This window comes from Homo sapiens, chromosome 1, assembly GCF_000001405.40.
Source record: "Homo sapiens chromosome 1, GRCh38.p14 Primary Assembly".
Lineage (NCBI taxonomy): Eukaryota > Metazoa > Chordata > Mammalia > Primates > Hominidae > Homo > Homo sapiens.
Window position 1 is genome coordinate 56,349,292 of NC_000001.11, and position 271,358 is coordinate 56,620,649.

General features: G+C 42.4%; 1 protein-coding gene, 3 long non-coding RNA genes and 2 pseudogenes across 6 annotated transcripts, besides 24 other annotated features; 3 read left to right on the forward strand and 3 right to left on the reverse strand.

Moving 5' to 3' along the window:
* Nucleotides 20,603-21,129: an enhancer, noted in NCBI's record as "H3K4me1 hESC enhancer chr1:56835566-56836092 (GRCh37/hg19 assembly coordinates)". NCBI's record gives its function as "activates a minimal SCP1, AML or CMV promoter by ChIP-STARR-seq in primed H9 embryonic stem cells {active_cell/tissue: H9 hESC(primed)}" and the evidence as "EXISTENCE:reporter gene assay evidence [ECO:0000049][PMID:30033119]".
* LOC124904185 (uncharacterized) lies at nucleotides 60,876-135,044 on the reverse strand. 3 transcript variants are annotated; one of them, XR_007066104.1, is made up of 3 exons: nucleotides 127,842-135,044; nucleotides 79,063-79,131; nucleotides 73,060-74,081 (listed from the first exon to the last, which is right to left on the reverse strand). It is a non-coding gene; the product is annotated as an uncharacterized LOC124904185 (long non-coding RNA). The 3 variants fall into 3 exon arrangements; XR_007066105.1 differs by lacking the exon at nucleotides 73,060-74,081 and having other exon boundaries at nucleotides 78,503-79,131; nucleotides 127,842-129,820; nucleotides 133,972-135,044; XR_007066106.1 differs by lacking the exons at nucleotides 73,060-74,081; nucleotides 79,063-79,131 and adding an exon at nucleotides 60,876-63,236 and having other exon boundaries at nucleotides 129,595-135,044.
* LINC01767 (long intergenic non-protein coding RNA 1767) lies at nucleotides 65,672-66,675 on the forward strand. The gene is made up of 4 exons (NR_147163.1): nucleotides 65,672-65,859; nucleotides 65,957-66,051; nucleotides 66,242-66,318; nucleotides 66,491-66,675. It is a non-coding gene; the product is annotated as a long intergenic non-protein coding RNA 1767 (long non-coding RNA).
* Nucleotides 85,965-86,579: an enhancer, noted in NCBI's record as "NANOG-H3K27ac hESC enhancer chr1:56900928-56901542 (GRCh37/hg19 assembly coordinates)". NCBI's record gives its function as "activates a minimal SCP1, AML or CMV promoter by ChIP-STARR-seq in naive H9 embryonic stem cells {active_cell/tissue: H9 hESC(naive)}" and the evidence as "EXISTENCE:reporter gene assay evidence [ECO:0000049][PMID:30033119]".
* Nucleotides 85,965-86,780: a biological region, named in NCBI's record as "Sharpr-MPRA regulatory region 1049".
* Nucleotides 86,486-86,780: a silencer, noted in NCBI's record as "tiled region #1049; K562 Repressive non-DNase unmatched - State 22:ReprW". NCBI's record gives its function as "represses a minimal TATA promoter and a strong SV40 promoter by Sharpr-MPRA in K562 cells {active_cell/tissue: K562}" and the evidence as "EXISTENCE:reporter gene assay evidence [ECO:0000049][PMID:27701403]".
* Nucleotides 95,080-96,444, forward strand: LOC124904189 (uncharacterized). The gene is made up of 3 exons (XR_007066110.1): nucleotides 95,080-95,161; nucleotides 95,244-95,346; nucleotides 96,329-96,444. It is a non-coding gene; the product is annotated as an uncharacterized LOC124904189 (long non-coding RNA).
* Nucleotides 99,646-99,940: an enhancer, noted in NCBI's record as "tiled region #6809; HepG2 Activating DNase unmatched - State 5:Enh". NCBI's record gives its function as "activates a minimal TATA promoter and a strong SV40 promoter by Sharpr-MPRA in HepG2 cells {active_cell/tissue: HepG2}" and the evidence as "EXISTENCE:reporter gene assay evidence [ECO:0000049][PMID:27701403]".
* Nucleotides 102,760-103,435: an enhancer, noted in NCBI's record as "H3K27ac hESC enhancer chr1:56917723-56918398 (GRCh37/hg19 assembly coordinates)". NCBI's record gives its function as "activates a minimal SCP1, AML or CMV promoter by ChIP-STARR-seq in naive H9 embryonic stem cells {active_cell/tissue: H9 hESC(naive)}" and the evidence as "EXISTENCE:reporter gene assay evidence [ECO:0000049][PMID:30033119]".
* Nucleotides 103,436-104,111: an enhancer, noted in NCBI's record as "OCT4-NANOG-H3K27ac hESC enhancer chr1:56918399-56919074 (GRCh37/hg19 assembly coordinates)". NCBI's record gives its function as "activates a minimal SCP1, AML or CMV promoter by ChIP-STARR-seq in primed H9 embryonic stem cells {active_cell/tissue: H9 hESC(primed)}" and the evidence as "EXISTENCE:reporter gene assay evidence [ECO:0000049][PMID:30033119]".
* Nucleotides 104,112-104,787: an enhancer, noted in NCBI's record as "OCT4-NANOG-H3K27ac-H3K4me1 hESC enhancer chr1:56919075-56919750 (GRCh37/hg19 assembly coordinates)". NCBI's record gives its function as "activates a minimal SCP1, AML or CMV promoter by ChIP-STARR-seq in primed H9 embryonic stem cells {active_cell/tissue: H9 hESC(primed)}" and the evidence as "EXISTENCE:reporter gene assay evidence [ECO:0000049][PMID:30033119]".
* Nucleotides 112,106-112,400: an enhancer, noted in NCBI's record as "tiled region #2463; HepG2 Activating DNase matched - State 5:Enh". NCBI's record gives its function as "activates a minimal TATA promoter and a strong SV40 promoter by Sharpr-MPRA in HepG2 cells {active_cell/tissue: HepG2}" and the evidence as "EXISTENCE:reporter gene assay evidence [ECO:0000049][PMID:27701403]".
* Nucleotides 127,638-128,411: an enhancer, noted in NCBI's record as "H3K4me1 hESC enhancer chr1:56942601-56943374 (GRCh37/hg19 assembly coordinates)". NCBI's record gives its function as "activates a minimal SCP1, AML or CMV promoter by ChIP-STARR-seq in naive H9 embryonic stem cells {active_cell/tissue: H9 hESC(naive)}" and the evidence as "EXISTENCE:reporter gene assay evidence [ECO:0000049][PMID:30033119]".
* Nucleotides 141,106-141,605: an enhancer, noted in NCBI's record as "H3K4me1 hESC enhancer chr1:56956069-56956568 (GRCh37/hg19 assembly coordinates)". NCBI's record gives its function as "activates a minimal SCP1, AML or CMV promoter by ChIP-STARR-seq in primed H9 embryonic stem cells {active_cell/tissue: H9 hESC(primed)}" and the evidence as "EXISTENCE:reporter gene assay evidence [ECO:0000049][PMID:30033119]".
* Nucleotides 144,786-145,444: an enhancer, noted in NCBI's record as "NANOG hESC enhancer chr1:56959749-56960407 (GRCh37/hg19 assembly coordinates)". NCBI's record gives its function as "activates a minimal SCP1, AML or CMV promoter by ChIP-STARR-seq in naive H9 embryonic stem cells {active_cell/tissue: H9 hESC(naive)}" and the evidence as "EXISTENCE:reporter gene assay evidence [ECO:0000049][PMID:30033119]".
* Nucleotides 145,470-230,272, reverse strand: PLPP3 (phospholipid phosphatase 3). Its single transcript, NM_003713.5, has 6 exons — nucleotides 229,587-230,272; nucleotides 187,664-187,821; nucleotides 174,986-175,263; nucleotides 174,532-174,589; nucleotides 162,685-162,861; nucleotides 145,470-147,385 (listed from the first exon to the last, which is right to left on the reverse strand). Exons 1-6 carry the CDS (start codon nucleotides 229,723-229,725, stop codon nucleotides 147,260-147,262), a joined length of 936 nt encoding a protein of 311 aa, NP_003704.3. The 5' UTR covers nucleotides 229,726-230,272; the 3' UTR covers nucleotides 145,470-147,259.
* Nucleotides 160,664-161,394: an enhancer, noted in NCBI's record as "H3K27ac-H3K4me1 hESC enhancer chr1:56975627-56976357 (GRCh37/hg19 assembly coordinates)". NCBI's record gives its function as "activates a minimal SCP1, AML or CMV promoter by ChIP-STARR-seq in naive H9 embryonic stem cells {active_cell/tissue: H9 hESC(naive)}" and the evidence as "EXISTENCE:reporter gene assay evidence [ECO:0000049][PMID:30033119]".
* Nucleotides 162,380-162,881: an enhancer, noted in NCBI's record as "H3K4me1 hESC enhancer chr1:56977343-56977844 (GRCh37/hg19 assembly coordinates)". NCBI's record gives its function as "activates a minimal SCP1, AML or CMV promoter by ChIP-STARR-seq in primed H9 embryonic stem cells {active_cell/tissue: H9 hESC(primed)}" and the evidence as "EXISTENCE:reporter gene assay evidence [ECO:0000049][PMID:30033119]".
* Nucleotides 162,882-163,381: an enhancer, noted in NCBI's record as "H3K4me1 hESC enhancer chr1:56977845-56978344 (GRCh37/hg19 assembly coordinates)". NCBI's record gives its function as "activates a minimal SCP1, AML or CMV promoter by ChIP-STARR-seq in primed H9 embryonic stem cells {active_cell/tissue: H9 hESC(primed)}" and the evidence as "EXISTENCE:reporter gene assay evidence [ECO:0000049][PMID:30033119]".
* Nucleotides 167,344-167,493: an enhancer, noted in NCBI's record as "active region_1077". NCBI's record gives its function as "activates an Ori minimal core promoter by ATAC-STARR-seq in GM12878 lymphoblastoid cells {active_cell/tissue: GM12878}" and the evidence as "EXISTENCE:reporter gene assay evidence [ECO:0000049][PMID:35858748]".
* Nucleotides 176,440-176,719: an enhancer, noted in NCBI's record as "active region_1078". NCBI's record gives its function as "activates an Ori minimal core promoter by ATAC-STARR-seq in GM12878 lymphoblastoid cells {active_cell/tissue: GM12878}" and the evidence as "EXISTENCE:reporter gene assay evidence [ECO:0000049][PMID:35858748]".
* Nucleotides 182,032-182,767: an enhancer, noted in NCBI's record as "NANOG-H3K4me1 hESC enhancer chr1:56996995-56997730 (GRCh37/hg19 assembly coordinates)". NCBI's record gives its function as "activates a minimal SCP1, AML or CMV promoter by ChIP-STARR-seq in naive H9 embryonic stem cells {active_cell/tissue: H9 hESC(naive)}" and the evidence as "EXISTENCE:reporter gene assay evidence [ECO:0000049][PMID:30033119]".
* Nucleotides 183,466-183,760: an enhancer, noted in NCBI's record as "tiled region #2243; HepG2 Activating DNase matched - State 5:Enh". NCBI's record gives its function as "activates a minimal TATA promoter and a strong SV40 promoter by Sharpr-MPRA in HepG2 cells {active_cell/tissue: HepG2}" and the evidence as "EXISTENCE:reporter gene assay evidence [ECO:0000049][PMID:27701403]".
* Nucleotides 186,064-186,707: an enhancer, noted in NCBI's record as "OCT4-NANOG-H3K27ac-H3K4me1 hESC enhancer chr1:57001027-57001670 (GRCh37/hg19 assembly coordinates)". NCBI's record gives its function as "activates a minimal SCP1, AML or CMV promoter by ChIP-STARR-seq in primed H9 embryonic stem cells {active_cell/tissue: H9 hESC(primed)}" and the evidence as "EXISTENCE:reporter gene assay evidence [ECO:0000049][PMID:30033119]".
* Nucleotides 187,906-188,407: an enhancer, noted in NCBI's record as "H3K27ac hESC enhancer chr1:57002869-57003370 (GRCh37/hg19 assembly coordinates)". NCBI's record gives its function as "activates a minimal SCP1, AML or CMV promoter by ChIP-STARR-seq in primed H9 embryonic stem cells {active_cell/tissue: H9 hESC(primed)}" and the evidence as "EXISTENCE:reporter gene assay evidence [ECO:0000049][PMID:30033119]".
* RPL21P23 (ribosomal protein L21 pseudogene 23) lies at nucleotides 189,121-189,666 on the forward strand (annotated as a pseudogene).
* Nucleotides 199,808-200,383: an enhancer, noted in NCBI's record as "H3K27ac-H3K4me1 hESC enhancer chr1:57014771-57015346 (GRCh37/hg19 assembly coordinates)". NCBI's record gives its function as "activates a minimal SCP1, AML or CMV promoter by ChIP-STARR-seq in primed H9 embryonic stem cells {active_cell/tissue: H9 hESC(primed)}" and the evidence as "EXISTENCE:reporter gene assay evidence [ECO:0000049][PMID:30033119]".
* Nucleotides 200,959-201,532: an enhancer, noted in NCBI's record as "OCT4-NANOG-H3K27ac hESC enhancer chr1:57015922-57016496 (GRCh37/hg19 assembly coordinates)". NCBI's record gives its function as "activates a minimal SCP1, AML or CMV promoter by ChIP-STARR-seq in naive H9 embryonic stem cells {active_cell/tissue: H9 hESC(naive)}" and the evidence as "EXISTENCE:reporter gene assay evidence [ECO:0000049][PMID:30033119]".
* Nucleotides 227,690-228,257: an enhancer, noted in NCBI's record as "OCT4-NANOG hESC enhancer chr1:57042654-57043221 (GRCh37/hg19 assembly coordinates)". NCBI's record gives its function as "activates a minimal SCP1, AML or CMV promoter by ChIP-STARR-seq in primed H9 embryonic stem cells {active_cell/tissue: H9 hESC(primed)}" and the evidence as "EXISTENCE:reporter gene assay evidence [ECO:0000049][PMID:30033119]".
* Nucleotides 236,324-236,951, reverse strand: RPL23AP85 (ribosomal protein L23a pseudogene 85; annotated as a pseudogene).

Consider the following 271,358-nt stretch of genomic DNA (forward strand, 5'->3'; position numbering starts at 1 on the left):
TGTGCTAAATCCATAGATCAATCTGGGAAAAAACATATATCTTAACAATATTGAGTTTTCCTTTCCATAAACTTGACGTCCCTATTTATTTAGGTCTTCTTTAATTTTTCTCAGTAATATATTTTTTATTGTCCAGGTCTTATGCATATTTTGCTAAATTTCTCCATAAGTATTTCATCTTTTCTTAATGCAGTTGTGAATGGACTTCCTTTTTAATAATCTGTTTCCAGTAATTCATTGCTAGTATATAGAAATACATAACTTTTTTATATTGATCTTTTTTTCTTGATACATTTACCTTTTGTTCTGTAAATTATTTATGATTTTCTACATAGACAATCATATACTGTATGAATAAAGACACTTTACTTTTTACTATACAATCTGTATGCCTCTTATTTCTTTTCTTTTCCTTATGTTATTGCACTGTACAGGAACTCCAATCCGAGGCTGAATAGAAGTAATAAGACTGGGTATTCACTGTTCATTCCCAATCTTGGTTGGAAAGTGTTGTCTTACACTTTTACATAGCTGTAAATTTTTCATATATTCCCTGTCTTAGCCAGTTCAAGCTGCTACAACAAAGTGCCGTAGACTGAGTGGCTCATAAAGAAAAGAAACTTAATTATCTCGCTTCTGAAGGCTAAAAATCTGAGGTCAGAGTGCCAGCCCAGTAGGTTCTGTAAAGGCTCTCTTTCAAGTTACAGACTGCTGACTTTCCATTGTATACAAATATGATAAAAAGAGATGGAGCTAGCTCTTCAGGCTCTTCTTATAAGGGCACGAATCATGAGGGTCCACTGTCCTGATCTAATAATTTCCTAGAGGCCCCACCTCCAAATACCATTACACTGAGGATTAGATTTCAACACATGAATTTGGGGCAGACACAAACATGTAGTCCATAACATGCCTCTTTTCTCCATGAATAATATTGGTTTTGGAGTCTTTTTCATGTTATATTAAATAGCCACTCCAGCTTTCTTATGCTTATGTTTGTATATCTTCATCTAATCTTTAAATATCTGTGTCCTGATATTTAAGTGGATTTCTGTGAACAGCATATAGTTGTGTCTTGCTTTTTTATCCGGTATGGCAATCCTTGCCTCTTAACTGTAGCATTTATACTATTTACATATATTGATATTGTTGGGTTTAAATCTACCATCTTGCTATTTGTTTTCTACTTTTCTTCTCTGTTTTTGTGTCTATTTTTCCCTATTTTCCTGGTTTCCTTGAATAATTTGGGGATTTTTATTCTATTTTATATTCAATATTAGCTTCTTAGCTAAACCTCTTTAACTTTCAATATTTTAACTAGGGTTTCCAATATGCTTCTTGAACATAGTGTAGTCTACATACAAGTAATATACCACCTAGTATATAATGTCAAGACCATTTAAACCTTTAGTTTCATCCCCCACCCTTAGCCCTTTATGGTACTATTGTCATGCATGTTGTTTTTCATATTCAATTTCCCTATTTTTAAAATAAGAAAAAATGTATGTAATATATATCTATATATTTACCATTTCTGGTATCCTTCATTTCATTGTGTAGATCTATGTTACCCATCACCTGATACTTTTTTCCCTGAAGAACTTTCTTGGACTTTTTTGGTGCAGGTTTACTGCTAATAAATTCTCTCAGCTTTTGGTTTTTGAAAACTTTTAAAATTTTACCTTAATTTTTGAAAGATATTTTCCGGGAGGGGGCATGGTGGGTCAAGCCTTTAATCCCAGCACTTTGGAGAGGCAGAGACAAGCAGATCACCTGCGGTCAGGAGTTCGAGACCAGCCTGACTAACCTGGTGAAACCCTGTCCCTACTAGAGTACAAAAATTAGCCGGGCATGGTGGCATATGCCTGTAATACAAGCTACTCGAGAGGCTGAAGCAGGAGAATCACTAGAACCCAGGAGACAGAGGTTACAGTGAGCCGAGACTGTGCCACAGCACTCCAGCCTGGGTGACAGAGTGAGACTCTTTCAAAAAAAAACAAAAGAAGTATATTTTCACTTTCAACATAGAATTCTAGGTTTACTACTTTTTCTCTTTCAGCACTTAAAAAATGTTGTTTAACACTGAAAAATACATAGCACTATATTTTGGTGTCGAAAAGAAGTATGCCGCCATTCTTATCTTTGTTCCTATATACATAGAATCCTTTTCATGTCAGTGCTTTGAAGATTTTTTTAACCTCTGGTTTTAAGCAATTTGATTATTATACACCTTGGTGTGATTGTGTGTGTGAGTATGTGTGTGTGTGTGCTCGTGCGCTGGGGTTCTTTGATCTTCTTGAATTTAAACATTTAGAGTTGTCATCAAATTTGGAAAATGTTGACCATTATTCTTCACGTTTTTTGTCCCTCCCCCCACCTTTTATTTTCCAGTACTACAATTACACATTTATTAGCCTACTTAATAATATTCCACAATTTATTAACACTCTGGTTTTTGTTCCTCAGAGAATTTTTCTCTCTGTGCTTCAACTTAGATTCTATTGCTATGTCTTCAAGTTCGTTTCAAGTTGACATCTTTTTTGTCTAATATTTAATCTGTTATTAATCATGTTCACTGAAATTAACATTTTAGATATTGGGATTTTTTTTCTAACTTTTAGAAATTTCATTTGGGTCTATTTTATATCTTCTCTTTCTCTCCTTAACTCCATGTTTGTCTTTTAATACCTGTACATAGATATAATTGCTTTTTTTTTCTCGAGACCAAGTCTCATTTTGTCACCCAGGCTGGAGTGCAGTGGTACGATCTTGGCTCACTGAAACTCTGCCTCCCAGGTTCAAGCAATTCTCATGCCTCAGCCTCCCAAGTAGCTGGGAACGCAGGTGACCGCCACCACACCCGGCTAATTTTTTGTATTTTCAGTAGAAATGGGAGTTTTGCCATGTTGGCCAAGCTGGTCTTGAACTCCTGACCTCAGGTGATCCGCCGGCCTCAGCCTCCCAAAGTGCTGAGATTACAGGCATGAGCCACCGTGCCTGGCCCTTATAATAGCTATTTTAATGTCCTTCTCTAATAGCTCATAATTGTCTCTGTTATTTCTGGGTCTGTTTCTACTAATGGATTAGTGTTCATTTGTTTGATTTTTTTTTCTACCAGCTGAAAGTCACATTTTCTTCTGTCTTGTTATGTCTTGTAAATATTTTACTAGATTCTAGACATTTTGACTATTATGTCAATGAGGTTCTGGAGTTTTCTGTTTTCCTTGAAAGAGTGTTGTGTTTTATTTTGACGAGTAGTTAAATTATTTGTGGATCAGTTTGATTCCTTAGAGACCTGTTTGTAAGATTTTCTGGTGCAGTTCCAGAACAGGCTTTATTACTGAGGTTGTTCAGCCTATGACTATGGTATGATTTCTCTGGGGTTTTCACTGAATGTCCCATATGATCACCAAGGCTTGCAATTTGACTGGTGGAAGCTTGAATGTTCCTCTGCCTTCTGTGACCTCTGGGAATTGTTCTGATTACAACTCCTGGTCATTCTTTGCCTGGCTTTGTGTCACCTCGCTCTATACAAATGTGACTTTTTACTCAGCAAAGACTTAAGGGGGACCCTATGCAGATTTCTGGGGATCTTTCTTTACCTAGATCCATTCTTTCTATAGCTCTGCCTTAGAAACTTTGAATATCTCAATTTCCTCATCTCTTATATGGTCCTCAAGTGGGGTCTCCAGGCTCCTTTCAGGTTCTCCCTAAGTTCACAGTTTAGAAGTTACCTGCAGGCAGAAAGCTGGAGCCGCTTTAGGGCTCACCTTATTTGTTAACTTCTTTTTAAGGATCATAGCCCTGCACTACCTATTGTCCAATGTTGGAAATCAATTCCTTCACCTAACTGATCCTGTTGTTTATTGTTTATGAGCAGGTTAAGTTCATGTCTTGTTACCTCATCAGGGTTGAAAGTGAAAACACTCTATCTACCCTGGTCTTTTACTCTCTGGCCCTCTTGCTCACATATTCCCGTCCCTCGCTTTCCTGACTCAAATCAGGTCCCTGATTCTGCAAACCACTTAAAAGTTTCCTTCCTACCCAAATTTCTAGTATCGTCAATGTAAGATGACCTTTGCTTAGGGCTATTTTTCTCCTTTGAGGAATATTAGGGCTATTTTTCTCCTTCGAGGAATATTCTATGTGATTTGTTTTTACTTTCTCACTTCCAATTCATGCTTTGATCTAATACAATTTGAATTTCATTAACACCACTCCATGATCACTGCTGACCCTGTGGACAGAAACCAATAACCTCCTCACTTTCAAATCCAGTGGAAGCATTTCTGCTCCATTTTATTTTGGTTTCTCTGCAACATTTGATGCTTCTGACTCCTTCCTCCTTCTCAAAATCCTCATTCCCTTGCACATAACATTGTGGTTAAGAGTACAGACTTTTAGTCAGAGACATTGTTCCAATCCAAGTTTGCCACTTATACAGATATAAGACCTTGGACTAATTACTTTCTTGTTTCTTATTTTCCTTGTATGTTAAGAGAACATAATAATATCTATGTCTTAGTATTGTCGAAAGATTAAGTGGAATATATTTATAATGTGCTTAGCCAAGTGTCTAGCACATAGAAGATGCTTCATCAATGATAGCCATGATGATTACCTTTCTACTAATTTCCAAGACATTCTTCCATCCTGGCTGTCTCTCTGGCCATTGGGTGAGTCCCCTTTAAAGGTTCCTTGTCCTCTGGTTACCATTTAAAATGTATTATGCCTGAGAGTTTAATCCTCCTTTATTTTGTTTTTCATCTGTTTGTTTTTACATTTTAGATTGTTACTTTAAAAAATAAAATAGTAACAAGTATTAAGTAGAAGCAAAATAACATTTATGAAATACACGTAGGATATAAAAGAAACATGTACAACTTGCACCCCTGTTCCTACCACCCTTTTGAAGAAATAGAATATTACATTCATCTTTGAAACCTCCTGTGTACTGCTGGGATCCTATCCCCAACCCTTTCCCAACAGAGACAACTGCTATCCTGATTTTTGTGCTTATCTGTTCCTCACTTATAAGTTTTACCACGTGTTTAGTTTTGCAAGCTTTTGAACTTTATATGAAAAGAATCATCATGGATATTCTCTTCTGCAACTTTATTTTTCCACTTAACATTATGTTCGTAAGGTTCATACATGTTGTTTCTGCAGCTCTGCCTTACAATTTTTTGTTGCTGGATTATTCCATTGTATGAATACTCCACATTTCTTTAGCTTTTCTATTGTTGATGAATATTTGGGTTGTTTCCAATTTTTTTTGTTGCTATAAACGTCTCTTCTATATCTTCTTTGAAATTTTCTAGGCTATATATCCAGAACTGGTATTGCTGGGTGAGAGCGTTTGCACATCTTTAATAGTTAATTGAAGATTGTTTTTCAAAATAGTTGTATCAATTTGTACTTCATCATCATTGCATAAATATTCCAATTATTGACATCCTTACCAGTACATGACACTGTCATACTTTTCTTATTGATTTTTTACTCTATCCACTCTCCCTTAGCTCCGTCTACCGCTTCTGAGCTGATGACCACCAAATGTTTATCTCAAGCTTATATCTTTCACCTGAGCTCCATATCCATGCATTCAACTGCCTATTTGATATCTGCTCCTGTTTGTCTTCAGGCAGAGCAAATGTAACATGTCTCAAACGAAGCATATCTTTTTCGGTGGATTGTACCATCTTTACCCCATCATCAAAATGAGGAATCAAGACATCATCCTGGACTGGCTTGGGCAATGAAACCTGTGTTAATAGGATAGATGTCATTACCAAGCAGAAGTTGTAAGACTCAGTGTGTGCTTCACCATGGCCTATACCCCCAGCCACAATGAATAGGGCTTTACATCTGGTGGAGCCTCTGTCAGCCTCAACTCCTGAGTGAAAACAACATGGAGCAGAACCCTGCTTGCACATAAGCAACATGTGGCATAAATAAAATAAAATGTTTGCTGTTTCAAGTCACTGGAAGTTTGAAGTTATTTGTAACTACAACATAACATAGACTATTCTAACAAATATACCCTTATTTCCATCTTCGTGGCTGCTGAACACATACGAGCAGCAGGGCAAAAGAATTTTCCAGTTCCCTTGGAGTCTACTGCTACTAGATTTGATTTTTTTTTTTTTTGCAACTTCCTGAATATACTCTTATGTTGGCATACAAATAATAGCCTTTGAATGCCCAACTTCAGAGTGTGCTGAGTTCTTTCCAAGTGGCATTAGTTGAGGTTTTGGCACTTTCTTTCAGAACACAGCTATCCTCTATCTGCATAAAAGTCAGCTGTTATCTTCTTTCCAAAGCCATCAAATCCCAAAATAGCATGAGTTGGAAGTAGGTTAATATCTTCCTGGCAAAGTCTAGTGTCAGGTTTCAAGGGCACCATTTAACATTCAGCTGACTGGGGGACATAACCTAGACTGTGTCTATAATTCTCAAAGACCTACAGAATTTTGCTTTTAAGGAACTAATCGAATTGAAGCCATATTATGACATTAACCAAGTAAAAGGAAATGAACATTGAGCACCTTCAAGTGCCAAGCATTTTGTGTATACCGTCTTGTTTAATCTTCAAAACCACCCTGTGTGTTAGATATTATTAGTCTAGCTGATAAGTCATTCCAAGAAAATAGATTCAAAGTGAGTGAGTGACTGGCCAAGGTCACAGTAAAGATTCTGGATATAAAGATATAAAGGTCAGAACGTAGGGCTTCTTGTAAGGTGTTCTTTTGAATTCAGCATGGACTCTTCATTGTGTCACTTCATTTAGTGTAAGATTTAAAAATAACACAAATGCGGCCAGATGAGTTGCCTGAGCCTTGACTCACCCGTCTAACAAACATTGCCTTTTACTTAGTCTGTGTGGATAGCAGTGCTAGAGAGAGAAAACACAGAAAAAGAAAAGATAGAATAAATAGAGGAACAAATCCCTGCCCTCAGGGGCTCATGATATACAGTGGTATACAAGGTTACACAGGCAGGCTAATTACAATGTGATGTGATAAATGCATCCATCCATTCATTTCCCAAACATGTACCAAGGGCTGAGGATGTGGAGACAGAATCACAGCGTCTGCCTTCAAGGAGCGCAGAGCTCCATGTCACAGGTGGAACAAGGGAAGTCTATTGAGTGGAAACATCAAGGAAAGCATGGCTGCTTCTCTCAGAGGAGTCAGCAAAAACTTCATACCTGGGATAATTCTGGAGATGGGTTTTGAAAGATAAGTTGATGACAACCAGAAAGAGAGCATTTCAGGACACTAGAGTGGCATAAGCAAAGGCCCGGAGGACGGGGTTGTGAATTCTGTCCTGGAGAGCAGGAAAAGCTTCCCAGAGGAAACTCCGGTGCACTGAGACTTGGAGGATGACTAGGAACAGATCTAGCTGACAAAGTGCAGAAAGGCACCATGAGAGCAGACAGAACAGCAGATGCCGAAGCATGCAGTCTTCTTCAGGGAAAGCGCAAGCAGTTGAACCTGCCTGTGGGGCAAGGTTCACGTGGGGAAGTGGTAGAAAAGGAAACAGGAGAGCAATGGCCAGAGGTGCACTACGAAGAATGTTGAATGGTTTGTAAGGAAAACTGATACACCTTGTGAACTCTAAATATCTGAAACAGGTCTCAGTCAATTTAGAAAGTTTATTTTGCCATTGTTAAGGACGAGCCCGTGACACAGCCTCAGAAGGTCCTGACAACACGTGCTCAAGGTGGTCGGGGTATAGCTTGCTTTTATACATTTTAGGGAGGCATAATACATCAATCAATACATGTAAGATTTATGTTGGTTCAATCCGGAAGTCAGGGGACAACTCGAGATAGCAATGATTACTTTAAATGATTGTCTTAGTCAGCTTGGGCTGCTATAACAAATACCATAGACTTCAAACCACGGAAATTTAATTCCCACAGTTCTGAGCCTGGAAGTTTGAGAGGGAGTGCCTACATGGTTGGGTTCTGGTGCGGGACTTCTTGCTTTATAGACAGCCACCCTCTCACTGTGTCCTCACATGGTGAGGAGTCAGAGACAAAGACAGAGAGAGTGAGAGAGAGAGTGAGTGCAAGCTCTGTGGCGTCTTTTCTTACAAGGACACTAATCCCATCACAGGGGATCCACCCTCTTGGCCTCATCCTACACACCTCCCATGGGCTCCACCTCCAAATACCATCTTATTAGGGATTATGGCTTCAATATAAATTATGGGGAGACACAAATATTTAGTGCATAGAAATTATCATTTAAAAAAGGCATTGTAAGAAGGAAACAACATGGCCACATTTGCAGTTTTAAAAAATCACCCTGGCAAATGTGTGGGATATCATGAGCAAAGCCCCCTCTTCCACACTGGCAGTCACTATTCATGCTGGCAGATTTGATCCAGCTTCTCCTTTGAGCTTCCTCAGCACCTCTGCTTCCCTCTCTCATCACACTTAGAACATGTTTGGTGATTACATGCTTGTATGCTGGTGTCTCACAAGAGTGAGTTTCCTGAGGACAGAGATTGTATTGATCTCTGTGTCCTCAGAATTGTCTGGTAGAAAGTGTGTATTAAAAAATATTTAAATGAATGTGAATCTATTACACGACCACACATCATAGCAGCTGGTCTCCACTTCACTTGGGAGAGATTTTCTCTTTTCATATTCCACATTCAAGTGCCTTATCACTGAAGCCTGACCTGGTCCCAGGCCTATGATGTCATGTTTCAAAAGTTCCTCCTTGGACCCTGGGTGGTATGCATGGTGTCCATGTCCCCCTCACTTCCCAGAACTATTCACATCCAGTTTCCAGTTTCTTTTTACTTGCCTTGAAATTGACGACAAATGAAATTTGCAAGCCCATCTAGGAAATGACCTCAGCACCCAAGTCATTTCCTGGGGCCGTTAATATTCTTAAATGTATGAAGAAGTTGAGGTGTTTTTTTATAAATTCCCAGGACCACTGGTAAACCATTTTCACCCCTATAAATGGATAAAAGATGATGTCACAGCACAGGAGAAGGTCTTGTTGCTTTAGCCCTCCCTTCTTGTTTAATGACTGCCTCAAATTTCTCTGACTTTGGCTCCCTTCTGGAGGCTGACATGCCAGATCACTGGGGCTTGTCTGAGACCTTTTGCCACTTGAGACGATGCATGTTCAGAGAGCTCATGGAAGGAGGGATTGATTTTTCAACATCATAGCATTAGGCTGCACATCCTCTGACACATCCCAGATGGATCCCTTAGCCATTCATTAGTTCAAGCAATATTGATAGAGTTCTTACAGTGGACAAGCCTGTGCTGGATTCTGCAGTCACAGAGGTGAGAGAGGAGGCAGAGTATTTCACTGGTTCCAAGTTAAAACAACCATGACTAAGACCTGCTTTATTCATATCAAAGAATTTTCAGGGTAGGTAAAGAATATGTATAACCACGTGGCTATGATACAATTAATATTGAGGGTAGCAAGAGCTTTAAGAAAAACAAAATATATAAACACACATACTTTATATTTATCATATATAAGCATATATTATATATATATATCTCATGTATAGTTATATAGGTATTTATAACTGTGTATGCCTATTCTATATATTTCCTATATATTATATATAAATGTATATCTTATTTATTCACTATAGTGCTTCCTATAAGCCAGATCCTATTTTGAATGTTTTTACAAATTAATTCATTTTTAAATTCTCACAATATTGCCATGAAATAGGTACTATTATCATCATCTCCATTTTATACATAAGAAACTTGAAGCTTAGATATTTTAAGTAATGTACTCATGATCAATTAAGCTGCTGAGTAAAGATTTGAATCAGGTAGAATATCTCCCATGGCTATGTTATTAATCTCTGTGCTATAAACTGCACAGGGGATTATGAGGGGAGGCTGCACTTGTGTGCAGGCATTAAGGCGTGGGCAGAAATAGCTTGAACAGATCCTTTGAGTTGGGGCCTTGGCAGACTATTCTCAATGACTGGCAAGTAAAATAGCATGGTTTGATCATGATGTAGTTTGGATGTGTGTCCCTGCCCAAATCACATAATGAAATGTAATCCCCAGTGTTGGGGGTGGGGCCTGCTGAGACGTAGATTTCTTATGAGTGGTAGAGCACCATCCTCCTTGATACTGTCTTCACAATAATGAGGGAGTTCATGTGAGATCTGTGTGGCACCTCCCCTGTCTCTCTCTCCTCCTGCTCCGACCATGTGATATGCCTGCTGCCACTTTGCCTTCTGCCATAAGTAAAGTCTCCCTGAGGCCTCCACAGAAGCAGATGCTACCATGCTTCCTGTATAGCCTATACAGAGTCATGAGCCAATTAAACCTCTTTTCCCATAAATTACTCAGGCTCAGGTATTTTTATTTATTTACTTATTTTTGAGACAGAGTCTCACTCTGTCACCCAGGCTGGAGTGCAGTGGCACAATCTCGGATCACTGCAACCTCCACCTCCCGAGTTCAAGTGATTCTCCTGTCTCAGCCTCCCGAGAGCCTAGGACTACAGGTGCGTGCCACCACACCCAGCTAATTTTTTGTATTTTTAGTAGAGACGGGGTTTCACCATGTTAGCCAGGATGGTTTTGATCTCCTGACCTCGTGATCCGCCTGCCTCGGCCTCCCAAAGTGCTGGGATTACAGGCGTGAGCCACTGCACCCGGCCAGGCTCAGGTATTTCTTTATAGCAATGTGAGAATGACCTAATACTGGGCATAAGAAGATGATGCCTGTCTTCAGCTCTGTGAAGGGGACATATGGAAGAGGGGTCACATTCTCAAAGCCATCATGAAGGCCAGTGGGTAGACAGTGCAGGCACATTAGAGGCTGGCTCACTGGTTGTCTATCAGTGAGGCCCGCACAGGAGTGAAATCATCTGCCTCTTTTTCACCCAGCTTGGCTGTTTAAATGGTCTAGCCTGCATGTTTATCTTGGTGGTTAAGGACGTGTCTCTGGGATTCCATTAGGTTGACTTGTTTAACTCAATCGTACTAGAACTTGGGTACCATCCTCCTGTGCCTGAAGAGACCAGCAGTGGCCACAGCTGACAATAAAGACACTAAGTACCTGTTTCAGTTGTCTACTTCTGTGAAATAAACTACCCAAAATGTGATAGTGTAAAACAGCAACCATCTTATTGTGCTCATAGACCCTAGGTCAGGAATTGGGAAAGGGCATAGCAGGTACAGTTTGTCTCTGTTCCAGTGTCTCAGGCCTCAGCTAGGAGACTCAGGCTGGGGTAACTTGATGGTAGGAGCAGGAATCCTATGAAGGCTGCTTTACTCACACATCTGGAGTTGATGCTACCTGTTGGTGAGAACCTCAGCTAAGGCTGTCAATTAGAACACCTACGAAAAGCCACTCCATGTGGCTGCCTGTACTTCCTCACAGCATGGCAGCTGGGTCCCAAGAGTTACCATCCCAACAGATGCAGATGGAAGCTGTATTGCCTTTTATGACCTGCTCTCTAAAGTCCCATAGAATTACTTCTACTATGGTCACAAGATTCAAGACAAGGAAAGATTCAAGAGAAGGAAACTAGATTCAAGAGAAGGAAACTAGACTCCCCACAAATGAAATTGCCAACAGAAGGAAACCAGACTCCCACAAATGAAATTGCCAAGGCCATTTTGTAGAAAGGAAATGTGGGATAGGAGATATTACTATGGACATATTTGGAAAATACAGTCTCCCACATTCAGAATTCATAACAGTTGAGGCCAGCAAGCTCCACTGCAATGGAGCTTGCTAAGAAATGCCAGAGGCCAGGTGTGGTGGCTCATGCCTATAATCCCAGCACTTTGGGAGGCCAAGACAGGTGGATCACCTGAGGTCAGGAGTTCAATACCAGCCTGGCCAACATGGTAAAACCCCATTATCTACTAAAAATATGAAAAATTAGCTGGGTGTGGTGGTATGCATCTGTAATCCCAGCTACTTGGGAGGCTAAGGCAGGAGAATTGCTTGAACCCAGGAGGCAGAGGTTGCAGTGAGCCAAGATCATGCCACTGCATTCCAGCCTGGGTGACAGAGCGAGACTCCGTTTCAAAAAAAAAAAAAAAAAACTATGATACACAGAATACTGTGCATGATTGCATGATTTTTTCAAAAATCTAGAAAAGGAAAATACTACTTCTTAAATTATCTCTCTGGAGAATTTCAGGTGGGTGGTTCAATGTATTTTACTATGAATTCCCTCATATGGAATTATTTTATCTTAATAAGCATAGCTAAAAATATATAACGAGAATTTACACAATATAACATATTTTTTATTTTATTTATATACTTATTGTCATAATTGTTTTACATTTAATATATTTATATAATATACAAATGATTTCAATATTTATAATATTTATATTTACATTTTTAGAAATAAATTGTATATGAATACCCATATTTATAACAGGTATATAAAATATAAATATGTAATAAAATATAATAAAAGCTAAAAATGTGTGCTCATTCCTTTAAGTATTTGGTTTTTCTTAAAGACTTCACTTTTTTTTTTTTTTTTTTTTGAGACAGGGTCTCACTCTGTCACCCAGGCTGGAGTGCAGTGGCACAATCTCAGCTCACTGCAACCTCTGCCTCCTGGGTTCAAGCAATTCTCCTGCCTCAGCCTCCCACGTAGCTGGGATTACAGGCATGCATCATCATGCCCGGCCAAGAGTTCACTTTTAATGAAAAATACTGTAATTTATATCACAGTGATACAGAAGTCTATATTAAAGAAATTATAAATAGCAAAAACACTAAAAATGGCTCACTTGAATTAAATAAAACCCATCAGTTTGAAAAACGTCAAACACAAATAAAATAAAAAGTCATAGAGCTACAATAGAAATTTATCTTCATGCACTTCGTTCACACATTTCTTATTCTCTGAAGAGAGGATTCAACAAATATGGAGACTCCCTGAAGTACATGTACTCTTTTATCCAAGATTCTTATAAATGATCATCTCAAAGAAGAGGGGGCTCTTGCATGAAATACACTCCCTGAGTCTTGTCTTTCCATCTGGCCTCCACCTCCCTAATACACACACACACACACACACAGAGGCAAACACATGCACGCACACACAAGTACACACATGCATTGTCCACTAATGACGGAGCAGCACTCATTAGTCACCTGCAGGTGCACTGACTTAGGCACATCAGGTTTTACCCAGCATTTTTCACAGGAGTAAAATTATATTCACCCACACACCAGAAAGGAGGTCTGCTAGGAATCTTTTAAAAACCGGGTGCTTAATTTATATGAGACGGTGTCTAGACATTTATTTTCTGGAAATATTTAACTTGGATAAGACACGTGGCCCCCAAGATGAATGCAGGATTGAAATATTTCACTTGAAAATCTGTGCAAGGAAACGTCTGGTTGAGTGCAATGAGGTTAAACATAAAAATATTTTCCTAGGATGGAAAGGTCATCCTGTTTGCTATGTGCTAAAAGGACATGGCATTGGAATACTCCTAGTTTCCAAAGCAATAATTACTTTTGCTATACCTATATTTCTGTAATTATATATTCATTTACATAAGTCTATATGTGAATACACAACTTAGTTATTGGGGGAGAAATACTAGAGATAGAAATTCCAGAGATTATATACAATGGGGGCTTTATTTGACTTTGAATTTGAAATTTTTGCTTTAATATCCTAGGCTATAAGGGGACAAACACATTTTTCTGTAAAGGACGAAGTAACAAATACTTTGGGTTTTGCAGGCACTACAGTGTGTCACAACTACTCAGCTCTGCCATTGTTCTATAGAAGCTGCCAAAGATAATACGTAAAGATAATACATACACAAGTGGGTATGGCTATGTCTCAATAAACTTTGTTCACAAAAACAGGCATTTGCCACCCTCTGTCTTAGATCAGCAGCTTTAGAATCATTTTAACTGTGACTCATAAGAAATAAATTTTATACCATCACCCAGAATAGACATCTATATGTGTCTGTCTGTGCACTCACAAAACAATACCTACCTTTATAATGAGCATGGGTGCGGTTATTTTCTACTCTATCCAGTTTGATTATAAATAATTTTTTAAATGCTGACAGCCACCATCTCAACTGATTTCAGGACCCACTAATGGGTCATAACCCCCAGTGTGCAGAAGACTATACTGGGCCAACTCTATGCTTGTGTTTAAAGTGAATAGCGTGCAAACAGCTCGAGGCAGACAAAGAATCACTGTCCCTCTGTTAATGAATGGGAATGCTTGCCCTTAGTCTGAAGCTTCTGCGCCTGCTTGGGTTTTCACATCTCTGGAATCTGATAAAGTTGTGACCCAATAACTAGAGAGAGCATGCATTGCGGAGAATAATGAGTATAAAAGGTCTGGGTAAAAGCCAGAGGACAGGAAGCTGGATGCTTATCTTTTTTAATGGGGAATAGGGAAACAATCTTTTCTCTTCAGAATGAGTCTAGTAGAGCTAGCAGAAACCTTTCTCTAAATGGAACCAAAGTGGGCAAGAAAACAAAGAGTAAAAACCTTTCTGATGCAAGGGATTGAGCCCCAGAGTTAGAATCAGATGTTGTAGTCCCAGTCCTGCTGTGGTCACTATCTAGTTGACAGCCTTGGCAGGTCACTCCTCTCTCTGGTCCTCAATTTCCTATCCTGCTAGCTGGGTGAATTTAGGCAAATTCCTTTACTTCTCTGAGCCTCAGATTCCTCAAATGTGAAGTAGGGTGATAACGTTACCTACTTCAGAGGATTGTAGTGGGGATTACGGAAACAAGTTAATGAATGATGTTCATAAAGTATTTGACACATGCCTAAAACAAAGTTAACATTTGGTATATAATACCTGCACAAGGATATATAAATACTTGATACATAACACTTGCTACTGTTTCCCCCATCTTTTTATTTTGAAAACTTTCAAACAGAAAAGTTGAAAGGATAATCCAAGTAACTCCTATTTTTCCTAAACTTAGATTTACTTAACTGTTAGTATTTTGCCATGTCTTCACATGTTCCCCCCATCACACACAGTCTTTCCCTCCCTCATTAATCAATCTGTCTATATCTATATCTATTTACATACATATGTTTTTGTGAACCATTTAAGAATAGCTTGCAAACATCAAGACATTGCATTCCTAAATAATTCAACATGAATCTCTCATCTCTTACAATGATATTCTTCCTTACAATATCATTATCAGACCCAAGAAATTTAATTTCATAAAATATTATTTAATATACATTCCATATTCAAAGTTCCCCAGTAATGTTCAGAATCCAAACAAGTATCACACCCTGCATTTGGCTGCCAGATCTCCTTAGTTTGATCTAACACAGAACATTTCTCCTGCCTTTTTACTTTCTTTTTTTCATGATATTGACTGTTTTAAAGATTCTAAGACAGTTGTCTTGTTATGTATATTTGGACTAGGACAAAAAATGAGTAAATATATTGACTTTAATTGGAAACCATGATTCTCACTGTAAAAGATGGGAGATGTAAATATCAGTGAGGAAGGTGAGCAAGAACACGGTATTGTATTGTTTCAGACTTTGTATTAATCAGGATTCTTAATTAGAAACAGAACCAATAGGATTTGTATACACGCACACACACACACAAATATATAGAGAGAGATTTATTCAAGGAATTGGTGTACAGGATTATGGAGGCTTCCAAGTCCAAAATATGCAGGGTTGGCCAGCAAGATAGAGATCCAGAGAAGAGCCAATGTTGCAGTTTAAGGCTGAAGGCCATCTGCTGAAGAGTTCCCTCTTGCTTGGGGGACATGAGTCTTTTGTTTTATTCAGGCCTTCGACTGATTGGATGAGGCCCATTCACATTAAGGAGGGTAATCTGCTTCATGTAAAGTCTACAGATTTAAATGTTAATCTCATCCAAAAACATCCTCAAAGAAACCTCCAGAATAACGTTTAACCAAATATTTGGGCACTGTGATCCACCCAAGCTGACATATAAAACTAACCATCAGAGACTCCAATAGATGAAGATAGAGACAGAAATACATATACATACATTTATTTATTTTAGCTCTGTAATGAAAGGGCCCAGAAGCAATGATACCCCAGTAGCAGAGAGCACATATTATGTCTACATCTTGATTTCTAAATACCATTCTCCACTAAAAAGAACCACTGCCTCGGGGTTGCAATCCTAGTCTCTGATAAAACAGACTTTAAACCAACAAAGATCAAAAGAGACAAAGAAGGCCATTACATAATGGTAAAGGGATCAATTCAACAAGAGGAGCTAACTATCCTAAATATTTATGCACCCAATACAGGAGCACCCAGATTCATAAAGCAAGTCCTGAGTGACCTACAAAGAGACTTAGACTCCCACACATTAATAATGGGAGACTTTAACACCCCACTGTCAATATTAGACAGATCAACGAGACAGAAAGTCAACAAGGATACCCAGGAATTGAACTCAGCTCTGCACCAAGCAGACCTAATAGACATCTACAGAACTCTCCACCCCAAATCAACAGAATATACATTTTTTTCAGCACCACACCACACCTATTCCAAAATTGACCACATAGTTGGAAGTAAAGCTCTCCTCAGCAAATGTAAAAGAACAGAAATTATAACAAACTATCTCTCAGACCACAGTGCAATCAAACTAGAACTCAGGATTAAGAATCTCACTCAAAGCCGCTCAACTACATGGAAACTGAACAACCTGCTCCTGAATGACTACTGGGTACATAACGAAATGAAGGCAGAAATAAAGATGTTCTTTGAAACCAACGAGAACAAAGACACCACATACCAGAATCTCTGGGACGCATTCAAAGCAGTGTGTAGAGGGAAATTTATAGCACTAAATGCCTACAAGAGAAAGCAGGAAAGATCCAAAATTGACACCCTAACATCACAATTAAAAGAACTAGAAAAGCAAGAGCAAACACATTCAAAAGCTAGCAGAAGGCAAGAAATAACTAAAATCAGAGCAGAACTGAAGGAAATAGAGACACAAAAAACCCTTCAAAAAATCAATGAATCCAGGAGCTGGTTTTTTGAAAGGATCAACAAAATTGATAGACCGCTAGCAAGACTAATAAAGAAAAAAAGAGAGAAGAATCAAATAGACACAATAAAAAATGATAAAGGGGATATCACCACCGATCCCACAGAAATACAAACTACCATCAGAGAATACTACAAACACCTCTACGCAAATAAACTAGAAAATCTAGAAGAAATGGATACATTCCTCGACACATACACTCTCCCAAGACTAAACCAGGAAGAAGTTGAATCTCTGAATAGACCAATAACAGGCTCTGAAATTGTGGCAATAATCAATAGTTTACCAACCAAAAAGAGTCCAGGACCAGATGGATTCACAGCCGAATTCTACCAGAGGTACAAGGAGGAACTGGTACCATTCCTTCTGAAACTATTCCAATCAATAGAAAAAGAGGGAATCCTCCCTAACTCATTTTATGAGGCCAGCATCATTCTGATACCAAAGCCGGGCAGAGACACAACCAAAAAAGAGAATTTTAGACCAATATCCTTGATGAACATTGATGCAAAAATCCTCAATAAAATACTGGCAAACCGAATCCAGCAGCACATCAAAAAGCTTATCCACCATGATCAAGTGGGCTTCATCCCTGGGATGCAAGGCTGGTTCAATATACGCAAATCAATAAATGTAATCCAGCATATAAACAGAGCCAAAGACAAAAACCACATGATTATCTCAATAGATGCAGAAAAAGCCTTTGACAAAATTCAACAACCCTTCATGCTAAAAACTCTCAATAAATTAGGTATTGATGGGACGTATTTCAAAATAATAAGAGCTATCTATGACAAACCCACAGCCAATATCATACTGAATGGGCAAAAACTGGAAGCATTCCCTTTGAAAACTGGCACAAGACAGGGATGCCCTCTCTCACCGCTCCTATTCAACATAGTGTTGGAAGTTCTGGCCAGGGCAATCAGGCAGGAGAAGGAAATAAAGGGTATTCAATTAGGAAAAGAGGAAGTCAAATTGTCCCTGTTTGCAGACGACATGATTGTTTATCTAGAAAACCCCATCATCTCAGCCCAAAATCTCCTTAAGCTGATAAGCAACTTCAGCAAAGTCTCAGGATACAAAATCAATGTACAAAAATCACAAGCATTCTTATACACCAACAACAGACAAACAGAGAGCCAAATCATGGGTGAACTCCCATTCACAATTGCTTCAAAGAGAATAAAATACCTAGGAATCCAACTTACAAGGGATGTGAAGGACCTCTTCAAGGAGAACTACAAACCACTGCTCAAGGAAATAAAAGAGGACACAAACAAATGGAAGAACATTCCATGCTCATGGGTAGGAAGAATCAATATCGTGAAAATGGCCATACTGCCCAAGGTAATTTACAGATTCAATGCCATCCCCATCAAGCTACCAATGACTTTCTTCACAGAATTGGAAAAAACTACTTTAAAGTTCATATGGAACCAAAAAAGAGCCCGCATTGCCAAGTCAATCCTAAGCCAAAAGAACAAAGCTGGAGGCATCACACTACCTGACTTCAAACTATACTACAAGGCTACAGTAACCAAAACAGCATGGTACTGGTACCAAAACAGAGATATAGATCAATGGAACAGAACAGAGCCCTCAGAAATAATGCCACATATCTACAACTATCTGATCTTTGACAAACCTGAGAAAAACAAGCAATGGGGAAAGGATTCCCTATTTAATAAATGGTGCTGGGAAAACTGGCTAGCCATGTGGAGAAAGCTGAAACTGGATCTCTTCCTTACACCTTATACAAAAATCAATTCAAGATGGATTAAAGATTTAAACGTTAAACCTAAAACCATAAAAACCCTAGAAGAAAACCTAGGCATTACCATTCAGGACATAGGCGTGGGCAAGGACTTCATGTCCAAAACACCAAAAGCAATGGCAACAAAAGCCAAAATTGACAAATGGGATCTAATTAAACTAAAGAGCTTCTGCACAGCAAAAGAAACTACCATCAGAATGAACAGGCAACCTACAAAATGGGAGAAAATTTTCGCAACCTACTCATCTGACAAAGGGCTAATATCCAGAATCTACAATGAACTCAAACAAATTTACAAGAAAAAAACAAACAACCCCATCAAAAAGTGGGCGAAGGACATGAACAGACACTTCTCAAAAGAAGACATTTATGCAGCCAAAAAACACATGAAGAAATGCTCATCATCACTGGCCATCAGAGAAATGCAAATCAAAACCACTATGAGATATCATCTCACACCAGTTAGAATGGCAATCATTAAAAAGTCAGGAAACAACAGGTGCTGGAGAGGATGCGGAGAAATAGGAACACTTTTACACTGTTGGTGGGACTGTAAACTAGTTCAACCATTGTGGAAGTCAGTGTGGCGATTCCTCAGGGATCTAGAACTAGAAATACCATTTGACCCAGCCATCCCATTACTGGGTATATACCCAAAGGACTATAAATCATGCTGCTATAAAGACACATGCACACGTATGTTTATTGCGGCACTATTCACAATAGCAAAGACTTGGAACCAACCCAAATGTCCAACAATGATAGACTGGATTAAGAAAATGTGGCACATATACACCATGGAATATTATGCAGCCATAAAAAATGATGAGTTCATATCCTTTGTAGGGACATGGATGAAATTGGAAACCATCATTCTCAGTAAACTATCGCAAGAACAAAAAACCAAACACCGCATATTCTCACTCATAGGTGGGAATTGAACAATGAGATCACATGGACACAGGAAGGGGAATATCACACTCTGGGGACTGTGGTGGGGTCGGGGGAGGGGGGAGGGATAGCATTGGGAGATATACCTAATGCTAGATGACACATTAGTGGGTGCAGCGCACCAGCATGGCACATGTATACATATGTAACTAACCTGCACAATGTGCACATGTACCCTAAAACTTAGAGTATAATAAAAAAAAAAAAAAAAAAAAAAAAAGAACCACTGCCTCTTAGAGAAACAGCTGATTCTGGCTCTGGGGCAAAGAAAATATAAGGTAAGTCGAGAATCTCTTGTTGTCAGAAAACAAAGAGGTACTCAAAGATTGATGGCGAAATATCAAAAGAACATAGGAATTGGTTTGAAGGAATTCCCACTGGTCAAATCAATTGGGAAATCAAAAAGAATAGTGATAATAATTCACAGTCCACTTAAGAATAAGAAAGAAAGAAGAATCCATAAGATCATGATAATAAATATAAAATTTAAAGTAGGAAAGAAGGAAGTTGTTCTTTGAAATAGTTACTACTAGGAAAAGGAGGAATATTGGGTTCAACTCTATGGTCTTCAAGTTTTTTCTTTTTAAGTGAAAGCAAGTTTATTAAGGAAGTAAAAGAATAAAAGAATGGCTACTCCCTAGGCAGAGCAGCCTATGATCTTAAAGTTTTAATGTCATAGAACTCCAAAAGGAGCAAAAATAGGCCTGTCTTAAGTACTCACAAATAAGAGCAATTTTACTTCCTCCATAATACTAAGTTCTTTTTAAATACCTTGGTCTTTTCTCCTTTTTGTAATCAAGATTCTTCATTTGAGTTAGAAAACCCAACTGTATAGGGTGGGCAAATTTTAAGTCATATTAAAAGATTCAAGGGCTTTAGTTGATAGGAATAGTAATATATGATTTGGCTGCTCCCAAAATTGATGAGACCTCAGACTGCACTCATAGGAAGAACGACTCCAGAGAAAAGGAGGTGATCTTTCTGCTTGTCTCTCGGTTTGGTAGCTTTTATCGGAATGCTGAGACCAATTCTTGGACAGAGATAAACCAAATTCTCACCCATAGGAAACTGTCCCAATTTGGGCTGGGGAAAGAAGGAAAGAGGGTAAAAGAACGAGTTATTGAGAAATGGCTGAAACAAATTGGAATGATGCTGCTGCTGGTGGTAATAACTATTCTTTATGGAGTGAAATGCCAAGAGTGCTGGTCCCACTAAGTCCCTTTGTACACATTATGTTATTCGTTCTCCCAGTGACACTCTAAGAGAGGCAATAGTGACCCAAGCTCAGAGAATTAGGTGGGGTGTGTAAGGCCACACAGACACTAAATAGCAAAGCTGTGATCTGACCAAGATCTGTCCAAATCCAGTGTTCATGCTCCTGTCCCTAGCGTACACTTGCCTTTGACTTAAATATGAGGTTAGGTAACCAGGAGCAGATTCCAGCTCTATCCCTATAGGACACTGGATTTATTACTCTCCTTCTCCGAACCTTGGGTTCCTCAGCCTTTTCTCAGAACTTGGGCACCTTTGCCCTCCTGATTCTCTTCCACTTTTCCCTGACTCCACCCCACCCTCACCATAGCTGCAGACCCTTTCTAATGAAAATCAATTCATCTCTACTCCACCTGACCAGCATTCCCAATCAGCAAAACAAAAGCAGGTGTCAGGAGAGACACGCACTGAAACTCGAGAGTTTAACGTCTTCTCTTTCATTGCTGTTTCCAAGGCCTTAATGAGGACAAAATTAGATAAGGTTTGGGGAAGAAGCTCTGGGTTAACGAGGTGTTTGTATGTGTATATCCCGTATACACAGAAAATATCCCCCACACAGAGAAAAGTTCAAAGACAAGTATAACAAACGCATTGAACGCACCACCTGGATCTAACAATGTTAATATTTTGCCATGTTTGCTTCAGATTTTTTTAAATTAAAACATTTAGTTGAAGATCCATAGAAGTTCCCTCGATAAGCTTTCCCTACCTCTACCCTAGAAGTAATTATTACCATCTAGAAGCATGTATTCTTCCTTGCCAGATCTTTATGGTACATAAAGAGTTAATTTTAAACTTGTGGCATTGTTTCGCATTTTTTAAAATATTATTTTAAGTTCCAGGGTACATGTGCATGATGTGCAGATTACATAGGTAAACATGCGCCATGGTGGTTTGCTGCACCTACCAAACCATCACCTAGGTATTGAGCCCGGCATGCCTTAGCTATTTTTCCTGAGGCTCCCCCACCTCCCTGCCCTCCCCTAACAGGCTCCAGTGTGTGTTGTTCCCCTCCCTGTGTCCATGTACTCTCATTGTTCAGCTCCCACTTATAAGTGAAAACATGTTTTGCATGGGGTTTTTTTTGTTTTTTTGAGACAGAGTCTCGCTCTGTCGCCCAGGCTGGAGTGCAGTGGCGTGATCTCGGCTCACTGCAACCTCCGCCTCCTGGGTTGAAGCGATTCTCCTGCCTCAGTCTCCTGAGTAGCTGGGGCTACAGGCATGTGCCACTATGCCGGATAATTTTTTTTTTTTTTTTTTTTTGTATTTTTAGTAGAGACTGGGTTTCACCGCGTTAGCCAGGATGGTCTCAATCTCCTGACCTCATGATCCACCCACCTCAGCTTCCCAGAGTGCTGGGATTACAGACATTGAGCCACTGCTCCTGGCCTGCATGGTTTTATTTATTTATTTATTTATTTATTGAGACAGAGTTTCACTCTTGTTGCCCAGGCTGGAGTGCAATGGCGTGATCTCGGCTCACCGCAACCTCCGCCTCCCAGGTTCAAGTGATTCTCCTGCCTGAGCCTCTTGAGTAGCTGGGATTGCAGGGATACACCACCACGCCCAGCTAATTTTTTTGTATTTTAGTAGAGACAGGGTTTCTCCATGTTGGTCAGGCTGGTCTCGAACTTCTGACCTCAGGTGATCTGCCTGCCTTGGCCTCCCAAAGTGCTGGGATTACAGGCATGAGCCACGGCGCCCGGCCAGCCTGCACGTTTTTAAATACACATAAATGATATCTTGTCTGTGCCTTTCTGCAACTTGGTCTTTTTTATTCAATAATGTTTTAGTGATTTATCATATTGCTAAATGTAGCTCTAATTTATTCTTTTAGTTGCTATTTTATGTTGCTTTATTTTTGCTATTTTATGTTCTATCTAAAAAAAGATCCATTTGTTTATCCATTCCTCTATTAATGTACTTTTAGATTATTTCCAATATTGCACTATTATATACAATGCTAACACTGAACATTATTGCACATCTCCTTTGGCACATATGCAAAAATTTCTCTAAGCTATTACCTCATAGAGGAAGCCCTGGTTGTGTATTCATATTGACTGCTACTATGTATTGCCAGTTGCTCCCCAAACTGTTTTACCAATTTATAGTCCCACCAGCATGGTATGATAGTTCTCATGTCTCCTTATCCTCCTCAACATTGGGTATCTCAGACTGTTATTTTTGCCTATCCGACAATGGGAAATAGTGTCTTACTGTTCTCATTTGAATTTCCCCAACAGCTCATAATGTCAAACATCTTTTTATATGATTATTGGCCATTCCAGTTGCCTGTTCATAATCTGTAGATTTTTCCATTGTTTGTCTTTTTCTTATTGACTTGTATGAATTATTTATATATCCTGGGTAATAATCTTTTAAAACTTGAATGTATTGTAAATATTGGGACAAGCTTTGTAAACTTCAAAGCAGCACCAAAAAAATGGTTTTTATTAGTGTTCATTTTACTCTTACATATGTCTTATCACCTAAACCAGAGCCTCCAGAGGACAGAGAATGTGGCTTCCTTATGTTTATTTATCCAGAATGAGTGTTAATAGGAAGCAGCCTGGAATTATGGGGGAAAATTAGGGCTTTAAAAATAGAAATGGAGTTAATACTGCCTCTGCCACTGAGTAGCTATGTAAGCTTGTTCAAACCACTTAATCTATTTCCTTTGTTCTAAAATGGGAAGAATATCTCACAAGGTTGTGAAGAATAGCATAAGATAATGCATGTAAAAGTGCTTGGTGTGGGGGCATAGCATATACTAGATTCTCAATAGATATTAGAATAGAAATATTGATAAATATTTGTTGGTGGTGAACTTAATTCTTCAATAACTGGATAATAATAGCTTTATTGACCATTTCTTATTTCTAGACACTATTCTACACAAACAGCTCCCTCTACTATATTTTTATCTTTTTTTTTTTCTGTTTTGAGATGGAGTTTTGCTCTTGTTGCCCAGGCTGGAGTGCAGTGGTGTGATCTTGGCTCACTGCAACCTCCGTCCCCTGGGTTCAAGAGATTCTCCTGCCTCAGCCTCCCGAGTAGCTGGGATTACAAGTGCCCACGAACACACCCGGCTAATTTGTATTTCTAGTAGAGATGGGATTTCACCATGTTGGTCAGGCTGGTCTCGAACTCTAGACCTCGGGTGATCCACCCGCCTCGGCCTCCCAAAGTGCTGGGATTACAGGCGTGAGCCACCGCGCCTGGCCATCTTTTTTTTCACAGATAAAGAATCTGAGACTAAGAAAGATTAAGTAATTTAGACAGTTATACAGCTTGTAAATGGTGGCTTTAATCTACAAAGACTGATTTATCTTAGTCTTGTCACAAAAATGTATTCATCCATCCAACAATATTTGTTGAATGTCTACTATGTTCCAGGTACTCCACTAGGCACTCGGCTGCATTGGTGAACAAGATGAACAGACTTCCTACCCTCAAAGAGCTTATATTTTAGTAAAGGACCAAAACAGCAACCAAATAGGCAAATAAATTGTGATATATTATGAACAAATGCACAACTAAGATAGAATATGGCAAAGAGCTTGGAGATTCTTTCAGGGAAGTGATCAAGAAAGCATTTGCCAAGGAATGACACTGAAGCCAAAATAAAACAGATGAGAAATAGCAAGCTGACCATTTGAAGAACATTTCAAGCAGAAGCAACAATATGCAAGTTCAGTTCCAGTCCATAATATGAACTAGACAGAAACTATTTCGATATTCCATATCTCCCACTTGCGAGTCCTGCTCACTCTTTTTAGCCATGGCAAGGAAGAAAATACTGTGAGCCCGAAGCAGCTGGTAAAACCATCATTCTACCCTGAGCCCGGATCACCCCCAGCTGGGCAGCGGCCATCTGGACATCCTCCAGCTGCAGCCACTCTTCTCCTACCAACTTCCCTTCCACGGCACTGTTCCATCTCCCAGGCCAAGCCTGTGAACTTGGCCAGATAGGTTTGGCTTTGTTTCTCAGGTAAAAACTTTTCACCCCAGCATTCCCCACACCGTCAATAATGGTGCACATTTGCAGATTGGTCTGTACGTGCATAAGCTGAGACCCTAGAGGATTGATTCAAGTCTGGGAGGGTGCCAGGTTTTCATTAAACCCCTTATAAACCAGCACTGCAGTTCTACAGGGCCACATCTGCCGAGGAAGCCATCTGTGATTCGTATCTTCGTGCTCCAACAAAACGCCAGCAGTGTGAAAAACTCTCCCCTCTGCTCTGCAGTGAACTGGAAAAGTAACATTAGTAATCACTTTTGCAGGCTCCATAATGACATAATGGGCATTGGCTTAAGTCTTAAACCACAGCCAATAGCCCCTGCCAACAATCTGGGTGGATCCAAGCTGTCCTAAAAATATAGGTCATCACTCATGCCCTTCTCGACCTAAGAGAATAAAGATAAAGAATTTGCACTTTGAGATACAGGGAGAAAAAGTAACTAATGTTTAATGAGTGTCTGCCAAGCATCAAGCACTTTGCAATGATGACAACCTTAAAAAGCATGCATGATTGTACTCATTTTACAGAGGAGGGGCCTAAGGTCAGAGATACTAGATGGCTTACCCAAAGCCACACAGATCAGTGGCATGGCAGAAGGTCGAACTCAAGCCTCACAATCCCCAAAGCCTGTGAGCTTTCCACCCCAGAAGGAGAACCTTGAGGATGGCATGCAAACTAAGTGTTTGGATTTTTCTACAAAAGTAATTCAAGACTGCATTAAAAATTAAGCACAGGACAGATAGAACATCTTTCACCTGTAGTAGCCTAGATCTGGGTAAAACCACTAAGTAATAGAACTGCACATGGGTTATTTAAATCCATAATACTCACTTTGAGTTAGATGAACAGAAAGGAGCTTGCCTTCTCTGCTTAATTCTTGCTTCCTCCTCCCCCAACCCCAGCCCATCCTGTCAAAAAAAAAAAAAAAGAAAGAAAGAAAAAGAAAAAGAAAAGATACTGCCTGCTCCTAATGTCTGAGCCCACATCCAAAAATAGAACCATCCAGCCGGTGTTCATTTCATTAAGAGTACCTTCCAATAGGGTGCTTGCTTGCATTTTCTGCTAAAGACCTTTGGAGGTCCCAAGCAGTCTTAAAGCGAAAAGTCCTTTTTCTTCTGAAGATGCAGGATCTCTCTGGGGCTATCCAGGACAAAAGGACGGACTCCTTAAACAAAGAGGAAACAACTGCTCCCCTCAGGAGACTGCAGACTCAGAAGCAGGGAGAAGAAGAAAAAAAAAAAAAAAGCCTGGGCTTTAGGACCAAGCAGGCTGCGGTTTGAATCTTGGCTTTCCTGCCAAATCATTGTATGAACTCAGACAAATATTTACCTTTCTGAGCATCCTTATGTGGAAGAATGAATCTAATGATACCTACCATACGGGGTTACTAGGAGGAACTGAGAAGACAATACATCAAGACACAGGCACATGGTGGGTTTCAATAGAAGTTAATTTGCTTTCCTTACCTTTTACATTTATCTTCTGTTTGGCTAAAGCTTCAAAGAAAGATTCAAAAAATGTTGAAAGGGTTGATAGTTTTCTTTTGGAAGGATAGTTTTTGATATTTCAGATTCTGTTGGATTGTCTAAAAGATTAACTCTCAGCAGCTTTTCCTCTTTCCTCATATAAACACCTAGAAATAATTTCCTGATCCATGTCCCATTGATGCCAAAGAGCAACAGGACAAAGAGAATCAAATCATGTTTAAATCACTTAGTGGAACCCCTCTTTCGTAGATTGCCAGGTTAGCCAAAGTTTTAGTTTAAAAAAAAAAAAGTTGGGGGAAGTTGGGAAAGAAAAAGCACTGACAATGAAGGAACCCTGCTGCTCTGGGAGAATTTTAGACTTGACAAAGATTTATACAATTTAATCATCATGTCCATATTCATATGGTAACCTTTGCTGAAAGAACCTGGTTGGAATTCTGGCTGTATCACTTGAGCAAATTGCTCAATGTCTCTGAACTTCAGTTTCCTCAGCTCTGAAGTGGAGACTAGAGATGATAATCACTACCTTGCAGGATGATTAGGGGATTACTAATTATATCCATACAGCTACTAGGCTCAGTGCCTAGTAGAGAGCAGGTGCTTAATAAATGGCTGTTTTATTACTCACAAAACACTCTTTTGATATCCACAACAACCCTGTAAGGTAAGAATCACTGATCCCATTTTTTTTAGATGAGGAAATGGAGATTCAGAAAAATAAAACATGACATTCAAGACCCCCCAGCCCTGGCTTGCACTGAGAGGACCTGCAGATTTATTTGACTGCAAAGCCTGTTTTCCTTCCAGCGTGCATACTGCTGCCACGTCTGTTCCTGCAGATGCAGAGAGGGGAAGATTTCAAGCACTTTTCGTCTCCATCTGAGTTGCTTCCTCTCCTCTGACTCGTTCCTGCCTTGGCAGTCCTGGCTGCCGTCTTCTCTATGCTGCCAACATCCCCTGACCTGACTCTTGCCGCCAACTGAAGCTTTCACCCAGCCAAAAAGGCATTTGGGAAACCACATCCCCTTCCCTCCCCACTGCGTGCCTTTGAAGTGAGTGTGTCATTTGACCAGTACCTACTCAGGCTACAAATTCCAGACTCCTTTCCTACCTGGAGCCCTGGGTCCCCCATGGTTCAGGGCAGACATTAGGCGAGTCTACCTTATTTTTCACAGTGCTTTATTTCAACCCAACCTGAATTTACTAGGTACCTACTCTGTGCCAGACACTAATCTTAGTTCTGGAAAGAGAGAAATGGGTAAAACACAGGCTCTGCTTTCAAAGAATCCATGGAATATGACAGAATCTAATTTGGTTCAGTTTAAATAATTGCTAAGCACCTACCACAGGCCAGACCCTGTGCTAAACACTAGAGAATACTAAGATAAATAAGATGTCAGTCCTCTGGGAAGAGCTTACCATTGAATGGAACAATATCCTGATTAGTGTACTAAGCAGGATATCTGGCAGGTTTTACTAGGTCGGTGCAAAAGTAATTGCAGTATTTTTCCATTGAAAGTAATGGCAAAAACTGCAATTACTTTTGCACCAACCTAATACAACCTGCCAGATATCCATAACCTACTATGGGTTTCACATTGTGCTTCATAGGCATTCTCTTTAGTCCTCAGAATAAAATAACTTTTGAGATAAATGTTTGAAAGGGCAGAAAAATTCCTCTGTCCAAAACTAATCATGATGATGAGGATTCTAGATTTTAGGTCTGCTTTTTGTCTCAAAAGCTGCTGGTTTCTTGGCAGGATGGTAGCAGATCTATTTTCCTATTATTACCTCACATTTGAATGGTGTACAAGGATTTTCCAAAGCATATCCCTCCATTATCTCATCTGAGCACCAACATATCTATCCTGAATAGTGTAGGGTTTTCTGGGAGGCCCAGAGAGGGCCACGAGTCAGGGAAAAGTGGACGAGCAGCAACAAACCCTGCAAGGGCATTTAACCCTTACAACACCCTGTAAAGGAGGTCACATATTTCCCTCTCCCCATTTTATACTTGAGGAAACTGATGCTCAGAGCAGCTCTCCCAAGTTCATAGTGCTAGTCAAAAGAAATCCTTTGTTTGAACTCAAGTCCTACAGCAGCAGTACCTCTGACAGCTGGGTCTGTCCTCGAGACAAACCAACACTCTCATCACTGAGCTGGGATTTCAAGCATGACTTTGTGGGACCTCAGTTCAAGCACGCTCCTTTGCCTGTATGACTTTCGGGGACTCACCCAGTTTCTCTGGGCCTCAGTTTTTCATTTGTCAAGAGGCCATGCTAACCTCTGCCATCTGCATCATAGGTTCTGTGAGGGGCTGGTGAGATGCAAAATAAAAGGGAGAAAGACTTTGGAGGAGTTATAAATGTGAGAGATCATTGTTAATAATAGGTCTTCCAACATGTTACTATGGAATCAGAGGTTCAGGAGACAAATGCAGACAGGCCAAGATCCCCTCTGGGAACCCTGCCCTGAAACCAGGACCTGCTCCTTAAAGGACTCCCAGCAAGGCCCACTCCCAGCACCAAACACCCTGCCCTGATGATTTGCCTGGCTCTGCCCCTTCAGCCAGGCTCAACTAGCAGACCCGGGAGGGGAGGGGCTTTCACAGAAACAGATGGATCTGGTCACAGGGTGACAGCGTCCATGCCAAGAGCCCACTTTGTTTTAATGAATGACACCAAACATTTAAGCCATAAACTCTTCAGATTGCTGTGTCTGGCAGTAATTACATGCCTCCTATTAATAAATCCTATTTCTGAATGGTTTACTGCATCCCTTTCTGCAAACACTGCAGGCTGAAACCTGTCAGATGGAGCCAGAGGCCGACTTGTGGAGAGAAGGCAAATAAAGTGGGATGGCTTTCTGGACCTAAAAGGGTGACAGCCACAGGAGGAAAAAAGCAACAGGATGTCCTCCAGCGCCCAGGTCCCCAGAAAGCAGGGGTGTGCCTACCACCCTCACATTCGACCAATCTGACTCATAGATTCTGACCCCATAATTTATCTTGATGCCATCTCTATTGTCACTGAATCCTGTAGATTCTGACCCCCTAATTTATCTTGAAGCCATCTCTATTGCCATTGACTTGGTTGGAAATCCATGAGCTTCACCTGGAATATAGTGACTGTCATCCCAACCATCCTCCACATGCTGCCAGGGAGATCTTCCCAACATAAACGAGTGACCATGTCACTCTCCTGTGTGAAAACTCCACAGCAGTCCTCAGCACTCCAGGGCAAAGTCCAAACACTTCTGCACTCAAGGTCCTTCAGGATTTGAATTCTGCTACCTGCCCCCATTCATTTTCCAGAAATTACCCTTTCTACTACACTTTGCCACAGTGGTTTTCAAAGTGTGGTGCTTGGACCATCAGCAGCAGCATCACTTGTGAACCTTAGAGAAATGTGCACTCTCAGGCCCCATCCAGAGCTACTGATTCAGAAACTCTGACATGGAGCCCAGTGATCTGTTTTTGTTGTGGAGGTTGTTATTGTTGTTGTTTTTTAACAAACCTTGCAGGTGATTTGATGTGTGCTAGAGTTTGAAAAATGCCTCTTGCCCAGTTTTTCTGAAACATTAACATGCATAGGAACTACCTGGGGATCTTATTACAATGTAGATTCTGACTTAGTTGGGCCAGAGGAGAACACCAGATTCTGTTGTTCAGCAAGTGTCCAGGCAAAGTCAATGCTGCTGGTCCACTTATCAAACCTTGAGTAACAAAGCTCTGAAGACAGTTAATTGCAAACTCCTTGCCATTTCTCAAGCACACTTACTACTCCTTGTTTCATGCCTTTGTGGATGCTGTTCCCCCCATCTTCTTTCTTTCCTCTCTTTCTCACCTCCCTTATCCATCAAATAATTCTATCATGTATCAGAAGTCAGCATAAAGAGCCTCTGTATGCTTCCTTAACCTCCTTCTGCTGCCACATGACTTTGCCCACACACCCCCAACCAGAACACTGATCCCACTACACTATTGGTCTGTCTGTGCTTCCTCACCCACAAGGAACAGGACCATCACTCTACCTCTTGTATCTCTGTAACCATAGCACCAACACAGTGCCTGGCATGGGAACAATGGACAGTGAGTGAATGAATGAATGAATGCATTAGTCTGTGGATGAATGAATGAATGAATCCTTAACAAACAGTTCTACAGGTGGGTAGACTAGCAAACGAAGTATTTGTGAGTGGAGCTGTGCCCTCACTAGCAACCTGATTTCTCCCAGGGGACTTTTGTTGACTGCTAGGTTGCTTTTAAAGCAGGTAACAGCAAACTCTTGTTTTCTAAACCAAACCAACTGCCTAATCCTAGAAGACACAAAACATAGAGGTGGTCTCCCTGAGCCAGGAACCCCAGAGAAAATTTCTAAGAGGAAATATTCAAACAGCAAGTATACACATATAGGTTTCTCAGATAGGAAGACTCTACATACTGAAATTTCACAAAGACAGCTCCTTTATTTATTACGGTATGTATTACCTCCACAAACATTCATCGAATGTTGACTATACAACAAACGCTGTTAAGAAGTAGGGATGTAAGGTAAGCTGGATATTGTTCTTGTCTCTAAGAGGTCAGTTCAGTGGGGGAAGTAGATATGAAAACAGATCAGGACCATGCAGAATGGCAAAGGCTGCAACTTGGGTGTGCACAGATCATGGGACAGATGCTTTTAATTTTGCTAGGAAAGATGGGAACAAGCACCAAAGAGAAGATAATATTTGAACTGAGTCTTGAAAGATGAGTTTGTTTCTCAGGAGGAAAATAGGGGAGAAGGATACTTCTGGCAAGGGAACAGTACACGCAAATGAGCAGCAGCCAGGAAGAGTGCTGGACCTGGCAGAAGCTGCAAGAATCGGACATAGTTAAGTGTATGTGGGTTGGGATGGGGGTTGACATTGGGAAGTTGAGCAGAACCAGATCGGTCATTTAGCAAACATTCACTGAGTATCTATTATGTGCTTGGCACTGAGGGAGGCCCTGGTGACACAGACAACAGTAAATAACATAGAAATGGTTTCTGCTTTCCTGAAGCTGAGCATTCACAGCGGGGTTGGGGTAGTAGGGGGGAAAAACACATAAATAAAACATTTGCCCATTTTGATGTGTAAGGAGCTGAGCCAGAAAAATAGTGAGAGCTTTAACTTTAGATAAAGTGTCCAGGGAAATGCTTTCAGAGGCAAACTTAGAAGAAGGAGAAAGGAATGGGAGAGAGAAGAGTATCCACAGCAGAGAGAAAAGATTGGGTAAGCCTCTGAGATGGGTGAAAATGTGGCAAACTCAGAAAACCGAAAGTGGATGAAATTAATGAGTGAAAGGAAAATGATGCAATTTGACAAGAGATCAGAAGGGGAGACAGGTGAAGCCACTTGGGCTTGCAAGCCATGGTGGGTGTCTGCATCAATGCTAAGTGCTATGGGAGCCTTTGGAGGCCTCATCAGCAGGGCAGTAACGTGACCTAATTTGTTTGAGGAATTTTCAGCTCCCTTTTATTTATTTTTTTCTAAAAGGTAACTCTATTAATAGTTCCTTTACAGAAAATGAATTGGAAGGAGACTGAAGGCAGGTCCTCACTTAAAAAGGAGGCTATATAATGGTTCTGCCAAGAAAAAAAGCCAGGGCTAGAACTAATATGGTGGCACTAAGGATGAAAATTCACTGGACTCTCTCCCTTAGGAAAATTCTGCACTGGAAGCTCCCCAAAAGGGACTTCCTAAACTTAAAGTAAATAGACAGCAATTTCTCTTCCAAGAGGTATCCAGTGAAAAAAGCACCTTTTCTTTTTGCAACATGCATACCAGCAGCCCGAATTCTGGGTTGGGGCACCCACAGATCCATCCTTCATCTGGCTCAAAGCATGAGGACGCTCCACAGTTGCCATATTCCTGGCCAACATATGCACTGCTTCTGGCAGGCACTGAAATAGGCAAAGGTAGCTCATATATTTTCCACCTTGCCACTGTTGGGCTGCCATAGAGAATGACCTGGGCTAAGTTTCCTGGAAACTGCCCAGCCAGGTGTTCCATCAAGCTGAACTGCTGAGCAATTAGAATCTGTGGAATATTGGGGTAGGGGCTGGTTCCACAAAGAAGATGGCGGGTTTCACACAGCAGGCATGCATCTGCTTCGGTTTCCTAAATCCTCTGGAACACCTGTGCTACGAAAAGCACATCTTGACATTTAGTAGCATTTTAGGAAGGGGATTTTTTTTTAACCGAGGCTTTTAGACCTTTAGACAAATTCTAATCTTAGATCTAAAATATCTCCAACGATAATTTAATTCAACCCGATTTTTGACAGATGGGCAAACTAAAATCCAGAGAAGAAGAAAGAGGGAGGGATCTGTTTAAAGTTAGAAGGCCATTTTTTTTTATTTTTTATTTTTATTTTTGGCAAAACTGTAGCTGCAATGCTGGTCTCCTAATTCTTTTTAATTTTTTGGAGATGGAGTCTCACTCTGTCACCCAGGCTGGAGTGCAGTGGCAAGATCTCCGCTCACTGCAACTTCTGCCTCCCAGGTTAAAGCAATTCTCCTGCCTCAGCCTCCAGAGTAGGTGGGACTACAGGTGTGCGCCACCACACCTGGCTAATTTTTGTATTTTTAGTAGAGATGGGGTTTTACCATGTTGGCCAGGCTGATCTCGAACTCCTGATCTCAAGTGATCCACCCGCCTCAGCCTCCCAAAGTGCTGGGATTACAGGCATGAGCCACCACGCCCAGCCAGGTCTCCTAATTCTTGATTCTGGGCCCTTTCTCTATGACTCCACACATGCTTCAAATTCAGTGAATAACCTATTGAATATTTACTACATACTGGGCTCTAAATCACCACACCATTATAGAAGTGAAGTTTTAAAAGATTAAAACATACATACCTGCAGCATTTTTAAATGGAGGGCTTGGCTTGTTCAGAATCTTGAATATAATCATGGCCTCTGCAATATTCTGAACTCCTAAGAGCAGGGGAACTGCTTATTTATCTCGACATACCTAGTCGAGGAAATGGGCAGAGAGTAGACTACCAGTTAATGAAGGAATGCATCTTATGCTTGTTTGAGGATTGTTCAAACAATCCTGATATTGAGTGCAGATAGTTCCAAGCAGCTCTGCTTTCATGGTGGGACTCAACGGAGACTCTGCCGGTAGTGGGTGGGTGGCGATGATTGTTTTTCCCTGGCTGGTCAATTGCCTTTTCAGGTGGTCTTTATTAAGCCATCAATCTTTTAACCCTGACAGTCACTGTGACCCAGTGCAGCTCAGGAAAGGAATCTTTCTTAATTACTAGCCCTTTCTTGCTCCCTGGAGATCCTTGAGTACTGCACCAGCTGGAACTGATGGATGTAGTCTGGTTCTACCAGCAACTGAAGTATCTTATTTGCTCAAACCTGAGGGCTTAGCTTGCAATCCTGGCGCATTGAGAGGTGAGACTGGCAAGCCACCTACGTTTTATGTCTCCAGGAAAAGACCTCTTTGCTCCAGCATTTGGAGTGTTGCTGAGGGGTTAATAACACAGACTTCAGAGTCAGACCCATAGAGCTTGGATTTCCATCTCTGCTACTCACTGTGAAGCAAATGGCTTGACTCCCCTTGCTTTGATTTTTCTCATGGGTCGTAGGTTTCCCTCACCTGTGCCATGTTGAAATGCTACCAGCTTAGTCCTCGGGCCACTTCTCTGTTCTGTCTGTACTCATTTCCTTGGCGATCTTACCCATGGCCTTAAATATTATTTATATGACAAACACTAGTTATATGCAAAAGGCTTCCAAATGTTTAGCCCAGACCTCTCCCCAAAACCCTAAGCTCTGATATTTAAGTACATACCTAACATCTCAACTGGACCATTAACAGACATCTCAAATTTAACATGCCCCAACCAAACTCTTGATTCCTGCTCCACCCTGTGTTCCCCATCTTAGAAAATGGCAACTCCTATGCCACCAGTTACTCAGGTCTAAAACCATCATACTGTATTTACACCCCCACCTTCCAGTCCGTCAGCAAAGCCTGCCAGCTCTACCTTCCCCAACCTGACCTCTTCGTGCCACCCACCCCATTAGCACCGAGATCCACATTCCCATTATCCCTTGCTTAGATTACTACAACAGTCACCTCGCTGGTCTCCCTGCTTCCACACCCTCACCCTTAAAGACTTTTCTCATGCAGCAGCCATAGTGACACTTTGCAAAGTCAGATCATGTGTCACTTCTCTACTTCTTATTTCCCTCAGTAAAAGCTAAAGAACTCACAATGCCCTGCAGGGCCCTACTAAATATTTTCTCCCACAGCCAGTACTTCTTCTCTCACCTCTTCTCCCACTGCACTCCCTGTCACTCACTCCATCCCAACCACAATGCCCTCCTTGTGCCTCCAACCAGTGCGTTCCCACCTCCGAGCCCTTGCAGATGCAGGGCCTACTGCCCAGAGCGTGCCTCCGTGGGTTATCAGCATGGCTCACTCTCTCACTAATTTCAGGTCTCTGCTCGGATTTACACTACTGGAGGCCTCCTCTGATCTGCCTTTCACAGAAACAGATGGATCTGTATAATAGCAGCCTCCCCCGTTCTGCTCCGCTATCTTCCATGTCCTGCTCTCTCCTCCCTCATAATCTTACCACCCCTTGAAATAGTCATTCACTTACTTGTCACCTGTCTCCTTCAACCTGAATGTAAGCTCCATGAGAACAGGGGCTTTGCTCTGTTCACCAACATCTGTGCCTCCAACATTCTGAAATAGTGCCTCGCACGCAGGAGGTGCTTTATAAATATTTGTTGAATGAATAAATGAATCCATAAAATGGAGGGTAATAATTTATCTAGTAGGATGGCAGACAGATTAGATGGGATGGCCTGTGTAAATCATCTTGCATACTTTGTAGGCTATCCTTCTCCCAGAGGAGCTTCCAACACAACTGCAGGTCATGATCAGTGCTAGGGTGAAATCACCATTGCAACCCCTTATGTAATAAGAGCTGCCATATATGAGGTGCCTTCTTTGAGCCAGTTCCTGGACTAAGCTTTTACCTTCTCTCTACCATTTATTCCCATGGCAAATCTACAAAATAGGCATTATTATTTCTACTTTTACAGATACAGTAACTGAAGTTTGGAAAGATTGGAGAATCTAGAGTGGTTAAATGTATACAAACGAGTTTATCATATAATAAGCACATAAGTGTTCCATCCAAAATTCTGCCTCTGACAAGGAATTTAGGAGCTGGTGGCCTGCTGAGCCTCATTAGAACCCATCTATCCCTATAGACCAAATTTTTAAAAGGCTAAGAAGAAATGAAGGAGACATAAGAACAGAATGAGGCTCCCCTTTCATAAATTGAGCCTATGAAGAGAGCTGCCCTTGAAACTTTAATTTTTCAATAATGGAAGTCAATAATAGAAGTGTTGAGATCAGTCCGACATGAACTTTTTTTTATCACTTTTTTGGAGAATATCTACTAGATTACACAGATCTTCTTCAAAGAAGTCACGATGACTATGAGCACACACATGAGATTTATCTTGTGTTTGTCCTTCCAGATCTAGCCAAGTTGCCCTCTGCCAGTCAGAAGCACATGATAACAAATAGAGTCAGGTTTGAAAAAAGACACAGAAATAACTGTGGCCAACTGTGTGGCTTGGTTCAGATTCCATAAGGACTCCCATAGGACCTTGAAGATGTGACCCAAGGTCTCAAGTCTCTTAAGCAATTCTGAATAAGGAAGTGCAAACAACTACAAGATCAAAGGCATTTGAGCTGTGAGAGAGAGTGACAGGGAAATGGAAGGAAGGAAGAGCAAGAAATTCATGGTTAAGAGAAGAAAGCTCAAAAGAGACACTATTATATAGAGGTGTATGTGTGTTATATTTTCTATACAAAGAGGGAGAGAGTATACAATGAAATGTTAAAGGATTGTCTGAATGGTGGAAATATGGCTGATTTTTATTTCTTTGTCCTTATTTTTATTTTTTTCTGCAATGAACATACTTTATTTGTGTAATAAAAAGGAAAAAGAAGATATTAACCAGAGGATGGCAAGACTCACCACTTTCTGGACAGCACTGAAACAGGTTCCAAGTATTCTACCAATGACTCCTGCCTCCCCTCTGTTTGTTTAGGCTGGGGGTGGCCTTTCTTCCAGTTTTCTAGGCTCAAAAATCTCCTGGTCTGCAAGTTTACCCCCTCTTTGCCCCGTTATGTACTTCATTTATCCTAACATGCAAATGTTTGTTTTGAAAAAATTACACTCACCAAAAAGTTTTTTAAATCATGAAAGAGGGACCTCATGTGAGAGAAAATGATCAATCCCAATAATAAGTAAAAAGATGCAAATTAAAATTCACACAGTCTACCATATTTCCCTAATAAATTTAACAAAAAAATAAAAATAAAAACACACAATGCTGGCAAGGATGTAATTAAATTCATAGCCTCCTGCGTTGTTCAGGATACTATAAATGTGTTCAACCCTGTGGGAAAAGCAAATTGGCAATATGAATGAAGAGCCATGAAATTGGCCACTCTATTTCATTCAGTAATTCAACCTCAGGAAATGCATCTTTAAAACATAATAAGAGTTGCTGTCAAAGATTTCTGTCCCAAGATGTTCATATTAGCAGAAAAAAATAGTTCTAATATACCCACTTAATGAAATATTAAACCACCATTTAAAACTATAGTCATGAAGACAAGAAGCAATATGCTCCTGATATATATAAATGCACACCATGATTGTAATTACATATAAGTAGAGAGTAAAATAATCTAAAACACTCTCAAAGAAAACGCACCAACATAAATTGAATATAAGAGAACCGTAGAGATGGAAATCTTTTTTGAATTTTCTATAATGAGAGCATGTTTCTTTAAGGACTTTTTAAATCCATTTTAAAAGTAAATTGAGGTAGATGCATGCATTCTTTGCACGCACCTTCACCTGGCTGTGCCTCAGTTTCCTTACTTCCAGATACACATAAGAGCAGCTTCCACCTCAGGTGTGATGTGAGTACTGGACAAGTTAATTCATCTGATGTGTTAAATGAGCTCAGGCTTTAAAGCATTTAGAACAATGCCTGGCACATAGGAAATACTCAGTAAATGTTGATGGTTGTTGTTTCATGCCCTGTCCCTACCTTTCCCCTTCATTCTTCTACTATATCACAAGAATTTCTCTTCTCATGTATGTCCTTTAAGTACCCCCAACCTGGTCTGCCTCCAGACTCTGATTTATTACCTATCTTGACCACAATTTTCTAAAACAAATGAACAAACGAAAGTAAACACAAAAATTATTTCTTTATGTCTCACAAACCACCAACCTTTCCCAGTTTGGGGACACTATTCATACTCCTTTATGCTTCATGACTGGTGCTAAGCTTCCTTATAGACTTTGCATCACAAAGCCCCTTTTATGGTTGAAGAGCAAGTACTAATTTATCTTGAACACCTAAAATCATCTGGGAATGGGCCAACTATGCTGTTGACATGCATAGTGACATTTAATCCTTGCAACCACCTTGCAGTAGCTAAGTATTATGCTTATTTTAAAGAAGAGGAAACAAGCTGAGATAAATAATTTGCCCAAAGTCATATAGCTAGTAAATTACCAAATGGAGATTTGGATCCTATCCACCCCACACAAACCACCCCTGGGCCTGTCTCCTTCCCACTTCCTGCTCACTGGCTTGCCTCATGAATACACCTTCCAGCTTAGGACTTCAAACTCATCATTCAACAAACATACCATGCTTCATGCAAGGCCCACTTAGGTTATTGCCTCCTTCTGGAATGGCCTAAGCAAACACACACACACACATACACACATCTTTCCCCTCTACACACATGAGCATGCATGCACACACACACATACACACACACATATTTAATTATTAACCTCTCTTCTGAACACTGTTCCTCCTTCTAAGACAATTTATTTATTTTAAAATTAGCTTTATGACATAATTTAACGCAATAAAATTCACCAATTTTATGTACAATTCAATGAGTTTTGACAAATATGTACAATAATGTAACCACCAACACAAACAAGATATAGCACACTTTCCTCTCCCCCAAAAGTAACATCGATACTCTCTTACAGTGAATTCCCTACCATAGCCAGTCCCAGGCAACCATTCACCAATTTCAGCTGCTATGGTTTTGCCTTTTCCAGAAGTTCATCATTATTAGAATAATTTTGTGTCTGGTTGCCTTCCCTTAGCATCAGGTTTTTGTGATTCATCAATGCTGTTACAAGTATCAGCAGTTCCTTCCTTTTTATCACATTAAAATTGTTATCCAATTGTTCCAGCACCATTTAATTAAAAGGCCATCTTTCCCATTGTATGGATGCACTGAAATGTATTTAACCAATCACCAGGTGATGAGCATTTGGATTGTTTCCACTTTTGAGCTATTGTGAGTAAAACTGCCATGAGCACTCATATACAGATATTATTTTATTTTTCTATGCTTTCATTTTTCTCTTGAGTAAAAGCTCAGGACTGGGATTGCTAGGTCCTATGGTAAGTGTATGTTTAATTCTCAAAGAAACTGACAAATAGGTTCCAAAGTGCTGTACCATTCTCCATTAGCACTAGCAATGCATGGAAATTCCAGGTTCCACTTCTCTGCCAACCCTTGGTATTATTTGTCTTTTTATTTTTAACCACGCTAGGGTGCAATGGTATCTCATTGTGTTTTATTTTATTTTTTATTTGTATAAATTTATGGGGTACAAGTGTAATTTTGTTACATGCATAGATCATGTAGTGGTCAAGTCAGGGCCTTTAGGCTATTCATCACTCCAGTAACATAGATTGTACATTTCTTTGTCTGTTCTCACGCTGCTAATAAAAACATACCCAAGACTGGGTAATTTATAAAGGAAAGAGGTTTAATTGACTCACAGTTCCACATGGCTGGGGAGGCCTCACAATCACGGCGGAAGGCAAAGGAGGAGCAAAGTCACATCTTACATGGTGGCAGGCAAGAGGGCATATGCAGGGGAACTCCCCTTATAAAACCATCAGATCTTGTGAGACTTATTCACTACCATGAGAACAGCATGGGGAAAACCAACCCCATGATTCAATTACCTCCCACCAGGTCCCTCCCATGACATGTGGGGATTATTACAATTCAAGGTAAGATTTGAGGGCGGACACAGAGCCAAACCATATCAGTACCCATTAAGTAATTTCTCATTATCCACCCTCCTCCCACCTTCAGACCTTTCCCAGTCTCCAATGTCCATCATTCCACACTCTATGTCCATGTGTCTATATTATTTATCTCCTACTTACAAATGAGAACATGTGGTATTTGTCTTTCTGTGTCTGATTTGTTTCACTTAAGATAATGGCCTCCAGTTCCATCTGTGTTGTTGCAAAAGACATAATTTTATTCATTTTTATGGTTGAATAGTGTTCTACTGTGTATATATACCACATTTTCTTTATCCAATCATGCATTGGTGGATACTTAGGTTGATTCCATATATTTGCTATTGTGAACAGTGCTGCCATAAACATATGAGTACAGGAATCTCTAAGACAATTTAAACCCTTCCTCTTGCATGACCTCTTTCATCAAATTCCCACTATTTTAATAGATGGTTTACCTGCACACTTGCATCACACTTTTGGGGTTTTATTTGTGCACAACAGTACAATACAATAGGATGGTCACAAGGTTGACACTCAGTATTCAAGTCTCCATTCCACTATTTGCTGAAAGAATTTAAGAAAGTCCTTTCTGAGTCTCAAGTTCTTCACCTTAACAAAAAAGTAAATAATAATACTTAATGCCAGGGCAATCATGAGAGTTAATATGCAGATATGTGAGAACATATTTTTCATACTAGAAGGCTGAGAAAAGATTAGTTATTGTTATTAATATCAGTTACTATGAATTATCCAAACATTAAATTATTACTAACTTCCAGGCATTGAGCCCTTGAACTAAAAATTTCTGTTTGAATATGTATTCAAATATTTTTGAATGAGTCAATGCAGGTACTGAGATTCCTGAGTGGCTTGAAAGGCCAGCCAAGAGGTGACAGGCATGGTTCCACATTCAGGAAACTTGCAATCCCGCAGCTAAAACTCAGAGGTGCCCTAAGGAGAGTCAAACTCCCAGGAGAAAACAGGGAGGGTGGAGGGGAAGCATTTTATGGGAGTGAGAGTGGGCCCACAACCTCACTAAACCTGTTGTCCCAGATATGTGACTTCTTCCCTTGGGGCCCCAGTCTCTTCCTGTATAACCTGGTATTAATGACCAGGAAGTCCTCTAAGTACTCCCATTACCACCCCAAGCCTAGCAAAGTCTCCGGCACACAGTAGGTATCCAATAAATATTTGTTGAATAAATGAACTCTGATATTCTAGGATGCAATTTAAGATTAGATCCAGATATGTGGAGAGGAGAGAAAGAAAAGTTCTTCTGGAGAGGAAAAGGCCCACCAGCTTTAGGCTTTCAGGAAATGATTCTTGGTACAGGGGTAAGGGATAATCCTTTTCCCCTTTCCCACCGGATCCAGCCCAGGTTTTCTCTGAGACCCTGACTTTCTTAGGCAGGGAATGTTTAATTATTTGTCTGTGAGTCCGTACCCCAGCTGGATAGAGTTAATAAACCAGCCAGGTCTTTATCTTAACAAGAAGTCTTAGAATCAAATTCTCCCCTCATTAAAGGCCCAGAAATCTCCCTGACAGCAGTGGGAGTTTTGCAGGCAGCCTGAAAGTGGAATTTAGTCTCCTAGTGAATTCCTCCATGGGCACAAGCCTAGAGAAGTGGGAAGAATTATATCATTGGAAGGGAAGGAAGGAAAGAAGGGAGGGAGGGAGGAAGGAAGGAAGGGAGGGAGGGAGGGAGGGGAAAAAAGGAGGCAGGAAGAAAAGAAAAGAGGACAAGCCCACCCCCTTTTCCTTAAAACCCTAGCCTAGCACAGTGCCAGGTACCCTGGAAATGTCAGAAAATATGCCTGGATGTTGTGTAAACACGTCTCCTTAGAGCTTGAGGAAGACACTACACCCTGGAGTGTGAGTTGAATGGAGCTGACTGAGTGGCCAATTGTTTTGTTCTTTTATTTTTTTTAATTTACAAATAATAATTGCAAATATGTATGGCATACAGTGTGAAGTTTGATACATTTTTACATTGTAGAATGATCAAATCAGGCTAGTTAACGTATCCATCACCTCACATACTTACCCTTTCTTTGTGGTGAGAACATTTAAAATCTACTCCTTTTTAGCATGCCGCGTTATTCACAAAAGCCAAGATACGGAAACAACCTAAGTGGCCATCAATAAATAAATGGATGAAGAAAGTGTGGTATATGTACACAATGGTAAACTATTCAGCCTTAAAACAAAACAAAACAAAACAAAACAAAAAGAAGGAAATCCTGTCGTTTTCGAAAACGCAGATGAACCTGGAAGTCATCGTGCTAAGTGTACTATTCTTTACCTTAGTTACAGCTCCTGGGGCTTGCAGGGACCCAGTGAGATATCTCTGGGGTCAGGAGACTGCTGAGGCTGATTGGGTCCCAGGCACAGGCCAAACCAAAGCGACCAGAATTCAGGGTTGAGAGGAAACCCCAGTGGTGGCAAACAAAATAAAGATGATTTTCAGGGTCAAAGGGCAGGGCAAGTCCAGAAATTGAAACGGAAGCAATGGATTTGAAAGCAGCGTGAAACAAAAGTAGTATGGAAAATAGCACCGAATGGGTCATACCAAGTAGCTCAGATCCAACCCATGAAACGGAAGCAAACAGTGAGTTTCCCCTTTAAAGCAGTGCTGGGGACAGGACTAGGCTTAGGGAGACCGCAGGGGAGATGCTTAGCGTGTTTCCGAAATGTACCTTTAATTATTAAGTGAGACCCGTGCACCAGCCTATGAGCCAGGGCTCAAAAAAGATTACTTCACTATAAGCGCTAGGGAAAAGGGCAAAGCAAACCAGTAGTATTTTTCATCTTATATAACGCAGTCCCTAGTCAGCCTTAACTACAAGAGAAATACGGTTTAGGTGTTCCCTTCTGTCATTCATGCTTGCTGGAAAAGGAATCTTTGGTGTTTCTGAAAAATTGGACACAGCTAAGGAAGCTGTGCACTGGCCAGAAGACACATTGTGCCAGGGAATGCTGAAAAGGTGGGACTGTGACCATCAGCAGACGGTTTGGGGCCTGGGGGTGTCTTGGGTCTGGGTGAGCTCTCTTAGCCCCTTCCTCTGGCTCTTTCACTTCTAAGACAATGTTGCGGGGAGATGGCTGTGGCTACATCCTTGTCTGTGCTCCTCTCTCAAGCCTTGCATCTTCATTATCTGACGGCCGCAGGGAAGGTGTTCTGGCTAAACCAGAAGTTTTTGGTCCAGCTCTTGCTCTTGCTCCCTTGCCTGCCAGGCTATAGGGAAATTGGGAAAATAAAGCAGCCACAGTCATGCTTGTATCTGGGTGTTCCACGAGTCCTTGGGGAAATGGTACCGTGAGAATACAACGTAGACTTAGAAAAGCACTTCTCAGTTTGCAAAGTTCTTCTATCTATCTATCTTAGTGAGAAGGAAGCTCTCTACACTTAGCAAGTGAGCCAACTAAAGCCCTCCAACATGCCCCTCCAGGCTCATTAGAGACTACACTCCCCTAGCACACACTAGGGACCAGCTATAGTAACTTTCCCCTGTTCCTTGAGCACTCCAAACTCATGCCTCCTCAAGGCCTTGGCAGCTCCTGTTCCCCACTCCTGGAAAGTGCTTCCCTCGGCTATTCACATGCTAGCTCCTTCTTTTCCCTCAAGTCTCAGCTCAAATGTCATCTTCTCAGAAAGCCTTCCGTGTTCACTCTCAATCAAGTAACCCCACTTCCTTCAGAATAAAAAGCACTAAAATTCAAAGCCAGACCATTCTTCTTGTGAAGGAATGGGAGGGCCATTGGGAAAGAACCCAATGGTGAGATCCAATGGGAAAACTTTTTAGTCGTTTTTAACCTTATAAAGTAAGAGTGAATTTCCCAGTTACACGGTCACAAAAATTTGAAAACTGATCATCTATAATTGCCTAAATTAGCACTGGGCGCCACCTTGATGGATAAGTGAGTCCCACTTCTGAATGGCATGAGGGCAGTAGTGTGTGCATCCCCTGGATGCTCCTACCTAATGGCATAGGGTGCTGACAGAGAGGCGGCAGATAGCATGAAGCTAGTGGAGGAGGCTTGTGAGGAATGTTCTGATTAATTCTTGCAAGAACACTTTGTCTGAGACCAAGAATTCTGTGATGAGTTAGGTGGGAGAACTTTTAGGCTGTTGCCTGAAGAACGTGGTTTTAGTATTCTAAGGGTGGTGGTTGTAATCCGGAATCCTCTCCCACATAGCCAGGGTGGAGAGCAAGCAAAGGGAGACTCTTTGTCTCAGCATTTATCCTACATACTTGCATTTATCACAAAACATCCACGTTCAGTGGTGAACTCCTACCTCCTGGCCACCCATACAGGTCCTCCATGCCGTGCCTTTTACATGTGTGCACAAAAGAGAGAGCCCATCAGGTCCCTAGAAAGAGCTAACAGCTGAAGAGAGGAACATGCACTGGATTGAGAGTCAGAGGACTGGGCTTGGATTCTAAATCCACACCTTCCTCGCTGAGTTATTTAAGCAAACCATGTTAGCCCTCTGAGCATCACTTTCCTCACCTATAGAACAAGGGCTTGAATCTAACCTTAATCTGCAATTCTAGATTGCTCAAAGAACAAATGAGATAATATACTCAAAAGTCCAAGGTAATCTGTAAAGAACTACACCAATATGGGATTCAAAAAACAATTCTACTTAATAAAAAAAAAGAGTGCCAAAGAGTTTCTGAAGATACACAAATAATCTCTTTCCTTTAAGAGCCCCTGGCGATTTGGTAGCACTGTATGATAATCAGTAGCAGCATCAATTTTACAAAAAGACTCACACTGGGATACCTGTGAATAAGAGACCTCCTCGAAGTTTTGAGAATGATTTGGTTTGGAAATATTCAGAAGCTCTATTCACCCTATATCCCTAGATGCATCAATTGAGCATGGTTCTATCGTTATAAGTGTATTCTTTGTTTGTCCTTTTATTTGATAGTTGGCCTTCTGCCTTCCTTCCACCTCCCCAACCATCTGGGAGCTGTATTTGTTAGAAAGTTATGACTCTTCAATCAGTAACTACCACTTATTGACTTTCTAGAAGGTGCTGAGCAAAGTACTAGCAGTTTTCATTCGTTATAGCTTATCCTTGCAATGACCTAGAAGGTGAGTACTACATGTATCTCCATTTTACATAAAAGGACACTTGTCTCAGAGAAGTTAAGTGACTTTGCCAGGGTCACACAGTGCTGAAGTGACACAGCAGGCTATTTTGGCTCCTAAGCCCTCATTTTATCCACTGCCTGGGAAAGACAGCAGGGTTTCCTACCAACACAGTGTCTTCTGCTTCCTCTACCATAGACTTGTTCATGAAGTGCTATCATACTCTCCCACCCATCCCCGGCTCCTCTTTGCCAGTGGCTCCAGGCCCAGACCCATGCAGCCTTCCACGCAGCCCGTTCTGACTTCCTCTGAAGTCAGCCATCCAAGTAAAGTTCACTTGAAGCAGAACCGCAGGAGTTTCCACTCCGCAGAGGACTCCAGTCTTGCCAAGTTCTCCACCAGCCAGGCTCCTGGAGGTGGGCCTCGTGCATTCCCATTGCATAAGTGTTATTCCAGCTAGTTCCTGGAATTGGAAACATGGCAAACCATTCACCTGGTGGGGAAACTCTTGCCTGGGAGGGATAGTTGTTTGGTTAGCTGTGCCTTCAGAGCCCTTTCTAGGAGACCAGTTTGTAAAAAGATTTGTTTAGCAAAGCCCAATTCTTAAGTCAAAGTTGTATTATTTTCCCTATTGTTCAGTAACCCAACACGTACTTTCCCACCCAGTGAGCTCTCAAATCCACATTAGCATCTTCGGTCCTAGTTCAGGCCCTCCCCACCTCTGACTGAAATCACACCATGGCCCGCTTGCTGGTCTCTGAGACGAGACTTCCTGCTTCCTGTACCGTGCAGCTCTGGGCCAGCCTCCACATGGCGGCCAGAAAGATCTTTCCAAAGGCTAATCCTATTACATGAGGCTCTAGCATAAAATCCTTCAACCACTCTCCAGCACCTGAAAAAGAAATATGTCCCTACTGTTTGAATTATTTGCAATGAGAATGTATTATTGTTATAATTTGAAAGAAAATGTTTTAAAATGCTTATTGAGCTATGCTCCCCCATTCCTAGACTACAATTTTCTTGAAATGGGAAAAGCATCTTTTTTGTCTCTATATCTGTAGAACACAGTTCAGTGCCCTACATATAATAGATAAGTACTCAAGATATGTTTATTAACATTCAATAAACTGATACCAGTTAATCAGAGCTCATGATGAGTAATGAGATATTCAGTGTAACTAGACTGGATTGATATAATTCTAGCCAAAACAGTTTAGGCAGTGTGTGCAACACTATCTGAGATAAAGGTATATTTCCTTTATAATTTTTGATATTGAAAATGGTTCTGCCAGATGCAGTGGCTCATGCCTGTAATCCCAGAAATTTGGGAGGACAAGGTGGGAGGACTGCTTGAGCCCAGGAGTTTGAGAATGGCCTGGACAACATGGCGAGAACCCATCTCTAAAAAAAAATACAAAAAAATTATCCTGGTGTGGTGGTGCGTGCCTGTAGTCCCAGCTACTGAGTAGGCTGAGGCTGGAGGATCCCTTAAGCCCAGAAATTTTAAGGTTACAGTGAGGTATGATCATGCCATTGTACTCCATCCAGCCTGAGTGAGAGAGTAACACCTTGTTTCAAAAAAAATTAATTGTTTTAAAAAAAGAAAGAAAATGGTTCTTAGACCTTCTCTGTCAATTCATATTAGACTAGAACTCTAGATTAGAGTTCATTAATTTCTCCAAGTCACTCTTTTACTGATGAAGGAGTTAGTGCTCTTCACATTGCCTAGGGGCTCTCATTTTTATGAGCTCCCAGAGCAGAATCAGGTAACGAATGGAAATTGCTAGGAGAACAATTTCAGCCACATGCTCTATACGCTCATCTATTTAGATCTTCAATTATAGTCTTTCCAGCAGCTTATATCTCAGGGGGTCAAATCTACATTCTGCCCTACTAGCTCTGTGACATGTAGCAAATTACTTCTCAAGACTTCATGTTTTCATCTGTTCATGGGTTAGTTGCTAAAAATAAATGAAATGATATATATAAAATGTTCCCTATATTGGCTGATGCATTCTAGGAACATAGAAAACCCTTGAAATTATCAAAATTACTTATGCACGAGTCTATTTCTGTATTGCAAGATTGGGCACCTGAATTGGAGGAACAGCGTTTCTCTCATCCTATCTTCCTCTTCGCCTTCCTAGGTGATGATCCTGAATTGATTGGGTATTCAGCTAATTATTTTGGAGAGGAATTGACATAAGGTTTGGATGTATTGCACCACTGACCTTTAGCAACAACGAGGCCAAGGCTACAGGAATAGCAGTGAACCCTAATTTAGGCTTGCATCTGCCAGGCAAAGAAAACATGCTGCCAGGAGAAAGCAGTAGATGGTTTAATCTTCCAAGAGGTCTTCCTGAAGAACATTTTATTCCATTTCTTAATGAAATTGCCCAAATTTTGGATTTATCCTGCAGTTCCAGAGGCTCAGAAACCTGATTTGATCAGCCTCCAAGAGCTGTTCCTTCTCTCCTACACACCAACAGTAATCTCCTGGAAGCTGTATTACTCAGATGTTACTATACAGTGAGATTAAGAAGCTACCAGCACATGAACGTGGAATCCTCACATTGGCCCAGCCAAGGCATTCTCTCACCCTGGCTGCAGTGCTTGAGATGTCACGTTCACACTCTGAAGGTTGCCAGGTGAGTGAGGTATCAGCACAAGAGGAGTTACATAAATAAACCATCTAATAGCACCCAATTAAGATAGCAGCACGTGATTCCTAGCTCACAGCATGGATAAAACACCAACATTTCCCTCCATTGTGACTCTGCTTTTCTTTTTTCTTCAAATAGATTTAAGATCTGTGGTTGGATTAAGATCAGCTGACTCTCACCGACCTGGGAGCCATCCTGTCTCCTCACTAATCCTCTTGTCCCTATCTTAAACTTTAACTCTCAGAGGATAATTTTGTCACATTTCCAAGGTCTCTCAAGGAGTTCCTTGTGATCCTGCGTACTGGTAACAATGGTTCTCCTTAAAAATAGTCTGCTACAGTGAAATGAACATAAAAATCTATAGTCTAGAAACCCAAGTTAAAAATAAACTCAGACGCTTTGACTTTGATAAAATGAACGTCATCATCTGTTAAATGAGAATGAAATGCTAATAACTACTCCTCCAGCATAGCGGCAAGGGTCAAGTGAGGTCAGGAGTGTTGTCTACCCCATACAACATGTTAGGCATTATTTTTCTTCTTCTTATAGTCTGGGAATAAGAAAGACACAATTTGACTCTCATTAAAGCAGTTTGTAATTGACGCAAGCAGAAAAACCACCTTTCAAATATGAGACAGGATGAAACACTCAGCCACTAAGGAGCTGTCCTCTTCCAGACCATCCACATCTCTTTTGTATCTGAAATACTGGCCCCAGAATTCCCTAGAGGATATGTCTGAGGAAACATTTGGATGAATTTCCTAAAGACCCGTCTGGGGAGAGGTTCAATGTTTTTGCCCCATCTTGCATATAAACTTGAAGTTTCAGTGATATGAAAGCCAAGAATTGGGTGGAGATTCAACCAGAAAATAGCCAGACTTTCTAGATACCAGAAGGAGTTCACTTGGGGTTGGACTGATTTAGCCATCATGTAGTAGCAGACACATGGATTTTTTTTAATGAGTACTAACCAGCCCACTCCTCGTAGAGTATGAACAGTATTTGGCAAATGAATCTACCAGCTAGATGGTCATCATCTGGGGTCAGCTTGAAAGTGGCCACCCAAAAAAAAAAAAAAAAAAAAAAAAAACGCGAGGTCCTTGCAAAATAACAGCTGTTTTTAACTGCAGAATGGTATGCTGTTGAAACCAAAGCAGATGTTGTCTTATAGCTTTTTCATTCTATGACCAGCATTGACTCTGATGCCTCATACTTCCTAACATTGCTTCAGCAAGATAGATCTTGTGACCATAATCCCCTGGTGCCAAGATCATTTTCTGTCTTCTTATCTTTGCTCATCCTGTTATCTGTCAACAATTAGCAGGGAAGGAGGGAACACAGTGTCTTATCTATAAATCCCTAGTATCTAGCATGGTATCTAGGGCAAGAAGTAGCTTGAGTGTTGGGTGGGTGAATGAGTCAGTGAATGAATAAATGGCAAGTAAACAAATGACTAAATTAGTGAATGAATAAATGGCAAGTAAACAAATGACTAAATTAGTGAATGAATAAATTAATAGAAGCCTGTGCTTTCCTTCCTCAAATATAAACTAATTGACTTTCTTATTTTATTCTACTATGGACCAAACTGTGTGATTTTGATCACACAGTAGGAAAATACATCATTGAAACCTAAAAGATCAAAACAAGTTTTATATTTATTGGGTTTAATTCCCAACTGTCCAGTGATAGCCTAGGAAGCCTGGCCCCAGAACTAAGCTCTAGGTACACTGATTAGGTATGAGCTCTGAACAGCAACCCATTCCCTTAAGGTGATGGATTGATTTTTAATCAATGGAGACATCAGGTTGTGTCTCCATGATGAATGACCTAAGTCAATGCCACTTCTCTTCTTATGTCAGAACAGGATCCACAGAGACAAAAACAAACTGATATTTTTCAAGTGCCCAGATCCCTGTGCGTTTCTGACAACTGCTGTGTAATATAAACATCGTTATCCTTCATTTTACTGCTGAGAAAGCTGAGTATTCAAGAGATGATGTGACTTGCCCAGAGGCACATCCTTAGTTCACGGATCTGAGGTCCCAATCTCGACCTGTCTTTGTTCTTTCCACCCAATACTTGAGACAGCTAGGCCAGTGATTCTCACACTTGAGATACCTGGGGGTATTTTTAAAAACAAATTTCTGAACTTTCCCCTCAGATGTTCTTATTTGATAGCTATGAGATGAGGATGAGAATTTGTATTTCTAACAAATTCCCCAATGAAGGTAATGATGGTGGTCCAGGGGTCACACTTTGAGAGCCATTAGCTAAAGTGTTAGAAAGAATTATTAACTATAGTTAATAGAAACCAAGTGGAAATAATGTGAGCCAAAAGGAGCATTTTATCATAAGAATGTAAGGGTATGTCCTGAAACACAAAGCAAGGAACATAATTTGGTATGTTCCAGAACATACCAAGTAGGTTCCAGAACAAGTAGGTTCTGGAACCAGAAACTTGTCTCTAACTCCATCTTTCATCTCTATTTCTCCGTGAAATGTGTTTCATTCCTTGCCCTGCACTTATACTTGTTTCCAAATCTGTCCTGTCCAGATAGACAACATGACTAGCAGCATCTTCTAAGGTTATACCATTCAGAGCCATCAGCCCAAAGGAAGTCTAAGCCTCTCTCACTAGATCGCTTCCAAATTCCCAGAGACTGACCTGAGTTCTTGACATTCTTGTGCACCCAACTATGGTATGAATGGGATTGTACAAAGTAGCTACCAGAGTCTCATCACTGTAAACATATAAGTTGATAAAGAAGGGTAGCTGGTGGAGAAAGAGATTAGATAGCAAACCCAATAGCTGCCCACGGGGGCTGGGGTGCATGAAGTATGCATACAGATAAGTAAGAAGTGAGGGAGTTCTCCTGAGCCAGCATACTGACTAGAACACAGGTGAACAATGGCTAGGAAGCCTTTCAGAACATGGTGCTATAGGCTTCAAAAATAACACTTTTCTCTTGGACTAGAGGAGATGCCATAAACAGTAAATCCATCTGGTTTGCAAATTCTCTTAAATAAGCCTATGCAGACAATTCCTAGGGCTAAATAGAGCCAGTTTTGTTTTCTTAGAAGGAGAACAATGGAATGTGGAATGTCAATCCAGTGCTGCTAGCCAAGCTGGGTCATGGAAAAGGCACAGAATACATTCATTAATGTTCTGCAAACCCACCCAATCCCCACCCCCTCCTTGCCGATCTTCACTCCACCCTGCAAGGGAAAAGCCTGAAGTTGCTAAAGAAGGGTTGAAACTGAACTTGAGGCAGATCCGGTCAGATGTGCAGTGAGGACTCACCACACAGGCACCAGCAAAGGCCCGGTACTCCATTTCCAAGAAGGAGGCATTTCCAGTAGATGCTGCTCTGTGTGTGGCTGAGCTAGGATTTCTTTCCCTGGGTTCCATAGAATAATAGCTGGGCAGCTCCTCTGAGTCACAAGTTTACTTGCTGGGAATTCCCATATTGGGAATCTGGAGAAAGAAAAGTGCTTGTGGGAGGCATAGTGGAAAGAACATTGAACTTAGGATCAAACCTTGGTAGATTCAACTGCTGGCCCTGACAAACCAAGAGACAAGAGACTGTCCCAAGTCAGTCAGTTAAACTCTCTGCACTTCCATCTCCTCCACTGAAATTGGGGAGCATAATTCTCAATGTCCGTTTGATTCACTACGTTGCTGCAAATAGCAGATGTGATTGGCTGAGAATGTCATGCATGAGGTTTAGCTGCTGGCCAGCACAAGACTACCACTGGCATATATGAATTATTTGAATTAGTAAAAGAAGCCCCTTCCTACATGTCAGGGCTCATGGCTTAGCAAGCTGAGTGTGGGCTGCATTTCACCTCTCAGCTAGGCACCCTTGCACAGTGTTAAAAGATAAACTGGGGCACATTAAAATAGTAAAGAGTTTATTTGAGCAAGCAGCAATTCATGAATTGGGCAGCTTCAGACTACAAGTGGTTTGTGGGCTCCACCAAAGTGGTGGAAGGGGTAGAATTTTATAGGGTGAATGTAGGCAGAGCAAAGAAATATATCAATTAGTTAAAGTTTAAACAATTGCCATATTTGGACTACCCTGGTAGGAAGTTCATGACAACATAACTAATGCCCAGTTGGTCACCTGTGATTGACTGAGCTTGAGTTTTGTTTTCTTTTAAATTCTGAGTTAGGTTTCAATTTGATTATGTAGGAGCCTGGAGCATCAGAACCACCTAGTCTAATGGCCTCCCATGTAATTATTTTAACAACACCTCCACAGTCTTTATGGTGGCCCCTGGGTCACGGTGCCTTCTATAAGAATAAGATAAATCTTCACAAGTATAGAAGCTTCAGGGAGGTCTCAATCAGCCAAGGTGGTAGCAAGAGGCAAGGAAAACAGTCAAGACAGCCACACCACTATTGTCCCAATCCAGGTTAAAAACATTTGTCCAGAATTCTCCCCAGGTAGAAACCCACCCCTGAATCAAAGGAGAAAGGCAGAGGAGAGAGTCATAAATTTGCTTACACTGATATACTTAGCTGGAAATTTCTGAGCCATCAAGAAAAAACATGGTCCTTTAGACCTTTCAAGGTGGCTGGTTTGAATTTGCATGTTTTCACAAAACCCCCTCCAGCATCTCCTTCCTGGGTCTTACTATATTAGGCCTATACTTACAGTTCTTTCGATTATCATGTCTATATCATGTGGATAGGAGTTTAGTGTTTAAAATTATGTAGGAGCTATGTATTCCCAGCATCTAGAGTCCACTAACCCCAGTGGGTGTTAAACCTACTTATCTTTTTTTTCCCCTTTGGACACCTATTTTCTTTTTACTTTCTTCTGCTTCTATCTTTGTCTAAAACACAATTAGACCTATATTTCTATTTAAATTTATGTTCTATTCCAATGCTCTACGTGGTTCCATTAGTCATGACGCCTGAACCTAGTACATGGAACCACAAAGAAGGGGCACACAGCACAATCATGTTCTTTGTGCACTTAGTTCTGAACTCCTTATCTTTTCCCCAAACCTCACTCTGCCTTGCTCTTGACCTAGATTCTGACTTTATTGCTTCTTTTTGATTTTTAATTTTATTTATTTATTTATTTATTTTGAGACAGAGTCTTGCTCTGTCGCCCAGGCTGGAGTGCAGCAGTGTGATCTCGGCTCACTGCAGCCTCTGCTTCCTGAGTTCAAGTGATTCTCCTGCCTCAGCCTCCTGATTGGCTGGGATTACAGGTGCATACCACTATGCCTGGCTAATTTTTGTATTTTTAGTAGAGATGGGATTTCCCCAAGTTGGCCAGGCTGGTCTCAAACACCTGACCTCAAGTGATCTGCCTGCCTCAGCCTCCCAAACTGCTGGGATTATAGGCTTGAGCCACTGCACCCAACTTATTGCTTATTTTTCATTTATATCTTCACCTTTCTAATGAGCTTGATCCTCTATACCTTCCCCGCTACTAAAGATATTGATATCACCTCCCAGATGACATCATACTAGTTCTCTCCTCACAGGCTGATTTTCGGGTAAATACCTCTCCTGGTTTGGCTGTGCTCTGGAGGCCTCCCACTTTCATCAAACCCCCTTCTCCAATGAGTTATATGCCCAAGAGGCCACTCACCCTCATAAATAGGAAGAGAATAAGTAGAACTTAGGGGAAAATCTTGGTGAAATTTGGAAGGAGCAGGAAGGTGTGCCTGCTTCATGAGGGGAGAACCCGCACCCATATCCTTGGGAAGAAAGAGATCATGAACTTCCTGGAAGTAGAGCCTGAACTCTATACTAGGAGTGGACTAGTGGAAAGCCCTCCACCAGAAGACAAGTTGTAGGAGGCCCAAGAGAGATGTAAGTATGTTCCATATAGAGTCAAGTGAAAAATCAATATAGGTACTCTTTAAAGTTGATTATCTGGCTGGGTGTGGTGGCTCATGCCTGTAATCCCAGCACTTTGGGAGGCCGAGGCAGGTGGATCACTTGAGGTCAGAAGTTCAAGACCAGCCTGGCCAACATGGTGAAACCCCATCTCTACTAAAATACAAAAATTACCCAGGCATGGTGGCACATGCCTGTAGTCCCAGCTACTTGGGAGGCTGAGGCACTAGAATCACTTGAACCTGGGAGGCAGAGGTTGCAGTAAGCTGAGATCATGCCACTGCACTCCAGCATGGGCAACAGAGTGACATACCATCTCAATAAAATTTAGTTTAACTTAAAGGTTGAATTAAACTAAAGAGTTTTTGCATGGCAAAAGGAACAGTCAGAAGAGTAAGCAGACAACCCATAGAGTGGGAGAAAACCTTCACAATCTATACATCTGACAAAGGACTAATATCCAGAATCTACAGTGAACTCAAACAAATTAGCAAGAAAAAAACAAGCAAATCCATCAAAAAGGGGCTAAGGACATGAATAGACAATTCTCAAAAGAAGATATACAAATGTCTAACAAAGATATGAAAAAATACTCAACATCACTAATGATCAGGGAAATGCAAATCAAAACTACAATGCGATACCGCCTTACTCTCACAGAATGGCCACAGTCAAAAATAATAATAATAATAATAATAGATGTTGGCGTGGATATGGTGAACAGGGAACACTTATACACTACTAGTGGCAATGTAAACTTCTAGAAGCACTATGGAAAACAGTGTGGAGATTCCTTAAGGAACTGAAAGTAGAACCGCCAGTTGATCCAGCAATCCCTCTACTGGTTATTTACCCAGAGGAAAATGAGTCATTATACAAAAAAGATACTTGCACACACATGTATATAGCAGCACAATTCACAGTTGCGAAAATGTGGAACCAACCCAAATGCCCATCAATCAACGAGTAGATAAGGAAACTGTGGTGTATATATATATGATGGAATACTACTCAGCTATAAAAAGGAATGAATTAATGGCATTTGCAGCAACCTGGATGAGATTGGGGACTATTATACTAAGTGAAGTAAATCAGAAATGGACAATCAAACATTGTATGTTCTCACTCATAAGTGGGAGCTAAGCTATGAGGATGCAAACACGTAAGAATGACATATAGACTTTGGGGACTCAGGGGGAAAGGGTGGGAAGGGGGTGAGTGATAAAAGAATACAAATTGGGTGCAATGTATACTGCTTAGGTGATGGGTGCGCCAAAATCTCATAAATCACCACTAAAGAACCTACTCATGTAACCAAACACCACGTGTTCCCCAATAACCTATGGAAATAAAAATAAAAGTTTTGACTTCAGAAAAAAAAAGTTGATTGTCAGTTAATGCTTTCTGGATTATGTCGCCTATATCTTTTTAAGCTCTGTATGTCTTTCTTCAATTCTTGACTGTTTCTGACAACTGGGATTCTCCCTGCTTCCAGGATTGTTCCACTCAAATTCAGCCTCAGAAGTAGCCAGAGACCTTGCTATTTGCTTGCTGAGAACCCATCAGTGGTTTCCTGTCTCCCGCATGGTGAAGCCTCAGCTCCTTGGTCTGGACACACGCCCTGCAGGATTCAGGCCTGCCTACTTATCTTATTAGGCAGCTGTCTCCATCACAAGACTGTCAGTCCCTTGAAAGCAGGGACTTAATCTTTTTCATTTCTGTGTTCCTATCACTGAGTGCCACACCTGACACATAATGGACACTCCAAATGATGATTGTATCAATTGATGAATTAATCGGTATCATACATAAGTGCTCCCAGTCGAAATCCAATTCTGAGTATTTAATGTCTCATCTTTCTGTGAGAAACAAATCAAGGTGCTTCATTGTTTTCAACCCCATCAGTGGGCCCGGACCTTGCCAAAGCAAACCACAGGCCTGAGGGATTCTGCCAACAGGACTCCCTCCCACATCCATGTCTGTAAGACTGAGGTCCTTGAAAACTTAGCCTGCTCAGCTGTAGAAGTGGAAAATATCTAGTAGCCGCTAAGAGCCTGCAGCCAAGGAGATGTTTTTCTAGTCTGAACCCACACACCCAGATAGCCCCAGGGGACACTGAGGCCAAATGAACGTCCGCTCACACAGGAACTTGACTCCCCATGGAGGCCACCCTAACACCAAGCCCACCCCTGTCTTACTGCCCAACACCCGGTGGTCTGACACCCACTTCCTCTTCCACGTTCCACAACAGTGAGATCTCCTGCAGTCCAGTCTAGCTTCTGTTCCCACTTGCCTTCATTCCAGAATGCCTCATGGAATGGTTTCTGTTTCCAAGTTTTCTCCCAAGAATGAGAAAATCCTCTGCTGTCCGGCAAAGCCAGTGTCTTTTACTGCACTCAGCAGGCTTTAATTGAAGAGTTCTCTCAATGGTTCACTGCTCTGTGAAGCTGGTAGCTGCTTTCTTACCATAGATCCTCCTTACGTCTCCAAGGCTCAAAATAGCCCAGAAGGGGATGCATGAAGCAAACATCAGCCAAGTAGACACTTGTCAACCTGGTGACATTTCTGCCAACTTGTGACTCTTTACAGGGGGAAACCTCTCTGGCAGGCAGTTGGAATGGGGATGCTAGGGAAAGGCTATATATGTGCTAGAAAGAGCAAGGACTACAAAGCCAGGAGGCCTAGGGTTAGGTTCTTGCAACTGGTTGTGGAATCTCTGACAACTCATTGAATCTTTCTCTGCCTCCTTTGCCAACAATCTATGAAGTTAGGCAGATAGGAATCTGCCACATATTAGCAAGTAGAGGATGAGATAGGCTATGTCTTCCCTTGCCACCAGATCCTTTCTTCATAAAAACTAGAATAATTATCCCTTGAATCGTCTCAGCAACTTTCTGAGATTTAGAGTGGTTTAACAACTTTTCAAGGTCATATGTCTACTGTATAGAACTTGGATGGAACACTATTCTATCTCGTTTCCAGACCTCATCTCCCAAGTTTCATGTTTTCAAAGTAAAATAAGATATATTCATAATCTCTGCCTGCAGTGAACTCAAGTTTCGGAGGAAAAAAGCTACACTTGCATCTAAAAGTGTTTTGTGCCTCTGTATAGTTAGGAGAGTCTTCTTGGAGGAGATGAGATATATGGGCTTTGAAGAATGAATTTGATCCACCCCTTTTTTTCCTGACTACTGGAAAAACCGGATCAAAATCTGTGGCTTCCCAGTAGCAAGTATAATGGACTTGTTAACATCTTTAATATAAGTACTTTTCTCACCTGCCTATAGCTTTTTCCTCCTTTCCTACGTTTTGTTTATCTTCTCTTTGCTACACAATTTTACTTGAAGTGTACTTTATCTTGTTGTTTTGAGTGTATTGAAAGTAAGCTGCATTTGACCGGGCGCAGTGGCTCATGCCTGTAATCCCAGCACTTTGGGAGGCCGAAGTGGGCGGATCACAAGGTCAGGAGATCGAGATCATCCTGGCTAACACGGTGAAACCCCGTCTCTACTAAAAATATTAAAAAAATTAGACGGGCATGGTGGTGGGCGCCTGTGGTCCCAGCTACTCGGGAGGCTGAGGCAGGAGAATGCAGTGAACCCGGGAGGTGGAGCTTGCAGTGAGCGGAGATGGTGCCACTGCACTCCAGCCTGGGCGACAGAGCGAGACTCCATCTCAAAAAAAAACAAAAAAGTAAGCTGCGTTCAACTATTTTGTAAACCAAGTAGAGGAGAGGTAAACAAATTATTCACAGCATGAGAGTAGTTCCCTACTCCACCCATACCTAAGTGTAGACAGGCAAATATAGACATTGCTTAGCCAGTTACTGGTTTCAGTGCTTACTTTTTGTCAGCCCCCTGCCTTCAAAGCCTTCTCATTTCTGCAGTTGGGACCATTTGCCCTTGCCCACTCTACCTATAGCTCCCTAATTACAGATCTTGAGGCCCCCTGATGTGGGCAGTTGGGGTTTGGAGGAACAAGTACATTAACCTGCTAGGCCTGCTATGAGGATGTTCCCACTTTCAGTGAAAGCGTTCATAGTGCTTCTTTCAGGCCACAGCTCAGCCCTATCAGAAGTGCTGGGTCCTCAGCTATCCCTGGACCTAGCCTCTGCTGAGATTTCCTGCCCAATCCCCAAATTCCTCCTGGATTAGCATTTTACTCTTGCCAGACCCCATCCTGGAGCCTTCAGTCCTAGCACCAACCCAAAAGCCTTCAGCTGTGGTAGGATATGAGCACAAAGTAGCGAACAGGAGACATCAGGCACTAACTTGGAAGGAAAGGAGTCAAGGCTGTGCTAAAAGTTGACCTTTAAAATCAGTGGGTCAGAGCAGAGATATCCAGTCACCTGAAGAACACAGAAGGGCTCCTCGACACAAGAGGCTGAATACCCTCCATGAGAATGTCAACATTTCTGAAGAAACATGAGTCATGTTGCACAGGAGTTGGCCCACCATTAAAAAGAGAAGGTCATAAAGTCAAACCAAGGGGCTCTGCCTGTAGAGAAGATTTAGCCAAACAACTTATATTGACAGCCCCATTGGTAAGACCATCCCTACTATGTGATAATTGAGATGTCTTATTCAGATGGCATTAAGCATTTCACATATCCATTTCTCCTTGTTCCCATTTCATGCTTGTCACACAACCTTGCATACAGGTTTTCATTTTCCCAGTAGGTCTGATTTCAAGGAAAGCATGAGTTTTCAGGCCAATGGGAGACTTCCACCTCTGGAACCTTGATTTAGCAAGCCAATAATTTGGTTTCTGAGATCTCCTTCAATCTTATGAGCATAGTCTATCCCTCAGAAGCTATCCCTGAGTCACACTGCCAGATACATCTACTCACAATGGAGATGTCTATGTCTAAAAGCCTGCAGGAGTATGGAGAATTCACCAAGGGACTGAATGTCAAATTGTGGAACTCTTTGCCAGCTGAGTCATTTGGGGACCTTGGGTAGGACATGCAGCTCCCAAGAAGAGCACCCTTTCCTACATTTGAGATTCTATTTGTCCCCATTTCTTCTCCCCAGTTCCTGTGGGCTGCTGCCCACAGGAATGGATGTCTGCTCCCTACTGTCTGCCTCCTGCTGGGATGCCAGTACACCTCTTTCCCGTGATTGACCTTGCTAGCCCTGGTGGATTTCTTAGCACCAGCTCTCTGTCTGGACTGCCCAACAGAATCCCCAGGGAGCAAGCGCACTTTGGCAGGTGAGTCCTGTGTAGTTGGACCACTCTCTAACCAGTGCGTGAGCACAATTACCAGCACCCAGCCCCTCTCCATCCAACCTGTCCTACTGCCTCACCAAACTCAGACTCATACCTTCCCTCCCACCTGGCTCCCTGACCACTTCTACCCAACTCGGCTCAGGCAGGAGTGGTTACCTGGTTACCTTGGGTAACCAACATATTAAGACTTTTCATATCCTAATACAGAGCATTACTCAAACTGGATCAAGAGGCAAGAAAGTGAGATTGAAAGAATATGGACTTACTAAAACCAATATTTTGTTTGTCTATCCAACAAGCAAACATCTTTTTATACCCACTTTTTGTTGAAGGTGCAGGGAAACAGGAATATTCACACACTTGTAGTGGGAAATAAATATTTATAAGTTTCCTGCGGGGGTGGGGCAAGTTGGCAATATAGTATATGTCTTTGAAACCAAAATGCGCTTTTAATCATCAATCTCACTTCTAGGAATTTATCCCAAGGAAGTAAAAATACACACACAGATTAAACTACAAGGATGCTTACTGCAGCATTTTTAATATTAGTAAAAAGCTAGATATAACCTAAATATTTAGCAACGGAAGATCAGTTAAATAAACAGTTCATTCATAAAATGAAATACTATGCAGTCTTTTTAAATGATACAGAAATACGTTTATAGATGCAGAAAGACATTTATGATATATCGTTAAGCAGAAAAGCTGGTTACAAATATATACATGCGGAAAAAAAGTCTGGAAAGACATACCAATGTGATTGTAGCTCTTATATCTGAATGGCAGAATTTATGGATAATTTTTATTTTTTTACTTATCAGTATTTTCTCAATTTTAGATAATATGCCTTACTTGTGTAATAGAAAATAAAATAAAATTTGCTTTTTTAAAGGGTAGGGACATGGTATTCACACAGACTTGGGTTCCAATCCCAGCTAGACCACCAATTAGCAGTGTGACCACAGAGACATTACTTACATCCCCTGAGCTTCAGTTTCTTCATATCCAATATGGGTATAAGGGCACTTTCCTCATGAGGTGGTCTTGAGGTTTACATGTGAAAGCATTAATCAAGTGCTTGACGCAGGGTAGGTACTGAGCTACATTTTTCCCCTTTCTTCCTGGATGTCCAAAAATAACTGAGGTAACCATTTACAATTACAACATGGTCAAACACGCCAAGTCATGTAAAATGTAGATCCGGAAATTATGAGAGACTAGTATTTAGTGCTTCAGCCTAACTCTTTTCTCTCTGATCTCCCCAGCCCCATGCAGTGCGGCGGCAGATGCAGAGATTCCCGTTATTAACCAAGGTGTCTTGAAGGTTCGGAGGCCATCCAGGTGGAATAAAGCAGGCTGTGTTACCCAGCCCCATCAGCAGGTGGGGCCGGTCTCACCTGGTGTCTTCATTCAGCCTGGCACACCTCCCCACCAGGCATCAGACTGTATGTCATAAGGGGCTATTCCGTCAGTTACTGCACATGTTTGAGACTCTCACTCTACCTGCTCCCACCTCAATCCAGTTCCCGTTTGTGCCTCCACCTCCACTTACAGTCTCACTCTTACCACTTAGGATTTTAGCCTCTTCATAGGGGAACTTCGTTGCCTATCAGGAATGTCTGGAATTTGTCCTGCCTTCCCCCAACTACTCATTCATTTCCTCACCAAACTTTATGACTACCTAATGGGTGCCAAGCTTTGTGCTAGGACTCAGAGATCAATCAGAGACAGCAGACCCTGATCTTGGGGGAGCCACACAGCCTGCCCCAAGGCCTCAGGTGGGGAAAACAGACTGGAACACAGACCATAACCAATAGCTATTATAACACAGCACTACAATGCTGTGTTATAGTAACTATTATCATTAGAATCTTTATATAACACTTGTTATATACCAGGAGCTGTTCTAAGCACTTTATATATGTTAAGCTTAATTATTACAACTTATCTATATGAGATAGGTTAAAATTATCTCTATTTGATTGATAAAGGAATTGAGGCACAGAGCAGTTAAGTAACTTGCCCAGGATAGCACAGTTGGTAAATGGCAGAACCAAGATTTGAACTGAGCCTCCTTTACACTCTTAAAAATGACAGGATTCTAAAGAGGTTTTGTTTATGTGGGTCATGTCTAGTAATATTTATCAAGTCAGAAATTAGAGAACTTTTAAAAACATTTATCGATTCCCTTAAAATAACAGTAATAAATCTGTTACATGTTAATCTAAATAATAAATTTTAATGAAAAAAAATCCATAGCAAAATTAGTAAGAAGAATGCCATTGTTTCAGGTTTGCAACATCTTTAATGTCTGACTTATTAACATACAAAGCAGATTCACATATATTTTGCATTCAGCCTATTGTCATGTGTTATTTGATTAAAGGATATGAAGAAACCTGGCCTCACACATCATGAAGTTGAATAAGGGAGAAGTATTTTAATAATCTATTCAGATAACTGTGGACATTCCTCTTTGATAGTACACCAAAACTTGACAAGTGGTGGATTTTTAAAGGGTCACTGCCATGTGGAATCTGAAACCAGCTCACAGTGAAGGATACAAGTTTTCCAAAATCCCAGTTTTTCATTTGAACTCTCAAATTTTATAATTGGCCGTACATACTGTCATTTGTTTTCCTTGAAGTAACAGCTCTGACTTCATCATTTAAATATATATATGTGTGGGTGGATGTGTGTGCGTGTGTCTGTGGGTGTGTGTAGGTGTGTGTGTGGGTGTGTGTCTGCCAACTACCCATGGCTGAATAACTGCAGTGTGTCTGTCAATCGTTCTTTCCAGGAAAATGGTTTTCCATGGAGAAAATGGCTACTTCAGCTCCCAACTCACTCACTCACTCTGGTGCTTTTCCTTGAGACCACCACTGTGCTTTTGTAGGCAACAGAAAAGCTTTACCCATACTCTTATCTCATCACACCAATCATTAAAAAGACAGGCCAGACACTCGAAGGCTGAAGTTTAATAAATTTGATCATTTTTATTGCTTCGTCAAGGACATTAAGTGAAACTGACTTTTTTCTTCCTACCGTGCACATGTGGTGGTGAATAATACAATGATAACTACTGCAGTTTGCTACCACTACCTTGATCCAAACTAAAGCACCAGCTGTTTACCACTGTTGCTTTTACACCATCAGTTTAAACATCAACCAATGAAAAGGGAAAATTACATCTTAGTAGCATTATAAAAATAGTTCTGATCTCATGAACCTCTAAAAGTACCTCAGGTTCCTCCAGGGTCCTCAGGCCACGCTGAGAACCATGGCTCTATACTATATAATCCAGGATAAACCTGGGGCTATGTCAGCTTCCTCACTGATCAAAGTTCAGATTAAAGCCCAACCCTGAGCCCAGAGGCCTTGGGATCTGGACAATCTTTCTTTGGCCAGCCCTTGTCCCTCATCTCTCAGAGCTAGGCCGAGTCTCTTGAACTCCAAGCTCTAGCTTAGATTCTCACTGAAGACCATCTTTCCCTCAAGTCAGACCAACCATAGGCTAGACAAAACCTCAGTTCACCTCACCCTTAAGACACTCATTAGACTTCTAGCCACTCAGGGAAAGAAAAGAGAGGAGAACTCCCATCTGGAGCCCTTACTGCGTGCCAGGCATGACATTCTTTAATTCAACTCTCATCACCTCCACTCTGCTAGCAAAGAAACTGAGGCTCAGGGAAGCAGGGTGCCCACGCAGATCTGTCTGACATGAAAGCTAAGCCGTGGTGCCGCCTTCTGGTCAATTCCCACAGTCTCATTCCTGGCCCTGCCTGGACTTCCTCCCCTTCGTGTCTGCTGGCTGGTAAGGTTCCAGCATGCCTCACAACCAAAATTTCCTGAAATGAGAAAATTCCCAGCACCAGCGGTTTTAATCATCCAGTGTCTGAATTCCTAATAGTCACAAATCACTCAGATGTTGGAAACTATGAGACACACCACTCTCCGGAACAGATCATTGATAAAGTCTGAGCTGGGTTCACTTCTGCCATTGTTGGAGACCAGGCGGCGCAGGCTCTCCTTTGGGGAGTATTTCCACCGAAGCTGATGGTTCGTCATCTCTGTCTGTGTTCCGCACACGGGAGTTGACATCCTCTGGCCCCTGCCTCTTCCTCAGCACCAGGGGCTCCCTGGAAGAGCCAGGGCCCATTCAAAAAAGTCACAAAACAACTCCCCAGGATGTGACCAGGATAAGAATCACATCCTAAGATTCAGCTTCAGGAAAGTTTATCCCAAAATAAACCCAACACTGAAGTAAATAAAGCATTAGGAATATTTTGGGAGAGCAATTTCACAGAACTACAAAAAAGGAAAAAAGATGCTATTGTCAACAGCCTTTGTTCAGACATTCTGTATTTCTGGCACATCTTGTTAAGTGGCGGTTTTGTATCTGACATTTATGCAAGGGGGAAATGACCCATGTTTATGAAAATTATACCATTTCTTCTAAGGGTAAGAGTGTCCTTTAAGCACTGGTTTGAGATAGGCAGAGAGTTTGATGAGGATTCAAGGTTGTGATGATTAAAGCCAGGGTAGGAGGAACATGTAATTTGTGCAAAAGAACCCGGAGAACAACAGCAAAGGGAGAACTCTGTTGAATATATACAAAGGGGACGCTGCTTTGCAGTCTTGTTTCCCTAGGAGGAAGAGGGAACACAAACAGAAAGTTTTTATGATTTCACAGAACAAGAGAAGGCTCAACACTTGGCATAACAAAAGGTAAAATGTTTGGGATAATGGACACCAACTAAGCCTTATCTCCACTTGCACATTCAACCAAAACAAACAGATTCTATTAGTATCACCTTCACTAACGTGATTGCATTCATCCATTCATCCAATATTTAACAAATACTGTGTATTATACCCCGCTAAGCATTGGGAATGCCACAGTGATGAAAACACAGTCTGTGCCCTCGAGAAGCTCCTAGGACAGCAAGAAAAACAGATCTGTGAAGAGGCGATGATAAGAAGGTAATGAGTGCTCTAAATTTTGGTGGGAGGCCGGATGTGGTGGCTCACACCTGTAATCCCAGCACTTTGGAAGGCCAAGGAGGGCAGATCACCTGAGGTCACGAGTTTGAGATCAGACTGGCTAACACAGCCAAACCCCATCTCTACTAAATATATATATATATATATATATATATATATGTATTAGCTGGGTGTGGTGGCATGCACCTGTAGTTCCAGTTACTCAGGAGGCTGAGGCACGAGAATTGCTTGAACCTGGGAGGCAGAGGCTGCAGTGAGCTGAAACTGCACCATGCACTCCAGCCTGGGCAACAGAGGGAGACTCTGTCTCTAAATTAATTAATTAATTTAATTAATAAAATAAAATAAATGTTGATGAGGAAGTAGGAATCCAGGGAGACTTCCTAGTGATAATGACACCTGACCTCAAAATCCCAGAGAGGATGGTGGCTGGGGTTTTCACAGAAGGAGATGGATGCTGATGGTCATTCCAAAGATATCAATCAACAACTTTCTTCAGTCTTTTATCTTCAGTGCATTTATCACTCCATTTAAATTTTCCAGAATTGGTAAAACTTCTATGGGTCTTAATTTAAATATGATAAGCAATAACTTGTTACATTTGACTTAGGAAAACTGCATGATCCAGTGGTGACAAACCACAGGTCTGGGGATAGGCAGACCTGGGGTTGAGTTCTGCCACTACCACTTGCCAGCTGTGGGCACATCACTCACCCTGTCAGGTCCATGCCCACCTCACAGGGATGTTACTAGAAATAACATGAGGCAATTGAAGCATCTGGCACCTAATAACATTCTGTTCTTCCCCTAGGATCCTGTGACCACATCACAAACATCCCCCAGTTCCACGGGTGACTGTTTATCGTAACCCCACAGCCTTCCTTCAACCCAGCTGCTACCATCTCTCACCTGTACTATGTGATAGCCTCTGGACTTTTGTCCCCACTTCCTGCCTCATTCCGCTTTGGTCTGTTTTTCACAAAGCAGCCAAAAATGCTTGAAAATGCGTGGTGCTCATGCCTTTCCTCTGCTTCACACCCTCCCACGATTCTCCCTTGACCTCTGATAAAGTCGAAACTTTAGAACAGCTTTCATGGCCTTAATTGTTCAGCCCCTGCTCCCCTTTCAGCCTGGTCTGCCTCCCGCTACCCCATTCCACTCCATGCTCATGTTTGTCCACAGACTTCTGCCTGGAACACCATCCCTGCTGCACACCTCTTCTGCATGCTAATGCCTCTCCCTTCTCAGTGCTTCCTGGAGGAAGCCCTATGCTTTGATGCTTCTTCCAGGAAGCAACCCATGATTTCTGACCACCACAACCACGCCAAGCAACACTGGATTCAGTGCTCCCTCTCTGTCCTTCCTACCTTCTGTTTTTTCCCCATTTATCACAGTCTGTTACAATCTACTTCTCCGTATCCATCACTAGATAGTCATTTCTTAGGAATAGCTTTTGAAGCTTTTATCCCATATCTGACCTATTTTGAATGAATGAATAATCTCACAATGAATGAATGGCAGGGATGAGATTAAAACTCAGGTCAATCTGATCCCCAAACGTATGGGTTCCCATCATCCCAGTTGAAACCTAACTAAAAACTGAAGTAGTGCCATCCCCCCTCCACTGCCCCATACCCCCAATGGGTCTGCTCCCACCAGCCCCCCACCCTGCCCCCCACCACACACACACACACACACACACACACATCCCTAGCTTAGGGTCCCTCTATTTGGCATGGACTCATTTTCTGCCAGGAATGCATATCTTCCTTGCAGGCTGAGGCACTATATGGACTGTACTAAAAACACTCAACCCACTGATTCTGGTGAAATTATTTTGGAGTGACAGGGATAGGCAGGGGCTTTCCTGGGCTCAGGACTCTAGCTGGGGAGTGGCAAAAGCCACAGTGCAACTCAACTCAGGAGAAAATAAATGCCTGGAAATTTGAGCCAGCTGTTTTTTTCTTACTCACCAAAGTGCATTGAGTCAACCCTTAATCTTTTGTCAATATTTGCGGACTGAAAACACGACAAACCACCCCCTGTGCCGCTCAGAGTGTAGACACTGACTGATGGGACCAGGTACAAAATCCCCTGGGACAAAACAGAACTTTCATAACTGGCTGTAGAGTTATTGTTTTTGCCTTTTGGAAGCTTCCACCTTGTGACGGGAAGAGCACTGTCAGCCCAACACAGAAACTCTGCCGCCTGGAGTCACGTGGATCCAGATGCGAAGGGACTCCAACGTCATGCTAAGGAGTTTGGGTAATAACAATGATAAAATGCACTTATTGAGGTAGTGTTTAATGTGTTTAATGTATCTTCTTTACACGTGTTTAATGTATCTTCTTTAATCCTGAAGGCTAAGAATTTGTACAGCCATATTACAGATTTGGAAAATGATGTGAAGAGAAGCTAAGGGATTTGCCACTGCCACTCAGCTGCCAAGGATCAGAGGCAGGATTCTAGTCTGTCCCCTTTGTTCCATCACCCCTGCCTCCCCCTGGGCCCAGCCACCATCACCTCTCCTGGGGGGAGCTCCTAATTGTTCTCCCTTCTTCCTCTTGTGCGCTCCTCCAAACTATCTCCAGCCAAAGTGATCTTTAACAATGTAAATCCAGTTATATCACTCTTTCCATTGTAACAGACATTACTTCTACTTCTCAACGTCCATCCTCCAACCATTGTCCAGTGATTCAGGCAGAATTCCCTCCTGCTCAGGAGGTGAGTCGACCCAGTAGTGCCACTGGCTCTGCAACAGGAATTGGTTAGCAGGGCTTTGCATCTCCTTGGCCACAGACGTTGGGCAGGTGTGGAAAAAGGCCATCAGCTAGATGCTCAAGATTGAATTCTGAGATTGTGGGGGTGATGCTCTTGCTCTCATCCCTGTCTGCAGGTAGCCATCCTGTGACCCTGGAAGAAACCAGCCCAAGGAAGGTGCTAACCTACAGAAGAAGGACATGGCCAGGGTAATCACATAGACCCGGAGTTGAAGCCCTGACTGCACCACACCCGAAGCCTCCCCACCTTTCAACCTCTCGGTGATGGTGAACCAATAAACTCTTTTTATTGTTCAAGCCAGTGTGAGTTAGGTTCGCTATAATTTGCTGCAGAAAGTCTCCTGAGTGATTCAGATGCCTGTTGGTGCTCCTGGAATTGCATCCAGATGCCCTACCTTAGTATTAAAGTCTCACTCAACTCTAAGATCAATGAGTGGGGAGGGTGAGGGCTAGATTTTCATTGACCCTGGTGTTGCCAGCCCCTGCTGGACATCAATCTGGCACAAAGCAGACAATGTTAATTTTTTTTTCCTTGAAGGAGTAAACCCAGGTCTCTCTCCAGTGTCTTATCAGCCTCCCAAAGGCGGGGAATCCCACTGGGGTCCCTGATCACCTTCCAGAGCCACCTCTCTGCAATCAGCTGCATTTTGCTAGAATCGGCCTTGCTGTCCACCTTCCCCATCAGCGTCCTCATGGAGACCACCATGAGGGAGGGGCCAGCGGGTCTGAACTTGAGGCTATGTCTAGCAGTGTGTCTGAGCTCCAGGTACCCAGGAGGGGGCCATGGCCGAGTGATGCCCAGGGCACAGGATGGTGCAAGCAAGATGTAAACAAGATGCAAACAAGATGGTGCAAGGAGATGCAAACAAGATGTTTGCAAGGAGATGTTTGCAACAAGATGTTTGCAAAGAGATGTTTGCAACAAGATGTTTGCAAGGAGATGCAAACGAGATGGTGCAAGGAGAGCCTCCAAAACAGCCTGGAATTCACACAAGTAAATGGGAGGGGCCTCAGAGCCACTGTGATTTGGGCAGCAATAAGTATGACCAGCAGGGTGACCAGTGGACCATGAGAAACATCCACATGTGGGTCCAAAGAACATTGCATTCCTTTGTTTATCTAACCCACATCCTCCTTCGTGTCTTAGGGCCTTTGCACTGCCCTTTCCTTGGACTGATTACCCAGTTACTCTACCTCATGACCAACCTCTGTCTTAATTCTCTGCAGAGTGCTTATCAATGGCTGATTGCATTTGTTTGCTTTTGTTTCTCTGTCCATGACAGCAAGGACCTTGATTGTCTTATTTATCACTACTTCTCTCATATCAAAAATCCCTCCATAGTCCTGGCTCAGCAGCTCTTGCCTATAATCCCAGCACTTTGGGAGGCTGGGAAAGGAGGATTGCTTGAGGCTAGGAGTTTGAGACCAGCAACATAGCAAGACCCCATTAAAATAAAATAAAATAAAAATTAGCCAGGTGAGGTGATGTGTGTCTGTAGTCCCAGCTACTGAGTGGGGCTGGGGTGGGAAAACCACTAGAGCCTGGGAGGTTGAGGCTGCAGTAAGCCCTGATCACAACGCTGCATTCCAGCCTGGGTGACAAAGCGAGACCCTATCCCCCCCACCAACAAAAAACAAACAAAAATAAAAACTCCCCCTATAAACACACATTAAATAAATGAACAGCCCTGCCCCCTCCCACTCAGAGGCCCACCCCCTTCAATTGCGAACTTGGTCCCATCAGTCAGGTACCATTCAGATGTGATCTCCACACAGGGGCCTCCACCTCCCTCATCCCGAGTAATCCCTCCTCCCCCAACTCACTTATTTCCTTCATGCCCTTTATGGCAATATAAAATTATCTCATGTATTTGTGTTTACTTGTTCGTTATCTGCTTTCTCCTGTGAATGTAAACTATATCTTTCCTTGTCCCAGGGGAGATCACTTCCAGACTTTAAGTAGGTGCTCAATAACCTTTTGTGGCCGGAATAAACAGCAAGGGAGAAAATGAATCTCCAGGGCTCTGGAAACAGTGGGCATAAGAAGATAAAGAAAGAATCCTAGTTGATTTCAGAGTAATTCTGTGAGGTAAACAGGGTGGTTTTTTCTACCATGGCTGTTGAGAGATGAGGAAGGCAAAGTTTACAATGTTGTGACCTCATCAAAATAGCTTGTCTGGTGAAGTGCACATTTGAACTTGAGTCTGATTCCTTTTCCAGTTCCTTTTCTTCTGAATCATGCAGCTTTCCTGTTCAAACTCATCTGCATAGATACTAAAAGTATCAGCAATCTCCTCTCTGCAAATCGCTCCAAATTCTCGCAAGGTGGAGCCCGGCTGTTTGAGAAGCCATCACTGAATCTCCTGATGTGTTGACCCTCACAGTGCTGCAGTTATATCGCTTTCATGAGGCACCAGCAACCAATAGCAGCTTGGCATTGTAAAAGTTTCTCCGTGCCTTCATGCTACAGCCAGGCCTCTGGTTTCTCTCTTTCTCTCAATTATTACCTTAACCATGCCCTGGAGACCTAAGGAGCCGGTTTATTTTGACTGGGAGATTGTTAAACTGCAGGAGGCAAACCAGAGACAGTGCCAGGCTGTGATTTCCATTGCTCCACATGGCCAGGGGGTGCTGAGAATAGCCAAGGCCGCTTCCTGCTGGAGGAGGAAATGGCAGTTTCCTCAACTCCAGGAAACCTTACTTCCTCTCTGGTGCCTAGCTCCGTGTTAACCAATTAGACAGCTTCTTCCCACCCCAGACCCCAGAGACCTGGCCCAAGCCTGGAGAAGACATCCTGTTTCCCCTGAGGAAGTGGCCCAGATTGAAGGAGCCACTAGGGTATTTGAGGGGGGAGTGAGTAGGAAATAGGGCAGGAAGGGGCTGACAAGTAGTAATAACAGTGGTATCCAGTGTCCGCTAAGAACCGCGCCCCCACTGCCACCCCCACTGCTTTGTCCTGACCCTTGGAGATCTCAATAAACTTGGCAAACTCTTACTGGCCTTTGGAGTCCAAAGTCTTCCCATGATCCCATCTCATCCTCAAGCTGGCTCCTCCATCCACCATCTCTCTTCTGTATACCATCCCAGTCCAAAAAACAATGCCGGCCCTTTCTTGGTTTCTACAGAAAACAGGCTCACACCACACATTCCAGGAGTTTAGAAACGTTGCTGAGCACTAAATGGGCACCAGGCACCATCACATTGCCTGGCAAATATCCTCATGGAGACAGCTCTGGAGCCAGACTTCCTGGGTTCGAATCCTGCTTCATATCCTCTGTCCCCAGCTAGCTATGCCTTGTCAGGTGCGTCATTTAACTCCTCTGGGTCTCAGTTTTTCCTCTATTTCCCTCTATCTATGGGAATAGTGGTAACTAGCCCTTCAGGGTTATAGGAATATGCAATGAGACAAAGCCCTGGGCTTGTAGCTCAGTACTCAGTGATGGCCATTATTGTTTTACTCTGCTTCCTCCTCCGTTTCAGAAGCAGGGAAAAAAAACCCACAAAACCCTTTCCTTGTCTCTTGAAGAATAATAGTACCCTTTCAGGGGAAGGGTACTAATGAAATAATTTATTATCTCATTTTTTAAAATAAACTTCATATCTTAGAATAGTTTTAGACTCACAGGAAAAATTGCAGAGGTAACAGAGAATTCCCAGATACTTCACACCCAGTTTCCCCAAATCTTAACATCGTGTGTGAATGCGGTACATTAGTTAAAATTAATGAACCAATATTAATATACTATAATTAACTAAAGCCCATGGTTCCTCCTTAGGTTTTACATAATGTCTTTCTTTCTCTCTTTCTTTTCTTTTCTTTTCTTTTCTTTTCTCTTCTCTTCTCTTTTCCTTTCTTTTTCTTTCTTTCTCTCTCTCTCCTTCCTTCCTTCCTTCCTTTTTGAGACGAAGTCTCCCTCTGTCACACAGGCTGGAGTGCAGTGGTACAATCTCAGCTTACCGCAACCTCCGCCTCCCAGGTTCAAGCAATTCTCCTGCCTTAGCCTCTCGAGTAGCTGGGATTACACCGCCACCATGCCCAGCTAATTTTGTGTATTTCTACTAGAGATGGGGTTTCACCATGTTGGTCAGGCTGGTCTCAAACTCCTGACCTCAGGTGATCCACCGCCTCGGACTTCCAAAGTGCTGGGATTATAGGAGTGATTTCTCTTCCCAGATCCCACCCAAGATACCACATTATATTTAGTCATTAAGTCTCTTCAGGATCCTCTGGCCTGTGACAGCTCCTTGTTTTCATGACCTTGACAGTTTTGTGGAGTATTGGCCAGGTGTTATGAAGAGTGTCTCTCAATTAGGTTTTGTCTCATGTTTTTCTTTTGACTAGATAGACTGGGTCTGGGGCTGAAATGAAGAACACCACAGAGGTGACATTTTGGTACATACTATAGACATGACTTATCACTGCTTATGTTGACCTGATTACCTGGCTTAGGTCATGTTTGTCAGGTTTCTCCACTAACGTTACTTTTTTTTTCCTCCGTCTATACCGTATTCTTTGGAAGGAGGTCACTATGCACAACACACATTTAAGGATTAGGGAGTTATACTCCATCTCCCACAGGGTAGAATATCTATGTAAATGATTTGAAATTCTGCTGCACAAAAAAATTGTATACTCTCCCCTATTAGTCTCTTTAATTATCTATTTATATCAGTATGGACTCATAGGTATTTATTTTATACTTTGTATTATAATGCTACATTACTACTACTACTATTATTATTATTATTATTATTATTATTATTATTATTATTATTTGGAGACAAGGTCTTGCTCTGTAGCCCAGGCTAGAGTTCAGTGGTGCGATCTCAGCTCACTGCAATCTCTGCTTTCTGGGCTCAAGCAATCCTCCCATCTCAGCTCTGCCAAGTAGCTGGGACTACAGGGATACACCATGATGCTCAGCTAATTTTTAAATTTTTTGTAGAGATGAGGTCTCACTATATTGCCCAGGCTAGTATCAATCTCCTGGGTTCAAGCCATCCTCCTGCCTTGGCCTCCTGAAGTGCTGGGATTACAGGCGTGAGCCACCATGCCCAGCTACCTTATTTATTTTGTTGTTCAAATGTTCCAGCTTTGGCAATTGGGAGCTCTTTCAATTAGTTATTCCATCACATTGATACACCCATATCATTGCTTTTGTTTTGCTTTGCTTTTGAGAAATTTCTAACTTTCTGGTACTAGGAGATGCTCTAGGATCGTCTTATAAACGTCTGGCCCCAGTCATAGATTCAGCCATTTCTCCAAGGATTGCTGGTTTCTTGTACTGCACCATAGTACTGAAAACCAAAATATGGATTCTAGGTATACTTGCAGCTACTGAGATGCCATTGCTTCTAGGCTCTCTCAGCTGACAGAACCAGGAAATATATATGTGTGTATACTAACCTGTGTATATATCCATGTCTATACATTTTCTATATATAAACATCTGTATCTATATTAAGCTAAACATGATTCACACTGTACCTCCAACTCGAACCCATTATCATGTAGATCATTCTAGCTTCCTCCTCTTGCTTATCTATGCACTCCCCTCTAAGAGTAAAAAACCTGGCTTCCACCATCCACCATCTTTGCATTTATTTGTTCAGTCCCAGCATACCTGTACAGCAGTATCATAATTGTTAACCCATATCCCACAGGAAACAACTTTTCAACTAGAGTGCAGTACTTATATACAGTTTCTTTTGCCTTTAATTTTATAGACTCTATTTCCAAAATTACTTAGGTCCACAACAATTTCATCCACCCCATCGCTGTGGTTGTTTTATACATTTGTGATACAATTAGATTGTTTTATCACTTTATGCATCTGGTCCTGGGTTCCCTTGACATCCTGAATGGTTATTTATTTATTTATTTATTTATTTATTTTGAGACAGAGTTTCGCTCTGGTTGCCCAGACTGGAGTGCAATGGCGCGATCTCAGCTCACCGCAAACTCTACCTCCTGGGTTCAAGCAATTCTCTTGCCTCAGCCTCCCGGGTAGCTGGGATTATAGGCGCATGCCACCATGCCCAGCTAATTTTGTATTTTTAGTAGACATGGGGTTTCTCCATGTTGGTCAGGCTGGTCTCAAACTCCTGACCTCAGGTGATCCACCCACCTCAGCCTCCCAAAGTGCTGAGATTATAGGCATGAGTCACCGCGCCCAGCCCTAAATGGTTTTTTAAATTCATTTGAATACAAAAGGTTCACTGTGTGCTGTGAAGTTCTATAAGTTTTCATAAATGCCTGTTGTCATATATCCACAATTGCAGTATCATGCATAATGATTTCACCACTCTAAAAGATTCCCTGTACCTCATCTGTTCAGTACTCCCCCGAATCCCTGACAACTGCTTATCTTTTTTTTTTTTTTTTTTTTTTTTTTTTTTTTGAGACGGAGTCTCGCTCTGTCGCCCAGGCTGGAGTGCAGTGGCGGGATCTCGGCTCACTGCAAGCTCCGCCTCCCGGGTTCACGCCATTCTCCTGCCTCAGCCTCCCAAGTAGCTGGGACTACAGGCGCCCGCCACTACGCCCGGCTAATTTTTTGTATTTTTAGTAGAGACGGGGTTTCACCGTTTTAGCCGGGATGGTCTCGATCTCCTGACCTCGTGATCCGCCCGCCTCGGCCTCCCAAAGTGCTGGGATTACAGGCGTGAGCCACCGCGCCCGGCCTATCTTTTTACTCCCATTACAGTTTTGCTGTTTCTAGAATGGCATACACTTGGAATTGTACACTATGCAGCCTTTTCAGACTCTTTCTTCATTTAGCAATACACATTTAAGATTCATTCATATCCTCTCACAGCTTGATAGCACCTTATGTTTTGAATCATGAAATAGTATTCCATTGTGTATATGTACCACCATTTGTCCACCAATTCACTTATTGAAGGACATTTTGTTTCGTTGTTTTGTTTTGTTTCAGTTTTTGGCAATTATTAAAATAAAGCTGCTATAAACAATAGTGTGCAAGTTTTTGTTTGAACATTCGTTTTCAAATCAGTTGGATAAATACCTAGGAGTATATTGCTAGATCATAGAGAAGGATTAGATTTAGCTTTGTAAGAAACTGCCACACTGTTTTCTCAAGTGGCTATACCATTTTGCATTCCCACAAGCAATGAATGAAAGTTCCTATTGCTCCACATCCTCATCAGCATTGAGTATTGTCAGTGTTTTGGATTTTGGCCATTCTAATAGGTGTGTAGTGATATCTTGTGGTTGTTTTAACTTGCAATTCCCTAACGACAAATTATGTTGATCAACTTTTCACATGATTGTTTCCCTTCTGTACATCTTATTTGGTGAGGTGTCTGATTGCACCTTTTGCTCACTTTTTAATTGGATTGTTTGTTTTCTTATTGTTGGGTTGATATGTCTTTTGTATATATTGGATATAAGTCCTTTCTCAGACATGTGTTTTGCAAATATTTTCTCCCATTCTATGGCTTGCCTTTTGACTGTCTCAATAGTGTCTTTCACAAAGCAGAATTTTTTAATGTTAATGAAATCCAAGTTACCAGCTTTTTCTCTCATGCCTTGTACCTTTGGTGTTGTAGCTAATGGCTTATCAGCAAACCTTGAATGATTTTAAATACATTATCTTATGGAATTATTATACCACTGCTCTTGGGCAGGGGATGTCATTTTCATTTCATAGAAGAAACAGCTTTCTGTCACATTTATCTCTGCAGGACCTTGAAACAGGGAAAAAGAGAGAATGGGTAAGCACCAAGAGAGAATATATAGGCAAAAGTAGGCCAAGGCAAACATTAAGAGGCTTCAAAGCTCCCTGTTCAGCCTTAAAATTCATGAGCATTTGACTATCTCTTCCACTAAATAGCTGTATTTGTTTGAATGTAAATATTATATTATTATTGCCAAGGTACACACACACACACACAACCACCACCACCACCACCAATGTTTTGATAAAACTGGTGCTTCATTAGCAAATGCCATGTTTATTGATTGAGTGACTTTATATCCTCCAGCAGTGACACACTTCTCTCAGGAATATTTTTACCTCAGTTTGGAAAGCAAACTAGACTGAAGGAAAGGGCAAGGTTGAGCACCTTGTCAAATGTCACACAGCTAGCAAGTGGCCGACCCAGGATTTGAGTCCTGAGTAAGTACAGTATATCTGCCAGCATACAGTGTCTGTGTCCTTGACCAGACACAGCCTGGCTCAGGGAGGCTGACACCATCTCCATTTCAAGGAGGCACACTTCTCCCTTCACCATTGACCTGGCCTTCCTCTGGCCTTCACAGCCCCTAGCGTCATACCATATCATTTAGGCTTCCCTCTCTCTTCAAAGCATGAATTAGGAAAGGGGGGAAAGCAACCCCAGGATCTGTCTGTCACGAATGTGGGAAAGAACCAGCCCTAGGGGGATGATAAAGACCTTGAAAAAAACAAACAAAAAAAAAAACGATTTTTCTTTATAATAAAAAACTTTTTATACTCAAACAATTTTTTGCTGAAATAACAATGCACATCACAAAACCTATTGAGGGAATGTATAATTATGCCAAATTAAACTGTAGAAGCGTCTCCCTGGCCATGAGAACCATTTATTTCTTGGTTCAGTTGTGTTCGATGGCTGGGGCTGGAGTAGCCACTGTTCTAAAAGAAGGAGCTTCTTGAGAGAAAGAGGTCATTCTCTCAGAGGAATGGCCTTTGCCCTCCAGAGCTGGGATCTGACTGGCTCCTCTAGAAAAAGTGGGAGCTGCAGGCATGTCTCTGTGAGCACCTGACCACAGAGCCTAGCACTGGGCCAAGCAGTCTCTTTGCCCCCACCCATCTCATCTGGATTGTATGCATTCAGCAAACATGCCCATGTATTGGGCATGAACCCCCCAACTCTACCCTCCTCCTAAGGGCTCAGTGGCCTTAGAAGTGTTCCGTTTGTCCCACATGCTGTCCTGGAGTCCAAGCCCTAAATTCAAGTCTCTTCTGCAATGATTAATTCTGTGATCTTGCTTGACATCTCTGCACCACTTTCCTCCCATCCATCTGTGAAACACGAGAGAGGGGCTTCCAGGTGGGCATGGAACAGGATGCTTTCACCTACATCATTTTAAGGAGATTGCTATTCTAGCAGAAAAAAATGACAAGGAAGTGACTATATCATCAAGACGAGTCTTTGAAGCTTACTGCAAAATCTTCATGTCCTTTGGCGGTGAATGTTTCCTCTCAAATGTATGTAAATTTGCTATGCTATGCACAATGTGCTAACTCAGTCAGTGTGGATGCCCTTTCCTTCCCTTTTTTTGCAACTGCTTCAGAGAACCCCACCCACTTTTGTATGCCTCACTGCCTGGGACAAGGCAGCTTTACCCTGTGCCCCATTTAAGCCCTGAATCTCAATGCATCTTCAGGGAAACCTTCAGAGTGACTGCTGCCATTCACTTTTCAAAGACCCCAAAATGGGGCTCCAAGCCTCAGTCCAATCAGCGTAACTAAGGGAAGGAGCTGGAACAACAAGGATTGTGGGAGATTAACCAGCTCTCCCACTGAGAGGCCAGGCAACCTATGTTACTAAATCCTTCTACCGGATTAAGCCAGAGCCCACAGATCACCCACAGGCTTGAACAGATGTGACACAACGGGGCACTTTCTGGGCCTTGGTCCAAGGAAAGAGCTAAAAGTAGATGGTGCATGGGCACAAGGCACTTGTCACTCTCTCCCTTGTAGAGGCAGTGGGCCGTCTCAGAAAGAACATGAGTCAAAAGACCTGGTTAGCCCAGCTTGGCCATGTGCCAGCTGTTTGACCTTGAGTGAGTCACTTCACTGCTCTGGGCCTCTGTTCCTTCAATGGAAAAATGGAGCTCATCATATGGATTTCACAGTCATGAAGGATTCTGAAATAATCAATCCAAATTTTATTTCTTCAAAGACCATCAAAATGAAACATGAATGGGATTGTCTCTGGCAGGATAAAGGCCTGGCTTTAAGGATGAAACATGTCTGTGGCTTCCCTAACTCCTCCCCTCCTTCCTCAGTGCTCCTCGGTGCCTTTCACATGCTTCCCCCATAACACTCTGCTTCAGGAGTTCCTCTCCTATAATTCGGCTTCTCGGAAACAGGGATTCTGCAACATTTATCTCTGCTTTCCCACACCTGGCCACACATGGGTTCCTAAATATGTATATCCAACTAAATGCACTTTGTAAATGATGCAACCCTCTGATGATTATCTACAGTCTAGGAGGGGAAATGGAACATATCCATAGATATTAACATATCTGTCAATATTAGCATATCAATGAGCATATCTATCAAAATATTCCATTTTCCCTCCTAGACTGTAGATACTTTGAGAGCAGGGGTCAGACCTACTTTATCCATGTATCTACCACAGCGCCAAACTAGACACACAGGTAATGTTCAGTCAGTATATGTGGAAAGCAAGGAGAAAGATGGGTATGTGAAAAGCAAGGAGAAAGATCTGAAGGGGAGAGAAAGAAATAGAAACTCCCCCTCCCCAACAGCAGCAGCTAACCCAGCCAGTTCACCTACCCACTCAGCCACTGGGCAGACCCATACTCTCACTCCTCTTCCTGAGACCAGAATTGAGATTGTTTTTAGTCTTCCTGGCCCAAAACTACAAAATCCACAAGGGCCAGCTATAATTTTTCTTTCCACCAAGATTTTCCTGTATGATGTCTAAAGACTCAACAGTCACCCAAAGGTTCTGATTGCAACGGATCGTCAGGGTTACAGATCCCCTGTAGAATTTCTCTACTAAGATGGGTGAGAAGAAATCATCTTCCATTTGTTTGCCCTAGACACAATGCTGTTTTCAACCCGTTTCTTTGCCCATGTTGTCTCCTTTTGTCTAAGATGCCTTTTTGCAACCTCCAAACCATATCGTCACACTCTACAATTCCTCCCACCATCATGCTGACGGCAGCCAATTTGCCCAGCAGACTCATACTTACCCTTCAAGATGCAACTGAAATGGAACCTCACTAGCATAGGAGGTGGTCTGCACAGGGGGCATACAGAACAGTTGCTAGGAGCCCTGACATTAGAGTTAAATCTCAACACTAGCCCATACAAGTTCTAAGACCTTGGGAAAGTCACTGCCCATTTCTGAGTCTCAGTTTGCCCATCTGTAAAATGGACAGGATAGCAAGCACCTTCTTCATAGGGTTGTTATTAGGAGTAAATTGGAGAAATGAATGTAAAGGGCTTGGCAGAGTACTTGGCACATAGAAAGCTGTGAATAAATGGCAGCTGTAGGTGGGTATGAAATATTCCTTGTCTCCCAGATTGGATTAGGCACCCCTGCTCCCTACCCCCATGGCACCCTGTGCTTACTCCTGTAGTGGCCATTTATCGAACTGTTTTCATATCTGCTTATACTTGTGACCCTAAGCTATGGGGAACTCACAGGCAGGAACTCTCTCTGTCTCATTATCCCCATGGTCCAGTACTAGGGCTGTTTATTGCATGAGTGAATGAATTAGTGGAATGAATAAATACATGAATAAATAGAGTGGATGAATATATCTCTAGGCTACATGGAGAGCAGTGCTTACTCTAAGCTCCACCAGGGCTGGAGATGGGGCTGCCAGAGTGGCTTAGGTCTGAACCATGCCTAGGATGCCACAGGAAGCCCATGAGGCCAAAGACCAGTGGGGACAGTGGGACTTAAAGGTAAATTTTTGTTATGGCTGAGCTTGCCCCTGTCACCCTCTCCCAAGGCCTGCCAGGTGACTAACAATCAATAAGTATTTGGTTGGAATTCAGAGATGCATTCATTCATCCAACTAATATGTATTGAGCCAGACAATGTTCCAGGAAATAGGGCATAACCATGGATAAGATGGGTGTATTTCCAAGAGAGATGAAAGAAAGTGGTTGGGTGTGGTGGCTCACACCTGTAATCCCAGCACTCTGGGAGGCCGAGGCAGGCAGATCACAAGGTCGGGAGTTTGAGACCAGCCTGGTCAACATGGTAAAACCCTGTCTCTACTAAAAATACAAAAATTAGTTGGGTGTGGTGGTGGGTGCCTGTAATCCCAGCTACTCGGGAGGCAGGAGAATGGCTTGAACTCAGGAAGCAGAGGTTGCAGTGAGCCGAGATCGTGCCACTGCACTCCTGCCTGGGTAACAGAGCAAGGCTCCATCTCAAAAAGAAAAAGAAAAAGAAAACAGAAAGAAAGAAATAAAATATGATTCCCTTTTGGATTATATGATGAGAGGTAACACAGGCCAATATCACCTATGGCTGTGGAAGTTGGAAGAGAAAAGAGGAGCAACAGACAGGGAGTCAGGAAACCCAGATTCTTATTTTTGCTGTCAGCACAGTCATCTCAACCAAGTCACTTGGCCTCTCTCTGCCCCTGGGACACATGACTTATACAGGGATGACCTATCTGCCCTACCCACCACAAGACCAGATATTCAAACTGAGGATGATTGTAGAAAATGCTCTGGAGTTATGGAAAGAGGACAACTTTTTGGCTCTGTGAACTGAGATACATCATTCATATCTCCAAAGCTCTACTTATTCAACTGTTAAATGGGGATAGCCATACACGCTTGGTCTACTTTGCAGAGTCACTGGAGGTCTTAACCTAGACCTTAGAAGGAAAAAAGGCTTTGTAAGAAATAAAGAACACTGACAGTGTAACTGTCTGGTGTAGACCTGTAGTTAATCTACTCACCCCTCAATTTCAAAGACTGGCTCTTCCTCAGGTGATTCACTTAGCCTCTCTGATCCTCAGAGTCCTCATCTGAAAAATGGGGATAATAATCATAGCCTAGCACACTCTGTAGTGTTGTGAGAATTGTATGAAATAATAGATATGGAAACCTTTGTCAATGTTACCATGCTATATAAAGTAAATATGAGGGGTGATATGGTTTTGATCTGTGTTCCCACCCAAGTCTCATGTTGAAATGTAATCCCCAGTGCTGGAGGTGGGGCCTGGTGGAAGATGATTAGATCATGGAGGCAGTTTCTCATGGTTTAACCCATCTCCCCTCACCTCCCCACCACCCACCCATGTCGTCACCATGACAGTAAGATCTCATGAGATCTGGTTGTTTTAAACTGTGTGGCACCGCCCCCTCACTGTCTTCCTCACACTCCAGCCAGGTAAGATGCCTTCTCTCGCTTTGCCTTCCACCATGGATTGGAAGCTTCCTGATGCCTCCCCAGAAGCAGAAGCCACTATGTTTCCTGTACAGCCTGCAGAACCATGAGCCAACTAAACTTCTTTTCTTTATTTTTTATTATCATTTTTTTCAGATGGGGTTCGCTCTGTTGCCCAGGCTGGAGTGCAGCCTCCACCTCTCGGGTTCAAGAAATTCTCCCACCTCAGCCTCCCAAGTAGCTGGGATTACAGGCACCGACCATCATGCCTGGCTATTTTTGGATTTTTAGTAGAGATGGGGTTTCACCATATTGGCCACGCTGGTCTCAAACCCCTGACCTCAGGTGATCCACCCACCTTGGCCTCCCAAAGTGCTGAGATTACAGGCATGAGCCACCAAGCCTGGCATAAACTTCTTTACTTTATAAATGAACAAGTCTCAGGTATTTCTTTATAGCATGTGAGAACGGACTAATATAGGAGTGATTGTTTATGTCATCATGAAGAATTATGCTCACCATAGTAGATTTGGACTGAAACTCATGTATCTGACTCCCCATGGAGAAAGAAAGGTGCTGTGGTCTGAGTGCTTCTGTGCCTCCAGATTTCACATGTTGAAACTTAATCCCCAGTACAGTGGTGTTGGCAGATGGGATATCTGAGAGGTAATTAGGTCATGAGGGAGGAGCCCTCGTAAGTGGGATTAGTGCCCACATAAAAGAGGCCTAAGAGAGCTTGTTTGCCCCTTCTGTCATGTGAGGATTCAGCAAGAAGCCACTATCTATGAAGAACAGGCCTTCACCAGTCACTGAATCTATCTGTGCTTTGATCTTAGATTTCGCAGCTTCCAGACTATAAGCAATAAATTTCTGTTGTTTATAAATTGCCAAGCCTAAGGTATTTTGTTATAGCAGCCTAAATGTAGGGAGGCAAACGGAAAGAACAATTAAGATGGTCTCCATTTATCCCAAATACATGTGGAATCTCACTTGATTCTTGAGGTGACCCATGTATTAAGCAGGAAACAAATTTCTTTCACCATGAGAGAGGAAGGTAGGAGAAAAGATTCTAGGCTGACACTGTCATACCCACAGTGTGACCTTGGGCAATTTGCTTTTTCTCTGTGAGCCTCATTCTTCCCATATGTCAAATATGGAGCTTAGATTCTAGGTAAGTTAGGCTGCTTATGGCTGCATAAATAAATAAATAATAACCAATAATAATATCTATTATTTCACATAGCTAGTAGTCCAGATGGAGGGGTCCCACGTTGGGTATTGCAGTGTCTCAAAGGTGTCAGGGTCACACACCACTTTCAGTGTGATTCTTTGATGTGTCAAGATGGCTCCTAAGGCTCCAGACTTCACACCCTCACAGTAATGCCCAAAGGCAAGAGGAGGGAAGTGTTGGTCTTGGACTTCTCCTTAAGAAAAGAATAAGGAAAACTTTCCCAAATGTGCCCCTGGTATTTCATGGTGGTGGGGGAGGTGCTGAGGCAAGAAAGGAACCACAGGCCTCTACCTAAACAAATCAGAGAAAGAGAAAACGAATTACAACAAACAGCAGCAGAATCAGTGTTCTGATAAGCAAAAATGTGAAACAGCTGTTGGGTAGGCAACCCTCAGTGTCTAACACAGACTCCATCTAGGTTCTCTAAAATCCATTCAAGCCTCAAAGTGCAATGAGCTGAGATCAGCCGAAAAAGTCATAGACCATCATGGGAGGAACTGAGACACGAACCCCTTCTTCCCACACCCACAGTGTCCAAGTTCTACCCTGTTCCTATTGGATACAGCAGGGTCTTAGGTGGTGCTGATGAATGATCCAGGAGCTCCACAGCTGTGAATCATTCTCAGACCTGCAGGACACCCACTCAGCCAGGCTCCACTGCTGGCAGCTTTCTGGATTGTATTTCTAAAAACAGCCTCGGGCCAATCACACCTATAATCCAGCACTTTGGGAGGCCAAGGTGAAGGAACACTTGAGGCCAGAAATTCCAAACCAGCCTGGGCAACATAGTAGACCCCATCTCTATGAAAAAATAATAAATTCATTGGTTGTGGTGGTGTGCACCTATAGACTCAGCTACTTAAGAGGCTATGGAGGGAAAATCGCTCAAGCCCAGGAGCTGAAGGCTGTGGTGAGCTATGATCATGCCACTGCCCTCTAGCCTGAGTGACAGAATGAGAGTTGGCCTCTTTAAAAAACAACAACAACAAAGTCTCAAAGTGAGCAATCCAGGACTCCATGGTCTTTAGGAAACTGAGTTATTTCTGTCTTTCAGCTTCTCCATCCTCAGCACAGGTCCACCTTCAAGATTACCTCATGATCCAAGATTGAATCTATGACTTTATCACTGTGCCATGTTCTAAAAGGAAGAGAGAAGAGAAGAGAACAGAAGAGAAGAAAGAAGAAAGGAGGGAGGGAGGGAGGGAGGGAGGGTGGGAGGGAGAGAGGGAGGGAGGGAGGGAAAGAAGGAAGGAAGGAAGGAAGGGTCTGCTGTATCTGCCATCTCCCCAACACCCTCTTTCTCAAGGTGGTTTCACCAACATTCCACCCCAAAACTTTTTATATCTCATTGGCCAGAACTTAATCCCAGTACCATACCTTGCTGCTAAGGAGGCTAAGAAATGTGCTTCTTAAACTGAACACACTGCAAGCCCCAATTCATTTACATTAGTAAGCAAGAAGAGAATGAATATTGGCAGGCAGCTACCAATCTCAGCTACAATTCTAGGGCTGATACAGAACAACATGAGTTCTGGATGAAAGATCCGGGTGGTTGAGCATTACAAAGTGTTGGGGGACAAGGGACGTTAGTTGCTGTTGTTGCTTATTTCATTTCGCTTTGGCTGGCTTTCATCTGGCTACTTTTGGGACTTTGCTCACATCATTTCACCTCTGTGAATTTCATCAGGCTAATATGGAGGGTGGGACTACTAGATCAACTGTGGTAAAAAGAATCTAAGGACAAGATACAGTCCTTCATTTGTCCATTCGTTCATTCAACAAGAATCTACTGAGGCACCTTCTGTATGCCAAGTGCTGTCATAGGCAGAGAATTCAGAGATTCATACAAACCCTGCCTCTGGGAGTTTGTACTCCATTGAAACAAGCCCAGGAAAACATCCATTATAAGAGATGGTGCTAAATTCTATATTAAGGATAAACACAAAGAAATTGGAGGTTGGAAAAGGAGCACCTAACACAGGCAGAGATCCTCAAAGCCATCTTCAGATTGCTTAAAAGATGAACAGGAACTTGTGGGTAGAGGAGGTTGGAAAGTACAAGAAGGAGATCAGCATGTGAATAGGGATGAACCCATGAAAGAGCATATCACGTTCCGGAAATATTCTCCACCCAACACTGATCCCCAGGTAGAGGCTCTGGTTTCTGAGCTTTTTCTACTGGCTTGTATTGTTTATTCTGTTCTTTTGAACTCAAGCAGATCTGGGATTGGATCCACCACCTAAGAATGTGAACTCAAGCAAAGGGCTTCATCTCTCTGAGCTTCGGTGACTTTGTCTATAAATCCCCTCAGCCACTGGCGGTAAAGACTAAATGGGACCTCATGTATCAACATGCCTAGCATGATCCTAACACACCAGGAGCTTTCAATGCTCCCTCCCTTCCCCGATGGCCCAGAAAGGCCCAGAAAGCCTAATTCCTTTCAGGGAACCAGAGAGACGAGACAGCACAGGTATAGGGCTTAAGGAGGGCAAGAGTGATTTCTGTGTTGGTGGTGTTTTTAAATGCTAACTGGAACAGGAAAAAAAAAATCAGGTGAGAGAGAAACCACAATGCCTGCCAAGGAGTAGCCTGCATTGTTCGCCCCTGGAAAAGCTGCTGGCTTAGGGCTTTTAAAGCTGGGGAAAGGTCAACCCCTCGCAAAAGAACAAACTGCATGGCCCTGTGACTTCCCTCCTCTAATTCCCATAACTCCCTGTGCTGGTTGCCTCCTCTGGAACGTGGGAAGGTGATCCCTGCCCTGCCAGGGCTGTTTGGGCTGTGTGCTTGTGCTTGCAGGGCTTTGTGGATTGGAAAGTGTAGGCAACCTGATGAAGAGGGTTGTTTCTGTGTGCTTAGCTCTGCCAGCCTGGCCTCCTGACCTCCCATGCTGTTTGCTCAGCGCTACCCATGTACCTTCCCTCAGGTCCTCCTCTACCCACTGCTCCCCCTTCTTGATTTCACCTTCCAAATCCTCCCATCCTTGATAACTGCATTTCCAAGAAGCCCCTGCTGGTGATGTCGGTCTGCACTGACCTCATGCCCTCAAGATGTCTTCAGACTGGATGGCACCATGAGAGTCGCTTTCTTTCTTCTGTGTTTTGTTTTCTTTTCCTGTTGTTTTTTTCTCACCTCTCTCAGCAAGGACCACCTGGTCTCCCACTTCCCCCATATTATCATTCTCAGAGGGCCTCCCCCAATCTGCCCTCACCCCCACCTGTTCCGAATCTAGCCACACTTTCATGCCCCAGTCAAGGCCACTCCATCTGTGTGCACCAACCTGACAATTTCAGTTCCCCAAATGTGCCATGCTCTAGCTTTCCTTCCTCATCTTCCTACTTCAGGTCTCAGTTTAGATGTCACCTCCTTGATCCTCACCTCCAATTCCGCTCAGATGAGGTGCCACTGCTATGAGTTCCCTTGACACCCTGTGTTTCCCCCATGACTGCACTGATTCCTGCTGAAATTAACCAGTCTATGCCTTTCTCCGGCTCTTGCAAGAAACTGTATGTGAGCCAGGGCTTGTCTCTCCCATTCTTTAGAGAGAGATCCCCAGCACTCAGGACAGTGCCTCCCCAGGGCAGCTGCATGAATGGCCTACCGTGGATTATCCTACTCTCTACTGCTTCACCCAGCACCGAACTCATAACAAATGCACAACAGACATTATCATGGACCCATTCTGTCCACAAGCATTTATCCAGTGCCTGCTATGTGTCAGGCCCTGGCCTGGGATAGAATGATAAATAAGACTAAAGTTCCTACTCTCAAGAAGATTCCAGGCTAAAAGAGGCAAGAAACAACTGCAGTATAGGGGATGAAGCCATGAGTAGAGATACAACCTTATTGCTGTAGAAGTACAGGGAAGGAAGCTAAAACTTCATTTAGGAGTATCAAGGAAGGCTTCTCAGAGGAGGTGGCAGTTGATAGGTTCTTTTAGAAAAGGAGTTTTCCAGGTTTAGAAAAGAGGACTGGGGTTGCCAAGGTAGAAGTAGCAGCACGTGCAAAGGTAGGAAAAGAAGAAAAGGACCACTGCATTAGGGGAAGGATGAGAAGCTTGTGGCACGAGATAAGGAGTCCAAGAGGGGAATGTAAACCATGAGGCTGGGGACGAAAGCAGAGCCCAACTGGTAAGGCAGTGGGAAGCCAGGGAGATATTTGAGCACGTGAGTCATGTCTCCAAGTTTGAGTTTTAGAATGTTGACTCTGAGCATGGTATAATCTCATTTCTTATCTTTCCGTCTCACAAGCTCCACCCACCATTCTTTCTTTCTTCCTACACACCAGTAGTTCCCAAAGTGTGGCCCTAAACCAACAGCATCACATCATATGAGATCTTGTTAAAAATGCAAATTCTCCAGCCCCATCCTTGGCCCCATGGAATCTGAAAGACCAGGGTGGGGCCAGCGATCTGTACTTTAACTAACCCTCCAGGTGATGCCAATATACGTCAAATTCAAGAACCACTGTGCCTGACAATCTATCTTCTAAGAAGGGAAAGGACAAAATACCAATGTGCTTCCTTCAGCTCCAGAGTTCTCCTGAAACACACCCACTATGAAGCTCCCCCATCAGGGTGTACTTACTCTTTCCTCCAGTAAACTTTAAACAGCACCTACTGCATAGAAACCAGAGGCAGAAGTGTTCTTCCCCAGTTCATTCTTTAATTCATCCACTGATATGTCTGTAGCCCATGCAAGGTATGTTTCACGCTTGACCTCAGACACACCTGATTTGAATCCCAGCCCCACCGTTCTTTGCCAAGAATGAAAACGTGGTGGGACCAGGACTCCCATGGAGAAGTGAGGAGAGCAGAGGGGATCAGTACCCAGTTCTGCCTGCAGGAGGTGGGCAGGTCTGGCGGGCCCCTCTCTAGGTGTGTATGGTTCCATCCCCCTGCACAGGGTTCCTGCAGATGGGGCTCCCAGCTGTGCAGGGAAGGGCATGGGGTAGGGGCACTCCCACAAGCACAAATGACATATGTTTCGTATTATATGCACATTCTTTGTGGGAGCCCCAGTGAAAAATACACATGGCTAACCATCCCTTTCTCAGAAGGAGGGGCCCCAGGAAAGGAGATTTTGACTGCTGGCTTTATCAAGAGTCAGAAAGAGTGAACACTCTGAGTCTGTTAGAAAAACAAACTGACTGTGCTTGGGCTTTTAATTTTAAGGATCAGGAGAAGGTCTGGATGTCAGCGGATACCTTGAAGAGCCCACCTGGGTCTCAAGACAGTGGTGGAAAGTGCAAGAGATTTGGCATCTACCCAGCTCCCTGACTTCCTTGCTGTGTGGCATTAAGAGATCCACCGGGTTCGCTGACCTTCCATTTCCTCATCTCTAATCTGAGGATAAAAGCATTTCAACTCACAGGGCAAGCATCATGGCATTTGCAAGAGTTCTTTGTTAAACATATTACATACAAGGGACTCTTTATTACATTTTAAAAATTCAGAGGGAAATATTGATCAAAAAATTATCTAGCAGCATGATACATAAGGAAGAATATGGATTTAAAGTCATACTGAACTAAATATAGATCTCACCTTCACCACTCCTAGCTGTGTGGCCTCAGGCAAGTTACTTGACTTCTCTGAACCTCAGCTTTCTCATCTGCAAAATTGGGGTAGAAGTACCCCCCACCCATTAGGGTTGCTGCAAGGCCTAACTCTGATACCCTCTGTAAATGCCCCTGGCTCGTACAAAGTACTGGATATAGGTGAGTAACTCAGCCCAGGGGTGCCCAGAGCAGCATGGCCCACACAATCCAGATTTGGGGATGATCCAAGAGCCAGCTCTGCTCTGCACATCCCCTAGCTTGAGGGAAGAGGCTGCCTCCTCCCCTGACACTCCTCTGAAAGCTATTCTTCAGGCTCACAGCTCTGGCAGCCTCCCCTCTGCCTCCATCAAGTTACAGACCCATTTGTTTTCCCCTCACAAAGCCCTGCAGTCTGTGAAGCAACTCCCCCTCCTCCTCCAGCCTGGCAAGCTGGGCCAAGAGTTCAGCTCCGGGTAGTACAGCCCCAGCACTTCTCATTAAGGCACACAGAAAATGTCACAGCTGGCCCCATGTTCATTCCCTTGTATGTGTCTTCATCAATTTCCAGGCCCCTGGAAGCAATTCCCAGAATCCACTTCTTTTCAGCTAAGTTCCCTAGAGGGGAGGGGGAGCTTCTTAAGCCCATTCACACCCAGCAGGTGTTGGTGAGGGATCTGATCCAAGGCAGAGGGGGTGGGAACTAATATTTTCAGACCATCTCTCATGGACCAGGCTCTTTTATCCATGTCTTTCAAATCTTAACATGAGCATCGCTTTTCTGGGGGCGCTTTCCCTGATTGTCCCACCCCCAGCCAAGACTCAGTGAAGTCCTGTCTCGTAGCAAGCTGTATTTCTTCTTGCAATACTTACATGTGCAAGCATATGTTTAATGCCTTCCTTCCCTTGTAAGCTTCATGGGGTGGTGGGGGTGGGGCACAATCAAGTCCATTTCATTCTCCAGTGTCTCTTTAGTGCCTGGCACCTACTCTGTGCCCAGGCACTAAAGAAACACTGGAGAATGAACTACACAGTGCCTGACACGGAGTAGGTGCTTAATAGATAATGAATGAATGAATGAATGAATGCATCAACCTCATTGCAATGCTGTGCAGTAAATAGTATTATTTTCTGGATTTTGCAGAGAAAGTAACTGTGACTCCAAAGGTGAAATGTCTTATCCCAGGTGACACAGCCAGTAAGTGGTTCAGGTAAGATCAAACCTAGTTTTTTACCAGGACTTACTGCACTTGATTTATACTATGATTGAGCTGGAAACAAAACAATTTTTCAAAATAAAGAAGCTGAAAGTGTTTGCCCACAATTCTCTCTCCACCCCCAACCCAGCATGATTTGTACTGAGCAAGAGGATTCTAAGGGCTTTGTGTAGCCCACGCAAGGCAGAGGAAAGGGTACAGGGGCTGCCCTTGTCCCCCAGCTGCCAGAGACTGGATCCTCACATGGAGCCCCGCCCGGTTTGTCCCCACCAGGGCAGGACTTGGATAAAAAGTCTCAGGAGAACAAAGACCACATTTTCCCCTGTGAAGCAGAGAGGCCACTGCCGGGGAAACAATGGCCTTGCTGCGGATCAAAGGAGCTGGGCCTGTGCTGGGGACAAAAGCTGAGTCCCTGCTTGATAAGACTGACAACCGGCTCTTCCCCTCCTTTTAGAAAAGTCTCCAGAGAGTCCACCCCACCTTCCCAGCCTCACCTCCCAACTCTTCTCCCCTCCCCTCCCCCACACAGCAGAGCTCCAGGAATGCAGGCTAATTGCTCTTCCCCCAGCGAGCCTCGTTCTTTAACATGCTAGGCCTTTGCTTAAGTGTTTCATCTGCCTACCATGAATTTTCCCTCCTTCCCCCTTAAGTGTACACTTACTCAGACTTCAATATTTTGCTCAAAAATTGCCTCCCCTCTGCCCTCCCTGATCCTTTGACACCTACATGGATTGCATGCAGCTGTGCATTTGCTCAGACCCCAGCTCCTGCCTGGAGTTAGAGCACTGAATTATTACTACCACCTCCAATGCCAGCCTCTCCCTTCAGGTCGTGACCACATGGAGGCCAAGATAATTCTTAACAATGTTGTAAATGCATTGCCAGACACAAGAGAAGACTGATGGGCAAAAAAAAAGTATGTTAATGAATGTTGTAGAGTGAGCTCTCCTAAGCCCTGGAAATTCACTTGGGTGACATGTCTTCTGGATGAATCAAAACCTCCCTATCTCCTTACTTTAATTGTTTCAGTTAATATTTTTTAAGTGCCTACTATTTTGAGGACACTGCTAGGTGCTTAGAATGGAATGATGAGCCAAAACAACAATCCTGCCCTCATGGAGTTACAGTCTAGTGGTTCGGGTCAGGTAGACAGACATTAATCAGCTGCATAATTTTAAAACTATAAGGACTGTGAAAGGAAAGCACAGGACAGGGCAATACAAGAGGAGATTAATTTATGCACCAATATTTGTTGAGAGTTCACCATGTACTAGGCTGAGTTTGAGGCTCTGGCAGAGATGCATCCTTTCTGGAGCTAACCTATCCTATAACAGGGGAAACTGGTCCAGGCTGGGAAGGCTTTCCAGAGGAAGTGATTGCTGAGCCTGATTTAAGGGATGAGTCACCATTAAGGAGGCAAGGGCAGAGGGTGGGAACAATGAACGTTATTTTATGATTGGTAGTGAGATGGGGTTGCCTACAGGAAAATAGAGTACTTCACTAAAATGCCCACAGAGAACTTGACAGCAGAAGTTGGCAGAACAATCCAAAATGTGTGAAGGTCAGATTCAAAGGCCCAGAGAGACTCTGTGATTTGCCCAAGGTCACCCCCATGCCTCTGGTAGATGGAGAGAAACAGAGTCCTAGCTCCAAATCGCTGCCTCACAATGCCTTGCAACTCTTAGATTATTTGGGAAGACGCTCTCTAACCTGAAAAGAGCCCCCCGGGATTAAAGGGCAAAGTATCCCCAGGAAATGCCCTTCTAGAAGAAAGACCAGGTTCAACCTGGAATTTCCTATAAAGAGAATGCTACTTTACCATAGTAGAAATAAGAAGCAATGCCTTCTGATGTTGTGTTCGTTCAATAACTATTTACAGTTTGCAATGCACTTTCACATAAATGGTCCCATTTCTTCTCAGAGTAACGGTCAAGCCCCAGGCTTTGGGGTCAATGAGACCGAGTTCTAATCAAAGCCTTCCTATTAACTGTGACTTTGGGCAAGTTATTTCACCACGCTGTGCCTGAGTTTCTTCATTTGGGACCAGTGGTCTTTCTAGCAAGGCTATGGCTAAAATGGTGCATTAGTTTGCTAGGGCTCCATAGCAAAGTATCACAGACCTGGGTGGCTTAAACAACAAAAACTTATTATCTCACAGTTCTCCAGGCTAGATGTTTGAGATCAAGGTGTTGGCACTGTTGGCTTCTTCTGAGCCTTCTCTCCTTGGCTCATAGATGGTTATCTTCTCCTGGTGACCTACATGGTCCTACCTCTGTGTCCTAATCTCCTCTTCTTATGAGGGCACCAGTAGTATTGGATTAGGGCCCACTCGAATGACCTCATTTTAAATACCTTTTTAAAGACTCTTTCTCCAAATATAGCCACATTCTAGGGTACTAGGAGTTAGGGCTTCAACATATTTATTTGTGGGGGAACATAATGCAGCCCATAACAGATGGAATCAGGTTTCTACATTTCTGCACAGTGCCTGGTGCACAGCAGATACTGGGTAGGTGATAGGTGGCATTGACATTGGCATTTCTGGGAGGGACTGTGGAACAGATGACTGCTGGTTCTCCCTCTTGTGCTCTAAAGGACAACCGGGGCCAGGCACGCTTGGTTCTAATCCTGTCTCACTGCCTGGATGACCTTGGAAAGATCTTGGTGCCTTCTGTTTAGTAACAACAAAGGAGATGCACCCCATACTATCTGTGCTCCTTCCCTTCTCACGTAGTTCCATTGTAAGGCCCCAAAGCTTGCCACTCTAAGAGCAGAACAGGAAGGAGGCAAAGGTCCTGCCATTTTCAGTACCATTTACTCACAGAAGGTGCAGCTTGCTGCTGCTGTTTCTGTACATGTGAGTGGAAGCAACTTCAGAAAACATTCTCTTACCTTGCCTTTCCCCGACTGCCTTTCCCAGAAGGTAGGAGACAGCAGTTTTCCCAGAGGCAATCAGTTAAAATATTTTTGGATACAGAACACATAACTTAGGGAGAAATCCTGATAAGTCCCATTGTCCCCGGATTACCCACTGGCATCTTAGGCCAGATTCATTCATCTGGCAGCCTGCCCTGCCCTGGCATGCCCGGGACAGCTGATGCTCCAGGAGCAGGTGAACATGGCCAGAATATCACCTTGGAGGTAATTTTCTCCTTGTGCTCCTTATTCACTGAGATGTTAAAAGAGGTTGTTGGTGTTGTGGGTTTTTTTTTTAAAGACTATATCAGCACATCCTATTTGTAGCATGAACCCAGGCAGTTCCTAAAGACTGGCTTTAGTCTATTGTGTTTGCTTCCTCTTTGAACCCAGTCAAATCAAGATAGTGAAGCCAAAAGAGATGAGTGAGCAGAGGAGAGACGCTGAAATGGCACTTTGACACTGCAAAAAAACAAATGAGTTTTGAAAAGGCACTAATTGATCTTTAGGCCAGTGAGGCCTTATTTGGGGGGTGTTCTTTGTGCTCCACTCTGAGCCTCATATTTTGCATTGATTTTCAAAAGGACTCATGCTCATTGCAGAAAACTTGGAAAATAGAAAAATGCAAAGAAGCATAATATATATATACATATGTACACATGCACACACATACAACCCATAAGTCTGTTGTCTTAAGATAATTATTAAGATAATTGCTGTTAATGTTGGGATATGTTTTACTCTAGTCTCACTTCTTGTGAAGTTGAGATCATACTAGAGATAAAGTTTTATATCTCTGTTATTTTAATTTTCATTCTATCAAAGGCATTTCTTTTCAAGAAAAACTTTAATGTCTGTATAATATTCCAGTACATTGATGTACTGCTGTGACCTAACCATTCTCTTGTCGTGGATATTTACGTTGGTTCTGTTTCTCTTTTAAGGGATAGTTTCCTCTGATTTGTTGGGCTTTTATAAACAATGCTACCTGGACATCTATCTATTTTTATCTACCTTTTTCTAAGAAAATATCACATCATTAATTTCATATGCTGCATTCTTTTTTTTTTTTTTTTTTGGAGACAGAGTCTCACTCTGTCCCCAGGCTGGAGTGCAATGACGCGATCTCAGCTCACTGCAACCTCCACCTCCTGGGTTCAAGTGATTCTCCTGCCGCAGCCTCCTAAGTAGCTGGGATTACAGATGCCCACCACCATGCGGGGCTAATTTTTTGTATTTTTAATAGAGACGGGGTTTCACCATGTTGGCTAGGCTGGTCTCAAACTCCTGACCTCAAGTGATCCACCCGCCTCGGCCTACCGAAGTGCTGGGATTACAGGCGTGAGCCACCGTGCCCAGCCATGCTGCATTCTTAAAACAACCGTGAGAATTAGGTAGTATTTGCATGTAATGAATTAGGCTCACAGAAGCCACGTGATGAAAGAGAGCTATTAAACTCCAAACTGCTGGGCACGGTGGCTCACGCCTGTAATCCCAGCACTTTGGGAGGCCAAGGTGGGCGGATCACGAGGTCAGAAGTTCAAGACCAGCCTGACCAACATGGCGAAACCCCGTCTCTACTAAAAATGCAAAAATTAGCTGGGCATGGAGGCGCGTGCCTGTAATCCTAGCTACTCGGGAGGCTGGGGCAGGAGAATCGCTTTAACCCGTAGGCAGAGGTTGCAGTAAGCCGACATAGCGCCACTGCACTCCAGCCTGGGTGACAGGGCAAGACTCCGTCTCAAAAATAAAAAAAAATAAAAAAAATAAAAACTCCAAACTGAAAAAGAGCCCGCTTTATTAGACCTCAAGCCCCATGCTCTTTCTACCGCTTTATGCTTCGCGTTAAAAGGTGAACAGTGGGAACATGAACCGTCCGACAGTTGATCCCATTATGAAGAGATGGAGGGACTGGAAATTCTGCACCTGGAGGAGAAAAGACTTGGAAGGCAAAGATGTCTTCTGGCATCAGCCAGGTGGACACACTGGTGAAAAAGCAAGCAGGCTTGTCCTGCGCTTTTAGAGGGCAGAACTATGACATCAATACGGCAATTAGAGTTGATTTCCATTCACCATAAGAAGGAAGTGTGAGGCTATGGATAAATACAGGAAGTTTGTCATATAACAGACTTGAATGTGAACCCCTGCTCCATTCCTTCCTGATTGGGTGATGTTGGGCAAGTCACTTGAGCTCTATAAGACTCATTTTATTTAAATTTAGACCATGTGAAGTTAATCAGAGGATTCGAAGCAATATGATTGAGTATATGGGTTGGTATCTATTAGGAGTTCAAAAAATGGTTACCATTACTTTTAACACTAAATTATGGCTGTCCAACCCTGGAATGGGCTACATTGAATATTCAAGTAGATGGGATACCCATCTGTCCAATATGTGGTGGAGGCAGACAGAAGTTGAACCAAGTGATCTCTAAGTCACATGATAGGAAAAAACTGAGACAGAGTTAGGCATCCTGAGCAAAAGACCTTATTCTATTACTTAGTAGCTGAGGCATAAGGACAAACAACTTACTCTTTCCAGGCCTTAGTGCCTAGTTCATAAAGTGGGGATAATAACAATGCACTCCTTATGGGGCTATTAGAAGGGAGAAAAGAGATTGTGGATATGTAAGCTCTCAATATAGCTGCAAAACTTTCTAACAATATCCATTAACTTTATGATTGTTCTAAATCAATAATGTGATTGCTCTCCTGGGGATGCACATAGAAAATAAATTGTGCTTCTGATAAAACTGCTGCCATCCAGCCTCCAGGGCCCTTCACAGCAGTCACTGTATGGTACAGTGTTGTTTAAAGAGCGAGCTGGCTAAGATGGCCAGTGCATGCCTGGAGTTTGGAGGGGCTTAGGATGCTGCCTGTGGAACTGTCTTTCATCTCCCAGGAATGTCTGCAGTATTTACAGAGCAGACAGGGCCTTATCTCCACTACTGGGTCAGGGACTGTGAAGACCCTTCCCCAGCCCCCTCATCTCTGGTGGAGGGCATGCACAGGTTTCGGACAGCTGACCCTCTGGGCTGGAATGCTGTGAGCTCAGCCTGACACATCTTCCATCAATTTCCTTGGGAAAGAAAGATCCCAGAGAGGCAGGCTGCACCCATCCATCTGATCTCAGCCATCCTCATGTCTTCAGGGTTTTATATCTTTATTGAGCATAACAAGTAACTGGTGCACTTCACTCAAATGCCCATTACATGAGGCCAGACATTCCTGATCCTCACTGCATAGGTTTCTATCCATCATTAAAGAATGGACAGGAATTGCATTCAGAGGAAGTGGTGGCTTATAGCAGCTTCACCCCATAAATTCTGATTAGGTGCTTTCTTAGCCAACATGACCTCTCTCCCATTGAAGACTTGAGATTGTCTTCTTTAAAGCAGAATCAGACCACTGAAAACCCCGAAGCCAGATAAGCCTGATCATAAATACCAGTTCTCACATTTATTATGTAACATCAAGCTGTTATGTGAATTAAATGAGATAGTGTACATTAGGGTCTTAGCCCACTGCCCAAGACATAGTGAACCCTCTATTAAAGTTATCTGGTACTTAGCTGTTGTGCTGGCTGCATGATTTTAGGCAAGTCAGTTCGCTTTACTGAGCCTCGGTTTCCTCATCTGGAAAAGGGGAGCATCTATAAAAGGTGGCTGAGAAGGAAGCAAGAGGTTTCAAACTCAGAGCAGGCTGGGCTCATTTTCTACTTCTTTCAGTTGGTAAACTATGTTTCCTTGGCACACTGTTTATTGGTTTAATGTCTCAGAACTTTGAGTTCCTTATTTGTAAAATATAGATAATAATGCCCATTTTTCAGGGTTGCTGTGAAAACTACAGACCATGTCTGGAAAGGATATTGCATGAAAAACAACTATGACATGATTTCTAATAGGTGACTGGCAGAGTGATTACCGCCTTAATTTTGAGTGACAGCAATTTAAATCTGGTGTCTGAAGCCACTGCCTCCTTCAAAGGGTAAAACAAGATGGTCACCAGCCAACCCAGCAGCAACAGGCACTGAAGTAGACACTGAGGATGCAGGCGATGAGCCGTGTCCATGAAATCAGAACCAGGCTCAAATGACCCAGGCAGCCACTAAGTGCTTCTGTTGGGGAGTTGAACACTCTCCCATCTGTCCCTCCCAGCTGCTTCCTGCCCTGCTTTAGGAGTTGAGGGTTCCCGTAGGACTGAATTCATGAGATAGTCAAAATCAAATGGCCTCTTGGCCTCTAGCTTTCATCTCCTCCTCAACCCCCACATCCACCTGGTCGTTCATGACCTAAAAGCAGCTATGTCATATGACACCTTGCTCAAAGAGCAGAGTGGATCCCTAATATCTCCTAAATAAAAGTTCAGACTTAAAGCATAAAGTTAAGGTTTTCTGGAACGTTCCACAGCTTATCCTGATGAGAGCTCAGGACATCGTAGAGTCAGAGGGTTCTGGACTAGGAGACCAACACATCTAGCTCAAGCCTGGCCCATGCCACATAGTGTCTAATTTGTGTGGAGCAAATTTCTTGTGGGAAACGAGTTAATATTCTTCAGGCACTATAAGATAAGACACAGAGTTAGGCACTTCTTCATGTTTTTTCAATTAATTCTCACAATAACCCCTCTGAGGGAAAGAGTCTTATTGTCCCTGTTTTGCAGGTGTGGGGACAGAGCTGAAGACCAAGCAACACAGGTAGCACCTCTGAGGTTGGTGGGGACCCCAAGACCACCTACCCACAGGAAGTAGGACTCCCTCCTAACCATGTGAGGTACAAAGCTTTTGCCAACATCAGCTTGGCTTAAGTATCGGCACTCTTTCTGGCTTCATTCTCCTTTCTTCTATATCTACAGCTAAGCTATAAAGACCAGCATGGCGCCTGGGATTACTATGGATTCAAAAAACTTTGCAAAAATATTTTGGAGGCTGGACTCATCACCAGGTACCCATCATAAGGTAAAGAACAGGCAACCTCTACAAAGCCTCAACTAGAGCAGGTCTCGCCATTATACATAAGTTCCATTGCATTTACCTTAGAGCACTCATAATTATACCTATTGGGAAGATGAAGCCCGTAGAATTCATGAGGGTAAGAATAATGCCTGATTTGCTCACCACTGCATCCTCAGTGTACTTGATTTATACTTATTGAATAAATAGAAGAATTAATAGGACTGTTTTACCTGGAAGATATGTGTACAGTATAAATTGCAACAGGAAGGAGCATTTGAAAGAAGTCAGGTAGGTACACATTGGGGAAACTCAGACCCCGCTGGCCAGGATTTGTGAAGTCCATACAGCGATAAGGAGACTAAGGTAAGGTTAGTTACAGGCTCCCACGAGAGCAAAGCTCCACCTGAGTTCCACCTCCACCTCTGCCCCAACTCACATTGCATAACCTTGGGAGGTGCCATCACCTTCCTGGCTCATGTCTTCCTCACCTGAGATGTGCAGAGCTTGGATCAGGCTCACAACTTGCTTCCAGATCTGATATTTACATTTCCCTATTGGCTAATACCTCTTGGCTAATACCTCTTCCTCCAACTTTTAAGGACATTTTGAAATAGTTGAAACTGTTCTAAATATTAGAATATTGAAGACAGCTACTGAGGGTATAACACATATTGACCAACCTCTACCTCAGAATGATCCAAAGACTAAGGTAATTCAAAGGGGAAGAGAAGTCCCAGATATTAGAGTTAGGTGGCTTAAATGCCATCAGAGGGACTTCCAAGTGCCCTCTTGTGAGTGCATGCGTGAACTCTCTCCCTTTCTCTCTCAGTCACACACACACACACACACACGCGCACACACACACACACACGCTAATCTTGCTACACTCATCTGAACCAAAAAAAGAAAACAAACAAACAGACCTAGACAGTGAGTTGCGAGAGGGATTTGCAATTTACTATTCTATCTATTCCCTTCTTTTCAGGTCTTTATTCATTCAAAGCCTTGATCAACTGAGCACTAAGCATCACCTCATCAAAATCACCTGGAGTGCAGTTGGAGGCTGCAGTGAGCTATGACTACACTACTGTGCTTCAGCCTGGGTGATAGAGCGAGACCCTGTCTCAAAAAAAAAAAAAAAATCACCTGGAGGAGTAATAACAAGTTTGTTAAAATGCAGATTTTAGGCTCCCCCAAAGATCTTCTAAATCAGATTTTTTACCCATACCTCACTACCCCCACTTCTTTTTTTTTTTTTTTTTTTTTTTTTTTTTTTTGAGACAGAGTCTCACTCTTGTTACCCAAGCTGGAGTGCAGTGGCGCAATCTCTGCTCACTGCCACCTCCGCCTCCCAGGTTCAAGCAGTTCTCCTGCCTCAGCCTCCTGAGTGGCTGGGATTACAGGCACCTGCCACCACGCCTGGCTAATTTTTGTATTTTTAGTAGAGACAGGGTTTTGCCATGTTGGCCAGGCTTGTCTCAAACTCCTGACCTCAGGTGATCCACCTGCCTCGGCCTCCCAAAGTGCTGGGATTACAGGCGTGAGCCACCACACCCGGCCTCAGCCCCCATTTCTTAAGCCTACTAAAGTTTTAGATTATGTAAAATGCTTAGCACAGTTAAGAGACTGTTCACATATGCCAGGCACCTTATCTAGTAGCTGGAAGCATACGAAATTGCCAATTGCCAATAGTCTATCATTTTTGACCTTTAAAAATGGCAATTTCATATGGCTCAACCGAATGCATTGGCTAGATCTCATCCCAACCTTCCAAGCAGACATAGTTATTCCTAGTTTACAGTAAAGACCATGAAACTCCAAGGGGTTAAACATCTTGCTGAAGGGCACAGCTCTAATGAAAGGCACAGGTGGGATTCCAGTGCAAGTCTCTTCTGCCTGCAGCCTTGGTTCCTCCTTCTGTTCTCCAGCAATCCACCACTGCTCCTCAGGACGACTGCAAACACCAGACGGAAGTGCATCATTTTGGCCACAGTGTCCCAGGTCGAAACACCACCTCTGACTCCAAACAGAGCCATGAGTTTGTCCCTTGAGGCTCGGGCTATGTGCACAAGTTTTCAGAATGCCTTGTTTCTTGTCAAAAACTAAACTGATGTTTTTCCTGGCATGGCTTTTGGAAGGGAGCATGATTGCTGATTAAATATGAAGTGGTTTGAAACCTAAGTGTCTCTCTGAATAACGTAATGTTTACTCCCCACAAGGAAGGCATGCCAAGGGGCTGTCTCATAGGGGTTATTTATGTGTCCAAGTCTCCAACAACCCCTCTGGAAACTGTTGCAGTGATCCTTTTGGGTTTGACACCCCCTGAGGGATCTGTGTCCTGAAGTGGCCTGAGGGCTGGAAGGGAGTGTTCTGTCCCCAGCACCACCAGCTCTGCTGATGAGCCCTGAGCTGGGTACACTGTACCTGCCCAGAGAGGCTAGAGACTTGCAGACACATTTCCCTGTTCCCTTACTCAGAGTAGGGAACCCTAGCCTGTGAGGCTGCAGAAGGAATCCCGGAGGATAGTGGAAGGAAGGAGAGCAGCGTTGTCTAGGAGGGCTCTTATGTCATCTCTGATTCCTCAAAGACCCTCAACGTGGTTGTTCTTGTTGCCATTTCACAAATGAGAAAACCAAGACCCATAAAAGTTAATTCTTTTCTCAAGTTCACACAGGATTTGAACCCAGGCCAGTCTGATTCCAAAGCCCCTCTTTATTTCAGGAAGGAAGGAGAGGCAGGAGGAAAGGGGAACTTATTTTATGCCAAGTATATGCTAGGGGCTTCTCTTTCCATTATCTTTTCTATGCTTTCTGCTACTCCTGGGAGGAAGGTATCATTACGCTTATTTCACAGGTAAGAAAACTGAGGTCCAGGGTATTGGAGTTTTTGCCCAGGATCACTCAGGTAATAAATAGCAAAACCAGGCTATAGCCCAGGCTGGTTTACATTTCCTACTCCTTCACGCTGACTCTTTAGTGATGAGTCCCACAGTCTGGGTCTCTTCCCAACCATGACACTTGACCTCAGTTTCCCATTCTGTATCATGAAAAGGACGTAAGCATCTCCCAGGTTTATAAACCTGATATAGCATAGGCCCATTAGTACAGTCTCCCCATGTTGGAGAGACAACATGGCTCCTAACTGAATTATAAAATAGTGTTCAAGTTGCTGGCCCTTGAATTGTCTTTCAGAGAAAACATATCTCAGAAGATATAAAAAGAATTAGCCTCATTCCCCAAGGAAAGATTGAGAGAGGGACTGGCAAGAAGCTTCCAGAATTCCTTGGAAAGTCCCTGAAATAGCTCATATGGCCACCTCTCTCAAGCAGAGCAGGATAAGTGTGGCAATTTGGGGCTGTCCTGAAGTGATTCTCGGCTTGCTTAGAAGCTGAGCAATATTTTCTACCCACCTGCCTGTAGCAAGCCTACTCCCAGGTCATCACCCCCAATTTCGTCATCCTTTTCCATGCTCCCATATCAGCAAGAGTTGGGGCTTCATGAACCCCTTGAAAACATTCAGCTCTGGGGCCATGAGTCATAGTAGAGGCTACACTAGACTAACCCCCAGAAAGAAAAGGACTAATAAAATGAAACTCCCAAAAAGAAAGGACAGTCACTAATTGGTCATCGTCCTCGTATATGCCAGGTGCATATTCAATAATCAAAATAACCCATAGTGCAGTACTTTCTTTTACAAAATAAGAAAAAATAACAATGAAAAGGATAATAAAGGCAATAAGAATAGTGATAACAGTAACCAACATTTGCGGAGCTCTTTCTTTGTGCCAGTGTGCCAGTCTTTTTGCATGCATTAGGCTGATCCTTAAAATAACCAGATAAAATATTTACTATTACTGTGCCCATTTCACCAATAACACTCTTGAAGCTCGGAGAGGTTGAGTAACTTATATCACACAGCAGGTAGCTGGCAGATTGAGAATATGAACCTAGGTCCGTTTGATCTGAAAACTTTGGCTCCTCGTCATTAAACCATGAGGCCTCCTGGAGAAACTGGATTCACAAGTATTACCTTCATTGAAGCATTTATCCTCTCTGAACCTCAGTTTCCTTATCTGTAAAATGGAGTTGTGTGGGGAACAAGGAAGATGCTAGATCCAGTCATGTATTTGGTCCGTCATTCCACAACCACTGGGACTCCTTTGGGTTATCAGGCACAGAGCTGAGTTCTGGGGTTCAGGGGTTAAATGAGAATCTCCACTGACAAGTACAACAGGCACAGATGTGACTGATCAGAGTGTAGCATGCCGAGTGCCATCAGAGCATGCGTGCACTCCCGGAAGCACCAAATAAATGTTCTTAGTTATGACAGACCTTAAATAAATTATTATTATTATCATTGCTATTCATTGAAACATTAAAGGCATATTCCCTTCTGAGTCTCACTTCCTGGGGTTCTCCCACTAGCTCCCGCTAGTTTCCCAGATGGACGCCTGGGTCAACTTGCGACACATTGGACTTTTGTTTTTAACCCTCCAGGACCTTACGGCCCGGAAAATCCCAAAGGTGACTCAGAGACTTTCAGGGAAAGTGATCAAAGCTGAGGCCCCTAAGGGCACTGGATTCTATACTCTGCAGCTTCCCCTATCCCAGAGCAGGAGAACGGGCTGGAGCTGAATCCCACCAGCCTCCTCATACCCTGGGGCAGCTGAAGGAGAGGCTGCCCAACCCTCAGGAGAGGGCAGCCAGCTAGGGGGTCTCACTTCCCAGGTTCCATATGTCCCTCAGCTCTGTGTTAATTGTGGGTCTCTGGGCAAGTCCCTCCAAGTTTTAGGGTCCCCGTCTGAAAAGTGGGAATAGAATTTCTGCCTTCTGTTATATATGGCTGCTATAAAAACTAAATGAGAAAGAGTATTGTGCTATGATATACCTATTAGACATAATTCATTCATTCTCTATTCATCGAACACACACTTTGTGTCACAAACTGACTACATACCTAACATTTTCCATGTAGTAATCCCATATGTAAAACTAAGTATTTTATGTATATGAGCTAATTTAATCCTCACAATACTATAGGTAGATATTATCTGTATCCCCATTTTACAGATGAGGTAACCGTTCATATAGAGGCTAAGGACCTTGCTTAGGGCTACACAAACACAGCTGATGAGTGACAAAGCAGGTAGCCTCGCTCTGGAGTCTGTGCTCTTCACCTCTCCCTTCTCTGAGGGTGAGACATGGTGCCTGTCCTGCCCACAGGGGGTTACAGTCTGGTAGGAAAGACAGAGTAAGCAGACAATCATAGTATATACGGTGCATGTTGCGATGGGGAGTGCAGGGGATCAGAGCCAGAGAAGGGGCTCACACCCAGCCCAGGGGGATTAAGGAAGACTTCTTGGAGGAAGTCAATACAGAGAAATGAAGTCATCCTGGGCAAAGCACTAGTTGCGGGAGAGCTCTGGGCTGAGAAAGAGGCTGTTGCCTTTGAATAGTGGAGAGAAGTTGGAACACTGGGTTCAAGGGCAAAGATAGGCCGGGGCAGATCCTGTGGGACCTTGTAAGCTGTTGTCAGTCAGGGACCCAGCAGCAAAGAGATGGCATGCTCACCTGAGTGGTTTAAGAAAAGTTTAGCAAAGGAACTTTGCACAAACTGTGGGCAGGGAAGATGAGAAGTAATAATGGATGCTGCACTACTCCTGGGCTAGTAGCCATTACCACCCTGAAGCCTGGAGGGGCAAGAGGAGGAAGCAGCATAGGGAACACTATGGCAGGAGCTGTGGCCTCCAGGTAGAGGGAAGACCAGATAAGAGGGAGGCGAAAGGTAAACACTGACTGCTCTCCTCCTGCCCTCCCGTCTCTTGCTGGGCTTCACTGGCTGAATCCAACTGAAAATGTAAATGTGTGTGGGTCCAGGAATGCACTCCACACAGGTCAGAGTCTTGGGGCACACAGCAGGGTGGGGAAGGGAGGACAATGGACCTCTGCCAACAGTCAGAAGATACTCTTACTCAGAGGCTTATTTTTTATCCCAAGGACAGGGGGAGCCATCATAGTGATGCTATCAAATCTCTACTGTTTTTTTTTTCTTTTTTTTCTTTTTTTGAAACAGAGTCTTGCTCTGTTGTCCAGGCTGGAGTGCAGTAGCACAATGGGCTCACTGCAACTTCTGCCTCCCGGGTTCAAGCAATTCTCCTGCCTCAGCCTCCCAAGTAGCTGGGACTACAGGCACATGCCACTACGCCCAGCAAATTTTTGTATTTTTAGTAGAGACAGGGTTTTGCCATGTTGGACAGGCTGGTCTTGAACTCCTGGCCTCAAGTGATCTGCCTGCCTCGGCCTCCCAAAATGCTGGGATTATAGTCATGAGCCACTGTGCCTGGCCTCCATTTTAGAAGGATAACTCTGATCACAGCAAGAGTGAAGGCAGGGACCAGGGAAGAGGCTGGTACAGGTGTCCACGTGGAAGGGGTGTGGGCCTGAGCCCTGGCAGGGAAATTTAAGCTAAAGATACTTGGACATGTCATTGGATAAGGCCTTACCAAACCTCAAGAAACTGCAAACCATCCCTCTTTCTCCTTCCCCACTGACACTGTAACACACCCTTATATACACACACACACACACACACACACACACACATATTACCACCACCACCACCAACCACCCCCCGCTCTTTGGCCTGCCCTGGTGCTGTCACAGGCCATAGCCTCCTGTCTTCTGATTCTGATTCCACTCACACTTCAGCATCCTCATCGTAGCCAACACTGTGCCATTATTCCATTCACACTATCTGCAGATCACAGATCTGGATACTATGTTCTCATCTGACAAATGAGTGACAAGAAGGACAGAAAAATCCACAGACTCATCCAAGGCTCCCACAAAAAGTGAGTGTAACATAGCCAGGATGTGAACCCATGTCTCACCCAAAGCACACCATACTCCGACTGTATGCAGAGGAAACCACCTCCGCTGCCCCTCCTTTCTTTTACTTTTCCCTCTTCCCTGCCATGAGACAGTGTGTCTTAGACTTTGACCCCACAGAGTTTTCCTTAGCAAGACGCCTCCTCCCTGTACAGTCCTCAATGGACAGAGTTGGTTGGGTACAGTCCTCTTCCCCCTGCCATAGAAAGCCTGGTGCATGGCTGAAGCCTCGCAGGCTGGCCATCCCCACAGCAGAAGCGCTGCTCCTCCCATCCTCCTGCACAGAGGGCATTGCCTGCTCTGGAATGGGTGAGCCTTCATAATGTGTTATGGCAATTTAGTCACATAATGGCTTGTACTTGGAGAGCATTTACTTTATGCCAGGCATTATTTTAAGTGCTTTACATTTAATTGTTACAAAACCACATGTGGTGAGTCTATTCCCATTCTACAGATGAGAAAACTGAAGTGCAGAGAGTTAAAATAAATCACCCAAGGACACAAAGACAGTGAGTAGCAGGGCTGGATCAGAATTCAGGCAGGGTGGCTCCAGCATCTGTTGGCTTAACCTCCTCATATGCTTTTTGTCTGAACTGGAAAGCCCCAAAGCACATTCAATACTACCCCTCATTTTGAAAACAAAGAAAATGAGGCCCAGGGAGAAGAAGTGAGTGACTTGCCCGGGTCAGTGACAGAGCCTGGAATACAGCCCCTGACTCCCAGGCCAGTGCTCATCTCATCTCCTGACACTGCACTTCCCCAGGACTCTCTCCCCAAACTCTGCATGTCCTTGGCTGCAAACAGGCTGAGTTTCTCACTAACAGCTCAATTATACTGGAGTGAGCACTCCCCTCCAGGAAGCCAGTTTACGGGACATTAAAATCTCTTACTAATGACCTATATTCCTCACATCCAAACTGGAGCTTGGCCATGTACTCCAAGCAACTCCTTGCAGGAGTCACAAAGCTTTTGACTGGGGAATAACCAAAGCCAAATATTTCCAGAGGCAGGAAACCCCCTAGGGTCCCATTCCTCAGCTCCTCCTCAGCCCACAAGGAGGTTGTTCTAATGTCAATGGAAGATACTTTCTTTTTTCTCTGAAACCTTCAGAGATGATAACCTGGTGAGCCTGGGGCCACTATCACCTCCTCATCACCCCCACCCCATATTTATTCTACAGATGAAAAACTTCAGGATGGGAAATGTCTCTATTCAAACCCCTTGTTGAACCAATGGGGAAACTGAGGCCAGCAAGAAGACTGGGCCATGCTCCAAGGCACACAGTAGGGCCAGCAATGGCCAGAGGCAGGGCTGGAACCCAGATCTGTCCACTCTGAATTCTAATTCTTTCTACCACCCCTCACAGGGTCCTCCCAGCACCTTGTTTGTCTAGAGTACATAGTTCTTTTAAAAGTGGTTTGTATAATTCTTAAAATCCTGAAGAGTTGTAAACAGCCTTTGTAGAAATACAGAAAAACAGTTCGGGGAATAATTTGTCTCTTTCTTCCCCTGCTTAATTTTTTGATCTCAGGATGACAAGGCCAGTGACCAATCTGTCCTCTTCCTTTCCCCCTGGGGGCTCGAAGGAGGTAAATCTAGGGCATATCAGTGAGTTCGGTGAACTGATGTTTGTGAAGTGCTTCAGCTGACACAGTGTTTTCATGTGACATTTTCAACAGCCCTGTGAGGTAAACACATGCCTATTGCAAGGGAGGCCATGTGGCCTGCCGCGTGGCCACTAGACATTGGAGTGAGGTCAACCTGGGGCTGGATCCCAGCCTCAACACACACATGTGAGCTCAAAGTTACTTATCTTCTCTACTTTCCTCATTTATAAAATGGGCATTATACACACCTTGCAGAGACATTAGGCAGATTGAATAAGGTGAGGCATCCGGGACTTTACAGCACTCAGTAAATGTTAGCAGACATTATCTCTGTACTGTCCTCTACCAGGGAGTGCATTACAAAAAAAAGTAGTTAACTCCCGGGGTTTGTTATTCCAATACAGGCAGAAAGTATAAATTAGCATCAGAAAGGCTTTGATAGACTCCAGATGACAAAGCCATAGTGGGAGCTAGTATGCTCAGGACTGGCTCGGTACTCTGGTTAATCTAATCAGAGTGAAGCCAGGTCGTGTGTGGGAGCTAAAGGGAAGATGCAGTATTTTTTTCCTCTAGATATAAACCTGGGGAATGCAGGCCTGGAGCTGCTGGCCCATCCTGGTGCTATGTGGAAACTGAGACTGAAGCCAACATGGAAGAAAGGAGTCCTGAGAGAGGAAGAGAGATCATGTGAGACCCCTCCAGCCAGTCCCAGCCCAGGATCTCGAAACTGTATGAACTGATACATTCTTTTGCAGAGCAGGGGTGTGCGTTATCTATCACTGTTGTCTATCACTTGCTCGTGAAAGAGTTCCACTCGCTTCAAGGGTTGTCGAAAGAGCCAAAGAGATACTAGCCTGCTGGTTGATGAGGGTTGGTGCACAGGACTTTTCAGAAGGGCTGTGGAAATGTTCTATTTCTTCAACTGGATAGTGGGCGTACCAAACTTATTTATTTATTTATTTATTGAGATAGAGTCTTGCTCTGTCGCCCAGGCTGGAGTGCAGTGGCGCCATCTCGGCTCACTGCAAGCTCCGCCTCCCGGGTTCACGCCATTCTCCTGCCTCAGCCCTCCGAGTAGCTGGGACTACAGGCACCCACCACCACGCCAGGATAATGTTTTGTATTTTTAGTAGAGACGGGGTTTCATCGTGTTAGCCAGGATGGTCTTGATCTCCTGACCTCGTGATCCGCCCGCCTCAGCCTCCCAAAGTGCCGGGATTACAGGCGTAAGCCACCGCGCCCGGCCTTAAGGCATACCACATTTCTTATGCTATTCTTCATGCTTTGAATGTATAACATATATATGTGTAATTACATAAATATATAATTCTACCTAAGAAGTATAGCTTGGAACAACTTTTCTAGAGACAATTTGGCAATACCTATCCATTTAAAATGCACAAATCTTTTAGCCTTAAAATTCCTCTTCTTATCCTAAGAGAATATTAAATTGTGCACAAAGATTTCTATACCACAGTGTTTATAATTTCTAAAGAAATTTTGAGTTTTGTCAATAAAGAATTGAGTAAATTTTGATAAATCCTTGCAATGGACTATTATGAATATTATGTTATTAAAAAGAATATGGTAGATTTTTTATGCATTGACAGTGGAAAATATCTATAATACAAATTTAATTTAAGAGGGCAGGAGGACTGTGTATCATTTAGAGATTGTATCCAAGTACCAAGTACAAGTCATAGAAGACCTGACCGCAGTGACATAAAATCACAGAGGATTATTCTCCAGTGATAAGGAAGGCCTGAGGAAGGTCAATCAGGTCTGGCATGGCTATTCCATTAAGTTATCATGATTCATGTGCCTTTCCCTCGGTGTCCAGTGTGTGGTTGCCTCCTCAGGGTCACTTCATGGCTTAAGATGATTGCTTCAGGCTGGGTGCAGTGGCTCAGTCTATAATCCCAGCATTTTGGGAGGCTGAGGTGGGCAGATCACCTGAGGTCGGGAGTTCGAGACCAGCCTGACCAACATGGAGAAACCCCATCTCTACTAAAAACACAAAATAAGCTGGGTGTGGTGGTGCATGACTGTAATCACAGCTAGTCAGGAGGCTGAGGCAGGAGAATCGCTTGAACCTGGGAGTCGTGGATTGCAGTGAGCCGAGACTGAGCTATTGCACTCCAGCTTGGACAACAAGAGCGAAACTCCATCTCAAGAAAAAAAAAAAAAAAAAAAGTTGATTGCTTCACATCTGTTCTGTAGTCCAGAAGAAAGAGGGCAAAAAAAAGCATAAAAAGACACACCTCTCATCCAAGAAAGCTACTTCTATGGTGCTCCACAACATGTCTTCTGTTCTGTCAACGGCCAGATATTAACCACATGGACACATCTAGCTGAAGGGGAGGCTAGGACATGTTGTCTTTATTTTAGGCGGCAATGTATTCAGCTAAAAGTCAAGACTGCACTAAATGTGTGTGTGTGTGAGTGTGTGTAGAAGGCAATGCAACATATGTGCTTATATGAGTATAGAATAAAATCTAAAAGCATATATGCATAAAAGATGGTTATATCTAGGAAGTCAAATTAGAGGGTATTCTTTCACTTTCTACTTCATAGCACAGTGAGTTCATAAATTATTTTTGGCCGGGCATGGTGGCTTACACCTGTAATCCAAGCACTTTGGGAGGCTGAGGCAGGGGGATCACTTGAGGTGAGGAGTTCGAGACCAGCCTGGCCAATATAGTGAAACCCCATCTCTACGAAAAATACAAAGATTAGCCGAGGGTATGTACACCTGTAATCCCAGCTACTCAGGAGGCTGAGGCAGGGGAATCGCTTGAACCCAGGAGGGAGAGGTTGCAGTAAGCTGAGATTGTGCTATTGCACTGCAGTCTGGACTACAGAGCAAGACTCTGACTAAAAAAAAAAAAAAAAAAAAAAAATTCAACAAAATTTTATTATTCTTAGAACCAGGAAAAAATAAATAAAGCTATCTCAATTTTGAAGAAAAAAAGAGATTATGGTGTTAAAAAAAAAAAAACCCAAAAGTCCTATAATGTAAACCAGAGTGCATTATGTAATTAGCAAGAATATTTTATGCCAGGGTTTGAGTATATAAATACAGAATCATTCAATTATTAAACATTCTTAAAGTCTTCAGAGTGTGGCAGACATTAAATAAGGAAAAGACCAAATGCAAGCAACATGAAAACCTCTTTTCTAATCTAAAGAAATTAGAGACCATTGGCAATACTCTTATCATGATTCACTGAAGACTTTTTTTTATAAACATGTGCTCTCTCCATGAAGATTCATTCAATGACATTAATTGAGTATCCATCTGGGCCACGTAATTTATTAGACCCTTTCTATATTTTCTCATTTAACTCTGGGGAAAAAAACGCTATTGGGTAGATACTATTGCCCCATATTATAGATGAGGAAACCAAGGCTCAGACTGGTGAAATTAGTCACTCAGCCAAGTTCAGCTCGACCCTAGATCTATCTGACTTCAAAGCCCATGGGGGATGCTTTTCAGCTGAATCAGCCCCAACCCCTCCTCTGGAAGCCAAGGCTGATAAATGATAAATAATCCTCACCCGAGTTTCCACGTCTCATACCTTAGGAGCCTCAGAGTCTGAGTCTTTCTAAAATTAGGTCGATCGCTTCCTTCCTTACGTCGAGCCAGTTTTAAATATAGGCTCTCCTATCCATCTTCCTTGCTCTGCTATGTTTCCTCTGCACTCCATGGTCCATCAGATCCCAGTAGTATTTTTCCTATTGCCTTTTAAACTTCCTTTGGGCGTCTGATTTGTTACTCATTTTGGACCCACTATGCTGGGAACTTGTTCATGGTTCTCCGTCCCTGTCAGCTCTGACGCAAGTCAGGAAAAGCCTCCCAGGTATTAGTCATCCCTGCTCTGGGATGTCATGCAGCCCCTAGAAGGTGACCTCTAGCTAATTTCCTGGAGGCAGCAGGTATGATGGAGAGAGGCTGGGCTTTGAACTCAAACAGATTTGGATTTGAATCTTAGCTGTGCCATATTTCTGAGTCTTAGTTTCCTTGTTTCTAAAATGCAGGTGAGAATACATCTTTTCCAGGCCAAACATGAGCATTATTGAGATAATCTAAGTATTTTTATAACCTGGAACCTGAGAATTGTTTAATAACTTTTAATCACTTTTATTATTTAGCTTGTTTCCAGTTTTCTTGACTGAAAAAGCCCCAAATGTTTACCTTGTAGCTAGTGAACATTCACATCAATTATAATTATGGCTACAACTACCTAGCATAACAGTTAAATGCACAAGCTCTTAGCATAGACTGCCTGAGTTGGAATCTCAGCTCCACCACTTAGTAACCATGTGATTTTAGGCTTTTACTTAAACCCTCCAAACTTGTTTTGTCAACTGCAAAAAGAGTTTTATGATGCGCCGACCTCATGGGTGAGCAATTGGAATAATGCCTTGCCCATTATAATCCCTCCATTGGTGTGAGCTGTTATTATGACTGTTACCATGCATTGAGCTCCTTCAAATGCCAGGCCCTATGTTAAATTCTCATGCATTCTCCCATTTTCACAATGGGTTATATTATTCCCACCTTTGAGCAGGGGAAACTGATTCACAGTGGGAAGGTGACTTGCCTCAGATCCCACAGCTAATAGGAGGAAGAGGCTGGATTCATGTCAGGCTGTGTCAACACCAGAGCCCCTTTTTCACTCCACCATTAGGTTATCTCTCCCGACTTCCAGCTCATTCTCCAAGGAGCCCCCTTGGCTCCTTCGCAACTTCCTATCCTGATATCCAGGGACATTTCCACATTAATCTCGGTTTCCTTTGCTATTTATGTTGTTACCTTGCCCATGCTGTATCACAAGGGTTATTAGTCAGAAATTGTGTGTCAGTGGTTATGACCCTAAAGGAAACATTCCGGAACTCCCACCAACCCTTCCCTGATCTCAGCTCATGAATAACAGACTATTTATCAGTGGGCAGAATACAACCTATTGTTGGAGTATAAAGGAACAGCGACCAGGTTAGAAGGCCTCCGTACAAGATGTGTGCCTCAAGGACCTGCTGAGTAAGCTGGTGAACACGTGGCTTTTGGAAAACAGGATGACGCCAGCCCAAATTGCTGACAGGTCAGCCCCGCTTGCTGTGAACTGAGTCTTCTAGGAACAGGGATGCATTGCCCCAGAGAGAGTCATGCATTCACCTAATGACAAGTAAAAATGAAAATTGTAGCAGCTACCATCTGAGTGCTCCCCATGTGCCAAGGAGGCGCTACATACACCTCCAGGTGTCAGCCCTCACCACTCCCTGCCTTGCTCTTTTTGAGCCAAGAATCCCAAACAACCCAGAGCCCTCTACAGGCTCCATGCTAGTTCTTGCCTCCGTGCCTTTGCCATTCATTCCTCCATTCAACAGACATATTTACTATGTGTCGCTTATGGGTTGAATTGTGTCCCTCCAGCATTCATATGCTGGAGTCTTAACACCTGATATCTCAGAGCATGATCTTATTTGGAAACACAGTCATTGCAGGTGCAATAAAATGAAATATGCTGGGCCCCTAATTCCATATGAATTGTGACTTTATAAGAAGGGAAATTTGAACATAGACACACACTCACAGGTGAAATGTCAATGTGAAGATGAAGGCAGAGAGTGGAGTAATGTGACTATAAGCCAAGGAACACTGAAGGAACCACTAGGAGCTAGGAGGGAGGCAAGGAACAGAGTCTCCCTCATGGCCCCTAGAAGAAACCAGCCCTGCCCACACCTTGATCTTGGACTTCTAGCTTCCAGAACCGTGACAGTTAATATTGAGTGTCAACTTGATTGAACTGAAGGATGCAAAGTATTGTTCCTGGGTGTGTCTGTTAGGGTGATGCCAAAGGAGAATAACATTTGAGTCAGTGGAATGGGAGAGGCAGACCCACCATTGATCTGGGTGGGCACCATCTAATCAGCTACCAGCAAGGCTAGAATAAAGCAGGCAGAAGAATGTGGAAGAGGCAGACTTGCTGAGTCTCCCAGGCTTCATCTTTCTCCCATGCTGAATGCTTTCTGCCCTTGAACATCAGACTCCAAGTTCTTCAGCTTTTAGACTCTTGGACCTACACCAGTGGTTTGCCAGGGGCTCTTGGACCTTTGGCCACAGACTGAAGACTGCACAGTCATCTTCCCTACTTTGAAGTTTTGGGACTCGGACTGGCTTCTTTGCTCCTCAGCTTGCAGATGGCCTACTGTGGGACTTCACCTTGTGATCTTGTGAGTCAATTCTCCTTAATGAACTCCCTTTCACATATACATCTATCCTATTAGTTCTGCCCCACTAGAGAACCCTGACTAATACAAGAACTATGAAACAATAAATTTCTGCTGTTTGAGCCACACAGTCTATAGCACCTTATTACGTCAGCCCTAACAAACCAATACACTGTCAGATCCTAAGTGACAGGGATATCGCACTAAACAAGACAGATAAGGTCCCTGTCCACATAGAGCTTACGTTTCAATAGGGAAGACAGACTATAAGTACACAAAGTGTATATAGTATGATTTCAGTGATAAAAAGGACACTAAAGCAAAGTAAAAGGATGGAGTGTGTGACCAGGGTGCATAGAGAAAATGCCTATAATGAGACGACATTTTGAGCAAAGGCCTGGAAGAAGTCAGAGGCAAGCCATGTGAAGTTATGGAGGAAGAACATTCTATGCCAGCCCTTTTTCCTGAACAGTGGTTCACTTTTCCGATGCCCTGCCAAGCCCCACACCTGGCCGACTCATCCTTCAGGTCTCAGTTCAGTGGGTACCAAAAAAAAAAAAAATTAGAAAGAATGAATAAGACCTACTATTTGATAGCACAATAGGGTGACTCTAGTCAACAATAACTTAATTATATACTTTTAAATAACTTAAGAGTGTAAGTGGATTGTTTGTAACTCAAAGGATAAATGCTTGAGGGGATGGACACCCCATTCTCCACGGTGTTCTTATTTCACATTGCATGTCTGTATCAGAACATCTAGTATACCCCATAAATATATACACCTCCTACATACCCACATAAATTTTAAATTACAATTAAAAAGTCTCAGCTCAGGTGCCATCTCCTGTAAGGAGCCTTCGACGACAGCCCCCAGGCCCCCAGGCTAATCTAAATGCTACTCTCCCTTGGGATCTCCCATACCTCCAATGGAGGTGTTTCCCTGAATTCTCATGTTCTTTTATAACTTTTTGGTTGGTTTCGTATCTCTGTGCCTGGATTGTGCTTTCCTAGAGGACAGGATCATGTCTTATTTTTGTATCCCCAGAACTCAGCATAGAAACAAGGGTAAAGAACAAGGTTCAACACAAATCTATGGGTGGATGGATGGATAGATAGATAGATAGATAGATAGATAGATAGATACATAGATACATAGATTGACAGATGGACAGATGGATGGAAGAAGAGGCGGGTGGAATTATGTTATTTATTACTCACTACAGCCTTATAAGATAGTTACTATTAGACTTATGGTACAGATGAGGAGATCTGGGTCCCCATGAAGATGGGTCCTGGTTATTTACACACTGCCCAAGTTCTAGGCCTCCAGGCACAGTTCAACTGGCATAAACTGGTGAAGCAGATGTCTGGGTAAAGTCACCAGTTAGGTGCAAGTTCCTTGGAAGCACATAGCCTTTTACAGACTAAACTTTAACATTTCCATTTGATCCTCACAACAGCCTACAATGTATACACACAGGATAATTGTCCTCATTTGAAAAATCAGAAAATCTAGATTTAGAGAGGTAAAATGAATTTCCCAGGGTCTCAAAGCAGTCACATAGAGCATGTGGTGCCTCCTCAACTAACTGACGCCTAGAACCGTATCTTAGATGCTCAGGACCGAGAGGACCTTCAACTTCATCTAGTCCAACCTCCACCAGACCAGGAAGAGGTGTCTCAGGATTTCACTAGCTCCAAAGAAATACCAGAGATGCTGTTCTGCCCCAAAACACCAGAAAACACCTGCCCTTTAAAACAAAATAAAGAGGCAAAAAGAGAAAGAAAAGGAAACCAATATCTAGACATAGCCCTAAAATCCATTTTTCCCTGATAGCTGCACTTTATTCTTCAAAGCCCCTTTTCCTTTAAGACCATAAGCTCTTCTGGAGGATTGAGTTGGAGGAGGACAGAGTGATGATAAATCTACCAACAACCCCAGCCCCTTCTATCAGTCGTTTAATGAGAAGCACGTGGAAGTGGAGGGGAATGAAGGCACGGATGGGCAGAGTTCAAAAGGTTCCTCCCCCTTCTGGTGTAGAGGGGGATTTGTTGTGTAACCTAAACATCCCAGCATTCCTAGCGGGAAGAGGCAGAGCGCAGGAGGCCCAGCACAGCCGGCCTGCAAAGTTACCAAAGGCTCCTCTCAGTCTGACAGTCCCTGTGACTTCGATCCTGGCTGTCCACGTTGCTTAATAGTCTACGGTCTGCCCTGAGCTTTTGTCCCCACTTCAAGGGTATGGATTCAACCCCCAGAGGACAAGGTCAGATCCAGGAGCTGCAGTCAGCCCCATTCCCTGTGTGAAAAACATCCTTCAAGCTTACAAAGCATTCTGGGGTATAATATCTCAAAACTGGTTTAAAATTAAAGGTACTCACTCATCATGCTCAGCTTGTTTCCACACCTGTGTTTTCAGTAAACCACACTGATTTTCACCTGTCATTCAGCTAGAAAAAAACCTCACTATCTTTATTCTACCTCTGTGTCATTCCTACATTCAAATGATGAGCAAAAGCAGCCGACTCTACTTGAGAAATGTCTTCCCAGTATCACTCGCCAATATCACTTCCTGTAATCTCCCTGCAGCACCTGCCCTAGTTTAGGCCTGTTCCTCGCTCTCTGGGCCTTCTAATTGCAGCCAGCCCTGCTTCCCTTGCCAACCTTCTTTACCTGTTATCATGATCTTCCTGCAACAATTAACCTGGTCAAATCAGTCCCTGCTCAAATTGTTGGATCACTATTTCCAATGGGATAAATCCAAACTCTTTATCAGGGAACACAAGGCCCTACATCATTCAATCTCCTCTCCTCATCCCCAGCCACTTCTGCATTTCATTTTTCTCTCCTGCAGCTCTGACTTGCTTGTAATTAAACGCAAGTCAGAGCTGCAGGAGAGAAACCATGTATCACCCCCATTCATTGCCTCATGTTATTCCCTTTCCCTGGAATGCCTCCCTTTCCTCACCATCTCACACCCCTTGTTGCCCTGCCAAACTCCTACTCATCCTTTGAGGATCAGCACAGGCATCACCTGCTTGAGGGAGCTTTGCTCGACCTCTGTCACCCCACCCCACCCACCATCGTTGGTGTAGGTGTCTTTTCCCATGGTCCTCTGTTGCTGCACTGTGCACCAAGAGTGACAGCCACCTGTTCATGTGCATTTGTTCCCATTTGACTGTGAGCTCCTCAAGGGCCAGGACTCTGTTTCACTCATCTCTATATCACCTGCTGTTAGCCAAAGCCCTGGCAAAAGGAAGAATTAAATAAATATGGAATGAGTGAATGAATGGTTGATAGACTTGGTGTAACCTATGAGGGAAAGTGTAGAGTCTAGGATAACTTGATGTTTGAGGATACAGTGAATAGCTGGATATGAATGCTCTTCTTTCTTTCTTCTACTTCTTTTGTTTTTTTTTTTTTTTTTTTGAGATGGAGTCCCGCTTTATTGCCCAGGCTGGAGTGCAATGGCATGATCTCATCTCTCTGCAACCTCCGCCTCCCAGGTTCCAGTGATTCTCCTGCCTCAGCCTCCTGAGTAGCTGGGATTGCAGGCACCTGCCACCACACCCAGCTAATTTTTTTGTATTTTTAGTAGAGATGAGGTTTCACCATGTTGGCCAGGGTGGTCTCAAACTCCTGACCTCAGGTGATCCACTCACCTCGGCCTCCCAACATGCTGGGATTACAGGCGTGAGCCACCGCGCCCGGCCATGAATGCTTTCCATAAGCATGGGAAGTAGAGAATGCATGAAAGTTTAGGGAGCAGATGGCCACTCCTATCAGGTAGAGATGTCCACTAGCTGGATCCATGTACACATCTGGAGTTCAGGATAGAGCTCATCTGGATGAGATATGTCATTTGGGGTATCGCTGCTGTGGAAAAATTCCTAGAGAGGAGTCTAGAGTGAGAAAAACCGTGGAGGGAACCCTGAGGAACACTGGTATTAAAGAGTGGGCAGAGAAAGACAATCTCGTACAAACAACAGAGGGGAAGCATCCAGAGAGGTAGGAGCTGCTCCATTGAGGGGAGTGCACTCCAAACCAGGGGAGGAGTGCATTCCAAGAAGTGACCAGTGTTTCCAAATGCAGCAGGCATGGCCACCCTTCTTCAATGATGGGCAAGACTTCATCCCCTCACACTGTGGGTTCCAGCCTGTCTGCCTGGTTTAGGGTTCCCTGAACAGGCCACACCATTCACCCTCCCATACCTTTGCTTAGTCATTCCCTCTGCCAGCAAGTTCCACAACCACACACCCCCAAACTGTCATCATCCATCAAACACCATTTGAGCTTTTCCTCTCGCAAATCCTTCCTAACCTGCCCCTGCCCAGTGGTGAGTTGACCACCCCCTCCTCTAGACCTCCACTTTTCTATGAACTTGGCTCTTATGCATCAGCTGTAATAATAGTTTTGTTTTCATGCCTATTTTCTCCACAAATTTGAGTTCTCTGGGGGCACAGCTTGCCTTATTTGTCTAGACAATGCCAAGCCCAGACACAGGGTCTACCATCAAGTCAGAAGTCTATATATTTTACTGAGAGAGAAAGAAAGAATAAAAGACTTTGCACATCAACCTCACTCAGAGAACAAATCAATAGAAGTGCACAACTCAAAATCCGATTAATTGCCCATCTCCTCTGTTGGTTTTTGGTTGACTGAGGTTCCTTGGAAATGCCTGGGTTAATATTATACAAGATGCATTAAGTGGCTTTTGCCCTGGCCTCTATGAGCTCCTGAATGTAGTTACAAATGAACTCATCTGGGTGGGAGGGAGCACCTTCGGGGGTTATATAGAAACATCCGCTTGTGTTGAAGCGGCCAAACTGCCTTTCTTTTGCCCCCACTGCAGCAAGGGTGTCTCATAAATGTTAAATAATCATAATGACCATGCTCAAGGGGGTGTCAGTGGTCATAAAAGCTAGTTTTTATGGATGCTTCCCTGCGTCTCCTGGTGGGTGGTTAGAAATTGAGCAGGACTGATGGCCAGAGGTCTCCATATAGCCTGCATCTGAGAGACCTATAAGCTTGGGTGGCAAGAAGGAGCTCCAATCACAGGCCAGGACACTCAACTATTGATTGATAGAGGAAGGCCACCCACACCGTGCCTTCTGGAATCCATTGGTGAGTCACCGGCCAACGGATTATGTGTTCAATATGGGCCATTGGGCCTGATACCAAGGCATTTCCTGCTTACAGCTTAGGGGAGCTGTCCTTAATGAGGGTGATGACCTATAGGTCCAAGAAATAACCAGATGAGAGGGAAACCCTGGTCTTATTTACACCTCATGGGATGTGGCTTCCTAGGCCTTTTCTGTTTGATTCCATATTTTCCAGGACCTCACTTTATATTCATTCCATCACTTATCTGTTGTGTCCATTAATTCCGAGGCCATTAATTAAGCACCTGGGCAGGCTGCCGGAAATAAAAAATAGATAAGACATGGTTAACACCTTTATTGGGTCAACTTTGGAGAGATAAAAAACCAATTCCTTTGTGATATTTAAGTATTTACAGCCATAGAGGTATGTACCAAAGGAAGAAAGAGCTGTCATGGAGGTAATATTTGTACTGAGTTTTGAAGGATCAATAGAATTTCACCAGGAAGGTACAAAGGAGGAAGGAGGATGCCCAGGTACTCAGTGGGTGGAGGAGGCACTTTACACAATTAGACACGTAGAGTGAGAGGAGTGCTAAAATGAGGGTCAAGAGCAGGGCCTCCACCTTACACAACTCCAGGGGAGCACCAGTCACATGGGAGTGTATGGAGTCATGCAGGGCATAACCTGGTGGCCGTGTACCCCAAGTGGCCCTAGTCAGGAGACCTGGGTTTGATTCCTGGCTCTGATATTAACTAGCTGTATGACCTTGGATGATGTTTTTCACATTTCTCAGTCTCTTTTTTTTTTTTTGAGATGGAGTTTCACTCTTCTTTCCCATGCTGGAGTGCAAAGGCAGTCTCTTTAAGTGTGGAATAAAGAGGTTGGACTGGATGGTTTCCAAATATCCTCTCCTCTCTAGTGTCTTCTATGAGTCTACGCATCCAGACTGAGATAAAATGGGACTTGGAGTTAAAGCTTGTCATTTCAGGAATGAATTAGGCATTGTCTTTGGAAATGAGACCTTAATCTTCCCCTGACTCTTAATCTCTGTGCATTTTTTATAAAAGTTAGTTAAACATTGGCACATGGAATATTAACACTAAAAGGGAAACTAAAGATCATTTAACCCAAGTGGTTCATTTTTGAGAAGATGAGACTGAGGCCAGAGACAGTAAATGATTCAGCAAGTTGGGTCAAGACTCAGGTCAAGACAGAAGTGTTCTTTGCCCCAAGCCAAGTAGTTCCCAAGTTTGACCTCAACTCTCTCCAAGATATTGTAACCTCCTTCACCCAAGTTTTGGGTTTATTGAAAAAAAAAAAAAAAAAAAAAAAAAAAACAAAGTACGAGGCAAAACCAGCATCCTATTAAGAAGTGTAATGTTGCTAGGAAAGCCTGCCAGTAGATCTTCTCCCACACCTCCTGGCCATCCTGTTTCTACTTTGCTGGCTCCCAAACAGCACAGCATGCTGTTGACCTGCAGATCTAGGAGAATAGCACACCTCCACTTGATAGTTCTTTGAAATATGAGAAATCCAAGCTCTTGTCCTAACATAAGTAAATGAATTCCATGAATATATTTAAATCATTTTAGACATAGGTCAGAATATTCCAAGCACTATCCACCCCAGGTACCCAAACGAGGAACCCATGTGTTGTTCTAGCTCTTCCCCTTCTCTTTCCCTTGCTCTCATTCCAGTTCCAAAACATATCCCTATCTCTATCCCCATGACCTACTTCAGGGCCACATGCTTTCTTACCTGAGCTCTTACATTAGTCACCTAATTAATCTCCCTCTTCTCACCCAGACCCCTTCTGCCACCATGAGGATTCTGACTCTCCCTCTGCTTAAAGGCAAATCAGGTGCACCCCATACCTATCAGATAAAGCCCAAATTCTTCAGCCTGGCATGCCATGCCTTTTGTGACTTTTCCCTGCCCGCTTGTCATCATTCATCTTTCAGCCATTCCTGCTCTGCCTTCATCCTCCACAAAAATACACTATTATTATTTATGGTTCCACAAATATATTATGTTCTCTCAAGTCTCCCTACCTTTGCTGGGGTTATTTTCCCTGCCAGAATTGCTTCCCCCATCCTCAAATCCATCCGATTTGTATCACTCTGCTTGGGTTGCCAAAACAAAATACACAAACTGGGTAGCTTAAACAACAGAAATTGATTCCTTCACAGTTCTGGAGGCTAGAAGTTCATGATCATGGTGTCAGCAAATTCAATTCCTGCTAAGGGCTCTCTTCCTGGCTTGCAGACAGCCACCTCCTCCCTATGTCCTCACAGGGACTTCCTTCTTTGTGCAAGTGTCTTTGGTGCCTCTTCCTTTTATTTTAAGAGCACTATTAAATTAGGGTTATAATTAAAGTTAAATGTGACCTCATTTAACCTTAACTATCTCTCTAACAGCCTTATCTCCAAATGCAGTCCCATTAAGAGTTAGGGTTTCAGCATATGAAGTGGGGCAAGGGAATGATTAAGCCTGTAACACTTCTATTATAGCTTTTATTTTTATGTATTCAGTTTATTTGTTTTCAGCTGGGCTCAGTGGCTCACGCTTGTAATCCCAGCAGTTTGGGAGGCCGAGGCAGGCGGATCACCTGAGATCAGGAGTTGGAGACCAGCCTGGCCAGCATGACGAAACCACGTCTCTACTAAAAATACAAAAATTAGCCAGGCACAGTGGTGGGCACCTGTAATCCCAGCTGCTTGGGAAGCTGAGGCACAAGAATCACTTGAACCTGGGAAGTGGAGGCTGCAGTGAGCCGAGATCGTGCCATTGCACTCCAGCCTGGGTGACAAAGCAAGACTCCATCTCACAAAAAAAAAAAAAAAGAAAGAAAAAAGATTATTTGTTTTCACATCTGTCTCTTCCACTGGCTTCTGAGGGAACCTGGAACGCCTTTGAATCTGTAGCTCAGTGAGGGTCCATCTAGATTTTGTGAGACCCATCCTCCCTACCCCAGGCTTACAAAATGCGGTAGGCCCTCATTGGGAAAAAGATTAAAAATTAGGTATAAGGTGAATTTAGAAAGGTCCCATGCAAGTGAAGCGCCCTGGAGTTCAAGCCTCGGAGCTTCATACTTTATCTGTCTCTGGGCTCAGTAAAGATGTGTCACAATAAAAAGCTTCAACAGCCTCAATATGTACTAGAAAGACTGGATTTAAATCCAATCTCTCATCTCCCTTTGGGCAGGTGAGTTCATTATCTGCACATTGGTATTTCTGCATATGTAAAAATGAATTTATAATACCTGCCGTGTTAAGGTTGTTTTGCACTGAAGATGTATTTAGGTAACCTGAAAATATACCAAATATTTGTTTACTTGCTTATTGTCTGTGTTCCCCACCACAGTCTAAACCCCATGAAGAAAGAGACTTTGCCTTCGTCATTGCTGAACGCCTCTTGTCTAGAATAATGTCTAGAAATTGTTGGGTGTTCAATGAATGTTTATTGATTGAAACAATATAGTACCTCCTCATATCTGAAACAATGGTGCCTGGTATCCATTGATAGGTTAAGTTCTCCCAATTTTAACTCTTACTATTATTAATAAATTTTAGTTAAATGAGTAATAAGGAGAAAGAAAATACAAATATCAGAAGAGATAAAAACCACTCATAGACTCTGGAGAGCAAAGTAAATCAAATTTCATATGATCCGAAATGTTTTCAGACCTAGAATTTTTTTTAAAAATCTTTAAAAAAAAAAGATCGGAGGCTGAGGCAGGCAGATCACGAGGTCAGGAGATCGAGGCCACCTTGGCTAACATGGTGAAACCCCGTCTCTACTAAAAATACAAAAAATTAGCCGGGCGTGGTGGCGGGCGCCTGTTGTCCCAGCTACTCAGGAGGGTGAGGCAGGAGAATGGCATGAACCCAGGGGGTGGAGCTTGCAGTGAGCTGAGATCGCGCCACTGCACTCCAGCCTGGGCGACAGAGAGAGACTCCATCTCAAAAAAAAAAAAAAAGAAAGAAAGAAAAGCAAACAAAGGAACAATGCACACGTATCCACACAAGGAACACCGAAAATCCTTCAGGCAGTAAGTTGAGTAAAAGATAGGAAAGCCCCAGAAATTTGACATGGCTTCACTGGTGACCAAGACAGCATATTTATTCATTGTTCAGCAGCTCCCTTCTTATTCTCCAAGGAGTGGAAAGCGTTGCTGAGTTCTGGACGAAAGCCTCTCCCGTCAGCTGTTTAAGAGCATTGCTGTCATTAGACAACCTCAAATCATGTCAAGCCCCAGTCTCTGCCAGCACCGAGCTGAAAAGCCAATCCTCCAACTTAGCTCTGAACTCTTCACCCCAATCAATTAAGAGCGATCCCATCAAAAACCCCAAATAAGTTTGCTTGGCCTGACCTTGACGATTCTAGTTAAAGAGACATCGCTCCTCCTGGAAGAATCTATCATTTTTAAATGGCTCACATGATGGCTGAGGAATTCAGGGAGAGTTAGACTGAATCCCAGCACCCGAGAGCTGAGAGAGACCTCGGCACTCAGAGTCCATTTTTCACTACAGAAGAGGAAACTGAGGCTCAGAGACAGCGACTACCTTTCTTGAGGTCATATAACTTGGCGATTATTGTTGTGAAAATGTATTCCTTACACCAGTCAGAATGGCTATGATTAAAAAGTCAAAAAACAACAGATGTTGGTGTGGATGTGGAAAAAAGGGAATGTTTATACACTGTTGGTGGGGAAGAAATTAGTAAACTAGTACAACATCTAGGAAAAACAGTATGGAGATTTCTCAAAGAACTAAAAATAAAATTATCATTTGACCCAACAACCCCACTACTGGGTATCTACCCAGTACTTGTACCTGTATTTGTATGTCTATTGCAGCACTATTCTCAACAGCAAAGTCATGGAATCAACCTAAGTGTCCATCAGCAGCTGAACTGATAAAGAAAATATGGCTGGGTGCGGTGGCTCACACCTATAATCCCAGCACTTTGAGAGGTTGATGTGGGTGGATCACTTGAGGCCAGGAGTTTGAGACCAGCCTGGCCAACATGGTGAAATCCCATCTCTACTAAAAATACAAAAATTAACCAGGCCTGGTAGTGCACACCTGTAATCCCAGCTAGTCGGGAGGCTGAGGCAGGAGAATCACTTGAACTCAGGTGGTGGAGGGCTGCAGTGAGCTAGCTGAGTTCACACCACTGCACTCTACCCTGGGTGACAGAGCAAGGCTCTGTCTCAAAAATAGATGTATATGGTACATATACGCCATGGAATACTACACCACCAATTAAAAAGAATGAAATCATGTCTTTTGCAGCAACATGGATGGAGCTAGAGGCAATTATCTTAAAAGAAATAACTCAGAAACAGAAAACCAAATACTGCATGTTCTCACTTACAAGTGGGAGCTAAAGAATCAGTACACATGAACATCTAGAGAGTAATAACAGAACTAAGGGCTCCAAAAGGGGGAAGCGTCAGAGGAAGAGAGGGTTGAAAAATTACCTGTTGGGTACAATGTTCACTGTTTGGGTGACAGGCACCCTAAAAGTCCAAACCCTACCACTACACAATATATCCATATAACAAACCTGCACATGTACCCCTGAATCTATAAAATAAAACTTTTTTTTTAAAAAAGGATTATTTAGCTTTCTATTCAGTTCATTAATCATCACACTTGACCGTGCCAGTGACTGACTCATGATTCAAGAAGAGCTTGCTTCCACTTCCCAGAACTTGTTCCAGTTTCTCATTCTGCTTCCTATGCACTGTGTGAACTTGGACAAGTGACTTCACCTCCTGAACCTCAATTTTCATCCTTCAAAAGATGCGATAATAACATTTATTTCACACGTGTGTTATCAAGAGGAAATGAAAAAGCATTTAATTAAAACTGTTACTTTTAGTGCTTAATAATTGTTAGTTTCCCACCTTTTTCCTTTCTTCCTTCCTCTCTCTTTCTATTCCTTCTTTTCTTTTCCCTTGCTTCCATGCTTTCTTTCTTCCTCTGTTCTTAACAAGTACTGTAATGAATACAAAGAAGTTTAACAGAGGATCCTTGCTCAAAGGAAGTTAATCTCCAGGTGGCTTCAGTTTCCTCATCTATAAAATGTGAAGGTGGGAATGGATAACTTCTCCAGATATGTCCTCCCCTCACCAATTTATCTGCAGTAACACGTGTACATACGTAGTCAGCACAGATTACCAAGCACCTCTTTTCAGCCAGATCCTGAGCTAAGCTACACGGATAGATAGATTTACACTCCCTGTCCTCCACAAGCTCACAGAAAAATTGTAGCTGAAGACAAGGGGGAAGAACCTACAGTAGGCATGCAATTTATATAACTATTTTAAAGAGTTCAGATGTCAAGTAGAGAAAGGGGAAAATAGCCACGTCAGAGTCTACTGATGAGACAATCAGAGAGGGAAACACACAAAGTACTGTAGCTCTTGTCTGATTAAAAAGTACACACAAGTGTTAAAAGGAAGTAAAAGTTCACCACTCAGGGCAAATTATTTACAGGCACCAAATATTCTGAAGGAAATCTAAGGCATACCAACTACTAAATGTATTCAGTCTTCTAGGTTCTATGGTTAAGCTTGGTAGGAAAAAAAAATACAAAACCATACAATACTGGAAAGAGAGAAAGAGAAAGAAAGAAAGAAAGAAAGAAAGAAAGAAAGAAAGAAAGAAAGAAAGAAAGAAAGAAAGAAAGAGAAGGAAGAGATGGAAGAAAAGGAAGAGGAAGAAAGGAAGGAAGGAAAGTAACTTTGGTTTACACTTCTATGTACTCAGTTCCATACCAGGCCCCTTCACTGATATTATTCCATGAATGAAAGAAAAGAAGGAGAGAGGAAAGAAGGGGAAGAGAGGTGTGGGGTAGGGACAGGGAGGATGGAGAGGAGGGAAGAAGGAGGGACAAGAGGAGTGAAGGAAGGGAAGAAGGGAAGCGAAGAGAAGGTAGAAAAAGAAATGGAAGAAACTTGCAAGATGGATATTACCTTCCTTTTAAACGTGAGAAAACTAAAGCCAACAGATGAAATGCCTCGCACAGGCCACACAGATAATAAGAAGCAGAACCAGGATTCAAAGCCAGCTATGTCTGATTTCAAAGCTTGTGCTCCTTTCAGAATATCCTAATCACCAGGGCAGAGTCCAGTGTATCCCCCAAATGATGGTATAATTGTAAAGTATAGTCCAAAAAGCAGTAGCCAGGACCTCATAAGAATGGGAATAAAAGAAACAGAAATAAGAGCCCTTCCAGGTGCCCAGAGAATTCCACCACTCCTGTGATTAGCTATGCAAGATTCACCTCTCCCTTTGCTATTTATTGACTGAGTTAACCCTAGGCAAGTCACTGCACCTCTCTGGACCCCCAGTTATCTGCAAAATGGGTGTGTAATATTGTCACCATTTGATGAAGGAGACTGCATTCGCTAACCTCTTGAGATCCCCTTCAGCTTTAAGCCCTTGATTCTACTCACATCACAGAATCTCATACCTGGAAAGGACTATAGGAATAAGTGTTTCTCAAGCTTGAGAAGTAGACAGACCTTGGAGGAGAGATTTTTATTTGCCCCCTTTATCTGTTCTCTTCTTTTACATAGTGATAGAATTTTTAGTTGGTCGCAAGACTTTGCAGCTAAAGAGATTTCTTGCAGCTAGGTGTAGCCATATGACCAAATTATAGGATGTGAAAAGAAGTGATTTGGGCAACTTCTGTCCCTGAAAGAAAACAGTAGGCTCTCCCCCTTTCCTCCTTCCTGCTGGATGGAATGCAGACTTGATGGCAGGAGCTGGAGCTGCAGTCTTGGATCACAAGGTGGAAGTCAAGTGTTGAGCACTACAGAGCAACATGAGGGAAAGAGCAGGGGTCTTGATGATTGTGGAGCCATCGTTCTAGCTCTGGATCACCTACCTCGACTTTTTATTTGAGAGAGAAATAAATTCCTATCTTGTTTATGCCATTGTCTCCTAACAAATTCATTCCTTTTAAAGAAAAAAAAAACTCTCTAATTTCCCAATTTGGGAAACACACCACATGGAAAGTTAAATGCTAATACTCCAGATGTTTTCGTGGTGCTGCTAGAGCCATAAACACAAATTCAAACAGGACTGCTGAAACCTCATGTCTATAAATGGAAATCGAGGGGAAGGGTCCTTAAATAATTCCGATTGTTTTATATTGAATGAGAAGAGGTTTGGATAATCATTTCAATGTAAACACAAATTTATACAAATTACCGCAGAACTTTTAAATTGCCCTCACCCCTACCCTGAGCCTGGAGGCCCAAGGAACTCAATTAGAGAGAGAAAAAAAACGATCTAATCCATTTGTTTTATAAGAAATTTCTCAGTGACTCCAGGGCAATATCTGGTGGAGACAGAAGTCCTGAGAGCAGGAGGCAGGACAAGGTGGAGGCAGAAGAAGGAGAACCTTGGGTCCCCATCCTCGCTTCAACCACAGCACCACTGCTTTAATCTAGTTTATAAACTAGGGTTTTATAGGAGAGTTCAAAAGGCTCTGTTGTTAAAGTTCAAATATGTGCAACCTCCTGGTTAACAGAGGAAGGAGCTAGAGTCCAGAAAGGGGAAGTGGTTTGCCCAAAGTTTCACAGTAAGGGGGAGGCCAAGTTCCCCATGCCTAGAAACCAGCCTTTCACCTGAATCAGACCTACCGATCAAGCCAGACCCAGTGCCTAACCTGGAAACAACCCGACAAGGCTTCTTGAAGTCCCTCAACCCACTTTTACCCCATAGAGAGAGCTTCTCTTTTGCTCATAATTTTTCAGTGACTGTCTTGTCTCCATCTGTATTTCACTCAGAAGAGAAAGAGCCTTTAACCACTACAGGTACCATACCCTGAGGATGTGCTGGTAGATTCCTAAACAGGCCAGGGAAGTCAGGGGCCAGCCAGCCATCTCAGCTGACCCAGACAGTTCCTGCAGCATCACGACCAAAAGTGTCTTCTTCCCAGAAGGAAGGGTCAGGTAGGTGCCTGGTGTCAAGAACAGGCTTCCAAATTCTTAGGCATTAGTGTTGGTCACACAGATTAAAGTTAAAAGTGATTATTCATAAGAATAATCCAGATGTTCCCAGTTCTCAGAGGGCTTTTACACGCATTATCTCATTTGGGGACTCACACAATGTTACAAGGAACACTGGGCAGAAATTAATATGCCCTTCTATAGGTGGAGGCCCATCAGGATCTCACCAGAATGTGAGACTTTCAAGGGCACAAGATTTTGTCTATTTTGTTCACTGCTATTTCCCTAGTGTTTACAACACTCAACTTGGAATGATGTTCAATATCTATTTATTTAACGAATGAGTAATAAACAGCCCTTGCCAATCTTCCTAATCTCATCTCTCTTCACTTTTCCCATATGCCACTGACTGTGATCACACTGAACCGCATCCAGGTGCCCAAGTGTGAGAAACTCCTCCCCAAGCCTGAAGTTTCTGCATGAGTTTTTTTCCTCAGCCTGAAGTGGGCTCCTCCAACTTAGCCTCTATTGGACCTTTATGTCTCAATCTTGACATTCTGGGCTACAGATGCCTCACCAGGCAAGAGCAACCAGCCTAGGGGACAACTAAGGGTGAAAAATCTCCACTTGTGCTCTGCTTGCCAAGCTGGGCATCCTGCCATGGAGCTATAGTCACCCACAAAAAGGGGTGCCTTTTTCAAATTTTCACAAAGGCTCCAACAGAGTTAACTGTGGTCCTGTTGACAAGTTCCTCTGGGGGTTTTTGTTCACAGCCCAAAATAGTTTGGAGTCCACTCACAATCTCTGGACTTGTCTGTTTCCCTCTCAAGGCGGTGAGTTCTTCCACGGCAGGGGCTGTCTGGTTAGAAGTTCTCAGGCATCAGTACCATGCCAGGCCCACAGGAGGGGTTCAAGAAATGTTTATTGAATGACAGAGTAAATGAATGAATGATGAGTGAAGCGTAGAGAGGTGAACTGACTTTTCCAGAGTCAAACGGCCAGTAAGCGGCACAGCTGGCTTGAGTCCCCTAAACCTCCTGAAATCTAGTCTAGAGCTTTCTTCCATAGTGGAAATCTTCCTTCCAAATATTCCTTCTGGAAGTCAAGTCCTCAGAGACACCTTAACTAGTGGTGAAGACAAGTCAGACGAACTTAATTAATTCTGAGCACTCTCATGCATCCTATTCGCCAGGCCAGTGAGGGCATTCAGAAATATTTAGGGAGACTCATTTTTCTACCTCAATTCTTATTTCTGTCTGCTCCTCACTCTTCACCCAGAATTAAGACATGCTGGGCCGGGAGCGGTGGCTCACACCTGTAATCCCAGCACTTTGGGAGGCCGAGGAGGGTGGATCATAAGGTCAGGAGTTCGAGACCAGCCTGGCCAACATGGTGAAACCCTGTCTCTACTAAAAATACAAAAATTAGCTGGGCATGGTAGCGGGCACCTGTAATCCCAGCTACTCGGGAGGCTGAGGCAGGAGAATTGTTTGAACCCGGAAGGCCGAGGTTGCAGTGTGCCAAGATCGGGCCATTGCACTCCAGCCTGGGTGACAATGCAAGACTACGTCTAAAAAAAAAAAAAAAAAAAAAAAACACAACCACAACAACAAAAAAGACATGCTAACTAAGTTCAAGCAGGTCCCATGCCTCCAATGCAGGCTGTCCTGACCCAGCTTTGCCCCTTCAGTTCTTATCCTGCAAACCTAAAAAGCTGCTACACCAAGTGGCTTCTCTAAAAGACCCCAAGAGCCAAAAGCGACTCACATTTTGGTCTCTGGGGGATAATGTGATCCAGATTCCCTTACGCCATGCTGAACAAGGGAAAGCAAAGAGTATAGAAAATCACTACATTGGCAGCAGGGAGACGGGGGTTCTGATCCCTGCCCAGCTATTCACACAGTGAGTCATTTACGCAGGTAATTTTTCATCCAGGAGGCGAAGGAGATTTGAACATGCACCTGGACCAGGACTAGGACTATCTGTAAAAGATCTGAAAGATACCAAGGGAAGGGGAGCTTTGATTGCTTCTCCATCCAAGGTGGGGGCTGAGCTAGACAGAGTAGAAAGAACTCAGGTATAGTCTCCAATGCTAGGCCCACCACTTTCTCACTGTGTTCTTGGGCAAGTCACTGGACATCTGAGTCTCCGTTTCCTCATCTGAATACAGGGGTCAAAATTTCTACATTGAAATGGTTTTCCTTCACTTGCCTGTTTTATGATCTTAAAATTGGTAACTGCCTTCTCTGGGCCTCCCTTCTTTCCTTACCTACTTATCAGCGCTGTGGCAGAGTAGGAAAGGGCATGGGTTCTAGGGCGTGATTTGCAGTGTGATCTTGAGTCAGTTGCTTCTCTGTGTCTCAGTTTTCTCCTTTGTAAAACAGTGGCTACCTCATGAATTTGTTACAAGGACTAAAAGAGAGGAAAGTATATCAAGTACTTGGCCCACTGTTAAGTGCTACACAAGTGTGAACTCGCTTACATTGTATGTGTGACTACTGAGTTAAGAAATACCACAGATGAAAGGGTAGAGCATCTGGGTTCCAGTTCCAGTTTTGTCACTCGCTTGCTTTGTGATCTTAAATAATTACTTACCCTCTCTGGGTCTCCTTTTACGTCTTCAGTAAAATGAAAGGGTGGGAGCTTCCTAAGGGCCTTCTAGTTCTTGCATTCTGTGTACCAGAATTGTGTACAGAGATTCTGGTACAGAATCCATCTTTGAACCTGCTGCTCCCTGGACCTGATATGTCTAGCAGTGCTTGTGGAAAACCTACTCCCTTCTCATCCTCTGGCCAGGTTAAGTTTAACCTCCTATGGGAATATTTCCCTGAGTCACTCAAAAACAAACAAACAGACCGGGCGCGGTGGCTCACGCCTGTAATCCCAGCACTTTGGGAGGCCGAGAGGGGCGGATCACCTGAGGTCAGGAGTTCAAGACCAGCTTGCCAAAATTGTGAAACCCTGTCTATACTAAAAATACAAAAATTAGCTGGCTGTGGTGGCACACGCCTGTAATCCCAGCTACTTGGGAGGCTGAGGTAGGAGAATCACTTGAACCTGGAAGGTGGAGGTTGCAGTGAGCCGAGATCTCGTCACTGCACTCCAGCCTGGAAGACAGATCAAGACTTCATCTCAAAACAAACAAACAGGCTTGGCACAAGTGGCTCACGCCTGTAATCCTAGCACTTTGGGAGGCCCGGGCAGGTGGATCGCCTGAGGTCAGGAGTTCAAGACCAGCCTGGACAACATGGTGAAACCCCATCTCTACTAAAAATATAAAAATTAGCCAGGCATCGTGGCGCATGCCTGTAATCCTAGCTACTCAGGAGGTTGAAGCAGGAGAATCATTTGAACCCGGGAGGCAAATGTTGCAGTGAGCCAAGATCGGGTCACTGCACTCCAGCCTGAGCAAGACTCCTTCTCAAAAACAAACAAACACACTCCATTGGCTTCTTCCTATGCTTCGAGCATTTACCTGGATACCACTCTTCTGAATCTGACTTATCATTCTTAGTTTCCCTCGTTCTCTCCCTGCTTACCAAGCTGGGTACCCCTCGAGGGCCTGGTGGGCCTGGAGTGACAAAGTGCCTGGGCTTTGAAGGCACATCCCAGCCTCAAGAAAGCTCTGTCCCATACTATCTGGGTGATGTTCTAACTCTCAACTGCCTCATCTATAAAATGGAGACAGTAATACCTACAACACAGGGTCGTGAGGATGAAGTGCCCGAATATCCACTTCTGGCAGAGGACACTTAGATGCAGTCACGTGAAAGGGCTGGACGTCACCTTTCTCTTTGGAAATGTCCCCAGGGTGTGGCACAAAGGAAGCACGAAATACAGTATTAGTGGACTGCATGTTCTGGGGTGAGCAGCTTGGAAACCCCCAACTCCCCATCCGCCAGGCCACAAGGAGTTAATGTTCAACAACACCCTTCTGACCCGGTTCCTTTCCAAACCAGGCCTGCAGAAGCCGACGGCTGCTCCCATTGGGCCCATGCCTGCCCCGCCTTCCCGCCCGGGAGGTCTTCTGCGCCCAGCGCTCCTCCAGCTTCTTTTGCTCTCCCCAGAAGAATTTAAAAAGCCAAACAAAACCCTTTTGCTGTGATCTCACCCCAGACAAACGCACGGCTCCCAGACAAACGCACAGCTACAAAAGCAGCCCGCATTTGCATTCTAAACCGTCCCGGCCTGGGATGAAAAGCAGAAAATGAAGTCAAAGCGGCCGGCAGAACAATGAGCCCCTCCCGGCAGCCGCCGCCCCGGCCGCCCCCACCTCACAGGCTGAATCCCAGGCCCGAGACGTGGGGCGTCCGGAGCAGCCCCCGCCGCGGAGGAACGGCCGAGGCGCGCCCACCTCCGGGGCCGTCCGAGCCTCGTCGGGCTCGGTGGACTGGCCCCGCCCGAGCGCGCAAGCTTCCCATCTCTGCTTTCTCTCCTCCAGGGTGAAAGGACGGACGGCCCCGACCCGCAGACCCGGCAGAGCCCCGCGGGGAGGGCACCAGGCCAAAACTAGGAGGAAACCGACCAAGTGGGCTGCGGCGGCCGGGAAAGAAACCACGTGCGCTGATGTCCTCAGAAACGCAGGGAGATGTTCCACCCACGGAAACCATTTGGGTTCTGCTAAAGAAGGGGGTCAGGGGTCAGAAAGGGCTCTTGGAGGGGACGGGAAATATATATGAAATTTAAAATATCTGTATATATTTTTATATATACATATGTATATATGTGTGTATACATGTCTATGTGTGTATACATACATATGTGTATATACATATTTTATATGTGTAGTATATATGAGACCAGGTTAAGTTTAACTTCCTCTGGGAATATGTGTGTGTATATATGCAGATAATATATAACATATAATAACATATATAGCATGTAATATATAATTTCAGCGTATATGTATATATGCTGAAATCTACAAAATAAAAGTCAACACTCCAGCCGCAGCATTCGACAGCCCATAGGGACACAACAATCCGTTGATCCTACCCGCCTTTTCACTGCCCCCCACCCATCCCTATGCCATCGGTTTCTCTGCTTCCTCAGCATAAAGTCCATGCTCCGTCATTTTAATTATTCGGTCTAAACTCCCTTGCCACTCGAACCCATAGGTGTACGCACCTGCCAAACCCCAAGCAGGTTAAATTCAACTCTTGTCCACCCTCACCTGCGTCTGCCGGGCAAGGCACACCACCTTGCTGACTATTCCCAATAAATTCTTGACACTAACCCCAAATGGGTGGTTAATGCTGACTTACATCCCTACTACATTTTCCCAGTGGATTCTCTTCCACTCTTCTAAACAAATACTTTACATTTTCTCTTTTCTCAGCTCCCCCCTCTGCTCCCCCATCCTTCCTCACTGCTGCTAACTTTGTTGCTGTTTTATTGAGGAAATAGACGCAATCAGGCCAGAACTTCTGCAAGCTTTCCCCAGGCACCCACCTGATTTGTAGCGTGGCTTGCCTGGTGGCCATCCTGTTCTGCCCTCCGACCTGTGATTTCGCATGAAAGCTGTCTTGCCCTGCCATAGGCCGAACCTCCACCTGCATTCGACGCCCAAGCCCTTCACAGCTCTGAAAACCCTCCCAGAGCTCTTCTCTTCTGCACCATCACTTTTCCTCTGTCTGGATCATTGGCCTCAGCTCACAGACACTACCATTTCCACCATCTTAAAAACAAAAGCAAACCAAAAACAAGAGTCTCTTTTGGCTCCCTATCTTCCTCCAGCTACTTAACCCATTTCTCAGCTTCCATTTACAGGCCAGCTCTTCAAGAATTGTCTGTGTTAAGGGGCTTCAAACTTGTATGGTTCACCTGCCTGCAGAAGAGAATTTTGAAAAATTGTGTACTCTGGCCGGGCGCGGTGACTCACACCTGTAATCCCAGCACTGTGGGAGGCCAAGAAGGGCGGATCATGAGGTCAGGAGTTCGAGGCTAGCCTGGCCAACATGGTGAAACCCCATCTCTACTAAAAATACAAAAATCATCTGGGCGTGGTGGCAGGCACCTGTAATCCCAGCTACTCGGGAGGCTGAGGCAGGAGAATAGCTTGAACCCGGGAGGCGAAGGTTGCAGTGAGCCGAGATTGCGCCACTGCATTCCTTCCTGGGTGACAGAGCAAGACTCTGCTCTGCAGGGGAAAAAGAAAATAAAAAAGAAATATTGTGTACTCTAACACACATTTGTAAGTTGTATCTAAAACTGCTCAATATAAATTTACATATAAGATCCAGGTGCAGCTAAATAATCAGCCACACACTCTGAATTTTATTATTATTATTATTATTATTATTATTATTATTATTAAGCTTAGTAAAATACCCACAACGTAAAAATTTACCGTCTTAACCATTTTTAAGTGTACAGTTGGGTAGTGTTAAGCTAAGTAATAGTCACACTGTTGTGCAACCAATCTCTGGGATTTTTTATCTTGCAAAATTCAAACCCTAATCCCATTAAATGACAACTTTCCATTCCCTCTTTTCCCCAGCCCTTGGCAGCAACCATTCTACTTTCTGTTTATACGAGTTTGACTGTTCTGGATATCTCATATAAGGAAAATCATATAGTATTTGTCTTTTTGGTGACTGGCTTACTTTACTAAACATAATGTCGTCAAAGTTCATCCATGGAGTGACATGTGTCAAAATGTATATCCTTTTTGTGGCTGAATGATACTCCATTACATGTATACACCAAGTCTGAATTTTATTTCACTCTGAAATGAGGTTTTTGTTTATTCAACAAATATTTACTGAGTACCTACTATGTTTGTGTATATACAGCTCTGGATGGACAATGTGAACCAGAAAGATAAAAAGCTCAAAATCTAGCAAAGATTTAAAAGGAGACTCACTCTCCTGTCCCATCTTTTGATTCATCACTCGAGCCTGTGGGTCAGAATATCAAGTTTGCACCTGAATCCCAAATCCCAGTGTTCCAATTTAGAACCTGAGACTATCTAGTTCCAGACTCCATGAATACAAACACATCTTGAGATCCTTCCCTGTACCAACTCACTCCCTCATAAGGGCTCCCTTATAAGGGCTGCATACGTGTCTGTATCTCTCATGAGATGTAAAGCTCTTTGCAAATAAGAAACAACTGTGACTTTGTTCTATATCATCAGTCTTTAACAAGGTGCTTGGCACCTAGAAATGCTCAATAATTGTTTTTTAATGTTTACTCCTAAAGCTGGTCTTATTTGTTTAAAATTCTTCAAATAATTCAAAATTCAAATTTAAAATAATCCCAAAACTATTTCTTGCTACTATGTGTCAGGCCCTGTTCCAGGAGTCAGAACTAAAACAAAGAACAAAACAAGCTTGATCCATACTCTTATCACACATTCTAGTTGGGGGTTAGAAGAACCAATAATAAGTAAAAATAATAAGAGAAATATCAGAAAGAGAAATGATTAGAATAGGGTGCTAGAGTCATAGGGGCTTGGGTTCATCCTGCTTTATACAGGGAAGATCAGGAAAGTCTTCTCCGCAGAAGTGTTCATTGAGCAGAGATATGAATGACAAGAAGGAATGAAGGAGGGGAAGGTCACAGGGAAGAGCATGCTAGGCAGAAGACACAGAGTGTGCAGAGGCCCTGTGGCAGGAAGATCATATTGAAGCAGGTAAAATTTATCGTTTTCTTAGTTTAGAGGTGTGGCAACCAAGTCTAGGAGACAGATAGTGATTTGTTCACCTCTCACAGAAGGGAATTGAGTATAATCAGAAAGTAGTTATCATAGTTAAGGGGTTAGCAGATATTTAACAAAGCAGTTCAATCCTCTGAGCTATAGAAAAGAAATAGCCTGTCTGAACTTGATCCAAACTAAAGCCACTCTTCTCATTTTACAGCCCCCCACACTGGGCCATCTGTTTCATCCACCTCTCAAGGCTTATCTCCCCCTACCATCTCTGAGTTTTTGACTCCTAAAAGCCTATCTCCAATCCCAGATGTCTATTGTGAGCTGGAAGTTCCAGCTCCAAACTGGAATGCAAGCATTATTCTCTTTTGTACATTGCTCTGTGTCCAAACACAACTCTGAATTTGTATTTGTCTGGCACATAGTAGTTGCTCAGTAAATATATTTGAATGAATACATGAATAATGAACTTCAGACCTATTTATCCAACTCTTTACCAGATTTGTCCACCTTAAGATCCCACAAACACCTCAAGTTCAACATATCCAAAACAGTAATGATCTCTACCACTTTCTCCTCCAAATTACCCTTTCCCTGTTTTCCCTCTGTCTCTGAGATCAGTACAAACTCCACCAAGTCTAGGAGAGAAACAAGACAGAAACATGAGCAATATGTTTGATTTGTTCTTTTTCCACCTGTATCCAATAGTCTTCTCAGTTCTAACTCTTCATATTTCTAGAATCCATATCTGGTTCTCCCTACCTTCTGGGTATGCCTTGGCTAAAAATCTCATCACTTCTCCCCTGAATTATTATGATAGTCATCTAATTGTTCATTTCTTTCTGTCTCTCCTATGTAAACCATTTTTCAACTATTCCGTATAATACCTACCAGGGTGATCACTTTAAAAAATATTTTATTAATTTGTAAAAGCTACACATTAATTCTTATATGGAAAATGCAGAAAATTTTGAAAAAAAAATAGAAATCACCAATAATCTCACTATACAGAAGTAACTACAGGTTTAAAATATTTTTTATACTGCTACTGCTAATAGTTTGGCTGTACATATAGATATTTCTTTTTCTTTCTTTCTCTCTTTTAAACTCAAACTGGGTCATTGTATTGAGCTTTGAAATTTTTGTTGACATTTTATTATGCATGCTTTTCTATACCCTTAAATGTTGTTGAATACATTTGAAATCTTTAAAATATTACATCAATTGACTATGTCATAATTCATTTGATCATTTCCCAATTATTTAACATTTAGATTGTTTACAATTTCATTATTATAAAATGTTTCAATTCTTGTACATAATTTTTTTCTTAATCTCTGATTATTTCCTTATAAATTCCTAGACGTAAAATTATTAGATCAAAGGTTCTTGGTAAGTTTGCCAAGTTGCTTCAAAGTAACTTTTAAAAAATGCAAATCTAAACATGTTATTCTCTTTTTAAAATATCTAAATATAGATTTCAGAAAATAATTCAGACTTCTTAGGTAGATATCCTGCATGATTTGTCCTCTATTTACTCTGACTTCAGCTTCTACCACTTGTGCACATGAGCCCTTTACCTCAACCACATCAAACTGCATAACATGACCTTTGGACGATGTTGTGTTCTTTGTCTAGAACACCATGCTTCATTTCCTTCATCTAGTCAATTTCTACTTGTTGCTTCAAAATTTAACATTAAGCACCATCTATATAAAATATATAATAAAATATCTTCCATTTTAATACTTGCAGTGAGTTAATTTCTATGCTAGAAAGTTCACTTTATTTAATCATCACCACCATTCTGCATAGGTATTATGTCCAATGTCCAACTGAAGAAATGGATGCTCGATTAGTAAGTGGCTTATGTAGTTAAGTGGTAGAGAGGAGATTTAAAATCAAGTTTATCTCACTGTAAGCCCATGCACTTTATCAGTGCAATTTGCTTCCTCTCTGATCTTCCTGTATTTTAGATTCATCTTATCTGGGTTTTTCATAGCATCCTAGGCTTACTTTTGTCTTTCTTTTTGTCCATAGGTCAATCTTGATGGTTAGACTGCAAATTTCTTAAGGGAAGGAACTATGGCTAATTCTCAGTGTAGGACCCAGTGAACATTTATTGAATGAATGATGAATGAATAAACAAACACTGATTGTACTCTTAGAACTCTGACCTTGGTTTTCCTTAATTTCCTTTGCCGTCACTGATGATGACTTCATGAGCTTGTCTTCTTGGAGGATCAGCACTCATTTCCTCTGATGTCTTGATTCATGTTGGGGTCTTCCAACTGAGCAGACATAACATCATGGTCATGAAACTCCTTTGCCAATAAAGGTGGACCCCAGACAGCATCCCATGAATCAAGCTGAAAGAGAGAGTGCCAGCAGTTAAGTTTCTGTTTGCCCACACATGCCAGAGAATGAGAGGAAAAACCCCACAGAAATAGAAGGCAGAGACTTAACGGGTTAGAAAGAGACCCCTGTGTGCAGCAGGAACTGGCCTCAAAGGATTAAAGAGAAAATGAAAAGTGAAAACTGGGCACACAAATTTTAATTGGATTTGAAGAGATCAGGTCTATGGGAACCATTGTCCACCAAGGCTGTCCATTTGTGTCAAAACTCATTCCACCCTGTCCTCCCAACACCCTGAACCCAAGAGCAGTGTGGTGTTCACATAGATACAAATAATTCTGGACCCCCCACCTCCATAGCAGTCACCTTCCATAGCAAGAGTTTCTGAATGAAAGCTGCTTGGACCACATATTCCATGGTTTGGCCACTAAAGTGGCAATTATCCTTTATTTCCCTTCTCCACTTTCACCACAAACATTGCATGCAGCATCTCCACAAATGCCACCTAATAGTTTGTGTCACCCACTCAGGAGAAGGAGAGTGAACATATGCATACACATGTATACTTAGACACACACACACAGACACACAAAGTTGTGTGGATATCCAATCATAATATATTTACAAGTACGTATACATATTTGCACATATAATAACATAACACACACATACACTTCTGCATATAAACGAAAGGGGAGACTCTTTAGTCATCTATTCAATCAAAAAGTATTTAACAAGAACCTACTCTGTGCCAGCTACTATGTTCTAGCCTAAGGAAAAAATGAAGGATAAGACACTGTCATTGACCAGAGATAAAGCCTCACACTTACAGCCATCTGATCAACAAAGTTGACAAAAATAAACAATGGAGAAAGGACTCCTTATTCAATAAATGGTGCTGGGATAGCTGGTTAGCCATATCTAGAAGATTGAAACTGGACCCCTACCTTTCACCATACTCAAGATGCATTAAAGATTTAAATGTAAGAACCCAAACTATAAGAATTGTGGAAGAAAATCTAGGAAGCACCTTCTGGACACTGGCCTTGGGAAAGAATTGATGACTAAGTCTTCAAAAGCAATTGTAACAAAAACAAAAATTGACAAGTGGTACCTAATTAAACTATAGAATTGCTGCACAACAAAAAGAAATGATCAACATAGTAAACAGACAATCCACAGAACAGGAGAAAATATTCACCAATTATGCATCTGAGAAAGGCCTAATATCCAGAATCTATAAGGAACTTAAACAACTCAACAAACAAACAAACAAACAAAAACCCCATTAAAAAATGGACAAAAGACATAAACAGACACTTCTCAAAAGAAGACACACAAGTGACCAACAAACATATGAGAAAATGTTCAACATCACTAATCATCAGAGAAATGTAAGTCAAAACCACAGTGAGATAACCATCTCATACCAGTCAGAATGGCTATTATTAAAAAGTAAAAAAAAAAAAAAAAACAGATGTTGGCAATGCTGTGGAGAAAAGGGAGCACTTTTATACACTGTGGGTAGGAATGTAAATTAGTTCAGCCACTGTGGAAAGCAGTCTGGAGGTTTTTCAAAGAACTTAAAACAGAACTACTATTCAACCCAGCAATCCCAATACTGAGTATATATCCAAAAGAAAACAAATCTTTCTACCAAAAAGACACATGTGTTCACATGTTCATTGCAGCACTATTCACAATAGCAAAGACATGGAATGAACCCAGGTGCCCATCAATGGTGAACTGGATAAAGAAAATGTGATACATATACACCATGGAATAGTATGCAGCCATTAAAAAAATGGAATCATGTTCTTTGCAGCAACGTGTCTGCAGCTGGAGGTCATTACCCTAAGTTACTAATGCAGGAACAGAAAACTAAATACCAGATCTTCTCACTTAAATGTGGGAGCTAAACATTGAGTACTCATGAGCATAAGGATGGCAACAATAGACATTGAGGACAACCAGAGCAGGCAGGGACAGAAGAGGGCAAGATTTGAAAAACAAACTATTGGGTACTCTGCTCATACCTGAGCAATGGGATAATTTGTACCCCAAACCTTAGCATCATGCAATATACCCAGGTAGCAAACCTTCACAGGTACCCCCTGAATTTAAAATAAAAGTTAGGAGGGCAGGCATGATGGCTCATTCCTGTAATCACAGAACTTTGGGAGGCTGAGGTGGGCGGATCACGAGGTCAGGAGTTCAAGACCAGCCTGGCCAACATGGTGAAACCCCCGTCTCTACTAAAAATACAAAAATTAGCTGGGCAAGGTGGCACGTGCCTGTAATCCCAGCTACTCAGGAGGCTGAGGCAGGAGAATTGCTTAAACCCGGGAGGCAGAGGTTGCAGTGAGCCGAGATCGCGCCGCTGCACTCCAACCTGGGCAACGGAGCAAGACTCCAAAACTCCGTCTCAAAATAAATAAATAAGTAAAAGTCGGGGGAAAAAAAAGACTTCGTCATTGCCCTCAAAGAGTTCACAGTCAATAGATGAGATAGATAGATAGATAGATAGATAGATAGATAGATAGATAGTCAATTACAGAGCAAGAAAGAAGTAGAAGGCCGGCAAAGCCATTCAATCTAACCTCAGGGCTCAGTTTTCCTGGTGAAGGTGGAGGTGGATCTGATCCTTGAAGAGGACTAGGAAGAAGTAAATACATATGCCAAAGCAAAGTGGTATGAGTTTGGGAAAACTGCAAGTAGTTCAGAATGGCTGGATTTTAGGGGACAAAAGGAAAGGAGGATGTGTTGAAAGAAATAGTGGTAGAGAGATAGGCAAGTTCTAAATCATGAAGGGAATCTCATGCTGAAATTCCAAATCTTTTTTTTTTGAGACAGTCTTGCCATGTTGTCCAGGATGGAGTACCATGGCACAATCTCCACTCACTGCAACCACCACCTCCGGGGTTCAAGCGATTCTCCTGCCTCAGCCTCCTGAGTAGCTGGGATTACAGGCATGTGCCACATATGGCTAATTTTTGTACTTTTAGTACAAACGGGGTTTCTCCATGTTGGCCAGGCTGGTCTTGAACTCCTAACCTCAGGTGATCCTTCCGCCTCTGCCTCCCAAAGCGTTGGGATCATAGGCATGAGCCACAGCGCCTGGCCTGAAATTCCAAACCTAATAACATGGCAGACTTAGCTAATCCAGAACTACCTTCTCCAGAAAGAAAAAAAAATACATAAAAAAAACAACTTTCTCTTCCCATTAATATATGACCAGATCCAAAGAAGCTTCATAAATCAGAAAGAAAAGAGGAGTATAAAACCAAAGTAAGGCCGAGTGCAGTGATTCATGCCTTGGGGGCTGATCACTTGAGGCTAAGAGTTCCAGACCAGCCTGGCCAACATGGTAAAACCCCCTCTCTGCTAAAAATACAAAAATTAGCCAGGCATGGTGGAACGTGCCTGTAATCCCAGCTACTCAGGAGGCTGAGGCATGAGAATCCATGAACCTGGTAGGTGGAGGTTGCAATGAGCCCAGGTCACACCACTGCACTCCAGCCTGGGCTACAGAGCAAGACTCTTTCTCAAAACAAAAACAGCAACAAAAACCTAAGTAATACCTTCAGGCTGAAGTTGAAGTTAGAGAAGTAGAGGCCAAATCATTCAGTGTTATGTATCTATCTAAGCAGTATGAACTATTTTTTGTAAGTTTTCTGTAAAGAGTTTTGAAAGAGAATGGCGTGATTAGATTTGCCTAGCCCAGGGCCAAAGAAACCCCTGTGTCTCCTTCCTGACAGAAGCAAACACAAAACTGCTTTCTAGAGATCAGGCCATATGAGACTCGCAGAGAAAACACAAGCCCTGCTATAGATAAGCTCACAATAAAAAATTATAAACCATACAAGTGCATCCTATTTAGTGTCGAAAATGAAAATTAAAACCCAAAAAGATTTTTCTTATTCATCCTTATCAGACTGGTAATATTTAAAAGTATAACAATAACTGTGTCATACTTTCAAACAGTTGAGAATGGAAGTCCATTGTCAATCTCAGATGCTGCTGCTAAAAGTATAAATTTGATATAACTGTTTTGAAGAGCACTTTGGCAATATTTATTAAAGTCGAGATGTATATACTTTACCATGCAGTGATTTCATTGCTAAATCCATTGAGACTAAAACTCTCCCTTACTTGGATAAGGAGAAAACTTAAGGTTTCTGTTACTTCATTGTTTGTAACAGTGAAAAACTGGAAACAACCTAAATGTCCATCAATATTATAATGAACAAGTTATGGTTTATTCATATATAATGACACCACAGAGTGGCTAAAATGAACCACACCAGGTCTGTGTGCCATCACATATACAGTGCAAAATACAACATGGAATGATCAGAATATATAGTCAAAATACATACTACTTTAATAATATTTACATGTATATGCATTTAAAACTCACAACTGGTTCTTTATATGGCACGTGGATGCATACATATTTTGGATCAAGTAAGAAAACCTAAATTTAAAAGACACATACCAAAATTCAGGATAATGGTTACCTTGGGGAGGGACTGTGTGGAATGGAGTAAATGGGCTTAAATGTTATCTCCATGTTTTATTTCCTAACAACAACATTTGATCCAGAAAAATAGGGCCCAATGCTAATTTGTTATAGCTGAGTGCTAGGCACAGGGGTCTCATGTTATTCTCTGTATTATAGTATATTTTCAAAATAAAACAAAATTTAAGAATAAGAATAAATTCCATGCTAAGCATTTTATTCCCTAAGCAAGTGAGTGACATAGTTTAGATTTGTGCTTTGGAAAGCTCCCCCAACCTCTGAGTGGAAGAGGTCTTAGCAGACGATAAATGGAGGCAGGAAGACCCCGTAAGAAGGCTGTTTGCAATAGGCTAAGAAAGAGTTAATGAGGTCTGGCACAGGTTAGTGGTCAGGGATGGATTTGAAAGCTATTTAAGCGGTAATATTGCCAATATACTACCAGTCTCCTTTTTCTTTTGGTGTTTAAAAATTTTGTTTGTACAAGTTTCCCTCATTTCTCCTTTTCAATGAACTATGACCTACAAATAGACAAGTGCATAAATCATAAGTATGCAGCTTAACACATTTTCACACAGTGACCACCACCCAGATCAAGTCTTCTCCCAGTCAATGTATAGCCCCAAAGGTAACCACAAATCAGAGTTCTATCACCATAGATTAGTTTTGCCTGTTTTAAACTTTATAAAAATGAGCCCATATAGTATGTATTGTTTTGTGCCTGGTTTCATTCATTCAATATTCTTTTTGTGCAATTCACTCATATTGTTGTATGTCTAAGAGTTTGTTGGTTTTTATTGCTAAATAGTATTTCTTCAAGTGAATATTTAATTCCATTATTTAATTGGTGCTCAGTTGTGAATGGGGACTTGGGTTTCTTCCAGTTTGGGACAGTATTGTCATGAGCACTCATGTACATGTCTTGTTGTGCACACATATTTCCTTCTGTTGGATATGTATTTTAGGAGTGAAATTTCTGGAGAATAGCGTATGTGTATTATTGGCTTTAGTAAATACTGGAAAGGTTTTCCGAAGTGATAGTACAAGTGTACATGCCCAGCAGCAGTGAATGAGAGTTCCAGTTGTTTCACATCCACACCAACACTTGGTACCACTCGCTGTTTTTTGTTTTCTGTTTTTTGACTTTAGACAAGAATATCATAGATATGCAATGATATTTCATTGTAATTTTAATTTGCATTTTCCCATGACTAAAAAGTTGAGCATGCTTTTATATGTTTATCTCCCACTTGTATATCCTGTTATGAAGTTTTAAAAATAGGTTGTCTCTCTTGTTCTTATTATTTACACAGTTTGAGAATCAAAAGAATACCACCAAAGCCTCCCTGATACTAATATTTATCTCTGATAATTCACTCATTTGTTGTTTTCTTTTAGAAGACTTAGAGAGGCTGAGGTGGGTGGATCACCTGAGGTCACGAGTTCGAGACCAGCCTGGCCAACATGGTGAAATCCTGTCTCTATTAAAATACAAAAAATTAGCTGGGCGTGGTGGCACGTGCCTGTAATCTCAGCTACTAGGGAGGCTGAGGCAGGAGAATTGCTTGAACCTGGGAGGTGGAAGTGGCAGTGAGATGAGATTGCACCACTGTACTCCAGCCTGGGTGACAGAGCAAGAATCTGTCTCAAAAAAATAAAAAAGCAGGAGGCCTGGATCAGCAGCACCCCACTCTACTGGTGCCAATTTACTGTATTAGCCCATTTTCATGCTGCTGATAAAGACCTATCTGAGACGGGACAATTTATAAAAGAAAGAGGTTTATGGGACTTACAGTTCCACATGTCTGGGGAGGCCTCACAATCATGGCGAAAGGTGAAAGGAACATCTCACATGGCAGCAGACAAGAGAACAGGGCTTGTACAGGGAAACTCCCCTTTTTAAAACCATCTGATCTCGTGAGACGTATTCACTACCACGAGAACAGTGCAGGAAAGACCCGCCCCTATAATTCAATCACTTCCCACCGGCTTCCTCCCACAACACGTGGGAATTCAAGATGAGATTTGGGTGGGGACACAGCCAAACCATATCAGAGGGGTTTATGCAAAAACAAACAAACAAACTTGACATTTCTTGTCAGAGTCAGATGTTCTAGAAGGGATGCTTACACAGGGTCACAGGGTAGGGAGCAGATCCAGGTCTTTCTTTTCTTTTCTTTTTTTTTTATTTTGAGACAGTATCTTGTTCTGTTGTCCAGGCTGGAGTGCAGTGGTGCGATTTCGGCTCACTGCAAGCTCCGCCTCCTAGGTTCACGCCATTCTCCTACCTCAGCCTCCCCAGTAGCTGGGACTACAGGCGCCCGCCATCATGCCTGGCTAATTTTTTGTATTTTTAGTAGAGACGAGGTTTCACCGTGTTAGCCAGGATGGTCTCGATCTCCTGACCTCGTGATCCGCCCGCCTGGGCCTCCCAAAGTGCTGGGATTACAGGCATGAGCCATTGTGCCCGGCCAGGTCCAGGTCTTTCTGATTCCTTCCATGTCACAGCACTTCATAAAGGCCCCTCCTCCCCATCACACTACTGGGATTATTTACTCATTATTTACTAGACCTACATTCTAGGCTCTCGGCTCCTGAAAGGCCGGGCTCTTTTCATTCATTTTGTTGGGTCAGTGCCCTAACCAGACTTTAGCTCTAGGTGGGTCTCAGGGAAGCCCTCCTCAATAGCAGGTCCTCCTGCTGAGAGCTCTCATAGCTCCTCCTGCATTCTTTCTTCAGAACACTCATCCCATTTCTTAGTTACATATTTGTAATTTGACTGTTTGTATTCGTCTTTAGACTATAAGCTCCTCGAAGCTGGCATCCCATTTTATCTACTGTTTTACTTCTGGTGTTTACCAGTGCCTGGTACACAGGAAGTGATTAATAAATATTAGTCAATGGATAATTGAAGTCATTTAGATCAGAATCCCAGATCTATCCCATATTAGATGTGTGAACTGAAACAAGATTCTTAACAGCTTCAGTTTCTCACTCAGTAAAATGAGACTATTCATAGCTACATTTTTTATTCTGTATTTTTTTATTGATATATCATAGTTGTACAAACATTTGGAGTACATGTGATACTTTGATACATGTGTGTGATATACAATGATCAAATCAGGGTAATGGGGATATCCATCATCTAAAACATTTATCTTTTCTTTATGTTGGGAACATTGCAATTCTTCTCTTCTAGTTATTTTGAAATACACAATAAATTATTGTTAACTACAATTTCTCTAATATACTATCCAATATTAGAACTTACTCCTTCTATCAATTGTATTTTTTTACCTATCAACCAACTTCTCTTCATTTCCCCCCAATCCTATCTACTTTAACAGTGGTTTTTGAAGATTTAAATGAAGCAGACTGCATGAAAGTACCTGCGTCAGGATTTTGCACATAAACAGTTCTTTGGAAATACTTTGGAATCAACGAATGAATGTACGAATTTATTCTAACTGGCAGGAATCTTATGCAGATTTCTAGCTGTTAAAGTTTTTGTTTTTTTCCATCTCTACCTCAGAGGAAATTTAAGTCCTCATTAATTCCTAAGGACAGGGTCAATGTTTTGCAATTCTCTATGTCCCTGCAGCCTGTTTAATTGGATGGTTACCAAGAATCATGTGACTTTTTGACCCGGGTGATGATTAATTGGTTCAAAATTGCCGGGAACTATTCAGTGCCAGGCAGACATGCAGGATTTGCAGAGGATAAGACTTGCTTCTGCCCCTGAGAATCTGACAGTCTTGATACAGATCTTTATGCATGCAATTTTGGTACATTAAGCTAAGAGGTTACCGATGTCTGCACCCAGCATGCTCCGAGCCAAGCCCCGGAGGAGTGTGGCTTGGGGGAAGCACACCTGAACAGAGTCTGCAGGTTTAATGAGCAAAGAGTGGGGGTATTTCTCAAACCTTATTGTGCATGTAGATCACCTGGGGATCCTACCCAAAGGAAGATTCTGATTCTGTAGGTTGGGGTGGGGCAGGGGTTCTCCTAGGTCTATATTTCTACCAAGCTCCCCAGGGATACAAATGTTGTTAGTCCGTGAACCCCATTTAAAGAAGCAAGTCAAGGCTCACAGACTGCCATGAGCAAAGAGGTATAAAAACAGATCTTGTAAATCTCATCTTTAACGAGCAATAACCCAAGGCTCAGAGAGGTTAAGAAACGTGTCCAAAGTCACATCACATAGCCAGGAAGTGTCAGAGCCAAGACTGCAACCTGGGTCTGAGTCCCCAGGTCCTTGTTTCCTTCTCCACATCATGCTGCTCCTCACAATACCACGCAGCTCCATTGTTTCCTTAAGTCCGCATGAAACGGGGCTACTTCTCAAGTTTGGTTTGTCAAGTACTGTTGGAAGATAAAATGGAAAGACTGGGGTACTCGGATCAGGAGGCTTGGGCTCTGGTCTCACCAGTCCCTCCACTCCCTGGGTGCCTTCCCTCTCCTACCCCCACCAACAAGAGTTGTTCTGCCCCTCTGGACACTGGTTCTTCAGATTTGAAGTGAAAATTTGGCCTCTGGCCTTAAGGATCTTACTAGCTACATTTTGGGGCTCAAACGGACATCACCACTTATATAAAAATGCTGTGAAATTGCTGAGCTATTCCAGGGGCTGGAGGGGACTGCATTGTCCAGCAGCAAAGAGCAGGCTGACCTTGGTGGCAAGAAACCAGACATGAGCCACTTGGGTCTATTTCCAGGCCTTGAAGCCAAATGGAGCATCCCTGGCTGGATTTTTCTTTCCTTTTTTTTTTTTAGACAGAGTCTCACTCCACTGCCCAGGCTGGAGTGCAGTGGTGCAATCTCGGCTCAGTGCAACCTCTGCCTCCTGGGTTCAAGTGATTCTCCTGCCTCAGCCTCCAGAGTAGCTGGGATTACAGGAGTGTGCCACCACACCCAGCTAATCTTTTGTATTTTTAGTAGATGAGATTTCACCACGTTGGCCAGGCTGGTCTTGAACTCCTGACCTCAAGTGATCTGCCTGCCTCGGCCTCCCAAAGTGCTGGGATTACAGGCATGAGTGAGCCATCATGCCTGGTCCCTGCTGGATTTTGAAGTTGCTGGGGACTGATGACTTCTTTTTTCCGTCTATTTCTCTCTCTCTCTCCTTTTTTTTTTTTTTTTGAGACAGTGTCACTCTGTCGCCCAGGCTGGAGTGCAGTGGCGGGATCTCGGCTAACTGCAAGCTCCCCCTCCCGGGTTCACGCCATTCTCCTGCCTCAGCCTCCCAAGTAGCTGGGACTATAGGCGCCCACCACCACGCCCGGCTAATTTTTTTGTATTTTTAGTAGAGATGGGGTTTCACCATGTTAGCCAGGATGATCTCAATCTCCTGAACTCGTGGTCCGCCTGCCTCGGCCTCCCAAAGTGCTGGGATTACAGGAGTGAAACATCACGCCTGGCTTCTCTCCCTTTTTAAATAGGAATGTCTATAACTGTTATTCTATGCCTGTTTCACCAGTGAATTTAGGGAGCAGATAACTTGTTTCTTAATTTTCACAGGTTCATAGAGAGCAATGTATTCCAGGGTGGATTAAACATGGAGCCTCCTTTTTACCTAATTTGAATGGGTTAGTTTAGATGATGAGATTTGGGGTGTTTAAGTTGTTAAGATTTAGGATTTTGACTTGATACTGCCATATCCTAGGTCTTTAGGGGATGTGGGGATAGGGTGATCTGTTTTGCATTTGGGATGGATGTGAATCTTTTGAGGGCCAGAGGGTGAACTCTGGTACTCTGAATAATGGTTCCCGAAATATGGCCATGTCTTAGATCCCTGGCATCTGTGAATATATGTTCCATGGCAAAGAGGAATTAAGGCAGCAGATTGAATTAAGTTTGCCAGTGAACTGACTTTAATATAGGTGATTATCCTAGATTATGAGCAGGTCTGTGTAATCAGCAAGGAGGGCCTTTACATGTGAAAGGGGTGGCAGAAGAGGAGAACCAAAGAGATGGCAGGGTGAGGACTCTACCCAATGTTGCTTCCTCCATGTGAACATGAAGAGGGCCACAAGCCAGGGAAAGTGGGTGGCCTCTAAAAACAGAAAAGGCAAGGAAACAGCTTCTTGCCTAGAGCCTCCAAGATTGTAAGACAATACATCTATGCTGTTTTACGTTTGTGGTAATTTGTTATAGCCGCTATAGCAAATTAATATAAGACCTATCCTACAATTTAATGCTCTAGGATCTTAGACTAATCATTTCATCTTTGCATTCTTTAGTATTCTTTCTTTCTCAAAATAACTGCTGTGAAGATCAGACAGAACAAATAGGCAGAAATCCCTGGCACACAGGTGCTCAATAAATGTGAATTTCTAGCTTCCCCTTTTCTTCCAGGTTGGAGAAACACAAGGAAGGGAAGCAGGAGCCACAGGCCATTCTCAGCCTTCCTTTGATGTGGGCTGTGTACAGGATTCCCTCAGTAAGCTCCCCCAGCATACCTTATCTAGAGTGAGGGCTGCTTATCTGCCCTCGGGGTTCCTACAGCTCCTACCTCTCTGATGGAAAAATCCTCTTTAGAATACAAAAGCTCTTTAGAAGAGCCTGAGATGAGGGTAGAGCCAGGGCCTCATTCTGCAAACAGGCTTTCAGAGATGAAAGAGCAGGGCAGACATCGGTATCTACCCTATGACCACCACATTTCCCACTGAAAAAAATCAGGAGTTGGTGCGCTGAGATGAGGCAAGCCCACTCAAAGAGGCCAGCCCGCGATGCTTCCTTCTCCTACCCACACACCTGAGACAAACATCTCTCAAACACTCCAGGCTTGCAAGTCCTTAATTAGTTGTGTTACGAGCTTTTATTTAAAAAGCACATTTAATACAAGTATAGTTTCGCAGATACAAGTTTTCACTTTGTATGCTACAAAAGTCTTTGAATATTATTCTCTTTACAAAATGGAACCTTACAAAAATACTGACAATTTAATGTTTTTATACAGTTTTCTCTAGTTGCAGTTATTTCATTATAAAACAATGTCTACCACAGAACTATGATATTTTAGTTGATATTTAAAAAAATTAACTCAATGCTTTTTTAAGCAGCTAATGTAAATAACACAGGTCGAGACACAGTTTATAATCATAGTGGATATAGCTAAATTGTTTCAGAAATAATATCTTACATAGTTAACTTTTAATGTTTTATACATTATTTATATAATATTTATATATAAAAATCATAGCTTGCTATAAGTTGAAATGAAAGGACGGATTCTGTAGTAAGGATGTGCATGTGGTTGATCCATATGGTTACATTTAACCCTTTGAAAGGTCTGCATCCAAGATCTAAACGCATTTCTTCCTTCCTCCTTTCCTCAAAGGTTCAGTAGAAGGGGTCCCTGTCTATCACCTAGAGTGGGACCTTGCATGGAAGGACACTTACGGATAGAGGATGAGGGAAACTCTCTACCGAGATTTAACCCATATGTTCTGCCCAGCAGAACCTACCAAGAACTGCCCTAGGGCTCAACCCCAAGACAATAGTGCTTTACACAGCAAGAGCAACTCCTACAAAGACCCTCAGCTCTGTCATCCTGAAGGGTAACCTCTCATGCATGAGACTGCCTGCTTCTCTGGCTCCTTCTGATTTGCAACAGCTAAAAGGTTGGTTCGATTTTCATTCTGCCCCCTTCACCCTCCCATCTGTTGTACAGAAGGCTGCTTTCCGTCAGCTGGTGGCAGACCATGCCTTGCTCATTCCTGGGCCCTCACAGGAAATCCTGGTGGGCACGCAGCAAGGATTTCAAGGGAGAAGGCAGTAACCGAAGTCGAACTGTTTCTAAGAGTATGCAAGTGCCCGGTGATTGACGTGCACAACATCAGCATCCTGCAATTGACATTTCAACATCACAGGATGATGCGTCAAAAGAAGAAAAGTGAGGGCCTGTGCCCTCGATTTCTTCTGAAATTGTGCTGTTTGTGAAATTCACTCGTCCACAAAGAGTCTGCTAATCACTAATGTGAGGAACTATGGTTGTTGGCCTATGGGCAGGGGAGGTGATAAGGCCTTAGAACTGGGAATCTAGATTCGGGATCTGATCACTTGACTGAGCAAACTTGCTCTTTCCTTTTATTTAAAACACAAAACAAAACTTCCTGAACTAAAGTCACAGTACAGAATAGAATGGGATGGACAGAAAGACTCAAGAGGGCAGCTCCGCAATGGCTATTTTCTTGATTCAGTGCTATTTCTGGCATCATGTGCTGCAATGTGAATTTTTGCTTTTCTCACAGGCCTGGGATTCCTCAGGTCACAAAAGGTGACCAGCAGCCTCTACTCAAATCGTTTTAGTGTTTGTTCCTGAACAAGCTGTGTTCACTAGAACATGAACACTTAAACCAATTGCACATCCAGGACTCTGGCACTTGGTGTTAGTTTGCTGTTGTTTCCACATAGGCAAACACTACCTATTTTGGAAGGCCACATAGTAAAACATTTTTTTTTTCCTTTTTAAAAATCAGTCGGGCAAAAGTTTTTCCCTACATTCTACTGTCTGATGAGATTGGAGAGCAGCAAGAACTTGCTGTCAGCAGTCATTTTACAAAAACAGCTCAGGAGGTGGGTGGCACCTACATCATGTTGTGGTGATTGTTCCTGTCAATAATGTCCACAGGTGAAAGGATTTCCTTCCGGATAGCAGGGGCAGGCAGGGAGAGCGTCGTCTTAGTCTTGAAGAGGTCAGACACGAAGAAAACCTAGAAGCACAAATCAGAGATCGAAGTCAGTAACTGACATCGGGGGTCTGGGTACAGAGGGAAAAGGAAGGTCAGAGGAGCGCAGACTTCAGGAAAAGGGGCCCCAAATCATAACTCTTTGAATAGGGAAGGACAACAGAGATCATATCATCAAGGTTTATTGTACAGATAGGGAAACTGAGACCCGGGAAAAGGCAGTGACATGTCCCAGGTTGCACAACACTGGTTCAGTAGAATCCACTTCTAAGGACTCTCAGTCCATTGCCCATATCTGCAACCCATACTTCCTTATTTCTCAAGGCAAACGAATAGCAATGAAAGATAAGTTCCTCAACAAAGGAAGCAGGTCATAATTAGTGATAGTCATTAATTCACACTACTTTCCCTTTCCTCACAAAGGAATCCAGGGTGTAACCGAAAAAGATCAGCCAACATGAACTCCTATCAGCAAGAGCTGAAGTCAGGCAGTGGTAACTACTTTTTCCTGAAAACTTAGTGATATCAACCATTTGACGGGGGTCAAGAAACCAGGTTCTCGTTGCTGAGAAAGTTGGCAACTAAACGTGGAGGAACGGTTAATGACAAATCTCGTATCACTCATTCCCAGCGTCCTTTTTCCTCCTGGGGATGTGACCTCACTGAGTCTGAACAATACTTGAGAAACATTTATTGAGTGCCACTTGCAAAGGTGTGAGGATGGCACAGGCATAGTTCCTGCCTCAATGTGCTTATGATGAAAGATTCAAGGGTTTGATGAGCTACTGGAGTAAGAAAAATTTATGCTTTGTATTAGATGGCAAAATAAACACACAGACATCCATTTGAGCCATTTAGCAACAGGAGTTTTTACTAAGTAACCATAAGCGGCAGCTATCAGTCATGTAATTTAATAGGAAACACTTGGCTGGATTTCAAAATAGCGACTAAAACACTATCAAAGTTTCTACACCCAACAGCCTTCTGAATTGATGAGTCTTTGTCCTGCAGATGGTAATGTGCTCACTACTAATGACAGCACTGTGGTTTCACTCTGGCCACATTATAGGCAAGAAAATGAAGTTCTTAATAAGATTTTACCAAAACTAAGGCTCTGGCGATCCAGGGCCTGGCCACAGTAGGGACTTGAATTATTTGTTAAACTCATTTTCACAGTGTCCCTTCTGTAGCAACACGGCAATCAAGAAAGTGCTATAAAAATCACAGCAAGAAATTGGTGATGCTCGTTACCTCAAGAGAAGGGAACTGGGTGGCTAGAAGGCAAAGGTGAAACAGACATTTACTGGTCACTGTAAAACCTGTTGTACCTTTTGAATTTTGTACCCATTGCATATATTACCTACCAAAACATATAATAAGTATTATTTTGTTGTTAAAAAAAAAAAGCTAGGCTATTTCTATGCTACTACAAGAAAATGAAATATTAGCCGAGAAGTGTAACATCTTAATACATTCACAGTTTGAGTGCTATTGATGTACCACTTTGCAAAGGAAAAAGTTAAGTCTTTTCTCCCTTTCTTTTGTCAGGAGGTTTGAACAGTGAAAACCATGGTACCAAAAGATTTGTCTCCTAGTCAGAGTCAAACTTGAGGATCAGGAAAGAAAAGATCTGTGCACAACCTGCCAGTAGGCTCTAGGCTCCCCTGCCAGAAAATTCTTTGTAGTTGGTTTGGGAAACTGTTTTCAAGTGTCCCCAGTATAAGGAAACAGACTCGATTAAAGTTCAATGAGAAGATAATTAAACTTTTCAACTCTTCTCCGCCCCAGGCCCAGCCCCAGCCCCAGCTCCACATTTTCCCTTATCTCCCCCAGTGGCCTTACTTCTTTTTGTACTAAAATGATGTTATCATCTGAGAGGTACAGACAACAATGTCCTCATCTGTAGCTCAAAATTATCCTCCCCTTTATCCTTCACTTTGTCTCAGAGGAAGAGGTTTTGATCAATCCCTCCCCATCACTACTTTCTTTTTTTTTTTTTAAGACGGAGTCTCATTCTGTCACCCAGGCTGGAGTGCAGTGGCACGATCTCAGCTCACTGCAACCCCTGCCACCCAGGTTCAAGGGATTCTCCCGCCTCAGCCTCCTGAGTAGCTGGGATTACAGGCACGTGCCACTATGCCTGGCTAATTTTTATATTTTTAGTAGAGACGGGGTTTCACCATGCTGACCAGGCTGGTCTGGAACTCCTGACCTCATGATCCGCCTGCCTCAGCCTTCCAAAGAACTGGGATTACAGGTGTGAGCCACCGTGCCTGGCCCATCACTACTTTTAACTTCACTTATTCCAGCTTAGCAGCTAGATTCATGAAAATAAGTCGTACAGGCCTAATTTCTTAGAGCTTTCTCCCAGAATCCATCCCATCTGCCAAGGGCAAATATAGCTGGGGACAGCTCCCCCGTCCCCCCCCCCCACCTTCCCCCCTTCAAGATCTTGAAGAATCTACCACCTCAATCTACTGGCTTATCTCCCAACCTAATTTTCTGAGCTCACAGTCACTATATCCTAGGGTTTCCATTTCCTAACTGCAGGATAGGAATCATATGAAGATTAAAGGCAATAATAACTTGAGAAGATCTAAACCTGTGACTGTTACATAGTTCAATAGAAGGCATTCCGTTCTCTAATGATCTGGATACCAAAGTAATTACTGGGCCCAGAGAAAGCCATGCTCTCCCGTGTGTCCAAAACTATGCTTATCGACCTTTCTTCCTAGATGGGAGGCTTCTTGAAGATGGAATCCTATCCCTAATCACCCTGAATCACCCAAAGCACTTAGCTTTGAGCCCTGTACACAATAAGGGCTTAATAAATGTTTGTCGTTGAATTTCAAAAATTCTCTCTACTTACTAGAAAGCAAGCACTCTGGCCTTGGACTTTATTGACAATACAACTCCTACAGACTTGAGGGGGAACCACATACTCAAATACTGCCTGCACGGAGCCAAGCGGTGAGGTGAAAAGTTGAGTCAGGTCCAGCAGAATCCCACTTTAAGCTGTATTTCACTTTCAGCATGACTTGAGGTTACACAAACACTTTTTTTTGGGATCACGAAACGTAATACTGTCAAGACCGAAACAGGGTTCAGTCTTCCTAATATTTGAACAGCAGGACACAAAAAGACCTAGTAAAAGTAAAAGCTTCTTGGCTTGAAGCAGTTCCATTTCCTACAGAAGATGATCTCCACCCAGAAGGAAAACCCAGAGGCCCAGGCTGGGAAGGGTCTATACAAATTAAGTAGCTGTCTTAGGTCTGTGGGATAAACCCACTGCCAGCCCACAATCCTACTCCACAGATCTCTGCTGTGTGAAAGGACACACTGGACAATAAATACAGTTCCAACAAACAAGAAAAACTATACCCTAAGCACAGAGAAGAGATCTAAGTTACGATGCGCAGAACATTTGTTTTCAATTCCGTTTCTCCAATTCTTTGAATTTTATAAATTACTCTTTTTTTGGAAAATGAATGAATGCAATCAATAAATACTTATTGGATTCCTGCTATGTGTTAAACTCCAAAAATATGAAGATGAATATATATAAGACAGTCTTTTACCCTCAAGGAGTTTATAGGCCAATGAGTTAGACAGCCAGGTAAACAGATGACCACAATACAGCATATTAAGGATTATGATGGAGGGAAGCAAGGGTGTTGAGGAAGCACAGAGAATGTGGCATTTAACCCAGACTGAAGGGGAGTGGGAAGCAGGCCTTAGAAGGCTTCTCCTAAAGGTTGTCTATTTGATCTTAGCTTTGAAGGATAAGGAGGAGTTAACCAGGCAGTGAATGCTAGGATGTTATAGGCAAAGGGAATAGTGTGTGCAAAGGTACAGGAGAAAGGGAGTACAGCACATCCAGGAGCTGCAGGAAGCTCAGTATATCTAAGGCGGAGCAGTCAAAGAGGCTGGAGAGGAGAGGACTAGATATTGAAAAGCGTCTTGGGACATGTTAAAAGTTCAGATCTCATTCTTTTGGCCCTAGGAATCATTGTCAAGGTGAAAGCAGGGAAGCAACATGTTGGAAAGACCTGCATTAAGATCATGTTGGAGGTCAGGTGCAGTGGCTCACGCCTAAAATCCCAGCACTTTGGGAGGCTGAGGCAGGTGGATCATCTGAGGTCAGGAGTTAGAGACCAGCCTGGCCAACATGGTGAAACCCCCTCTCTACAAAAGTACAAAAATTAGGTGGGCATGATGGTGGGTGCCTATAATCCCAGCTACTCGGGAGGCTGAGGTGGAAGAATCACTTGGACCTGGGAGGCGGAGGTTTCAGTGAGCCAAGATGGTGCCATTGCACTCCAGCCTGGGCGAGACAGCGAGACTCTGTCTCAGACAAAAAAAAAAAAAAAAAAAAAAAAAAATCATGTTGGTAACTAAAATGGAGACGGAGTCAAAAAGCATGCAGTGAGCCTGGAGGCAGGGATTACAGAGTCTAGGGGAGGATGAGTCCTGAACAACACCTATACAGTAAAGACAAAGAAGAAGAGATGGATTTTGAAATGTTGAGGACAGGACTGCAGCTGATAGAGGTTATATGTTTGGGGTGGGTATGTGTGCGAGGGAGGCAATGTTTTTCTTTCTAGTTCTGTTTTCAACTCTAGAAATCTTTGCACTTATTCCCATAAAAACTCTTAAAATTTTGATAACTATGCTAGGAAAGAAATATATATAACTCTGCTTTCCTATGCCTGTGACATTGTCTTGGGGGAGTGATTGCCCCCCACGCCAGTGGCATGTAGTACTGTATAGTGTTGTACCACCATCACTTTTATCTAATTCCAAGACATTTCATTACCCCAAAATAAAACTCCATAAACTTTAAGCAGTCATGTCCCATTCCCTTCTCTCCCCAGCCCCTGGTAACCATCAATCTACTTTCTGTTTCTATGGATTTATCTGTGGGGAAGTGATTCTGACCTCCTCCTGAGTCAAAAGGAGTAAACTGTTCTGTGATCCCAGGGTGGAATATGATCTAATTTACCCAAGCACTGTGGACAATGTAGCCCCTTCCTTCAAGAGCATGAGTACACACAAACAAGACAACTCTAAGCTGTAAGAACCCCATTCACCGTGATGAAGAGATAAAACAAACAAAAAACTGGAAAAAGATAAAAAGAGAGGGGGGAAAAAAGAGTGGTTGAGACTATGAATGAACATGTGAAATCTGACACATTCTAGCTGGATGTAGAGGCAATATGCTGATGGGAGTTTTCTATAGGACAAACAGAATCTGCTCTCAAAGTTCTTACAATTTCTAGAGCTATCTTTGGCCAAGAGTTGGCACACTCAAAGAGGAAGATGCTTCCGATGTCTTACTGCCAGCATTCACACTCCGGAAATGTCAGCCTTCCAGGGAGCACACACAGTCCAGCCCTGCTGGGGTGCTGCCTGCCTAGAGGTCACCAAGAACCAAGTACACCAGAAATAAGAAGTCTGGTAGGTAGCCAGGTTCCTCCTTTCATTGCTAGGAATGGCTGAATCAGCAAATTTTGAGGGTCATTTTGTTAATTTTGTTAAGGGCAGATTATGACAATAAAATTATCCTTTAAATGTTCCTAGGGTCCCTGAGTGTAAGTGAACTCCTTGAAAATAGGAATCCCATCCTTACGTAACACATTGAGCTAAAATGCTAGCAAAGGGTAGATAACTATAAAAGCAGAAGAATTTTAGAATCTTAGAACCTCAAGAAAATTGAGCATCATCTATTCTGGTATTTCTTAAAGTGTTGTCCTCAAACCATCTGTTTCAGAATCACCTGGGAGCTTCCTGAAATAGCAGATTCCTGGGCCCATCTAAGACCTACTGAGAATCTGGAATCTGCATTTTAGCAAACACTACAGTTATTTGTTATCCAGAGTACAGTTAAAAGAGCCATTAGTGGACAATCTGTGGAGATGAACAGATGGGCTCAAATCCTAGATCTGCCATTGCATGGCTGTGTGTCTTAGACAATCTACACTGGGCACAACATTACCTTTCTTGAACCACCCTTCTCTTCTCTCTTTGGTACCCATATTGAACTTTAATAACCTTCCATCTTAGTGTTAGGCCGTAGGCTTTGATACGTGACGCTTTAAATGCTGTGTCATATTTCCCCTTCTAGACTGAGCTAGCTACTCAAGGGCATGGATCGTGTTGAGTCATCCCTGTTTTCAGAGTTCAAAAACTGTAGCTCTTAATAGAGCTCCACCATGTGAGCGTAAAGACCATGGCTGTTGCTCCTTTTGCATGCATTCCCATGTGATTTGGCCCTGGGATTTCCTTTTAGCTTTCTGGTCTACCATACTGAACAATCTCATGGATTAAGGAAGGAATAACCCTCTTTGGAGGAGAAAGCCTTGGGACCTGGCTCACCCTCATGCCCTAAGTACAGTAAGTGCTATCTAAAGAAAAGCCATCTTTGGCAGCCGTTTTTTTTTTAACTAGATGGGATTATCCAACTGCAATCATTATTTTTTGACCTCAATAAAGGGCTTTCAGCGGCTTTTGGCACTGGGAATTTGTGAGCATTTCTGTTGAGTGACTTCCTAGTATAACTGAGAGGGAAAATGATGAGGTGGAAAAGAGTGTGACACTGGAAATCAGACAGCAGAATATAGTCCCAAAATTTCTACTGGTGTGTGATCCAAGCTGTTACACTTGTCTTGAATTTATACAAGATTAAAAGGTTTTATAGTTGCAGATGATGGGTCTGCCCTGTATTTGTGTGGAAATGTTATTTTTAAAATCCACCGGCTGGCCGCGGTGGCTCACAGCTGTAATCCCAGCACTTTGGGAGGCCGAGGTGGGCGGATCACTTCAGGTGGGGAGTTCGAGACCAGCCTGACCAACATGGAGAAACCCTGTCTCTACTAAAAATACAAAAATTAGCTGGGCATGATTGCACACGCCTGTAATCCCAGCTACTTGGGAGACTGAGGCAGGAGAATCACTTGAACCTGGGAGATGGAGGTTGTGGTGAGCTGTGATTGCACTCCAGCCTGCAACAAGAGTGAAACTCCATCTCCAAAAAAAACCAAAAAAAATCCACCTACCTGTGGTTCCTGTAAGGCTTACATGGAATATATGTGAAAACACTTTGTAGCTATGAAGAACTACTCATTCATTCATTCAGTTATTTATTTTGAGACAGAGTCTTGCTCTGTCGCTCAGGCTGGAGTGCAGTGCACGATCTCCACTCACTGCAGCCTCCACCTCCCCAGTCCAAGTATTCTTGTGCCTCAGCCTCCGAGTAGCTGGGATTACAGGTGTGCACCACTGCACCTGGCCAATTTTTGTATTTTTTTAGTAGAGACGGGATGTTGGCTGGCCTGGTCTTGAACTTCTGAAGTCAAGTGATCCACCCACCTTGGCCTCCTAAAGCGCTGGGATTACAGGTGTAAGCCACTACGCACCCAGCCTTATGAAGGACTATTCACATCATCACTGCTATTGAGGAATGTGAAGAAAAGTAGTCCCACAAAATGAACAAAGAGGGTTTAGAGGAGGAAAGAAAGTTGAGAGCAATTTTGCGGAGCATGCTGCTGTGTGCCTGTGGTCCCAGCTAGTCAGGAAGTTGAAGTGGGAGGACGGCTTGAGCCCAAGAGTTTAAGGCCAGCCTGGGCAACATAGGAAGACCCGCCCCCGCCCTTTAAAGAAAGTTGTGGGCAATACTGATGGAGAACAGGAATCTATGCCAAGGAACCTTCCAGGAAAATATTCATAGGCTATTAGGGAGGGTGTCTGGTAAGGAGTACCCAGGGGACTGACAGCTCTGTCTATGGGGTGCTAAATGCAGTAGGAGCTGGAGCTTAGGAACATAGTACCCAAAGATGACCAAGGCTCAACAAAGGCAGGGGACCCCATTCCCAGAAACCATCCAATTTTGAAGCTGAAAGGGAGAATGAGGCTACTATTCATTGAGGTCACCTCTCCCCATTATCCCCCAAGTTTTGTTGTTCTGCATTTCTAGGGTCACAAAACATATCATGTTCTCACCCATCGCCATGTCTTCATGGTATTCCTTCTGCGTGGAATTCCCTTCCTTATCTTTTGTATCTTACAGCAAATGACCATTCATTTTTAAATAATTACCTACTCTAAAAATTCTTTCTAGTCTTCCAACACCCTCAAGAAGAATTAATCACCCCTTCTCTTGTAACCCCACTGTCCTCAGTAGTGTATCCCATCCCAGCAGCCGTGCCCTTCTATCATACTTGTCTGTTTACATGTCTATTCCTACTAGATCATTCTCAAGCCATTAGCAAGCTACAAAATCAACTAACTAGGTGGTTACCACCAGCATTTTTGAAGGTTAATAGAAAATATCAGAATTTCTCACACAGTAAGGGCAAGTCTTATTTTGTGAAATATTTGTTTTAGTTACGTGTGGGTGCCTCTATTGGGTTATGATATAAAGTGTATTTCTTATTATAGATGGCGGTCAAGTCTTGGAAAGCTACTGCACTAGATAAGCTCTTTAAGGACCAACTCCTTTTAGCTCTGAATCTTTAAACAAAGCATAGTACTTAACGCACAATTCACAATCAATATGTTGCATGTGCCAAGCATGATGTATCTTTAATTCTCTGAATCCTCAATCCAAAAATCATGTTAGGCATTATCATCCCAACCTCATGGGATTGGAAAAGGTGGCTGAGAGGTGAAGTGACTTGCCCTGACAGCCTACCTAGCAAGTGGCAGGAATATAACTTCCTCTCTGAACCTCTGCTTCGTCAGCTCATCCATCTTAGCAGGGGAACAAGAAAGGAAGTTTTATAAGTACAGTTGATCCTTGAATAACATGAGCTTGAACTGCATGGGTCCACTTAAACACAAATTTTCTTCTGCTTCTGCCAACCCTGAGACAGCAAGACCAACCCCTCCTCTTCTTCCTCCTCGTGAGCCTACTCAACATGGAAACAACCAGCATGAAGACTTTTATGGTGATCACTTCCACCTAATGTATAGTAAATATATTTCCTCTTCCTTATAATTTTCTTGATAATATTTTCTTTTCTCTAGCTTACTTTATTGTAAGAATACTGTATATAATACATAAAACATACAAAACATATGTTAATTGACTGTTTATGTTATCAGTAAGGCTTCCAATCAACATTAGGCTGTTAGTAGTTTTAAGTTTTGAGGGAGTCAAAAGTTCTATTTGGACTTTTTATTGTGCTGGAGGTCGGAACCTCTAGTCCCCATGTTGTTCAAGGTCAACTGTATTTTGAACAGTTGTAGAGTACTACAAAGATAGTGTCGTTATCTATTGGCGGCCAAAGTTTATTTCTTTGCTTCCTTCTCTCTCCCACATCCATGTTTCTGCCTGCCTAAGAGTGGGGGCCAGCAGTGGCAAGATCAGATTACCTCAAGGTCACATTACTGGGCAAAGAGCTAGACTTCTGCAGGGCCAGAAGAGGTTTGGGAGCTCATTTCATCCATTCCCCTGTGCCCAGGCAGCCCTGGAGTAAATCAGAAGGGAATAGATGGGACTCTCTCCTGTTAGAGAAGGAAGAGGCCTTGCAAATCCATGGCTAAGCATGCTTGGAATTTACTGTTTAGCCCTTTAGATGGAATCAAGAAACTGGGGATTTGGTTCCTACTCTGCTACTATGTGTCCTTGGGCGTGTCCTGGCCTCTCCCTGCACTGCAGTTTCCTTTTGCAGGGGTTGTCATCGCTGAACTCTTCTTCACACTGGCATTCTTGCTGGTGTCTTTTCCCAAGGTCACCTCACTGGGGCAGAGACAAAGAACGCCCTCGCCCTTCCCTACATCTGGAGGAAGATAGCAGCACACAAAAGAGCAACGGCAAGCGGAGCCACACCCCCGGGAAGAGGAAAACCAGGAAAGACTCTGCTGTGTATTTACGAAATCCATGAGCAGCTGCTTCCTCTGCTGAACCCACAGCAATGGCAGCCGGGCCCTCCCCTGACCCCTCCCAGGGGCCCCTAATTTGCCATCTGTTAGAGGGTCAGGGAGGAGGTGACCAGATATGCAAGTTGTCACCAGACAGGAAATGAACCGATGTCTGTTCCTTCGTCCTAGTCCCTGTGTGAGTCCAACTGTAAAGTTCACATCTTTGGTAGGGGTAACTTAGTGAGTGTGTAGGCGGGAGGGGGCTGGGAGAGCCAATATGAGCCTGTGTTTTTTTTTTATTCGTCTGTCTGTTTATGTGTGTCTGTGGTTCTGAGTACGATTGGGTCTGCCCATGCACCTCATGGTCTATCTGGGCTGTGGCCTTCTCCTTTGTCCTGTGTACCTCTGTCCAGATCTCTGAAGGTGTGCAGGCAGGCCTATCCGACCCTAAGTGCTTGTGTCTTTGTGTTGAGTTCATGACACTGTATAGGTTTTCTGTCTGTGCTGGCTTCCATTGTCTTCCTTTTCTGGAAAGCATTCAATTAGTAAGCAATGGAGGAGGAAACCAGACTTCCATTTGACATGTGATTTTTGTCTAGACAAGTCTGCCTGTTGTGACAGGATCTACCCTCAACAGACCCAGGTAAAAGTTCTCGGCTGTCATGCCTGTTGCCTAAGGCTCTGCAGTTATGGAACCAGCATTCTAGGGTTAATGCACTGTACCTCAGTCAGTTACTACAAAGTCAGCTGTGCCATAGAATGTCTGTGCACAAAGGTCATGGAGCTACAAGGCCTCCAGCTTCAATTCACAGGTGAGGAAACTAGGCCCAGAAGGGAAGTGTCTGGCCTGAAGCCACAAGCTAATTCATCATTCACCATTTACCCAATGCTGATGAAGCACCTATTGTGTCAGCTGCTGTACTACATACCGAGAATAAATAATCAGAAGGTTAAGCCATGGATTCTGCTATTAAGGCACCCACAATCTAGCTGAAGAGACAGACATATGAGCAGGCCATGAGTAGATGAGGCCTAAAGCCATGGTAGGAAGAAAGTGCAAAAGGCCATGGGGGACTGGAAGGAAGTGAGACAATACTGTCTCCAGGGACTGGGGAAGTTGTGGAAAGCTGAACAATGTCCCCCAAAGATGCCCGCATCCTAAGTCCCAGAAGCAATGAATGATGCTACATGATAAAATGAGATTAAGTTAAGATCTTGAGATGGAGAGATCATCCTGGGTTATCAAGGTGGTCCCAGCATCTGTAAAAGAGGGAGGCAAAAGGACAAAAGTCACAGAAGAAGGTGTGACAATGGATGCAAAGGCCAGAGAAAGTATATGTGTGTGTGAGAGAGAGAGGGAGAAGTGAAGATTCTATGCTGCTAGCTTTGAAAGTGGAGAATGGGGCCATGAGTCAAGGAACTCAGGTAGCTCCAGAAAGCTAGAAAAAGCAAGAAAACAGATCTCCCCTTAGATCCTCTAGATGGAATGTGTTCCACCTTGATTTTAGCTCAGTGAGACCCTTTTCCAACTCCCAACTTCCAGAACTGTAAGAAAAGAAACTTGCATTCTTTTAAGCCACTAAATTTGTGGTAATTTGTTACAGCAGCCAGAGGCAGCTAATACAGAAGGTTTCATCAGAGATGAGGTGACACTGGAACTGTGTTCCATCAAAGGGGACAGGTATCTAATACAGAAACTCAGGTGTTGGAAAATATTGAAATGTTTGACATGCCGGGAGGTGAAGGGGTGGAGAGATGAGAGGAGACCTGCCAAAGCCTGGGTCTTGGAGTGCCAGCTCTGTGTCAGGCTGTCTGGGGTCAACTCCAGCTTTGCTACCTTCTCTCTGAGTGCTTGGGCTCTCAGCAAATGTCAGCGAAGATTACAACTCAATTAACAGGGAGTCCGTAAAGGCTTGGCTCAGGAGGTTATCTGGCAGACTGGAAAATGGATTCTGTGTTTCTTGGCACCTCAAGTGGTGGCCTTTGTGCCATACATGCTGCTTTTTTATCAATCCTCTTAACCTCAGGTGATGTCTCTGTGTTTCAAAAACCATTCAATACAGCCATAGTTGTGAGTAAGAAGAGAACTTTGCTCCTTCCTGGCATTCCCTGGGACAGCGGCCCTGATTCGTGGGGAAGAGTTCTGTCATGTGGCACAAGCAGAGCAGAGGTCACAGACTCCTGCTTGGCACGTGACAGCTACATTGCACAACCCTGATAAAGCTGCAAAACCCATGAGGCAGATGCCTGTCATCCTACTCATAGTTCCCTCTCCCAGGCACCTGGTGCCTTCATCACATGGTCTCTGGTTCCCCACACCTCCTCACAGATCTACCCATCTCTCCTCAATCCAGGGTCCTGAGCTTTGCTTCTGTCTCCCTCACAATCAAACCCAGGACAACAGAATCCTGGGAGCTTACGGCTGGAAAAGACACTACCTTCTTTCCTCCCAGCTGAACATTTCCAAACTTTTATTCTCAGTAGCCACAGCTTCCAGGCACTTCCCTGTCCTGGCCTCTCAGATGGCTTCAATGAAATGAATCTCTCAGTGCTGCGATTCCAAGCCATTCTGGACCATGAGGTCCCACTGAGCACAAGGCTGGGTGTCAGGCATTTGGAGAAAAATGATAGGTAAGATTGAGTCCCTGTTCTTGCATGTTCACAGGTGAGTGAGTAAAAGGCAGGGAAAGAGATTTATCACCCCTTTCCAAACCATCTTTACATTGTAAATCAGGCTTTCAAACTCAAAGCAATAACTGGATCCACCCAAAGGGTTAGGAAGGACTCCGTGACACAATTAAATGATACTCTTTAAGCAGCTAACTATGGAGCTTCTGTTTCGGGTTAACTGCAGGGCCTTCAGCTTCAGGGACCCCTTCTCCTTGCAGAGTGCAGAGGGCATAGCTTTGAGTCCATGAGAATCGTGGTGCAGCTGTCTATTAGCTCTCTGACCCTGGATGACTTAAGTTACCTCTCTGAGCTAGTTACTTCTGTAAAATGGCTGTAGTACAATGGCTTAATGTGACTAAAAGAAGACAGTGGGCAGCTGGGCACAGTGGCTCACACCTGTAAACCCAGCACTTTTGGAGGCTGAGGCGGGCGGATCACCTGAGGTCAGGAGTTCAAGACCAGCCTGGCCAACACAGTGAAACCCCATCTCTACAGAAATACAAAAATTAGCCAGGCATGACGGTGGGTGCCTGTAATCCCAGCTACTTGGGAGGCTGAGGGGGAAGAATCTTCAACCTGAGAGGCAGAGGTTGCAGTGAGCCGAGATCGTGCCATTGCACTCTAGCCTGGGTGAGAGAGCGAGACTCTCAAAAAAAAAAAAAAAAAAAAAGGAAGACAATGGGTAAAGTATCAGAATGGTACCAGCAGAGAGTAGGTGCTTTGTAAACGCTAGGATCAAATTCCTATACTGTGCTACAGTCAGCGAGAGCCAAACAGGACACAAGTCAGAACCTTCATTTCACTTCTTGGAAATAAGCCATAGTCCTCCCGAACGCTCTGTCTAATTGCTTATGGCCCATGTTTTAGGATATAAAAGAGAGGAAGGCTAGTAAGGATCCCCCAACCTTTTAATTTTTTTAACTGGGGGTGCAGGGGACTCCAATTAGGGCAGTGGCGCCAAGAAGGAACCACAACAGCAGGCCCCCGCGGGCTGTCCTCCTGCTGAGAGCAAAGCTCAGAAGGGCACAGTCAGCAAAGGGTTACCCTTCAGTGCAAACACCCATCCCCCACTGTCACCTCACATTAAAGGGCCAGGCACCAGAGAACAAGCCGGTCAGTGACAGCTGCTCTCATTAACGGTTTGCTCCCCCAGGTTCTCTCCCTTCTGGCCTTTACTTTTAAAAAGAAAAAAGAAAAAGAAAGCAAGGGAGAAAGCCATTAAAACAGCCAGTCCAGTAGGCTGGGATTCCCATGTCAAAGGCTGCAGGCAGTTCACACACTGCTTTCTTCGTGGTGCCCACTCTGATTGCTGCAACTCCTTCTCCCTCTTCTTGACCCCTGCACATGGAGTCAGGTGCTTCCCTGCCTGCTGAAGCCCCCTACACATGTCACTATGACAGCCCCCACAGCATTAAGCTCCTGTGCTTGGCCTGGCTGTGAGAGGAGCAAGGATGGAATTTCCTTGGGAGGGCTGAGCCTTATTCATTCCTATACCTTCAAGAAATAACTTCCTACAGTGTTCTCAAGAAAGGTTAGATCAACTCATTGATTCTGGCTTTTTGCTTGTTAGGCACACATTTGCTTAGTCTGAGCTAGAATCCCTGAGAGGCCTTGATAAGATAGGGAGAGTAACATATATATTACACATGGTCCCTGCCCCCAAGAACTTACAGCCTAAAAGAAGACACCCATCGACAATTTCAATCCAGAGTGTTAAGTGCTGTTACAGAGGAGCTGGGGAGAGGCTGCATAGTGAGACATAAGCCTGCAACCAGGCTCAGAAACCAGGAAAGGATAAGAAGCTGGTTTAGATCTCTCTATTGTTCATAATTCTTACTGTGAATGAGCAAGGATAATACTAACAACAATACAACCTACATGTGTGGTGCTTAAATATCCAGCCATTATTGTACTCTGGGATTCCTGCTGGGCTGGGGTGAGCTCCCCTCAGTAGGGCCCAGGAAGTCACAATATCAAAGTAGGTGCTCAGTCATGTTCGCTGAATAAGCCCCTCAAAACTCTTAGCAGGCAGGAAAAGCAGTGCCTACAGATGGAGGCTCAGAGAAGTGCAATGCCTTCTCCCACCTTCACCTGGAGTCAGAGATGAAGTATGTGAAAAGGTAACCCATTCATTTGGGGCAAATCAGTATGTGGTCCATCCCAAGTTATCCCTAGGAAGTCTGTGACTCGATGTACGAGGGCCTCAGGCTGAGAGAGGGCTCAGCCTTCAGATAACCTCCTCTTCTCCAATGAACACTGAGTTTAGGGTCTGTGTGAGTCACTCCCAAGGTCACAGAGGGAAGAGGAGGCATTTTCCAAGAAGCGGAGAAGTCCCATTGCGTACTGTGTCCACCAAAACAGCATGTGAGCACTCGAGTCAGGAGACTTAGATCTTGCTACTAGGTCAACAGACTTAGCATGACACTAAGCATGACCTGCTGACACATGACCTTGGGTAAGTTTCTTCCCTAAATTTCCTCATCTATAACATGAGCAAGTTGGACAATATCTCAGCTCTCTTCCAATTGCAACATTCTACGAGCCCAAAACCTCTGTATTTACAGAGATTTACAGACCCTATCAGATCAAAACTCACAGGCTGGGAAGAAGCAGGAATTATTCTCATTTTACTGAAGGAGTCCTAAGGCCTAAGGCCTAAGGCCAGGTGACTCTTCAGACACCAAGCAGAGGACAGGAACGAGGGCTCTCTAGCTTTAGTCACTGAGCTGGAAACATTTAACAAGCAACAGTCCAGGGCTCCACTTGCATATTGAGGACAAGATGCTACTTACTATGCAGCAGGCCACCAGGGCTCCTTGAGCAAATCCTGCCAGAACATCACTGGGATGGTGCTTGTGGTCTGATACGCGAGACAGTCCCGTGTAGAAGGCCATCATGATCAAGGTGAACTGCAGGAGGGGCCGGAGCAGGCGGGCTCCTCGCCAAGTGAAGCGGGCCTGCAGGTATAGCTGGAGAAAGGAGACAAAAAGGAACAGACATTAAGTGACTCCCCACTCACATGCACTATAACCCCAGGTGACACACACTACATTTCTACGAACAGGGATCATCTGGACCTTGGGTGGCATGTTGTAGATACAGCAATTTGAACATGACCTCAAGCCAGTTATTTAAATGCTGAGCCTGGCTAGGCACGGTGGCTCACGTCTGTAATCCCAGCACTTCGTGTGGCTGAGGTGGGCAGATCACCTGAGGTCAGGTGTTTGAGACCAGTCTGGCCAACATAGTGAAACCTCATCTGTAATAAAAATACAAAAATTATCTGGGTGTGATGGCATGTGCCTATAGTCCCAGCTACTCAGGAGGCTGAGGCAGGAAAATCACTTGAACCCAGGAGGCGGAGGTCGCAGTGAGCCGAGATCGCACCACTGCAGTTCGGTCTGGGCAACAGAGTGAGACTCTGCCTCAAAAAAATAAATAAGTAAGTAAGTAAGTAAATAAATAAATAAATGCTGAGTCTTAGTTCTCACACTAAAAAATAGGAAAAATAGAGTTTATCTAGGGAGATAAACCAGGGAAAGCTGAGCAATATAATATATGTAAATGGCCTTAGCACACTGCCACATAGTAGGAACGTAATAAATGATAGTTTCCTTTTATCTTCCTCTTGACTGAAACTAATAATTAAAGAGCAGTAACCAGGGCTTGTAAAGGTTTCTTTTTTTACAATTGATGACAACTTACTTAACACATTTGTGTATTTCCCTGGGGATTACGGCTATATAATCCCTACACTACCTGGTGTCAGCACGGAAATTAAATATGCAATGATAAGAGGAAGTTATTATATCCCCAATGAGATGCTTCTGCTTCAGAAGAAAGCAACTCTATCAAGGACACATTTCTAAGTCACCACTTGGAACTATGGATATTGAATGAGAATATAAGGAAACAATAAACCAACGAGACAATGCCAGGGAATTTTCAAATAGAAGTTGACAGACACTAGACAGGGTGGAGTAGAAGAGTAACCTGAAGAAAAATGGAAGATTAAAAAAAAAACCACCTCTAGCTGAAGCAAAGTAGTTGAAATGACGTCAACTGGGCATTGTCCCCTCAGAGTTATCTTGCTGCAGTTTCCGTTCTAACCTCTGGGCACAACCTATTCCCAGGTTCCTGTGGGAACTTGGGAAATGAGGGGGAAGAGGCAAGTGGACAAGAGGAACTTCCGACTACAAATCAAAGCACTTGGAGAGGCAGGAGAAGGGAAGAGAGCGGAGGGGAGGTGGCTGATGGCCTAAAGATAGACCTGTGGCAGTGCTGAAGACATGAGTTTGTCCTTCCTGGGACAGATGGACACCTTCCTTCGGTGGCAAGAAAAGAGCAAGCCAGTGGCCAGTCTTGATGAGACAGAAGAGTGGAAGATCCCAGAATCATTCTTAGCCATAAGTGTCTAGGACTGAATCCTCAACTACGTGGAACACTATTTCAAATAAGCAGACATGGAAGACAGCAGACTACTTTATAATCATTTTGAAATTATAAAAATGTATTATTGGAAAAACTTAAGAGGAAAAAATAAGAATACTGACAAAAAAGATCACACTGAGGCCGTTGCCTGCTAAACAAGGGATAAAAACAATGGTTTTCTCATATATAAATAATAACCAGTTAAAAATGTAAAAGAAGATAGCATAGAGCCTTTATGGAATAAAGGAGGTAAAGGACAATTTGAAGAGACAGAGAGGGAGAATTTTACTTAGAACACTAAACTTTTAAATTCAGAAGTTGATATGTAAATACTATTAGATTGCCATGGACATCCGAAAAAGATGTGGGGAAAAAATTATTCTAAAGATAATCTAAAAGACCAAATCTGTGGTACTAGGCAAAATAAATAAATAAATAAATACGTTAAATTAAATTTAAAAAAAAAGAAAAAAGCTAGGCACTATGAAAAGTGCTAAAGACAAAGAAAAATGAGGATTTATAAATCCTGACATATAGAGCAGACAGTTGAGGGATACAAGAAAATAAATAAGTATACTAATGTGTTTTATAGGAGCTATGAAAGAAGTTAGAGGCTGGGGTCAATTACTATTTGGAAGGGATACTTGACCAGAATCCTAAAGGTGAATGAGTATTTGCTGGGTTTAAGGGGGCAGGAGTGGGGGATATATATTCCAGGCAGAGGGGTGGCTCAGAGGCCTTCCACAGAAGTTCCCCAAAACTTCAAATAGTTCAGTATAGCTGGAGAAGAGGGTGTTGGGGAAGGTGGGTGAGCAGTGGTGAGAAATAGGGCTGCAGAGACAAGGAGGGCCTAGTTCACGAAGGGCTTTCAGTGTCAAACTAAGCAACCCAGACCTTATTTTGGAGGCCAGTCTTTCCCAAACCATATTCCACTGAATATTAAGGGTTTCTTCAAAAAAGATAGGTGAATGTTCTATACTAAATCCTTATTTTTGTCAATTATCATGCTTATAAGATTACTAAAGCCTCTGAGAAGTCCTGAAGGAAAGAATACTTATTTGACCTTTAATCACTATTTTCAGAGAACATCTACCTATTTGAATCACAATTGGAAAATATTACTGTAAGCAATGGTGAAAAATTAAATGATTTCATGCAAAGCACTGAGTACCACACTCTCAGTGCTTTTCAAGAGCTCTAGGCAAGACTGGGTCACTATAGGCAATACCAAAGTCAGTGAATTGGAGCTATATAGGCCAAAGACTACTCCCTTAATGACCTACCAGTGGATGAAAATATGCCTCCTTTTGGAAATGGGGATGAAGACGGTGTTAGTCTAGCTCCAACTCAACACAAGTCTTCAGGACAATGGCAAATTCAAGAACAAGGAATCATCCACTTGCAGTGTACTCAGTATGTTTGGCCTTCCCTCAGCTATTCTTGGCAGTGGACAAGGGTGGGGTGCATAACAGACAGAGCACAGATTTTAATCAGGAAAACCTCCCTGAGCCTCCATTTTCTCACATATAAAATAAGTGTAGCAACCACTCTCTTAGAGGCTGTGGTCCAGGTTGGTTGATAATGTAGATCAAGAGGATAGCATGAAATACTACTCAACAAATAGGTGATTTTATTCTTTAATCACATTTCTTAATTTGGAGTGGCAAGATTTTCTAAATTCCCTTGCTGAAAAATCTGTAGGTCCTCGGAAAATGCTTGTTACGAGTCCTTCAACCATTCCCCCTGCCCCTGCATGCAGGCTTAGATCACAAGCCTTGGAAATCAAGGGTGGGGCAGAGGAAGGGCGTGTTTCCCAACCGGACAAAGCCCACATCTCCCCTTCCCCTGATTCAGATACTTAAGGTTGGAGCTTAATACAAGAAAAAAATAAATACACCATAAGAATTTGAGAAGAGAGGAAGAGACCAGTCATCAGAATAGCTCCAGAAAGGAAGGGAGTGCTTATGAATGAGAAAGGAGTAGGGAGCCAAGGGAAAAGAACGCCTTTGGGAAGCAGTCAGTCAGACATCACAGTAAGCAGATGAGAGCTTGTTCCCTGATATCCATCAGTTAACTAACACATTTATGGAGGAATGCCTCAAGGTCAGCACTGATCCTGGTGTCTGCAGCAGGGGATTTTGGGGAAAGCAGTGCAATAGTAAAGTGCATTTTGGGGTACAATAGCCCTGATTCCAGTCCTGGCTCTGTCACTTACTAAGTGGGTGGTCAGTTTACTTCTATAAGCCTCAGTCTCCTTCTCTGTAAAATAGGTAGAACAGTACTATCTCCTTCTCTGGGTTGCCAGGATCAAAGGAGATGACATGGAAAGGAACCTGTCCGGCACAGGACGGGCACTCAGGATACTTTTCAGAAATCCAGGTTACCTTTCTGCCCTGGTGAATGACATTTACTCAATGACTGTGGCAATTTCACCAAAACAAGTAAGTTTTGGTGAAACTTAAAGAAGAGTCGAGAATGAGATTGCACAATGACTTTCCATCCAGTGGCTACATCTGATATGAGAAAAAAGCCAGTAGCAACAGGCTTTGGGATTGATGAAAGGATACGATGACCTTCTCCATCCCACTCCAATTTCACTGCTGTCAAATGGATTGGATTTTGCCAGTGTAGAACCCAGTTCACACAAGCCACTCCAGGCCACAGGTTTGGGCCTCACTAGGATCAGTGAGTACATTCTGGAGCCTGGGGACAAGTAACTCTGGAGGCTCCATTTATTCCCACTCCACAGAAGACAGGTACAACTTATTCAAGAAAGGAAGTCAAACCCTGCTGATAGATGATGTCATCCCCCTATTCTAGACCAAAACACACTTTCCCAGATCAGAATACCCAGAGGGGCTTTAGTAAAGTCCTAGGTGCCCTGAAAGGGTAAGTAGAGCTGGACAAAACCTGAAAGTCTAATCATCTTGACCTCTTCTAGTCTACTGCTGACATTCTGGCTTATCTGCATTCACTTCCTCATCTGCATGAAGGCCTCTGGGCTAGAGAATCAGCCCTCTGAAACTACTTCCCAAGCCCCACAATGACACCGCAGAAAGTGATTTGCAGCCACAGCAACTAGATTGGAACCTTTTCTCTGCTACGTACAGCTTGTATATAATCTTAAAGGCCTTTTCTTGTATTAAGATTTCGCTTTCCGTTGCTAAAAAAAAAAAAAAAAATTGCTGATTGTGGATATGAGAAAAAGAAAGATGTATGTCTGTTTCCCATACCCCAAAATGATGTATGTAAGGCCCTGGCATGTAGAACTCACTCTGTCAGTGCAGTTCTCTTCTCCTTCTTTGTCCTACCTTCAGAACTAGGGTCTTGTGGAATTCCAACAAAACCTCCTTAGAAAGGTCCGACTGAACTTGAGGCTGTTCCTCTGGTCTGAACCAGCAGAGTCAGATGAGTGTGTGAGTCACATTCGTTCTTGCTAAGTCATTTGTGTTTCATTACATGATTTGCATACTGGTGGAACAGGTCTGTACTGTCCTCTCACTTCATTTCCATTGCTCTTGGGACAGCTCCGCTAAGAGTGAAAAGAAGGCTTTTGTCCTTCCTTAGGTCCCTGCCTACCCTCTTCCTGGAAGCCAGTCCAGACCACTGACACCCAGTGAGAAACTTTCTCCCTTCTCTAATTTCCTCTATGGCTTTCACTGGGCTCTGGTTCATGTGCCTGGTGGGTAGCTTGCAAACATATTGTAGAATCTCTCTGGAATGTTCTTTAACTACTTTCAGGACAAAAGAATTTTCGATTGACTTTTCCTTTAGAAGAAAATCCTATCTTATCTTCTGTCACTATCAGAGGGAGGAAAGAAAACCACCATTTTGCTGAGCATTGGTGTAGCCCCTGGGCCAGTAGTGCTTTAAATTACATTACCTGCAATTGTCACAATAATCCTGTTAGGTGGATACCACTGTGCCCATTCTACAGATGAAGAAATCAAGGCTAAAAGAAGCCACAGTACTTGCTCAAGGTAACCAAGAGATATGATGTACATTGAGTATATTTGCCTCTTTCTGAGTCTGTGCTCTAAGCACAGAACCGCCTGGCTTCCTTAGGGAATTACTGCTTCACATAAAGTCTTAGTCTTTTTATACTGGACCTCTGTCTTTGGAGAAAAGAGGCAGTTTGAGGGCAAAACACCAAAGGACAACCTCCAGGGGACATTTAGAACTTCAGACTCCTCTAATTCACCTGCACACACTTCCATCAACCTCCACATTTGAAACACAAGCGTACAGCTTTTGTAAGAGTTACAGTGGAATAATCTCTGACCTGATCTGAAGCTGAAGGGAGCCTAAGAGCTGACTCATTATACCTCATAGCAGAGGTGAGGGCCACTTCCATCCCCTGAGTCCACCCCTAAGCAGAGAATGCATCCAGCTGTTTGGCCACTATTTACTTCTCTGGCTTTCCACACAAAATTATGAGCTCTTTTGGTGTCCCCAGGCACTCACACAGGGTCTGTCACAGAAGAGGTACTCAGAAATAGATGGATGTGTGGTGGGGTGAGTGAATGATATAGGGAGAAAAAAGAGGAAAAACATCTGGTACAGATTCCCCTTGGAAACAACAATCTTGCTCCCCAAAGGAGTTTCTACAGCTGCTCCCAGGATCTGTGGGTACACCTCGTGGGCATACCAGACCCTAGGCTCCAGGGCGCCATACATGCTGAACAAAACCTCAATGGCTAACAAGCACAGCCCAGAGAAAGGGCTGTCAGAGCACAGCCACTTCCATTTCCTTGGCACCCAACAAACCCTCTGACACACAAACAGTTCTCCTGGGACAGCACAGTAAAGGGTCAATAGGGAGAGAGCTCAGCAAAGAGGGAGCAAAGACTTTCCCTACATTACACAGGCCCTTAGCAATCTATCAAGTCCGTGATGAGGAGACAAAAAAAGTTCTGATCAGAATGGAAAGGCGGATGGCCCGAGTGTCAGAAGACCTGAAATTCATTCATTCATTCATCTATCAAATATTTATTGCACACTTACTAGGTATCAGGCATTATTTTGGGAAGTAGGATATAGTAGTGAATGAAGAGACCAAAAAATCTCTCCCCCGGGGAATTTACAGCCTTTTTTAATCATTTATATATATATATATATATAGACAGGGTCTCACTATGTTGCCCAGGCTGATCCTGAACTCCTGGGCTCAAGCAATTCTCCTGCCTTGGCCTCCCAAAGTGCTGAGATTACAGGCATGAACAACTGCACCCAGCCAGAATTTATAATTTAGTTGGAAGAAACAAAAAAGCAAGTAAGTATGTAGTATGTCAGATGGTGAGACGTAAGGCTGCAAAGGGGCATAGGGAGAACAGTGTCAGAGGAGGGGGTTGTCATTCTAAACAGGGTAGTCAGGAAAGGCTTCTAAAGAAGGTGGGTGGGGGCAAGGTGCAGATTTCGGGGTGGGGTGCGGGGAGAACAGCAGCTAAGGAAAGGCCTTGACACAAAGTGGCTGCCTAATGCACCTGCAAAATGAGGAGCTGGGACTGATCCCAAAGGTATTTTCCACTCTCAAGCGTGCCCTCCATTCCCTGGTTCCTAGCAGCCATCCAAGCTGTACTGAACTGAATACCTGCAGTTCTCCAAATCACCTCCTCCTTTTCACCTTCACACATGTAGTTCTTCCAGTCTCCTCTATCTTCATGTGACTAACTACCTCTACTGCCACTCTCTGCTCCAGGTGAGCCTAGGGGTCATAATTCTGAGAGTCCGTAATATAACCTACATATCCCCTTGCCCCTGAGGGACAATGTATCAGACTATTATCATTGTGTACTGTTTCTCTAGACTAAATTATGCAAGGGCTGTAACCATCTCCCCATTCCCACTCCTAGCTGGTGCTTGGTGCATCATAGTCCCTCACTAAGCATATACCAAATGCTCAATGTTGGATGCACAGGTGAGTTCCTTAAGGGCAGGGCTCAGCACAACACAGCAGACATTCAGCTGCATGAATTGGTGTCTGCCCTGGTGTTGACATTTTATCCAGATAGCATGTCATCCTCAGTCTCCGACCATGGAGGTGCAGGGTCAATACAGACGTGGTCCTCTGGGGTTCAGGCCAGGGCTCAGAGGTATAAAGCATACTTTGTGCTTATATATGCTGTGGGTTTGTTTTTTTTTTTTTAATTAGAACTTGCATTAATCTCTAACAAGCCTTAACCTCACCCTTAAGCTTCTGTGTGCAGGATAATTTGGTGTTTGGGGCATGGTTTTTCCAAGCTCATCATTTGGCAAAATTTATTCATTGACCTAACATGAAGTGCCCTTAAAGTTATGGAGCCTCTAGAAGTGGCTGCTGTGAAAAGCCTGGAGTGGAGCTGGCTGGTGCTTCCGGTCTGCCATTCTCTGAACTCGATGGTAATGTAGGCCTAAGTTTGTCTTGATGGCTCCCCATCTTCCTTTTTAGCACTTAGGGCAGTTCAAACTTTTTTCAAATAGAGCCATTGTGATTGAGAGATAAATAGACAGGCCATCTCATCCCACTCTTTCATCTGACAGATGGGGAAAGTGGGGTCCAGAGAGGAAAAGTGGCAACAACTCTGCAAAATAGACATGATCACTTCCACTTTCCAGATGAGTATGCTGAGGCTCTAAAGCTATGTAACCCACTCATGGCTTCAGAGCTGGTCATGGATACAGCCAGATTTGATTCCACATCTGCTTGATTCTAAAGACAAAACTGTCAGTGCTAAACCTGGCTGACCCAAATGTGATTCTCCCCAACACCCCAGGGAAGCTATGAATCACAGGCTGCATGAACAAAAAAACAGCACTGGGTACACCGGGGAGTCCAGTCTCTTTGCCCAACTCCAGAACTTCCTGCAGCTCAACATAAAAGCCCTGGGGGAGGGTCTAAGGGCTTCTCGGACTGACTGCAGAGTTTCCCACCTCCTCTGGTGGGCCGAAATTGTGTCCTTTCAATTTTCTTTAGAAAGTTTTGCAAATCAGCCAAACCTAGTGGCTCATGCCTGTAATCCCAACACTTTGGGAGGCTGAGGTGGGTGGTGGCTCATGCCTGTAATCCCAACACTTTGGGAGGCTGAGGTGGGTGGATCACCTGAGGTCAGGAGTTCAAGACCAGCCTGGCCAACATGGTGAAACCCTGTCTCTATTAAAAATACAAAAATTTGCTGGGTGTGGTGCCACACACCTGTAATCCCAGCTACTTGGGAGTCTAAGGCAGGAGAATTGCTTGAATCTGGGAGGCAGAGGTTGCAGTGAGCCGAGATTGCACCACTGCACTCCAGCCTGTGCAACAGAGCGAGACTCCATCTCAAAAAAAAAAAAAAAAAAAAAAAAAGAAACTTTTGCAAATCGGCCTAGCACGGAGGCTCACATCTGTAGTCCCAGCACTTTGGGAGGCCAAGGTGGTTGGATTGCTTGAGCCCAGGAGTTCAAAACCAGCCTGGCCAACATGGCAAAGCCTCGTCTCTACAAAAAAATACAAAAATTAGCTGGGTGTGGTGGCATGTGCCTGTGGTCCCAGCTACTCAGGTGGCTGAGGTGGAAGGATCACCTGAGTCCAAGAGGCAGAGGTTGCAGTGAGCCAAGATGGTGCCACTGTGCTCCATCCTGAGTGACAGAATGAGACTCTGTCTCAAAAAAAAAAAAAAAAAAAAAAGAAGAAGAAGAACAAAGAAAGTTTTGCAGATCAGATGTTACAAGAGCTGGGATTTCTCTGTAATATCACATAAACACATGCCCTGGCAGAGAGTGCTGTCCTCACTTTTTGACCCTTATCTTCACAGGTTGTTTTAGGGCAAGATAACCTTAGAGCTAAAAATAGAGCTGTGTATATATATGTTGTATATGTGAGTTGTGAGTGTTGAATGTGTGTTTGTGCAAGAGTTCTGAAGAGCGTATGTGCACAGTGGGGTGGGAGGTGGGGGATATAATAACATGCTGAGGAGAGGATGGATTAAGGAGGCTCTCCTTCTTTTATTTTTTTAAAGAGACAGGGTCTCCCTGTGCTGTCCAGACTTGTCTCAAACTGCTGGCCTCAAGGGATCCTCTTATCTTGGCCTCTTAAGTGCCGAGATTACAGGTATAAGCCACCATCCAGCCAAAGGAGGCTCTCCTCCCTCCCTCTCTCTTCCTTTCCTCTCTCCCTTTTCTCTTCCTTCCCTCTTTCTCTTCCTTCCTTCCAGCAATATGGAAGCACTACAACTTTTTCCTCCCTCTGAGGGATGCAAATAAACCTTCAATCAAAATATACCTCTCACCCATCATCCCCACAGAGATCTCTAGATGGTAAGGAGGTAATTGGAGTTGGGGACCGGAGGGAGGGGACATCTCAACCATCAAAGCAAAAGGAGACAGGTCTCCTTCAGGCAAAATTTAAGTTAGGGTTAAGAGGTAATATTCCTTAAGTTCAACCTGAAGAGGTCTGGTTTTTGTTTGTTTTGAGTTTTGTAGCACAGTACAATGAAAAGAACATAAAACAATGCTGGAGTCTGGCCTGCAAATACCTTTTCTGCCTCTGACTGATGGTAGAACTTTTGTTACTGAACTTCTTAGATTCAAATTGGATAGGATAATCAAAATGCACCTCATCAGGTCACTGAGAAGCAAATGTCACAGAGTAAGTAGATATGGTGCCTGGCACACAGAAGGCATCCAAAGTGTGTCAGCATCTTCACCTGCTGCGCAGCTGTGAAGGCTACAGTGCACAGTGCTGGCTTCAAAACAATCCAGTATTTTTCATTTGGAATAAAATGAAGGGATATGAAAAAAATGAACACATACCCAGTTCCTCTAAGCACTTTTATAAAACATCGAAATTACATTTTTAAAATTGTTTCCAGCCCTGGGTAAAATACACAAAGGGAGCAGGAACCTAAATATCTTTGCTAAATTTTCCTTTCTAAGAGCAAAACAAAAAAAAAGATGAAGAATGGAGGGAAGTGCTATTCATGAACACATAAAATCCATGTTTAATGTTGTCATAAGTTGGGGCTCATCTTTCAGCTCTGCATCCTCGGTAATGGGAAGCCAATGTTGGCTTAGTTTAGAGGCCTCTAAACTTAGAAAGGATTGGGGGGAAAAATAAATAAATAAAACAAACTTTCTGCTGTTTTTCCCAATTCCTAATTGTGCTTTTTCAATAAGTTGAAATCAAAATGTTCTTTTTTCAAACAGCTTGTGCTCCTCTGAGCTATGTCTGACCTCTTAGCACCTTCTCGCTCTGAATTCTATCAAAGCGGCTGAAAGCAGGAAGTGCCTTGGCACACACGGACCTCATTCAAGGGGAAAGGCAAGGCAGGGAAACCCACATGTAACTGACAAAGAAAAACAGACCAGCCCTCTGTCTGTCCAGCAGCTGGAGGCAAGCAGGGCACTTCACCTGCATTACCCAACCGTCTCCAGGAAATCAGAGCAGACACGGCCATGAGAAGAGCATGGGAATCAAATCATGGTTCTACTACTGGTTGAAGGAACTCAAACATGCTGCTTATCCTCTCTGGGCCTTGGTCTGTGGATTTGAGAAATGGGGCATGGATTTTATACTTCACAGTGTTGTTATGAAGTCATGCGTCCTCATGGAGCAGAAGTATTTTGCAAAACTCAAAATTATTCTAAATACTTAGGTAATGATGATCCTTAAAGCCCTTCCATCCGTAGAATATAGAGGACTGACATGGTGAACGTTGCAAAAAAATTTATCAGAAGGCTTGGGCTTGAGCAACAGTCCTGCTGTTACGTACATTTTGGCAGTTCACTTTAATTTTCTGAGACTTACTTAGCAATCTTTTCCCACCATAGATTTTCAGAAAACAGTGTTTGTACCCTAAAATGTTATATTTAGGGTGGTGCAAGAGTAAGTGGTTTTTGCCATTTAAGTAATGTAGTCCAGGGGTTTTTGTAACGGCAAAAACCTCAATTACTCTTGCACCAACCTAATACAAGTGTCTTTATCACTTTAAAATTCCAAAATGTGTCCACAATGCTTATCAAGCAGCTATGGCAAATACTATTTTTATTTGAAAAATGGGGGAAAAAACTAGAAAGTAAAATAACTTCTGCTAAGGCAGTGGCAGCGCTCAGAATTAAACCTAACTTTTCTAGCTAACCTCTTTTTCAAGGATTTCACAGTGATGGCATGCCCCTAAACTATTTTGAGGGCTATCATATCAGAAGGGATCGAAGCTGGAACTGAGCACTGCTCAAATCAAAGGGTGGGTACTTACCACCAAATACAGCATAGTGTACATGGAGAAGGAGGCATGGCCAGAGAAGAAGGACTTCCTGCAAGAGCAAGAGAGGGCCATGAAAGGGCCGTATTCACATCCCTGATACACACTTGTCTGTCTGTCTTCCCTCCCTAGACTGTAACCTTGAGAGCAGGCACTAGGCCCTGTTCATTTTTGCATCCTTGGTAGTGCTTTGGACCCATGCCTGGAACATAGCAGGCACCTATGAATTCATGAATAAACAAAAGAATGAATGAATGAATGTACCTACCCATGCTATATCGGAAGTATTGATTTACATATCTGTCTCAATCATCTGACTGTGAGTTCCTCAAGAATAGGAACTATGCCTTATTCACCCATCTAAACCAGGGCCCAGCTAGTAAGTGCTCACTGAACTGCACTGTATGAAAGGGGTCCAGGCTCTGGCCATGCGGAGGTGGTGTCTCACCTGGCTTCCTGGACTTTGCTGTCATCACCTCTGCATCTGTAGTTCTGAATGTAGCCTTCAGAGCAGTTGATCTGGCTGAAATCAGGGTTGCAGACACTCAAGAAGTGAGGACGCAGGCGCCCTATGGACACTTTGGCAATGTCTGTGAAAGACTGGCTGATGGCACAGCCAAAGAGGAAGCAGCCCACTTGCTTATAGAGTGCTGCCACGTAGGGGTTCTGAATCGTCGACCGCGACTTCTTCAGGTAATAGATCCGGTAGAATTCCCCCGTGATGATCTAAAAGGAATCCAACAGGGGAATTAGGCAGTATCAAGATTCATCATCAACACTGATGCCGTAACGGATATTCAACAACACAGGAGAATATTCAGTATTTGCAAAGGAGTGTCCTAATTTTCTATTTATGAAATATACAGACACAAATATGCACAGAAGAAAAGATCAAAGCGCTAATATAGTTGGGTGTTTTAAGCCCCTTTGTAACAACAAAAATATACAACCAAATATATTTATATGTATATATGTGTATGTGTGTGTGTGTGTGTGTGTGTGTGTATCTTTTTTTTTAAGGGAGAGACAAGAACTTAACTATAGAAAAGAAATACTAAATGAAGAATCAACGACAAGGTAAAGGGTAGCTATGATGTCACAGGGTCTGAGCAAATCTCGAGATTCTGAGATTTGGGGTAAAGGATCACCAACAATGACCTGACTCTAGTAAGGGCCTCAGCCTTGTGCTGACATTGGCCATGGTGAGAGTTTCTGTAAGAAGAGCTGGACACACCATGGTTAAGTCCTGGGGAATTCAGACTCTGCCACCAATCTGGTATCCTTCAGCAATAATCTACATCCTCCAAGCTTTGGCCTTCTGCTCCATAAAAGGAGGCTGCTCACCTTTGCAGTTGTTGGTTCAAATAGGATAACATGAATGGGAAATGACCTGGATCACAGAAAGTGATGCTTTTACTTTTTAGAAGCAGAGTGTGATGAATAGAATACCAGTCTAACAACTAAGAAACTTGTAGTACGATGCCCTTCAGTGTTTGTGAATTTCCTCCAGTCAGCCTGTGCTGTCTTCTCTGAGCCTGACGATCCTTCTCAAATCTTTCTTGATTTTCATACTGTATCTATGATATGATGCTTAGAGGAGATTTATCACTACTGAAAATAATCCACCAATTACTGATTACCTATTATATACCAGACATTGCTTTTATATTCTTTATGTCACGAAATCCTGATGCTCAAGATAGATATAGTGACATCATTTACATTAAGGATGGGGGACAGCTGATGTTCTGTAAGGTAAATGCCTATGATGTGCACAACCACACACCCTGCTGCCTTTGTCTTAACTCCACAGCCCAGCCATGGCCACTTCCTGCTTGTAACCACAGCCCAGAGACAGTGATGGTCAACTCATCACTCACCACAAAAGTCCCTTCACACTTCCTCCCAGGGCAGGATGATGAGTTACACTTGCCCTTTCAGAGGGAAGAGAGCATGTGCACAGCCACAAGGGAAGCAATAGTCTGGCATATCCGGACACTCCTTTGCAAAGGCTCCCAATATTCTTTTACAGTGGAGGAAAGCATCAAGGCATGAGGTCTGATCAAGGTCCTCAAGGGCTCCAAAGTCTGGGGGAGGACGACCACGTAGGAAGGAAACACCAGCTGGGCCCAGGGACAAACAGGTGCAGCAGTGAGAACAGCTATTATCACTGCCAACATTGACACAGTGACTCTGTGTTCATAAATGCTTTATATATAAGAGCTACATTTTGTTTTCCCAGAACATATTGAGTACAATTCTGTATTAGAGGAACATAGGCAAAGGCCACTCTAGCCAGCATCTTGGCATAGCCGTTTCCTGAGAGAGCAAAACTAGTATGGGACCCTGCATAGATGCTCAAAGACTATCAGTTGAAGGAACAAATGAAGGAAAGGGAGCAGGACGGTAGTCCTCAGAGTTGCCTTATTACAAAATTGGAAGTATCCCCTCAACATTACCAAGAATGCTTTGATAACACGTTGCAGAGATTAAACTCCAGGAAGCATGGCAAGTCATTAATGAAAGGGACCATTATATTTAGAAGAAACTTAGGTCCAAATTAGCTCCCATCTAAAGATTAAACCCAGGTGCACTGACTCCCTGCCCAGCATTCTTTCCTACCATTCATGATCTAATTCCCCTTTTGAACCTGTTTATACATTTACCCTATGTAACCTCACAGGCAAACAAGTTCCAGATGTTTATTACCACAATCATGTTCTCTTAATCTTTTTTATTCTTCCTTATTTATAAGTCATATGAGATTTTTTATGCAGGAGGAAGAGCACTGAACTAGGAGTCAAGTAGCCGAGGTTCAAGTCCCTACTTGTTTAGTGAATTTGGGATAAATTGGTTTCTGCATTTGCAAAACGAGGGTGCTAGACTCTGATTTATGACTTCATAACTGCAATGACATTTATTCTCAACTTTCCTGGGCTACGTCCACCATCCACCACTAGCCTGCCAACCAAGCACAGGTAATAAGCAATGGCAGAGGAAAGTTACTTGCTCAGAGATGACACCAGAAGCAGGGAGCAGAACCAAGGCCCCAGATAAAATCCCTGACCTCAGATTGCTCTCTGGTTCCCTGAACCAGACACTGCTACAGATTAAGGAACTGTTTCTAAGCAGGTGTGGCCTGAGGATCAGTCAACACGATTTCCTGTTTGATGCTGAGAAAGAACATGTGAGTTTCCAATGCAAATTAGCATCTCTTTTATGAATTTACTGATTAATCTCAGATGAGTCACCTTTCTGCTCCAGTTACTTTAGGGAGACGGGGTTTGATTACAATTCAGGGATTCTTTTCAGCTCTAATGTCCCATCTCTAAAACTTCCATTTTTAGTGTCACAGTCTTAAGATAGTAAATTGCAAAGTAAAATGTTTCCTTCACTCAAGGGAAAACAAGGAGATGAAAAGAACATTTTGCAGTACCTCAAATTCCTAATAATAATGTTAACAGCAGCCATCTCTTACATTTATTTTGTACTGTAGTTTCATTGAATCTTCTCTGTGAAGAAGATATTCCATTCTACAGATGGAGATACTAAGGCTCTGGGAGACAGTGACTTTTCTGAAGGATTTGAGGCCAGTAAGTGACAGAGTTAAGAGTAGAGCCCAGGTATTCTGACTCTTAAGCTCAAAGACCCACAGCAGACTACACTGAGATAATTTTATCATTTCTATTGTTATTAAAACCAATTTCCACTGCAGAAGAGCAATTGCAGATTTTTAAGGAGAGGGCCAGGCTGAAGCCATTTAGCAGACACATGACTCCAGGACCACATGGCTTCTGGGGCAGCCTTGACAGATTTTAGAGTGAATGAGCAACAAATTATGTATTTTCTCTATCCCCTTGTACAGAAGGGTCAGGGAGTCGACAACACAGCCATAAATCATCATTATGAACCAGGCGGACTTGGCTTCTTGTAATCCTAACCCTTAAAAGTCTATTTAATGAAATTTGGGTTGTGAAAGGCAGCCTGAATACCTCACCTCTACAGACGAGGCGAAGGCTTAAATTGTTCTCCGACACGTTACACACCTAACTCTCGAGTCCCAGATTTACTGCTTTCGGACTTTATTCATTACTCACAATGTTTTTATTCCTGGGTAAGAAAATAAGCTCTTCCCTCCCCCTCCTCCTACAAAGACTCTGTCCCCACTCCCAGACTCCTGCCCCTAGAGCCCTCATTTCTGCCTCAGTCAGCAAGGTTCTGATATGTAAATTTCACTGCTGAGAAAAATGCCTTCAATGTTGATCCCTTTCTGAAACAGCAAGCAACAGATTCTGGGGGTGATGGCAGGCTGCCAGGCAAGCAGAGAATTCTCCCCTACCTGCCTTTTAAAGCACTTGGCACAGAATCTGGAAACTAATAAAATGGGAAAGCATTGCAATTAAGCTACAAGGGGACAGAAAGGGATCAGTCCTTGCCTGAGAAGGGCTGCAGTTTGGAGAGAGGTTGGCTCCAACTGCAAGACAGCTCCTCTTCCTGTCTTTTCTGGTGAAAAAGAGCTCAACTGCCCACATATTTACAAATATTTAACTGTTATGGAGAGGAAATATGAAGAAAAATTAGGATAGATTTTTGGGAAAAGATAGAGCAAGAGGTGGTGAAAGAAGCAACAACGTTGTAGCCAGAAAAACCTGTCTGAATCTTGTCTATTACCTTAGGCATGTGACTTTACCTCTCTGGGCTTAGATGTCCTCATCTATAAAATAAGGTTAATAATATCTATGTGGCAGGATTGCCAGGGAATTAGATAAGGTGATATGTCAATCGCCTGGCACCTAGCAGGAGAGCCCTCCAAAAGTTAACTTTTTTCTTCCCTCCATTGAAGAGGAAAGCAAACAAACAAATAAAAAACATGTTTTGTAGAGAGTATCTCTTCCAAGAGCTCCTTGGACGATACCATACCTAAATGAAGAGTTTGGAAATACCACCCCTCCAGGGTAGGACCAGAAAATGTATGTATGGATGACATTGCTTTTGATCATTTTATCTAGTATGTATTTTTCAGCAGATCAAGACAGAAGCAAAGTCTAAACCCAAAGCAGAAGGGACAACCCTACTCTACTGTTTTGTGTTATTTTTAACATTCCACTCTATTTGTAAATTATCCCAAGAAAAGTAATATTTTTGCACAGCAGCCTAACAATCTCTTTCAGAGACTGAGAACTCATCTTCCACCGCTGAGTCTGAAGGACAAACTTTCCTATACTCTGATCTGCTTTAATAATATTGGCTTAGTACTTTACAGCTTTCAAAGCACTTTCACATCCACTATACTGTTTGCTTCTCACAACACCATATGAATTACTAAATTATTACCAACACTTATATAAATGAGTATGATGAAGGCCAGAGAGGGCAGTGAATCACTCTGATAAAAATGAGACAGCAAGAAGACCATCACTGAAGCTGGGGCTTCCTCCTTCTAATTCCTGTGCTGTTCCCAATGGCATCGAGCTGGCTTTCTCTTAGAAGTCCTACTAGGCAGTAGTATGTATGTCTCCAGAGAGACATATGTTCACAGAACACCCAGTAAGGGCCTGCCATCTTGAAAGGCACCTGCACCTCTAAGTTCCTGCTAGCCACAGAGGGTCAAGTTGTTCTTTTACATCTCGGTTACATGAATTGATGAACTTCTTTTGCCCAGAAAAGATTAATTCAACAAACTGTTGATGATGGAGAATCGTGAAGGGAGAATCACATTTCTCACTTTAGTTCTCAGTCCCAAAGGAAAGGAAAAATATAATGTACTGGGTCCTGTTTCTAAGGATGGAGACAGATGTATGGCTGTATTTTCTCTGGCACTGACTGCTCCATCTACTGCAATAAAGTGCAGCGTCTTTAGTAACTAGAAATAGTTGATTGGAAATTTATTCTCTGATTCTTCTGTCACTTGGTTATCATCTTCAGCCTTTTTCAGAAGATCAGTGCCTCACTGTCTGGGAAAGGTAATGAAGACATAGATCTGTCCAAAGACACCAGTATAATTTCTGGGCTTTATGGGTAAGTCAGAACTCCAATATCTAGAATAAAGACAGCAAAGAGGCCAGAGAGGGGCTACAGAAGTTATTTATGGTTGAAATTAGCAGTGGCTGCCCTGTGCCCACAAGTCTCATGAAGAAGAGAGTCTGAGGCATAAAGCATCATTGTTTTCCCAAAAGTCAGGGACTCAGAGTCATGGGCCTCCTGAATGCCCAACTCTGCCAGTCCATGCAAGAATCTCCTGGCTGTTCTTTCTGCAGCATTGCCTACTGCAACCTCTTACTCTTTTTTTTTTTTTTTACCTTGAATTTCCTAGGCTTCCTTAATATCACACCACCATGCTTTTGTTACTATTTCTAAATGTATGTCTGCTTCTTCTAGTGGTTCCACATCTGACTTCTACCCAATAAATGTGGGTCTTCCCTAGGATTGTGTTCCTGGCTTTCTGCTGTGATCTCAGCTGCTTCAATAGCTTCAATTGTTACCTCTGTGAAGATGACCTTCAAAAGGGCATCTCTCTGTCTCTCTCTAGCTTCAGCCTACCCCTTTCCCCTAATTGGCCCAATTCCAATCTTCTGCTAACTCTCCCACCTGGAGATGTTAGTACCATTTCAAATTAACCAAGTCTAAGGTCACACCCATTCCCACTCCTGTCCCAAACTTCACTTCTCTTCCCTCTAGTTCTGCTCAAGATGCCACCAAGCATATGACTGACAAAGATGTGCAATCTTAGACTCCTTCCTCTCCCTTATCCCATTGTCCATCCGGCTTTTGCAAGGTCTTTTGCATCCATCTTTTTCTATTTCCCTTGCATTGCCACCACTGTGGTTCAGGCCTCATCTTTACCTTAATTAGAAAATTGACCAAGCTCACTTAAAATACTCTCATCAACCTCTAGCCAATTAGCTGGAGTAAAAATTCCTCAGCATTCAAGGGTCTTCACGATCTTGCCACAATCTTCTTTTCCTGCTGTAACCTTGTCTACTCCCTTATATTCCATTCATTCAGCCAAACAGGTCTGCTCTACATTCCCTGAAAACACTTCATTGTTTTGAAGTCTCTAAAATGGCTGAAGCCACTCCTTCTGCCTAGGTCAGGTTCTCTGACGAAAATCCTACTTATGCCTTAAAGTAGAGCTCAAGTGCCAACTAGTGTTCTGGGTTAGAGTTTGGCTCTTTGACTTATGAGTCTTGTACAACTGAGCTCTCTAAGTCTCAGTTTCCTTATCTCTAAAAATGAAGATGATGACAGTATCAAAAGCAGGGTTGTGGTGAAAATTATATGAGACGAGTGCTCAGTGAATAATGATGATGATGAAGCCTTGGCATAAGCCTTAGCCTTAAGTGCTCTTCCTCTGAACTCCCATAGCACTTTATTTAGACCTCAGACAATCTGCAGCATCTGATATGTTTCGTCCTTGAAGCTCTCCCCTCCCTAGCAGCCACCACCATGCACTGCCCTGACTCTCCTCTTATTCTCAGACTAATTATTTCCTTTCCTTGAGGGTCTAATCCTATAGTCAGACTTGTACTTGTCTTGAATTCCCTTTAAACCATAAGATCCAAAGGCAAGATCTGTATTTTACACATCAGCTTATAGGCCAAGGTGCCTACCACAAAGCCTGCTTGCTATAAGGGAGGTATCACCCGGCACCTACCTACACACAGCAGGTGATCACCATCTCTACAAACCATTGATGCACACTGTCAATCTTGGGCAGTCATCTGCCCAGTGGTCTAGATGTTTTATCTTCCTCCATACATTTAACTCTCCAAGCCCAGTAACTAAAAGCTTTTATAGCTAACTAAATAAAGAGCACTCTACATAGCACCGACCAGAGTGGGCCTTCATTAGCATCTGTTAAAGCACTTAGGCTTGAAAGCCAAACAGATCTAGGTTTTAATTCGTGTTCCCCCATTCACTAAGCAGAGTAACCTCGGGCTAGTCACTTCAACCTTATAAGCCTCAGTGTCCTCCCTCATTTGTCAAATGTGGTAAATAATAGCAACCTCACATAGCTGTTGAAGAGGATTTAAGATAAGACATGAGTTTCTGGTCCATTAAATAGCTCATAAATGTTATCTGACTCTCCACCCCATCCCCAACACACACTGCCCCTCACAGAAAGTATTTCTCGGCCTCCTAAGCATTATGACTTCAAATGGAGCATATCATCACCTCCGTATTGATACGTTTTTCAAATAGTCATGAATCCCTAAGAGCTGTACCTAACTAAGGAAGAATTGCTGCTGTTCTCACTTCTTCCAGGACATGAGAGTGAGTGTGGGTGGTGGAGAAAGGGAACAGATGAAAATTTAGTGCACTCTCCATGCCTGTGTTGTTAAATCACAAATAGATGCCCCCTCCCACTGTTCCCCCAGGGATAAGAAGGTCTCAGAAGAACTCTGTAGCCATCTGATCAGGGGACAACACAGTTGAAGGATTAATGTGGCCTCTCTCTGTTGGTGGTCTTGGTAATTGCACAGATGTAGTGGATTGTAAACTGGGGGACTGGGTCTCCCACTAATGCACCACTGGGCCAGCACAACTGCACATTTTTCAGAGTTGAAAACTCGACTAGCCTTTAATGAGGAGGCAATGTTGAGGAACCTTGTTTTCTTGGCAGGGCTCTTGTAGATAAAGGGAGATGGAGGGGTGGGGAGGAACTAATGAAGTCCAGATGTGGGCAAAGTGAAGCATGATACTGAATAAACAAGTCTTGCAGGTACTAAGCTCTTCTTCTTGTCTCTCCAGCAAGAAATTTGCATGTGGTACAGAGTGTGTTCCCATGTGCCTCCTGGAGCATAGTTGAGATTTTAAGGAAGAAAACAGGACATTTTCCCCTGCTCTGTGAATCCTCTGATATCTTTTGACCTAATGCTTTTGATTTTCTGCCCCCAGTTTATGGCCTCTTCTGTGATTTTTCACAAACATATATTGAGCACCAAGGTCTATGTCTCACACTAGCAATACCAAATCAAATCAGATCTGTCTCTCCCCTGTGCAGCTAACAGGGTAGCCAAGAAATATACAAGTAAACAGACATGACAATCAGCACAGTGACTGCAGCCACAGAGGTGGGCCCAGGGTTCTCTGTGACCTTTGGAAGGTGGGGGAGGAGACAGCTACGGAATGCTTCCTGGAGAAATGTCCGCCTGGTGTTTAAGTACCTACCATGTGCCCAGAGGAAAAGACCTGGCCCCGTCTTCCAGCAACCTATTATGTAGCTTTTTTTTTTTTTCTTTTTGATACGTGGTCTCATCCTGTCGCCCAGGCTGGAGTGCAGTGGCATGATCTTGGCTCACTGCAATATCCACCCCCTGGATTCAAGCGATTCTCCTGCCTCAGTCTCCCAAGTAGCTGGAATTACAGGCACATGCCACCAAGCCCAGCTTATTTTTATACTTTTAGTAGAGACAGGTTTTCACCATGTTGACCAGGCTGGTCTCGGACTCCTGACCTCAAGTGATCCACCTGCCTTGGCCTATGACAGTTTGTATTAAGGTGTTATTTGCCTGCTCGAGATGGGGTAGCTGCTAAGTTTCATGACAAGAGACAACATGCAGCTGGTTGTGCTGAGGTTCACTACTGTGTGGTGAACACCTGACACATCATAGGCCCTTGATAAGTAATTGTGGAAGGAGGGTAGGCTGCAGAAGACAGCAGTAGGAATCAGAGGACTCCTGGTCTGGCCATGCCACTACTTAGTTATGAGAGAGTCACTTAATATCCTTGAGCCCCGGTTGAGTTAGCTGTAAGAATCAACCTCCCAGGATTACTACCAGGTGCAAAGAAGAGCGTGCACATAAAAGCCACGCTGTAAACTGTACAACACTACAGACATATGAAGGATGATTCTCACTTATCACACACACAATATCACATGATTTGACAACCAAAACAAGCCTATGGCATTGGTGAACCGTTGTGACCAATTTATAGAAAAGCAAAGTATAGCTCCAAGGGGCCCAATGGCTCTTCTGAGGTTGAAGGACAAGTCACAGAATGAGTAAGCACTCAAGTTGGGACATGTACCTAAGTCAGATGATGCCTAAGTTTGACTTTTTCTCTAGTTAGGAATATTATTACAGAAGTCAGAGTCAAGTTAGGTAGCATTTTTATGGCTAGGGAGAGAAGGAGATTCATCCGTGACTCAACCATGCATCAATTCCTAGATATTAAGAATCTGTATAAACCCCTTTTAGGTTCTGAGCGAGGCAAGCACTGAGCCCATGTATATTTAAAATGAATACTTAGCATTTCTGCCCATTTTAAATCTTTGCCCATGATACTCTTTGTAATACAGTGCAAGACAAAACTGAGAGATAGGAGATGATATTTTACTGTTTGCTCCTAGTCTTACTGCTGCTAGAGTCATTAAGCCTTTGCAAGGCAGGGATAGGAACCATTGCTTTGTGGATTTGGAAGGAATTCCTATTATGCTATAATTCCAGAATCTGAGATACATCTGAAAAAGAGGTCAACATGACTAGGTTTTTCCATATCTCCTGCCATTGAAAGGTGTCTGCTTTCTCCATAACGCGTGATGATTTGCATCTCTAAACCACACTGGTCTCCTCCACTGCCATTCCGTTCCTTTGTTGTGGGGACCATCTGAATGGGAGCAGGGGCATCCAACTCAGTCAAGGCCTCTCTTGCTGTTTTAAACAAACCTGACATTCAGCAGGAGAAGGCTCAGGACTGCAAGCAGCAGGATGATGGTTCAATTTCCAGCTCTGGGCCCCTCCACCCTCCACGTCTGTCACTCTTGCCCTCTAATCAGAACCGGGTTCTGGATGGGGCCAGCTGGGAAAGTGGGAAATGTGTCGACGTCATCGTTGTTGTTGTTGTTAAATTTAAACTCTATAGCTTTTCCAGAACTGAGAATGCAAAAGTGAATTATCCCCTCCACCTCTGAGGTCTTTGCTTTTACCTTTTTCTGTGAGTACCCTTGATAGTTATGACAGGTAAGCAGGCTAGGAGGCTTCATTAGGAGCCCCCAATTCACGTGTCTCCAGCTGAAATGCAACAGCAGTTGGACCAAGAGGTAAGAAATTCCTATTGCAAAGAGGAGTGAGAATCAAGAGACCTGGGTTCTAATTAAATAACTATAAGATAAGAGTGGGGGGTGTAGCTAAGGCTGGGGTTCCTTTCCTTACTGTATTTTTACCAGATATAACATCTGGCTGTCACTTCACCATTTTTTGACTCTGTTTACTCATTTAGAATAAAAATAGTTAACATTTACTGGGCATACCATATGTGCCAAGCACTGAGTTACTTTATATACATTAGCTCATTTAATTCTCAAAACCTTAGTAAGTAGACATAGTATCTCTATGTAACAGATGTATTTCCGGAGGCACCATAAGGTTAATTTGCCACATGGTCCACAGCAGAGGTGCTCAGGTCTGAACCAGGGCATGTGCTTTTAACCCTGTGCTAAACTGAAAACCCTAAGAATATCTAGCTCTTGGGGTTTCAAGGGTGAAATGCATCCACATTTTTCACGTGTATCCCCATACACAGTAGCACTGGACAAGAGATAACAATTATTGCAGTAATTTCTTGGCTTGTGTTTCTCCGGAACTATAGGAAAGCACTATCTAATCCATTTTGCTGCCATTGTATGGGTTGGGGAAGCAATGCTGTTGCTCATTGTATAATGAGGCCACAGCACATGACTGCTTCAAGAAAACCTGGGAGGTCAGGAAGCATTGTAATTAAAATATCAACATAACACAAGGAAAGGGGCAAGCCACAATGAAGCTCTCAATAGCACATTTTTTTCTAAGAAATGCTGACATCCCTTAAGGAGAAAGGGATTGGCCTTGGCAAGCAGCAAGCGAAGAGCTGCTGATCTGAAGCTCTGCTTGGGGAAGGAAGGATGGGAGGAGACACATGAACTCTAAAGAAGCTACTTTAGCATTTTCCTTTGCCCATCCTGGGGCCAGGTCAGAAAACCAGAACCATTCCCAACTAAAAGACTCTCAACGTTCCAGTGAGCCCACTGCTGCAGAGTGCAATTCCAGGCATTATGGCATTCATTTGATTCTTACAGCAATCCTCTTGAGGGAATCCAAACAGCAATCTCATTTTACAGATGAGGAAACTGAAGGTTAAAGAAATCAATGATCCACCTAATTCACATAGCTACGAGAGGCTCTGAAGAGTGTCTCTTTCCACTGCCCTGTGTCTGGGAGCAGCCCACTAGGCAAGCTGGGAATAATGCCACAGAGAGTGACGAGCATGTGACATTCCTGTCCCTGTGCTTTTCTTATCTCACCACACTCTTGGGTATAGCGGGCTCCTTTGAAGCGTTCAATTAACTGATCCTCCAACTTTCAAAAACACCTGTTCAAACCTCAATACATGATACTGTGCAATTATTTGCTTTCCACAACAAACACCTTTTTCAGGGAAAGCCATTCTTCCTAGAAACTCAAACCCACAACTGTCAATTTGGAGCACACAGGAAAACTAGACCTTTCATTTTTCAGTTTTCAAACACAAAGATCCTTAGTCCACCTTTAAGAAACTACTGCCAAATGGACTGTTTTTCTTTTAAAGGTTGGAAAGAATTCTACTAGCCTCCCTTCCCCCTCCCCAAATTCAAGCTGTTGATTGTGTGCCTGGTTTACGATGTTATTAAAAAACAAAGAGGGGTCTCAAAGTTTACAACCAACCTCCAGAGTGGGCAAGTCAAAAGAAAACTACATGAAATGTGGTACATGTAACATCAGCAGCTTACATTTGATCCAGAGTAGGCAAGATAAGCTAACTGCCTATCCCCTTGAGCAGTTCATTTGGACAGGTTAGCCTTCCTGAACTGTAAGTCTGCGAGATGGAAAGGGGGTTTGAAATCAGCCAGGCACAGGCTGAACCTGAATTTTTTGTAGCTGTAGTCTTTGAGTACGTCATTTAACTCTCCCATCTGTATAATGGGGGTGATAGCACTTACTTCACATTTAGTGTTCTCAGGATTAACTACCTTCCTTCTTGGCTAAATATAGGCCAGAGAAAGTTGGCTTCTACTTGGTATAAGTCTCTGTTGGCTCAGACATTCTATAATATGACAATACAGGAAGAAGTCAGACAGGATCCACCATAGCAGAGTCTGGACACTTACCGCGAGGATGGCAATGACGATCCCCACGGCACAGAGCACAGCGTCATTTATTGTCTCACCAGTTTTCAGTGGGTACTTGATGCTCTCATCATTGCAGTAAAACCCTCGGTGGTAAGGCTTGATGGTGCTTGTCTCGATGATGAGGAAGGGGAGGCCCGCTGGTCCAGGTGGAACCATGGCATATACCAGAAAAAAAAAGAAAAAAAGGAAGGGGAAAACATCAGTGCCAAAGAGGAACTTCAAGAAAAGACCATCCCAAATATCACTGAGAGTGATAATCGTTCCTTCCATTTGTAGAGATCTACTGCCTAGAGAGAGCTTTCGCTATGCACAACCCCATTCCTCCTTTCCACACCCCCATGAGGAGAGAGGCATTATCCTCTTCTCTTCCCCAAGAGCTCGGAGGTAGGCAGTGAAAGAGCCAGAGCAGGGGTTTTCCCACTGTTCTACAATACCCTGCTAAAAATTAAAGCCCGAATCGCAACATTTACTAATATAGCCCCAAATCTCATGATTTATGCTTCCAAGGGCATTCATTTCTTAGCTCTTAACCATTTCCCCTTTGAGAAGTTCACTAAGGCTGTGCTGCCTGGGGTAGTGAAGGCCTTGGAGTAAAAAAATCTGGATGTGAACCCCAGATCCAGCACTTCCTCTGGTTCCCACTCCATTTCCCTGAGTCCCAGTTTTTTCCCACAGTAAAATGAGTTGTGGTGATGACTAAAGGAGATCAACGCACACACAACCTCTAGCACAGTGCCTGGCACATAGTAGCTGCTTCATGAATGCCATTTTCCAGGCTTTTCTTTCACTGTTCAAAGAACTACCAATAAGAGTGAGCAGAGCTGAGCTTGGCCCTGCTGCCTGCAGACCTGGATAGAGGGCCCAGGGCACCCAGGAGAACCAAGTGACTCTTGCAGTTGCTGCTGGTTATCAGTGGCCAGCTCAGATACTATTCTCTCAAAGGTCATGGCAAATGGATTCCATCACCTGCCAAGAAAAGTCCCTCACAACCTTGACTTAAAAAGCAAAGGCCCATGATAACTCTTGTCTGGATGCTACAAGAGCCTCCTAATCAGGCTCATGGCCCCCATTCCCTTCTACAGATAGCCACCAGTTTGCTTCCTGAAGGGCTTGGACCATGAGCATGTCAAAGCCTTGCTAAAGCCTCTTCAATGGCTCCCCATGACACAGGGTGAAATAAAGTCCCTAAGTATGACTTTAGGAGTTCCCATGACCTGGACATCTCTCCAGCTTCATGCTCTGCTGCTCCTCTTCAGTAAGCCTCCAAGAAACCAGTACACAGAGACTGTGGATTCATGCTATTCTCTTAGACCAAAATACCTCTTCCTCCCCAACTACCCAACTGCAATACCAAGCTCCAATGACACTTCGCAAAGTAAAAGGACCAGTTCTTTTACAAATCTTGGAACTAGGGAAGACCACCAAAAACACAGTGGCCTTTCAGCTGGAACTGCCATCTTCCAGTAATTCACCAAAATGACAAACACAAAGGGAAAGAGGAGAGGCACCCGATAGATGTTCTCTAGGCCTGTTAGAAAACATGGAGTTGTTTATTTGGCCACGTATATGAGAATCTATGAGAAAGGTGATGCTGTAGACATCTAAGGGAATGGGTACTGCTCTAAAAAGAATGCCCCACAAGTGTTACCATGGCTAAACTGGAAGAGTCTGCAGTGTTCCCCAGCATGCCGTTGGTACTGTTGTAAACAAAAAAGTTAAGGGGAAGATTCTTGCCAAGAGAATTAATGTGCATATTGAGCACATTAAGCACTCCAAGAGCTGAGATAACTTCCTAAAAAACATGAAGGAAAATGATCAGAAAAAGAAAGCCAAAGAGTTCAACTGAAGTGCCAGCCTGCTCTACCAAGAGAAGTGCAACTTTGTGAGAACCAAGGGGAAGGAGCCTGCTGCTGGAACGTATGAACTCATGGCATAGTAGATGTTAAAAAAATAAAATAAAATAAATACAAGACTTCTGGGCTGCAAAAAAAAAAAACACAGTGGATAATACAGCCACTATTGAATGCACACTCACAATGTGTTGGGTTCTTTATATCCATTTTTGCATTGAAGTATTATTTAAGCACTACCACCCATCTTCAAGTGGAGGGAACAGAGACTCAGAGAGAATACTGAGCTCATTCAGGGTCTCTTAGTCCACCTCCAAATGCTTAAATCCCTAATTTAACTTTGCAAATTGATTTCATTCAAATGTGAATTTCATTAGCTGAAAAATCCCAAGATAAACAGTTGTTTAAAAGATAAAATCCCATTTTTCATGTTTTTCAAAAAGAATTAAATTCACATCATGTTGCTTGAAGTCCCAGACCACCTCTAAAAAAAAGTACCATGAACTCCACAATTTTTCAATTACTTTGGTCCAGACCAGCAGTGATAAAAATGCTCACTTTCTAAAAAGTGTATTTATGTATCACTGTGCATACACACATGGATTTATTTGGTTTTATTCTTTGGATTTATTTGAATTCTATGGCTATTTATTTTGTGACCCCTAACTGCTTCCTGCTAGAACAACAATTTACTTTATCAAATTCATACTGGTGCTTTGAAAAGAAAGAACAGCAACACACCACAGTATTGTGCCTGACCTTCTCAAAGTAAACACAGAGGGGCCATGACAGGCAATAGCCATTAGGTTTTAAAACTTTGTCTCTGCAATGGAGGAGAGGGGGGCAGGGAAAGGCAGTGGATAAACGTTCTGGCTTAGAAATGATCTTTAGGGGTTAGGAGCCTGGGAGAGAAATCATATGGTCCCGAACCATCTTCATGCCACTGCCTAAACATTTTGAAATGCAACCAAGTTGGCTATGAAAAGTAGCTGAGAAGCCAGCAGTATGATATTATTAATAGTCTGCTTTTAAAGTTCCACATATTGAGATTTAAAAGTTGAGCTGCAGTTGCTCTGGTGCCTAGGAGCCAAAGTGTTGCTAATAAACTCAGGAAGGGAACAGACCCCAAGTTCCTTACATTTGCACTCCACTCTCAGACCTCCAGCTTCTATTTTTAATAGTGCTCACATGATAGGCCTGTAAAACATATGTTTCTATGGACAATAAAACACATATAAAAGAGTTTTGGAGTTAGACAGAACTGGGTTAATGATCTTGACTCTGCTCCCTACTACTTGAGTAAGTTATTTCACATCTCCAAAACTCCCTTTCTCATCTGTTTAATGGGAAGAATGAAATCTAACTTTAGGGTGGTTGGGATTATATAAAAATTAAAGCATTCATTCAACAAATATTTATTGAGGCTTAACTATATATATTAAGTTACAAGGAACACAAAGATGACCCAGACCCTGCCCTCAAGAAGCTTACAATCCAGCAGGGGAAGACACATATCATCAAAATCAGTTGAGAAGAAAGTCAAGGCAATAGCACTGAGTAATGCCAGCATAGAGTCCGGGACACACTGTGGACACTCAATGAATGTTAAAAAGAGAAGGGAAAAAAGCCTCACAGAGAAGGCAAGGGAAAAAAATCTGGTCAGTCCTTTGCCCACTTTTAAACTGAGAACAGTCCAAATCCTTTTTCCTCTTTCTTTGCCTATGGCTTGGGGAGGGTTTCCGGTTCTGATTATGTGGATGAAGACCACAAACAGACAAGAAATTGGAGCTGAATATGTTCTGTTTATTTTCTTGAAAGGCATGCAGATGGCATTTACAAAACCCGATGGCTTTTTTTTGTCTCCCCTATAAACTTGTGGTATTATTGAGGGTGATGCCAGTCAAATCTTGATTTTGATCCAGGAAGAGTAACCACAGATTTCCTTCAGTTGATGGGAAAAGCATAAACATCCCCCCAACTAGGCAGCTAGTCCAACTAGGCAACTAGGCAGAGATATAACACTGTGCCTTGCCCTTCCAGGACACAGAGAAGAGGCTGTTCTTCTCCAACAACCTTTAGTTCCAATACCATCACCATCTTTATTACCAATTACTATAGTCCCTTATCACTTCATTTGGAGAAATTTCCCAGTGCTAGACACTGGAATTCTGGAAGTCAATACATCATAGTACCTGCCCCGGAGGAGTTCACAGTGTTGTAAGATAGTCAAAAAAGCAAGAACCCTGAATTATTTCTAGTGTGATGACTGACATATGCATAGAGTACACCAAGGACACAAAGACTATTCTACTAGAGTCTTTCAAGGTGTCCAACAGAGGGTGGGAGACTTCAGTTAACCCTTATATAAGTAGGAGGGGTTTCTAGAGTCCACGGGCTAAGTACAACCATAAAAAAATCAGTGCAGTTTAGGGATTTCAATATTGTCAGTCACAAAACTGATGGCTATTAAACAAATACAATTTTAAAGTTTGCTATAGAGCTAGAGGAGATGAAGGGAATGAAGGAAAGAAAGGCGAAAATAGCACAAAGCATAAATAATAGGTAACATTTACTAAACAGTTAGTAAGTTAGTATGTGCCCAAACTGTCTTGAGGGTCCCCATATAAACTATTGTAGACTGACAAACCTGGCTGCCTACCACAGTCTAGGCATTGACTGGGCCACTGAAATGAAAGAGGCTACGTTCCAACCTTCAAGTGGCCCAAAGGCTAATAGGATAAACAGTCATAAAAACTAATACATTAAGCCACCCTAAGGTTCAAAGAGATTAAAGTGACTTACCAGTCACTCTGCAAGTAAGTTATGGAGCTGAACAGGTTTCAAATGATCTGACTCTGATTTTGGGTGCTTTCTATAAAGTAAGTGAGTCACTCTTCAGAGAAGGAAGCATCTATAAGTATTAGTAAATTAACTGAAGCTCAGCAAATCTCATGGCCTCTGATGAAAAAGGCACTGTTCAGAACAATCAAGGGAATGGCACTGGCTCAAGTTAACTGAACTTTCACTGTGTATCACACATGTGCTAGGTAACTAATTTCATCAAACTCTGAACGCAATAGCCTGGAGTTTAAATGTATTCGTAATAAAAGGTGCATTACAAAATTTTTGCAAAGCATGACCAAAAAAAAAAAAAAAAAAGAATCTAGTGAGTGCAGACCGAGACCCAGACCCAAGCATTTCTCCTTCCTTTAATCAAGGATCAATTAACTTCATATACCTCTGGGGATTTCTTGGGATGTGTAGGTTGCAGAGGAGGTGAAATATGAACTCACTGACAAACACTTAATGGGCATAAAATCAAAGCATGAAGAAAGGCCCCTGTGTTGGGTTCAGGCCTTTGAAACTTCTCTGGCTTTGAAAAACTAACACTGGGGCAGGTTGGGTGGTTTGGGGGTGGAGTGTAAAAAAACACAGACTAAGTTTTTGTGGCCCACCCATTGATAAACTCATGTGGGAAGTGTTACCCAAGTGACCTGGCCCCAAAGCCCTGCTCCCTGCAGCCACAGTTCACCTTTGCACAAAATTAAACACAGCCTCCTTCTCACAAAGTGCTTTTTAGAAAGCCCTTGGTGAGGCTAAGAAGAGAATGATGGGAAGGGTGAAGAAGGAATCTTTGCATTTTTTGACCAAAATCAGAGCACCAGGAGGGGACTTTTATGTCTTCTACATACCAGGTCCTTCATGTCCTTTTCCAGAGTTGTTCAATTTTCCACTCAAAACAATCCATAGTCATTATAAAATACGTGAAGTCCAGGATCTGCGAGAATAATAATTAAACTAACATCTGCAGAAAGCCTACACATCTATCCACAAAATAATACTGGTTGCACAAAAATAGGCATCTGGTATAGCATAATTACTCAAATTGGGCAGCTATTAGAACTCTGTGACAAGGCCATTTGCGGTGGCTCATTTCTGTAATCCTAGCCCTTTGGGAGGCTGAGGCAGTTGCATTGCTTGAGCTCATAAGTCCGAGACCAGCCTTGGCAACATGATGAAACTCCGTCTCTACCAAAAAAACAAAAATTAGCCGAGTGTGGTGGTGCATGCCTGTAGTCCCAGCTACTCAGGAGGTAAGAGGATAACTTGAGCCCAGAAGGCGGAGGTTGCAGTAAGCCAAGATTGCACCACTGCACTCCAGTCTGGGTGATAGAGCCAGATCTTGTTTCAAAAAAAAAAAAAAAGAACTCTGTGATAAAAAGTTTATACATCTTACCTACAGTACAGAGTTATGAGTAGGTACTGTTCTACCCATCTTACAAATGGAAAAACTGAGGATCAGAAATGTTCATCAGTTCACCTAAAATGCAGAGCTAGCAATGGTCCCAATTTGGACCACCTATTCAAAATATAGACTGAAGACCCTGGACCTTGAAGGAGTTTAGACTTTAGGAATTGATTAATTTAATCTCCACGATAGCTATGAAACGTTGTGGGTTATTATTTTCATGTATACCCAACAGAAAACTGAGGCCAGAAGTTTTATAACTGGTACAAGGTCCTCAAGTGAGTAAATTGGTCACTGGGTTTTGAACCCACATCTGTCTGTCTTTTGGCTTATATTTTCTTACTCTATGACCTGACCCTCCCTTTCTTTATAAACATATTCCCTGTTAAAATATCACTCACTGATTTTTTTAAATCACTTAAGGCCAGAATGGTCAACACAACTATTACTTAGAGGTTCAAAATACAAATATTTATGTTGCTTGTAAGTGACAGGGCTTCTATTTAAAGTAATTAATTGCTACTGGTCTTAGAAGTGTGCAAACTTTCTTTGGTTTACGATATTTGTCCAGATTTTTAGACTGGACACAATCCAGATGAGACAAAACTAAGTTTACTATGAAGGCATTTTTCTACCTTTGAAACAGGCTGCCATGAAAAACACTTGCTGTTGGCTGGTGTGAACACGCAATATTCTGGGTCTAGAGGTCTTCCTTAGCAATTGCTCATTCTTCAGTACTGGAAAGTTCAGGCCCTTTCTCCACAAAAAGAAGACTGTTGGAACCAAAAGCAACTACGTGGTAGAAATGGAGAAACCAGTGGCAGATCTAGTCCTAGTACTTGGGTTTCCTGACCCCAAATCAAGGTCTTTAGTCCAACTCAACAAACAAGTATGGCTCTTTCCTAAGTACTGAGTACTGTGTTAGGTGCTGGGGAAAACAAAGGTGAGTAAAATACTGCAGTGATTTTGAGTTCCCTGCCTTCTGAAAGTCTCAGTTTCCATGACAAAGAGAAACCTGTTTTACTTTCACCATGGGCGTTAAAAAGAACTTTGGATGTCCTTTCTTATTTGAAAGTGCTTACAGTGAAAACATTTTATTTTTAAAATAATTAACATCAGCCTCCTTAAAATCCCCAGCTCCAGCTGTTTCAGCCCTTTCTGTTGGATTTTTAAAGGGTTGCCACATTCATCTGCAAATAAAACAAACTGACCAGCAACTCATGGTTCATATCTTTAATTGAAAGAACTCCAAACCTCTTTTGTCATCATTATATATTTCACAAATGAGGTGTTTTATTTCTAGTGAAACACAACTACCAGAGCCAACAGGACTCATAATCCTTCCATCCCAGGTAAAGCTGAGTCACTTCCCAAGACCTCCTTCCTTTTGAATCCTCTTTAAATAAGGGAGAGTAAGTATACATTTATTGGGCACCCACTATGTGCTAGGAGTTTTGGATACATCAATTGATTTAATTCTCAAAACAATTTTCTAAATTAATTATTAGGATATAGACAAAAGACCAAGGGTCAGAGAGGTTGTAATTTGTTTCAGTATCCACTCTGAGGATAAGAGGCATAAACAAGATATGTAATAGAACTGTCTGACTCTAGAATTCATTCAGAGATGGGACCAGTTAGCCTTTATTGCTAAGGATACATGAACTATGTCTATTCACATATTAGCAACCTAGAAAGTCAGCTACGAAACTCTTGAAAGTGGACAAGGGCAGAAACCAAGGCTCCTCTTTAGATGTTAAGATGGAACCATACAGATCCAGCCACTCTCTCTCTGCCTCATAAGTCTCCCTTATGACCCAAAGGCATTCATTTGCAACATGGCTACCCAGAGTTAAGACACAGCAATAGTCCCATCCATGCAAAGTATTTCTGAGCTCTTACATAAATCATCACATTTGATCTTCCTAACAACTCCATGAAGTAATGTCTTTAACATCTGAATTAAAACAACTCCTATTTATCTTTCAAGACTTAAATATCCTTCAAGACTTAAATCTCTCCAACAAAGGATTTACTTAGCCATGTAACCCACTCTAACAGGATTAATTGCTTCTTTATTTTTTCCAATTTAATCATGATCTTTGGAGTCAGGCAGACAAGATTTCATATTCCACTCCTATCAACTGTCATTCTTGCTGTATGACCTTAACTCTCTGAACTTTATTTTTATCACTGTACAATAAGAGTTGGCACATTAATTCCCAATGTACAGAGTTGATTAGGAGGACTAAGATGTAGTTGATAAAATAAGTTATTTCTTGCTCTTATATGTGACAGGGAGCCACCAAAAGCTTTTATGTGGGGGTAAGATGTGACCAGATTTCTGTCCAAAGCTCATGCAAGTAGCCATGGGCCCACCAGCCACTTCCCATACGCAATCTAATCTGCAGGGAAAAGCATGCTCATGAAGTCCTATAATTCCAGGAACTTCTTGGGATTGGGTAGACAAATGGGGCTTTGACAGTGGTTAGCAAGACCCGGAACCCTGACATAGGGAAGAAACATCACAGTGGGAACCCTGCCATATATTCTCAAAAGATCACATGATGCTGTATCGGAGGCAAGTCTATAATAAGGTTGAGAAAAATACATTTATTTTTATTTTTCCAGCAGTTAAAAATTCATTCGTCAGCATGTGCACTCCCATCCAAGCCATGCTACCCAGGTGTACACAAAACACCCCGTCTATGTGGCAGAATAAACAACACGTGGACTGGCAGGACACCAGACACCAGGGACAGCCAAAGATCGAGATAGTCAAAAGGCAAGACTGGAGCCAGATGCAGTGCCAAAAGCGAAGAGGTGAGCATTATGGGAGGCCCTGCAAGAACAAAATCACCCTGGTGAGCAATCCAAGGGCACTCCAGGTATGCCACTGAGCTACATGGCCCGCGATCTAGCTCAAAGGTCACAAGCTGGCAGCCCATGGCCAAATCTGGCCTGTAGAGATGTTCCGTTTGGCCTACCCAGGGTTTAAAATGTTTTAAATTGTTAACATTTAATAACAGGCAGATAACATCCAGATTCCCAGCTTCTTAAACCAGCTCTAAAGTGTGTGGCAATGCAGGCAGTAATAACAGCGGCTGCCTTCCCGCAGGGAGCATATACACATTCTCCAGGAGCCACCTACTCCCCACTATCTCCCTGACATGAAGGCTGTCTGTGGGTTGCCATTCTCATTGAGCTTGCACTGTCAATTTTCTTATACCTGGTCCACTGTAGTCATTTATGTTAATTGCCTGGCTTTGTAAACATTTGACTTTATCCTTGCTGTAGAGAGTAAGAGTCCTTGGTTAATGACTCTTGGGTAAACCTATGAAAATAGAAATAACTCTTGATGCCGTAATGTCTCCCATAGTAAGTAATGGCCACATTAGACATGTATATATATGTGTATATGGTTATGTGTGTGTATGGATTTATGCGTATGTCTTAATCTTAACCCAAGACTGAGCCTCCTATCTATGTTTTCAATTATAAACCCAAAGATCATGTCAAGTCACCAGGGCAAGGTAGTTCATTTCTGCATTTTAGTTATGGGGAAACTGAGGCTTAGAAGCTAAGTAACTTGCCAAAGGTCACACAGTAAAATGAACAGGGATGTGAAACAAAGCCTTGCTGAAATAGAAAGCCCTTACCAAATTGACTCCATGAGGCTGGTGGTTAGGTCAAAATGAACATCTACCTTACTGGCCAGGTAAACAGCTTATCTTAATAAATTGCATGGTTATGCTTCAGAAGATACAGTGGACCCAACTTATAGCTCTCTATGTGATACTAAATGGGAATATCAGAGAGTTTTATTTTTAAAAGCAATAGCTATCTAAAATCAAAACAAAAACAATCTTCTGATAGAAGCCCACTAATTCTAAAGAATAAAAAATAAAAGCAAGGTGAGAAGGGAGTTAAAAATTAAAGTCCATCAGATATTTGTTGGCATCATAAATCTTACTCAGAATGGAGTTAGGTGCATAACAGTAATATCCTGATGAAAGTTTAGAACTGTAAGAGATCTTAATGTCATTTGTTTTCATTTAATAGATGGGAAGGTTGAGGGCCCCCTCTGTCTAACATCATAATTATTCCTTTCCCATAAATCTCCTGCACTAGCTAAGATCCTCAGAAAAGGGTTCATGTTATTTATCTCTGTGTCCCTGATACAAGGAAGAATTCCTGGCACATAGTGGGAGTTCAACAAATGTGTACTGAATAAATGCATAGGAAACAAACCAAAATCTGGAAGACCTGGCCCCCTACCAAATACACTCTAGGACTTGTGGATCGTTTTCTCCCCACTTTCTAAATTTTAACCTAATCTCTCCCACATCCCAAATCCTGTTTTTTAATGCAATCCCCCAAAACAGCACAACATCCCATACCCTAATAAAGAGTAGACAATTCCATCAGGAATTGTTTACAGGGATCCTAACCAGCTTCAAGTCTCAGATGGGTGGTTAGGCCGGATGGCTAAGAATAAGACACTTATCTTCAGTTTCCAGCCTTTTCCACATAGTGATACTATTAGAAAATACACTATAGGGCACTCCTAGGCAAGCTGAGGAGACTGCTGCTCAGTGATTCAGCTGCCATGCCCCACCCTGCCCAGCTGCCCAAGGGCTAAGGGATCCATTTCAGCACACCCCTAACCCATTTGCTGGGATCCTCTTGGGAATTTCTGCCCTAAAGACAGCTCCAAGTAAGAGGAAGAGCACAGATCTCAAGAAAGCAACTCAGACCTGGGTTTGAAAACCAGTTTTGCCACTGACACTCTATGTGATCTTCAGCAAGTTGCCTAATTTCTCTGAGCCTCAACTCTAAAAAGAGGATGCCAATATCCACTTTGAAAAGCTGTGAGGATGAAATATCAGAAGGCAGGTATTTAACAAAGATTAGTTCTCTTCCTTCCCAGTCCTGAAAATCTACTATCAAGCTGTTTACATGATGCCAATCAACTGGCTTGACTGGTTTCCTCACTAAGGTGGTTGGAGTAACCTGGACAGGGCCGTGTCAGCTCAGACAAGGACTGTCACTTGCATTGAGCAAGACTGGAGCCGTTCCAGGGTGCTGTGGATAGGACAACCCTCACCCTGGGAGCACACTCCCCATTCCCAGTCCTGTCAATGTTCCTTTTGTAAAACACAGAAACTTTCTTCAAATCTGACAGCTGCCACCTGCACAAATAATTCAGGGATGTAATTTTGTAACTCAATACAAACCTTGAAAGCTGAAAAGTTTGAAGTCCAAACTAATCCCTTTGACCTTCTGCCTAAACACTCACTAATCACTTTTTAATTTGTAGTTGATTTCCTCTCTCTGTGCTGTCCTTACAGGCTACATTTTCATTTTAGAAGTATCCAGGGAGTAAATGGCATTACAAAATACCCAACTGAAGTACAACGCAAACTTCTTTTCCCAGAGATCTAAGGCTTCTCCATGGCCCACTGAGTTTTCCAAATGGCAATGGGTGGCAAGAAAATGAGGGAGAAAATTCCTCCTTTGAAGGGGAGACTCCTCACTGGGAGAATTATGAGCTACAGAAGTTAATAAGATGTGGTCTCTGCCCCCCTAAAAATGCATACTCTGGGAATAACCACCCATCAACAATGTGACAAGAACTTCCACAGGGGCATTACTAAAGTGAGAGCACTGAGGATGCCCTCAGCACATGACCTGGCAGCCAGCTGGCATGCAATACCTATTTACTGACTAATCCAGTAAATGAATTTGAAATACTCCTTGCTGTCATTTGAATGCCATGTCATTTGAATGCCAATTGGTATAGCCAATTTAAGGCTATACCAAAAAAAAAAAAAGATCCAGAACTGAAAAGGTTTTCTTCCCAAGAAGTTAACAAAACTGCTGCTTTGTTCAGTTCTTATTATCTCCCAACCTTTAATGCTAAGGAAAAAAATTAGAAAAGTACTTTGAGGGAGCCCGTCTAGTTCCTAAAACAATAGATGCTGAAAAGATGCTTGCTAAAAAGGAAGCGAACTGGCAGTGAAAGATGTTAATGTTGTTAAATCCAGAAGAATTTTCTTACTTGGGAAAAAAGGTTTCTACTTTAGTCATCACTAGGATTATTGTAAAATGAAATAAATTGAAATCCACTGGAGGCGTTCTATTCTGTGTGGCCGTTCTTTTTGCCTACTGGGTAATGGAAGCCTCAAGTGGTCCAAGGTGGATCAGCTCTGTCAATATCCTGGCAGGGAAAGTAAGTCAACACTAGTCATTGGTTCAATGAAGAAATGTCTGATATCAGTAAGACTGCACAAGCAAGTCTGGGAGTTAAGTAATAACTTTATGTTATTATTACCATCAGTCTTAGCTCTGCCACCAACTACCAGTTTGATCACCGGATCACACTTCCTCATCTGCTCTCTGGGGTTCATTTTCTTCATGTGCAAAATGAAAGGGCTGGTTTTCCCAGGTGTCTTGTGGACCTTTCTTATTTTAAGAGTTTTCATCTTTATCCAAGGACTGCAGAGTATTTTGTAAGCAAGGTTTCATTTCCATAGCATCTTTACGTGATAGAGGGGCTTCACTACCTACCTTTGTCCCAGCTGGGGTAACTGAGGAGCACTCAACTTTCTTTTAGGTTTGTGAAGGCAGACTGGCTGAGTAGAGACCTCTGGACTTCAAAGATGCTCATTTATAAAGAACAGCTCCAGAAAACACCCCAAAATCTGCAGACCTTCAGATAAAAATTGAACGAATGTTTGGCAGCTCTTGGCTCTGCTGAAGTAGTAGGCATCAGCAAAAATGGGCGGTGGGTTGGAGGGAGGTGGGAATTAACATTAGCTACCGCTAGACACTTTCCTGGTCACTTTATTGCTGCACCTCCCTTATTCTGACCAATAATCCTTTCCGGGTAAGGAGTATGAGCCTGATTTTACAAAGACTAGAAATGAAGAATAGTGATAAGGCCACAGAGAAGTAGGCCAGAAAGGGACGCTGGGTCCGGCTGACTTTCCATGGAACTGTGAAGCCACCAGATATTCTATCTTTAGGTACTTTTAACTGGAGCTAAGGAGGGGAGCCACTCACAAACTGGGCAGCTGCTTCCTGTAGTCAGAAATCCAGGTACTCTGGGACCATCCTCAGTTGCTCCTGCAGCGCTGCCCCTTCCCCCACCAGAATGGGAATAACAAAATGTAAGGCATTCGGATACACTGGGAGAACTGGCTACAGTAAACAACTCCTAGGTGGTTTGTTATAGGAACCCTATTGTTCCAGAGGGAGGCTCTTTTGCCAGAACTCTCCAGGAAGCCACTGCTGGGTAATGCATTTTTCAGCTGTTGAGAGAAAAGGGTAGATCCTGGGATGTTTCTTCAATGGTTCTGGAAGCCAGGCCCTTAATCCTTGCAAAGCAGCAAGGAGCCAGCTTCTCTCAGAGGGACAGAATGTCTAGAGTCCCTCTTCCAAATCAAAACATAAAAACTCCCCAGCTTCCCCTTTACAACCTCTCAAAACGTGTGAATCAGGCAGAGGGGAGGAAGAGGGTTGCGAAGCCCAAGGGGGGTTCAGGCCTTCTCTATGCCCCTCCTCCCCTTGTAACCCAGCCCACCTGACCCCTCTATTGCAGTAAATTACAAAGCCCCCACTGTTCTCTCTGCCCATCCTCCTCCTCCCACCCACCCCCACACATACACTTTTTTAAAGGGCGAAATGCCAAATAACATTATTCCCCTTCACCATGGTATTGCCATGACAGCTGCCTGGTATGTTTGCCTGAGAAATGGAAGGTTTTCATGGAAATATCAGCTTCCACGACAGCTCCCCCTTTGTGGAAGTGGCCTTGAAAAGAAGTGGAAGAATCCCCAACTGGAATCTAATTGGAAGGACAAGAGGGGAGAGCAAGGCCCCCGGAATTGTTCAAAGGCCTGAGGAATACTTGAGTGTGGCTTTGGGAACCCATAGGCCTTTGCGAACTCTGGCAAAGCCCCACTCTCCACCCTCCCTCCCTGTCCTACTGCACAATGTTGTACTCTGTCGTGGGTAGCCTCACCTCAGAATGGAAACTCTATAATATAATGTGAGGGGGAGGGAAGCACTTACAGTATATACATATTATCCACAGATGTACACAGGTATCCTTGCGCACAATGTGAACTGCAGAAAACCATTTCACAGCCCATGTTAATCAAGCGAACACCAGAGAAATCAAAAATGGCTTTCTGGGTTTGGGGTTTGGTTTGGTTCGGTTCGGTTCGGTTCGGTTCGGTTCGGTTTGGTGGTGTGCAATTAGCAGACCTAGATACAAGTCCCTCCCCTTCCACCTCTGCCAAGTCCTGGCAGTGTGATACTTGATTAGTGAATTCTCAGGACCTTCATTTGCTCATCTTCAAGACAGGTCCTGCAGTCTAGAAGGGCTGACATGAGGATGGCAGAAGAGATGGCGTGGTAAGCAGCCTGCCTCGAACAGGTGCACACACACGTTTCCTCCTCCCCTCCCCACTCAAAGCATGAAGGGGAAGGAGAAGATGCCTGGGAATGGGACAGGATCCATGAGAAACAATCTCTCCTATCATACCCCAGGTACTTCTGAGAGCAAACGGCATACGTGAGCTCCTACTTGTCCATCAAGATGATAGAATGGGTCTTGGCGAATTAATTATTCAACAAACTTGCCCTTCGCAAATCCCATCCAAAGAAATGGTTTGATGCCTTTCAGTGCACTGACTATACAAAATACTGAAAAGACCAGTGCACTTCAAAAGCCTCACAAAACCTAGGCTGGGGTTTGGCAGGAGTTCCTCAGCCACTGGGTTTTTCTGTGTGTGGTTTATAATAACATGCAAACCTGATGCCAAGTCCTAATCTATTAAGGGACTGCCAATTAGCAGAAGGCTTAGAGCTGCAGGTTTGAGAACTGGGGAGCAGGTCTAATTAGGCTTGCAAATCATTTCTCTCCATAGCCCCTTGCATCTGACACAAGGTATTACTGGCTGACTGTTCCGGATATGTTCTTTCCATATTCCTATGCACACTGGTTTTTGTTTGTTTGTTTTAAGGTTCCAGACCTGAAGGCTAAGGCATATTTTCATGTCTGCCTCCTAAATGTAAAATTGGGGATTATCCTCTGGACAGTGATTTTCAGATTTAGCCATTCACCATCAGAGGCACTTATAAAAAAAAAAAAAAAAAAGAAAGAAGGAGAGATAGATAGATAGACTGATTCCGGGCCCTGCCCAGATCTACGTGACCCGAATTTCAGGGGAAGGGCATGAGAATTCTGATTTTTAATAAGACTTCCAAGTGATTTTATCCCAAGGTGATTTGAGAATCACTACTCTAAAACTTAAAAATTTCATTTTTAAATAAAAGGGCTTAAAAAAATTGATATATAATTTACATAGCATGCAATTTACATATGCATATACCAAGTCAACACAATTTTAAACCACACTGAATATACAATATTTACTGACAACCTTATTGTGTGCCAGGAGTGAGAAATACTGAGATGAGTAAAACAGGGTTTCTGCCCTCAGAGAGCTCCTGGTTCTCATAGAAAAATTGATCTTTCCCCTACAGGGACCCTGTGAGGACTCAAACCTGCAGTTCTCCTCTCCCTTTCTCATCAGCCTAGTTGGGAACTTAGCTTTCCAGTATCTTTCCCAGGACAACTTTAAGAAAGAAACAGGATGATTTCAGATGCTAAACATTAGCAGCCTATCTTAGAAGAGGAGAAAAGCCTGAGAAACATATGGCTTCAAGATACAGGAGAAAATATGTGCCTCAGGACTGCCTAAAGACAAAAACTGAAAGAGGGGAGTAAAATGCAGAGGCCCTCTGTGCAGCAGAAAAAGTCCTGGGCTGGGGGTCTCAGGAGTTCAAGGTTGGATTCTTCTGCGAATGAAGAAAGTCCCTTTTCTTCGCTGAGCCTGTATTAGAGAGAAGAGGCTAGACTAGCTGGTCATGTCCCAAAGCAAATTCAACATGGACATTTCATCCTAGGGCCTTCATCAGAGTTTATTGTTAAGTTTTACCTGGGAGATGTGCAACCCAGAAGAACTTGGTTTCCTCAGAGCATTCTCTGAGAAATGCTGGCCTAAATAACCTCTAATCAGTCCTAAAAATATGATTCATGTGTGTGGCTTTCAAACAAGACTGATTTCCTAGCTGCAGGGCCAATGTTTAATATTTATCCTCTCCACAGTCCTGGATATCCCAGCAGGGACTCAAAATATGACTATGTCTGGGGAAGGGAGTGGCACGGCAAGGCTGTGTTTTAGAAAGTACACCCTGCCAGCCAGACATGTGGAAGATAAACTGGGGTATGGGAGCTTTAGTTAGCTGGCTCCTGCTAACCCAGGTGTGACCAACCACCTTCCCAAGGAAAAGCCTTCTGCACTTGGAGACACATCCCATCCACCCTGAATGAGGTGCATTAAGGCCTCTTACAGCCATGACACCACACCAGGTCCTGGACAGCACAGCTCAAATAAACACTGCCTGCTCTCCAAGAGCATCTGGGGCTGGTTGCTTCTTTCCTTCAAACACCTCTCTGAAACTCATTGCTGGAGTTTCCCTACATAGACTCCCTCAGGTTATCTTAACACATATATTCAGGACCATACCTAAGACTAAATTCGAACTAAATAGCAAGAGAAGGGCAATCTATCCACTGGCAACTGACATACAATGGCAAACAGTAGCATGTATACAGTTGTGTATGTGGATTTTGGAGTCAGATACACTTGGGTCCTAATTTTAACCTAAAACAAGCCAACTAACCTCTCACAGTGATGTGGGAGGAATAAAACCGAGTGTGCGAAGAAGGTTCATACAATGCCTGGCACACAGAAAATGCTCAGTAAATGTTACTCTTATGAATATGGAATGATGTGCCTTCTGTAAGAAGGAAAGAGACAAGTGTTGTCTTGGCCCATAAAGAGATCCATTATTTATTTCACATACTGACCACGTATTATGAAAGTCATCAAGCCTTTGGCTTTTCCCCCCCACTTTGGCTTTTTTTTTAATGAGACTCGAGTGGGTGATTGAGAATATGGATAGCAGAAAAAGCACAGGTTTGGGGTCAAATAGATTTGTGTTTAAAGCTTAAAGCTTAGATCTACCTTTTTTTTTAGTCCTGTGACATTAAGCAGGCTGCTAACCTCTCTAGGGCATCTGTAAAACAGGCTAGAATCAATCTTGACGGGTTACTGTGAAGTTTAGAAATACAGTGCCATGGCCGGGCGCGGTGGCTGACGCCTGTAATCCCAGTGCTTTGGGAGGCCGAGGCGGGTGGATTATGAGGTTAGGAGATAGAGACCATCCTGGCTAACACGGTGAAACCCTGACTCTACTAAAAATACAAAAAATGAGCCGGGCGTGTTGGCGGGCACCTGTAATCCCAGCTACTCGGGAGGCTGAGGCAGGAGAATGGCGTGAACCCGGGAGGCGGAGCTTGCAGTGAGCAGAGATCACGCCTCTGCACTCCAGCCTGGGCGACAGAGCAAGACTCCATCTCAAAAAAAAAAAAAAAAGAAATACAGTGTCATATATAAAGTATACTCAATCCATGGAAAGTATTGTTATTATTCATGGTCTTCTCTCAAAATACATTAGAATAAAGAAAGATGACTAGGGTAGCTCTTTGTCTCTGTGTGAGAGTATTTCCCTCCCTTTAAAGCAGGCAAGGGAAACAGCCTATGTAGAGTTTTAAAGATACCAATGTCTTTTCAATGTTCCATTATTTCCAGCTAAAGGAAAATAACTGGGGATTTTCTTAGCACTCCACATTGGTTTAAATAAAATGTGTCTTGGAACTTCCCAAGTTCACTTCACACTCATAGTCAATCCCTATCTCTGTTTCACAGTATTTTTCACTCTCCCTTCATTCATTTTTTTTTCCCAATAAATATTTATGAAGCACCTATGATGAACAGAGCACAGACTTAGGAGCAATGGGGTATATGTGGTGATCACAGTTCAAATGTTATTTTGTATTCATGTGAGGAAATTAAGAAAAGGAGTTGTAATTTGCCAAATGATACTTAGTGGAAAGGGACAGAGGTGGCCATGCCCTGCACAACTCCGAGGAACACCACTCACAGGCTTCAATCTCAGTTAGGGCTGAAACCAATGCTGTTGCCATTTCCACTCCTCCATCATGGAAGCAGCTGAACCGGCCCCATCCAATCCCTCCTGCTTGGTGACTTCCCCGGGGACTTTTATCTGTCCCCTGCACATGGACACCGTAAGGACCATGGGCTGGCTGGTTACATTATCTCGTTATTGTTATACTGGTTCTGGCCTTCCCTAGTGCCTGTTGGGGTGTGTGTGTGCAATTTGCCATAATCACTTATGCAGGAGAAGGAAGGCCAAACACTAAAAAAAAAAAAAAAAAAAAAAAAAAACAAAAAACAAACAAACAAACAAAAACACCCAAAAACTCAAGATGAAGAAACAAGAGAAAAATCGATGATAAGTATCCAACACTGCCTACTTTTACTATGGAATGTGGTCCAATTACCAGGGAATTATTGGCATGCCAGTTAGCCTCTAGGTCACTGTGTCCCTGAATGGAACAATTTGTGAAACATGCTTAACAAGGGCCATCATGCTTGGCTAATTTCTTAATTTTTTGTAGAAACAAGGTCTTGCTATGTTGCCAAGGCTGATCTTGAACTCCTAAGCTCAAGCAATCCTCCTGCTTCAGCCTCCCACATCGCTGGGGATTACAGGTGTGAGCCACATATTTTAAATTCAATAAAAAGTTTTAGGTAAGTCTAGTGTGTGTGCTTAACCTGCTTTTTAAATAACATGATGATGCTGGCTTCAACTGGCCAAACTTAGTTAAATTTAGCAGTTAATAACCATCAAACAGTCTCACACTAATCAAATTCAGATCGAGGAAGACATTTTTTTTCCCCCTGGTTCACAGTATTTTCTATTCATGAGTAGGAAACAGGATGTGATGAAAATGTATCATTTTAGAGTCAGGCCTAAATGCAAATCAAACTACTTGGCTTGGGCCTCAATTTCCTCACACATAATTTGAGGGGTAGAGAGAAGAGGTTTAAAGGTAAATTGTGCCCTCTCCCACCAAATTCATGTTGAAGTGGTCACCCCCAGCACCTTAGAGTATGAAGTTATTTGGAGATAGGGTCTTCATAGAGGTTAAAGTGAGGGCATTAGGGCGGGCTGTAACCCCATATGACTGGTGTCCCTATAAAATGGGGGAATTTGGTCACAGAGATATATAGAGAGGTGAGATTACACAAAGATACAGGAATACTTAATTATGAATGATGTTAAAGGGTCATTGATCAAGTAATGATAAAATAATTTTAATTATGAAGACTATTAGAACATAGAAGATCATATGTATATATACCTAATAACTGAAAGAAAATCAACATGAGTAAAAAGAAATATGCCAAAATGGCAATAGTATTTATGGTAGATTATGAGTGATGTTCCCTGTCTTTTCCAAATCTTAGGTGGTATAGTTTAAAGCATCAATAATGATAAATTAATTTACCTTTAGAAAAAAAGCAACATTGTTATGCTAGTGTCAAAAATGACTTGGGTTTTTGAGACCCTGTCTCAAAAGAAAAAAAAAAGTTTCACTTCAGGAAAGGCCAAATTTAAAAACTGGTCTGGGTGGTTCAGGGAGGGACAGTATAGGTGAATGTAGTGTGAAGTATTTATCAAGAAGGACTGTCCCTGGGCAGGCAGGTGCAGTAGCTCACACTTGTAATCCCAGCAATTTGGGAGGCTGAGGTGGATAGATTGCTTGAGGTCAAGAGTTTGAGGCCAGACTGGCCAACATAGTGAGAGAAGAAAGAAAAAGAGGGGAGGGGAGTGGAGGGAGAAAGAAAGAGAGAGAGAGAGAGAGAGACAGAGAGAAAGAAAGAAAGAAAGAAAGAAAGAAAGAAAGAAAGAAAGAAAGAAAGAAAGAAAGAGAGAGAGAGAGAGAAAGAGAGAGAGAGAGAGAGAGAGAGAGAGAGAGAAAGAAAGAAAGAAAGAAAAAATGAGAGAGAGAGAAAGAGGCTGGGTGCGGTGGCTCATGCCTGTAATCCCAACACTTTGGGAGGCCGAGGCGGGTGGATCATGAGGTCAAGAGATCAAGACAATCCTGGCCAACATGGTGAAACCCCATCTCTACTAAAAATACAAAAATTAGCTGGGCATGGTGGTAGGCACCTGTAACCCCAGCTACTCGGGAGGTTGAGGCAGGAGAATCGCTTGAACCTGGGAGGCAGAGGTTGCAGTGAGCCAAAGACGCACCACTGCACTCCAGCCTGGTGACAAAGCGAGACTCCTTCTCAAAAGAAAAAGGAAAGGAAAGGAAGAGAAAGAAAGATTGTCTCCTTTACTTCAATCCTCCAGTTTTGATGAACTAGATTTTGAGTTCTTTGAGCTGAATCAGAATTGATAGAATCGTATCTTTTAACTTCATAGCTATAGCAACCTGGCATACAGTAGGCAGTTGATACACGTATAATTAAGTGGGTGAATGAATGCACTAATGAATGCAGTTGCTTTGGGTCTTGTAAGAAAACCACTGGCTTTCAGGTCAGACATCTTTACTAGAATGGTTATGTGTATGTACCTCCATGGATCATTTCCCTTTTCTGCTCAAAGACATATAACATTGTCAAGTCCACATTTTATAGACATGCTGGTGAAGCTGACAGAGGAAAGATAGCTTCTGAAACCAACTTTCGAGGGTTTTGAAATCTAAACCCTCACTGTATGGAGAAACCTTATACTTCCTCCATCGATCTCATAGTCCTTCTTCTCTGCAAGTCCCCGGGGCGCTTTTCCAACCCCATATTGCTCTGCGCTGCAGCCAAAGCCCAGTTTCTTGCCTCAAAAGGCCCTTTGTTTGGGCTCTCTTTCCAAATCAGCGTATCCTGAGCTTGAACCCCCTTGCTTTTGAGAACTCTGATGCCTTGGCAGCAGAAGGCTTTGCCAGCAGGTTTGTGGTCCTTAACAGCTTTCAGAAACCTCAATGTGAGGGCATGTCTATAGCTAAGAAACTCTTTTCACGGGAGGGAGGAGAGGGAGTATTATTTTAAGAGTTGCAAAAACAACTTCAGATTGACTCTTTGGTCTTTCATTGCTACCAGAAGACTGAGAACTTCTTGTTCTCTGGTATTTAATTAAGATGATAGTTTTAATCAACTTGAAATGATATTGGTTAATAAGCTCTGCTCAATCTCTCAGGTAGGTTTCATCTCCCAACACTGGAATGCATTAAAGACAAATTTCCAGCATCTTCCTTTCCAACTGGAAAACACATGCTTTAGTAAGCACAAATGGAAAGGTAGCTCCATCTGTGCAGCTGCCATATGATTCTCTGGCAGGACTCCAAGGTAACTTTTCAAAGATCAGATAAACTATGTCTAATCCATACTTTGTACTTACACATTTTATAAACCCAGGTAGCACTCTCTTATGCATTTATTTGTTCCAAAGCTTGCCAATTATTTATGACAGATAACAGTTTCTAAACACTTAAGGGTCAGGGTATATTCATGTCAAAGAGCCCACTGTCTGTGAGGTATTTTTTTCTCTCCGGACACCTGTAAAGTAGAAATCATTGTCTCCATTTTACAGGTGAGGAAACTCAAGTTTACTACAACACTTGATCCAGGTTATAAGCTACCAAGTGATGGGGCCAGGATCGGAACCCAGAACTGTCTGGCCCTAAGACATATCCTCTTTCCACTGTGTTCCAATGTCTCCTAAACTTCAAAACTTTGATTCTGGGTTAAAATTGTGGTAACTCGTGGTGGTGAATCTCTTCATCTTTCCTCCTATTTGTACCTTGTGACAGGGTTAATTCAACACAGTCAAGACCTCCAACTATCAGGCACTGTCCTAGAGTCTTTTATACTTGATGACCTCTGCAGTTCTGAAAGACCATTTAATTCAACTGCCTCATTATTTAGGGAAGAAAATTTAAACCAACAGAGTTCAAGTGACTTGTTTAAGGTCACTAACTAGTGCCAGAGCTGGAATGGCTTGAGATTAGGAGGTGAAATTACCTCAGGTTGGAGTAGTGAGGGGGTAGGGTGAGCAGAAACCAGCTTAAAGAATGGAAACTCTTCGTATAGGCAGAGAAGAAGGAGCGGGTGCGTTAGCAGAGGAAAGAGCATAAACAAAGGCTGGAATACAGATTTCTGTGTGTTGCTTCCAGGAAGCAAGGAGACTAATATGGATAAAGGTAGTTATCAATGAGAATACCTGTGCATTCAAAATAAGGATAGCAGAACCAAAAACTGTGAACAATAGATGCCTCTGGGGAGTGGAATTTAGAGGAACAGTAAGCAAGGGGCTATTCCTTTTAAACATAATCATATGGTTAATTTTTTTTTTAAGAGACTAGGTCTCACTATGTTGCCCAGGCTGGTCTTGAACTCCTGAGCTCAAGTGATCCTCCCACCTCGGCCTCCCAAAATGCTGGGATTACAGGTGTGAGCCACCACCCCCAGCCTTGAATTTTTTTTTTTTTTTTACACTAAGAATATATTACTGTGCTTTGGCATTTTATGTTAAGGTACAAATGACTGTAGATTACTGACACATGGGGCTAATATCTGTTTTGCAAAATAACCAAATCCATTGTGTAAAGGGATGCTTTAAACTATGGTATTTACTGGATTTGAACTTGAACCTGCACAAGGTAAGAGTTTTGTTTTCTCTATATTTTACTCATTTTCCAAGACAGTTAATATCTCTGAGCCTGGTTTTCCCATCTGGAAAATGGGGATGAGGAAGGAAGAACTTTTGATGCTTGTCCCCTTCATCTCCTGTATTCTAAGATTATTCTAAAGGATGGTCACTGGTACTGGGCAGAGCTGAGGCAAAGAAACCATTCTGCTAAAGGGAATTCTTCAGTGCAGTCCCTTCCTTGACAATGGTGCCTAAAAGCATTCTGCTAATTTGCCTGTCCAAACAACCGTGATGTTACCACTTTCAGAAGCCTTCCCCCAGAGCCCCTCAAACATAGTGTTAATAATCCCTTCAACTCGGCTACCTCTATACAGAGTATACATTGTATTTCTAGAACTGCACCTGCCCAACATCTACTCCAGAAGATTCAAGGACTGAAACCTCTCCCCATTCATCATTAGACCTCGACACCCAGCACAGAACCTGGTGCATTAAAGGTGCTCAATGCATATTTGTGGAAATGACTCATCACCATCATTTATTCAGGTGCTTTTAATTATAAAATTGTTCAGGTGCTTTCAATTATAAAATTGATAGATACTATTATTAATGCTACTAATTACCAAAACTGTACCAAACATAGCTGATGCTGGGTTAAAATTATGGGAAGGTTGATTTTATATCAACATAACCTTTTGAACAATTAGAACTGCCTCCATGGAATAAACTCAGCATCACTGAAAGTATGTGCCACTAGATTCAGGGTCTGGTGAGGACTTGCTTTCTATTTCAAAGATGGCCCCTTCTAGCTGTGTTCTCATATGATGGAAGGGCAGAGGGGCTAAAAAGCTCCCTCAGTCCTGTTTTATAAGGGCACTAATCCCATTCACGAGCACTCTGCCCTCATGACCTAATTACCTCTTAAAGCCCCCCCACCTTCCATCACCTTGGTGATTAGGTTTCAGGATATGAATTTTGGCAGAACACAGACATTCAGACCATAGCAGTTAGTAACAAAGTTAAGATGTAAACTCAGATTTCTTGTCTCCCACCTTGCCTATGTTTTCCCTTCAGGGGGTTTTCCTCTCCCCATTCAGAGTCCTTTTTTTTTTTTTTTTTTTTTTTGAGACAGAGTCCTCCTCTGTCGCCCAGGCTGGAGTGCAGTGGCCTGATCTCGGCCCACTGCAAGCTCCGCCTCCAGGGTTCACACCATTCTCCTGCCTCAGCCTCCCGAGTAGCTGGGATTACAGGCGCCTGCCACCATGCCCGGGTAATTTTTTTTTTTTTTTTGTATTTTTAGTAGAGATGGGGTTTCACCATGTTAGCCAGGATGGTCTTGATCTCCTGACCTTGTGATCCGCCCGCCTCAGCCTCCCAAAGTGCTGGGATTACAGGCGTGAGCCACTGCACCCGGCCCAGAGCCCTCTTTAAGGCAAGAGAGGAGGATGAAAAAAGTAATGCCTTCTAAATACAGCCCTAGCTTTTAGGGTAGGTTAGAATTTTTTTTTTTTAATAGAAGCTATCATGGTTAGCACAAATTTTGTTTGTTAAACAAGTTCAAAATACTACATGAATGCAAAACTGAATGTAAAATACCTAGCTGTTCTTAGGTTAGTTACATATTCTCAATTCTCTCAGGTTAGTTAATACTTTATTATTGACCGCTGCAAACTCTAGCAAGTAAAGGGTTTTTCCATTTCATCACACTGACTTACAGGAAGCAGGCCTTAAGCACCCAGTGTTTAGCTTTATAATTATACTTAATAATAATTCAGCTATTTATAGAAAAGATAAACTGTACCAGTGGCTACCTCAGGATTGTGGTATTATAGGCAACAAAATTTTTCTTTTTCTTTTTACTTCTTGTTTATATTTTATAAAATATCTTTATATACTTTTTTTCAATGAAAATTTTTCAGCACCTATTATGTACAAGGAGTTCAAAATCTATTTAGAAGAGATTTCAGAGAGGAGGCAGGCAGGATTTGAAGTGACTATCAAGAGGTAAGTAGCTTCTTTTTTGGCTGAGCACGGTGGCTCACGCCTGTAATCCCAGCACTCTGGGAGGCCAAGGCGGGTGAATCACCTGAGGTCAGGAGTTCAAGACCAGCCTGGGCAACATGGTGAAACCCTGCCCTTACTAAAAATAAAAAAATTAGCCGGGCATGGTAGCACACGCCTGTAATCCCAGCTACTCAGAAGGCTGAGGCAGGAGAATCACTTGAACCTGGGAGGCGGAGGTTGCAGTGAGCCAAGATCGTACCATTGTACTCCAGCCTAAGTGACAAAGCAAGACTCCGTTTCACAAAAAAAAAAAAAAAAAAAAAAAAAAAAAAAGGAAGTAAATAGCACATACCAAGCAAAGAGAAAGAATGGCATGGTAGAAAAGGACCTGGAAAAGCCCCAGAGTGGAGATGTCTGGGAGAAGGGTGTGAAGGGGTTGGGAGAGAGTGGGGTAATGGGGATGAGAAGCAAGAAATTGAAAGGTTTGGTTAGGGTTAGATTCTGAAGAGTCTCAAATATGCTGAGAAATGGATTCTGTAGTCAACAAGGGGTCAGAAAGTCCTGTTCTGAAGAGACAGGCCTATGTGATCGGGATTGTAGTAGTAACAAATGACCCTGTAGACTCACTGCATAAAGAATACACGGGGGAGGAGAGACTATCAACCTAGAAATAAAATCTGTAAAGACATTTTTTCAGATCTGGGTAAATGATAGCATGTGCCTAAAATGCAGTCGAAAAAGGAAGAATGGAGAAAAGAGAGCAAATTCAGACACAACAAAAAAAATATTCATTGTACAAACAAGAGCTTGCAGTTGCAAAATATTTTTCTATACCTGTGGGATACTATACCATTTGGTCTCAAAAGCTCTGTGAGGTAGGCAGGGAACAAATCATCATCCCCATTTTATCATTCACAAAATAGAAAACATTTGCCCAAGGTCACTCAGCTAATACAGCAAAGCTGAGACTGGAGGCAAGAACAGCATCAAGCTATCTCTTAGACTCAATATTTTTAAAATTTCATTTAATTATCAGCTCAGGACACCTGGCCATGTTTTTTCCATCTGTGTGTCCATCTTCTCATCTTGTCACCTTCTTCCTTAGGGCAGGTTCCACCTCTTATATTTCTTAGACTTTCCCTCAGCACTTTGTATTTATCTCCACAAATACTGGGAGAGATAGGCAGTGGACTCACAGGCATGTGCTTATCTGTCATTTTCTGGTAATACAGAAAATGATCAACAGCCCAGGATATACTTTCCCATTGGTCTTGTGGGTGTTTCCTATTCATCCTTGGTCCACAGTGGAGGAAGAGCCCTTGCTATGATTCCTATGGTTTGAGGGGCCTCTTGCCAGCTGCTTTCCTGCTCTGCATTCTAAGTGTGTAGGATCTGTACAAAATGGACCTACTCTAAGTCCTATTTAACTTTTCCATGGGTCTGTGTTTGTCAAAGCTTCATGCCAACTCTGTCAGAAAAAGAAATGCCACAAAACTTCTTTTAGGAAAGGGAGAAAAGACCTACTTTATACACTTGCTTTCATGCTAATCACACCACCATTCAAATCCCAACTGAATAGGGGCCCTACAATAGCCTGGGAAATACACGGAGCGTTTTCCAAAGTGCAGGCTCCTTCACTCAAAATGTTTCATTTCCCTGGCTTTTTAACACCTTTGGAGAAGACTGATAAGAAGAATTAACAATACAATCTGATATTGCTGTCTCTCTGCAGAAAAGATATTCCATTTCTGTAGAAAATTGGCCAAGTATTCTCCTACCATGGCTCCTGACCTTTTCTTCTAAGGCTCTACAGAACTGGAACTGAGATTCTCTCTGATATATTTTCAGTAAAAGTGGATAGATGGCCCAAGTGACCAGCTCAAAGCAGATTCTAGCAGAGCATTTTCCCTGAAATGTTAGTAAATGACCTCTGCTACTGATTAGCTGAATTATTAACAGTGTGTCACCAACCCATCAATGAGGATTGCTATAGACATTGCTGACCAAGTTCTGAGAAAAACAGAATGAACTTCAACCTCCACCTTCATAGTGTTGTTGTGAAATCCAAGTGAGTTAATAACGTATGAAAAGCCCCTAGCTCACTGCCTGCCACATATTAAGTATTCAGTAAAGTTCATGCCTCTCTCTTCCAGTGTAAAGGTTTGGAGTTCACGTCTATCCTCTACGGATTTACAAAGAAACAGGAAATACTGAAATGGACAAAAGACTTTAAACTTCAAGTCAAATCTGAACACTTTACAAGGTGTGATAATTTCATTTTTAAATTTTCTGACTTGCTTGCTTTCTTCATATGCTCATTATTGAAACTAATAGTGAAAATTCAAATTGCAATCTTAATTCTTGGAGGAAAGAGCATAGGTGTTGGTTGGGTCATAGCCTACAAGCTCCACCATTTTCTAGTCCCAAGATCCTGAGCAAGCCCCTCAATCTCTCTGCACAACGACTGTCTCATCTATAAAACCAGTTAGAGGAATACCTCCCCTTCAGGCTTGTATGATTTGATGAGATTCGTGGATGTGTCTGACTATACTGTCAATGCTCAAAAAGGTTAGTTTCCCAGCTTTGTTCCAACTGACATGTGAACAATGATATTTTGCATGTGGTGGTACTGATGTTTTGTTTGCTTTGAGGGGCTAGGTAACTGGAGATCTACAATGAGAAAAATTAATTGAGGCAAGAAAGAATATATAAATTCAAACTCTCAGATGCAAACGTTATCATTTGGTAGAATTGTTCAGTAAAAGGGATTATTAATTAATAATAAATCCTTGGATTTCACAGCTAGGGCAAGCACAGCTGCAACAACAAATTTATGGCAAAATCATAAGTAAAGGTCCCTCAACTCCATTAATAGCCTTAGGAAAATTAAACCTAAAATCAAGACAGCTTATTATTCCCCTCGAATTGAAAGCCCTGTATTTTGAATGCTTTGACTCAAGAAGTATATTTTAATTTCCCAGCCAGTCCCTAGGAATTCTGCTTTCATATAACATCTATAGAGCTGACCTTTCAAAGCAATCAGTCACAAAGGTGAGTGCAGCCCAAAATCCCTCCTGCGGTGTCACTGGAGCTGCTACTCTCCAGACAGATTTAAATGACAAACCCAATAAACAAAAGATTCTCCAGTAAGTTGGTAACAACTTTGGAAATATTTTTAAAATCTCAGCTTGCTGGAAGTTCCTCTCTCTGATCATATGTGTGTGCACTTGCTTCCAAGGAAGACACTGTGCTTCTAATGAAAACATCCATTAAGGCTAAGATGACAGCAAGACAAATGTAACAATGAGAAATAATGGATTAAGCCATTCTTCTCTATAAACCTACTGAGGCCAAATTGACCCAAACAGCTACTTTGGGAGAGTGTCTAATGAAATCTGCTGTGTGGCTGAGACGCATTCTGCCACTTCCTGTCAGTGGTTGCTAACTTTACAACAATGTGGGTCATTTGTGGGGAAGAGGCTACTGGTAGAAGTTCCATGTACTGCATTTAATGAAGGAGCTGCATCCGCAGCCACTAACCAGAGAAGCTCAAAATCTTTCAATGTGACTTAAAGGTTACACCAAACCACAAGGACAGTAGCTCGAGCCTAAGGTACAAAAAGGGTCACAAACAGAGTGACCCATTACCACTGCCTGATGTGAATGATAAAAGGCCTAAAGTCCCTTCTTTTTTTTTTTTAAATGATACAGAGTCTCCCTCTGTTGCCCAGACTGGAGTGCAGTGGCACAGTCTCGGCTCACTGCAACCTCTGCCTCCCAGGCTCAAGCGATTCTCCTGCCTCAGCCTCCCGAGTAGCTGGGATTACAGGCACCCGCAACCGCACCCGGCTAATTTTTGTATTTTTATTAGAGACAGGGTTTCACCATGTTGGCCAGGTTGGTCTCGAACTCCTGACCTCAGGTGATCTGCCCGCCTCAGCCTCCCAAAGTGCTGGGATTACAGGTGTGAGCCACTGCGCCTGGCCTAAAGCCCCTCCTTTCTTTAGAAAGCCTTCTATAGGATCCAGGACCCAGTGGTCTTCCTTACCTCAAAATTTAGAGCTGATGGTCCATTCTAGGGTGTCCAGCCTTTTCAGCAACAAAAATCCCTCATAGTTAATTCTTGCCCCTCTATGACACATCTAGAAGACATCTGTACTTACCAAGTAAACTATATTTCACATCGTTTATTTTTGCTAATCCAAGCACAAAAAGTGTCTCATCTCATCATTAGCAGAAATAAACAAGACCAGAGTGAACTGACAGCAGTCATTCACATCACAAACACAGCATGCTGATACTTTGACTAGTCTAGGCAGAGGCTGATGCTGTGAGTTAGGCTTGACAAGTTAATCACTGGTGAAAGTTCAGTATGCCTAGATATTTCTGAAGTACTGAAAATAGCAGAGGATGCCCCATGATTGACCTAACAGACCTTCACAGGTCCAGAGAACCACTAGTCCAACTCATTTTGGACGACGCTTCAGGGGTTGCCAATGCGAAAGCCAGCATGGAGTAGTGGAGAAAAGCATGGGATTCAGAAACACGTGGAGAATATAGGCAGTAGGGCCTAGTAGTTAAGAATGACCTCACCAGGCAGACGTCTGACCCCACCTCTCAAACTCACTCACTGCACCACCTTTGGTAAGTTATTTTTAACCTCTCTTACCTCCGTTCTGTAAAATGGAGACAATAGTAACAAGTACTTTATAGGCTCATTGGGAGGATTAAATAAGAGAATGTATACACGCTGCTTAACCTGGTGAGAGGTACCTAGCTAGCACTCAATAAATGTCAGCAATCGTCATTATTTAGTCAAGCTTGAGTCCAAATTCCAGCCCCGATACATATCAGCTGTAAGAACTTGGGCAAATCATTTACCCTCTCTGAGCTGCAAAACCAGGTTTGAAACATTTCCCTTATTCTGTTATTAAAAAGGTTAAGTGAGATATCATGTGAAGCACCTAACAATAAATGGGGATCCCTTTTCCTCACCCTTTTGTAATATTTGAGGTTTAATTTTCACATACTTACAACTTGATTTTTTAGTGCATTTATAGATCAACTCATTATTCAGGATTTGTATTTGTGTCTTATATTCTTTAATATTTCTTGGCATCCAGCACATGAGTCTAAAAGATACATGGTAATTTTAGTTCCTAAGATGACAACTACACATACACAGCCATATATCCAGAGGTGGGGAAAAGGGTGAAAAATCAGCCTCATCAGGAACTGAAAATAGATGGGTTTCTATTTCATGCCTTTAAAATATTGTAAAGCAGATCCCAGGGATATATAGGTTTTACTATTTGCATGTTTAACTGTTTTCAAAGTACTCTGAAGATCCATTCTTTGTTCTGCTGAGACAAGAGTCTGTACGTCACAGTCACAGCCTGCTTTGTGGAAGTGCTACTCAGTGGGTGAGCGGGTCTAGCTGACCACCCAGCATCGATTTCCCAGTCAGCTTATTGTTCTCTGCTCACTCATCTTAAACCCAGTGGCACCACTAAACTGATTCAAAACGTGTTTCTTTGTGAAAAATCCCTCTAAAAACAAAGTGACGCTTTAGTGGTTTTATGAATATGTTAATTCCAAATCTTCAGGAAAATTCTGGCATTGTTTCCCTTACATGTCTGCATTAATCTTAAGGTATTTCTTTTTTTTTTTTTTTTTTTTTTGAGATGGAGTCTCGCTCTGTCACCCAGGCTGGAGTGCAGTGGCGCGATCTCGGCTCACTGCAAGCTCTGCCTCCCGGGTTCATGCCATTCTCCTGCCTCAGCCTCCCACGTAGCTGGGACTACAGGTACCCGCCACCACACCTGGCTAATTTTTTGTATTTTTAGTAGAGACGGGGTTTCACTGTGTTAGCCAGGATGGTCTCAATCTCCTGACCTCGTGATCCACCCGCCTCGGCCTCCCAAAGTGCTGGGATTACAGGCGTGAGCCACAGCACCCAGCCCAATCTTAAGGTATTTCTAAAATGATGCAGCCTCAACGGAAAACAGTTTGGCAGTTCCTCAAAAAGGTAAACATGGAGTTACTATATGATCCAGGAATTCCACTCCTAGGTATACAGACCCAAGAGAACTGAAAGCATTTATATGGATATTCATAGCAGCACTATTCATAATGGCCAAAAAGTGGAAATCACCCAAATGTTCATCAAGTGGTGAAGGTAAAAATGAAATGTGTTATGTCTACATAATGGAATATTATTTGACAATAAAAAGAAATGAAGGATACATGCTGCAATATGAATGAACCTTAAAAACCGTACGCCAAGTGGAAGAAGCCAGTCACGAAAGACCACATATTATATGATTATACTTACATGAAATATTCAGAACAGGCAAATCTATGGAGAAAGAAATTGGATTCGTGGTTGCCATGAGATGTGGGAAGGTGGAGGAAAAATGGGGAGTGACTGGTAGTGGGTATCGTTTCTTTTTGCAGTGATGAAATGTTCTAAAATTGGTTGTGGTGATAGTTTACCTAACCGTGAAGATACTAAAAACCAAAAAAAAAGAAAAGATACTAAAAACCAATGAATCGTGTGCTTTAAAGAAATGAATTGCATAGTATGTGAATATCTCAATAAAGCTCTTTGAATAAAATACCATTGCAACCCAGGAAAAACCCTTTCTCTAAGCCAAGAGGATTTATAGCCCACTTATTTTAAGGGGCATTTGAGAAACTTAAAAAGTCCAGAACAAAAGAATATAACTCACAGCCTCGTCTTCATAATAAGGCTATGCACATAAAAAAGCATTTACTAATAGATTTCATAAATCTCCTATAAATCCTGCATTTAAAGTGTTTCTGGAAGGAGTGGCCTCACCATAGTTCAGAGGCTCCCAACCTGGAGTTCAGGAAGTACCTGTCATATCTTTCTTTTTCTTTTCTTTTTGAGACGAGTCTCGCTCTGTCGCCCAGGCTGGAGTGCAGTGGCGTGATCTCGGCTTACTGCAACCTCCGCCTCCCGGGTTCAAGCAATTCTCTGCCTCAGCCTCCCGAGTGGCTGGGACTACAGGTGCCCACCACCATGCCTGGCTAATTTTTTTGTATTTTTAGTAGAGATGGGGTTTCACCATCTTGGCCAGGCTGGTCTTGAACTCCTGACCTTGTGATCCACCCCACTCGGCCTCCCCAAGTGCTGGGATTACAGGCGTGAGCCACCGCGCCCGGCCCTGTCATGTCTTTCTTATCCAGCCCTCTCTGCTCCCACCACAGTACCCTCGGTTCAGCTTGCACTTGCCACCCCACTGGTCTTTAGCTCCTCTGCCTCCCATTTGCCTACCCTCAAATCCAGTCATCTCTCCCAAACCCAAATAAGATTAAATTAATTCCCTCCTCCAATCTTTTCATGAATATGTTCATTCCAAAGGTCTTTTATAAAACTATTGTATTTTTCTTACATACTGTAACTAGCCTTTAGTTTTTTGTTTTTGTTTTTTTGAGATGTAGTCTCACACTGTCACCCGGGCTGGAGTGCAATGGCTCTCTCAGCTCACTGCAACCTCTGCCTCCCAGGTTCAAGTGATTCTCCTGCCTCAGCCTCCTGATTAGCTGGGATTACAGGCGCCTGCCACCACACCTGGCTAATTTTTTGTATTTTTGTTAGAGACGGGGTTTCACTATGTTGGCCAGGCTGGTCTCAAACTCCTGACCTCGTGATCTGCCTGCCTCATCCTCCCAAAGTGCTGGGATTACAGGTGTGAGCCACTGCACCCAGCCGCCTTTAGATATTTCTAAAATGGTGCAGCCACTATGAAAAACAGTTTGGCAGTTCCTCAAAAAGGTAAATGTGGAGTTACCATAGGACCCAGCAATTTCACTCCTAGGTAGTAGGTTTCTCTATGAAATCTTCCAAGATAAAAATAAAAAGAAAAACAAAAAGAAAACTTCATTTGCTCTCCTCGTTCACCAAAATAAAACTCAAATTCCTTAGCTGCCTGCCATACCCAGTCCCCTTTCATAATCTAGCTCTAACCTATCTCTCCAGCCTCATCTCCAATGTCCTCCTTTCTTCCCCCGCACAGTGCAAACACACAATATTGACATTCCAGCCTCCAGCTACTCACTCTTCCCAAATAGGTCCCTGCTTCCAAGTCTCAGCACCTGTGCTTCACTCTGCTGCAATACCTTCTCCCCCTTCCTGGCTTGTGAGCTATTATTTATCTTGCAAGACCCAGCTCCACACCCTCAGGCAAGCTTCATCACTCTTCACTGTGCTGCTAGAGTAGGCCCTCCCTTAAGGCTCCAAAGTCATCACTTATATAGTGTTTGTCATTAGGCAAAAGCCTGTTCCACTTTCACCAGCCTGGGAATTCCTTAAGGCCATGGAAACCCTGGGGCCTGGCATATAGTAGGTGCTCAAGAATCATCTGCAGAAGACAAGGCTTATACCTGAAAGACAGGTACAAACATAGGCTTAATAGGCTCTCTAGAAATTATACTGATTGATACCACAAACTAATTTGGGGGCCAGATATAAAGAAACCATCAATGAGAATGGTTTCCTTCGTGTCAATGTAATAGTGTATTATGTGTTTTAGGGATACATAAACAGGAACCAAAGCACACTACTTATTATGACAAGGCGCTTATAATGATTTGCATTTCTCTGCAAAACTCTTTAGGCATATAATTTTGTTAATTTGTGACAAACCTCAAAAACACACTTACCACCAATACCTTGATTGCAATATATACTTTCAAATCACACAGAAATCAAGTTCCTTTCAAAGGTTTCCAAAAGAGTCTGAAGTGCGTTGTTTTGTTTGGTTTGTTTTAAATTTGGGAATTTAAATGCAGATCATAATTTATAATTTAACCCAGACTTAAGGGAAGAATAATTTCACAAGGATGTTCAAGAACCTGACCTAGCCTTCTTTTGAATGTTGGCACTGACAATGCGTGACCTTGAGAAGTCTGTTTAATCTGAGACTGTTTCATCCTCAGTCACATGGGAATAAGGAGAGTTTGTTGAGAGGCTTTTAAAAAGCAAAAATAAATAAATAAATAATAAAAAGCAAAAACTTTGAAAACATGGAGTCTCTTTTTTCTCCCCTGAGATACATCATTTGAAAAAGGTGGCACCTGTTCCAGCTCAAATCATTCAGCAGTGATCTTGGTAATAAGTACTTTCCTGAAAAAATACCAGTTTGAAGAAAAGTAATATTTCAAAACACTGCCTAGTCCTTCACATTTGTCCCATGTATCTTTGGCTTCACTCAGCTAACATCCACTGATATGGATTAAAAGTTAAACCTGTTTGTCTTGTTCCTTTTTCTACTGACGCACGCAAGAGAGAAAGCTCTCCAGGGAACTCTCCTCATGAATAATATCAAATTTCAAACCAACAAGTCCACATCCGAAAAGCAGAATGGTAGAAAGGCAAGACCTTGGTTCTAGGTCCTCCTCTTTCACTGTCACTGGACAATTACTAACCAACCAAGACCTCTAGTTCCCATTTGTGAACCAAGGGCATTGACTAGGATGTGGTGATGATAATGACTGCAGCAACTACCTCTTGAGTGTCTCTATGCACCAGGCACTGTACTAGGCATGTCCCCACCACGTCACAGTGCACACAGAATCTCATTTCGTAAATGAGGATTTATGAGGCATCACAGAGATCAAGTAAACTTGCTTAAGCTTCTATGGCCAATAATAGTGAGCAGACTCCAGTCTGACTCCAAAGCCCGTGCTATTCCCCTCACACCTCTCTCCCTTCCCCAGCTCAAAAAGGCCTATTTTTCTAACTGACATTAAAAAATGACCTTGGTATCGTTGATAATGAAATCTCCAAGGTACTTCCAAATTCTAAAGATTCCATGAATCTAGGCAATGAGGAATTGCTCCAATGGTATTCTCTTTATTATGTCTACAGAGAAGCTTATTCATCAAGCTTTAAGCTGTTTTGCAATTATTTACATATTACTCTGTCTACTCCACTGCCCAATAATATCCTTAAGACCAAAATAAACAAAATGGAAAGAAATGAAAAAGACTGCTTTGATTGCATTAATTGCAATCAATTAATTGCAAATTGAAAAGTGGGGCAGCAAGGTAACCTGACAAGAGCTCTGGAAAAGTTGGTGACTGCTTTCTAGCTGGGTGCCCTTGTGCAAGTTACTTAACATCTCTGAGCTACAGTTCCCTCTTCTATAAAAGGGATCGTCTCTATACCACATGATTGGCCTGTATAATAAATATGGTAGCCTAGCTCAGTACCTTCCTTCCTCAGCAAATACAGAGGGTCCCCTAGATGACCAGCGTTTCGATCATTTCCAATCATTTCTGGTTTTTTTTTTTTTTTTTTTTTTTTGAGACAGAGTCTCGCTCTATCACCCAGCCTGGAGTGCAGTGGCGTGATCTTGGCTCACTGCAGCCTCTGCCAACTGGGTTCCAGCAATTCTCCTGCCTCAGCCTCCGGAGTAGCTGGGATTACAGGCACACACCACGATGCCCGGCTAATTTTTGTATTTTTAGTAGAGACGGGGTTTCACCATGTTGACCAGGCTAGTCTCGAAATTCTGACCTCAGGTGATCCACCTGCCTCAGCCTCCCAAAGTGCTAGGATTACAGGCGTGAGCCACCACGCCTGGCCTTGCTGTTCTTTTAGTTTGGTTTTCCTCTGGGCTGTTGAATGACAGGAATGACCCAAGTGAGAGTTGACCCTAAAACAGACCACGTGTCTAAATTCTCTCCCACCCTTCCTAAGGCATATCTGTCTTTCTCTCAAGATAATATGGCTTTGTCCCTTTCAAAGGGGAAGAATGCAACCACCAAAGCCTATTGAGGTTCCTGCACTTTGACTTTCCCAGAAAGGGTCAGGAAACCTGCCACTGCTTTTCTTCAGCTAATGGAAAACATTTGTGTCCACTCTGCTTGGTGTTTTCTTGGGATTCTTCTCAGAATCTTTTTCCTTAATATAGTTCAGGCAACTTTGCTGCCAAGAAATAAGAGGATTTTATAGAACCATTGAGGAGTAAGAAAACTGGGAGGAAAATGAAAATTCGACTCTATGAAGAACAACAGCAACTTCATTCCTACCTGATAATGATAACGTGATTTTGAACTTTTCAAAATGCTTTCAGTTTCATTATCTCACCTGGGTTTCACAACAAACAAGTATTACCAGGTTTGCTTATTTTACAGATGAGGAAACTGAAGCCTGGAGGAGGTTAAATAATTTTTGCCCAAAATTACATGCTGGCAAAAGGTGGCTGTTTGCTTTATGTCAGGATTCAAACACAGATTTGGGGAAATCCAAAGCTTGTATTGTTTCTACACTACTTTGCCAAGCTTATTTTATCTTCTAAAGGCTCTATTTAGGAATCTAATTTATTCCTGCTTCACCTTGCACTCATGCACAAACTTCAATATCTCAAAAGAAAATATTTAAAATTAACACCTCATTTATCCAAAGAGTCACATGGCTGGCAACTTCAATTACATAGAGTTCGGTTTACAACCAGAAAATACATAAAGATTTTAGCCTCTTGGCATTAGAAACAACACCAAGTCTTTGCACTGAAAGACACAGGACACCTTCAGGTCTGCATCCAGGGGTAATTTTCCATTCGGAAGAATTCTTGCAAACTTGATTATCTTTACTGAAAAAGACAGGTGCACTGGTCACAAACAAACAAACAAAAAAAGTACAGACAACCTAACAATGCAGAAAATGCCAGAACATTCAGTGCAGGGACAAAAAGCCCACTACATAATTAAATTGCCCTTAAGATATCAGCTGTTAAACAACATAGTGATTCTAAAATTGGCCTGATAAGAATCACCGGCAGCGTTTATAAAACACAGAATCCCAGGTCCTGGCTCAAAGCCAGCTGAATCTGAATATCCTGGAGAAGAGTCCGAGAATCTGTATTTCATACCAGATAGGCCCCATGTTAGGTGAGTTTATGAAATACTGGTGTAATAGGCAACCCCAAAACAAAGTATTACTCCTCACATAACGTGTACTGGATTGAACTGACACACAGGACAGGGTTTCTCCATAAATATAACTGCCTACACAGGGAAGAAGCCCTTGACTATGGTCTCATTAGCATCACGCTGTGACCAACTGGGCTTTCTAGCCCAAACAACTGCACAAGAAAGGGTAAAGGAAGAATCTAAAATTGACAGGTAATCAAAAGGGTTAAAAGCAGAAAAGGGGCCTGGCACGGTGGCTCACACCTGTAATCCCAGCACTTTGGGAGGCTGAAGCGGGCAGATCACAAAGTCAGGAGATCGAGACCATCTTGGCTAACATGGTGAAACCCTGTCTCTACTAAAATACAAAAAATTAGCTAAGCATGGTGGCACGTGCCTGTAGTCCCAGCTACTCAGGAGGCTGAGGCAGGAGAATCGCTTGAATCCGGGAGGCAGAGGTTGCAGCGAGCCAAGATCACGCCATTGCACTCTAGCCTGGGTGACAGAGAAGACTCTGTCTCAAAAAAAAAAAAAAACCCTAACCATTATGGACAGTGAATAAAAGCTTTTAACCATACTAGAAAAGTCAACAGGGCTTACCTACTAAATGATCCTAGGCTGGAGTGCAGTGACACAATCATGGCTCACTGCAGCCTCCAACTCCTAGTCTCAAGGTATCCTCCTGCCTCAGCCTCCCAAGAAGCTGGGCTACAGCTACAGGCTTGCACCACCACGCCCGGTTAATTTTTGATTTTTTTGTAGAGACAAGGTCTCACTATATTGCCCAAGCTGATCTCGAACTCCTTAGCTCAAGTAATCCTCCTGCCTCTGCCTCCCAAAGTGCTGGGATTACAGGAGTAAGCCACTGCACCCAACGAGGCTCTTTTCTTTATTTTAATCTACGAAGGATGGTTGGCTAGGCAATTTACCGGTTGATTAATGAAAATATGTAAATTTCAGGAAGCAGGTGAAAGGACACATCCGGCGTAGGAAAAATCTAGTCAGTTTCTCAACGTATTGCCTTAACCTTAATAAAAGCAGTGCTTACCTCCCCTCCAGAATTAACACCAACTTAAGCTAATTTTCAACATTAATTCTTTGGTCATACATATATAACAATTCAATTAATGACAAATGGTCTAAGAGGGGCAGTGGGTATGTTACTACATCACAATATTTACCAGCCTAGACTTATAAAATTGTTACAGCTAGAAGGACACTGAAAGATGGTCTAGTTCCTTCCCTTTTTCGCAATGGTAAAGAAACTGAGACTCAGAAAATTTAAATGAATTTTTCCAAAGCTGTACAGTGCAGTGGCAGTACAAGACTATAATGACTGTCTCTAGTTTGTGATGATTCACAGAGCTAATATATAATGAAGAGCTCAGCAGAGTAGATGCATAGGGTAGACATTCAGCATATGTCAAGTCTCTAACGTCAAGCCTCTACTAGAAATCGGTCACCGCATGTTTAATGGCAATAATAGACATAATCCCACACAGTCATTTTGCAGGTGGAAAAAAACTGAGACACACAGAAAACCGACTCATCCACACAATGCAACTCGATAGTGGCACTGGCCAACGTGGAACCTGAAGCTTCTGACTCTAAGTGTCTTTTTTGCACTATACCATGCTGCCCCTCTCTCACTATTTAAAGTAAATAATAATAAATGATGACTCTATGTATCCCATATATAGAACCAGTTCTAGAATTTTAGCTCAACCATTTAGTTGGAAATCAAAAAACATCCAAAAACGTGGTGGAGCAACCAAATTAAATAGCACGGTTGCTGACCACCCAAATTCCGTATTACTGACTGGAAGACTGGGACCAACTTTATTTTTCTGCTTTGGTGCAAATGGGTAACTGGGAAATCGGGAGAGGCAGAACTTTCTGCAAACCGAGCTTCAGAATTTTCTGATAAGAACCTGAATTTCAAGATTCTTCAGGTGGGGAAAGGATTCCACTCATGCTAAACTGAGAACTGGGGATCAATTCAAATCGACTTCAGTGTTAGTCTATCCTTCCCTTTTCTGAGACATGGTTTCTGGTTTATAAAATGGAGATAATTTATTCATAGGGGTTGCATTAAAGCATGCATATATGAATTTATATAAAAAAGAGACTAACAGAGCTTAGAAAGACAATAACTGTTCCTCCCTTCTTACCTGGGAATCGTCTGTTGCTCTCCTGTAACCCCATACACCACAATCAATGTACAAAAACCAGGAGGTGATAAATATTACTTAATTAAAAGGAAAACAAAATCAATTTCAGGAAAACTATCACGCAAAGATTCATAACTGTATTTAAAAGCAATTAATCGGTAAAGATAGCTGTCCAATGAAAGGTAAACTCCCACTGGTGTTATTTGACACCAGATTGTCTTGGCTTTCAAACAAGAGTAGACTTCTGCTTTTTCACCAAGAATTTAACGTTCTAAAAAGGTATGTGAAACAAGTTAAACTACTTGCATATTTCCACTTACATAACACTGACATAGCACATCAGCTTTTATTTTTTCCAGATACTAGATGAAGTTTCTTATATATTCCTGTGAGAGAATAAACAGAAAACTGTCTCTCTTCTTAATATATTAGTGCCCTGTAATCCAGACCATATGATCAATAAACTATATAAAAATTAAATTATACTGACGGTCTTAGGCAAAAAGTGGAAACAATTTTTTTTAGGACTGTGGTGTGCGGAATATTAAAATCACATGTTGTGCTATTAATTTTTCTTTTGGAAGCCAAATAGAGTTCTCCTGCATAAATATCTCACCTAAATATTTCTCTTACAAAGAATTTTTCCTGTTAAAGGTGTTTGAGAGACATTTAATTAGTGATATTGTAATTGGCCTGTGCTCAGGGGAAACATTGATCAATAAGTCACTTTGAAAATGTTGCCATGGTTTTAATGGCAAAGCACCCCTGAAAACAAGTAGCTATGTGCCTCTATAACAGAATACATGGTCCTGACGCCTTATTGCTTTTTGGAGATAAACAAAATCATTTTGTTCAAACATAAGACCAACAGTGAATAAATATAATAAACAGGTTAGAATATTAGCTTTGGGGGGACGGGGGATAGTGGGGAAATGAAGAACTGAAACATGCATATGCACACACATGCATGCATGCACACACACCTTTTTTACACCTTCAATGTACAACAGAGTAGCTTGGGTTTTTACATCCCTGGCTAAACTACAGCTGATGGTTGTGTCTTTTTGCAAATTCCTTTACATCTCTTTCCTTTTCACTTTCATAAGACACCATCTCTTGGGACTGCCTTCTAAAATCACAAGGGTGGAAAGGAAATTGTACAAAGGCTGTCAAGCATGTTCTAGCTCTGCTTTCTTAATCACAAAGTAGGAGGTAGGAGGGTATCCTGCACAGGCACTCTAGAAAGAGCTTACCCTGCCACCAACAAAACACACTGAGTAAACACAGGGAGTTCCAGGCAAGTTTACAGCAAACAGCTTCCATGTGTTTAGTGCTTCCTTGTACTCCCCTGGGACCAGAGAGGGTCTTTTAAAAATTCAACAGCTTGATTACAAGACTTTAAGTAGTAATCTGTCCCACTGTGCATGATAATGAGCCAGCTGCCTTCAGGAAGGTAGGCCCCCCAGTGACAATTCCTTTACATAGCATCTTAATGTTGAATTAATGTTGAGAGACGTGGAAATGGGATGTGCCACCTGAACTACAGTGACTTTTCTTCCTTTCCACCCCTCCACCCTTCCACAGAGCACAATTATACCTTCAGCTGTCTCTTCTTACCTGAAGGGGGCCGTTCTTATTTTTAAACTCTAAGAATCCTATCTTTCTTTACTATGGACCATCAAGAGGACACTGCACAGTAAGAGCAGTGCTACAGAAAGAGTCATGAATACCAGAGAGGTATAACTCCAGCCTAAGAAGTCTCTGGTCTGCAAAATCTGCATGGACAAATCCATTTCAAAGGGGACTTAAGTCTGTGCAGGAGCTGTATTTTAAGGGAACTGAATTGGGAACACAGATGTTTCTTCAGTTAGCAGAGTTGGCAGAACAGCTTCTGGACCAAATCCGAGTTCCTAATGCGGGAAGGGGCCTTGGAGAGCATCTACTTCAACCCACTCATTCAACTGCTGAGGAAACTGAGGCCCATGAGGCAGTTAAGTGGCACACCCAGCAAGTGGCAAGAGTGGCAGTGTTCTGATGACAAGTACTGTGCGTTTTCCATTACACCATGATTCGCTTTAAAAAAAAAAAAATCCTAGGCTGACTTCAACCTTGGAAGTCCTGTTCATTCTTGTGAAGCGCTTTCTCCCTCCCCTACCGAGTTCATAAATCCTCCTCGCCCTCCCACTCCAATTCCTTTAACTCCCACCGCTCTTCCAGCTGTGGCTTCCAACGACTTTGGAAAACAGAAGTGGACCATCGCCTCAACTTTCTGGGGGCGCAATTAAATTTGTGGTCCCCAAACAAGATCGCAGCTGGCTTTCCCAGTGCCTCAATGTGCCCATCAGGGAAATGGGGCTCATCACCCCTGCTGCACCGAGTCAGAGAGTGGGCGAGCTAAAACTGATGCCCCTGAAGCCGCCTACCACCTGGCACACAGTAGGCACTCAAGTGATTGCTGAAGCCGTGCCCAGCACCAAGCCCGGGGAAAGCACCTACAGGAGAGGAGCAAGTGAAAAGGCCGGCTAGCCAGTCTGGCGAGCCTGGGCAGCAAAGGCGGAAGGGCTGGATGTTTACATACAGCCGCCGGGAAGGCAGCTCGGCTCCAGGCAGGAGCCCGACTCTCGGGGCGATCCATTTCACTCGGATGGAGGGCGACCAGCTAGCTATACGCTGGCTCTAGAGCGCGGCTCAACCAACTTCCCCTACGCTAAAAGGACGAACCCACACCTTCCGCGGGATTCCGCCCGGGCTTCCAACGTGGAGACGACTTTTACTGAGCTGGTTTAACAGTTGCCCACGAACGCTTAAGCACGCCCAGACCCACTCAAGTACAGGCCAAGAAGTCGGTGGGATCGGGGAGGGCGGGGGCTTCGGGCCTGGGCGGCGCAAAGGCTCCCCAGGAAGGCTGCGGGGGCCCCCCGGAGCTGACGGCGCGGCGCGGCGCGGCGCTGCGCGGCCCCGGACTGGGCTGGGACGCGCGCCGAGGGACGAGGGGCCGAGGGGCCGAGGGACAGCGGGGCTGGGCTCACCCATGAAGAGGCAGAAGAGGTCGAGGCAGATGAGCAGCACCCGCTTGCTGCCGCTCCTCCTCGGGTTGTTGTTGAGCGCCGGGCTGCCGCCGTTCTTGCTCTCCGGGACGATCGCTTTGTCGTACTTGTAGTTTTGCATGGCGCTGGCTGCGGCGCGAGCCTCCCGCCCCGCGAAGACGTCCCGCAACAGCAGCCACACACCCAGGCGCCCGGGTCGCCTCCTGGCCGAGGCTGCTGCGGATAGTGGCGGGTCGGCCCCGGCTCCGGGCGCGGCGGCTAGAGTGCAGCCGGGGCTGCCTGCCTCCAACTGCAGAAGGTGGTGTTTTCTGCTCCTCCTGCGCGCCTCTGCTTTCCTCTGTCAACCCTAAATCGTTCTAAAGTCCAAGGGGAAGAGAGCCAGATCCCGAGCAGAAACTTTTGCAGAGCTGCGCAGCTTGGGGCGCGCTGTTGTGGCGCGCGTCTGAGTGCGCGAGCGAGCGAGTGGGCAGCGCGGGCGCTCGGCCACCTTCCTCCGCAGCTGGTTCCTTAATGAATGGGAGCTGCGCTGAGCCCAGCAACTCCGGAGCGCCAGCCCCAACTCTAACTTTGCCTCCTCCTCCTCCTCCTCCTCCGGCTCCTCCTGCTCCTCCTGCTGTTGGTGCTGCTGCCGCGGCGGCTGCTGCTGTGATCGCCTGGGTTTGTTTTCTGCACTTTTATTTCACGAGGTCCTTTAAAAAGAGAAGACGTGGGGGGAGAGAGAGAGAGGGACCTCCTTACTTGGCTCGGATGGGATTCCGAAAGCACAGCCCCTTCCTTAAGCTGCCTAAGACGTAGGATAATTAAGGCCACATTTTCCCCCACCCCCTTCAAAAAAAAAAAAAAAAGTCCTAAAAGGAAAAGTTACTCTCAAACCAGAGAAACCGGGAGCCCCTAGCGTTCAGAAACACCAAATTGTCACCAAAGAAAAAATATATATAAATAAAAAGAAACATTTTCTTGCTGGCCTTGGGTCAAGTAAAAGTTAGGGCTGTACAGCTAAAATGCATTTTTCCTCACCTACAAACCTGAGGCTTTCAGGTCTTTATTGTGACTTGAATTGTATTACCCTGAAAATATAATTTTTAAGGAAAACAAGTTGTTTGTTTGTTTAAGATCTTAACATCCAACACCGGGTACTACGCTAGATTTTGAGAATACTAAAATGAAAAAGACTGCACGACTGTGGAACCACATCTCCTGGATTTCAATCCTGTGACTCTGTGCCTCAGTTTCCCCGTATGTAACTAGAGATAACTGTTCCTTTTCATATAGGGTGGTTGTGAAGACTTAATTTGTTAATCCGTATAAGCTCCTAGAACAGTGCCCAGTACATAGGAAGTGCTCTGTGAGGGTTAGCAATTACCTTTTTTCTGGGTGAAGGAGTCTCAGGCAACCCCTCTCTTGGCCCCAAGAGTAATTCTACTACTATGGGGAATTCCAGGGCAGCCAAAATGCTCTCTGCTTGAGTTTCAGACAATCTAACATTTTTCCTTAGAGGCTGGCATCTTATTTTTAATTATTTTATGTGAGTTAATCTTTTTTCCAGATAGAGAATAAACATTTCCAGGGCAAGGGCCTTCCCTTGTATCTTCTATAGTGCCTAGCATGGACCTGGGCACAGTGGACAATAAATGGATGTTTTTTCCAGGTGGTTCTTTGTGTGCATTCAGAAATGGAAATATTTGTAGCTTTTTGATACATTATATGAATCATGTTCTTTCTTACACTGACTTGTTTTGGGTTTTGATAACTTTATATGCAGCCACCATCAACCCTTTCTGGTACAATTGCCCTTTCTGGTACAATCCTTTCACACTCCACACCCCTGCTCTCCTGCACGCTCTGCCTATAATGCATACCCTTTCCTCCTCTAGTTAGGGAAATGCTTCTCTTGCTTTAGTATCCTCTGAAATGTCACCTCCTCTCTGAGTACTTTCTTCATTCCTGCACAGAATTAACTTCACTGTCAACTCTTTGCTTCTAACTATTTTTTTTTCCCCCGAGATGGCGTCTCACTCTATCGCCCAGGCTGGAGTGCAGTGCCTCAATCTTGGCTCACTGCAATCTCCGCCTCCCGGATTCAAAGGATTCTCTTGCCTCAGCCTCCTGAGTAGCTGAGATTACAGGCTCGTGCCACCACACACGGCTATTTTTGTATTTTTAGTAGAGATGGGGCTTCACCATGTTGGTCAGGCTGGTCTCAAATTCCTGACGTCATGATCGCCTGCCTCGGCCTCCCAAAGTGCTAGGATTACAGGCATGAGCCTATGTCAGCCTGATTTGGTGTTACAGATGGTAAAGACTAGCAAACTGTGTAGGTTATCAGCGCCGCGGCATCTCTCTAGTACCTAGCACGGGATTTGCTGTGTACTGAATTAAGCTCAAGTTAGCACCGGTTAGTAAGTGGGGCTTGCAAAGAAAGACAACATTGCTATCTTCTGGAAGCAAGAAGATCTGACTCTCCCAAGAAGTTTTGGAGCTGAAGCATCCAACTGCAAATCACACACAGCACTCTCAATTCAAATAGCACAGGTAAAAGCCAGGGTAGTTCAGAAGGCAGATGCTTGAGATAGCTTTTTCTTGAGAAACACCTTCTCTTGAAAAGTTAAAAGAGTGGAAACAAAACAAGGCCAGGTTCATAATTACTGACATTCTAAGAGGAATTCAGGATTCCAGGGTCTTTGCCTACTCAATTGTCTTTGTAATTATAGTCATCTTTGAAATTCTTAGTCACCAAACCATGCTTTTGGAATTCCAATCTAAAAGCAAGCTTTCTTGAAACTGCAGGCCTCTCTGATCTTTCCCTCCTTGGAGCTCTAAAAGACCTTGAGTAGATACTCAAGGTCTTATTCCACTGGACACGGCCCTATCTGATTACTTCACTTTGCAAATCATGAAATTACTTGCAAAGTGAAATAATAAGACAGGGTCATGTGCAGTGGAATATAGTGGCTTGTCTTACTTGCAAGTGGTCATAATTTGTCCCTCAAACATTGTTAGCTCCATGAGGCGAGAGCCTTGACCTTAATACCACAATCAATAATGGTGAAATCCTAAGTCAAAGAAAGAAATAGTAACTACATGAATTTTATAGGTACCTCCCTGTATGTTTCCTGTCTGCTTTTCCTTATCTGTGAAATGACTTTTATTAATTTAAGAATACACATATTTTTAAAAGTCAGACTGGCTGGGCGCAGTGGCTCACGCCTATAATCGTAGCTCTTTGGGAGGCCAAGACAGGCAGATGGCTTGAGGCCAGGACTCCAAGATCAGCCTGGCCAACATGGTGAAACCCCATCTCTACTAAAAATACTGGTGTGGTGGTACAGACCCATAGTCCCAGCTACTCCCTGAGGCTGAGACACGAGAATTGCTTGAACTGGGCAGGTGGATGTTGCAGTGAGCCCAGATCATGCCACTGCACTCCAGTCTGAGCAACAGAGGGAGACTCTGTCTCAAAAAGCCTGTTATTCCAAAAGCAGATAAAAGGGATAATAAATGGATGTTTAAATAAGACTTTTATATTTCCATTTATAAGGCTCTGTGGGCTATTTTTCCATAACTAAAAGATCATAGTGTTAATTGATGTATGTAGTTCTATGCAAACAGGTATTATATTTGGGTAACTCTTCAAAGGACCGCTACAAATACTTGTTATTATAAAACTGATTTGAACAAGTAATAAAATATAGTGTCAACATATTTCTTTAGATAATGGGAAATAAAGCAGCTAACCAGACATATAAACTTGAAGGCCTCTTTGCCTTAAACCCTAAAGTTGAATAATCTTACCAGCAAATAAATTGCAATAAAACAGACTTGATAATTTAGAATGGTGTCATTTCAAGGTAATTAAGTAATTAGAATTTCTGGCAAACAAACTTACCAAAATTCACACATCAAAATGACATCCAGTTCATTAAATTGGTCTGTATAAAAACTATAATATCAGCAGGGATAAATGCCTTTTTAAGATTGACTTATTGTGTGTGACAACAACAGCACATCATTCTTACATAACTGATACCTCCCAACATTTAAATGGCCTTCATTTCTAAGATCTCTCGTTACCTCATAATTTTCTTTCTCTCTCTTTTTGACTCCCAATATTTAATAATTAATTATTTTTAGTTTTGAAAAGGTATGAATTGGCTCTAGAAATATTGAAGAGGAAAGTAGCTGAGTCCCTTTTATATAAAATTGTATGGTCAAAAAGTAAGAGCCTAAGTTTCTTAAGCCATTGAAGTTAACTTAAGAAGACATAGACATTTTGACTAAGAAGAGTCTGTTTATCCAGATTCTTCCAAACTGTTATATTCATATTCCACCTCTGGTTTTTACTAAACAAAAATTGCTAGCTTGCTGCTATAAGTGTTGGATTTGATATCACGAGTGCTTCCAGAGGACTGAATGGAAACATCTACCGTAATACTCCTGAGAAAAGGCAGGAAGGGGCAGGGGATTAGCAGAAGGGTTTCTGCTGTTTGACCTGAGGCAAGCTGAATAACCTCCCTGAACCTCAGTTTCCTCAACTTTTAAATGGGGCTGACATTTTCTGTAGTTGTGAGGAGGGTTTAAAAGTATAAAATGAAATAATACATTTGAAAATGCTTGGTACACAATAGGCAATCAATAAATATTAGTTGAATGTTAATTTTGTTTTTTCTTTGAGATAGAGTCTTGCTCTGCCACCCGGGCTGGAGTGCAGTGGCGCGATCTCAGCTCACTGCAGCCCTCCTGAGTTCAAGCGATTCTCGTGCCACAGCTGGGATTACAGGCATGGCCACCAAGCCTGGCTAATTTTTGTATTTTTAGTACAGACGGGGTTTCACCATGTTGGCCAGGCTAGTCTTGAACTCCTGTCCTCAAATGGTCCGCCCACCTTGGCCTCCCAAAGTGCTGGGATTATAGGCGTGAACCACTGCGTCTGGCAAGTTGAATGTTAATATTTTCAATGAACACTTTATTTCTACAAAATACCTCATTTAAATACAGCTATTTAAAAAGCATTTATCAAGTACCACCTTGAATATAACCATTTAATTGTAGTCATCCTTCCCTGAATAAAATAACATCTTCAGCCTCTCAACTCCTGTCTTTTTAAAATATGCAATTTCTTGAGGTTTCAGAAAGTATTAATTCAAAATACTTATTTTCTTGAACGATTTACTTATATGTTGTTTTCTTCAGGATTGTTTGTGAAATCTAAGAAAAGCCATTTGCTTAAGCTAATAATCTTGTGAGAGTACAAGTGAAAGTACTTTCATTTTAAAAGCACTTTCACATCTATTATCTTATTTTTATCTTTACAACTCACTGAAGTAGGTGGAGTTGCTATCATTAGTCCCATTTTACAGATGAGAAAACTGAGGCAAGCTCACTTAACTGGATAGAACTGGTTTTCCCCATAGGTAAAATGAAAATGATTCTAACATTAGCTCATGCAGGGTGAAGTGTATAATGCTTTACAGTTTATAATATTTATAATACAGTTATACCCCTTACAGTTTATAATGCTATTTACATTCACTGATCTTGTTTCCGAATAGGTAAGGCAGAGATTATTATCCTTGTTTTAGAATAAGGAAATTGAATCTTGGAAAGATAGGAGATTTGATTAAAGTTGGTGGTGAGGAGATTCCTGAAGAGCCACTGGAATCCAGGTCTCTTAATTTCTAAACTAAGGTTTTTTTCTTTACCCCACAAGGTCTCACACTCAAAGGTGCTCAGAAATTTCTGCTGTTCAACAGTGAATTCACAGAGTAACTTAGAGGGACTGAAGAATTAGCTTCATGTCTTTAGTAAAGAGACAGAGGGGAAGTTGTATTTTGTTTGTAATTTCTTACAGGCTTGGAAGGGAACAACATTGTTGCACCTTGTGTCTCTGAAACACATTTGGCTTCATAATTTGTCAAGCAGTTTTTTTGTTACAAAAAGGGAGCTTTAAGAACACAAAATCGTAGTGGTACTGGAAAGCAGTCTTGGATTCATGTCAACATTTTTACCCTTTTACAAGTAGTAATCTTTTCTTAGCTAGAAATTAGAGCAGTTAAGAGCTAATCTTATGGTAATTCAAACAGTTAATGTTGTTCATTAAAAAAAAAATTAGAACGGATGGAGGAACTTGCAAATAAAGATGCTTCAGAGAATTTCCAAAACTGGTCAACTAGAGCTTGGCTGATAACTTAAAAGGAGAGTGATGCTGCCATCTTGTGTCATTATAGGAAAGTGCCATGGCTCCCAAAGTGAAAATGGCAGTAATTGGGGGATGGGGAATGATTGAAATGGGAATTAAGAACTTTTATAGCAAACATAAAATAATAGCCAACAGCGATTCGATTTTGACTATCCTAATATTGGTTATTCATTCAATAGAAATTTATTGAGCATCTGCTATGTACCAAACACTCTTCTATAAGCTAGGGATATGGCAATGAATAAAACAAAAATTCCTGTCCTCATTGAACCTTTAGGCTTTAATTATTCGATACGTGTTAACTCCTTTAATATTCCAAGCATCCCTGTAAGGAAGGTTTTTTCATTTTACAGATGAGGCTACTGGGGCACAGGAAAGTTAAGTAACTTTAACTGCCAGGTGATAGAGCCTGGATTTGAACCCAGGCAGTCTGAGATAGGAGCCATCAAGTCTTTATTACTATTACTTTTAAATGATTATTTTTCTGGTGAATATTTAGAATTAGCCAGCTGGACTCAGCTTAGATGATCCCAGTTTTGTTGGCCACATCCGAAACGTAAATCAGGAGGCAATTGAACATATGTGTTCTCTCCACCAGGCCTGATCAGGGTGTTGACCTTGGCCACATCAGGGTCATAGAGCTCCTTCATAGCCTGTTTGATCTGGTGCTTGTTTGTTGGCCTTGATATCCACAATGAACCCAAGTGTATAATTGTTTCCTTTTTCGTTTTTGCACATTACTTCCTTTATAGTTTATCATGAAGACTTTCAAATATACAGAAAAGTTGAAAATAATTTACCATGAGCATTTATATGCCCACTCCCTAGAATCCACCATTAATACTTTATTCTACTTGTTTTATCACATATCTATCATTCTGTTATCCATCAATCCATCTCGATTGTCATGTTGTTTTCTATCTTCTTCATAGCAGACTCAGTGGTCAGTGGAACTGATGAGGCAGAGTGAGTAAGCTTGTTTCTCCTGGGGGTGCTCATCCAAGGATATTTGGGCTGCTTCCACAACCACAGTGCCTTGGGCCACCAGAAAGAGGGTGCCATATGGATCTTTTTTTTTTTGTGGCCAAAGCCTTTGTTTTGGCATCAGCTTCGGTGGGGGCAGGAGCTTCCTTCTTCATCTTCAGCGCCATCTTGTGAAAAGGCTAAGATGTTAATAATTAATCTGTAATGAATAAACTTTGTCTGTGTAAGGCAGCAGCCCCCAACCTTTTTGGCATCAGGGACTGGTTTTTTGGAAGGTAATTTTTCCGTGGACCGGGGAGGGGAGTGGGGGGATGGTTTCAGGATAATTCAAGCACATTACATTTATTGTGCACTTTATTTCTATTATTATTACATTGTAATATATAATGAAATAATTATACAGCTCACCATAATGTAGAATCAGTGGGACCCCTGAGTTTGTTTTCCTGTGACTAGATGGTCCCATTTGGGAGTGATGGGAGACAGTGACAGATCATCAGGCATTAGATTCTCCTCCTTGCAAGCGCAGTTCACAGTAGGGTTTGTGCTCTTATGAGGATCTGATGCCATCGATGATCTGACAGGAGGCAGAGCTCAGGCAGTAATGCGAGCTATGGGGAGCAGCTGTAAATACAGATGAAGCTTTGTTCGCTGGCTGGTGGCTCACCTCCTGCTATGCAGCCCAGTTCCTAACAGGCCACGCACCACTACTGATCTGTGGCCTGGGGGTTGGGGAAGCCTAGTCTAAGGCACACAGGAGAAAGATTAGTGGTTTCTGAAGTGGTACTTTAATTGTGTGCATCTGGGAGAAAAGAGCAGAAGGTTGTTTGTGTGCATGATGTGCACATATATATATAAACATTTATGCATTTATTCACCGAATTCAAATATATGTATATATATACACTCACTGTATACATATGTGTATATTTATTCAATATATATGTGTATTTACTTGCTCATTTAATCATTCATCAAATTTCATGATCACCTTTTCTATGCTAGGATTTATGCTAGGTGCTGGAGATAATCAAATTAATGCTTATGGCTTCTTTCTTCAAATGACTAATTTTTAGAAAAACATGTGAACAGGGCCAGGTGTGGTGGCTCACACCTGTAATCCCAGCACTTTGGGAGGCCAAAGCGGGTGGGCGAATCATGACGTCAGGAGTTTGAGACCAGCATGGCCAACATGGTGAAACCCTGTCTCTACTAAAAATACAAAAAATTAGTTGGGTGTGGTGGCAGGCGCCTGTAATCCCAGCTACTTGGGAGGCTGAGGCAGGAGAATCACTTGAACCCAGGAGGCAGAGGTTGCAGTGAGCCGAGATCACGCCACTGCACTCCAGCCCAGGGATAGTGCAAGACTCTGTCTCAAAAAAAAAAAGAAAAACATGTGAACCAATACTTGCAATATTATCATATTTCATTGTAAAGTTTAAATTGTTTTCTTCAAAAAACTATAATTTTCTTCATGAAATTTGATGAAATCATGAAATTTGATGAATGATTAAATGAGCAAGTAAATACACATATCTTCAGACACAAACCATACCATGTTCCTAACATGGTACATAATAATAAGGCTTCAAAAAGTAGTTGTTGAAAGAATGACTAGAGGAAAGTTACAAGCACAAGGTAAGGGTATCAGGGAAAGCTTCAACGAACAGATAAGTCATAGTTGCATAATAAAATTGAAAAAGATGTATAATAACTTAAGTACATAGAAGCACATGTGTGAAACCTGTATTTTACATCATTCATAACACCTAATCCCAGATGGATCATAGACATAAACATGAATAATAAAATGAAACTTCTAGAATAAGATGAAGGATAATATATTCATGATTTTGGGATAGGCAAACATTTCTTAAATAGTAATAAAAAAGCATTGATGACAAAAGAAGAAACGGATAAACTGAAATTCATTAAAATTCATAATTTGTATTTATAAAATACACCAGAGCTGCCAAACTATGGACTGTGTATTAGTCTGTTCTCCCGCTGCTATAAGGATATACCCAAGACTGAGTAATTTATAAAGGAAAGAGGTTTAATTGACTCACAGTTCCACAGGGCTGGGGAGGCCTCAGGAAACTTCTAATCATGGCTTAAGGGGAAGCAAACACGTCCTTCTTCACATGGTGGCAGCAAGGAGAAGTGCAGAGCAAGTGGAGGGGGTGGTGAAGCTCCTTATAAAACTATCAGATCTTGTGAGAACTAACTCACTATCACGAGAACAGGATGGAGGAAACCGCTTCCACGATTCAGTTATCTCCACCTGGTACCTCCCATGACACATGGGGGTTATGGGAATTACAATTCAAAATAAGATTTAGGTGGGGACATAGCCCAACCATATCAGACTATAAACTTAATCCAGCCTGTCAAGTGTTTTTGTACAATATGTGAGCTAAGAATAATTATTAAATTTTTACATGGCCGAAAAACAATCAAAAGAAGAATGATAAAGTTTTTGCTTATTCAGTAAACGTATTGTGTGTAGCTGCTTTTGCACTAAATGGCATAGCTGACTAGTTGCAAAAGAGACCACATGACCTGCAAAACCTAAAATATTTATTATTTGGCTCTTTACAAAAAAAGTTTGACCCCTAAAACATAAAATTAAGAAAATGAAAAGGTAAGCCGCAGATTGGAACAATACATGGCCAAAAAGGATATTCACTAAAAGGATGTATATTCAGAGTATGTAAAAGAACTCCTACAAACCGATAAGAAAAAGACAGACAAGCAAAGATGTGGTCTTTTTTTTTTTTTAAAAAAAAGGGGGGGGCAAAATTCTTGAATAGGCAGTTAACAAAAGAGGATATACAAGTGACCGATACACATATGACAAAGTGCTCAACATCATTAGTCATTAGGGAAATGCAAATTAAAACCACAATGAAATACCACTCCACACCAATATATACCCATCAGAATGGCTAACGTTTGGAAGCTTGACAATATCAAATGGTGAAGATATGGACCAACTGGAGAGATAATTGGTATAGCTACTTTGGAAAACTCTTGGGTAAAATCTACTAAAACCAAACCTATGTCTATTCGATGGCCCAGTAATTCCACTTCTAGGGATACGGCCATCAAAAATGATGACATTTGTCTACCAAAAGACTTGTACAATAAGGTTCATAGCAGCTTTATTCATGATAACTCACAAATGGAAACAACAGAAATTAGAATAAATATATATCATACAGTGATACGCAGTGAAATACTATGCAGTACTGAAAAAAGTAAACCACTGCTACACAAAAGGGCTTGGATGCATCTTTCAGACATATGTCAAAAAAAAAAAAAGAAATTTACACAGGAGTGCATACTATGTGGTCACCTTTGGGGAAGGGATTGTTAAGTGGGAAGAAGCCTTCTGAATGTTTGATTTGAATGATGATTACATGGTTAAACAGATATGTAAAAACAGTGTGAGATTAATATGTGAACATAAAGCTTTTGTACCGATTGCACGTATGTTATACTGCAACAAAGATTTAAACAGTCAAAAAGTAGAAAAAGTATAAATGAAAGTATGAATAAGGATGGCAACATAACTTAGCTATGTATGGTATGAATGGGAAAAGGGGTAAACAGAAGAATTTGTTCAATTTTCCAAATTGTGAACATTGGTTATATTTATCCATTTCCTGTTTGGCCAACAGAGAAATAATTATTCTGAAATTTTAACGTACTTACTCATTGCAATTCCCGAACAGATGCCAACATGATTTTGTCCTTGAACCATATTAATGGCTGTGGCCATATGAAAGTCTCTATCTCAGATAATTCTCAGTCATCTACCTCACTTATGTCTGTATAGACACTCCAAGAAAGAGAAAGAGAGAGAGAGGGAGGAAGGGAGGGAGAGAGAGAGAGAGGGAGAAAAGAAACAAGAAAAGAAAAGAAAAAACTTTTCTCAAAGACAACTTTTCAACTTAGAGAAAAAAGATGAGGAACGTGAGAAAGTCCATAACATGGACAAAGAAGAACTGAAACGCCTTTATTGAGTGTAGTGGATTGAATGGTAGCCCCCCAAATGATCTATTCATATCCTAATGGCCAGAATCTGTGACTATGACCTTATTTGGAAATGAGTCATTGCAGATGTAATTAAATTAAGGATTTTTTTTTTTTTTTTTGAGACGGAGGCTAGCTCTGACGCCCAGGCCGGAGTACAGCGGTGCGATCTTGGCTCACTGCAACTTTTGTCTCCTGGGTTCAAGCGATTCTCCTTTCTCAGCCTCCCGAGTAGCTGGGACTACAGGTGCGTGCCACCACGCCCAGCTAATTTTTTGTATTTTAAGTAGGGACGGGGTTTCACCGTGTTAGCCAGGATGGTCTTGATCTCCTGACCTTGTGATCCACCCGCCTCAGCCTCCCAAAGCACTGGGATTATAGGCATGAGCCACTGCGCCTGGCTTAAGGATCTTTAGATGTGATCATCCTGAATTACTCAGGTGGACCCTAAATCCAAGGATAAGTGTCCTTATAAGAGACAGAAGAGAAGACATGGGCACACAAAGAAGGCCATGTAAAGACAGAGGCAGAGATTGGAGAGATGCAGCCAGAAATGCTGATGCAACCCCCGGAAGCTGAAATTGGCAAGGAATGAGCCCTTTCCAGAAGTTCCCTGGAGGAATGTGGCCCTGCTGGATTTTGGACTGCTGGCCTCCAGAACTGTAAGATAACATATTTCTGTTGTTGTAAGTTACCCAACTTGTGGTAATTTGTTACAGCAGCCCTAGAAACTAATACTAAGAACATTACCTTCCTCAGCCCGGTGAAACTTTTCTATTTCTTTAAATTTTGGAGGATGGGAAAATGGGATTCAGAATGACAGAGATACAATGAGCAGGGCCTTTGCACGAAATGTTCCCTCTGTTGGAGTGCTCCCCTTCTTCAAACTTTTACTTTGCTACCGTGTCTGCATCTCCCCTGATGCCCTTGCTTTCTTTTTCTCCATAGAATTTATCTGACACTGTATATTCCTTCTTCTTCTTCTTTTTTCTGAGACAGGGTTTCACTCTTATCACCCAGGCTGGAGTGCAATGGCATGATATCGGCTCACTGCAACCTCCGCCTCCCTGGTTCAAGTGGTTCTCCTGCCTCAGCCTCCGGAGTAGCTGGGATTACAGGCGCCTACTGCAACGCCTGGCTAATGTTTTTGCATTTTTTAGTAGAGACGGGGTTTTGCCATGTTAGCCAGGCTGGTCTTGAACTCCTGATCTCAGGTGATCCGCCTGTCTTGGCCTCCCAAAGTGCTGGGATTTCAGGCGTGAGCCACTGCGCCCGGCCTGACACTGTATATTCTACTTGTCGTTCCTTTCCTGTCTTCCCCCACTATATTTCACACTCCATCGAGCTAAGAACATTCACCTTTTTCCCCCTTCTGTCTCCCTGATGCCTGGTGCTCAGTAAATATTTGTTGAATAAACTAGAAAATAAACAAATGCGCAAGTGAGTGAATGAATGAAGGACCAGTGGGGATGGCACACACACAAAGCTCTCAGGAGGAGTGCATGATGCTCTTACATATTGTTGAAGTCGTGTCCTCATTTGAAGAGGCCTGCTTCTTTGTTATTCATTAGATAAAACACACAGCTGTGGGGTTCATCTCATAGCAGCCAATGTTCCAAACCAATCCCACTTTTCTCAGGAATGATATGGTCTGGTCCACTGTTCATATTTGCTGATTGCATTCTGTCTCCCCAACCTGGATTGTGCCTCCCCATTTAGACATTCTTTTCTTCATTTTCTGCTCCTGCGGCAATGTTCATTGGCCTTTATCTCCCATCTTAAACTGGTGGGCAATTTACTGGGCTTTACCATACTGAGAAAATGTCTAGGTTAACCTAGTCCAAATAAAAGTGGAAAGTTTAATTAAGACAAAATTCAGGTGAAAAATGAGGAAGGAAACTTTAGTAACATTCTTTGAATATCTAATACGTGCTGGTTCCTTTCGTATGTATTATCTCATCTCTTCATGTCAACCCAGTGAGATAATATCATTAACTACCACTTATATCTGCTTACTAAGTGCCAGCCCCAAGCACTTTGCATATATTATCTAATGCGTATCTTTATTTAACAACCCTATGAGATAGGTGCTATTATTATCCCCATTTTGGGATTAAGAAAATTAGACTTAAAGAGATTAAGTAACTTCTCCAAGATCATACAACTATAGTCATGTCAAAGCCAGGATCCAAATGCAGGCAGTTGGAGGTTCAGAGTCTGTGCCTTAAACCAACAAGCTGTAATAAGCCAGTAGATTATTAGTTGGCTACTGCAGGTTATGTTATCTCCATCTTACAGATGAAGGAATCCGGAAAAATAATAATGGTTTTCAGTGTCACGTAGCTAGTAAATGGCAGAGCCAATATTTAAACCCAATCTAAACCATATATCAAACTGTTGATGTGTGTGTCTACAGGGTTATTTTCAAACGCATCTCAAATTTAGTGTAGCCAGAACTACACCTAAAATGACTCTTCCCCAGGGTTTCTCAATCTAAGCAAGTGGGATCTCCATCTACTCATATCCTTCATGCCGTACGTCCACTCAGTTTGCCAACTTTCACTGATTCTGTCTCCAAAATAGACACCAAAGTCCATCTCTTATATCTGCCTTCATTTCAACCATCCTTTCTTCCTAGTCCACTGCAATAACTTTTAATTGCTCTCCCAGTTTCTACACTTTCCCACTTCTAATTCTCCCCACGCCAGCCAGACAGAATGATTTTTTAAATGGAAATCTGATTATGTCATTTGCTTGCATAAATCCCTCTAAATCTTTCTTTTGGGGGTTCTGGTAAAATTTAAAATCCTCATACTATGGTCCTTATCTGACTGCAGCTTATTTTCCAACTTGTTCGTACACCTTAAGGATATTGGCCTTCTCTCTAATATCATAGGTACCATGATATCTGTCAACTCATAGATATTAAGTTCCTTCCTAATATGGGGCCTTATTATTACTATTATTATTATTATTATTACTGCCCCTTTTATTATGTTCTTTCCTTCCTTTCTATTACCTCTCTTTTTTACAAAACAGATTTATAGCAATGTAATATAGAAATGTAATTCACATACCATAACATACACCCATTTATGCTATACCATGCAATGGTTTTAGTCCATTCACAGAGACCCGTATCATCACCACGATCCATTTTAGAACATTTTTATCATCCCTAAAAGAAACCCTATAGCAATTAGCAGTCACTCCCTGTTTCCTCCAACCCCTCTAGCCCTAGGTAGTTCCTAATTGACTTTATGTCTCCATGGATTTGCCTATTCTGGACATTTCATCATTTCATATAAATAGTGTTATACAATGTGTGATCTTTTGTGACTGGCTTCTTTCACTTAACATAATATTTTCTTTTCTTTCTTTTTTTTTTTTTTTGAGATGGAGTCTCACTCTGTTGTTCAGGCTGGAGTGCAGTTGTGTGATCTTAGCTCACTGCAACTTCCATCTCCTGGGTTCAAGAAATTCTTCTGCCTTAGCCTCCCGAGTAGATGGGATTACAGGCACCCACCACCAAGCCCAGCTAATTTTTGCATTTTTAGTAGAGACGGGGTTTCACCACTTAGGCCAGGCTAGTCTCGAACTCCTGACCTCAGGTGATCCCCCTGCCTCAGCCTCCCAAAGTGCTGGGATTACAGGCATGAGCCACCGTGCCCAGCCTCATAATATTTTCAAGGTTCATCCAAATTGTAACACATATCAGTTCTTCACTTTTTTTAATGCTAAATATTATTCCATTGTATGGATACAACACATTTTTGTTTATATGTTTATTTAGCTTTTTCCACTTCTTGGCTATTATGAGTAATGCTGCTATAAATATTTTTGCCACTGAAAGGACTTCAGCTTTTACTCTAAACAAAATGAATGTCCATTTTAGATGGGAGTCAGAAAAGTGATGATCTGACTTAATATTTTAAAAAGCTCATTCTGGCTGTTTTGAGAACAAAACAAAGGACAAAGGTAGAAGCAAGGAGTTTGGTTCAGAGGCTATTGCAGTAATCCAAGAGAGAGATGACTGTCCATTGAATTAAGGTGGTCACAGTAGAGAAGGTGGTAAGGATGGTCAGTTCCTGGATATATTCTTAAGACAGATTCCACAGGATTTGTTGACAAAATCGGTATGCAGTAGGATAAAAAGAGAGGCATCAAAGATAACTCCAAGGGTTTTAGCCTGAATAACTAGAAGGATGGAGGAGCTGCCATCAAAAGAAATGAGGAAGACTGAGAGTGAAGCAGGTCTGGGGAGGAAAGATCAAAAATTCAGTTTTGGACATATTACATTTGAAATATCTATTAGATATCTAAGTGTCAAGATGTCAGGTAGACATATATATATTTTGAAAGTGGATCCAAAAGGACCTACATATATATATGACACCTCTTGTATATATAATAGATATCATCCTGGTAACATTAAGTAACCAGTGTTGTTAATTTAATTTTGAGGCATAACTGTCGATTTTTTTTCTTTCTTTCTATTGAGACGGAGTTTTGCTCTGTCACCCAGGCTGGAGTGCAAGGGGGGAATCTCGGCTTACTGCAACCTCCGCCTCCCAGGTTCAAGCGATTCTCCTGCCTCAGCCTCCCAAGTAGCTGGGATTACATTTTTGTAGTTTTTAGTAGAGACAGGGTTTCACCATTTTGGCCAGGTTGGTCTCGAACTCCTGACCTCAAGTGATCTGCCCGCCTCAGCCTCCCAAAGTGCTGGGACTACAGGCATGAGCTACCGTGCCGGCCAACTGTAGATATTTAATAAGGGTAACCTAACTCTTTGCCTCAGATGGTATTCTACATATTTCAATGAGAGCAGTGTGGGGTCTGGAGATCTAAGTATGAGTTCCCTTTCTATTTTGATTGATTATGTGATCTTGAGCAAGTATCTTTACTTATTTATGCCTTAGTCTCTTTAACTTTTTTTTTTTTTTTTTTTTTTTGAGATGGAGTCTCACTCTGTCACCCAGGTTGGAGTGCAGTGGCGCGATCCCGGCTCACTGCAGCCTTCACCTCCCAGGTTCAAGCGATTCTCCTGCCTCAGCCTCCTGAGTAGCTGGGATTACAGGCGTGTGCCACAAGCCCGGCTAATTTTTGTGTTTTTAGTAGACATGGGGTTTCGTTATGTTGGCCAGGCTGGTCTTGAACTCCTGACCTCAAGTGCTCCACCTGCCTCGACCTCCCAAAGTGCCGGGATTATAGGTGTAAGCCACTGCACCTGGCCTCTTCAACTTTAAAATGGGGAGTTGTGCAAGATAGTAGCCAAGACCCACTCTGCCCCACCCCCTGCCCTGCAGCCCTAAAAATTCTTCATTTTACTTATCTTAACTGAAAGCTGATTTTCTCAAGGTGACAGCATTTTTGGAATTTTACCAGAGAAGGCGGCTTCTTTTCCTTCTCCTGTTAACTCAGTGGGCAAAGAAACAAGAACTTTGTGTTTATATATGCCTGTCTCTCCATGGCCACTATTTATTTATTTATTTATTTATTTATTTATTTGTTTATTTATTGTTATTATTATTTTCAATACTTTAAGTTCTGGGATACATGTGCGGAATGTGCAGGTTTGTTACGTAGGTATACACATGCCATGGTGGTTTGCTGCACTCATCAACCCATCATCTACATTAGGTATTTCTCCTAATGCTATCCCTCCCCTAGCCCCCCAACCCCCAACAGGCCCCAGTGTCTGATGTTCCCCTCCCTGTGTCCATGTGTTCTCATTGTTCAACTCCCACTTATGAGTGAGAACATGCGGTGTTTGGTTTTCTGTTCCTGTGTCAGCTTGAGAATGACGGTTTCCAGCTTCATCCATGTCCCTGCAAAGGACATGAACTCATCCTTTTTTATGGCTGCATAGTATTCCATGCTGTGTATGTGCCACATTTTCTGTATCCAGTCTATCATTGATGGGCAGTTGGGTTGGTTTCAAGTCTTTGCTATTGTGAACAGTGCACAATAAACATACATGTGCATGTGTCTTTATAGTAGAATGATTTTGAATCCTTTGGGTATATACCCAGTAATGAGATTGCTGGGTCAAATGGTATTTCTGGTTCTAGATCCTTGAAGAATTGCCACACTGTCTTCCACAATAGTTGAACTAATTTATACTCCCACCAACAGTGTAAAAGCTTCTCCACATCCTCTCCAGCATCTGTTGTCTCCTGACATTTTAATGATCAGTATTCTAACTGGTGTGAGATGGTATCTCATTGTGGTTTTGATTTGCATTTCTCTAATGACCAGTGATGATGAGCTTTTTTTCATACGTTTTTTGGCCACATAAATTTCTTTTGAGAATTGTCTGTTCATACCCTTCACCCACTTTTTGGTGGGGCTGGTTTTTTTTGTTTTTGTTTTTGTAAATTTGTTTAAGTTCTTTGTAGATTATGGATATTAGTCCTTTGTCAGATGGGTAGATTGCAAAAATTTTCTCCCATTCTGTAGGGATACGTAATTTTTAACAAAGTATAACTATACATTTTTTTTGAAACACTTCTTATTGAAGAATGAAATACAAACCTTTTTTCTTTTTTCTTTTCTTTCTTTCTTTTTTTTTTCCTGTACACTCTGATCATAGTTTCTTTTGCTGTGCAGAAGCTCTTTAGTTTAATTAGATCCCATTTGTCAATTTTGGCTTTTGTTGCCATTGCTTTTGGTGTTTTAGTCATGAAGTCTTTGCCCATGCCTATGTCCTGAATGGTGTTGCCTAGGTTTTCTTCTAGGGTTTTTATGATTTGAGGTCTTACGTTTAAGGCTTTAATCCATCTTGGGTTAGTTTTTGTATAAGGTGTAAGGAAGGGGTCCAGTTTCAGTTTTCTGGATATGGCTAGCCAGTTTTCCCAACGCCATGTATTAAATAGGGAATCCTTTCCCTATTGCTTGTTTTTGTCAGGTTTGTCAAAGATTAGATGGTTGTAGATGTGTGACATTATTTATTTTTTTAAATTTTATTTTATTATTATTATACTTTACGTTTTAGGGTACATGTGCACAATGTGCAGGTTAGTTACATATGTATACATGTGCCATGCTGGTGTGCTGCACCCATTAACTCGTCATTTAGCATTAGGTATATCTCCTAATGCTATCCCTCCCCCCTCCCCCCACCCCACAACAGTCCCCAGAGTGTGATGTTCCCCTTCCAGTGCCCATGTGTTCTCTTTGTTCAATTCCCACCTATAAGTGAGAACATGTGGTGTTTGATTTTTTGTCCTTGTGATAGTTTACTGAGAATGATGATTTCCAATTTCATCCATGTCCCTACAAAGGACATGAACTCGTCATTTTTTATGGCTGCATAGTATTCCATGGTGTATATGTGCCACATTCTCTTAATCCAGTCTATCATTGTTGGACATTTGGGTTGGTTCCAAGTCTTTGATATTGTGAATAGTGATGTGTGGCATTATTTCTGAGGCCTCTGTTCTGTTCCATTGGTCTATGTATCTGTTTTGGTACAAGTACCATGCTGTTTTGGTTACCGTAGCCTTGTAGTATAGTTTGAAGTCAGGTAGTGTGATTCCTCTAGCTTTGTTCTTTTTGCTTAGGATTATCTTGGCTATATGGGCTCATTTTTGCTTCCATATGAAATTTAAAGTAGTTTTTTTCTAATTCTGTGAAGAAAGTCAATGGTAGCTTGATGGGGATAGCATTGAATCTATACATTACTTTGGGCAATATGGCATGGCCAATTTTATACCATTGTTTTCCTACCATGAAATTAATAATATCTCTTCTTTAAACAACAAATAATCTTTTATTATTACTACAAGAGTGATACACATTTAATATGGACAATAATTCAAATTATGTTGCCTCTCGTGTTTCTCTGCTAATTTCTCATAACATTATGTTCACACCTCTGGTATGGCATTTATAACATTCTGTCTGCTATTATTGTTCCTTGTGGACTCTGAGTTAGTTCATTTCATGATGCCAGTGATTGTCTCTGACTCATTTTTGCCAGTCACAGACTGTTCAGGTAAATGCCTTATCAATCATGAACACTAGAAAAATGTATGGTGAATTAATGAGTGAGTCAATAAACCAATTATATAATAATAAAATAAATTTTCTAAACTATAAAGTACAATAAAATTAAATTTCCCAGAAGGACCCTTCTGATATCCGTGGGTGGGTTTTCTGCTCTTTTGAGCTTTTATGTAATATCATTAAACAGCTCATGATTTCATACACACCTATGAGGTCATTGAAATTCTCTCTGGCACATGCAACTTATTTCTAACTTTTATAAAAAGTAGCATAATGAAAAGATTATTGCAATTAAAAGCAGCAGTTGGAATCCTAGGTCTATCCCCAAATAGCTGTGTGACTTTGGGTAAGTTGCTATCCCTCGCTGATCCTCAGTTCTCAATTTGATGAAGTGAGAATTGCAGATCCTATACACTGGGTTAATGTAGAAACACAATGAAATAATGAAATTCTTTGTAGACTAAAATGACTCTATTAAAAATATCTTCAAAAAGATTTCTGAATCAGGCAGTGTGGCTCATGCCTGGAGTCCCAGCACTTTGGGAGGCTGAGATTGTAGGATTGTTTTGAGCCCAGGAGTTCGAGACCAGCCCAGGCAACATAGGGTGACCCTGTCTCTTAATAAAAAAAAAAAGAAAAGAAAGAAAACAATTTCTGAGAAGACACACTATTAGTACATTATTTTTATTGTTAAAATGATCAAAATTCTTAAATAGAATAATTTAGCAGACTCCCAGTTTAATGCTAAGATATGATAGTGATCTAACCTGAGAGTTGTGCTCTATGATTTTTCAAATGAGGGGATAGAAAAATAGGTCCATAAAATTTTTGGAAATGTATGCTAGGGTTGCTGCATGTGGCTGCACCACTCTGGGTTCTCTATTCACACAGTCTCCAATAACAGCACAGTGTTCCTCGTGGTCATCCAAGCAGTTAGTCACAAGAATAATTGAGAGACCTAGTATGGATCACCTAATACATTCTGTGAGTGTTTGGAGAGATACCATATATTTATAATAAATTATTAAACTGTGTGTGTCCCTCCTTGTCATTACTAATACTAAAAATGTGAAGAAAACGTTTTGAGTCAGGCCGGGCGTGGTGGCTGTAATCGCAACACTTTGGGAGGCCGAGGCAGGTGGATCACGAGGTCAGGAGTTCGAGACCAGCGTGGCCAACATGGTGAAACCCCGTCTCTACTAAAAATACAAAAATTAGCCAGGCGTGTTGGCGGGTGCCTGTAATCCCAGCTACTCAGGAGGCTGAGGCAGAAGAATCGCTTGAACCCGGCAGGCGGAGGTTGCAGTGAGCTGAGACTGTGCCATTGCACTCCAGCCTGAGCAACAGAGTAAGACTCCATCTCAAAAAAAAAAAAAAAAGTTTTGAGAGACAGAGATTGAGTTGAGAGGGTATAGCTAACTAGATACAGAGAGAGCGATATGGATTCATCCCTCCTTGACCTAGGTTCTTCATGTCATTTTATTAACATAGATCTGTATCTCGGTTGGGCACAGTGGCTCATGCCTGTAATCCCAGCACTTTGGGAGACCAAGGTGGGTGGAGTTTGAGACCAGCCTGGGCAACCTGGTGAAACCTCTATCTCTACCAAAAACACAAAAAAAATTAGCTGGGAGTGGTGGCACATGCCTGTGGTCCCAACTACTTGGGAGGCTTGAGGTGGGAGGATCGTGTGAACCTGGATCACGATGGATGGGGAGGTTGCAGTGAGCCAAGATTGCACCAATGTACTCCAGCTTGGGTGACAGAGTGAGATCCTATCTCAAAAAAAAAAAAAAAAAAGAAAAAGAAAAAGATTTGTATTTCATTCTTCAATAAGAAGTGTTTCGAAACACAGGTATAGTTATACTTTGTTAAAAATTACATATCCCCAATAAATCATAATGTCTAAAAACATGTGCAAATGTATTACACAGGTATATTTAAATACATAAAGGCTGCACTACACGACTTTTCCTATGTTACCTAAATATTATGTTTCATGGATTTATCCATTTATTCAAATAAACATTGATTAGACATTTAGTCTGTGTTCAGTCCTAGGAACAAACCAAAAAAAAAAAGAAAAGAAGAAGGGAAGAAATAATGATCATTTCTTTTTTATATGGGGTAAAATCATCCCCAGGTAAGAAAGAGTTCAGACACATGAGTCAGGGTGGTGCTGAAGTTCATCATTTGAAAGGAGTTGTTTGGCCTAGGACACTGAATCACTATGAAATGCATTTCACTCCAGCCAGAGGGAAGACGTTTTAAAGTTCTTTGTGAACCAAATACAACTTTTCCATTCCCAGGCAGGCCAGTGATACCAGTAAGGGATAAAGCAACAGTGTTGGCATGAGCCCAGCAAGTGCCAGAGCAGTAAGGTACACCTGGAGTAGCAGCAGCAGGAAGGAAACTTCATCCAGGACCCCATAGGAAGGGTGGACATGAGAAGTTTGGGATCCTAGTGAATTCACTGTTTCACTGTTATTAGTATTAAAGGTAGACTGGCTGGGCGCAGTGGCTCACACCTGTAATCCCAGCACTTTGGAAGGCCAAAGCAGGCAGATCATCTGAGGCCAGGAGTTTGAGACCAGCCTGGCCAGCATGGTGAAAACCCATCTCTACTAAAAACACAAAAATTAGCTGGGCCGGATGTGGTAATCCTAGCACTTTGGGAGGCTGAGGTGGGTGGATCACCTGAGGTCAGGAGTTCAAGACCAGCCTGGCCAACATGGTGAAATACCGTCTCTACTAAAAATACAAAAAATTAGCTGGGCGTGGTGGCGGGCACCTGTAATCTCAGCTACTCGGGTGGCTGAGGCACCTGTAATCCCAGCTACTCGGGTGGCTGAGGCAGGAGAATCGCTTGAACTCAGGAGGTGGAGGTTGCAGTGAGCCGAGATCGCGCCATTGCACTCCAGCCTGGGCAACAAGAGTGAAAGTCCATCTCAAAAAAAAAAAAAAAAAAGCCTGGTGTGGTGGTACACGCCTGTAATCTCAGCTACTCGGGAGGCTGACCTCTGGATTATCTGATAGCATCTAAATTTGAGAAAGGGTGATAGAATCTAAATTCCTCCCCTCTGTGACTTACAAGTTGCAAAACTGGTCTGAATGTCCACCTTTGCTGTATAAAAAAAGGCATGTCAGAAAAATTATTCCTTCAATGCATAAAAATAATCCACTCTTAGAGCTAGGAAGACTCTTGATGGTAGCTTGGACCACGGCCTCATTCTACAAGAAGGAAATTAACCCACAGAGACTAAGGAATTTGCTTACGATAGAGAAAAACCAAGATCCCAAGTCTTCTCATTCCCAGTTCTGTGCATCTCCCACCACACCACATTGCTTTTGTTTTGTTTTTCATGTGAAGGATTCTGTTTTACCAAAGAATTGAGAGCAAGAAAGAACCCTTACCTTCATATATCTATTCCTATACTTTTTAATTCATAACTCTTTCACATGTAGTTTTCAGCCAAAAATATTTGGAAGTATGTGATAACATTTTTTTATAGTCACTATGACTACATGTACATAGTGATTGGGACCCAGGAATATTGCATAATACAGCATAATAAATATCCCACATGAATGCAACAGTAGTCCTGGTGAAAAAAAAAAAACAAAAAACGTGACACACTGATATGGGTTGGCTGTGTTCCAACCCAAATCTCATCTTGAATTGTAGCTCCAGTAATTCCCATGTGTTGTGGGAGGGACCCGGTGGGAGATAATTGAATCATGGGGGCAGTTTTCCCCATACTGTTCTCGTGGTAGTAAGTCTCATGAGATCTGATGGTTTCATAAGGGGTTTCCCCTTTCAATTGGCTCCCATTCTCTCTTGTCTGTCGCCATGTAAGACATGCCTTTCACCTTCTGCCATGATTGTGAGGCCTCCCCAGCCACGTGGAACTGTGAGTCCATTAAACCTCTTTTTCATTACAAATTACCCAGTCTCAGGTATGTCTTTATCAGTGGTGTGAAAATGGACTAATACACACCCTGAATATGGATCATGGATTGTGCTGCTAAATGCTTATATAAATACATTATATCCCATTTAATTCACACACAAAATAAGAGACATACTATCAAAATTTCCACTTTACAGAGTAGAAAACGAAAGCACTGAAGGGAAGAGTTGTATGTATGTAGGTATGCACGTATGTATATGCATTGACATTTTCCTCAACAACACCCTTTTTAGTATCAAAGCACAGAATACAGGCATACCTCATTTTATTGCACTTCACTTGTTTGTGCTTCACAGATAGTACACTTTTACAATGCAAAGTTGGTGACAACCCTGTATCAAGTAAGGCTATCAATGTCATTTTTCCAGCAGCATGTGCCCACTTTGTGTCTTCATGTCACATTTTGATATTCTCAGAATATTTCCAACTTTTTCATTATTATTACCTGTTAAGATGATCTGTGATCAGTGATCTTTGATGTTACTATTGTAATTCTTTCAGGACCACCACAAACCATTCCCGTATAAAATAGCAAACTTAACACATTTTGTGTGTGTTCTGACTGCTCCACTTTCTAGCCATTCCCTTCTCCTCTCTCCTTCTCCTCTGGCCTCCCTATTCCCTGAGACACAATAATATTGCAATTAGGCTGGTTAATAACCCTACAATTGCCTCTAAGTGTTCAAGTAAAAGGAAGAGTCACACATCTCTCACTTTAAATCAAAAGCTAGATATGATTAAGCTTAGCGAGGAAGGCAAGTCAAAAAGTGAGATAGGCTGACAGCTAGGCCTCTTGCACCAGTTAGCCAAGTTGTAAATGCAAAAGAAAAGCTTGTGAAGGAAGTGCTATTCCAGGGAACACACGAATGTTACAAAAGCAAAATAGCCTTATTGCTGATATAGGAAACGTTTTAGTGATCTAAATAAGAAATCAACTCCAACATTCCCTTGAGCCAAAGCCTAATCTAGAACATGGCCCTAACTCTCTTCAATTCTATGAAGGTTGAGAGAGGTAAGAAAACTGCAGAAAAGTTCAAAACTAGCAGAGGTTGGTTCATGTCATTTAAAGAAAAAGCCATCTCCGTAACATAAAAGTACAAGGTGAAACAGCAAATGCTAATGGAGAAGCTGTAGCAAGTTACTCAGAAAATCTAGCTAAGATCATTGATAAAGGTGGCTACACCAAATAACAGATTTTCAATGTAGATAAAACAGTCTTCTATTGAAAAAAGATGCCATCTAGGACTTTCCTAGCTAGAGAAGAGATGTCAATGTCTGGCATCAAAGCTTCTCAGGACAGGTTGGCTCTCTTATTAGAGGCCAGTGCAGCTGGTATCTTTAAGTTGAAGCCAATGCTCATTTATCATTCAAAAAATCCTAAGGCCTTAAAATTTATGTTACATCTACTCTGCCTGTGCTCTATAAATGGAAAAACAAAGCCTAAAGGACAACAGATCTGTTTATAGCGTGGGTTACTGAATATTTTAAGCCCACTGTTAAGACCTACTGCTCAGAAAGAAAAAAAAAAAACTCTCTTTCAAAGTATTACTCTCATTGACAATGCATGTAGTCACCCCAGAGCTCTGATGGAGATGTACAAGAAGATGAGCGCTGATTTCATGTCTGCTAATACAACATCCAGTCTGCAGTCCATGGAGTAAGGGATAATTTTGATTTCAAGTCTTACTAATTAAGAAATACATTTTATGAGGCTATAGCTGCCATCTCTCCAAATTTTTTTTAAAAGTTCTTCTGTGGGTAAAATGCTATCAAATAATATAACATGCTACAGAGAAATCTTTCATGAAATGAAGAGTCAACCAATGCAGTAAACATTCTGGTCTCCCTAAAAGAAATTGCCACAGCCACCCCACCCTTCAACAACCACCACTCTGGTCAGTCAGCAGCCATCAACATTGAGGCAAGACCCTCCCCACAAGCAAAGATTACAACTTGCTGAAACCTCAGATGATCATTAGCCTTTTTTAGACATAATGCTATTGCACACTTAATAGACTACCAGATAGTCTAAACATAACTGAAAACCAAACAATTCGTGTGTCTTGCGTTAATGAGATCTAGTTTTATTGTAGTGGTCTGGTTCCGAATCTACAATATCTCCAATGTGTGTCTGTATCTGAAACATTAAAAAGTGAGGGAAAACCGTTTTCTGTGTAGTTCCCTCTGCTTTGGTACCCTGCTCTGAAAATTCCAGCCAGCTCAGCTTCCCTAACTTTTGATCTCTTTCTCTCTTCAATTCAGTGAAACTTCTGTGCTTTGTCTGTGCTCTTTCCTGAGAAGGATCATACCAATATCCACTATTCTTTATTTTTATTTATTTTAGTGGATATTCACTATCCTTTTTTTTTTTTTTTTTTTTTTTTTTTTTTGAGACAGAGTCTCACTCTGTCACCCAGGCTAGAGTGCAGTGGTGCGATCTCTTCTCACTGCAACCTTCGCTTCCCGGGTTCAAGTGATTTTCCTGCCTCAGTCTCCTGAGTAGCTGGGATTACAGGCATATGCCACCATGCCCAGCTACTATTATTCTTTATTTTTATTTATTTATTTATTTATCTATCTATTTATTTTTTTGAGACAGGGTCTGCTCTGTCACCCAGGCTGGAGTGCAGTGGTGCAATCTCAGTTCACAGCAACCTCTGCCCCCCTGGGTTCAAATGATCCTTCTTCCTCAGCCTCTCAATTAGCTAGGATCACAGGCACACACCACCATGCCCGGCTAATTTTTGTATTTTGTTTGGTGGAGACAGGGTTTCAACATGTTGCCCAGGCTGATCTTGAACTACTAAGCTTAAGCAATCCATCCATCTCGGCCTCTCAAAGTGCCGGGATTATAGGCATGAGCCACTGCTCCTGGCCAACCATTATTCATTTTCTACCACATTTGTACAATTTTTTTGGTACATTTCCTTATGATGTTATTTCCTATGCATCTGATTTTTTTAAAAAATATGATATTAGTATATGTACAAATGTTTACCTTCTGATGTTTTCATGTAACATATTATAAACACCCCCTCACTGCTATATAGTTTTCATAACCGTCACTTTACAATTACACTGTAATTAAGAAATTACAATGTTCAAATCACTGCCTATACCTTAATTAAGCATCCTTTTTTAGTCCACTTTGCTATATTAAATACAAAAGGAAAATATTCATGATTGATGTCCTCCTAAATAATCTCTCTTTATTTCTCTCCTCGCTTCTCTGCAAGTCTTATTGTAGGCTTCAGCTATATTTTTGATAGTTCTAGGATGCCTCTCTGCCTCTGTGTATGCTACTTCCTTATCTGAAATATCCTAAAATATCCTTTACCTCTTCTCCTTTTGGCTTCTCTTTTAGAGGAGGCATTCTTTTCTCTAGAAAGTCTTTTTGCAAGACTGCTCTAAGACCTATGTGGTTGGATTAATTATGTGCCCATATCTATCAAAACACTTACTCTACAAAACTTCCACTTCCATCATAATGGGATAGCTAGTATTGGACTTGCCCTACTGCCATTAAAAAAATTTAGAAGAATGGACAAAATATATGAAACAATTGTTTTCAGAATTTGGACATTAAGCATAACAAATCTCTGACCCCCAAGGAAAGGGAAACAAATGAGAAAAGCCCTATGATTGCCCCATTTCTTTTACTTGGGGGTACTCTACAGAATATGAAGCAGGGAGAAAGAGCACAGTTGTCTCACTGAATTGAAGGAAGGCTGAAATGGCTGGAATTTTCAGAGTAGAGTACCAAAGCAGAGGGGGCCACACAGAAAAAGATTTTCAATAAACTGCATGGGAACCGACTGAGTCTGTTGTTGAATACTAAGTTTTGAATACGTAGAGTAAAACTCCATAAGGCTGGAAAACAGCAACTGAAGGCCTGCAAGCTGAATGATTCTCAAAACCCACAGAAGAGCAGAGAGATATTCAAGTAACAATAAACTAAAGAACAGAGACATTATTGAACACCTACAGCATATGATAGAAACCTGAGAAGGCTCATACCACAGTAGTAAAAGGTTCATACCATAGTAGTAGAATTCAACTAGTCCTAGAGTAAAGGCTACAAAGTACTGGGTTCACCCCAATAAAACTTAAAACAAGCCTCAAAAGTATCAAGCTGATCTCAAAATAGCTTAGCATTCTTTTTAAAAAGACATCAAAATTTACATATTGGAGATCATAAAATCTCAATGTCTAATGTCCAATCAAAATGTCTGGACATAGAAGGAAGGAGGAAAAGATGACCCATAGGCCAGGTGTGATGGCTCACACCTGTAATCCCAGCACTGTGGGAGGCCAAGGCAGGCAACTCCCTTGGGGCCAGGAATTCAAGACTACCCTGGCCAACATGGTGAAAACCTGTCTCTACTAAAAATACAAAAATTAGCCAGGCGTGGTGGCGCATGCCTGTAATCCCAATTACTCAGGAGAACGAAGCATGAGAATTACTGGAACCGGGAGACGGAGGTTGCAGTGAGCTGAGATCGCACCACTGCACTCCAACTTGGACAAAGAACGAGACTCTGTCAAAAAAAAAAAAAAAAAAAAAGGAAAAGAAATAAAGGTGACCCATAATCAGGAGAAAAATAAGCTAATATAAATCATCCAGAAATAACAGGTGCAGGCAGGAATTTTAAAGCAGTTCAAAAATTTAAAGAGAAATACAAACATAATACAGAAAAAAAAATTCTAAAAAGAGTAAAATGGAAACTAAAACACAATATTCTAAATAAAAGAATTCACTGAATGGGCTTAACAGATTAGATACTACAGAAGGAAAGGCGGGTAAACTTGAAGACATAGTCAACTGAAATACACCCAAAGTGAAGCTCAGAGAGGAAAAAGAACAAAAGATAATGAACAATTACAATGACCTGTGGATAATATCAAGCAGTGTAACATGCATGTAATTCAAATCTCAGTGGAGTAGAGAAATAATGGTTGGAAAAGTTTAAAATTTTTTGAAAACTATAAACCCACAGATCCAAGAAGTTCAACAAATATCAAGCCCAATAAATACACACATATATACACACACACAAGCACATGGCCCAAACCAAGGCACATAATAAACACATTGCCGAACAGAAGTGTATAAACAAAGTCTAAATGCAGCAGGAAAAAAAACAGACATATTACACACAGGGCCATTTTCATAAACAATGCAAGCCAGAAAAAAATGTAACAACATAAAGTATTGAAATGGGACAGAAACTGTCAATCTGGAACTATATACCCAGAAAAAATATCCTTTAAAAGTGAAAGTATCATAAAATAAAATTTAGAAAATAGAAACAAATTTCTAAAATGCTGGCAGATTAGATATTCATAAAATAAAATTTAAAAAATAAAAATAAATAAAAGTTAAGGTAAAATATAGATTCAGACAAATAAAAGCTGAGAAAGTTTATTGCCAATAGACCTGCACAACAAGAAATGTTAAAGGGGCCGGGCTTGGTGGCTCACACCTGTAATCCCAGCACTTTGGGAGGCCAAGGCAGGTGGATCACCTGAGGTCAAGGGTTTGAGACCAGTCTGGCCAACATGGTGAAACCCCTTCTGTACTAAAAATACAAAAAAATTAGCTGGGTATGGTGGCAAATGCCTGTAATCCCAGCACTTTGGGAGGCCAAGGCAGGTGGATCACCTGAGGTCAAGGGTTTGAGACCCGTCTGGCCAACATGGTGAAACCCCTTCTGTACTAAAAATACAAAAAAATTAGCTGGGTATGGTGGCGCATGCCTGTAATCCCAGCTACTTGGGAGGCTGAGGCAGGAGAATTGCTTGAACCCAGGAGCCAGAGGTTGCAGTGAGCTGAGATGGCACCATTATACTCCAGCCTGGGCAACAAGAGCGAAACTCCATCTCAAAAAAAAAATGTTACAGGAAGTTCTTCTGACTAAAGGAAAATCACACAAGGTAGAAATTGGATCATGGATCATCTGTAATACAAGGTGGTGGCCCAGTTGCCAAAACTGTCACCAGTGGTAACTTGAGAGGATGTTCTGGTGAAGGGGGGGTGCCTCGGTTGGTGTAATAATTCAGGCATGGGGAAGGAGGCAATGCATGTGAGACCACTGGCTTGTTAATAAGTTATATTTACACTTCATAGAGGGATATATATATAATGAAAAGCTGAAGGCAAAATTAATTGTGACGGCAAGAGAGCCTTGTTAGAAAGAGGCTCTTATCTCCTGTAGTGAGTAGCAGAAAAAGCTGAAAACCAGATTCAAGATTGAATAGTTAGAATTGCCTAGCTCAAAAACACTTAACCAAAGAAGTCTGTTATGCTAATGTCAGAATCTTGGTTGGGAAAAATCTGGGATTCTGAAACATGGGATGGAGAAATCTGGTTGAGTGCCTCTGAAGATTTGTGTTACCTAGCCTTAGCTAAACCTTTAGAACCGCAGAAGTGGCCTGCCTCTCCTTACTAAGAGCTAGCACTCTCTGTGGGAGACTTGTCCTCTACAGTGCTACTGGGTCTGAACATCAAAGTCAATAGCTATGTGGAGTGACAGCATAATGTAGCTGGGTTTATGCTGACCCTGAGAAGGGAAGATAGGGTCACTGCTCTAAATGAGCAGGAAGAATTAGCATTTTCCAGATAGAACTAGGGGAGTACTTGTGGCCAGGCTATGGTGCCTAGATATTTCGTCAAATACCAGTCTACATGTTGCTGTGAAAGTATTTTTAGATATGACCAACTTTTTATTTATTTATTTATTTTGAGACAGTCTCACTCCATCATCCAGGCTAGAGTACAGTGGCACGATCTTGGCCCACTGAAGCCTCCACCTCCCAGGTTCAAGCAATTCTCATGCCTCAGCCTCCCAAGTAGCTAAGATTACAGGCATGTGCCATGCCTGGATAATTTTTGTATTTTTAGTAGAGACGGAGTTTTGCCACGTTGGCCAGGCTGGTCTCGAACTCCTGACCCTCAAGTGATTTGCCCGCCTCAGCCTCCCAAAGTGCTGGGATTACAGGGGTGAGCCACCATGCCTGGAAATTTTTTTTTTTTTTTTTTTGAGAGAGGAGACAAAACCAAACCATGTCATTCCACCCCTGCCTCCACCCAACTATTATGTCCTCACATTTCAAAACTAGTCATGCCTCCCTGACAGTCCCCCAAAAGCTTAACTCATTTCAGCATTAATTCAAAAGTTTACAGTCCAAAGTCTCATCCAAGATAAGGCAAGTCCCTTCTGCCTATGAGCTTGTAAAATCAAAAGGAAGTTAGTTGCTTCCTACATACAATGGGGGTACTGGCATTGGGTAAATACAGCCATCCCAAATGGGAGAAATTGGCCAAAACAAAAGGGCTACAGGCCCCATGCAAGTCTGAAATTCAGCAGGGCAGTCAAATCTTAAAGCTCCAAAATGATCTCCTTTGACTTTATGTCTCACATCGAGGTCAGGCTGATGAAAGAGGTGGGTTCCCATGGTCTTGGGCAGCTCCACTGCTGTGGCTTTGTAGGATACAGCCTCCCTCCTGGCTACCTTCATGGGCTGATGTTGAGTGTCTTCGGCTTTTCCAGGCAAATGGTGCAAGCTGTCAGTGGATCTACCATTCTGGGGTCTGGAGGATGGTGGCCCTTTTCTCACAGCTCCACTAGGCAGTGTCCCAGTAGGGACTCTGTGTGGGGGCTCTGATGCCACATTTCCCTTCTGCACTGCCCTAGTAGAGGTTCTCCATGAGGACCCCACCCCTGCAGCAAACTTCTGCCTGGGCATCCAGGCATTTCCATACAACTTCTAAAATCCAGGCAGAAGTTCCCAAACCCCAATTCTTGACTTCTGTGCACTTGCAGTCTCAACACCACATGGAAGCTGCCAAGGCTTGGGGCTTGCTCCTGCTGAAACTACAGTCCAAGCTCTACATTGGCTCCTTTCAGCCAATGCTGGAGGGGCTGGAATGCAGGGCAAGAAGTCTCTAGGCTACACACAGCACGGGGACCCTGGGTCCAGTCCATGTAACCACTTTTTCCTCCTAGGCTTCCAAGCATGTGATGGGTGGGGCTGCTGTGAAGACCTCTGACATGCTCTGGAGACATTTTCCCCATTGTCTTGGGTATTAACATTTGGCTCCTCGTTACTTATGCAAATTTATGCAGGCAGCTTGAATTTCTCCTCAGCAAATGGGATTTTCTTTTCTGTCGCACTGTTAGGCTGCAAATTTTCTGAACTTTTATGCTCTGCTTTCTTTATAAAACTGAATGCCTTTAACAGCACCCAAGTCACCTCTTGAATGCTTTGCTGCTTAGAAATTTCTTCTGCAAGGGGTTGCAATCCTAGTCTCTGATAAAACAGACTTTAAACCAACAAAGATCAAAAGAGACAAAAAAGATCATTACATTATGGCAAAGGGATCAATTCAACAAGAAGAGCTAACTATCCTAAATATATATGCACCCAATACAGGAGCACCCAGATTCATAAAGCAAGTCCTTAAGACCTACAAATAGACTTAGACTCCCACACAATAATAATGGGAGACTTTAACACCCTACTGTCAATATTAGACAAATCAATGAGACAGAAGGTTAACAAGGATATCCAGGACTTGAACTCAGCTCTGCACCAAGCAGACCTAATAGACATCTACAGAACTCTCCACCTCAAATCAACAGAATATACATTCTTCTCAGCACCACATTGCACTTATTCCAAAATTGACCACATAGTTGGAAGTAAAGCACTCCTCAGCAAATGTAAAACAGCAGAAATCAAAACAAACTGTCTGTCAGACCACAGTGCAAACAAATTAGAACTCAGGATTAAGAAACTCACTCAACACCACACAACTACACGGAAACTGAACAACGTGCTCGTGAATGACTACTGGCAGAACAAAGATGTTCTTTGAAACCAATGAGAACAAAGACACAATGTACCGGAATCGCTGGGACACATTCAAAGCAGTGTGTAGAGGGAAATTTATAGCACTAAATGCCCACAAGAGAAAGTGGGAAAGATCTAAAACTGACATCCTAACATCACAATTAAAAGAACTGGAGAAGCGAGAGCAAACAAATTCAAAAGCTAGCAGAAGGCAAGAAATAACTAAGATCAGAGCAGAACTGAAGGAGATAGAAACACAAAAATCCCTTCAAAAAATCAATGAATCCAGGAGCTGGTTTTTTGAAAAGATCAACAAAATTGATAGACTGCTAGAAAGACTAATAAAGAAAAGAGAGAAGCATCAAATAGACGCAATAGAAAATGATAAAAGGGATATCACCACTGATCCCACAGAAATACAAACTATACTATAAACACCTCTATGCAAATAAACTAGAAAATCTAGAAGAAATGGATAAATTCCTGGACACATACAGTCTCCCAAGACTAAACCAGGAAGAAGTTGAATCCCTGAATAGACCAATAACAGGCTCTGAAATTGAGGCAATAATTAATAGCCTACCAACGAAAAAAAGTCCAGGACCAGATGGATTCACAGCCAAATTCTACCAGAGGTACAAAGAGGAGCTGGTACCATTCCTTCTGAAACTATTCCAATCAATAGAAAAACAGGGAATCCTCCCCAGCTCATTTTATGAGGCCAGCATCATCCTGATACCAAAGCCTGGCAGAAACACAACAAAAAAAGAGAATTTTAGACCAATATCCCTGATGAACATCAGTGCGAAAATCCTCCTTAAAATACTGGCAAGCCGAATCCAGCGACACATCAAAAAGCTTATCCACCAAGATCAAGTTGGCTTCATCCCTGGGATGCAAGGCTGGTTCAACATACACAAATCAATAAACATAATCACATAAACAGAACCAAAGACAAAAACCACATGATTATCTCAATAGATGCAGAAAAGGCATTCGACAAAATTCAATAGCCCTTCATGCTAAAAACTCTCAATAAACTAGGTATTGATGGAACATATCTCAAAATAATAAGAGCTATTTATGACAAACTTACAGCCAATATCATACTGAATGAGCAAAAACTGGAAGCATTCCCTTTGAAAACTGGCACAAGACAGGGATTCCCTCTCTCACCACTCCTATTCAATATAATTTTGGAAATTCTGGCCGGGGCAGTCAGGCAAGAGAAAGAAATAAAGGGTATTCAATTAGGAAAAGAGGAAGTCAAATTGTCCCTGTTTGCAGATGACATGATTGTATATTTAGAAAACCCCATCATCTCAGCCCAAAATCTCCTTAAGCTGATAAGCAACTTCAGCAAAGTCTCAGGGTACAAAATCAATGTGCAAAAATCACAAGCATTCTTATACACCAATAACAGATAAACAGCGAGCCAAATCATGAGCGAACACCCATTCACAATTGCTTCAAAGAGAATAAAATACCTAGCAATCCAACTTATAAGGGATGTGAAGGACCTCTTCAAGGAGAACTACAAACCACTGCTCAATGAAATAAAAGAGGACACAAACGAATGGAAGAACATTCCATGCTCATGGATAGGAAGAATCAATATCGTGAAAACGGCCATACTGCCCAAGTAAATTTATAGATTCAATGCCATCCACATCAAGCTACCAATGACTTTCTTCACAGAATTGGAAAAAACTACCTTAAAGTTCAAATGGAACCAAAAAAGAGCCTGCATTGCCAAGACAATCCTAACCAAATAGAACAAAGCTGGAGGCATCATGCTACCTGGCTTCAGACTATACTACAAAGCTACAGTAACCAAAACAGCATGGTTCTGGTACCAAAACAGAGATATAGACCAATGGAACAGAACAGAGCCCTCAGAAATAACACCACACATCTACAACCATCTGTTCTTTGACAAACCTGACAAAAACAAGAAATGGGGAAAGGATTCCCTATTTAATAAATGGTGCTGGGAAAACTGTCTAGCAATAGGTAGAAAGCTGAAACTGAATCCCTTCCTTACATCTTATACAAAAATTAATTCAAGATAGATTAAAGACTTAAATATTAAACCTAAAACTATAAAAATCCTGGAAGAAAACCTAGGCAATACCTTCAGGACACAGACATGGGCAAGGACTTCATGACTAAAACACCAAAAGCAATGGCAACAAAAGCCAAAATTGACAAATGGGATCTAATTAAACTAAAGAGCTTCTGCACAGCAAAAGAAACTACCATAAGAGTGAACAGGCAACTTACAGAATGGGAGAAAATTTTTGCAATCTGCCCATCTGACAAAGGGCTAATATCCAGAATCTACAAAGAAGTTAAACAAATTTACAAGAAAAAGTCAAACAACCCCATCAAAAAGTGGGCAAAGGATATGAACAGACACTTCTCACAAGAAGACATTTATGCAGCCAACAGACAGATGAAAAAATGCTCATCATCACTGGTCATCAGAGAAATGCAAATGAAAACCACAATGAGGTACCATTTCACACCAGTTAGAATGGTGATCATTAAAAAGTCAGGAAACAACAGGTGCTGGAGAGGATGTGGAGAAATAGGAATGCTTTTATACTGTTGGTGGGAGTGTAAACTAGTTCAACCATTGTGGAAGACAGTGTGGCGATTCCTCAAGGATCTAGAACTAGAAATACCATTTGACCCAGTGATCCCATTACTGGGTGTTATAAATCATGCTACTAAAAAGACACATGCACACATATGTTTATTGCAGCACTATTCACAATAGCAAAGACTTGGAACCAACCCAAATGTCCATCAATGATAGACTGGATTAAGAAAATGTGGCACATATACACCATGGAATACTATGCAGCCATAAAAAAGGATGAGTTCATGTCCTTTGTAGGGACATGGATGAAGCTGGAAACCATCATTTGAGCAAACTATCACAAGGACAGAAAACCGAACACTGCGTGTTCTCACTCACATGTGGGAATTGAACAATGAGAACACTTGGACACAGGGCGGAAAGCATCACACACCAGGGCCTGTCATGGGGTGGGGGAATGGGGGAGGGATAGCATGAGGAGAAATACCTAATGTAAATGACGAGTTAATGGGTGCAGCACACCAGTATGGCACATGTATACATATGTAACAAACCTGCACGTTGTGCACCTGGACCCTGGAACTTAAAGTATAACAAAATATTTTTAAAAAGAAATTTCTTCTGCAACATACCCTAAATTATCTCTCTCAATTTCAAAGTTCCACAAATCTCTAGGGCAGGGCAAAATGCCGCAAGTCTCTGCTTAAAACATAACAAGAGTCACCTTCGCTCCAGTTCCCAACAAGTTCCTCATCTCCATCTGAGACCACCTCAGCCTGGACTTTATTGTCCATATCATTATCAGCATTTTGGTCAAAGTCATTCAATAATTCTATAGAAAGTTTCAGACTTTCCCACATTTTCCTGTCTTTTTCTGAGCCCTCCAAACTGTCCCAGTCTCGCCTGTTACCCAGCTCCAAAGTTTCTTCCACATTTTTGAGTATCTTTTCAGCAGTGCCTCACTCTACTGGTACCAATTTACTGTATTAGTCCGTTTTCACGTGGCTGATAAAGACATACCCAACACTGGGCAATTTGCAAAGGAAAGAGGTTTAATGGAGAACTCATAGTTCCAAGTGGCTGGGGAAGCCTCACAATCACAGCAGAAGGCAAGGAGGAGGAAGTCACATCTTACATGGATGGCAGCAGGCAAAGAGTGAACTTGGGCAGGGAAACTCCCCCTTATGGAACCATCAGATCTCATAAGACTTACTCACTAACATGAGAACAGCATGGGAAAGACCTGCCCCCATGATTCAATTACCTACCACCAGGTCCCTCCCACAACATATAGGAATTCGAGATGAGATTTCAGTGAGGACAGAGCCAAGCCATATCAGAGCCTTGGAAGTGTAATTGCTAAGTCAAATAACTAATATATATGTATAATTTTGCTAGATATTAACTGGTAGTCATTCTTGTAAACCTATTTCTTCTCTTTAATTTGTCATCTTCCTTCAAGGAACCTCTAGATATTAAGTCAAACAACTCAAACATTTGGAGATTACCTCCAACCTTCCTCTTATTCCCTGCCACCATCAAAATAGACATACAATTAAAGTAATTTTACCTTGTAGGAATGTTTCAAATTCAGTTCTGACTTTTAATCCCTGAAGCCGCTGCTTTAATTCAAAGTCCTGTGAACTCTTTGGACATGCTCTTACACATATTATTTGTATCTTAGAATATAGGAGAGGCCAGGCACAGTGGCTCATACCTGTAATCCCAGCACTTTGGGAGGCCGAGGCAGGTGGATCACTGAAGGTCAGGAGTTAGAGACCAGCCTGATCAACATAGTGAAACCCCGTCTCTACTAAAAATACAAAATTAGCTGGGGATGGTGGTGCACACCTATAATCCCAGCTACTTGGGAGGTTGAGGCAGGAGAATTGCTTGAACCCAGGAGGCAGAGTTTGCAGTGAGCCAAAGTCGTGCCATTGCACTCCAGCCTGGGCAACAGGAGAAAAACCCTGTCTCAAAAACAAACAAAGAAAAAGACAAAAACAAAGCAAAACAAAAAACATAGGAGAGAGTATATAATACTAATTGGAAGACTGAAGAGGCACTAACTAGAGAAAAGGCATTCTAGGCAGAGGAAAAGGCATTTCCTAAGATACTGTGGTAGGAATGTGCATGGAAAGGAAATAAAAGAAAGTCAATGTGTTGAAAACACAAAGAGCAAAAGAAAATCAGTTGGAGAGCAAGAATCAGTTGGTAGCAAACAGGCAGGGTTTATAGGCTATGTTAAGGATTTCTTATTTTATTCTAAAATATATAGAAACCATTTAAGGAGTTTAAGCAACTGGGTGAAATAATGAGATTTGGGGATTGGAAACATCATTCTAGCTGCTGGATGAACAAAAATTGGAGTAGTCCAGGCAAGAGATACTGACATACTCTGGTGGCAGTGGTTGTGGCAAAGTAGAAAGATTGAGTAAATATTTTTAATAGATTTAATATATGTAAAAAGATAGAACCTAGCGATGGATTGTTTAAGGGAGTGTTTCCCTTAATCATGTTTTTTCTTTTATGAGTTGATGGACAGTGATTCCAATCACTAAAACAGGAAAAACTGAAAGACAGCCAGGTTGGGGCAGAGTTGGTGTGGGGCAGGGGTGGAAATAGTGAGTTGGCTTTTTATTATTTTTATTTATTTATTTTTTGAGACGGCGTCTCACTCTGTTGCCCAGGCTGGTGTGCAATGGCAATATCTTGGCTCACTCCAACCTCCGCCTCCCAAGTTCAAGTGATTCTCCTGCCTCAGCCTCTCGAATAGTTGGGATTACAGGTGTGCACCACCATGCCCTGCTAATTTTTGTATTTTTAGTAGAGATGGGGTTTCACGGGCCGGGCGCACTGGCTCACGCCTGTAATCCCAGCACTTTGGAAGGCCAAGGCAGGCGGATCACCTGAGTTCGGGAGTTCGAGACCAGCCTGACCAACATGGAGAAACCCTGTCTCTACTAAAAGTACAAAACTAGCCAGGAGTGGTGGTGCATGCCTGTAATCCCAGCTACTTGTTGGCTGAGGCAGGAGAAACACTTGAACCCGGGAGGCGGAGGTTGCAGTGAGCTGAGAATGTGCCATTGCACTCCAGCCTAGGCAACAAGAGAGAAACTCTGTCTCAATAAATAAATAAATAAATAAATAAATAAGTAAATAAATAAAATAAAAAAAAGAGAGATGGGGTTTCACCATGTTGGCTAGGCTGGTCTAGAACTCCTAACCTCAGGTCATGTGGCCACCTTGGCCTCCCAAAGTGCCGAGATTATAGGCATGAGCCACCATGGCTGGCCGAGTTGGCTTTTTAATGTTTTGTTGTTCTGTTTTTTTTAATCTTTTGAGATAGGGTCTCACTCTGTCACCCTGGCTGGAGTGCAGTGGTGTGATCACGGCTCACTGCAGCCCTGACTTCCCAGGCTCAAGCGATCCTCCCACCTCAGCCTCTGGTGTAGCTAGGATTACAGGCGCGTGCCACCACGCCCAGCTAATTTTTTTATTTTTGTAGAGACAGGGTCTCCCTATGTTGCCCGGGCTGAGTTGGCTTTTTAGACATGCTGAGACTGAGGTGCATTTGATATTCAAAGATATGTTAGTAAGCACTACATGGAAATAAAGTTCAGGGGAGAGGTCTCGGTTGTTGCTATACATTTGTGAGTCATCTGCAAATGGTGTAATTTGAGTCATGGGTGTATATGAGAATGCCTAAGTATGTAATGAGGACAGGAGAGGTCTAGACCAAGCCTACAGGACTGACAACAGAAGCAACAGAAAGAAAAGGAGGAGCACACAAAGGAGATGGAGAAATAACAGCACGTGAGCAGGGTTAAAAGGAAGGCATGGAAAGGGCCTATACAAAGGAAAGAATGTTTCATTGTGTTGATTGCTGCTTGAGGCTGAGTTAAAATGAAGCCATAAAAAATGATCATTAGATTGAGCAACAGAGAAGTCATTAGTGACTTCAATAAGGGCAGTTTCACTGAAGTGATGGAGGCAGAAGCCTAATTAAAGTGGGTTGAGGAGTAAATAGAAGGTAAGAACATGGATTACAGCTTTTCCTTCAGAGAAGCTTAACTGGGATAGGAAATACAGAAGTGTAGAAATAGCTGGAGGAGAATGTGAGATGAAGGGAGGTCTTTTAAAGATGAGAGAATATTTTGAATACAGATGGGAACAATTCAGTGAAGTGAGAGGGTGGAAGAAAAAGTGGAAAACAACAAGGAACTAACCCCCTGAGGAGAGCAAAGGGAATTAGATCTATATTGAAGAACTGGCCAACCGTAGGAGAAAGAACCCATCATCAGATGAAACAGGAAAGAAGGAAGAGGTGAGGGCAGATGCAGATGGGTTCATGGATCTAATGATAAGATTATGAAACTGTGCCCATCTGATGGTTTCTACTTTCTCAATTTAATTTGAAGAGAGGTTGTCAGTTGAAAGTAATAGGCATGGAGATAGATATTCTATGAAACAGATATCTCCATGAATAGGAAAGTGAGCTTATAGGAGAAATGTGGTATGATGGTTGGACAGTGCTGACAGCTCATTTTACTTGCCAATTGGCAATATGATTGTTCTTGTGTACTTAACTTCCTGTGTTGTAAATTAATCCAAATTGATCTCCGTAAGAGATTGGTCTGAAATAACCAAATGATGGTTTCAGTTCTCCACTTCACTTATGTCTTAGCTGAGATCTTCCAAAAGCAGGTCTGAAGCAGTGAGTTTATATTCTTTTATTTTATTAGGGAGTACAATCCCATGGAAGAAGAGTTAAGGACAAAGACAGTGAAAGAAGGAAGGAGGAAGAGTCAGAGTGAGGATGTCATGTGTGAGTTGCTGCCAAGTGCCGTGCTCCTAAGAATCAGAATACACTGTATCTCAGGACTGCCCACTTAGTGGGGGAGGCAGTAGAAAAGAGGAAGATGTTATCCATTAGCTGTGATCTCTAACATCATAAGTTCACCTGTTGGGCTTCCAGGTTGCCCATGTCTGGATGCCCGCCCCTAGTAGTGCCTAGAAGGGGCTGCAAGGCAAAGGAAGCCCTGAGATGGGAGGAGACAGGTGTAAGGAAGAGCCAGCAGAAAAGTTCTTTTAACTTAGGCCTTCAAAGAGACAAAGAACGTCTACGTCCAAAGAAACATCTGATACAATTTACAACTAGGAATATGGCTTACCTGATTTGACTAAAGCCAAGTAATACTTTAGAAACACAGACAAAATGAAAATCAGCTCATCTATTTCTAAAGTAATCAACAGATGTCTCCTTATCTGGCTGGTGAGCTGATCAGAGATTTTAAAGATATTTTCTACATAACAGGAGAATTTCAAATTTTATTTGGACAGACATGCAGGAAACAATTTTAAAATTATTATCTTAGCGGGGCAGAAAAGTCTCAGGGATTCTGAATGGGTTTTCGTTTTTTTTTCTTTCTTTTTTTCCCTGTTTTTTTTTTTTTTTTTTTTTTTAGACAGGGTCTCACTCTGTCACCAAGGCTGGAGTGCAGTGGTGCAATCCCAACAGCTCACTGCAGCCTTGACTTCTTGGGCTCAAGCGATCCTCCTGCCTTGGCCTCCCAAGTAGCTGGGACATACAGGCACACCTCACCAGGTCCAGCTATTTTTTTTCCATTTTGTTATAGAGACAGCTGGTCTTGAACACCTGGGTTCAAGTGATCCTCCCATTTCAGCCTCCCAAAGTGCTGGAATTACAAGTGTGAGCCACCATGCCCAGCTTTTTTTTTGTTTTTAAATCATAAAGTGCTCCCGTTCTGCTATCTAGTGCTCACTAGTTTATCAGGAGAAATTTTCTTTTTTTTTTTTTTTACGCTTAATTCACTTTATTTTTCTTGTATAAAAACCCTATGTTGTAGCCACAGCTGGAGCCTGAGTCCGCTGCATGGAGACTCTGGTGTGGGTCTTGACGAGGTGGTCAGTGAATTCCTGATCGGGAGACTTGGTAAATACAGTCTCCTTCCAGAGGTCGGGGGTCAGGTAGCTGTAGAAATGGCATCAAAGGTATTGCTTTATCTGTTTATCAATAACATCACTACCAACATTTTGTGGCAGGACAATTGCTAGTTAAGAGGGACTGCTCCAGGCATTGCAGGGTATTTATGTCCCTGCCCTTCACTCCCCTTAAACTCAGTCTCCTCATTAAATAGCAACAACCACTCACAGTTATTGTGGGGACTGAAAACACTCCTGCACATTTTTAAGTGTGCCCCATGACCCCAACCATTGGGAACCACTGCAGGAGGGGTTGACAGCCTCTACTTTACAGATGGGACACTAGGGCTTAGAAGCTCAGTAACAAGGTCATATTACAGATCAGCAGTAGAGCACGAACTCATAAACATAAGTTATTTTCTAATGCCCTTTTCCTCTCTACAAAGGATCTTTAAGAAACACTAGGGACTGGCCACAGTGGCTCACACCTGTACTCCTAGCAGTTTGGGAGGCCAAGGCAGGAGGATCGCTTGAGCCAGGTGTTTGAGACAAGCCTGGGTAACATAAGGAGAACTCATCCCTATAACAAAATTTAAAAATTAACCGGGCATGGTGGTGCATGCCTGTGGTCTCAGCTACTCAGGAGACTAAGGTGGGAGAATTCTTTGAGCTGGGGAGGTCGAGGCTGCAGTGAGCTGTGATCGCACCATGGCATTCCAGCCTAGGTGACAGAGTGAGACCCTGTCTCAAGAACAAAAAAAAGGAACTGTAGCTCTCTTAGTGGATTTGTAATATGACACAATTTATACAGATTCTATTTTCGCATAGCTTTATTTAATAAAGTGAGGGTCACTTGTGAAATCATCATAGTAACAAAGATAGCTAAATAATAGATCAGAGAAAAGTCACAAAATACAAAAATCATTAAGGGATTAAAAAAAGAGATTGAGAAAGAGACTGTAGGAGGAAATTTTAAATAAACTAGGTTTATTCAGACTGAAAATTGGAATGAGGATTTGAGGATGGCCTTCTAGCACATGAAGGATTTTCACACATGGAATGGTATGTATAAGTGACATACTATACTAGTTTGAGATGCTTGCATTGGGATAATGTATGCACAGTGCTTGAAAGCTTACCAAGCACTTTCTTTT

Coding starts and splice junctions, on each gene's coding strand:
- PLPP3 (NM_003713.5), bottom strand. CDS start 229,725: ATGCAAAACTACAAGTACGACAAAGCGATCGTCCCGGAGAGCAAGAAC. Junction 187,822..229,586: donor CCTCTTCTGCCTCTTCATGG/GTGAGCCCAGCC, acceptor CACCTGGACCAG/CGGGCCTCCCCTTCCTCATC. Junction 174,590..174,985: donor AGCAAAGTCCAGGAAGCCAG/GTGAGACACCAC, acceptor TTGCTCTTGCAG/GAAGTCCTTCTTCTCTGGCC.